The 288,358-nt window shown below is 40.9% G+C and overlaps 4 protein-coding genes and 1 pseudogene across 8 annotated transcripts in view; 2 read left to right on the top strand and 3 right to left on the bottom strand.

Annotated features, from left to right (window-relative positions):
• The window catches only part of Fbxl2 (F-box and leucine rich repeat protein 2), a 50,263-nt gene extending 36,782 nt beyond the window's left edge, over nucleotides 1–13,481 (top strand). Inside the window, exons 11-16 of the mRNA XM_059269099.1 lie at nucleotides 1,910–2,040; nucleotides 3,866–3,926; nucleotides 4,708–4,752; nucleotides 5,245–5,301; nucleotides 12,136–12,348; nucleotides 12,991–13,481. Coding sequence (XP_059125082.1) covers nucleotides 1,910–2,040; nucleotides 3,866–3,926; nucleotides 4,708–4,752; nucleotides 5,245–5,301; nucleotides 12,136–12,348; nucleotides 12,991–13,098 — 615 coding nt within the window. The 3' untranslated portion in view covers nucleotides 13,099–13,481. The remainder of the gene's footprint in view (nucleotides 1–1,909; nucleotides 2,041–3,865; nucleotides 3,927–4,707; nucleotides 4,753–5,244; nucleotides 5,302–12,135; nucleotides 12,349–12,990) is intronic.
• A 1,383-nt stretch (nucleotides 13,482–14,864) lies between these two features.
• Nucleotides 14,865–63,681, bottom strand: Ubp1 (upstream binding protein 1). 2 transcript variants are annotated; one of them, XM_059268809.1, is made up of 16 exons: nucleotides 63,471–63,681; nucleotides 49,574–49,725; nucleotides 42,038–42,114; nucleotides 37,419–37,524; nucleotides 36,702–36,808; nucleotides 34,373–34,525; nucleotides 34,173–34,283; nucleotides 33,623–33,730; nucleotides 28,013–28,116; nucleotides 26,075–26,129; nucleotides 25,736–25,829; nucleotides 22,805–22,895; nucleotides 21,960–22,078; nucleotides 19,497–19,639; nucleotides 18,806–18,857; nucleotides 14,865–16,766 (listed from the first exon to the last, which is right to left on the bottom strand). In XM_059268809.1, exons 1-16 carry the CDS (start codon nucleotides 63,581–63,583, stop codon nucleotides 16,729–16,731), a joined length of 1,623 nt encoding a protein of 540 aa, XP_059124792.1. In that variant the 5' UTR covers nucleotides 63,584–63,681; the 3' UTR covers nucleotides 14,865–16,728. The 2 variants fall into 2 exon arrangements, with proteins under 2 accessions (XP_059124792.1, XP_059124793.1); XM_059268810.1 differs by lacking the exon at nucleotides 33,623–33,730 and having other exon boundaries at nucleotides 63,471–63,679.
• LOC131914596 (high mobility group protein B1-like) lies at nucleotides 56,357–57,534 on the top strand (annotated as a pseudogene).
• A 19,603-nt stretch (nucleotides 63,682–83,284) lies between the features above and the next one.
• Nucleotides 83,285–272,570, bottom strand: Clasp2 (cytoplasmic linker associated protein 2). Of its 4 annotated transcripts, none has more exons than XM_059268804.1 (37): nucleotides 272,193–272,570; nucleotides 256,890–256,968; nucleotides 250,741–250,844; nucleotides 246,619–246,710; nucleotides 244,271–244,346; nucleotides 242,286–242,383; nucleotides 229,892–229,962; nucleotides 207,977–208,123; nucleotides 182,972–183,051; nucleotides 176,205–176,297; nucleotides 173,032–173,177; nucleotides 168,920–169,055; nucleotides 167,931–168,001; nucleotides 166,235–166,294; nucleotides 164,408–164,485; nucleotides 163,477–163,644; nucleotides 162,802–162,857; nucleotides 161,829–162,002; nucleotides 153,461–153,562; nucleotides 146,699–146,869; nucleotides 144,667–144,774; nucleotides 139,411–139,517; nucleotides 135,549–135,793; nucleotides 133,515–133,578; nucleotides 118,981–119,144; nucleotides 116,921–116,999; nucleotides 116,738–116,788; nucleotides 112,603–112,746; nucleotides 109,329–109,472; nucleotides 106,881–106,987; nucleotides 103,987–104,140; nucleotides 101,034–101,259; nucleotides 97,916–98,109; nucleotides 96,346–96,474; nucleotides 94,388–94,594; nucleotides 88,258–88,374; nucleotides 83,285–85,012 (listed from the first exon to the last, which is right to left on the bottom strand). In XM_059268804.1, the coding sequence occupies exons 1-37, from the start codon at nucleotides 272,385–272,387 to the stop codon at nucleotides 84,926–84,928; spliced, it is 4,524 nt and encodes a 1,507-aa protein (XP_059124787.1). In that variant the 5' UTR covers nucleotides 272,388–272,570; the 3' UTR covers nucleotides 83,285–84,925. The 4 variants fall into 4 exon arrangements, with proteins under 4 accessions (XP_059124787.1, XP_059124789.1, XP_059124788.1 ...); XM_059268806.1 differs by lacking the exon at nucleotides 272,193–272,570 and adding an exon at nucleotides 271,985–272,127; XM_059268805.1 differs by lacking the exon at nucleotides 116,738–116,788.
• On the bottom strand, nucleotides 185,246–185,707 carry LOC131915482 (cytochrome b-c1 complex subunit 7). The gene has a single exon (XM_059268808.1). The coding sequence runs from the start codon at nucleotides 185,703–185,705 to the stop codon at nucleotides 185,370–185,372; it is 336 nt and encodes a 111-aa protein (XP_059124791.1). The 5' UTR covers nucleotides 185,706–185,707; the 3' UTR covers nucleotides 185,246–185,369.
• Nucleotides 272,571–288,358: the final 15,788 nt, after the last annotated feature.

The raw sequence follows: 288,358 nt of genomic DNA, 5'->3' as shown, positions 1-288,358 counted from the left end.
CATCCTCCCACACCCGAGACCCTGCCCCCACGCCCCTTCCCCCCTCGCACCCATGCCCCCTCTGCACCCGTGCCCAGCCCCCTTCCTCCCCGCATCCACTGCCTGCAGCACCTGCCTGCAGCCCCATTGTCTGGCTGCACATGCTCAAAGTGGCTGGCAGGTGGCCACATCACCCTGCCCTGACTCCTCTTCCTCTGTCTTCATTGGAGCTGTGAGTTTTTGTAAGGTGAGAACAATAATAAGGCAGCGTGTTCAGCATATCGGCCCCTCCCCCAAATCATAGGAATCAGCCTTGATTGTATTCATATTTAGAAACATGTGAATATATATGACACATATATCACACATATATATGAGAGATAGACAGGGTCTCACTGCATAGCCCAGGCTAGCCTAAAACTCACAATTCTCATGCCTCAGCATACTGAAAGCTGGGATTACAGGTGTGGTGGCCAGTATGCCTGGCTGACTCTTTGAAAACAGGAAAATCAGGAATGCTGTAACTAGGTATCTATTAGGCATGAACAGCTTGGTAAGATCTCAGTATCTCATTTCTTCTTAATACACTGGGGTGATGGCTCCTCTAATTCCTCAGTGAGAATAGTAGCGCTGGGCTGGGGAGGGAGCCCAGTCAGGTAAGCACAAGGACCTGAGTTTGACCCCGAGAACCCATGTGGAAAAGCTGAGCATGGTGGCGTGTTCTTATAACGCCAGCACTGGGGAAGCAGGGGCAGTGGGATTTTTCCTGCTTGCTTGCCAGCCCGCCGCCTCTACTTGGTGAGTTCTGAGCCAGAACAGAATGTGTCTCAAAAAAGAAGGTGGCCAGAACCTGAAGACTGGCCTGAGATTGTGCACGCGCACGCATGCACGTAGCCGTGCTGTAAACGGTGTGTGCAGGAGAAACCAGGATTCTTCTCTAGGCAGTAGCCCTGGAAGGACTAGGTCTTCCTCACTGCTGTGTGGATGTGCAGCCCTGGGCTGCATGACCCAAAGGGAACCTAGAGTTTTGAGAAACATGAGAAAAAGACCTTGCACTCAGCTTTTGGTAAATGAACTCTAGCCTTCAGAGTGCCTGATGGTAGAAGGGAAAGCATTTGTTCATAGCTGCTTCGCAGATCAGCCTGGACTAGCCAAAGGCAGGCCCTAGTTACAGAGTTAACACTGACCGGTGGAAGCCTAGAGGATAGGTACATGCTTATGACTGCATGAATTAGTGTATTGGAATGCAAAGATTGTTCCAGATCTTTACAGACAGATGAAATAGAATGCCAAGGAATTTATCAGTAACTAGTTTTCCTTTTCTCTAAATTGTTTGGTGAGATGTTATATATGTGTAAACACAACACGATTTCTGTGAGTACAGGAAGAATCACTGTCTGCACATTTAGCTGCATACTGACATGTCTTTTAACTAGGAAGTCTCGTGAATTCTTTATTTCATGTTTTATCATGAGTTTATGAATTTCTCCCGAAAACGGTCTCTTTTGATGACTCTTTGGGTAGAACCTTGACTTCCAGTGTCTAGTGTTAGCAATATACTAGGCTAGTTTAGAGCTGTGCAGAAGCCTCTCTCTACTTGTTTGTTGACTAGTACTGGGATTGAACTTGGGGAGAGAGAGCCTCTTGCATGCCAGGCAGGCACATACCAACTTAGTGATAGCCTGGACTTACTTATTTCCTGTTATTTTGGTTTAACTTATGTAGTCCAGGATGGGCTGGAACTGGCCATCCTCCTGCCTCAGCCTTCTTAGTGCCAGGACTACAGGCGAGTGCTGTCACACCCAGCCTGCTTGTGTTTTGTGTAGGTGTCAGGGTGAAGTGCTGGTGGGCAGCAGGAGGCTCATTCTCCTGGCCTGAGTCTCCTCTCCTGAGTCAGTGCTGGGCCCGACCCCTGTACCCTTCTCCCCAGCGCATCACTGATGAGGGCGTGGTGCAGATCTGCGGGGGCTGCCACCGGCTGCAGGCTGTGTGCCTCTCGGGTTGTAGCAACCTCACGGATGCATCTCTCACGGCCCTGGGCTTGAACTGCCCCAGATTGCAGTGAGTATGACCCACTTTTGCTCTATGGCTCCAGGAGGACCAGACTTCCAGAGGGAGAGGGGTGGTGGAACCAAGAGCTGGTGGGTGGACGGGGTAGACAGCGCCAAAGCCACCAGGGGAGGAAGGTGTGGAGCAGGGTGGCTTTTTAAAGAACATTTTTTAAGCATCTTTTTAATGATTTATTTATTCTTATTTTATGTCCAGTAGTGTTTGCTTGCATGTATGTCTGTGAGGGTGTCAGATCCCCTGGAACTGGAGTTACAGTTGTGAGCTGCCATGTGGGTGCTGGGAATTGAACGTGGGTCCTCTGAGAGAGCAGCCAATGCTCTTAACTGCTGAACCATCTCACCAGCCCCACAGGATGACTCTTAACATGTTGTTTCTTGCTGTGTTTCATGCATTGGCCCACAATTTGACTCGTGCTGTTATGCTCTGGCCATTCGTGTGGTCTGACGGTGAACAGACTGAGCTTGGGCTCTGCGGCACCTGCCACTAGAGGGGTAGACTTGGGAGAAGTAGCAGGTGCTTGCCCGCTGTCTTCCTGAATATCAGAAAAAGGGTTGGTTACTGAGGCAGTTACTGTCCACTGCCCCAGGCACCGACCCTTCACATACAGGAGCTTGGTGCCTGACAGTAGCTGCTCCCTGTAGGCCTGTGCCGCCCTGACTTAACTCAGAACATCCAGTGGACACTCACTCCATTCTGACTTAATTCAACACATCCATGTGAGTGGACACTCACTCTCAGCAGAAACTGAGACCCAGAGGAAAGTCAGTTTGTCCTGCATCTCATGATGGAGGGAAACAAGAATTTTAACCTGTAGCTTTTTCTATTTCAAAACCAGCAGGTTTTTTGTTGTGTTTTGATTTGTTTTTTTTTGAGACAGAGTTTCTCTGTGTAGTCCTGGCTGTCCTGGAACTCGCTCTGTAGACCAGGCTGGCCTCGAACTCACAGAGATACGACTGCCTCTGCCTCCTGAGTGCTGGGATCAAAGGTGTGCGCCACCACCGCCCTGCAAAATCAGTAGTCTTAACCCAAACAGCTATACAAGAGGTGGTGGGAAAGTTATATTTATTTTATTTTGTTTTATTTTTTTTTTGCATTCCAGTGAAACTATTTCTTTTTTTTCTGTTTTCTTTCTTTCTTTTTCTTCCTTCCTTCCTTTCTTTCTTTTTTGTTTTTTGAGACAGTGTTTCTCTGTAGCCCTGGCTGTCCTGGAACTCACTCTGTAGACCAAGCTGGCCTCAGACTCACAGAGATCCACCTGCCTCTGCCTCCTGAGTGCTGGGATTAAAGGTGTGCACTACTATCACAGGGTCTTGTTTCAATTCTTTTTTTTTTTTTTTTTTTTTTAAGATTTATTTCTTTTTTATGTATACAGTGTTTTGCCTGCAGGCCAGAAGAGGGCACCAGATTGAATTATAGATGGCTGTGAGCCACCATGTGGTTGCTGGGAATTGAACTCAGGACCTCTGGGAGAGCAGCCAGTGCTCTTAACCTCTGATCCATCTCTCTAGCCCCTCCTGTTTCAATTCTTATGAGAATTAACTCATGCTTTTGTTTAGCAAAAATCCATTTTAATTGTGTTAAAAAAAAAAAGCAAACGGTGGTGGGCAGGCTCCTGGGTCCCTGTCCAGGCCTGTGAGGAGACATAAGGACTCTGCTCCAGTCCCCCATCCTGGTGCCACTCGTGGGTCCTGAGGCTGTGTTTGCATGCGACAGCAGCGCAGTGTGCCGCAGAAGAGCAGACTCGGGGATGTGCGGCACTCAGTGTGTGTGTTGTTAACCAGGCTCTGCTGCTTTTCTCCCTTCACCCCCTTCCTAGAATTCTGGAGGCTGCCCGATGCTCCCATTTGACTGACGCAGGCTTTACACTCTTAGCTCGGGTAAGGCATCGAGTTTGAAATACAACCGTGTTGTAATTACCCCCCCCCCATAGTTCAAAGTTACTTAGGTAGTTTTGGGGAGCACAAAACCAAAACCTCACTTCAGAAGAGACGAACATGAGGTAGGATAGAACCCTTTTGGGAGGTTTTGCACTTTTTCTAAGCTAGCCAGGACTCTAGGGAGATCCTGGAAGGCATGTTGAACTTTTCAGCCTAACATTGTCAATTACAAAGTTCATGTTAAGAACTGTGTATTGAGAAAAAATGTTGGGCCACATTCATAGCTCTCCTTGGGCACGTGTGGCCCACAGGCTGCAGTTTGGACCTGTCTGCAGAGCATTCTAGAAGGAGTTCAGGTCTCACTGTCCCTCAGTTGTCAGTGAGACCCATCTTGAACAGAACTTCCTCTCCAGTGGCAGGTGCCCTTTCTGTGTGAACCCAACTTGGCCTCTGCTCAGCTTCTCCTCCAGGGCCGTGCTCTGCCCTCTGTCTTGAATACTGCCTGTGGTACCCTGTCTGTGTCCTGTCTTTACCTCCCACAGGACAGAGCATCCATTTCTAGGCTCTCCTCGAGTCTGTGGTGAGAAAGATGTGTCAACCTTCTCTGGGTTGAGAGGATGATGTGGCCTCCAGTAGTCAGGGCCATCATCCGAAGGGAGCACTGACTCAGGGCAGCCATTCTGAATTGCTGGTTTGGAACGGCTGTAGAAGTGGGGCCCATCCCTCAGTGGAATGGGGGAGCTGCAGGGCCACTCTTCATGTGTCTTGTGGCCTTTTTCAGAATTGCCATGACCTGGAGAAGATGGATCTTGAAGAATGTGTCCTGGTGAGTGGACTTTTGGCCGCCCCTTGGGCTGCTCTGTTGCTGCTAGGGGCCTGGTGTAGTAGCAAGCAGAGGCCACCATTCCCCAGCATGGTGGTGGGGATAGGGCCCCCTTTAGACCACTTGTAATGGGAACTTCAGACAGACTATAGCAGGAACATGCAAGAGAGCACCATCGATTTCCAAGCATAAGCAGGATCCCTTTTATTTTACACATAGCCAATGAACCTGCATGTCAGGTTATAGGGTATCAGAGAGGGGTGTCCTGGGTAACCCCTTTGTCCACCTGCTTCTGTGCCCTGTCTAGGCTCCCTCAGGCACCAGAAGCAAGGCCAAACAAGAGTGTGCCTCCCCAGGAGTCGACAGTTTGAGCCCAGTGTGCTTGGATGAGGTGTTAGTTTTCTTTTGTACCCTCTGACCCCACGTTCAGGAGAAGCCAGGATTAGGTATTAAGTCCTGGCATAGAAGCCACACTAACAGCATGTTTCTCTCCAGATTACTGACAGCACCCTCATCCAGCTCTCCATTCACTGTCCCAAGCTGCAAGCCCTGGTGAGTCTGAGTTACTGGCCATAGTAATGTCTTACGAATGTCTTAATAAGCAAAGAACACTCCCCCCAGCAAGTGCCATATGGTGCATACAGAAGTCCCTTTCTGTAAAGCCACTGTCACTCTTGGTCTAAAGATCTCCTTGTTGGGCTGACTTGGGCTGTGGGGTATCTGCATGTTACTGCTTCCTTTGTAGGAAGAGAAGCTGGTAGGGACCAAAGCCCATCACTTCAGTTAACCTCATATTCATCTTGTCAGGGCGATGAAAGTTGGCATGTATAATGCCCTCACATGGACCAAAGATTGGGGCCATCCTCCTGCTAGGTTTGCCTTTCATAGTCACTCGGCTGTATGGGAAAAGAGGTCTGAGCATGTTCTGAAAGATCTAACGGCAGTCATGGTAGGGGTTCCTGTGAAAACAGGACCCATTGCCCTTCTTGGGAATGCCTTCCAATAACCAGTTCTCCCTAGGGGGTTTGAGCACCAAAAACCTCTCTCAATGCAGTCCCCCCTTTTTTTATACATGCTGCTTCTAGAAATGGGACTTAGGAGTAAACTGAACTGTGACACCACGAATCGGTTGGGCTGAGGTGACAGCTGTGAGTTTAGCTCCTGGGAAGACGACACAGAAGACTTTTAGGTGTGAGCCCAGCCTGGCCGGCATGTAGAGACCACATTTCAAAGAACAAGGTCAAAAAAAGCTTACTCCAGAAATCAAAGAGCCCAAAGTGACACCGGCCAAGGATAACTAGCAGCCAGTGAGGCCTGTATCCACAGTGGAAACCACCTCAGAGCTGAGTCTGGAGAGAAATGCTCCTCTGACCAGGACTGTTCTCATTGGAGAATACAGGAAATTCAGGCAACAGCAACCTGTTCTCCCCTCTGAAACTTGAATCTTTGCGTGAGGGATGTGCCCTAATGTCTTTAGAACTTGTAAGCATCTCAGGATGTCGAGATTTAGAAGACACAAGGCCCTCCCATGTGGCCACAAATAGTTTCTCCCCAGAAGCCCACACCACCTCCAGCACAGATCCCCTACCATAGCCTGGCTGGGACTGTTAGCTTTCCTTATTGGATGAGAATGCACACAAACCCATGGTGGTTGTTTTCTGATGAGCCAACTTTGGCATCATATGCTTTATAGGATGTGATCAGCTTGTTGATACTGTGAGTGGCATGTGCTTTTCTTTCAGCTTATCTGTTTATGTCTCTTAGAGACAGGGAATTGAGTGTTAATTTGACCTAGCCTGACTTTTAAAACCATGTGTCTGTGGGCATGCACATGAGTGCAGCGCTCAGAGCCCAGAGGTTCAGATTCCCTGTAGCTGGAGTTACAGGTGGTTGCGAGCTGCCCTGTGTGGGTTGTCTGTAAGAGCATACAAGCTTTTGGTCACCTAGTCATCTCTCCCCTGCTGGCCTTTTTAAGTCTTCTCAGTCCTGAGGCTTAGCCCACATCCCTGCCCCTGCCACACATCCCTGCCCCTGTCACACAGGCATTCTGCCACCAGGCTACACCCTTCAACTCTTGGCTTTGTTTGGAATCAGGTTGTGTAGCCTAGGCTAGCCAGGAGTTCACAGTCCTGCCTCAGCCTCCCTGAACAGTCATACCTGTCTGATTCCTACTCCCCCGCCTCAGCCACGCTAGGCACTACTCTTGCCACTGAACTGATCCTGAGCCCAGATCTCTACCTTTGAATGGGAAGATCTAGTCATTGACGTTCAATGTGGTAACTACAGCTGGGTCGTGACCTCTATTTACTATTGCTTTTAATTTTTGGTTTCTCTTTGGAATAGTCTGTCTTTAACACTTTATCTTACCCTTTGACTCTTCAGTTCTATCTGTGCATTGATTTTTACCTTTAAACAGTCAACGTGCTTTCTGTAAATCCAAGGTGGCCTCTTGCTGTGGGATTTCCAGGAAGGACTGGGCCTGTGGTTTAAGACTGTCACTGTGGAGGACAGACAGGACCCTTGGGTTCTGCCCCAGAGATAGGGCATGTACCTGCGCAGTGAGTGCTGGGACCATCCCAACCACTATGAGGCTCAGGCATTGTCACGAAGACACTGTGCCGTGACAGCCATCTGGCATCGGAGGAGGGAAGTCAGCAAGGACCTGGGCAGCAAATCCTCTCCCTGACACGCTCGTGTGTGCTCAGAGCACCAGGTGGCTTCTTCAGCAGTCGACCAGCTCTTGCAGTATTACACCACCATCTCCAGCGTGACTGCTGGAGATCAGGGAAGGCTCAGGCTCAGGCAGGGGACTGGGTCTCATTCCTCAGGTTGTGGCTCATCACACCTCTGCTGGCAGGCTACTCCTGAGGTGTCCTTTAGGAAGCAATGCACTGTGTGTAGAGAGTACATTTCTGACTCCTGGCAGACCCCCAACACCCAGCAGAGGAGAGGAAAGCCAGCATAGGTACAAAAGCACAGTCTCCTTTCTCTGCTGAAGTACCTGCCTTGGTGTTAAAGTCTTCCTTATTAGCTGGGTGGCGCACACCTTTAATCCCAGCACTCAAGAGGCAGAGGCAGGTGGATCTCTGTGAGTTCGAGGCCAGCCTGGTCTACAGAGAGCTTGCCTTTAAAAACAAACCAAAAAATCCAAAACAACTTCCTTATGCTTTGTCATCTACATTGATTTTCAACTAAGTGCTAGACACAGAGCCTCTATTTAAATTTTTTTTGTTTTTGTTTTTTTTGTTTTGTTTTTTCGAGACAGGGTTTCTCTGTGTAGCTTTGCTCCTTTGGAGACCAGGCTGGCCTCGAACTCACAGAGATCCGCCTGCCTCTGCCTCCCAAGTGCTGGGATTAAAGGCGTGCGCCACCATCGCCCGGCCCAGAGCCTCTATTTAAATATCAAGAAGGCAAGAGAAGATGGGGAAGCCAGGCAGGGACCTTAGGCCTGTGGACTGAGTGAGTCGGGGGGGGGGGGGGGGGGCAGGGTTGCTTTTGCTTTGTACATCCCAGCTAGGTTCTAAAGGAGCTGACAACCAGAAATTCAGAGATGGGAAGAAATCCCAAATAAGCTGTTCTTTCTGACAGTAACTCTCCCCTAGCCCCAGAGAAAACTGCTTCCCCACCCTGCCAGTTAAGGGTGAGTGGAGAGCTAGGATCTCTCATCTTTGCCCAGTACTAACAATAACAATCTCCCAGCCCCCACATGCAGTATCACTGGAGACCACACAAGGAGGCACTCACCAGGTGGCAGTCACATGTCCCCCACACCTGAATCAGGGCTGTTTGGGAGTCTGAACGCCCACCTCTACCTAGCAGTAACAGGGCACCTGCCCCATGGGCATTGGATCAGACTGGGGATGGGGACTGTTGGCCACTGTATGTTGACAACAGAGCGTTATCCCACAGCAATATCGTGCCACAAGCCTGGTGCAATGAGATGTAAATAGGACATTATAACATCTGGGATACAACAGAATAATCTGGACTCCTGAGAAGATATGGTCAGTGGGCACCACCATCAAGATGACAAGTCCAGATAACATGAAAGCATTTTAAAGTGGACTTCAGAGAAACATTCCAGCTAGAAATTATGAAAACACAGTAAAACCAACAGAAAGTCAATGTCTGTGACTAGATTCAGTATATTCAAGTGTTCGGAAAATTAAAACCACAGTTCAGTGGGCGGCCTTAAAGCAGAGTGGAGGACCCAAAAACAGAGGTGGCTTACTCTTGGCAACTGAGAACAGCCTGAAGAAAATAGAGAACAAGAGGGGTAGTGTAGGGCCTTAGGGAGCTGGAACAGAAGATGTCACAGTCACAGTATCACAATCAGAACTGAAACAGCTAAAAATTCCAAAGTTGGTAAAATGTTCCTGTAGGTTCAAGCTAATCAAACCTCAGACAGACCAATGCTCACCACGGCACCATCACCACCATCACCACCACCATCATCCATTCTCCAGCCACCAAAGCCAGTTCCTCACGAGGAACCTCGAGCAGACACTGCTTCATCAAAGGCTGAGAATTCTCAGCTCTGGATCCTGTGTGGTGGAGATCTCCTTTAGAGGAAGTGCTGGGGGAACATGGAAAAACAGGAACCCTTGTGAACTGCTGGTAGGATGGAAAATGGTTCCACTACCCCAGAAAGCAACGTGGTGGGTCCTCAGAACGTTACAAACTGCAGTACACGGTCCAGCGATGCTGTTGCTGGGTATGTTAAAAAAACAAAAAAATAAAACACCAACAAAATGGAACCAAGCCAACCTGAAAGGGGGATGTGAGGCAGCCATGCTCATCCAAATTGAAAGCATTAATCCACAACAGCCAAAGGGAAACAACCCAAATGTGCATCAATAGGTAAATGCAATATGCTGCATACATGCATAGAGAATGTTGTTCCAACAGAAGGAAGAAAATCCTGGCACACGCTTCAAGACAGATGAGCTTCAGGACATGATGCTAAGTGAAGTAAGCCATTCCCCCAAAGACAAATGTCGTCTTCTGTAGGGGGTTGCCATTGAGATGCCCAGTCAGAGTCCCATGGGCAGAAGCCGAGGGAAGGATGCGTCCTGCAGTGAGTGTACTGTGAACAGGTCCCAGAGCCCCACTGAGTAATAACCTCAACTAGAGAATTACAGGCTTTCAGCTCAAGATGGCAACAGAGAGGTTACACGTGGAAGCTGAAGAGCAGGCTTCTAGAAAAGAGCGGTCAAGGGGGAACTCAGGAGAGTGAAAGGGAGGTGAACTGAATGAAAATCACATCACACTGTGTGGGAGAACTAAGACAGCGCCCTGCAGACTCTGACACCAATGCTTACATTGGAGAAAGGTCCCAGTGATTTAATTTTTCAATCCAAGAAGCCAGAAAAAGTAAAATAAAGCCCAAACTCAAAGGACAGACCATGGTAGAGATGAGTGAAACTGAAAAGCAAACAGGCCCTCAGGCTGGGCTGTCCCCAGGTCTGTCCAGGCTGAGCGTCCCTTACCCAAAAACATTTGGGACAGAGGCATTTGGGCTTCTAGACTGTTTCATTACACACTTGTCATACACACTTATACAGTGTGCTTGGATTAGTGCCCAAGCTAAAAACAAATTCATTTCTGTCTTGTTACTGTACTGTGTTCAACTGTGGCCTGTCTCAGGAGGTTGGCTGTGGATTTCCTATTTGTGGTACTGTGGTGATACTCAAACATTTTTAAATTTTGGAGGATTTAAAATTTTTACATTATGGATACACTCAACTACATAAATTTGACAACATAGGTGAAATGGACCAATAACTCATTTGATGTAAAATAACTCCCAAACTTCTCTTAAGGAAATTCACTTGTAATCTTTAAATTCCCCCAAATGTTCATTTATTTATTTATTTTTTAAAGTGGGAACTATTTTTTTTTTTTGGATTTATTTATTATGTTGTCTGCACGTATCCCTGCAGGCCAGAAGAGGGCGCCAGATATCATTACAGATGGTTATGAGCCACCATGTGGTTGCTGGGAATTGAACTCAGGACCTTTGGAAGAGTAAGCAGTGCTCTTAACCTCTGAGCCATCTCTCCAGACCCTCCCCCAAATGTTCATATACAAATGGATTTGCTTAAAATTCTTCCTAACATTTAAAGAATTAACAGGATTCTACACTGAGGAGCTTTCTGAGAAGTGTAACATCATAGTCCCAGTAACCCTGGGATGAAAAGAAAAGCCATGAGTAGGCTCAGTGGGGAAGGGTGTTTGCTGCCAAGCTTGACCCAGATGGTGGTAGAAAACAGCCAATGCCCCCAACTGTCCTCTGACCTCCACTTCTGCCATGCATTGGCTTACATGGCCTGCACATCCAGGGACCTCTGTCCATCCAGCTCTGAACTGACATTCTTGTCCACCAGCTGGGGCACTGCAGCATACCCTGCCCTTTCCTACTCAGCCCCAATACCACAGACATCACCTCAGTCTCTTCCTCAGGGACTCTCAGGCACTCTGTTTCTTTTCCCCTCTGAAGAACTTTTATATTAGTGTAGATTTTCCATTTTCACAGTGTAGAAACTGTCCAGTCGGAAGTTACTAAGTAAACTTGGCTGTGTAAACTACCCATTACTTTTGTAACCTTTATTATTACTACTTCCAAGAGGTTAATGATGTATGACTATGGGTCAGGGTCTTGGCCACCTGCACTTTTTAATGTGTGTATTATAGCTGTGCTAGGATAAGTGCATGTGACTGTGGGTGCTCATGGAAGCCAAGGACATTGGATCCTCCTCTGGCCAGAGTTACAAGCAGTCGTGAGCCACCTTACATGGGTTCTGAGAACCAAACTTGGCTCCTCTGGAAGAGCACGTGCTTTTAACTACTGAGCCACCTCTCCAGCCCTGGAAGTTTTAAAGGAACAAGGGCACCAAAACCACTGGCTTTACTGGGGAAGCCTCTACTCAAATGGTGAATTGGGCCATAAAATTGCTCAAGGGGTAAACTCTGAAATCCCCCCTGAAACATGTATTTCCTTATTTTGGGTTAAAGTTAGCTGCTATGGCCCGGGTACGGCAAACTCGGGGCCTTGTCAGCTCCTCCCTGGACAAGAAAACTGTCATGGCCATTTTTTGTGCTGGTCTTAGAGAAAACCCCAGACTAAGTGTTTCCTGCAGTACTGGATGCTGGGGGATTGTCAATCTGATGAGGTTTTTGTAGACCAGCCCTTACATCTTTCATTCATTCATAAAGGTGGCCCTCCCCAACACATGGCACAAAATTGCCAGCATGTGCTTTTCAGAGGACATATCACACACCTCACACCACAGCAAGCAGTTCCCCGGGGCACTTCAGGAGCCAGCTCTTACTAGCTGGAGCCTGCAATGAGGGTCCTCTGAAAGAACATTTCTTTCCCATCCCCAGAGCTTGTCCCACTGTGAGCTCATCACAGATGAAGGGATCTTGCACCTGAGCAGCAGCACGTGTGGGCATGAGAGGCTGCGGGTCCTGGAGCTGGACAACTGCCTCCTTGTCACGGACGCTGCACTGGAGCACCTGGAGAACTGCCGTGGCTTGGAGCGCCTGGAGCTGTACGACTGCCAGCAGGTCACCCGTGCAGGCATCAAGCGCATGCGGGTAGGTGTGAGGCCCTCCTTAGCAACTGAGGGATACACAGAAATCAAGATCTTGGCTGGTAAGAGCTCAGCAGGTGAAGGTGCTTGTGCCAAGCTGTCTTCCTGAATTCAAATCCAAGAATTCAAATCAATCTACACAAAGTAGACCAGAACCAATTCCCAAATGTTTTCTGACCTCCACATACATGCTGTGGCATGCACTCACACTACTGCACACATTGTACTTTAAAAAACAAACAAAAACGAAACTACATCCACTTTTCCAGTCTGTTGTGTTCATGCAAACTGGTCTGATTACACAGCACTTCCTTAGGCCTCTTCAAACATCTGTTCTTGGAGGTGGAGGTTCCATGCAGTCTGGTGATTGGCATCTTCGCAAGCTTCCATCTAAGGAAAGTTTGAAGTGTGGGGGCCATTTACAAATGGGCAATCATGGCCACTGGGAGACTGTTTCCACTTGTCTTTAGAAGGTGCTGGACTCTGGGGGTGGAAGGGAGTGTGATGGGAGCAGCTCTAGCTTACAGCAGTCTACCTTCCTAATACTAAGGTAGAGTCTATTTTAAATGACTTCAGGTTCTTGTAGGTTGTTGTCCAAGAATCCTAATACCAGGCCGACTATTCCCCCTTTCCCATCTCCTTCCAGGCTCAGCTTCCTCATGTCAAAGTCCATGCCTACTTTGCTCCAGTCACCCCTCCACCAGCAGTGGCAGGAAGCGGACATCGACTGTGCAGATGCTGTGTCATACTCTGACAGCAGCTGCTTAGGCCAAGGGCCCCATCTTCCAGGTTAGACCAGTCTCCTGATTGCGCCACCATCACCCAATCTCGACTCTCCATTGGGAAAGCATTACAGGTAAAAGACTTCGGCACAGATCACAGTAACTGGTGATACCACTCACCTTAACCTTGGCTGGGCTGCAAGCAAATCAAAGCCTGTGTCAGTTACCGTGTGGCAAGAGTGGTGTGGTGCAGCCAAGACCACACAAGTAACCCAGAGCCCTTTAGAGGTGGGTACGTGCCTAGGCACAGAGCCCCACCGGCTTTGCCAGCATCCTCCATAGACCTTCAGTGTTAGCACAACCTGAGCAGAGCAAAGCCTGCGGTTTTCTACCTGATCCTTAAGCCAGTGGCCTACTTTAATTCATGATGATCCCTACTGTTTGCAGGACTTTTCACTTTGAAGACTAACTAGCACCTTATCAACGTGACTGTACTGCAAACTCAGCATGGCTGGTAGTTTCATATGTGGAAACGTGTGTGAAAGGCATGCTAACACATTTCCATAAGACACCAAAGAAATGAGGACTTCTAAACTGGGTGGGGCAGGATCTTCACCGTTCTGTTTGTGTCAACTTGTCACATCCAATTCTAGAGACTAAAAACTAAACAAAAGCAACCTACTTTACACTGTCGTATTGGAAATGATAAGCCCTGCCATATGCTACAGCATACAGTGAATTTTTGTTAAGGGAAAAAAAGCCAATGATGTCCACACTTCTCAAAAAAAAAAATTGGGGGAACCTTGAAGAAATACAGAATTAAGGCTTAAGTTATCTACAATATAATCAAGTAAAAATAATGAATGGGTGCATGTAGAATGGATGTATTTTTTTTCAAATTTACTGAATTTTTAGAGATCATACCAGAACTATATTAAAGCTTCCCACATGAAAAACTCAAACAAGTCAAGTGTCTTTGGCACCTTTTAAACTCCTATTAGGCCCTTACAGTGCTCACTAGAATTGGTCAGAGGCTTTACTGCTATGATGCTCAAGCTGACAAATCTGAGCAAAGCCACTTTCCAAATGCAGGTATTTCTCTGTTACCCGAACTAAGGTAGGATGCCCAATCTTTTACTATGGCTGCTGTCTGCTCCATGCTGTCGACATTTACCACCACCTTCAATGTGACTTTAGGGATTAATGGTAGCTGAACCTTCCGAGCAATCACTCCCCAGCCAAAACTGCAAAAATGAGCTGTGTTTCTGTGGACAGGGTTACAGCCTCTGTGCACGCTGCCCCAGCTGCATTCTCAGAGGGAAAGCAAGTACACACATATACCCTGGAAATTCCTTAGGAGAATTCTTGTAAGCATTAGCTTACTGTGGGTTTGACTACCTCGTGACATGTTGCAGTATTCCCTGGTTTGAAGGCTGTATGAATATCACAATTTTACTATTTAAGTAACTGTAAGGGGGGGGGGGAGCGTGAAGCGTGTACTAGACTTGCTTTAGTGACTCATGAACTTATTTCTATTAAACGTTAGAGACAACCATACATCTTTCTGAGCTAGAGTGCAGCCGCCTATCATCAATGTAGGACTTGGTGCTCAGTGACCACACCTTCACTCACAGACTAGAAGAACCTCTTGTCAGAAAGCCTGACTTGTCTTCTGTAAGGTGGGGTAGTTCCTGTAATATCACCTTTGTGGAAAGCAGCAGCAAAGAGAGGGCAGGGGCAGCCCACAGGGTGGCCTGAGATGGCAGTAGTACAACTTAGATTTTAAATGAGTGACACATTTACAAAACAATCAGAAAACATTTATTACACTCAACTGTACATCCTAGTAACCAAAGTAGCAAACTGCTGGTGCTGTGGGTTCTATACAGTTTCACTGAGACAGACTAGCACTTTGTGCTGCTCAGCACAGTTTGAAGTCTGAGGAGCTTGTAAGTACTTTCACCCCACTTCTAAAACCTGATAAGGAATTCAAAATAGCACACAGCATTGAATGACATTTATTGTTCCATAAATCATGAGATCCAAAAAAGAAAGCTAACAGACAAGCAAAACTCTAAAAACAATTCAGAGATAAATTCGCTTTTTCCCCAAATAAGTGACTGGTACAGAAAGCATGTGGTCACAAGAGCAAAGGGAAGGGCAGATGGGAGCGCTCCCCTCAAGGGCTGCAGAGCCACAGCACTGCCGAGCCCAAGATGAAAACATGGAGACAGTCGAGTTTGTGGCAAATAATTAACCCCCATTATGAATAAAACGCAAGACGTTAAAGCCGTTCGTTACCCACTGAAGTAGTCATTCCTACCCACCTGAACAAGGGTCAGACAGACATTCACAGCCAGCAGCTGAGCGAATGGGCAGAGATGCTACATAATTCATTAAAATGGAAAAAAAGTTTTTTAAAACTCAGACCTGCCACAGGCCTCACAAAATGTTTGCTGATGAACTCTGGAGAGGTGGTGATGGGGAGGGAAAAGGCAAAGACTCCCTTGAGAGTGGTGTGTGAGCACGTGTGATCCTGTAAAGAGGCACACCTGTTACAAAGCAGCAAAGATGCAGGACACCTTAACAGCCCCTAACTAATCAGAGAGAGATCCATGATTGTACTCAAACTCGGCATCTGAGGGGAGGAGGGGAGGTTAGGGAACATTTTAGTGTCTTGTTGTGACATCTAGTGTTTCCATGGGTACTTGTGTCTCATTCAAAACAAAGATCCCTTTAACACCAAGTCAGAAGCTATCAACAATAATACTCTGTTCCCCCTGTTACATCACCTAGTTCTAATGTCTGGGGAAGGGCTTTAAACATGTTTAAGAACAGAGCCAGGCACAAAACAAGTGAGTGCACACCTGGAGTCCCAGCTGCTTGGGAGGCTTAAGTGTGTATGGGGCGGGGAGGGGGTGGAGAATAGGGGAGACGAGAAAAGAAAACCACATGAGTTTAAAAGGCAACGGGGTTTTAAAAGGTGAAATCTGGAAACTAAAAGACTAAACATGGAAGCGAAAGCCGAACACCCAAGTCTTTGTACCTATTAGGGTTTACACTGACCTCACACCAAGGTACTGCGGATAGCATGCTCATCTCCTCTGCTTGGCTCTTCCCTGGTCTGGCATGATCCCCTTGGATGCACACCTTCAGACACGATCACTTCTGAGAAGGTGCTCAGCCTCTTACCTGACCAGTGCCGCTGTGTCTGCAGCACAGCTCCCCAGAGAACACACCCTGTCTCCGCCCCAGGTCAGCTAAGGGTCAGGCAACAAAAGCCAGACTGGTACAGAAAGGGAAATGCCCACGGCTGAGTTTTTACATTCATTTCAAACCGCTACAGTGTCAAAAGCCAGCAGAGACTGCTTCGGGAGCTCTGGCCGCTGGCCCTGCTAGGGAAGTGGGCACTTGTGCCTGCGCGGTGGCCGGGAGCTGGTTGCACGTTGACTGATGTGCTCGCTCTCATGAGGGTACTGGGCTGTGGCAGTGACAATGAGGAGACTTGTCTCTCCTACAGCTCATTAGGAAGGTCATCTTGTGTTTTCAATATGAAACATTTCACAGTAAAATCCAATCCCAAGACTTCTTGGATTCAGTCTTCACACACTTTTAAGCATGACTTTATTTGGTACTGAATAGAGTTCAGTCTGTATAAGGTATCACTTCAAAATTATGTGAATACCATCATTATTTTCAGCTGCCAAAAAAAAAAAAAAAAAAAGGAGAAAGTTAAAAAAAAAACCCTAAACTTAGAAAAGAAACAGTATTAAAGATGGAAATGTACAATCTGCTTCAGAGTTTCCAGCTTGATAAAAAGCTAATTGCTTTGCTCTGCTCTAGCTCTGCTTCCCTGGGACAACTCCATGTACGCATCCCTGGAACACACTGCTCTGGGACCCCTGTCCCTGAACTGCTTGCCGTCCAGGGAAGGGCTTGGGAGGACAGCACAGATAGCCTTTATGTACACTAGGCCAAAGCACTGTGTGAGGGCAGAGCTGAGAAAGCCCTGCACCTCTCTTTCCTGGAAAACTGAACCCTCAGAGGCAGAGATCTAGCAAGACTGCCTAATGGCCTCAGAAAACTGAGATGCAGTGAAGGCATTCCTGAAAACAGAAATGGAGGTTTTCATGTGGACGAAGTCTCACAAACAGTAAGCTAAGACTGGAGAGAAGTCTTGTAAGGACTAATTCTGTATAAAGAGCCACGAGTTTCACAAGATACAAGTATGTGATTAAGCATGGGTTTCTGGGTTTTCTGGAATTTTGTAAGATAAAAGCTATACAGTTTTGAAATTAAAGCTGTTTCTGCACATGACTAAGAAGTGAGCCAGTTCACTGCTGCCTTAGATCTGCAGGCAGCTTGATGGCCAGTGGCATATATCACCATCAGGTATAAAAAGAAACTGTCATTTTAACCCTTTTGGGCTGCTTCTTTGCAACGATTACCAGAAAAGGGGGACCTGAGACCTTGTCCTCTTCTAGGAGAGAGGAGTCTGTGCTGAGGCCATCTTAACCCATGTTCTGCCTTCACGAATCCCTTCCCTCTCTAACTTTGTAGTTTGGAGCTCACCTGACCCGGACCTCTTCCCACACTGCTCCCTAATTAGCGCTGTCAGCTCGCCAAGCTCTCAGTCACTTCTGACATCCAGAAACTTGTAAATTAGTACCTCAAGCCCAAGGCACCTCAGAACGGTACAATTAGCTGCCTGCTTGACAAACCAAGTTATTTTGCATCAACCTTACTTACCTCTCTGATGAGGCAGTCGCCTGCCCTGGCAATCACAACTACTCCCCATCAAACAGGGAGCCCAGTGAGCTCTGTCCACATGTCCATACACTCCCGTTACCTCTGGCCTAGACAGACTGCCTACCTTCCAGTTTTGCCATCTTGTAATTTCCACAGTTGTAGAAGAAAAATCCAACCCCATTATTCCTTTGTTTAAACCACTTCCCTAACTTCCCAACCCATCTGAAATAAGAGTCAATGACCATCATCACCAGCCATCACTGTACGCCAGGGCCTGCCTCTCTCCCTGAACCCACTCTCCTCTGCTCACCCTAACCCTACATGGCAGCTGCATGGTGTTCTTCCAGGCCTTACAGAAGCCAAGTGCATTCTTCTGCACAGTCCCACACTGCCCTTGGCCTAGTCCTGTGGCCAGCTCATTTTTCAGATCACCTCAGAAAAGCCTTCTGTAACAGCGCCATGCTTCGCCTCCCCGATTAGCCCCACACTCTCTCTTCACAGCACCTAATACTGGTCTCTTCTGTGCCTGTGGCCAACTCTGACTTCCCACTGTCCCGGTTTCATTCCAGCACTAACACAGTCTGGGATGTGGCGCTCAGCAGACACTGGCAGAATGGACAGTCACCTAGAAAAATCAACCCTTTCTACATCTACTAGATAATTTCTATTAGAAACACTAAAATTACTGCTCATCCATGTTCCAACCTCTTACAATTAGCTAAGACATCTTTGTCAAGAATATTCACACATAGCTAGGTGGTGGTGGCATATGCCTTTAATCTTAGCACTCGGGAGGCAGAGGAGGCCAGCCTGGTCTTCAGAGCTAGTTCCAGGACAGCCAGGGCTACAAGGAGAAACCTTGTCTGGAATAAACAAAAGAAAAACAAAAACAAAAAAAAAATAGAATATGCGCATACAAGAGAGCTGCTATCAGGGGCACACTGTCCTTCATGATCACAACATGCCGAGGCACACATACATGGAAAGTACCTTTCACTGTAGAGAATAAAAAACAACTCTCGTCTTGAAAGTTCTGAACCATCTAGAAAGATAAAGCAGACGTGTAAGTGTATAAGACCCACCAGTTCTTAACTAACCATACACGGTTAAATCTGTGGCTAAAGGACTATAGCATAATCCTTACATCTTTCTTACACAAATATAGGATCCAAATAATCCATGATGGCAGTATGAGATAGTCAAAGTTTACACCTGTTACCCTGGAGCCACTGAGGAGAATGCTGTGCCAGGTCCTATGGATACTGACTTAAAGATTATGCAGACTGTTTCCCTGTTATTACTGCCTGTCAGTGAACATAGCTTGAGCAGGGGGCAGGCTGTATTTGTAATATTACGTGTTTTAAAAATACTGCTCTTCCAATAATGTGTAAAATATATCTAATGCCTCACCTCCCAGGAAGGACAGAAGCCTGTCACTAACCTTAGAGCCCCAAAAAGTATTTCAAAAAGGTTAGGGAAAGCTCAGTCTGCTTTCCCCGACTATCCCTTCTCTACTAAGATGCTCTAACTCTTGGTTATAAACTCTTACACATTTTGATCCCAGCTCTTTAAAAATGACTATCAAGACTTGCAAAAGAAGTCAGCAGCATTTGCTACAGTTCCAACAATGTAGACCAGTACCACTGGGACAGGAAGAGTGACTACTGCCTCTTTGATTTACCTGGTCACTAACAAGAATGTGGATACCAGTGGGGCCCTGTCTGTAAACCTGGTTAATTTGGTGGAAAGGAATATTAAACACCGAGGCAAGTTTTCGAGCAACTTCTGAGGCAACCATTTCTTCCAAGTAGATTGCATGATAAACTGAAAAAAAAAGAAAAATAGCACTTTAACAATAATGTTTGATCTGATCTATGCTTGACCTATACAGTCACCCTTTTCAAAATGCCAAAGTAATAAAATGCAAACTAGAAACAGGGACAAGGTAACATTTCTTTGCCCTCTTAAGATCTCTACCCACTTATTTGAAGTAAAGAACACATTATTTATGGTCATGTATAATAAATACTAATCCTGTACTATATGATGTGACTTTATATTTTTTTTGCAACAAAGTCTCATATATTAAGGGTTTAAAAAAAAAGAGCATCAGCTGGGCATGGTGGTACACTCCTTTAATCCCAGTGCTTGGGAGGCAGGTGGATCTCTTGAGTTAAGGCCAGACTGGTCTACAGAGTGCATTCCAGACAGCCAAGGCTACACAGGGAAACCTTGTCTAGGGGGAAAGGGAAAAAAAAAAAAAAAAAGAGCATTAGGGATCAGGGTAATGGAACTTACAATGGATTGGGGCAAAGGATGAAAAAATTGTGCATGAGCTAAGATGTCATTGTGTTGTAGACACAATGGGAGATGTCTGCTGTACAAATTATGTCACAAGCAAGTTGTTTTTTTTTTTTTTAAAAAAAAAAAAAACAATGTGTTTCTAATAATGCATAAAAAGAACTCTAAAAAGGAGTTTGAACCAGTAATTCTCCAACTGAGGATTTAAGAGCAACAATTCCCTGTGTCACCTCCTATATATACACCCAATCAAAAGAAATAGAGACACCACCACATGACAGGTAAGGACACAGACAACGAAGTCTGCTTCTGTTTTAGGGAAAGTCCCAGCCTCAGTTCAACATCCACGGTTCTGTTATTTATGTCCATGACTTAAACTCAGAAGTGTGAGTGTCGCTCAAGGGGTTATTGCTCAACCACTGACTCAAGCCAGACATGGATCTGCAATAGGGGAACTGAAAAGTTGGCTTCCCAAATGAGCAGCTATGTGTACAGGAATGTTTACTAATTACGCACTTGGAAAAGCTTTGGATTAAAACTCAAAACTAAAGGCAACTCTGAAGGATTACCATATCAATGACTGGGGACCAGGTTCCTGCCCTCTGGCTCTTTTAATTAAGTGGAAGCAACTTTCTGTTTATGGGAACAGGGTCAAAGTCATTGTTCACATGCTGTGATGGCAGAGTTCAGTGCAGAAAAGCCCCTGTGGTTGAAGTTCACTAAATGTGAATGGTCAAGGATAAAGGTGTCCAGTGTCTCCGCCTATCCCACACCCCTGCCAGCACTCATCTCTGAGGACACATATTCCGTAACACTATACTCTGGCAAAAATGGGATGATGTGTACGATGAAGTGACACAGGAGGGCTCCTTTAAGAATTTGTGTCCTCCATCTTAAAAGTCACAGCTCATACCTGGGGTTAAAGGACATAAATGGAAAGGCCCAGAGTTGTGATTTACAACTCTCCCAATTATTTAAAGAAATCCAAGCCATGAAGTGTTTTTCAGAGCTCTACCCACTATCAGGGTAAGTAACAGCCTCTCTGAATTCCATAATACGTGTTTCTCTGAAGCTGAGTGTCACCTTCATTCTGTTCAGAATGTGAGAATAGGGGACATTACTACCACCATACAAGTGAGAGGAAGGTGTAGTGATGTACATCTGTAATCCCAGTACTTTGGAGGATGAGGCAGGGGAATGGCAGCTCTGAGGTCAGCTTAGACTACTTCGTAAGACGTTGTCTAGCCTCTCCCTTTCCCAAAATTTTTATATTCAAAGGAGGGAGGAAAGAGACAGGAAAGGCCAGACTTCTTCATATTGTCCAACTGAGAGAGATCTGCAGGACAAGAAGCCCTCTTCACTCACAAGGTAAGCAAAGCAACTGTGCTAACCAACCCTGACCAAAGACACAGCACCCACCTTCCAACCTGCATGGAACACAATGGATGCTCACCCCAGATGGGTCTACACGGGAGGAAGACTGCTACATAGACTCCCATTTGCTCATGTGTGATAAGGCCCCCTCTCCCCATCTAGGTCAGTGAAATGGGGGAAGAAAGAGAAACCCTCTTGTTTCCCCAGCAAGCTGGCAATGTTACATTTATTCGGAGAGGTCTCAACATGTTCAAGTTATTGTATTGCTTCCTGGTATTTCATGCATAGAGCTATATAAAAAAGAGATCTACAGCATGCACAGCGGAGACCTAAGGAAGTTTCTAGTTTCTTCCTTCCCCAAGGACATGGCCCTACAGCTGCCTCTGTCAACTCTGTAGTGGGACCTCCACCAGTTCATTTCTGACAGTCTTAGGAAGGACAGGAGACCTCAAGTGCCCTCAATACCCACCGCAGGGTGTCCCACTGCCATTCTCGCCTCCACTGCCGGCAGCTTGTGGCTGCTCTTGCAGCACAGTGCTATTCGGCTGCTCCTGGCAGACATAGATGGTTAAGCGGGGTCTAACTGACCTGTAAATCAGAAGATGCCATCAATGAGACTAGGAGAGGAAGTGGCCTCAGCACATGTACAATCAACAACTACAGGAATCTAAGGTCTATTTTTCCTTATGAGAACTTTACAGTGTTTTTTCATTATGCAAGATAATTTTCTAATAAAAATATAAAACCACACACCTCACAACAACTACCACAGGTCCAGACTCTAAACCATTGAGATGGTCTGTCAGATGCTGGTAAATTTAAGTTTCAAGATTGATTAAGCAATCTGCAATGAGTAAGGCTCGAGTTCCTAAACTCTCACCACACAAGTCTAAAGACAGGAATGGCAGGCAGTAGGTCTCAAAGCCAGCACAGCCACAGTTCGAGCATTCTAATTGACAGTTACAAGTTCACATTTAATAACTGCTTAACAATAATCATGACCTTGAAAACCATAGATTCTGTAGAGCTCACCTAAATTAGAAGTTTTGTTTTCTTGGCAACAAACCCAGTCGTCTTCAAGAAATCAGTCCTGCCCATGTGCATTGCTACCAGTCTTAGTCTACCTCTGCCCTCATCAGTGCCTGCCCTGAAGGTGTACACAAAACAGTCTTCTCGTGAGCACGAGGTTGCCGGTACTCGGTGGCGCACACAGGCACACGCCAACCTAGCGTGGAAACACATTCTGCCCACCAAATCCCCCACGCAGAGAAAGGTCCATTCTCATTTCTCGCAGAACAGTCTATAGTATTTTACCTTGACTTCAGGGAATTATAGAGCCGAATTCCATCGGCTGCACCACAAATCTGAACTAAATCCTCCTTTGTCAGCTTTAATAAGTCGGCACCTGGAAAACAGCAGAGAGATCCTCAAATAAGCAGGGGATGGATACAGCAGGTGCTTCATGGGGCTCTGTCTTCATATGGTTCTGTCCTTTTAAGCAGCATCTGGTGTCCTGAATTACACACACCCACGAGTAACACACATCTGTCCTTCTGAGCAACAATGTGCTAAGGTAACAAGGTGTCAAAAGGCCCGTGTGCTCTTAATACAATACTCCCATACTGCCTTTCTTTCCTTGTTGCTGGGCTATGGCTACCCATGTTTCTGACCGCCCCCCCCCTTGCAATCTTTCCATTTATTTATTTATTTAGTTAGTTTTTTCGGGACAGGGTTTCTCTGTGTAGCTTTGTGCCTTTCCTGGATCTCGCTCTGTAGACCAGGCGGGCTTCAAACTCACTGAGATCCGCCTGCCTCTGCCTCCTGAGTGCTGGGATTAAAGGCGTGCGCCACCACCGCCCAGCTTTTTTTTTTTAAAAAAAAAAAAAAAAAGTAAGTGGAATCATAGCATCTGGAGAACTTGCCCAAAGCTACCAGTGAGTGGTAAGCAAAGTGGAGATCAGGTCGCATTACACAATTTAAGTTACGACACTCTGTTACAGCTCCATCTCCACAGCCAATTCTAATAGGAACGCAAGCCTAGTAGAGAATCACTCTGTTCTTTAAGATCTCCTCCATAAGTCCTTGGCCTTAAAAGCAAGAAAAGGCCAGTGTGTGTAAGGGAGACATGGATACAAGACTGCACAAGCACTGGGCAACAGCTAAGTTGGAGTGGTCAAAGGAAGTCCTTCACATGCCTTCCATACTTTTTATTATGCTTGGATATGTCCACAAAATCTTGTTTTTAACTCTTTTAGTATCAGTCAAGACCCATACTTCCAGAATGAAGGTATGATTTCAGATAATGATATCTACTCCCATATGTAACAAGATAACGGGGTTGTCTTTATGTTCATAGGCTCAAAAGGGTGAGCCTGATGGAGTCCTAGTTTGTAAAGAGAATCAAGACCAGAGATCCTAACGCACATGCCATGAGTCATTATGGAGACACTCTTGGAATGAATTAGCAGAGAAAGAGGTTCTCTCATCTACTGGAGTCATAAAAACACAGCTCTGAGGCAGGGCTCCCAGTTGTGACAATTGTAACCCAAGAAGAGAAAGGGACAGATGGTGTATCACAGTTCTTTCTGACATGTGACTGACTGTAAGAGATCTCATTGTCCTCTCCATTCTCTAAGTGCTGTGGCTCAGGCGATGTGCCAAAGGGCAGCTCTGCATGAACCAAAGGAAGCCCCCAGATTAAGGAAAAAGCAGAATGCCAAGTCCTGTGATCACTGTACACAAGGACAAAATCTTAAAGCTCCACAGAACACACGTGGGTTTGCATGACGAGCAGGCTCCAGCTGTCAGAGGAGGTTCTATGGGCTGTGCTTTCCATCCGCTTGTCCTATAAAGGTTCATGAAATCCCTCTCCCCTCATCTTGAATTCTGTGATTCACACATTAAAGGCTCTATTTAATCATATAAATATGTGGATCACAGCTAGCAAATTACTTCCATGTGGCATTTTAACTTTAGCGTCCAAGAGCTACACAAGGAGTAACTCCTCAAAGCACAGACAATACAATAAATGACATAATAGACACCCACTGTTTTGTTTCCTTCAGCTGGGTATGTACATACATGTCTGTCCTCTTAAAACTGTTTCAGTGGCCACACACACACACACACACACACACACACACACACACACACACACGCAAAAGGAATGCTAGCTGCTGCATCTCTGTGGCCCAGCATTTCTCAGAATGTTTGGCCAGGACACATTAGCAAATGTACTATGGGGAAAGGCACAAGGGCCACACACATTTTGAAGACTGCCCCTGCCTCTTGCATGCTCTCCAAACAACCATACTACCTGGGGCAATGCTGCTTGACACCTAAAGTCCCACCAGCGCATTCCTTTAGTTTCCTGTGCAGAAAAAGAGTAGGCTGTCTATGACACCCACACTTGAGCAAAAGCACACAAATGAGATACTGCTCTATGTGAAAAGGCTAAAACCACAGGATACAGGGCAGCCTTGTAGGATCTGAGATCATAAGGCCAAGGAAGAAAGGGCCAGATTCAAAGGGCCATATCCTGTAGGCTTCTATTTATTTAACATTCTTACCATGACCAATTCACAGGCAGGACAGTTCAGTGTGTGTGGGAAAGGTGTGTGTGGATAGGGGGAAGACTGATCTTACAAAGATGCAGCAGGACAGAGAGAGCACCTGGGCAGACAGACACCCTACCTCTGTGTCTATCTGCAGTGGTGGCTGCACAGATCTACACACACAGCACAGTTGACAGATCTATACACCCAGGATTGTGCTGACTTCTGGTTGTGAGACACTGAGTGAATGGAATGCGTGCTGGATCATCTTCAAACTGTCTTTATAGTTTATCATAAAAAAATATTATCTCAAAGTAAGTTAGAATTGGGGCTGGGGAGATGGCTCACCAGTTAAGACCACAGTTCAGGTCCTAACACCCATGTTGGGGAACTCACAACCACTAACTCCAGCTTCAGGGGTTCTGATACTTCTGGCTTCTATGGGCACCCACACTCACATGCATATACCTAGACACAGGCACACACATACACACATAATTTTAAAGTAATACAAATAAATAGAATGAAAGTATCACATGAAACTGTCTTGAGTGGACTGGAACAATGTTAATTTCCTTGTTTGGAAGGAATTTAACAGGGAGTCACAACCAAGGAAAACTGGGAGACAAATTCTTAGTTAATAAAACCACAAAAACACACAAATAAAATACTGTCATGCACCCACACATACCTGAAAAATTAGAGAACAGTCTTGTGTAGGAAGAGAACCTGTTTTTGAGCAGCCACTGCTGTGTTTCCTGGGTTGTAGCTGAAGGCTGGATTTGCTATTAATGAAGAAAAAAAAAGTGAGCATAGACAAAACCATTCAAACTTAAAAACCAAAACCAAAACCCAAACAAACAAACCCCATGTCACTGGCATGTCATGAAGAATGTTTAAAAGCTAAACTCAAAGGCCTTAAGTCTGAAGAGAGAACACAGCTGATGACCGAGCAACCCACACAACTTGGTCAGAGTGTTTAAAGTGCAGGACCTTAGCAGTATTGAACACTTCCAAGGAAGATACTTACTTCCCCAGACACCTGTGCAACTCCATCTCCCTGGTGATTTGGGGATGAAGAATTGCTGGAGAAAGGAAAAGGAACAGTTTTTAACTTTTTTTTTTTTTAAGTCAAGAAGCGAAAGGTTAGTGCACAGGTCATTTGAAATAGGACAACACCGTGGAGAGAGCTGTGTAAGCTTGCAGAGGCTGCACACAGTAGGGCGAGCACAGAGGACTTGACAAGACTGACAGCAGCACTGTGTGTGGTGGGCACTCTGGAGTGTGCCCTTGAGTTCTTGTATGGGTGCCAGAAAAATGAGGAAGGTATGCATTCATTTGAGTTAGGAAAATACGGGAAATTAAATAAGATACGGCTAAAAATAACTGTAAAACACTAATAAAATAGGCTCTAAGAAACAGGGATCCTAACTAAATATACAACTCTGTCTTTAATTGATATATCCACCCATGAGAAATGAGGAAATTAAACAAACACCTGTGACCATTCCTGTGAGTCTCAGGTATAAAGAAAACTGCAAATAATTTCAGAGAACAGGCACCTTGCCCATCCTGAGCAGGGTTCCTTTCTCAGCACCAGCTCTCCACTGCCTATACCTGACATTATTCTCCGGTCACCAGAACTTAAGCCCCTTCCAACAGGAACTTGTCTGGTCATCTAAATATCTCAGCACCTGGGACCATGTTGGGAACACAGTGGGCTCTCAGGAAACATCCTGAAAACTAAGGTATACGATTCAAAGCTCATCTCTCAGATCACAGCAATTTGTTAACATACCCAGACAGGAAACACAAGAGACTTCTTGTGTGCTACACATTGGCTCTCTGGTCTCCCTTGTCCATGATAATTTTTCTACTTGGTTTTATTGTTGTTTTTTTGTTTTAACAGACAGGGTTTCTTGGTACAGCCATAGCTGTCATGGAAGTCACTCTGTAGACCAGGCTGGCCTCGAACTCAGAGATCTGCCTGCCTCTGCCTCTCGAGTACTGGGATTAAAGGTGTGTACCACCACACCTGGTATGAATTTTTCTACTTGTAGACAAAACTGCTGTATGAAAACAGGCTCCTGGCTAGTTTTCCCATCTCTACAGAGAAAAAGGAGAATTTTGTAGTTTTTCTTACCAGACCCTGTTAACAAGACTAGAGCATCTAAAGAGAACTTTCCCCTGCTCTCTCAAGTTTTTATAATTTTCTGCTCCATAAGAAACTTCCTAAAAGCAGGAAGTTCTGAACTACTGTCCTCCAGCAAGGCTGCAGGAGCTGAAGGCTTATAGAAGCCTCAGGCCTATACAGCTCCCACTCTGAGCTCCCTGGACCCTCAACTGCCAGGTAACACATTCAACAAAATCCAGAGGTCCTGATTCAAAAGCCACAAGTCTTAAGAAAACCCAAAGTCCTTTAATATTAAATACTCAACTAAAACTACACTAGCTGAGAGGGTATGAAACAGTGCAAAAAAGAAAAAAAAAATCCTATGTCATGTGGTTAACTTAAAGCCCACTGTGCTTTGTAATCAATGTAATCTTAACATATTCATATCAGAGCCTCACATCAACCACTCACCCTGTGTCCTTAACTGTGTATCCCGTTAGTGATTTCTTAAATCTCTCAAAGACAATTCCCTGGCTCTTAAAATCTTAAAAACTCCTCTCCCTCTCTGTTCAGATAGGGTCTTGTTATACAGCCCTCAAGCTGGCCTCAAATTCAAAATCTTCCTGTTTCCGTCTCTGGAGAAAATGCCCCTCCAACCCTTTCTGCAGTTTCTGTTGCTGTCAAAGTGAGACACAGGACGAGATGCACAGAGACTGTCAGGTGAAGACTCATATGACCTAAGTACAGGCTGTTTCCCACCACCCAACACACAGACACATATAAATGAGGCCGCATGGATGGGGACTTGCAGGAGCAACGGTTAAGTGCAAGCACACGGCCACATAAACCAGATACCTGTCTGGGATACTGCACGTGCTCTGCTGTGAGGAGGTGAATGTGGGCGCTGGGGAAGGGCTGTTATTCACATAGGCTGTGGGAGTGTCAGGCCACGGAGAACACTAAGGATAGAAACAGAAATGAGTTAACAACATGCTTCTTAAATGTGTGGAAGAAGCACTTGTGTAATCTGGTCTCTAACTGACCCAATGCAAACTTATAAAGCACAAGATACCTGGTGCCTATTAGACATGTATCAAATTCATCCTGTGCAGCTAAAGACATTTAGCTTAAAGATAATCTGAGTGATGATAGCAGCAAAATGTAGACACTTTAAATATATTTGCTTTCTAAAAGCGCGCGCGCGTGCGCGCGCGCGCGCGCGCGCACACACACACACACACACACACACACACACACACACACACACACACAACGTCTTCCAGCATCTTCTGTCAGGTACTCCAACAAACATATCTCAAGGTTTAAAAACAGCAGACAAGGGATTCACAAGCAACATCTGACATCACACAGTGACCTGGGTGTGGCTAGGTCTTGTTTATTGCTCGTATGCTTGCCCAGGAAGCAGCCTCATCAGTACCTACTTGTTACTTTGATATAAAAAAGATTTAATGAACAGGCTAGGACGCAAACACACCAAATGTGTGTGTAGGCTGCCAGGTGTGTGTGTTTTCTGAAAGGGATATGGTGAACTGAGTATCTCTCAACCTTAGGCAAAATTTTGACAAGAGACAGAGCAAAGATACAGAAACCCACTATTACAGTTAGCAAAACTAAAGAAGCCAAGGTCCAGAGCATGCTGAGCAGGCTACAAGTAGAAACCTTCCCTCCTGAGCTTCACAGATGTCCACCTAACAGCTGGAATTCTTTCTACAACTGCTCTGTTGAGGATGTCAGTACCTTTATAATCAGCCAGCTCCCATTTGAGAAAAGAAAGGCATGGCATCTAACTTCAGCACTAAGGTTTAAGACTCTCTAGAGCCAAGCAAATGACAGTAAAATAGCCACTTCTAATGACTAAAAGAGTTTTTCTCTTGTTACTCAGGAGGGCCTAAGGTCACCTGGCAGATACTAAATCATCTACAAAATTTCACTGGTATATCTGTAGAAGATTCAAAAGTAATGCCGAATCTTGAATGATAATGACAAATCGAAACAAAATTTCTCATACGTATTTTAAAAAAATCTAAGCTGGGCATGGTGGCACATACCTATAATCTTAGCACCTGGGGATGTTCCAGGCCAGCCTAGTCTCAAAAAAATAAGGAAAAAAAAAATCTAAAAATTATGTCTGCTCTCTTTATTCAAGATGCATTTACAAAGATATTCTATTTTTATATTTATCAGCTGTTCTTCAAAATTTGTATAACTGACTGTCAGGTGGTGGTGGTGCATGCCTTTAATCCCAACTCTCGGGAGGCAGAGGCAGGCTGATCTAAGTTTCAGGCTAGCCTGATCTACAGAGTGAGTTTTAGGACAGCCAAGTCTACAGAAAAATCTGCCTTGAAAAAACCAAAACAAACAAAAAAAATGAATAACTGTTTTAATAAACTGGTCCTAATGAGTTTTTCTTTTTAAAATTACATTATGTATGTATGTATGTATATGTGTGTGTCTATATGCGTGCACACCTGCCATGGCACGTATGTGGAGGTCAGAGGACATTTTGGGGAGTCTGTTTTCTCCTTTCACAACTTGAGTCTTGGAGATCAAACTTAGGTTGCTGGGCTTGGCAGAAAACACACCAATTATTAATTTCCTACCCAAGCATAATCTATAGTTGTAAGAAATTTTAAAAATTAAATTTCAAGCCAGGCACGGTAGCACATGTCTATCATCAAGCTCGGGAGGTGGTGGCAAAGAGATCAGAAGTTTAAGGCCAACATCAGTTACATGAGACCCTAACTCAAAAACAAAAGTAAAAACAACAAACTCCGTCTTCCCCATTCATAAAAATCTATTGTATCCAGGAGTGGTGGCTCATGCCTGCACTACAGAATTCAAGAGACTGAGTAAGGAAGATGGCCATGAGTTCAAGGCCAGCTTGGGCTACAGAGTTAGACTCAAAAATTCAGAAGTTATGTTGTAAAGAGCTGGGGTTACTGGGCTGGAGAGATGGCTCAGTGGTTAAGAGAACTTGTTTTTCCAGGACTTAGATTTGGTTCTCAGCACCCATACAGCTTACAACTGTCTGTAACTCCAGTTCCAGAGGGTCCAACACCCTCTTCTGACCTCCTGGGCACTGCACACATGAGGTGCACAGACATGCATGACATAAAATAAAAATAAATCTTTAAAAAAATTGAGTTTATCATGAAAAGACTCCCATGCATAAGGGTACAGTCACATTAAGGTACCACTTAAAAGGAACAGACTACAAAGGTAAGACCAAGAGAGAAGATGGGAGTAAAACTCAGCACTAAACAAAAGAAATTTGAAATGTCTGTGACACTTGGATTCTGCAGGCTACTTCCTCCATATTAATAACAGTTTTGAGTTTTAACCTTTTTTTTTTGGTTGTTGGTTTTTTGTTTGTTTTTGTGAGACAGGGCTTCTCTGTGTAGCCCTGGCTGTCCTCAAACTCATAGAGATAAGTTTTAAAATTTAAGAATTATAAATACAAATATACATCATGCTGTGAAATGCTTCCTTTGCAACTGTTCAAATTTATAATGAAACTTTTGGATGCCAGTTTGAAAATAATCAAGGGAAAAATCATCTTGTTCAAATTCTTCTTAGCAAAGTGTGAAGATCACTAATGTGAAGCACAGAGCTTGAACTGAGGCCTCTCTAGGCAAAGCCCATCTATGTCTTAGCAGCTACCAGACACAGGCATAGACAGGGAAAGAAAATAAATCCCCAGCATTCCTCACATCTGACCAATTATGGACCCTTCAAAAAAAAAAAAAAAAAAAAAAAAAAAAGAGAAAAGTCATTGCTGACACTGGTCCAAGACCACCACCTTTCAAAGCAGAAATTGGCCTGACTGGTCAGCTCTACTCGTGACCTTACTACAGAATACACTCCACATGAAAACACCTATTGCTTTAAGAGCAGGGCCTTTTTCATCTTACTGAGTATCGCTTTCTCCTCAGTTTACATAACGTGACGTGCCCATGCCTGTGCCATGCTCATACAAATCTAACCAAGGGAGTATGGACTGTCACTCCACTTCATGCAAGAGCTTCATGTTACATCACCCTTCTCCTAATAAAAAATATTACAATACAACCAAACATACACATCTAAATAACTCTTAATAATCAAAGCAAGACCTCCCCAAATTTACCTTGATAATTACTGCCAGTTCTTTGAGAAAACAGAGCTATCCCCAAACTTAAAGTTGGCGTGGCACAGTGGAGACAGCACGTTTACTCACCATACGCTCATCTATTTCACATTTACAAATTTAGATGCCTTTACTATCACAAGAGGAGTTTTTAATCTAGGGTTTGGTTGCTTTGTAGACTGGAGAGCAAACTCAGGATCCTATGTGTGCTGGGCAAGCATTGTACCACTAATGGGTACCCACAGCTCAAGGTGCTGCTAAAAGCAAGCTGTAGTACAGTGCCGATGTTCCTGAAGGCTCGGCCAATGGTCTGGACCTGTGCAGTTCTGGATTCAGTGTACTGCAATGTAGCACTTTCCCACCCAGGTTAAAGAATGAGGATCCACTGTCAGCAGCAAACTGTGGCAGCCCAGGAGTGAGCCAAAGATCAACAGACACACAAAGGGTTTGTTAGGCATCATCCCCTGGGAACTAATTCAGTGTGGGACCCTGTCATCCAGCACCTTTTGATTTTATCAAGACTTCTGGATATACATCCCTTTAACTGAAAGCCCAAAACTGCAAGAAACGTTGTCCCCATCCCCTTTACAGACGTTTGAAGAGATACACGAAGTGCTGCAGCTACGTTCTTGGTTAAAGGATTCATGATCTGGACCCTGCATTTTGAAAACAGGTTTCCAGACTGCGGTCTAACCAACTTGAGAAGCATCATACCCAAACCAAATGCAGCCAGGGTGGCAGGCGACACACTTAAGAAGATGTGAAATCCCAGGCATGAACTGCTGACGTTTTGCATATTTTAGACTTAAGAAGCGTTAAGAATTTACTACTGACTTACTCATTTTTGAATTGGCTCTGGACTAAAACAGATTTACCTATCAATCACACCAGAACCAACTTCTTTAAATTAGCTAAATGGTTTATAAGGCAAGTGACTTAAGCTCCCAAGATCCCCTCAAAAAAATTTACTAAGAACATTTGTAGGTTTTCAGAAGAATTAGGAGTTGATAAAACATAAAACTAGAGAGCACACATTTGGGGAAAAGAGCATTCAGTGGCTCTGTCTCTGATTTAAACCAAAACAGCCCAGTTACAGAAAATGCAAAGAATCAGGAATGGTGGCTCACACCTGCCATCCTAGTACTCAGGAGGCTGAGGCAGGAGGACTGCCATGAGTTCAAAGTCAACCTGAGCAACATGGTGAGTTCTAGGTCATGCTGGGCAAGTGTCTAAAAAAATAAATAAATAAAAGAATAAATGAATGAATAAATTAAAAGAAAATGCAACATGTGCTCCCAGTGCCCTGGGATGCAAGCATGCATAAAGAAGCATTTAAATGTTGCTTTAAAATGGAAATGATGTCTCTGTTATAGTCCTTGTGACATTGACCTTCAAAGTCCACAATTAATCACAGATAATTGTAAAAGTGAAAATCCATTTTTGGGACTCTAATAATACAAACAGTGCAATAATGAACAGAGTACTCAAAACGGTTATTTTAAAAAATTCTTTCACATTTCTACTCATATTTAGTAAGGGTATATGGCTGATTTCAATCTGAACTCAGAACAATCCTCTGTGGACTACTGGGCAGAGTTGTGTTACAAAGACTTGCTCTATTCACCCTGACAGCGCTCGGTCAAACCCTCTCACTAAGTGCTCGTTGCTGAGGGTCCTGGGGTGCGGTGCAGCAAGCTCATCACTGTGCTCTGAAGCGCTACATCACAATGCAGGTGCCAAGAGGAGACACTACACAGTCAAGGATGTTCTTCTACCAGTGCTGCCCAAGAGGCTTTTAAAAGCACAGACAGACACACATTCTTATAGTGCATGCAGGGGAAGGTCACACAGAGTACTGCACATAGTAATGTCAAGCTTGCTGCCATCATTTAACTGTCTACAAAATTTTCTTATTTGGTATACATGTGAAAAAAGCAAAACTTCTTAACTACATAAAAATGATTTAAAATTAGTCAAGTAATTCATGACCTTGAAGGAGTTGTGTGTGTGAAGGGGAAGAAGGGAAGGAGAGGGCAAGGGAACAAGGGAACAAGTTGGAAAACATCTCTCTGAGTGTCGTTCCCTCCAAAACCACCCACTATGGTCAACATTGTTTATGCTTTGTTTTAAAGTGTTAGATTTAGGAAATTTTCCTCAGCGAGGAACAAACAGAAAGCAGAAAGTCTAAACAAAAGCAAATTAAATCAAGACATGGACATAAAAACAATTTCGGCTTTACTTTTCCATGGAAGTTGGTCCTATATCTAACACTGCACAAGGGTTCTTGCACAATGAAAAGAGAAGCAGAAGTCCCTTACACTGCCTCGCTTTGCCAGAGAATCACCGTAGTCTGCTGGCAAAGTCCGCTTGCTGGACTTTTTCTGCTCATGTTCAACTGCATCTTCAATTATAGGCTCAAGCCTCATCTGGACAAACACCAAAGATTGGGGTCAATGTCTTTTCATTATACAAAGAAAGACCTAATACCCTGTTTTCATGTCTTTGCGCTCAATTAAACAAATGTATGACTAACAGGATTCAAAGTTAAAGAAAATGCAAAACCCCAGCAGTGACAAAAATTGGACATTCTAGGCCCCCACTTAAATCTCTTGTCAATTTCAAGGTTTTAAGGTCTATTCTGAGACCTCATTGGGATTTCAGCATCTTCATTCAAGATCCCACCCAAGCAAATAAACTCATAAAACCCTCAAACTTAGGGTAAAACACGTGCCCACAAAATCCTCAGAATATCATGTCAATCCGCCACCCAGCCTTCCCAATCCCTTTGTTGCAACACATGTTCAAGGTCCTGCTAACACGCATTTAAACCTCTGTTTCTCTCCAAAGCCAAATGCCGCACCGCATTACCTCTGTGAGGATGGTGGTGTCATAAGATGGCTGATACTTTTCTTTTTCATGAGCTGTTCTCTTCTCCATCTTTTCTCGGTCAGTTTTTTGTTTCCTATCCGCACCTTTAGGCTTAAAAACAAAGCAGGTGACTTCATTCATCTGGCTGCACACAACTTTACAAATAAAACTGAACATCCCTCCTGGTTTCCATTGCTTACCTTAAAGACTTTGATTTGGCAGCTAGCTGAGTGAAGATGATCTGTGTATTCTCCATTTTCATTCTGCTTAAAGGTGTCAACCTGGATCCTAAAAGGCACTCCTTTTTCACCTCCATGCTTACGTGGAGTGAATTCTGTGCTGATGCAGTGTACCTACAGAACAATTCAAGCCGAACTACATTCAAAAACCTTCCACTGAGGCTCTATTTTATTCCCTCATGGATGTACATTCAAGATCCCTTAAAACAGACAAAAGTCAAATTCTCTCGGAATTTCCTGAATGCTCCTGAATACAGGCCTTCCTTTGAGAACCTCAGTTTCTGGACTCACTGGGCTCCAGCAATTCTCTTGCTCTCGTGCTTCTCCTCTCATGGGGGACAGGTTCCAGTGAGGAAAGGAGCCCAGAGTCATCTACACATTCTCACCTGCCTCCACCCCAACAGCATGCTCTCTCAGACCAGGGTCCTAAGGCCTGCTTCTCCACTGCCTCCACCCCTGCTGTAGACAGCCAAGCTTCTTGCTACTGCTTCTCCAAACACACCAATTTGTGATGCTTTGCCTGGGCGATTTTTAGTCCCTAAAGCCTCATTATTTATGTAAATTGTATTCATCTAAACTCTCCAGATCAACCTTTCCAAGTCCTGGCAGGATCCCAGGGGCAAAATTCATTTCAACTCCCCCCACCCATACCACTTCAGAAAACAGCCTCAGGATACAACATGAAGTTAGCAAGCAGCAAGACCATGGTCATTTCTGAGTGCTACACAGACAAGCCCTCTTCAAATGATATGCAATGTGAAAGCTCACCTCTGCAATGAGGTTGCACAACCTGAGATAAGGCCAGGTCTTACCACTCTTATTTACTACAAAACTGATTATTCTATTGGACAGACATTAATAGCACGTGACAATATTCAACCAATATGAATCATGTCATCATCGTTAACTGAAGGGAATATTTCACAGACAACCCAAATACTGAATGCTAATGATCATTAGAGTTAATGCAAACACAGCTTACTTAAGCTGGTTAACAACTAAATGGCTATTCCCTTCTATATAAAGACTACCTATACACAGTAGTTAAAATTCCACCACTTACAAATTTGGAAACACTACATATTACAACTACTTTTGGGTTTTAAATATATAATCATGTTACTTTCAAAGTTATCTCTTGGACACACAAAAGTGTTTATGGATAAATACAGTGGGGTTTGTTTTAAAATATGCCAACAGTGCCTGGTGTGATGGTGCACAGCTTTGATCCCAGCCTCAGGAGACATAGGCAGGTGGATCTCTGACATGATGGACACATGAAGAATCCACTATCGTTATCTCTTCATTTGTATAGGCTTTAAAGTTTGATTATGAACATGTTTTAAATAATGTTAGAAAAAAATTTTAAGCCTAAAACTTTTTTTCAATAGTTTTTAAATGGCAGTTTCTGTTCAAGAGAAATGTGCATCATGAAAAAAAATAGAAAGTTCTATTATTATGAACACCGATCAAAAATAAAATTTAAGACAGGCGGTGGTGGCACACGCCTTTAATGCCATCCTCTGGGAGGCAGAAACAGAGTTCAAAAACAACCTGGTTCACAGAGTAAGTTCCAGGATAGATAGAGCTACACAGAGAAACCCTGTCTTGAAAAAAAAAAAAAAAAAAAATTAAAAGCCCAAAGGTGTGGTGGCACGCTGTACATGGTGAGCTCCAGGCCATCCAAAGCTATAAAGTGAGATCCTGTTTCCAAAACAAACAAAAAAGATGATAATAATAATAATATTGCCAGGCATGGTGGTGCACCTTTAATTTCAGCACTCAGCAGGTGGATCTCTGTGAGTTGAAAGTCAGCCTGGGTTACATAGTGAGTTCCAGAACAGCTAGGGAGGGCTATGTAGAGAGACCCTGTCTCAAAAAAACAAAACAAAAATAACAAAAAAATTTATTACTATCACCCAATGTCTTTTATGTCTATATAACTAATCTAGTAAATTAAAGCCATTTTAACTGTATTTTTAAAAATAATTTATTTTTATTTTATGTGCATTGGTGATTTGCCTACATGTATATCTGTGTAAGGATGTCAGATCTTGGGAGTTACAGACAGTTGTGAGCTGCCACGTGGTTGCTGGGAATTGAACCCAGATCCTCTGGAAGAGCAGCCAGTGCTCTTAACTGCTGAGCCACCTCTCTAGCCCCTTAACTGTATGTATTTTTTTTTTAAAGACATTACATTATAATTTACAAATAAATACTTTCATGAGACAGGAATTCAATCTTCTAAATGACTTGGACAGTATGCATCTAACAACGTAAAAAGGCAAACCTGAATGAAGGCAGATGTGCGCTTTGCAGGGTCCCACAGAAATTCAACTGCATTTAACTGGCTTGGATTTGTCCTTGTGTCAATTATTCCCACAGACATTGGAATATCTGTATGTTCAAACACAAGTTACAAAAAAAAAAAATGCATCCATTTTAAGTAATTAAAATAAAAGACTTACAATTTGAGCCTGGTGTGGTGACACACTCAAGTAGAGTCCCAGCTATTTGGGAGGCTGAGGTATGGGGGATGGCTTGAGCCTAGGGGTTCAAGCACAGCCTGGGCAGCCTAGTAAAACCCCATCTCAAAACAAACAAAAACAAAACAAACTTAAAACTTACTATATTATGTTCTATGGAAATAATTAATCCATGTTGAACTTCCCTTCAACGTTCTCCGTAGTCAACCTTGTCTTCAATATCAAATCCACCTAACAAGAATCACAGTTTCTCCTACCACGGTTTGTATTTCATTTCATTAAGAATATGATGGACGATGCCAACTGAGGTTTAAAATAGCTTCAAAATCATACAATTCCTGGCGGAAGTTACTTTAGCACCACAAAACTACTTCACTCTTCAAGCATAAGACAATTCTCAAGACACAGATCTACTAACACCTAAGCTGCATCTGCGTGATGAATTTGACATGGTGCCAATATGTTAATGGACACAGTTACACAGCACCTTCATCTCCATGGTCTTTGACAGCCACCTGTACCTAAATCGAGAAGTCTGTCTCCTGGGCGATTCCACTTCCAGCCTTCAAGCTGCTGATGCTCTGTATACTGTAGCCGTCTGTCATGGAACACCACCCTTATGATGCTCTGTGAAACGAGGGAGGACAGTGAGCATTTCAGCCACTCTGGCTAAACGTAGAAGCATTTTCGGTTTTTTACTTATTAAATAGTAATAGATGAGCATACAAAACCAGGTTCTGCTTTAAATGCTCCTTCTGTGAGGTTGAGCACCATATTCACACATAAATGCCAGCACTTGAGAGGCTGAGGCAGGAGGACTGCTTCAAGTTTGAAGCCATCCTGGGTCACATACACAGCTAGTTTCAAAGCCCACATAGTCTATATAGTGAGTGATATCTTAGTTCCAAAATAAGAGAAATTCCACCTGTTTCTATTCTTGGATATCTAATTTTTTTTTTTTTTTTTTTTTTTTTTTTTTTTTTTTTTTTTTTGGTTTTTCGAGACAGGGTTTCTCTGTGTAGCTTTGCGCCTTTCCTGGAACTCGCTTTGGAGACCAGGCTGGCCTCGAACTCACAGAGATCCGCCTGGCTCTGCCTCCCGAGTGCTGGGATTAAAGGCGTGCGCCACCACCGCCCGGCTGGATATCTAATTTATGACACGCTTACTTAGTTACCAAGAATTATAACTAAAAATTATGCACAAATTTAAAAAGTGTAATTTTTTTTTTTCTTCGAGACAGGGTTTCTCTGTGTAACAGCCCTGGAACTCGCTTTGTAGACCAGGCTGCCCTCGAACTCATGGAAATCCGGCTGAGCACTGGGATTAAAGGTGTGCACCACCACTGTCTAATTAAAAGGTTTAATCTATAAAATAATTCAGTGTTGTAATTTTAAAAAAATCAATATACATGACCATGAAATTAGTGAGCAGGAATTAGATTTCTATGAGAAAATACCAGCTGCCCAAAAGAATTATGAAAGATGAAAAATATTAAAAATATAGATAGGTAAGCCCCGACAACAGTCAACTGTATTAATCTTAACATCGGCTGTAATGACTCAGCAATCTCGAGGCTGAGGCAGGAGAGCTTAAGATTGAGGCCAGCTGGGCTACATAGGCGACTGTCTGAAAAACAATAATAATCGCTAAGTTTCTCTAAAAAGACAGGTTGGTGAGGTGGCTTAGAGGATAAAGTGTTTGCAGATAACCTAAATTCAATCCTGGGAACCCACATAAAAGTGAGAAGAAAGAATTGACTGCATAAAATTTTCCTCTAATTTCCACACACACACTGTGGCATATACATGCACATACAACTAAATTAAATAATCAACAAAGACTACAAAAGTGAACATTCTAGCTGGGCCTAGTGATATAGGCCTATAATTCTAACTACTTGGGAGGCTGGAGAATCAGAATATGAGGCTAGCCTAGACTACAGAGTGAGCGCAGGACCATCCTTCACAACTTAATGAGTCCCTGTCTCCAATTTTAAACATATAAAAAAGTAGAGCTGCCAGGCGGTGGTGGCGCACGCCTTTAATCCCAGCACTCAGGAAGCAGAGCCAGGCGGATATCTATGAGTTCGAGGCCAGCCTGGGCTACAGAGTAAGTTCCAGGAAAGGTGCAAAGCTACACAGAGAAACCCTGTCTCGAAAAACCAAAAAAAAAAAAAAAAAAAATTTTTTTTTTGAGGGGGTTGGAGATTTAGCTCAGTGGTAGAGTGCTTGCCTAGCAAGCGCAAGGCCCTGGGTTCAATCCTCAGCTCCAGGAAAAAAAAAAAAAAAAAAAAAAGTAGATCCAGGCCTGATAGCTCACATTCATAAGCCCAGCACTGCAATACCATGGTAAGTCTGTGGCTTGAGTTGGTGGTCATGTTGGGAGTGGCTTGAGGTAGAGCTCCTTACTTCATGGACTGCCAGTGTTGCCTGTTTCTTCACTTGAGTTAGTCTGATAATACTCTTTCTGTGTGTTTTAATTTGGAAGTAAATTCAAAGAAATTCAACAAATTAAATGATTAACCTTTCATACCAAATTACTCTGACAGGCATTTTAACTAGCTCCATGAAATCATTTTAAACACAACTCACCTATGTAACTAGCTATTTCTCAATCAGGGAACTGCCTTAAAAAGCCAATTTTCACTGATAAATGCCAAGTGTTTTAGAACTGACTTTCCCAGTGCTTTGATAGAAATTTAATTTGGCATTTGGTGTTGATTTCAAACTGTGTTACACTTTCCTCAGATCATCAGTAGTCTTGGCTGATGACCTAAGCAAACAAGAATTAATAAACTGTATAACCCAGCACACACACAAGGAACTCAAGGATATGAAGACAAGATATACAGCTCAAGGGTTCTCACAGCTGAGGACTTGCTCTTGTGGAAGACCCAAGTTCCATTTCCAACACCCACATGCAGGCTCACAACCACCTGTAACTCTAGCTACCAGGGATCTTCTGGCTCCTGAGGGCTCTTACACACGCATTCACACACACACACTTTAAAAGTTAAAAAGCCAGGCCTGACAGCACAAGCCAGCAACTCTGCTCTTAGGAACTCTGAGGCAGGAGGATTGCAAGTTCAAGGCCTGCATGATCTACACAGGGAGCTCAAGGCAGCTTATTCAAACTGTTGCAAGATTAGAAGTTCAATGGAGTTGCAAATTGGCTCACTGAAATAGATTACTTGCTTAGCATGTACGGGGCCTTAGGTTCAACTGTCAATACCAAAAAGAAAAACAAAAACCAAACAAAAACTTTTTAACAGCTGGAGACATGGCTCAACAACTAAGAGCACTGGCCACTCTTCCACAGGACCCGGGTTCAATTCCCAGCACCTGCATGGCAACTCACAACCATAACTCCAGTTCCAGGAGATCCAACACCATCATACAAACATGTATGTAGGCAAAACACCAATGTACATAAAAATAAAAAAATTAAAAAGTTTTAAGATGTTTTTTGGGAATTGGAGATATGGCTCCATTGGTAGTGTTTCCTTAGTATACAAGAAGCTGTGGTTCAATCCCCTGCACCTACACACCCAGCACAGTGTTACTCACCTACCATCCTAGCACTCACAAGTGGAGGCAGAAAGACCAGAAATTCAAGGCTGTCCTCAGGCTACATGAGGAATTTGAGACCAGCCTGGGCTACATGAGACCCTGTGCCAACACATATGCACACATACGTGAGCTCCACTTTTGGAGCCAGTGTATAGGGCTCAACCCAAGACATATCAAATACACTGACAATGTTATTTCAGAATCCATAACAACGAACCTTCAACCTTTTTATATTTGCATATTTTTGGTAAAAGCAGCATGCTAGTTATCAAATTTAACTTTCACAGTGACAGAAAAATACAGTCTTATCTCCTCTTTAAAAAATTATTACTGGTGCCGGGTGGTGGTGATGCACACCTTTAATCCCAGCACTCGGGAGGCAGAGGCAGGCAGATCTCTGTGAGGTGGAGGCCAGCCTGGTCTGCAGAGAGAGTTCCAGGACAGCCAGGGCTACACAGTGAAGGCCCTTTTCAAACAAACAAACAAACAAACAAACAACAACAAAACCAATGAAAAAATTATTACTGGGAGTATCAGCAAACATGTATCTGCCCTGTGTGAGATCCCAGTTTGATCCCCAACATTACAACAAACATCAGGGGAGCTGAGCTCCGTGCAGCCTCCTGTTAACAGTGCAGCTTGTCCCTGCCCAATAAGCATATTCCAAAAATGCACTGCCTCTAATGCTGTAGTATCTATAACAAGCCCTGGTATGTAGGCAGACAGAGCTAGAAGGACTCACCCTCCATGATCCATGAATGAGAGTGTGTATATTCCTTGTCTAAAGATCAATCCTCAAGGCTGACCAGACAAGGGCTATGTCTCTTATATATAGGACGCCTGACATCCTCATTTAGATATGTCAGTAGATAAACTGAAATTTCAAGGTATACTGAAGAAAAATTTAAAAAGTGAAATAAAAGGTTCTTAAAAGTTGTAAATTAACGTATTTCAAATGAAAGGTTCGCTGGCCAGACGGCTGAGCTGGTACAAGAGCTTGCAGCACAAGCCCGACAACGCAGGTTCAATGCCCAAATCCCAAATGAAGTTGGAAGGGAAGAAGCAGCAGCTTCCAACAGTCATCCTCTGGCCGCCACACATGGCATGTGCATAGCTGTGCAGGAGTGTGTGCTCTCACATTCTTTCTCTCTCTCATAATAGTGATAATGATAATAACAACAAGTAAAACTGAAAAGGGTTTAGATGTGAAGATGGGTTTTGCTCTGCATAACTAAACTAACTTTTCTACTGTTTCCTGGTTCCCAACAACTGTAACTTCCATGTCACACATGAGTAAGCAAAATACAACTGAAAAAGCCCAAACTTCTAAAGTAGTCATTTTTCTAAAGAGATATTTTAAAATTTTTATACAGAAGCTTGCATCAATGGCTCAGAGTTTAAGGTACAACTTCCAAACCCCTGTGGTGGAAGCAGAGAGCCCTCCAGCCTCAAGTGTGCTGTGGCAGTGGCACACGCACAATATAAATACATATTAAAAAACAAACAAAAAATTTCTTGCACGCCACTTTTATTCAATCACCACAGAATCCACTGAAACAGACTGTCCTTACCTTTACCAATTTTCCACTGATCTCAGGCATATCTCCCATTTTGCGATTATCCAGCATCCGAATTTCATAAGACTGGCCTAATTTAAAGAAATTATATATCAAAAACAATCCATGTAAAGAACATCAATGTATTCTACATAATTTAACTGTCCCTCAGAATATACAACTACATGAAATTAATTTTTCAGTGTGCCAGAGAAGCATATTCAAGTTGTTCTTTCTCTTTTTTTCCCTGAAAAATCACACCATTCTATCCTAAAGACACATAGGAGATTGCCTGTCAATTTACTTTCACTGGCCATTCTCCTCAACTATTTTACTGCATATGTATCCAAGATTTAACTTTCTGCTTTTCTGAAATATTAAATTTATACCATGAAATCTATTTTATTTATGTGTTTATTTATTTATTTTGGTTTTTCTGTGTAGCTTTGGAATCTGTCCTGGAACTCATTTAGTAGACCAGGCTGGCCTCGAACTCAGAGATCCACCTGCCTCAGCCTCCTGAGTGCTGGGATTAAAGGCATGCACCACCACCACCCAGCATAAAATTTATTTTTTAAGCTATAATTCATAGGGTTTTTAATATGTTCAGAGCTGTACAACTATCATTACTACCAATTTTTAGAGTACTTTATTGTCTTAAACAGAAACCCCAACTCAGTAGCTATCACCTCCCATGCTCCTCTGTCCATCCTACTAAACCCCAGACAATTACTAATCCACCTTCTATCTCTAGGGACTTGCCTATTACAGATATTTCATATAAACCAAACATAATATGTGTGGTTTCAGATTATCCATGCCTTCTTTCACTTAATGTATGCTTTTTCCTTTTTCTGTAATGTTTTTCCTTTCTATGGCCAGATAATATTCTACTGCAAGAGCAGACCAAATTTTGTTCATCTACTCATCAAGTGATGTATATTTTGTGTTGTTTTCCAATTTGGGAGTGACAATAAATGGTACTATGAACATAGACAAATGGTTTTTTTGTATGGACCAAGACCAATTTTAATCTTGGAGCCTCTCTGTGTTACTAAATCCAAGTCACATTTGCCCATTGCTTCATTTGTACACACACGTATATACACACACACACACACACACACAATTTCTACACACTGGTCTAGAGCATTTAGAAAATTAGGAACAGCTGGAGAGATAGATGGCTCAGTGTTTAGGAGCACTTACTGTTTTTCAAAAAGATCTGAGTTTGATTCCCTGTACCCATGTCAGGTGCTTACAACCTTTTCTAGCTCCAGGGGCAACAGCATTCATATCCACATTACCTACCCCTACAAAGACAGACAGACAGACAGACACACACACAGTGTGTATATTATACACACACACACACACACACACACACACACAAATTAAAAAAATACTACTCTGGGTTGTTATTAATAAAAATAATGGTGTCATTTGGTATAAACCAAAGACTGTTTCTAGACCAGCTGAACTTGAGAACTATCAACACCCTATCAATTCTGTGGGCCTACAGAAAGATAAGCAGTTCAACCTGTGGGTCATGAACCTCCACAGGGGTCGAATATCAGCTATCCTACATATCAGATATTAATATTACAACTCATAATAGTAGCAATGAAACAATTTTAAGGTTGGGGGTCACCACATGAAGAACTGTATTAAGGGGCTGCAGCATTAGGAAGGTTGAGAACTGCTGCTCTAGGTCACAGAATTATCAACAAAGGGTTATCAAAATATACTCAAATCACTTGAAAACTGGTGAGAAAAAAACAGCTGTGCATAGTGTATTACTGAAATATTCCTTAATTTTTAAAATATTCCTTAAATTTGTCCATCATATTGAAAGATTAATAAAATAATTTATGACAAGAGAAGTTTAAATATTTAAACTAAGATACAGATTGCAACATATTTAACAATGAATCTTGATTTTGAAAACAGTAACAATTTTTTAAAAAGCATAGATGCAGTTTTGAAAAACATATCATTACACATTTAAAATTACACCGAGCCTCATAAAAACTTAGGAAATAAAAGTTAAAGTTTTGTGTTAGTTATCTGATTATTCAAAACGTTGAATAAAAAGTCAACACTGGCAGGTGAAGCAAGCCCGAGAGTTTCAGGCCAGCACGAGCTACGTAGTGAAACACGGTCTTGAAAAAGTCAAGTGGGCAAGGAATGATTTTATACAATTGTCTAAATAGTCTCTCTAGAAAGCAGCCTGTATGCACCCGTCAATAAGTTAAATTCCAGACCATTGGACTCATATTCGAACTAATCAAAGGGGAAAAAAAATACAAGAGAGGGACTATTTTAACTTGTATTCCCCACAAAGGGCTTGCCCAATACTCAAGAAGTGCTCACAAAATCACCAACAAATGCCTGATATTCCCCAAGGTAAATATGAACAAATCACAAGGACATGTGAGTTTAAAAAAAAGAAAGAAAGAAAATGCCAATTGAAGACCAAAGAAGTCTGTGGTGATATTGTGTCCCCCAATATATTGTGCACCTTAATAAACTTACCTGGGGTCAGAGAACAGAACAGCCACAATATTAAACATAGAGGTTAGGCAATGGTAACACACGCCTTTAATCCTAACATTCCAGAGGCAGAAATCCATCTGGATCTCTGTGAGTTCAAAGCCACACTGGAAACCGCCAGGCATGGTGACACATGCCTTTAATCCCAGGAAATGATGGCAGGAGGCAGAAAGGTATATAAGGCGTGAGGACCAGGAACTAGAGCCTGGTTAAGCTTTTAGCAGCAGTTCAGCTGAGATCCATTCGGATGAGGACACAGAGGTTTCCAGTCTGAGGAAACAGGATCAGCTGAGGAAATTGGCAAGGTGAGGTAGCTGTGGCTGGTTCTGTCTCTCTTGATCTTTCAGTGTTCACCCCATACCTGGCTGAGTTTGTTTTTATTAATAAGACCTTTTTAAGATTCGTGCTACAGAAGTCAGTCACCCTCCATGAGAGAAACCCGACCTATCAGAGTGGTGTCAGCCCCTCAGTCTGAGTTGGCAAGGCTAGAGGTTTGTCCTATTTGCTGATAGCAGGAGAGGTTGAAAGCAGAGGTCACTAACTGGAGGCACCATAAGGAAGAGCCTATGGGAGTTTTCTGCTTTTAGATGTAAACTGGGGTGGGGGGGGGGGGGGAGAACTACTCCAGAGTTCTGATGGAGGAAGAGCAGCTGCCACCTCCTAACGTGGTGAAAACAGCAAGGAGCAGACCAGAGAAGACAAGACCCAAAGTGTCAAGTCAGCTACCATGGGGCATCCACGAGGATGAAGTTAGTTTCAAATCTGGAGCGACAGGAAGAGAGGGGGCTGCAGATGTTAACAGAGGGCTTTTCAGGATACAGTGTGAGGTGCAGCTATTTCAACACGACCACTGAAGGAGTAAAGAAGAAAACAGAGGGCTTCACCTCGTGGAGTCACCCAAGGAAAGATGAGAGGGGGACAAAAGCAGTGCTCATTTGGCTCTCCTGGACAAAGGGAAAAACTGTCCCCCTGGGATCACTTCATGATCCTCAGAAACACCAAGTCCTCAAGCTGGAGAGAATAAGGAAGAGAAGGAAGGAGTCCTGGTGCCTCTGCTTTCTTTGGTTGATGTTTCCTGGTCCATCTAAGGAAGGGTCTGAAGCACACAGCTGACAATTCTGTGTCTTCCCACAGACAGATCAAAACATGCTGCTCATGGATAAAAGTTATTTATTCTCCCAGACCAGAAGTGGGCTTTAAAGGGTTCTGTGAACTGGACATGGTGCCATGGGCCTGTAACCTGGCACTTGAGAGGCAGAGGCAAGAGCTCCAGGCCAGCCTGTTTCAAATCCCAAGGGCAGGAATGTAGCTCAGAGATAAAGCACTTGCCCAGTCACACCCCAATGCCACATATTCCACTTCAGGAATGCCCACTGGAAGGTGACCAGGACTTCATAGGCTTTTCTTTCCATTTGTCTTCTTCTCCTCCATAGTTTTTCAACTCCATACATTTCAGTTCCAAATAAAACTCAAAATTCCACTCCTAATAAAGTATTAAGTGTATCAAATCAAACTGTAACATCCCATGAGATGCTGGTTCTGTTCTGAACTTTATTTACCTTCTGAATTTTTAAAAATATTTGTTTAGTTTTTATATGTTTGTCTGTGTGTGTGTGTGTGTGTGTGTGTGTGTGTGTGTGTGTGTGTATGCACCATGGGCATGCAGTGCCTGTAGAGGCCAGAAGACGCCATCAGATCCCCTGCAACTGTAGTTACAGATGGTTGTGAGCCACCATGTGGATTCTGGGAACTGAACCTTAGGTCCTTTACAAGAGCATTAAGTGCTTATAACCACTGAGCCATCTCTCCAGCCCCTACCTTCTGAATTTACCTTCCACACTTTGGTATTTTTCCTCTTTGGGGGTTTAGTAACACAAAAGAACTGCCATGGTTGACAACTGCTAGCCCGCTGTAGTGAAGCACGCCTTTAATCCCAGCACTCAGGAGGCAGAGGCAGGCTGATCTGAGTTCAAGGCCAGCCTGGTCTACAGAGCAAGTTTCAGGACAGCCAGGGCTACACAGAGAAACCCTGTCTCAACAAAAAAACAACCCCCCCCCTCAAAAAAAAGGAAAGAAAACACAACTGCTATGCTGAGTTCATATCCCTACCTACCTCTTGTTTTGAGTACTCAGACTCTAGACCTTTCTCACATGGACTCCAAAGACGTGACAACACCCACGTGGCTAAGTTTAAGCATATAAAAAAATCATTTATTTTTCTTTTATGTGTACAAATGTTCTGTCTACTCATTTGACTGGTGTTCAAAGAGGCAAAAAGAATGCAATAGATTCCTTGGAACTGGAGTTACAAATGGTTGTAGCACGGCACGTGGGAACTGGAAATGAACGCAGGTCCTTCCTCTGCAAGAGCATCAAGTATTTTTAAAGCTGGAAAGCCTAGCATGTGGGAGACAGAGGCAGGCAGATTTCTGAGACTTTTAGGCCAGTTTTATCTACACAGTGAGTTCCAGACAAGTCAAGACCACAAATGAGACCCTATCTAAAAAAAAAAAAAAAAAAAAAAAAAAAAAAAAGGCAGCAAGTATTCTTAACTGCAGGGCTACCTAGGTTCTAGCCTCTTATTTCTACAGTCCTGACTTTTAGTAACCAAAATTAAACAAAAGGAAATCTAGTATGGACAAAATGAAAGTAACTAAAAACATTTTTTTCTAGAGTGTACAATATTTTAACAGAATTTTAAGTCAATAAACGTGCTATTATTTCCTAAAGCCTAAGACCTCCTTGCAATGTAGCTGATATTGGTTAATTAACAGACAGTATTTGAGAGGAACTGGGAGAAAGGTTCTCTTTTGCTTGCAGATGAGATGACGATGCTCCAGTGGCTACAAGGACCTACCCCAGAATGCAGCAAGGCAGAATGGGTCTCCCAAATCCCCTTCCAAAGACCAAGCTCCTTGGCAAGGAAAGGATGATTTATCCTACCTAGTCAGACCCTGTTCAAAGGAGAACCAGTTACTCCAAGTTCAAAATCAGGAACCTAACTCTTCTTACAGACGGCTATTTAGAGATAACCAGCCAAACACAAGTTGCGGTTTTCAAACTCTGAACTCTTATAGTTTGAAAACATCACCCCTCCCACCCAGCTAAGAATTCTTGACCCAATTTCTGCTACCTACATTACCTACAGTTTTCCCTTTCTTGTTTTCTTCCCATTATCCAATGGTGCAGTCCTAATGAATAGTTCCAAAGGCAGGTGAGCAGTGAGCCTAAGGGGGAGCTACTAGCAAACAGCAAATCACAGCATTAGCCTCTGAATACCGGCCAGCTCTCCTCTGAATGCTATCCTTCAACTGGTGGTGCTGGAGGGATGGGGGTTGGAGCTCAGCAGTGGAGCACCTGCCCTGCATGCATGAGGCCAGTGTTTGATCCCCAGCAATGCAGAAATAAAGGCAAACAGAAGTCAGGAAAAGCCCACTTATTTTCCCAAATATTTAAAGTTAAAAAAAAAAAAAAAGTGAACTGGGGGGGGGGCAGGGGGGCGGGGCGCACAGTTTTAATCCCAGCAACTAAAGCACAGGCAAGCAAATCTCTGTGAGTTCAATGCCAGCCAGGTCTACACAGTGAGTTCCAGGGATAGTCAGGGATATACAGTGAGACCCTGTCTCAAAAGAGAGGGGCACCTGTGGTTCCCAAGCCAGCAGCAGCCTCACCTCAATTTACCAGGAATACAAGTTCCTGGCAGTGTAGTGGCACACACCTTTAATCTCAGCACTTGGCAGGTAGACCTCTGTGAGTTCCAGGCCAGCCAGAGACCTTATCTCAGAAGAGAAAAGAGGAGAGGAGGGAAGGGGAGAGATGGGGAAGGCAGAAGAGAAAAAGCAAAGTTCCTGGGTCCTGCCCCAAACCTACGAGGAACCAGGACCTCACTCTCAGCCTCCCTGCAACTCTGAAACCACTACCTTGTATGGAAGCCAAATGCTTACTGGTCAGGACTCCTCCCGATGCATTCAGAACCTTCCCTTGGAACAAGGTCCTGTTCGAAAAACTCTTAGTGGGCCTGATGTAGAGTGCAGCACTTGCCTTACAAATCTACAGCCCTGGGCTGGATCCCAAGCACCCCAACAACAAACAAAGCAGCTCTTACTAAAATAGCCAAGAATTAACCACATTTTCCCTCAGTGCCTAAACAAATCTCAGGGTTCCATCCCTAACACCACACAGTCAACCAACAGAATAAAATAAGATTAAAATGAATATCCTTGCCCCCACACTGTTTCTTTTGAAAATTTCAAGTCCCAAACAAATTACTAAATAAAATCATTTGAAAGTTAAATTTCCAATAACTGAACCCCAAATAAGTACTATATATTAAAAGCAAAGTGAGACGAGCAAACGTGCTACAGATAGGATTACTATCTTAAGATAAAGAGCCTCACTCTTCTAAACTCCCTATCAAGAGAAGTTACAAGTTAATCTTTTCTTTTTGGAAACAGGGTCCTACTGTATAGACCAGAGTGGCCTCAAATTCAAGATCTGCCTGCCTTTTGCCTCCCAAGTGCTGGGCTTAAAAGAACGTGCCACCAGGCTCAGTTCCCTTCTACATCTTGTAATATTAACCATAAATATAAAGCCTAAAACCTATTGTTCAATGAGTTAACGATTCTATTTAGTGGCCAGGCAGTGGTAGTGCATGCCTTTAATCTCAGCACTTGGGGCGCAGAGGAAGGTGCATCTCGAGGCCAGCCTGGTCTACAGAGCTAGTTCTAGGACAGCCAGGGCTACACAGAGAAACACTGTCTTGAAAAACAAAAACAAAACAAAAGATTGCATTTAGTGACAGAAAAAGAACCACCATGTACATGAAAAGGTTGTTCATGTACAACACTGTTGGCTCACAGAAAACGTCCTACAGATTTTGCTAAGCTTGTACAATGTAAGAACCTACTTTTTAATTGTTACTAGCACTGTAAGTTACAATACCAAAACATTTTAAGATTTTTGTAGATTTTTACATGCTATATGAGGAACCATACTAACCTTGGTTCAAGTAAGTGAGGGTCTCATCATGCAGTTTCACGGCTGGTGAAGTCGCAGCACACATCACATACTGAAATGGGGGGTGCTTGGCCTCACCATCCAAAGAAAGGCTGGAATCTTCTTGCTTGAAAATGGGCAATGCCAATACATCACTGAAAAACAGAACATTAAAACTTACTTTTCTTTATGTTTCAGATATTTGAAAGCATGTAAACATAGTTCAGGGGTCATCACCATCCATCCAGTGCTCAAGATGGAACCCAAAGCTATGCATATGCTAGACAGTCAATGAATTATTTCACTTAAAATTTAAGATAAGCTGGATGGTAGTGATGACCCACTTGGAGGAAGAGGCGGGATGATCTTTGTGAGTTCCAGGCCATCCTGGACAGCCAGGACTGTTACACAGAGAAACTCGGTCTGGAATGCCCCCCTCTCCCAAAAAAAAAAATTTAAGAGCCGGGTGGTGGTGACACACGCACACCTTGAGCCCAGCCTGGTCTACAGAGCTAGTTCAGGACAACCAAGGCTGCACAAAGAAATCCTGTCTTTAAAACCACTCCCCTCAAAAAAGAAATCTGAAAAAAAAAAATTAAGATAAGTGTTTTGTAGAATAAAACCACTATTAATGCTAATCTGGTTTATCTAAAAGATACTATATGTCACTCATTTTTCTAATGATAGCACATTAGGAACAATGTCAAGTAATAGCTAAGGCTGGGCATGTAGCTTAGGGGAGACTATCTGCCTATCATGTAAGGGCCCTAGGCCCTTACCAACACCACCACAAACAACAAAAAATTAGCTAGAACTTTTTTTCTTTTAAAAATCAGTAAATTTAAACCAGGCAGTGGTGGTGCACGCCTTTAATCCCAGCACTCAGGAGGTAGAGGCAGGTGGATCTCTGTGAGTTCAAGGCCAGCCTAGGCTACAGAGTGAGTTCCAGGAAAGGCTCCAAAGCTACACAGAGAAGGTGGTACAGGTCTTTACTTCCAGCATCCAGGAGGTAAAGGCAGGTGGATCTCTGTGAGTTCAAGGCCAGCCTAGTTTACGTAGCAAATCCTAGATTTGCGAGAGTTACATAGTGAGACCCTCTCAAAATAAACAAATAAAACAGTAAACTCTGGCTGAGGATATAGCTCAGATGATACAGCTTGGGCCCCATGAGACCCTGTCCTAATAAAAAAATTAAACTCCAGATTACCTTTAAAAAAGAAAAAGCAAATCCAGAGTGCCTAACTACCTGTTTTGAAAGGCAGAAACTAAGACTCCTGCCAAAAGACAGGTCACACTAGCATCATGGAGCCACAAATAAGCATTAAATAAAATAAAAAACGGTGCTTAACAAATGCTCCCCCAAGAGGTCTGCTACCGCTGAAAACTAAGCTTTCGTCTAGTCCAGAACAATGACTCGAACAGCAAACTGGCAGCAGAAACAGTGGCTACTTTTCTCCCAGGAGTAACCTGCACCCAGGGTCTTCTGGGACTGTCTGCACCTGTCAGCTTTGTGAGCAAGGCTGGCTGGCTCTGCTGGTGTTTAACAGAATCACTGAGTAGTGACAGTCATCTTTTAACAATGTACGATACCGTTATTTTTGGTATACCGATAGAGTCATGCAACCATCACCAGTATCCAATTCCAGAACATTTTCCGCCTCAAAAAGAAAGTTCTTATCATTGTAATCTCAGCTCTTGGGAGATTCAATAGTTTGAGGCCAGTCTGGATTAGTACAGTGAGATTTTCTTTTCTTCTTTTTCTGAGACAGGGTTTCTTTGTGTAGCCTTGGCTGTCCTAGAATTTGATCTGTAGACCAGGCTGGCTTCAAACTCACAGAGATCCTCCTGCCTCTGCCTCCCGAGTGCTGGGATTAAAGGCCAATGAGATTTTGTTTGAAAAAAAAAAAAAAAAAAAAAAGAGGGCTAGGAATGTAACTCAGTTGGTAGAATGTCTCAAAAAATGGGGGAGATTGTGGTTCAATTGTAGAACACTTGCCTAACATGTGCAAGGTCCTGGGTTCAATCTCTGGTAAAAGATGAGGGGAGAGCAGAACAGGGAACATTAGCGACCCCAGCACTGAAGCAAGATCACCCCAATTTGATGGTGGTCTGGACAGTGAGACCATATATCCCAAAAGAAAAAGATGGGACTGGAGAGATGCTCAGCGGTTAAGAGTACTTCTGGTTCTTGTAGAGGACCAGGGTTTGGTTCCCAGCATCCACAGAGTGGCTGATTGCTGTCACACTCCTTCTGTGACTCTCTTTTACACACACACGCACATGCACACGCACATGGGGTTGGGGAGGGAAAGGAAGAGAGAGAGAAATAATTTTTTTTTTAATTTAAAAAAGAAAATGATGACAAAGTTCCAATCAACACAGCAAACATCAGAAATTAGGGCATTTTATTCCTCTAAACCCTCCATCAGCTTGCTTTCAACCAGGGTCCTAACAAAATCATGCAAAGCCCAGCCCACGGTGCTCCTCATCCTTACCAAATCCTGGCCATATTGACCTCCCAACATGCCCTTTTCAGGGCTATTTGCTGGCTCTGTTCTTCTACAGGATGTCCAAGTAGCTTATTTCATATGAGTATTACAAGAGGCTTCCAAACACTCCCCCATTACTCTTGCTAATACAGAGATCTGATAAGTTTGTGCCCTCCCTAGCATAATCACACTCAAAGTTGTTTCTTTACTGTCATCTAATCAAAGCAGCCATATTTACTAAATCAATAAAACACTTAATAATTCAGGATTTCCTATGTTAACCCGTATGAAAGTGCTAACACTCAGTGGTCTTTGTAATCTCACAAATGGAGAGTCTTTTGAGTATTAAAGAAAGACTCTTTTTACATTTATTTATTTTTATTTTATGTGTATGAGTGTTTTGCCTGCAGGAATGTCTGTGTAACATGTGCATGTCTGGTGCCCACAGAGGCTAGAAAAGGGTATCATATCCCCTGAAACTGGAGTTACAGGTAGTTGTGAGCCACCATGTGGGTTCTAGAAATGGAACTTGGGTCCTCTGAAAGAGCAGTCAGGGTGCTTAATCCCTGAGCCATTTCTTCAGCCCAGGACAGATTATTTAATTGAACTAAAACAAGTAAATTTCATCTTTTAAAACTGACAAATAAGTGCCGGGCGGTGGTGGCGCACACCTTTAATCCCAGAACTCGGGAGGCAGAGGCAGGCAGATCTCTGTGAGTTGGAGGCCAACCTGGGCTACAGAGTGAGTTCCAGGAAAGGCGCAAAGCTACACAGAGAAACCCTGTCTCGAAAAACAAATAAACAAAACATTTTAAAAAAGCAAGCAAGCAAGAAAGAAAGAAAGAAAGAATTTATTTAGTGTGCATGTATACATATGCATGCATGAATTTTATATGCCCCACATTGATGCAGGAGCTCAAAGAAGCCAGAAGAGAGTGCTGGATCCTCTACATCTCAGAGTTATGAGTTGGTGGTTGCGAACCACAGTGCAGGTCTTGGGAAATGAACCTTGGTCATCTACCAAGTAGCCCCAACATATATTCTTACAAGGACTTAAGAGCTAACTATCTTGTACGGAAAGAGGCTAAAATACAAACAAAGTTCAGAAACTCTGAGCAAACCTGGAATGCAAAACAGCTTTTACCAAAGGCTGCCTTTCCAGTTTGAAGATAGAATCACAGAGCTACGTCATTATTTTGGCTACATTATGGGTCTAGAATGAGCCCCTCCTCAAATGAACTGGACAGGAAAGAGTCTAAGCATGGATGAAGTAGAGCAAGCTTCTACAAGAATGCCTGTCACATTAATTTCTCCAGATGATCCAAGAAACTGCTAAATGTGGACTCAAGGTGGCTCTAGCCAGGCAGGAAGGCCTCCCAGAGTTTGACAAGCTAATGAAAAGTCACAGGCATCAAATTGTTCCATGTAATTTCACAATGCCAAGATTCAAAAATACCAAGCATAAAAGGACAAACAAGACTCTAGGAATAAGAACCCAAAGCAAAAACAACAGATGGCTTAACATCCAGTCCCAGACTCCTGTCTGCAGTACCCAGCACTTTTCGGTCTCTGCTGCAGAGGACAGAGGCCTCACAACCCTCACAGGAGACTTCCTACTAACTGGAATCTTGTTAGTTTGCGGCAAAGAGAAGCATGTGTGGGAGATTTCAGAGTGGGGCAGGGAAAGGCAAGGCAGGTAACACACAGGCTTCTAAGAGCTAGATGCTGAGCCAGCAGGAGCGAGGGCGCCACAGTCCTGCCCCAGCCCTCTCAGCACCTCTGCTGTGGAAGGTTTCACTAAGCTCCCTGCTACAAACAACTCGTTGGCTTCCATTTTCCCAACTGGATACAGAAATGATCCAGACTTCAAACAGAATTATCAGACCCAAACTCTGAAATCATGCTTACCTAGTTTGAAGAAGTCTAGAAAGACCTGCAAGGAACAAGAGACTTTCAAGGAGAACAAACACATAGAATTCCAGAACAGGAAATTAAGATGAGCCAAATTAAGAACTCAGGCTGAATGGCAGCTCCGACTGTGACTGGAAAGTCAGGGAAATGGAATGGGAGAAAGGAGGTATCCATAAGACGGCAGGGGGGAGTGGAAACGGAGGGGAGCAGAGGAGAAAAGACAGCAGTGGGTTGTCGTCATTGTTGGGGGGGGGGGCTCACTATGCAGCTCTGGCTGTCCTGGAACTCACTATGTAGACCAGGCTTGCCTCAGAGATCCACCTGCCTCAGCCTCTGAGTGCTGCACTTAAAGGCGTGTGCCCCACCTGGCCAAGACTGCAGATCACCATCTAGTTTCTAGAAGCAACAACAGTGCTGCAGCTGGACACAGAGGAAGCATCCTGAGGCTGGGAAGCCATCTAGGAAGGTGTGGGGTGTAGGGTGGGCAGGAGCAAGGGCAAAAGGTCACTAACTACTGAGCAGCATAAAGCTAAGACTCAACTAGAATTGTGAGTCAAGCACAACTAAGATAATCTCAATATTCCCATGTACCTGAAAAAAAATTACATGTACAAACATTTTTGCAAACATTCTCATTGAAAAAGAGCTAAAACCTCAAATCTAGAATTCATTCTGGGTGAATTTTACAAAACATTTTTGTCTTTTTAAAAAATAATTTGTCTTTAATTTTATGGGCATTAGTGTTTGCCTGCATGTATGTCTGTGTAAGGGTGTTGGATCCCTGGGAACTGGAATTACAGACAGTTGTAGGCTGCCATATGGGTGCTGGGAATTGACTTGGTCCTCTGGAATGAGCAGCCAGTGCTCTTAACAACTCTAGCCCCCATCTCTCTAGCCCCCATTTTTTCCTGTCTTGAGAGACGGTTTCATGTAACTCAAGATAGCCTGGAATTCACTCAGTAGCTAAGAATCGTCCTGAACAACCAATCCTCCTGCCTCCACTTCTAAGTACTAGGATTTCAGGTGTGTGTCATCATGCCTGGCTTCAACCTTTGAATAGTTAATTCCACATGAGCTATATAGCTCTAAGAAAAATGAACAAAGGGCAGTGAAACTGCTCATCTGGTAGAAGCACTTGTTGGCAAGCTGGGACCCACAAGGTAGAATGAAAGAATGGAATCCTGCAAGTTAGCCTTTAACCTCCACATGTGTGCTGTGCCAAGTACACACAACACATTCTCTCTCTCTCTCTCTCTCTCTCTCTCTCTCTCTCTCTCTCTCTCTCTCACACACACACACACACACACACACACACACTTTTTAATAAAATGCAATAAAAAGAGGGCTAGAGAGATGGCTTATGGTTAAGAACTTGTTGCTCTTAAAGAGGACCTGGGTTTTGTTCCCAGCATCCACATGATGACATACACCATCCATAACCCCAGTTGCAGGAAATCTGATAATACCTTCTTCTGGCCCCCTTGGGCACCAAGTAGAAACATGGTGCACATACACACATACATGCAGGCAAACATTGACACACATATAAAATAAAATAAAACCTTTTAAAATATTTTTTAAAAGAAAAGAAAGCTAAATAAAAAGCCAATCTTGTCTCAGGATGGAGACAAACAATTTAGGAGAATTTAGAATTTAAAATTTAGAATATAGAATTCACTACAAATTCAGTAAGATAACTAAGGATTCCTCCTTTTGGTGTCTCTAGCCAACATTTCATTGAAACCCTAGACATCTCACAAAGAGGGAGACAGAAAGAAATATAAGAACTACAGTCACCATTTAATGACACACTCTAGCTATGCAGAAAACCTGAGCTCTTACGCATTCCTAGAATGAAATAAAATGATCAGAATGATAACAAGCGAGGTGGGGGTGGCACAACAACAATGGAAGTTCTAACCAAGTCATGTGCCTCTACACAAGAATTGCACAAGTTTTAGGCCAGCCTGAGCTACATGGTGAATTTGAGGCCAGCATGGGCTATGGCATGGACTATATAAGGAAACCTCACTCAAAAAACAACACAACACAACACAAAACAACAAAAAGCGCAGGATTCTCAATCCACTTTCCTCCTGTTGAGATCCTACTCTTCTATGTGGAGACTGTTCAATTACTCTCAGTAGGATGTTTAAGAAGGTAACGGAAAGAACCAGAGGTCAATCCTAGTCTGAACCTGCAAACCTTAGCTGGCACTCGTTCAGTAACACTGCAGGCTACTCAACTTCTATGGGCTAGAATAAGTGGTGAAGTTGAGGGACAGATCTTACAAGTGTGTGAGACAGGAACAGACATCATTTTAACATGAAAAGGTATGATGACTCTGATCTAGATGCAGAACAGAAATGGTCTCCACATTAACACCATGAAGACTGGCAAGAGGACTCAGCAGGTAAGGGGCTTGCTGATAGGTCTGACAACCTGAGTTCTAGTCCTGACACACCTGGTGGAAGGAGGACACCCATTCCCAAAAGCTGTTTTCTGACCTTTACATCAAGCACATCCTGGGGTATGCACAAACACAATAAATAAATGTGATTTTAAACATTTAACAAAGCAAGCCCATCATTCAAGGCAAAAAAAGTTGACAGTATGTTGCAGTAATAAAGTCTGAGCCTCCACCATGTGCAGGAGAACGGTCTATATTAAAGAACACAACTTCTTGATACTGTGTAACTTAAAAGTGTCAAAATGCAACTGGCTATAGCAGCAAACGCCTATAACCTAGCACTCCGAGGCAGGAGGATAGAGAGTTCCAGCCAAAAGCGCTACGTAAATAGACTGCCTCAAAACAAGAAACCTGGTAGTACATTGAGCTCCATAGAGACAGCGCACGAGCAAGTGAGAGCCGGATGGGCACTGGGCTACTCACTGGGCGACTCTGTGTCTCTCCGAGGAAAATCAACTAAACTTGGGCAAAGGAGATCCTAAAAAGTCGAGAGGCAAAATGTCCTCATACGCATTCTTTGTGCAAACTTGCCGGGAGGAACACAAGAAGAAGCACCCGGATGCTTCCGTCAACTTCTCAGAGTTCTTGAAGAAGTGCTTAGAAAGGTGGAAGACCATGTCTGCTAAAGAAAAGGGGAAATTTGAAGACATGGCAAAGGCTGACAAGGCTCGTTATGAGAGAGAAATGAAAACCAACATCCTCCCAAAGGGGAGACCAAAAAGAAGTTCAAGGGCCCCAATGCACCCAAGAGGCCTCCTTCAGCCTTCTTGTTCTGTTCTGAGTATTGCCCCAAAATCAAAGGAGAACACCCCGGCTTGTCTATTGGTGATGTTGCAAAGAAACTGGGAGAGATGTGAGCAACCCTGCTGCAGAGGACAAGCAGCCCTGTGAGAAGAAGGCTGCCGAGCTGAAGGAGAAGTACGAGAAGGGTATCGCTGCCCACAGAGCTAAAGGAAACTGATGCGGTGAAGAAGGGGGTCGTCAGGGCTGAAAAGAGCAAGAAAAAGAAGGAAGAGGAAGATGAGGAGGAGGATGAAGAGGATGAGGAAGAGGAGGAAGAAGAGGAAGACAAAGAAGATGATGATGATGAATAAGTTGGTTATAGCGCAGTTTTTTTTTCTTGTCTATAAAGCATTTAACCCCCCTGTACACAACTCACTCCTTTTAAAGAAAAAACTGAAACGTAAGGCTGTGTAAGATTTGTTTTTAAACTGTACAGTGTCTTTTTTTTGTATAGTTAACACACTACCGAATGTGTCTTCAGATAGCCCTGTGCTGGTGGTGTTTTCAGTAGCCGCTAACCTTGCCTGGTACAGTCTGGGGTTATAAATTGGCATGGAAATTTAAAGCAGGTTCTTGTTGGTGCACAGCACAAATTAGTTATATATGGGGATGGTAGGGTTTTTTGTTTTTGTTTTATCTATTTTTTTCATCTTCAGTTGTCTCTGATGCAGCTTATACAAAGATAATTGTTCTGTTAACTGAATACCACTCTGTAATTGCAAAAAAAAAAAAAAAATTGCAGCTGTTTTGTTGACATTCTGAATGCTTCTAAGTAAATACATTTTTTTAAAACAAACAAACAAACAAAAAAAACCCCCAAGAAACCGAAAAAGCAAAACCAGAAAAGTACTGACATGTCATGGTTTTGGATTCTGCACACCAGCTAAGTTTTAGGAGACTATCACTAGACAGTGCAGTGGGTAAAAACATTTGCTGCCAATCCTGGCAACCTGAGTTTAATCTGCAGCGTCTACTGACCAAAGCAACCATCTCCACCCTAGAGCTGTGGTTCTCGTCCCGCCCCCCCCCCCCCCCCCCCCTCTCTCTCTCTCTCTCTCTCTCTCTCTCTCTCTCTCTCTCTCTCTCTCGCGCGCGCGCGCGCACACACACAATAAATAAAGTTTTAAAATGTAACTTATTTTATGTGCATGGATGTTTTATCTGCATATGCCTGTGCCCCTCATGCAAGCCTGGCACTGGAAGAGGCCAGGAGAGGGCTGTGGATGCCGAGACTGGAATTAAAGATAGTTGTGAGCTGCCATGTAGATGGTTAGACATGAACCTGAGTCTTCTGGAAGAACAGCTAGTGAGTGCTCTTAACCACTGAACCATCTCTCCAAGCTACTAAGTTTTTTAAAAAGCAATCTACCACTTGTCAAATGTTGATACGTTCAAAGAATAATATCCACAACTATCTGAAAAAGCTATGTACATAAACTAAGTACTTCTCTTTGTGAGGCTAATTTTTTTCATTTGTATTAGATAAGCAAGCCAGGCTGTGGTGGCATAAGACTTTGATCCCAGCACTGGGGATCTCTGTTAGTTTGAGGCCAGCCTGGTCTACAAAATGAGTTCCCAATCAGCCAGAGCTGTTATATAGAGAAACTCTGTCTTGAAAAACCAACCAATCAATAAAAAAAACCCAAAAAAACAAAAAAACAAAGTATCAGATAAGCAAGTCCAAGGGGAAAAGTTAAGTTTTACAAAATAGAAAATAAGAAATTTCATTCTTATGGCTAACTTTTCCATTTTGCAAAATAGCTTTTAGTAAAATAATAATAATAATACAAAGTGGTTTGTGGTTATAATTAATAAGGGCTTTCTCTCTCTCTCTCTCTCCCTCTGTCTGTCTCGTCATGTATCTCAAGATGGTCTAGAACTTGCTGCTATGTAGCCCAGAACAGCCTTGAATTTCTGATGTTCCTACCTACAATATTCCTAAGTAATGTATGTAACACTATGCCTGGTTTTAGGCAGTGCTCAGGACTGAACCCAGGGCTTCATGCATGCTAGGCAAGCACTCTACCAACTCAGCCAGCTCCACTCCCATCCTGGAATTGATATTGTAATAAAAAAAAAATTAAGATTTATGTATGACTTGGCTCATTTCAAAGGGAATCTGCACAGCTAGCTTACAAGTCTGGCTGCAGAACACATACCTGCAAAATGAGAGTCAGACCCTCCCCCAGAAAAAGAGAAGCAAAGGGAATACCAGAAATTTGCCTAAATATGTCCCCAATACCATTAGCCTACATTATTTAATAAAACACGTATAAGGCCATAGATCTGGAAAAAATAAACAAACCAACAAACAAAAAACCCACAATTCTCCAATTTTTTCAAGTTACTGTCCACAAAAGCTGTGGAAACGCTGGTGCGGTGGTGGCGCATGCCTTTAATCATCCCAGTACTCGGGAGGCAGAGCCAGGCGGATCTCTGTGAGTTCAAGGCCAGCCTAGTCTACAGAGTGAGATCCAGGACAGGCACCAAAACTACACAGAGAAACCCTGTCTAGGGGAGCGGGGGGAGCTGTAGAAACTACCCCTTAAAATAGGTTTTAAGAATAAAATTGCGCCGGGCGGTGGTGGCGCATGCCTTTAATCCCAGCACTCGGGAGGCAGAGCCAGGCGGATCTCTGTGAGTTCGAGGCCAGCCTGGTCTACCAAGTGAGTTCCAGGAAAGGCGCAAAGCTACACAGAGAAACCCTGTCTCGAAAAACCAAAAAAAAAAAAAAAAAAAAAAAAAACAAAACAAAGAATAAAATTGCATCCAGGTATGGTAGCACATGCCTTTAATCCCAGAGTTAGGTTGATCTCTGGGAATCTGAGGCCAGCCTGGTCTACAGTGAGTTCTAGGACAACCAGGCGAAGCACCAAAACTACACAGAGAAATCTTGTCTCAAAAAAAACCAAAAACGAAAAAAGAATAAAGAATAATATTGCATTAATGGGAATTCAGAAGCCGATCTCAAGTTTGAGATCAGTCTGGGCTACACTGTAAGCTCCAAGACAGTCTTTGAAAAAAAAAAGTCTGAAAAAGGTCGAAAGGGCAGTAGATACAGCTCAATTGGTAGCGTGCTTGGCTAGCTACCATGCACAAAGACCTGGGTTCAATCCCAGCACCATACAGACCAGGATGTGGTTCACACTTATAATCAAGCACTCTGGAAGTGGAGGCAGGATGACCAAAAGTTCAAAATCCTCAGCTACTCGGTGAGTTCAAGGCCAGTCTGGGCTAAATAAGATCCTTTCTCAAAATGAATGAATGAATGAATGGGGAAGAGAAACAAAAAGTTCTAATACTTTGCCTAAACTGGCTATGGTGCCTTATTCCTGTGATCCCAGCACTCAGGAATCTATTCAAGGCAAACCTAGGCTACATGGTGAGCTCCTGGATAACCTGGACTGCATAGTGAGACTGCATAGTGAGACTGCATAGTGAGTCTCAACAAGGAAAGAAAAAAAAGACCTTACCTAGTAAACTCTGATGGGTTAATGTCTTTCTGTACGCTGAGAATATGTGTTGCTCTGATCGGTTGATAAATAAAACACTGACTGGCCAGTAGCCAGGCAGGAAGTATAGGCGGGATAAACAAACAAGGAGAACTCTGGGAAGGCTAGAAGGCTGAGTCAGAAGATGCCAGCCCACTGTCCAGGGAGCAGCATGTAACGACACAAGGTAAAGCCACAGAAGATGTGGCAATATATAGATTAACAGAAATGGGCTGAGTTTTAAGTGTAAGAGCTAATCTAATCAGTAGTTAGCCTGAGCTAATGGCTGAGTAGTTATATAATTAATATAAGCCTCTGTGTGTTTACATGGGTCTGAGTGGACTTTACTTGGGCTGCAGACCAGGTGGTACACAGGAAAACTTTCAGTTACAAAACTCAAGGTCTTTGGTTCAATTCCCAGAGCCATAAAGTTAAGAGACAGAATGAATTTTATTTTAAGACTCCCACAAATACAGTCTGAAGAAAAATGGAAAATGGCTTACACTCAATTAAAAAAAAAAAAGAGCACAAGGGTGTCTTCAACATGTATGTGAAAAAAGGACAACTTGCAGAAGTCAGTTTTCTCATTCTATCATGTGTGTTCTAGGGCTAGAACGCATATCTGCAAGCTTGGTGGCAAATGCCTTTGCCTGCTGAGCCATCTCTGTAGCCCATCAAACCAAATTCTATCAAGATTTTCCAGTAAGTTCAAGTATACTTCTTAAGCGCTCTCTCTCTCTCTGTGTATGTGTGTGTGTGTGTGTGTGTGTGTGTGTGACACACACACACACACACACACACACAAAATAGGTACCCAGGCTGGACTCAAACTCAGATGATCTTCCCCGCAGCCTCCCAAGTGCTGAAATTACAGATGTAAGCCACCACCTCAGCCTTACCTTTTGAGCTTAATAGGTGAGAACAAATAACAAAAAGGTAAGGCTTGCTTCTGATCAGATTCTTATGCAGAACAAGCAGGCTGCTCAAGATAAATGGGGAGAGAGACAGCAAACCAAGGGAGGCCTATGGAAGACTAATGCCTCTCAGACTTTCTCCTCGTCAGCTCAATTTCACAATGTCTTATACATGAAGATTTTAAATCAAGGGTCTTGAAGGCATACGAGGCAAACTCCTCTTGATTTCTCAGAACCCAGTTGAATATGAACAAATAAACAAGCCCCCTCAAAAACTGCTATTGACTTTCAGACACATTGGGAATTTTAGACTAAATGACACCGCCAAAACCACAGAAGGAAACAGTTTTTCCCAGTGTAGTGTCACTAATGAGAACACAAAGATGCCAGCACAACTTCAAGAATAAGGTCAAAGGAAGGATATCTCTAAGAATTGATTTCCTCTTCAGAGAAATAACGTAAAACACAAGTTAGCCAGTTGGCAAAATCACCAAAAATTTAAACAAACAAACAACAAAAACAACAACAACAACAAAAACAAGCACAGTTCACAGAAGACCCTAGAAAGAAGGCAAGTTCTAGAAACTGCCAATAAGCAAGCTTTTCAGCAGCCCCATCCGACTGAAAAACGAGGAGACATATGTGCTCTCAAGTGGCCAAGGGCACTCACTGGAGGAGGGCTTCCACAGGAAAGCCTCCTCTTCAGTACACCTCTCTAGGTGATCCCGAGACTTTCAGTAGCTCAGTTTCCTCAACAACCAAGACAGCTGTTCTAGAAAACAATCCACCTCATTTAAAGCCCTCAAGTTATACAACTGGAGAGAAAGGAGGTGCCAAGTTTAGGGAGTCGAGCAGAGACCACACCAGGGTTAGATGCGAGTGACTTAATTCTCAGTTGAGCATGCTTTCTCCATCGCGCCTTCCCACTGTTCTGAGAGTTCTGTGTGAGGCAGAGCCAAGCCAAATTGCTTCAGGGATGAGCTTGGACTTCTCCAGACCAGCTCCAACCCAGGTCATTTCTCATGGGGTATTAACGCTCCTGTCCTCCCCTGGGCGACAGGGAAACTAAGAGAGCTTCTAGAAGCTGCACTTCACACACCAGGCATTTTCTGAAAACAGAATATTATACTTAATTCACATCAGTTTCAAAGACCACTCCGTTTTTCACTTCATTGGTTAAACCATACCCTACACAAGTCATATTCCAAAACAAAGAGCTTCTGGGGCCACAAAGAATTCTTCAACTCTTTCGGGATAAGGCGAAGACATACTTGGCTCCTATCTGTTTCAACCTCTCCCAGCTATACAAAAATGGAACAGCTGCTGCTGCAGACTGCAGTGACTAAACTATTGTTTGTGGCACAATCTTAAAGCCCTCTGCAAGAGGAAACAGCCTGAGGGGAGTCACTTTGAGACTGTAGAAACCAAGTCAATGGCCCAGCTTCACTTTCACACAATCAGGAGACTACACAGCAAGTCAACGCGCTCCCCGACCGTCGGGGCTACTTTCATTCACAATATAACTTACTGTTATAATGTCTAGTGGCTGAAATGCAAAGGCCACCCTAAAAGGCACGGTAGGAAAGGCTACTGTGTTTTCCTATTGCAAGCGGTGCCTTTGGTACAAGCCTACCACAGCTAAAAAGACTGGGAAATCCAATGGAAAGGAAGTCTCCCTTGCCCCTCTGACCCAATCTCAACAGCTAGAGCAGCTTCCCTGGGCTAGCGGCGGGGCCCACCTCCAGGCGCCCCCGTCGGGCTCCGAGGCCACGGAGCCACGCGGCAGGACCCGGACCCCGTGGCCCAGGCCCCACCGGGCGGAGGCAGCCGCGCGCCCCTTACCTCATGCTGTAGGCGCCGGCGCCCAGCTCCTGCCCGATGCCGGACAGGCTGGAGTCGAAGTCGTGCACCAGCCCGGACTCGATCACCTCGTCCATCTTGAGCACCCAGGCCATCTTCCAGCCTCGCCGCCGCCCCGCGCAGCGCGGCCTCCGGGTCCGGGGCGAAGGCGCCCGAGCTCCGCGGGCGCGTCCTGAGGGAGGGCGCGGGTGAAGCCTCCGGCAGCGCGGCGAGTGGTCACCAGCGGCGGCCCGGGACGCGGCCGAGACGAGAGCGGCCGAGGCCCAGCTGTCAGGGCACAGCGCGCCGGCCAGCAGCTGCAGCGGGAGCGACCGGGCCGCGGGCCGCGCCGCCCTCCCGCGGCCGCCGGCCCAGCGCCTCATGCGGCCGCCCGCCCCCGGCGCCGCTCCCGCGGCCGCCGCCCGCCCCGCCCCACAGCCCCGGCTCGCATCCTCCCGGCACGCCCGTCACCCACACCCGGGCCGCGCCCCCCCGGCCCTCTGCCCGCCCGCCCAGGCTCCAGCGCCCCTTCGCCCCGGCCAACCCCGCCGCCGCCGCTCCGCCGGCCCGGACGCAGCTCCGAGGCGACTCCAGCTCCAGCTCGCTCGCCGCTTCCGCCTCCTCCTCCGGCCCCGCCCCGGCCCCGCCCCCGCGGCCGCTCCCCTCCCAGGCCCGCCCCGCGCGGCCCCGCGCCTCTCAGCGGCACAAGCGCCTGGGCCGAGCGGAGCTGCCCGGCCCCCACGGCGTCGCTGCCTGGCGGCGGAAGAGGCGTGGCCAGAGGGGCGGCTCGGCTGACTGACAGGTCTTCTGGGCAGTCACGGCGAAGCGGCGGGACTTGACTCCCGTGAGCCTCTGCGCACTCGGCTGCGCCACCAATCGAAACGTTCTTCCCGTCGGGAGGACTCCGGGACTAAATTGGCTGCCATAAGAAAGAGCTCATTGGCTCGCACTGGAGGAAGTGGTTCCGGGTCCTACTTCCGTCGATGCGGAAAAATACCTCTTCGCCGGCTTTTCTCTCCACTGCAGAGAAAAGCTGCGACATCTCGTCTGAGGAGTTAAATTCGATCCTGTTGTGCAGAAAATCTTAACTGGCAGGAGAATCAGTCAGTCAGCCCTCCCTAAAAGGCTGCCCGAAGCCTAACCCCCGCAACTCAACAAGGTTGAGGAGTCAAACTTTAATCCCCGCACTTGGGAGGCAGAAGCAGGCTGATCTGAGTACGAGGTCAGCTTCATCTACTTAGGGAGCTCCAGCCAAGCCAAGGTTACGTGGTGTCCTCTCTCAAACAGAGCAAACAGATTGAAATTTACAGACCCAGACCATCTGCTGACTTTGAGATTGCATAAGAATGTGTGACACCCTCCTTATTCCTTAGTCTTGTACCCTAACACAAAGCATGTAAATTGCTGTGGGGGTTAACTTGAAGAAAACGAAATGTTTTTCTAAAGAAAACAAGAGGCCAGGGCTGGGGGGAGATGACTCAGTGGTTAAGATCACTGGCTGCTTTCCAGAGGACCCAGGTTCAATTCCCAGCACACACACACAGCAGCTTACAATTGTCTGTAACTCTTGTTCCAGGGGATATGACACTCACACCAGTGCACATTAAAATTAAATAAAACAGAAGGTCATATAGTTCAGGTAACATGCAGACAAAGGAAAAAATGGAGATAACCAGAGCAGAAAATGAAGGCTGCGCTCAGCATGGAGGCTTCCTACCCATTGCCAGGTGCCTCCTTTTACTTCCCACTGAAGGTTTTCTGTGTCTGGTTATCCCTAAACATGAAGCTTTGAGGAGAATTGCTCCCCACTCCCCACCCCCCACTTATCAGGGCTGACCTTGATGAGTATTTCTTTTCAACAAAATACTGTCTCCAAAGTACTGGATTTGAGTAGTGAGCAGATTGAAGTGGGTCCAGCAACATGGATTAGCTAGGTCTATTATTAACTGTTGGAAAGTACAGAGGAAAATAAGGGGAGGGGTAATTCTCTGATTCTTAGGATGAATATAATTGTGCAAACTATTATCCCGTCTCTTTAACCAATCTATGCACTAAAAAAGTACTCAAACATATGTAGAAGCAGAGCCTCTGAAATCTAAGAAAACAGTTGCCAACATCTAAGGTTAGGGCCAAAAGTGGTAGTGCATGCTTTCCATCCCTGCACTTCGGAGGCGGAGGCAGGTGAAGCTCTCTGAGTTCATGGCCAGCCTGGTCTACAGAGTGAGCTCCAGGCCAGCCAAGGCTACATAGTGAGACCCTGTCTCAAAACAGCAGCGACTCTTGGGTTAGTTCAGCTCATAGTTCTACCAAAAGACCAGGAGACAAATTAGTGGAACAAATTAGACTTATTCAAGACCATACCCAAGGAAAATAAGGAGCTTTTCTCTGTAAAATGTTTGTCTTTGGAAACAGGGCAGGAGGATTCATGCATGTAATCCCAGCGCCAGGGAGCTGACACAAGAGAATCACACTTAGTTTGAGGCCAATGTGGGCTACAGACTGAGTTATAAATTCACACCTGGCTCAAAAAAGGTGTGTGTGGAGGGGGGTTCGGGTCGGTTGGAGAGATGGCTCAACAGTTAAAAGCTGCTCTTTTGATGCTCTCCCATAGAACCTGAGTTTGGTTCCCAGTACCCACGTCATGTAGTTCATAACTGTAACTCAGCTCCAGAGGATCCAGAACCCTCCTCTGACCTCTGTAGGCAGCTGCACTCATGCATACATACACATAATCAAAAATTTTAAATCTTTTTCTGAAAGAAAAATGTTCAAGGTCAATCTTGTCCATCTCAAAAATAAAAATCTACCTTGGGGGAGGGGATTAGGAGTGTGAGGGCTTTGACAGGACACTGTGGGTTACTGTTACTGTGAGATAACTGGTGGGAATTCCCAGGCTGCATGGAGCCTTCTCTGCAATACTGTCCCTCTCCTTTTCTTTAAAAGTCTGGACTTGAGACCTAGGCCTCCAAGGGCAGCCCCTGCATTTTCTCTTCAAACACATTATTTTCTGCAAGTCAGTTCATGAGCCAAGGATGGAGGGTGCTTATAGAGGCCTCGACTGAGATTTGGAGAGCCCTGTGGAAAGGATGGTCGTTAAGAGATTAGGAAAAGGAGTAGAGAAGGAGGCAGCTGCAGGAGCAAGAAATCTCTACCCCAAAAGTTGGGAAAACATAGGTTGTTTTACCTTGATTCCAACTTTAGAGATATCTCCTGGACTGAGAGTACAAGAGATATTTAGAAGACACTTTTGCTGAGAATGAGAGAGAAAGAGACAGAGACAGACAGACAGACAGACAGACAGACAGACAGACACACACACACACACACACACAGAGAGAGAGAGAGAGAGAGAGAGAGAGAGAGAGAGAGAGAGAGAGAGAGATAATATGTTTATGCCTGTCTCTTTGTCTTTCAGGAGAGATTTTCACACATTTCTTATAGGAGAGATTGGAGCTGAGATAATCATAGGTCAGTGATTTGTGGGACCATACCATGACTGGTACTGATTAGATATACACACTTCTTGCCCTCTATTATACCAAAACCTCTGTTATTACCCTTGAATATGGAGTGGGTCAGGTTCACTGGAATGCTTCATTTGGTCCTCTTCATAATGTGGCCACATTGAATATATCTCTACCTCTATCACTTGTCTATTTTTTTTTACCACCACCTAGCTTATTCTTTTATTTTTGAGATTACAATTGCATCATTTCCCCCTTCCTTTTCCTCCCTCCAAACCGTTCTTCCTTTCTTTCAAATTCATGACCTCTTTTTCCATTGTTGTTACATGCATATATGAATATATTCCTTAATACATAAGAACAACCCGCTCAGTCTGTATGTTACTTGTACCTTTTCATGGCTGACCACTTGGAATTGGTTAACCAGTTGATGTGCTCTTCCCTGGGGAAGCCTATTTCTCCTGCTCTCAGCCTTCCTTCGTCGCCTGTAGTTGTTTGTGTAGGATAAGGCCTCTTGGTCTTGCCCTGATCCACGTTAGCATGTCTACTGTTGTTGTCCTTGTTCAGCTCATGTTTAGGCAGTCATGTTGGTGAGACTTTATGGAAGTAGCTTCTGACCTTACTAGGAAACACCTCACAGTAAACGCCTTCATCCTTTGGCTCTTACAATCACAGTCCCCTCTCCAGCAATGCTCCTTGAGCCTTAGGTGCAGGTGTTGTATTGTAAATGTTTGTCCAGGAGTCATATTTTAAATGTATTCATTGGGGCTGGGGATCCACAGTTCTGCATTTTGATTGGTTGTGGTTTTCTGTAATAGTCTCCATCTGCAAAGGGGAGTTTCTTTGATAAGGGGTGAGGACTACATTTATCTGTGAGTATAAGGACAATTAGTGGACTATGGTTAGAGACAATGCTGGTTTAATAAATTGGTGGTTGTGGGTTCTCCTCTAAGGTCCATGGCCTCGCTAGCTGAGGGTAGTTGGCTAGGTTTCCAGTGCTAGGCATGATTTCCTTCTTGTGCAGCAGGTTTTAAGTCCAAGTAGAGAGTGATGGGTTACCACCAAGGTGTGTGTGCCACTACTACATTCTTAGGGGTATCATGTTACGATGGTCATTGTTGTGGGTTGTATGTGTCAAGCTGGTTAGGACTGTTGATTTCTTTCCACTTATTGAAGACACATGGCACCTTCTGGTACCATAAAAGCTAGTCTCAGGAAAAAGACATTCAGGTCAGGTCCAGCTCAGGAGCTTTTAGGCCCTGCAAATGAAGTGCATGGTGTCTTCAGCAACAGGGACTAACTTTCCACCTCTAGGGAGCAAAACAGGGCAACAGTAATAGCCTGTAATGTTTTAACAATTTCTTGGACAACTGTGACCAACAACTCAAAAGAGAGTTTCTCAAATCTGGTGTTGGAATTCTTGTTAGATAATCTTTGGCTCTAGGAGGGAGCATTGTCAGCCCAGATGAGAAAATTTCATTTACACTGTATGTGTATATGTATACACAAACTTATGTGTACTGTTTTTAACATAATTTTTTATTAATTCTTTGGGAATTTCACATCATGCACCCCAATCCCTCTCATTTCCCAGTTCCTCCATATCTGCCCCTCACCACTGTATTGGCCTCCCCAAAAGAAAGTTAAAAAAAACCATGAATTCAAAACAACAACAACAACAAAAACCTAAAACCACTTTGTTCCTCCATCTTTTCCACCTCTCCAATACCTATTCATTTTTCTTAGTGGCACTGGGAGCTGTGGTGTGTCATGGAGTATATCCTTTTGTCCTCTTTGCTTTACATGCAAATGTTCATTGTAATGAGTTGTCGGTCTGGTTTAAGGCCTCTGGTTTCTGGTACATTATCGACATTGGACCCTTACTGTAACACAAATCTTAAAAGGTCTTATTAATAAAAAACCCAGAGCCAGATATTGGGGTGAAAGTTGAAAGATGAGAGAAACAGAACAAGCCAGCCATGTTCTTACCTCTATGAAATCCTCAGCCTCAAGAGGGTGAGTTCCTGTTTCCTTATGCCTTATATAACTCTCTCTGCCTGGCCATGTCACTTCCTGGGATCAAAGGCATGCATGCTTTCCAGTACTGGGATTAAAGGTGTATGGCACCACTGCTAGTCTCTGTTCCCAATATGGCCTTGAACTCACAGAGATCCAGATGGATCTCTGCCTCCCCAGTGATAGGATTAAGGATGAGTGCCACCAGTATCTGGCCTCTGTGTCTATTCTACTTGGGGGCTCTGTCCTCTGATCCCCAGGATAGCTTTATTTGGATACACACTATATCACTACATTTTCCCTTTTTTGTCTAAAATAATAAAAGAAGGTTATAACTAATATAAGAAAAATATATACAAGTATATACAATATATACAATAAAGAATTATATTAGGGGTTGGGGATTTAGCTCAGTGGTAGAGCGTTTGCCTAGCAAGTGCAAGGCCCTGGGTTCGATCCTCAGCTCAAAAAAAAAAGAATTATATTACAATGTCCAGTCCATTAACATTTGACAGATTCAGAGAAAATACTCCATTATTTATCCTATTTTGGTCAGTCCAAAGTGTTGTACTATTCACTTTCTGTTTTTTTTTCTTGTTTTTTGAGACAGGGTTTCTCTGTGTAGCTTTGCGCCTTTCCTGGGACTCACTTGGTAGCCCAGGCTGGCCTCGAACTCACAGAGATCCTCCTGGCTCTGCCTCCCGAGTGCTGGGATTAAAGGCATGCACCACCACCTCCTGGCCTTTTCTGGATTTGTTAACAAGGAAAACTATAACTATCTAATCTTCAACTCCTTCAGAGACCCAAGAAGGAAATAATATTAACTGAGTAATCAGGAAGTGCAAACAAGCGACTTCCAAAAAATTAAGTCTGTAGTTTTTTCTATTATCCAATGTCTCTCCACAGCTGTTGTTCCTTTCTCATTAGCACTGAGAAAATTCAAAGTTAATAGAGTGTTATGTAATCTATTTCTGGGGGGTCTTTATCACCCCTTTCTGTTTATTTAGCATATCCTTTAGAGTTCAATTTGATCTTTCTATGATTGCTTGCCCCGTAGGATTATGTGGTATACCTGTAATATGTTTTGTATGATAATAAGCAAAAAAATGTTTCATTTTACCAGAGACATATGCTGGAGCATTGTCAGTTTTAATTTGTGCAGGTATACCCATAATGGTCATAACTTCTAGCAAATGCATGATTACAGAATCAGCTTTTTCAGAACTCAGAGCAGTTGCCATTTGAAATCCTGAATAGGTATCAATGGTGTGGTGTACATATTTCAAATTTCCAAATTCTACAAAATGAAACACATTCGTTTGCCAGATTTCATTCCTCTGAGTACCCTTTGGGTTACATCCTGCTGGTAGTGGAATTTGATTGTTAAAACAAACAAACAAAACAAACAAACAAACAAAAACCAAGTAGGACATTTCCTTATAATTTTCTTGGCTTTTTGCCAGGTTATGGAAAAATCCTTTTTAAACCCTTACTATTGACATGATTATTTTTTTATGAAACTCTGAGGCCTTCAGCACATTTCCTATCAATCTCGTCATTTCTTTGTGCTAGAGGGCCTGGCAGACCCATATGGGATTGGATGTGAATTATACATAAGGGATGATTTCTATTCCTGATTATATCTTATAACTGAATAAATAATGAAGTTAATTTTGACTCATTAGGGAAAAATTCAGCAGTTTCAATATGTAAGACCACTCTTTCAGCATACTGAGAGTCAGTAACTATGCTGAGAGGTTCCAAAAAATCCATTAATACCATCAGAATGGCATAAAATTCCTATTTTGGGACCGAATTATATGGACTTTGTACCACTTTACTTAAATTTTCTGAATTGTAACCTGCCTTTCATTGTTTGTTTGCATCTGTATAAAATGTGTGAGCTCCAGATATGGGTGTTTCCTGTACTATGCGAGGCAAAATCCAATCAGCTCTCTTTATAAGTTCAATTGTATTGCTTTTGGGATATTTGTTGTTAACCTCTCCCAAAAAATCTCAGCTCTTTGCTGAGATTCACTTTCTGCCCATAATTTGTCAATTTCATCATTAGTTAAAGGTACTATAATTTCTGTTGGGTCTATTCTTGCTAATTGACGAAGTCTCACTTTTCCTTTTAGAATCAACTCAGAGATCTTTCTCACATAAGTTTTAAATTTTTTACTATTTATTTAGTAGAAATATCCATTCTAATATATCTTCACTCTGCACTAAAATTCCTGTAGGAGAATGCACAGAGGGTAAAATAACTAGAATACAATGAAGCTTTGGATCCACAGTATCCACATGTGCATCCTGTATTTTCTTTTCCACCAAAGTCAATTCTCTTTCAGCTTCAGCTGATAATTCTCTTGGAGTATTCAAGTCCTTGTCACCCTCTAAGGTTTAGAACAAATTAATCAGTTCATCTTTTTTTTTTTAATCTCAATAGCAGTCTGTAGACTGGAAATGTCTCTGAATAATCTTTGAAAGTTATTAAGAGTCTGCAATCAATCTCTCCTAATTTGCACCTTTTGGGGTCTAATTTTTTTGTAGACCTATTTTATATCCTAAATAATTAATAGAATCTCCTCTTTGTATCTTTTCAGGAGCAATTTGTAATCCTCAACCAGACAAATTTTCTTTACTTCTTCAAACATTCTTTCTAAGGTATCTGCATTTGAATCAGCTAGTAAAATATCATCCATGTAATGATAAATTATACATTTAGGAAATTGTTTATGTATTACTTCCAATGGCTGTCATACAAAACATTGGCACAGGGTGGGCTATTTAACATTCCCTGTGGGAGAATCTTCTATTAATAACTCTTGACTGGCTGGGAATTATTATAAGTAGGTACAGTGAAGGCAAATTTTTCTGTCTTTTTCTTGTAAGGGTATTGAGAAAAAACAGTCTTTTAAATCAACAACTACGAGAAGCCATCCTTTAGGTAACAGAGTAGGCAAAGGAATTCCAGATTGTAGAGAGTGCATTGGCTGAATTACCTTGTTAATTGCTCTTAGGTCTGTTATCATTCTCCACTTACCAGATTTCTTATTAATAACAAATACAGGAAAATTCCAAGGGCTGGTTGATTCTTCAATATGCTGAGCATTTAGCTGCTCTTGTACCAGCTGTTCTAAGGCCTGTAGTTTTTCTGTTGTTAAAGGCCATTGCTGAACCCATAAAGGCTTGTCTGTTAACCATTTTAAAGGTAGAGTTGTTGGTGCCTTCGAAAGATCAGCAGCTCTTGTGCACTGTTCTTGTACAATCTGGATGGTCAGTGACTGTTCTTTATAACAGCTTCTGATATTTTTCTTAGAAATATGTTAGTTTATGGTTTGTTTCTGAGATTGGAGGAATGTTAATCTGGGTATTCCATTGTAATAAATGATGTTCTCATAGATTCGTAGCTCTATTAACCACATATGGCTTTAATTTTTTCTCACTGTCCTTCTGGCCCTACACATTCAACCCATTTTGCACTCTGTTTCACATGAGATAATGTTCCAGTCTCTAGTAGCTGAACACTTACCTCATGAAGAGGCCAATTTAGATGCCAAGTTTCTGGTGCAATTATTGTTACCTCTGCACCTGTGTCTACAAGATCTTCAATGAGAACATCATTTATTTGTATTTTTTAATTTTGGTCTTTGTTCATTTATAGAAGTTTGCCAAAAAATTCACTTTATGGTTTCTCCTGAATTTTTTGTTCTCTCTGTTATAGCTGTTTTATCACCCTGAGCAGTATGGTTTTTTACAATATTCATTTGGTTATTTAATTGCTCTGGGAAGGGGTTTCTTCTATGATGGCAGGAAAAGACTGAACTGAATTTGCCATGGGAGCCTGTGAAAGGCCCCTCAGGGAGTTCGCTGATGGTGAAGGCAAAGTATTACCTTGTCTGTCTCTTGTAGATCTATGTTTGTTAGTCCAATATTTGCTTTTACCACACCTTCTGCATAACCCAGAAGTGAGGGGTGTTCTGTTATTATTCCTTGAATAATATTCCTTGAACATTGTTTCTAGGAATGCCCTGTTTACAGTCCCTTTTTAGGTGACCTTGTTTACCACAATTGAAACACCTGACACTGCTATTTTTCTTCAAACCTCTGGAAATCACCTCTCCTATCCAAGCATCATCATGATCATGAGATTCAATATTAATTGTATCTTGGATCCATTCCTCCACTGATCTTGCCTTTAATGGACTTATTATCCTTTTGCATTGTGCATTAGCATTTTCAAAAGCCAGAGATCCAATTATTATTTATATAGTTTCTGCATTTGGTATCATACAATGTACTGCCAAAGATAGCCTTTGTAAGAAATCAGTGAAGGTTTCTTTGGGGCCCTGTATAACCTTTGTAAATGACTCAATTTTCTTTTCTACTTCTTCAATTCTGTCCTAAGCATAAAAGGCTGCCATGTGGCATAAAATTATGGTGTGGTCATCATATAAAGTTTATCTTTGCATGTTAGTATAATTGCCTTCTCCAAGAAGTAGATCTTGGGAAATTCCCACACCTCTAGCCCTACATCATTGTTCAATTGTCTTATCCTCCTTTCCACCAGGTCCTCCATTGTAATTGTGGACCAGCTTTGAGGACAGCTGTAACAAAATCTTTCCAGTCTTGAGGGATAACTCTATTACAAGTTGACCATGAGTTTAACATGTGCTTTACAAATGTAGACTGCATACCATATGAGACTAGAGCTTCCTTGAATCTCTTCAAATCTAACATTTGCACAGGAGTCCAATCAGCTTGTACACAGCCTTGAGCATTTGGCATTTCCTGTAAGGGTACTATATAGATTAAGGTTGGCTGTTTGAGAGCCTTAGGCTGTTTGTAACTGTATAATGCAATGCTGAGATTGGTTCACCTTTAAATTCTTCTGTCTGGGTCTGAATTTCTCTATGATTTGTTTTAACAAGTTTTTCTAAAACTTTTATCTTGGCACTCATATTAATGTAGCTAGAGTTTTCCTGCCTGGCCCACAGTCAGGACAAATCTCTCCCACCTGCCAGACCCACAGCTGCTCAGACCCAACCAAGTAAACACAGAGACTTATATTGGTTACAAACTGTATGGCCGTGCCAGGCTTCTTGCTAACTGTTCTTACAGCTTAAATTAATTCATTTCCATTAATACCTTGCCATATGGCTCATGGCTTACTGGCATCTTCACATGCTGTTTGTCATTGTGGTGGCTGGCAGTGTTTCTCTGACTCAGCCTTCCACTTCCCAGCTTTATTCTCCTCCTTGTCCTGCCTATATTTCCTCCCTGGCCACCGGCCAATCCGTGATTTATTTATTGACCAATCAGCAACACACTTGACATACAGACCATCCCACAGCATATTAATCAACTTTTTAAATGATAAAACAAAAGTGATCAAGCAAATAATACTTATAATTCACATTATATAAAGTCCATCAACATTAATTATCCTCTCATTTAATTGTTCCACTTTCAGGTCACCTAATGTGTTATTAAACAGAGACCAAATTCCCTCCATTGTAAAAATGCTTTCCATTTTTTAATGTGGGGAAAATTCTCTTTTAACTAATTCCTCCCTTCAAGAAATTTTAATTGACTTACCAAATCTGATGATGATGATTCAGATGATGGTGTGGCAGTAGCTCAAGGACGGGGCTCAGAGAAAGCCAAAGGGAAGAAACTAGAGAGCCAGCTGTTTGTACAGGGGAATGTGCAAAAGCAGCTAATTCTGGGATGTTTGGAGCTTAAGCCTGGGGAGTTTGCTGCAGAGAGGCTGCAACAGAAACTTAGCCAGCATGTTAGGGACTACTGGCCCAGGCATGGTAGAGATTCCGGCCACGTGTAGCTCTGGCCTGAGCCTCAGGCAAGTGGCCAAGGAGACACCATAAAGCGAATATTTTGCCAAACTTCTATAACGAACAAAGCCCCAAATTAAAAATACAAATAAATGATGTTCTCATTGAAGGTCTTATAGACATAGGTGTGGATGTAATAATAATTGCACCAGAATCTTGGCATCCAAATTGTCTTCTTTAGGAGGTCAATGTTCAGCTTTAAGCGATTGGAACATTATCTTAGGTAAAACCGAGTGCAAGATGTGTCGAATATATAGGGCCAGAAGGACACAGAGAAAATTAATTTATGGGGATGAGATTTGTTACAGCAATGAGATACCCAGATTATCATTCCTCCAATCTCAGAAACAAACGATAAATTAACATATGTTTCTGGGAAAAATACTAGAAGGTATTATAAAGAACACTCACTGATCATTCTGGTTGTACAAGAACAGGGCACAAGAGCTGCTGATCTTTCAAAGACACCAACAGCTCTACCTTTAAAGTGGTTAGCGAACAAACATGTATGGGCTCAGCAGTGGCCTATAACATGAGAGGAACTGTAGGTCTTAGAACAGCTGGTACAGGAGCAGCTAAATGCTCAGAATATTGAAGAAACCACCAGCACTTGGAATTCTCATGTATTTATTATTAAAAAGAAATCTGGAAAATGGAGGAAGGTGATAGATTTAAGAGATGTTAATAAGGTGATTCAGCCAATGCACTCTCTACAATCTGTAATTCCTTTGCCTACTCTGCTACCTAAAGGATGGCCTCTTACAGTTATCAATTTAAAAGACTTTCTTCACTATACCTTTACAAAAAAAAGACAAAAAAATTTGCCTTCATAGTACCTACTTAAAATAATTCCCAGTGTATTAAGAGATATTAATGGAAGGTTCTTCCACAGGGAATGTTAATAGCCCAACACTGTGCCAATATTTTGTATGACTGCTGTTGGAAATGATACATAAGCAATTTCCTGAATTTATAGTTTACCATTACATGGATGACATCTTACTAGCTGATTCAAATGTAAATACTTTAGAATGTTTGAAGAAGTAAAGAAAATTTTGCATTTTGGGGGATTAAAAATTGCTCCTGAAAAGATACAAAGAGGAGATTCTATTAATTATTTAGGATATAAAATAGGTCTACAAAAAATTAGACCCCGAAAGGTGCAAATTAGTAGAGATTGATTGCAGACTCTTAATGACTTTCAAAGATTCCTAGGAGACATTTCTAATCGATGACCCACTATTGGGGTAAAAAACGATGAACTAAATAATTTGTCCAAAACCTTAAATGTTGACAAGGACTTGAATAGTCCAAGAGAATTATCAGCTTAAGCTGAGAGAGAATTGGCTTTGGTGGAAAAAAAAAAACACTACAGGATACACACGTGGATCATTTGGATCCAGAGCTTGATTGCATTCTGGTTATTTTACCCTCTATGCATTCTCCTACAGGAATAATAATGCAGAGGGATGATTTTATCTTAGAATGGATCTTTTTGCCACATAAACATAGTAAAAAAAAAATAAAAATTTATGTGGAAAATGTCTCTGAGTTGATCCTAAAAGGAAAACTGAGACTTCGTCAATTAGCAGGAATAGACCCAGCAGAAATTATAGTGCTTTTAACTAATGATGAAATTGACAAATTATGGGCAGAAAGTGAACCTTGGAAAAGAGCTTACAGTAATTTTTTGGGAGAGATTAACAACAAATATCACAAAAGCAAGAAAATTATATTCATAAAGGGAACTCACTGGATCCTTCCTCACATTGTACAGGGAACACCAATATCTAGACCCCCTAAATTTATACTGATGCAAACAAATCAGGAAAGGCAGGTTAAAAATCAGAAGATTTAAGTAAAGTGGTACAAAGTCCTTATAATTCTGTCCAAAAGTCAGAATTATATGTCATTCTTATGGTATTAATGGATTTTACGGAATTTCTTAACATAGTTACTGAATTTCAGTATGCAGAAAGAGTTATTTTACCCATTGAAAGTGCTGAATTTATTCCTGATGAGTAAGAATTAAGTTCATTATTTATTCAGTTATAAGAAATAATCAGGAATAGGAATCATTCCTTATATATAACACACATCTGATCCCATAAGGATCAGCCAGGCCCTCTAACATAAGGTAATGATGAAATTGATCAACTATTGATAGGAAGTGTGCCAGAGGCCTCAGAGTTTCATAAAAAACACCATGTCAATAGCAAGGGTTTGAAAAATGATTTTTCCATCATTTGGCAACAAGCCAAGAAAATTATAAGTAAATGTCCTACTTGTTCTTTATACAACCAAACTCCACTATCTGTAGTAAGTAACCCAAAGAGTACTCAAAAAAAAGAAAATCTGACAGATGGATGTGTTTCATTTTGTAGAATTTGAAAAATTAAAATATGTACACCACACCATTGATACTTACTCAGTATTTCAATGTGCAACTGCTTTGAGTTCTAAAAAAGCTGATTCTGTAATCACACATTTGTTAGAAGTTATGGCCATCATGGGTATACCTGCACAAATTAAAACTGACAATGCTCCAGCATATGTCTCTAATAAAATGAAACAGTTTTTTTTTTGCTTATTACCATACAAAGCATATTACAGGTATACCACGCAATCATACAGGGCAAACAGTCATAGAAAGATCAAATTGAACTCTAAAGGATATGCTAAATAAACAGAAAGGGGTGATAAAGACCCCCCCCCCCAGAAATAGATTACATAATGCTCTATTAACTTTGAATTTTTTCAGTGCTAGTGAGAAAGGAACAACAGCTGTGGAGAGACATTGGATAATAGAAAAAACTACAGAATTAAATCAGCCTGTATACTTTAAAGATGCACTGACCTCAGAAGGGAAACCAGGATACAATGTGTTACACTGGGGAGGAGGTTTTGCTTTTGTTTCCTCAGGAGGAAAAAAAGTTATGGTTATCATCCAAATTGATAAAGGTCTGATTCGAACAAGAGAGACCTCTTAATTAGAAGAGGTGATAGTCCATCAACCAGCATGACCATTCAATTTAAACTAACTTAAACAACTGACAAATGCTTTTCATTTGATCAGATATAACTTGTCAAAAGGGAACCTCCCCAAAGTTAGGGTTGGGGAAGGGTTTTTGTTTTTGTCTTTTCAGGAGAATGAAGACATCCAGTGAAGGAATCTAAAGATCACTGGTCAAATGAGACATGTGAAGTAAAAGGACAAATTACTCAGAAAAAAATGTCCCAAGAAGAAGAGTAAATTGGCCTATTGTTATATCACATCTCTAACAGGATAAAATTTCATAAGTCTTCCCAAATGTTTTTTTCTGCTGTTCTCTACATCATATAAGGCAAATGATTTTTTTGTAGTCCTAATCGAATTAAAAATTAAATCTGGCTTTGGAGTTGGAGTGTGGCTCTCTCCATTTCTAAAGCCAAGCATGCTTGTTAAAGTAAAACCCCAAATATCTGTCTCATGTCAGAAGAGCCACCTGATTTGGGATAGGAGAAAAACCAAATTTAGGGACTACTCTATTACTATTAGCCTCATGATCATTTGGTTTTATTTTGACTCTTTTAAACTTTTCCTAAGGTACAAATATTATCTCAAAATTTATTTCATATATACTTTTTGCCATGATATTAATGGTCATATAGAGTACTAATTCTAGAAAAAGGCTTCACTTAACTTCCCATACATGATTTCACATTTGAGTCTTTATCAGGTAATTAGACATTAAGTTTTTGTACTATGGATGTACAAAACAAATATTGATCATTTAACCTGATATCTGCTGCATAGACATTTAAAATGTTTATGTTCTCTGCAATGAACTATGACCATGCCTAACAATGATCTTTGAAGTTTCCAAAAGTTTGATGGGGCCCTACAATGATGATTCTACATCGAGTATGATAATACCACTAAACTGAAAAACGCCACCTAAAGATCAGCTTTGGACTACAACCTGCTCAGGATGATTTTGAGGTAGCTAGCTTAGATGATCCCGCCTCACGGACTACTCTATCCAGGACTTGAGACAAGCCCTGCACTTTCCCATTACACAGAGACTGAACAACAAATGATAAAACTACCTCTCCCAGGACTTGACAATTAACCCCAAATTTTCTTTTCAGGATCCCCTAAGGATGCCTTTGCCCCCAGACAGCAGGAAGTAAATTTAAGAACACAACACCCACATTCCCAAGAGATGGGGTGGGTGGTTTTTGGTCTTTCAATGGGTTATAGATATTTGTCATTGTTTAGGATGGTTGGTTATAAGTTGTTATTGGTAATGGTTAAAAAAGCTGAACAAAGGAGATTAGATTCAGGGTTGTTTTGAAAAGAGAAAAGGGGGATACAGAAATGATAGGATAAAAGGGTAGATTATTGAATCTACTTTTAAAAAGCAACTACTTGTTTTAAATATTTTACATTGATATGGATCTTTGTATATTGATACAAAGTTGAGTGTTGCTAGAGTTTTCCTGCCTGGCCCACAGTCAGGACAAATCTCTCTCACCTGCCAGTCCCACAGCCTCTCAGACCCAACCAAGTAAACACAGAGACTTATACTGGTTACAAACTGTATGGCCATGGCAGGCTTCTTGCTAACTGTTCTTACAGCTTCAATCAATCCATTTCCATTAATCTATACCTTGCCACATGGCTCGTGGCTTACCGACATCTTCACATGCTGTTTGTCATGGTGGCGGCTGGCAGTGTCTCTCTGACTCAGCCTTCCACTTCCCAGCTTTATTCTCCTCCTTGTCCCGCCTACACTTCCTGCCTAGCCAATGGCCAATCAGTGTTTTATTTATTGACTAATTAGCAACACATTTGTCATACAGAACATCCCACAGCAGTTGAGATTATTTTTTTTATAACATACTGTACTGACATTTCTAATCTTGTTCAGGTGTTGTACCTATACATCTCATTTAACAATGTAATGCAAATTGCTAGTCCTTGAAAGTTATTATTACAAACTAGGATAATAAATGAAGGTTAGTAATTAGTCACCTATTACAATTAAACTTGTAGTCATATTAGGTATGTTTTCAAGGTCAAACAGATATAGTTTAGGTAGACAGGTGGTCTTCAAACACATCAGAGATCTGCAGAATATGGCATTTAAGATGTTTTAATAACATAGGTTCTTTTTTTTTTTTTTTTTGACAATGAGACATGTCTTCTCATGACACTCTCCTACAATTCTTGTTATCAACAAAAGGTGAGGGACGAACTCCTAAAAAAAGAGGCCATGCAGACAAAGGATGGATGATTCTACTTAAACAACCACCTCATCCTCCCTCAGGACCAGTCACTGTCCATCAGTTCAGACATCCCCCAGACCTTACACATAGGCCTCAAAGCCTTGTTTCATTTCTTAGAGCCCCTCTTTGACCCCACCCATCCTTGAGCTTGTATTTCACAGGTTCATCCCTCTGCCAGACGTGTGCCAAGACCAACCCTCAGGGGGCCCTCCAGATATGTCAGCCTCTGTACCAGCTTTGAGGACACCAACGAGGCAAGGACTGGCAGGATGATTTCACATGCCCACCCACAAAAAAAAAAAAAAAAAAAAAAAACTCTACTATTTCTTAACTCTTGTTGACACATTTACAGAATGGATAGAGCCTTTCTTACCTCCAGGGAAACAGCAGATGTGGTGACTCAAGTACTCCTGGACCACATCACCCCTCAATTTGGCCTGCCACAAACCATATAAATAGACAACGAGCCAGACTTCACTTCCAAGGTCATGGCCCTCATGTCAGAAGCTTTCAACATTTCCTGGAAATTCCACATCACCTATCATCCACAATCCTCAGGAAAAGTTGAGAGGACCAAAGGACTTATTAAACAGCAGCTCACCAAGCTCTCAATTGAACTCAGCTTATCTTTTCCCTCCCTTCTCCCCACTGCCCTTACCTGCATCTGGGCCACCCCATGCTCTCCTACAGGCCTAAGCCCTCTTGAGCTCCTTTACTGAAGGCCCTTCCTCCTCAATCACCACCTCCCAGCCCAAACTCCTCCACTGGCTGGGCACCTCCCCTACCTCTCCCTTCTGCAGTCCCTTCTCCATTCACATGCTGACAGCTATTTCCCTGCCCCCACACCAATGGGCCCAATAGCCCCTGAGCCTGCCTCACTTTCTCCCCAGGGACCAAATACTCCTTAAACAACTAGCTCTTAAGTCTCTCAAGCCCCGATGGACAGGACCTTACTCTGATCCTCACCACCCCTTCAGCTGCCAAGCTCCTGGGACATCCATGCTGGTACCTCTCTCCAGGCTCAAGCAGGCACCTATTCAGGATACATGGTCTGTCCAGCAGCTAGGACCCTCCACCCTCTGGTTTTCCAAGGTGTCCTGATGAAGGGCCCATGTGATCACTCTTACCATGGATAGCCTGTTCATAGGGCAGGTGTTAATAATCTATTTTTTTCTAGTAACTTGCCTCCTCTGCTTCCTCAAGAAACAGATGCCTGAGGTCTCCAGGATGGCAGTTAACTAGATGATTCTTCACCTATACCTCCCGCTGAGTGTAGCCCACCAACTCCCGACTCCCCCTCCCCATGTTGTCCCATGCCTACAGGAAGTAGCCAGATATGAGGCTTCCATATCCCCAGAGAGTCTGGGATGTTCAGGTAAAAGCTCCACCTCAGTCCCCCACCCTCTTTCTCTCTCCAAATCCTGCCTCATCTCAGAAGACCTGCCAAACGGTGGCTCCTCCCCCAGAGATGCATAAGACCACTTCAAACTGCCCCCCCCCCCAGAACAAACATGTGATTTTTCCATCTCTTCTCCCTGTCTCCTATTTGGGGGTCAGAAAATCATCTGGGAGCATTTTACTCATTAACCCTGGACTTTTTCTTAATTTGGTTTGATTTGGATTACTGCATCAGCTGAGAGGCTCAATATTGGGGTACAGAAACTTTTCACCCGCCATTGTAGTGAGTCATGGAAATCCTCTGGTCATGGTTCCACAGGACTAGTCCTTTCACACACTTCAGCAGGTCATGAATGGGGTAGAGGCTGGGGTGGGCCAAGTCTAACCCTGGATTTGGGTCTGAGTGGTAGCTGATTTGGTCTGTTCAGGCCACTGGGGCTGCCCTCCTCAGGCAAGGGGTGGAGCCAGCTCTTCTATGTCCATACCACACTTGTGGTGAGGGGTGAAACCATTGCTTCCAAGTGAAGGCTGCAAACAGCCTCTCCTGCCACAGTGGCCAGTGACGATCGGGGCCAGCTCTCCCAGGGCCAGCATAGGGTGGTGCCTGCTCAGTACAGCCCTCGAATTTCAATATGCATGGTTCCTATGGTCCCTAAAGGTATCTTGGGCCATGGATATCAGCACAGACCCCAGTTGTAGCAGGACCACAGGCCTAGACTCAAATGTGGTGATACTGTGTTCCCCAAAATATCGTGCACCCTAATAAATTTATCTGGGGCCAGAGAACAGAACAGCCACTAGATATACAGGCCAGAAAATGGTGGCACACACGCCTTTAATCCTAGCATTCCAGAGGCAGAGATCTGCCTGGATCTCTATGAGTTCAAAGTCACACTGGAAACAGCCAGGTGTGGTAACAAGAGCCTTTAATCCCAGGAAGTGGTAGCAGGAAGCAGAAAGGTATTTAAGGCATGAGGACCAGGAACTAGAGCCCGGTTAAACTTTCAGGCTTTCGAGAAGCATTTCAGCTGAGATCCATTTGGATAAGGACGCAGAGGCTTCCAGTCTTGAGAAAACAGGATCAGCTGAGGAATTGGCAAGGTGAGGTGGCTGTGGCTTGTTCTGTTTCTCTGATCTTCCAGCATTCACCCCAATACCTGGCTCTGGGTTTGTTTTTATTAAAAAGACCATTTAAGATTCATGCTACACCCAAATCCAACCCCCAAATTATACAATGTTCATGTTTATTTCTTCTTTTCTTCCTTCCTTTTTTTGAGACAGGGTTTCTCTGCGTAGTCCTGGCTTTCCTGGAACTCACTCTGTAGACCAGGCTGGCCTCAAACTTTGAGATTGGACTGCCACTGCCTCCCAAATGCTGGGATTAAAGGCATGTGCCACCAACTCCCAGTGTATGTTAGTTTTCATTTGGAAACAATAAACCATGCTTTTCTTTTATGCAGCTCATTCATTTCTTCAGTGCTTACTGTTACATCCAGGGGCTAGGTCTAATTTTTCAATGCTATTATTCAGCTTAAACTGCTCTACTCAGTTGTCAACAGTAATTAAAACAGTATTGTAAAGCAGAGGTCTAAATTAAATCAATATACTGATTCAAGACACTACTGAGCAGAGTTCCATGTCTGAGCTATAACACACATGTACTTACACATATTGGGTTGTGGTGGTTGTTCTTGGTCTTTGCAACTCACATGCACACATAAATTTCCTGAGACTATAACTGGTCCAAGACCTTTCATGTATGTAGAATAACCCACACTTCTTGTTACAGTGAGACAGAAACAGCTGAGCTACATTGTTAAGGTTTTCAAGTAATGTTATGTACAGTTTTATTGCCAGTATATGCACAACAGTAAGCATAGAACTATAAATACACAATGTCATGAACAGTAGAAAACAAAAGTGTTACAGGGGGAGGATATGGAGCAACATCTTTTTCTTCTGCTGGAACAGAACAAAAACAAGGGGAGGGAAAAGCCTACAACCAATCATCCGTCCAGTTCTCTTGGCTTAAGTTCTTTACATACATTTCTACATTTTTTTCAGCTGAACAAAGTATAGATAACTCTGTAACAATAGCAAACTGCTTCCCTAACAGCCATTTGCTTTCCAGTCAAATTCACCTTATGTTAGGATTTAAAAAAAAAAAAAAAAGAAAAAAAAGAAAAGAAAGAAAAGAAAAAGGTCAAGATGAGAAATCAATAGTATCCTGGTTCCAAATTACCTAAGTTGGTCTTTTACCCAAACTGGTAATATTTGAAAGTTGGCTGCACATAAAAATAATAGCTTTAGCAGAGGTGATTAAAAAAATGTCAAAAAGTAACAAAACATCACCTTAAAGTAGTTTTCCAAGACACTCCAGGCAGCGGGTCAGTTAAAATGTCAGCCCTGAAGAGGTAGAAAATGGGAGCCCATTGTACAAGAGCCTCGGCACCATCTTCTCTCTTCAGGATCAGTGTTTTCATAGGACAATTTCATGGTCAAAGGAAACCAGGTTCCATCATTCAACAAAAAGGTGCTGGTCGACTCCCATGTCAATAATTAGTTTATCAATTGAGAAACAGAGGACAGTCAAAGACACACATGCACTTGATTTTTTCATCTGTTTCCATTATCAAGTCTATTCATAAGTGAATCTGATATTAATAAATACAACAAAAGCATCATTCACAACAAAGATAAACCAAAAAGCTCTGCAACAAAACCATCCATTTTCCTATTCCCATGGAAACCGAGGCAGGTGATTTGGTGCAGCTTTCTTACGGGGTCAGAGAAGGGGCACAGCTTTACATAAAGGTGTCGAGATCAAGAACCCACAGACACGCTCAGTCTTACAGAACTGGCTGATTCTAGGACATTTCTCTTTGAGGTCATCCCAAAGAAGTCGCAGCTAATGACACGTACCACCGCCACATCAACTGAGTCTGGCTGAGTCCCAAGTAGCCCTGCTTTGTCTCACGTCATTGTCAGTATTTCTAGCATAGGACATGATACGGAACGAAACTCAAGGTAGCAATAAAAATATTCTTCTGCAGTTGAATAAAAGCAAAAAAAAAAATTTAGACTGTTAAACTTTTAAAGCCTGAAGCATTCCTGTTTCACCAGCATTTTAAAAATGTATACAATCATAACACTGGCAAAGGTTAGTGGGAAGACAAAGAAGTACAAACATGTGAAATGGTGAATTAGATTAAAAAATTACTTTGTACTGATCAACTGATGTTAATACTGCTTTTCCTGAATTTGGAATAATTATCGTAAAGTTACATGCAGACTGAGGACACCCTCTGTTACAGAAAATACAGAACGGAACAAAACAAAAAGCTAGAACTGGGAAACAGTAGCTCTGTCCCAAAAGCTGTACTTGAGAGTTTCCTGTCCTGGAGGAGGGAGGGCAGCTGTCTCTTCAGAGACCTGGGAGGCTCCACCTGCAGCACTAACTTTGTCCAGAAACATCAGTAGTGGGATCAGCTCCTGCAGAGCCCGTCTGTGCACGTTTGATGTAAAGGTTCAGCAGCTTCATCTGTGGATCAAAGCCACGCTCTAATTATAATAATATGATAAGAAATCACACACACACACACACACACACACACACACACACACACACACACGAGAATTGAAAGACAGATATATCTGGAGACAGGGTCTCTCAGAGCCATGCTGTCCTCCAATCTGACATGTGCCTGAGGATGATCTTTGAACATCTGACCCTTGAACCTTGTTCCCATCTAGACTACAGGTGTGCACCATCATGTTCAGTTTATGTGGTGCTGGGTCTGAACCCAGGGTGTTGAGCATGTTAGGCAAGCTGTTTACAACTGAGCACATGCCTTAGCCCTTATGTCTGGTTCTACTCTGTCTTTTTGCAACTTGAAATGTAAATCTGTTCACAGTAATGACAATTGTTGGGGTTTGGGAAAACTCCGAATGAAGGTAAATGCCTCCAGTTAGCTGCACTCAGCTATAATTTAACCATAATTATATCTCATTCTCATCCTGTAGATAAGAACAAGTTTCAAAGCTCTGGTAATATTAATACAATAAGACAAATAACCTTCATCTAATTCTTTAAGTCTTAAGGATGAACCAGAAAGTTTTAGTTTAAGATACCAAGTCAAAGTTCCAGGGCTTTTTTTGTTTTTTAAATGGTGACTTAGTCTTGTGCTAAGAGGTAGAGGCAGCTATGTGTACTCAACTACACAAGGTTGATGGGCATAAAGTGGAACCAAAGAGAGAAGATTTGTAAAGCCTAGTGTCCACTTACCAGTTTAGAAAATGTGGGTGGTGTGACAGATACAGAAAATAATGGGGGGAGGGGCTGCCTTGAAAAAGTATAGCAAGATAGAACTACAAAGTTAGGATAGAATAGAAAAAAGGAGAGAATGTGCTTTTCTGAATTATGATCATGAGATACATGGTTAAAATTATGCTCAAAAATACTAATGGGTACAGACTGTAAGTGCAAAGGGCCTAAGAAAGAAGTGGTCTGCTGGATCACAAAGAGGTCCTGGAGGTGGATCTGGGTACTCAGGGGTGTAGAGAATTTTTGGAGGTAAGAGGTAACTTTGGCCATGGTGGGAATTTCAGTGGACAGGAAGTTACAGTGACGGCGGTGGCAGCACAGGTGTTATGGGAGAGGTGATGGTGGTCACTATCGGTGGTCCTCGTTACAGGAAGAGAGGTCATGGTAGTGATGGACAGCAATATGAAAACCACAGTGGTGCTTATGACGAAGTTCTGGTTGCTGTAATTGTGGTGGTGGTGGGAAATCTAATCCGTCTTGGAAATACAATGGCCAGCAATCATTAAACTGTGGACCATGATGAGGGCAGTGCTGGTGGTGGATGCGGTAGTAGGTTAAGTAACAGGAGAGTTCTTGGCAGGAAGGAGGAAGCTTTGCAGGGCAGGTGGCCTTGAGACAGCCCTCCCACACAGGAGATTACTATAAGGCCCTGGCACAGAGGCAGCCGTGGTCCACACCAGCAGCACTAGAGCTGCGGCAGGAAGCCCTATTGGTCACAGTACAACTACGACCAATCAGCTTCAAAATGCCCAGGTCTGCCTCTCACAGAAGGCTCTTCTTTACTTCTCACTGTGTCAGGCACACTGCCTGTAGGTGTGGTAGTGGCACCACAAATAAGTGAGAAACATGCTTGGCGTGGTGGGGCACACCTTTATCCCAGCACTTGGAGGCAGAGGCAGGCGAATCTCTCAGTTCCAGGCCTGCTAGGGTTACATGGTGAAGACTTTGCCTCAGAAAACAAACAAACCAAAAAATTAAGAAACTTAAAGACAAACAGACAAAGCAAGTGACTCTTGCTCAGCCTCCGGGATGCTAGGATCACAGGTGCAAAGGGCGTCTTAATCCAATCTTCAAGCGAAACTTTGAAAAACTTCAAGTGTTCCACATTTTGGGAGAAATAAAGTAATTTGTGAATAACTACAACAATCTGTTCTTAACTAAACTTGTGGAATATTAGTTGAAGATGTGTTACATTCGTTAATGCTGTGGAACATTTGTTTAATGATGTAAAGATGTGCTCACTCTTTTATGTTGCGTTTGTTTAACTCTGTGAAGCTGTGTTACTGTGCCTGTCTAAAACAACAGACTGGTCTAATAAAGAGCTGAACGGCCAATAGCTAGGCAGGAGAAAGGATAGGTGGGGCTGGCAGGCAGAGAGAATAAATAGGAAGAGGGGAGAGAGGAGAGAGAGAGGAGAGGGAGAGGAGAGGGAGAGGAGAGGGAGAGGAGAGGAGAGGAGGGGGGAGAGGAGAGGAGAGGGGGAGGGGAGAGGAGAGGAGGGGAGGGGGAGGGGAGAGGAGAGGAGGGGAGGGGAGAGGGGAGAGGAGAGGAGAGGGGAGGGGAGAGGGGGAGGGGAGAGGAGAGGAGAGGGGGAGGGGAGAGGAGAGGAGAGGAGGGGAGAGGGGAGAGGAGAGGGGAGGGGAGAGGAGAGGGGGAGGGGAGAGGGGAGAGGAGAGGGGGAGGGGAGGGGAGAGGAGAGGAGGGGGGAGGGGAGGGGAGAGGAGGGGGGAGGGGAGAGGGGAGAGGAGAGGAGGGGGGAGGGGAGAGGAGAGGAGAGGGGGAGGGGAGAGGAGAGGAGAGGGGGAGGGGAGAGGAGAGGAGAGGAGAGGGGGAGGGGAGAGGAGGGGGGAGGGGGAGAGAAGGAGAGGGGAGGGGAGAGAAGGAGAGAGAGAGAAGAAGAGAGAAGAGCAAAAAGAGAGAAGAGCAAGGAGTGAGAAAAGGAAAAGGAGAGGAGGACTCCAGGGGCCAGCCACCCTGCTACACAGCAAGCCATGGAGTAAGAAGTAAAAAAAGGTATATAGAAAGGTAAAAGTCCTGAGGTAAAAGGCAGACAGGATAGAAATAAACCAAGCTAAGGCCGGGCATCCATAAGTAAGAATAAGTCTCCGTGCATTTTTTTGAGAGCTGGGCGCTGGCCCTGAAAGAATCAAAGAGTAAAAATAAACCACCACCACCAAACAGGCCTCACCTTGGGGAGGGAGGTCAGGGTGTAAGTGTGGGATATGGGAGTCTGTCAGCTGTTACAAATGACCAGGAGCTCCAGGTATTAACCCCACAGCAGCCTCCTGACCATGCTACCTCTCTGTTGGTGTTAGTAACTACAGCACAGACCTTAGCAGCAGAAAGAGCTGAGAGGCAGTTGGAGGAATAAAGGCAAAGTGAAAACTCAGAACTACTTATTAAAAGCTGAGCAGCAAGTTCACCACATCATGCTGTTAACCGAGAGCCTCCATACTACTTACTTTACTGCCGGTGAGTTGACTGAGATGTGGCTTTAGTTCATCACCAATCACCGCATGAACAGCTACCAGGCAGAAGACACAAGCTTTCCGGACACTGCTTTCTGAGTTATCGTAACCCTAGGGAAGAGAGGTCATGGTAGTATCTCTGACAGTTTAAGAAGGCCACCTTGAAGGACAGAAGAGAGCTCTAACATGACTTCTCACCTGAGCCAACTTTCCACCCTGTAGGCAGGAATGATAGAGCTTTCCTCTCTACCCCATCCCACACTCTACCAGCTGCCAGTGTTCTCAGCACCTTCTTTCTTTAGAAGCTGCAGTCTGCACCCACCCCTTTCCCAATCCACTTTGCAAACATCCCCAGAGAGCCTCCTTAGATAGAGCATGCAGCTCTGAAGCAGTGAAGAGCTCCTCACCATCAGATGCTGTGGTTTGGCAGTCAAGGCCTTCCTAGAACCCAGGCCTAGAATGTGTCACGTATGTCTCCTCTTTAAATAACCTTCTCAAATAAATCCAGTCTAGATAATGCACTTCTCTTATATCTGGATAGTCCATAGAAATCCTACTCATAAGTACTAAATCAATTATCTGAATATATATGAACACGTTACCAAGTAAGAGTCCATTCCTACTAAAGTCATATTAGCTTTCTAAAATTACTGCAAAACAAGTATCACACAATATCCTTCTGAAAAAATTCATAAAGACCTAACTATTCAGTTTTATCATCTTTGTAGAATTATATATTAATTTTTCCCCATTTAGCACAACCCTAATTTCACCACTCTTTAGTACTGCAAATTTAGGCTTCATTTCTATGCTGTGAATGAACCCAGGGCTTTGAGTATGATGGGGAAATATACTCTACCACTGAACTGCAAACTCAAGCCTAAATGCTCCAAGTTTAATTCTTCCTACCACCTCTTCCTCTGCAGACTTTTCTAATTACAAGTAACACTCAGATGCTACTATATCTGACATTCAAACACTGAAGGGCTGCTATGTGACCAGGATAGGAGAGGTTAACAATGCTCGGTGTCCAGTGAGATGGAACTGACCTTCCAGAAGTTACTGAATGCTATGGTCAGGTCAGGAGAGAGCTGGGTAGGAAACAATGCTCAGAAAATACTTTGCAAAGAAATCAAATGGAAGATAAAGGAGGAGGAAGCTAGTTGGGACAACAGAGTGGGGTGGTGTGAGGTAGGGATGGAGCTCAGTTGGTAGTGCGCTTGCCTAGGTCACACAAGGCCTTGGGTTTGATCCCCAGCACTGCAAAAAACAGGTGTGGTGGCACTTGACTCTAATCTCAGCATTCAGGAGAGGAGGTTAAGGCAGGAAGATCGCAATGTCAAGGTCACCCTATGCTATACAGCAAGTTCAAGGCCAGTCTGGGCTATATAAAATTCAATCTCAAAAAATAAGGACAAGGAACTAGAGAGTTGGCTCAGTTGTTAAGAGCATTGGCAAAGGACCAACCACATGGCAGCTCATAGACATCTGTAACTCCAGTTCCAGAGAACCCAATGCCCTCTTTAGGGCTCTGTGGGAACTGCAAGCATGGTGCACAGATAAAACACAGGCAAACATTCATACACATAAAACAAAAACTAATAAAATCTCAAAAAAGAAAAAGGACAAAAGGGAAGGAGGACTGAATGAAGCAGACAGAGAGAAGTACATGATTTCATAAACAACCTAGCACTTTCTATGTATGAATAAATTCATTCATTAAAGGAAAACACACAAAATAGGAGGGCAGGTATGGTGGTGTATGACTTTAATCCCAGGACTTGGGAGCCCGAAGAAGGCATATCTGAGTTCTTGGCCAGCCTGATATACACAGCGAGTTCTAGGTCAACCAGAGATATAAAGTAAGATCCTGTTTCAAAAATCGAAACAGAAACATATTAAGTAGGAGGACGAGGTAGGCAGGACCAGCTGGGGAGCTACATGAGATAGGGGTTCATTCTGGCTGTGGAAACCTGGGAAGGAGCTTAAGAGGTATGACATCAGAGTTGTACTCAGGAGGTCTATCTCTGAGACCAGCTTAATCTGGTTTGTATTAACTTCCAGCTGCTATGTAACAGTAACCTTAAACCTCAAATCCCCTTGTCTTAAGGCCTTGGCAATCTGTCTCCAATTCACTTTGTCATCTCCATTTCCTGCCTGCTATGCGTAATCCCCTCTGCCTCTCCCATTTATGAGCACCTATGGCAGCAGTTAGGAGCACTGGAAAAATCCAGGGCTGCCTCACCCCAATACACCTAACTTGGCCTATCATGCATATTGTATGGTGTGTGTGGGGTGATGGTAGTGGTGGTGGTGGTGGCGGTGGTGTGGAGGCCTGAGGTGTCAGATTTATTGGAGCTGGAGTTCCAGAAGGCTTTGAGTCCTCTTGACAAGCAATATCCATTATTTATCTCTCCAGCTCTGGTTGTTTTTTTTTTTCTTTATGTTGTTTGTTTTGAGACAAAGTTTCTCTGTGTAGCCCTGGTTGTCTTGGGATTCACTCTGTAGACCAGGCTGGCCTCAAACTCACAGAGATATTTGCCTGCCTCTGCTTCCTGAGTACTGGGATTAAAGGCGTGTGCTGCTACCACCACCACCACCACCACCACCACCACCACCACCACCACCGCTACCACCACCACCACCACTGCCCCCCCACAAACAATGTCTTTTTGTTGTTGTTTTTTGTTTTTTTGTTTTTTTTGAGACAAACGAGTTCCACTTACAGCTCTGGCTGGCTTAGCACTATATAGAACAGGCTGGCCTCACAGACTCACCTACTTCCTGAGTACCAGGATTAAAGGCACAACCACCATGCCCATTATGTTTTGTTTCATTTTTTTGAGACAGTCTATGTAGCTGAGGCTATCTTTTTTTTTTTTTTTTTTTTTTTTCTTGAGACAGGGTGTAGCTTGAGTTTTCTCCAGTCCCCCTCGGGCCCCCGCAGTTCTGCAGCCCACTTATAAAATATTAATTAAAATTACTTGGCCATTAGCTCAGGCTAACTATTGACTAGCTCTTACATCTTAAATTAACCCATTTCTATTCATCTATTAGTTGCCACGTGGCTTGTGGCTTATCGGTACTTTTACATCTCACTTCCTCTGTGTCTGGCTGGCGACTCTTGACTCAACCTTCCTGTTCCCAGAATTCTCTTCTCTGCTTGTCCTGCCTATACTTCCTGCCTGGCTACTGGCCAATCAGCATCTTATTTATCTATCAATCAATCAATCAATCAATCAGAGCAACACATTCATAGCATCCTGAGCAACAGGGTTTCTCTGTGTAGCCCTGGCTGCCCTGGAACTTGCTCTGTAGACCAGGCTGGCCTCAAACTCACTATGTAACTGAAGAGGGCCTTGAACTCCTGATCCACTGGAGAGATGGCTCAGTGATTAAGAGGAATAGCTGTTCTCCCAGAGGATTTGGGTTTGATTCTCAACACCAGGCTAGTGGCTCTCCACTGTCTGTAATTTTGATTCTAGGAGATTTGATATTCTCTCTGCCCTCTAGGAACACTGCATCCATGTGGTGCACATACATACATGCAACCAAAACATCCAACACATTAAAAAAAAAATATGGGGCCCACAGCTCCTGGCAAAACACGTTCTCTGGTTGTTGTCTCTGGGATGCTGATGGAAGAGCAGGGTCGGAGGGCTTCTGGATCTGGCCTCCTCTAGCTGCCAGCAGGCTGCAGCAGGTCCCAGCATCTCCTTCCTTCCCACAGATACAGCTCTACTGTGTGGTGTACTGTGACGTGTACTCACTCATTAGTAAGTTTATAGTGTCACTTCTCCTTTCTCTCCTCTTGGGTAAACACAGAGGGCAACTCTGTAAAGCTGGATCTCTCCTTCTACTTTTACATGGTTCTGAGAATGGAACTTAGGTCCTCTGGCTTATGTCTTCACCTGTTGAGTTATTTTACCAGCCTTTCCCTGTGGTTTTTTTTTTTTTTAATTTACTTTTATTTTTAATTATGTGGATATCTGTGTGCCTAAGTGGGAGTTTGTGCACATGAATGCAGTTCCTGACGAGGCCAGAAGAGACCACTGGCTCCTCCTGCAGCTTGAGTTACAAGTGGTTGTGAGCCACCTGATATAGGAGCTGAGAACTGAATTTGGGTCCTCTTCAAGAGAGGAAAGAGAGACTGCTTAGTCGTTAAGAGCACTGGCTGCTCTTCCAGAGGACCTGGGCTCAATTTTTGGTATTCACATGGTAGCTCAGAACCATCTAAAACACTAGGTCCAGAGGATCTGATGCCCTCTTCTGACATCCACAAACATCAGCATGCATGTGGTGCACAAATGTACATGCAGGCAAAATACCTATACACATAAAATAATAATTAAAAATAAGTACTTTAAAGAGTGGGGGAGAGCATCTGAGCCATCTCTCCAGCTCCCTTCCCCTGCAGTGTGTTTTGATGCATGTTTCCATGGGGCTAATGAGAACTAGCTTTTTCCACTTGTTCACTGGCTGTTTTACCAGTGTATCTTATTTGGTGAAATGTCTATACAAGTCCTTTGCCTATTAAAAACATTTGTTTGTTGTTGTTAAGTTAGAATATGTCTTTACATATATTCTGGCTCTTATAAGATACTAACTTGTAAAACTTTTCTCCATTCTATGGCTGTCTTTTCAGTTTTCTTGGCTGGTCTGGAACTCATAGAGATGGACCTACTTCTACCTCCCAAGTGCTGGGACTTAACGGCATGCACCACCATGTCTGTCCAGTTCCACTCACATTGAATATGCAATCTTAGCTGCTCAGGGAGATAACATTTTTGGTGAACATTTACAGATAGTCAAATACTATATACTACTATTGCCTCTTGCTGCTCTTTGTTCTGGTCTTAATATTTATATACTCTAATTTTAAACATTTATAACAAACAAACTATAATTTTAATTCATTACAGTTCCTGTGCTTTTCTGACAAGTTCTCAGTAATCACGTGTCATAAGGCTTTGCATCAAACTTCAGAATTTAGGCTGCACATGCTGGTTCAAGCCTGCAATCCCAGCACCTGGGAGTCTGTGGTAGGAAGACTGCCACAGTGTGAGGCCAGCCTGGAGTTACAGAGTAGAACCCTGTCTCACAAGACCAGAAACAAACATGGGAAGATGGAGCCACAGGAGCTCCTGGATCATACTTGCATATCCTAAGGCTTCATCCAGGAAACATTAATTCAGCATTCATAACATATGATGTATATACATTATGTACATGCTATGCTTATTACCAAAGCATATATAGCCCTGCACAAACACACTGGTTAATAAAGTTCAGGGCAAAGTCACAAATAAACTACTGTAGATGCAAAGAGCTCAATATACATACTATGTAATATTGTTCAGCCACTAAAACTACATTGTAGAATATTAACAAAGTTTTACAGTATGTGGCAATATTGCAAAATATCCCATTTTTGCTAAAATGTTTATATGTATGGGTGGGGAGAAAAAGTCATAGCCACAATGCATTTATGAATATTCATCAGTATAACTACTTTCTAGATAGATGTGGCAACAGATTTCTGCTTCTAGATGTACACAAGTACTGCAATAGTTATAGTAATAAAAAGCAAAGAAAAATGCAGAACCCAAATATTCAGCAATGAACGGATGGATAAACAAATGTAAATTCCTAAATGATGGAATGAAATTCTGACATTATGAATGAACCCACAAAACATTAAATAAGAGGACAAATATTTATGTTTTTCACATATATTAAAAATCAACAATAATTAAGTTCAAAGACAATAGAACAGAGATTATTGGGGATTAGGAGGGAAGTTATGAGAAATGGGTTTTATTGCTTTGTACAAAATGCTAGTCTAGAATGATGGGGATGGTCTAGCAGTGGACAGTAGTGACAGTTATGTAACACTACAAATGGATTTCACAACACCAGATCATGAACTTAACAGATTGCTGAGCAGTACCTTTTATGTTACATATTGGGTACCACACCTAAACCCCGCCTACCTATTCCCCCAATGCAGATCTTTTGTCTTGACCATGGCAGTCTTGACTGTGCCACTAGTGTTGCTTGAAAACAGTGTGAGATAACCAAAGCACACATGCATCCGGATGGACTCCTCCAGTCTGCAGCTTACCTGTATTAGACCCGGCATGATCTCTGGTAAGAGCATGTTAAGGGTGTCCTTGGATACTCTCTCTATCACTTTTGTTTGCATTTTGATTGCAGCCAGATTAATTGGGTAGTCAGCAGTTTGTATGATTGGACAAAGCACTTTGATGCACTGCTCTGGACTAATTGAAGTAGCCAACACGGAGGCAGCTTCCTCAGCAGACCTCACCACCTAAAACAAAAGGCAAAGCCAGCCAGGAAAAACAAACAAACAAACAAACAAACAAACTGTAAATCCTAAGTATGAATTTCATCAAGCATTTAATTTGACTTGGTACTCTGGATGTGCATTGAAAATACTGCAGTAAACAGATGAATACAAGAAGGGAGGTAAGATCAGACTAACAACTACCAGGAGCTGCCGACACTGGGCTCCACCTGTCATTCTCCTTCTTCCCAGTTCCTCTACTGTTGGCAAAAGTAGTTTCATGACTTTAAGAACTTATTTAGTTTGCTTTATTTCATGTCATGGTGATATAAGTGGTACAAACACTCCTTGAATGTAGGGGACTATTGAACAGGCCCCACTGTGGTTTGTAGGGAGCAAGAATATCATGAACATGAAGTAAGGAAAGAGGTTTACATGACTCTTAAGAAGGCTGTTTGTGGGGGCTGGAGAGATGGCTCAGAGGTTAAGAGCACTGGCTGTGCTTCCAGAGGTCCTGAGTTCAATTCCCAGCAACCGCATGGTGGCTCACAACCATCTGTAATGAGATCTGGCGCCCTCTTCTGATAAGTAGGAATACATGCAGATAGAACACTGTATATATAATATTTAAAAAAAAAAGCTTACTGAATAAACCTGTAACAGAGGCAAAGGTCCTTGTAAGTGATTCACACTTAAAAATGACAATCTGTTATCTTCACTTGTTATGTAAACAGCAAATTCTTATTGCTAAGTGGAGTGCAGGCTGGTGAACTCTAATTAGAAAAATTAAATGAAGAGCAAAATGGAGAAAGTGAAACTGGATAAATTACAGAGGATCTTGGTATCCATGTATCTGTGTGTGTGAAGGCCAGAGCAGGGTGTCATTCCTCAGAAGTCACCCACCCTATTCAAAAATAAAAACTGAAATGGTGGTGTTCTGCGTGCATGTGTATAAATGTGGGTATGCCTGGGTGTATATGGGAGTCAGAGGACAACTTGCAGGAGTTGGGTTTTTCCTCCACCATGGAGTCAAACTTCTCTCATAAGCCTTGGAAGCAAATGCCTTTCTCTTGCCAGCCCCCAAAAGCTGTTTCTGCAGGAAGGGTCCCTCATTAGCACGAGATCTGCCAATTCAGCTAGGCTGGCTGGTCAGCAAGGCTGGTGATCTGCTTGTCTCCACTGCCTGTCCTGGGGTTAGACTCACACCAGCACACCCAGCTTTCTTCCTGCAGGTTTAGGGACTGAACTCAGATTTTCATCCTTCTGCAATAAGTACTCTACTGACTGACTTATGTGTCCAGCTCTATGCTTACATCTTAATAAGCATTATATCAAAAATCAAGTATTTATGAAGGAAATGATTAAGAAGGACACTGTTAGCTTGAAATGTTAGCTCACACCTGCAATCCCAGTACTTAGAAGATTCAGGCAAGAGGGTGTTCAGAGTTCAAGGCCGGTTGGATCACATAGTGAGTTTCAGGCAAAACCAAGGTACAATATAAGACTAAGTATGAGGAAGTACACAAGAAGATGGTTCAGTGGGTAGAGATGCCTGCCATACAAGCCTGGCGACCTGAGTTCAATTCCCAGAAGACACATAAAGGTGGAAGAAAAGAACTGACCATATGCTCACATACATACAGCATGCACATATACACAATAAATAAAACTAAGCCCTCATCCACCAAACCAGAGTGCTTTCTGGGAAGCGCTTACAGGTTTATGAGACATAACTGTGATAATACACTAGTGACTGAAACTTTTTGGTCACTCACCTCTTTATGAGGGTCTTTGTGTGCTTCCAATGTTTTCATGACGGTCAGCTCTGCATAGTTTTTGAATCTTGCTGGTTGATGCCTTAAGATTTCTTTTAAAACTTTTAATGCCAAAGCCCTGATTGTTGGCTAAGAAGAAACATTTAAGTGGTTTTAATAATATTTTGGATAGCACAAAATCTTTGCACATTTTCAATTTCTATAAGCATTTTAAGGTTGGGAGGAGGGATGCTGTATAAAGCATGTAGTACACAATTTATCATCTCTAGTGGAAAACGGATCACTCTTACTTCTGTTGTATTTGGGAGATAGGCTGGGCTCAAGGTTGAAATGTAGCCCAGGCTGGCCCCACAGGTGTAACCCTGCTGTTTTCACCTCCAGAATGTAGAGATTATAGGCATTTGCTACTACATCTACATTTTATATTGAAGTAGGGGTCTGTGCCTGTGTATAAGGGTGCAGGTGCCTTCCGAGGCCAGCAGCACGGGATCTCCTGGAGCTGGAGCTACAGGTGCTTGCAAGCTGCCCAATACCGGGAGTTTGGCACTCAACACAGGTCCTCTTCCAGAGCATTAAGCACTCTTAGCGGCTTACCACCTCTCCAGCCCCATACACAGATTTTTAAAAATGATTTTAGTCTTTCTAGGCTTAAGACCATATTACCAGAATTTGTGAGAAAAAAAACAAGAGAGACAAGTTAAAAATTCTGGAAGCTGTTGAAAGGAGGGAGATGGAGAAGAGGAGAGAAACCCCTGACTTTTGAGTGAGGCACGGGGGTTGGCAGTAGCTGCATACAGGGCAGAGGGCATCTTCAAGGCCTAGAGTGTCAGGGGAAGCAAGCTTAGGCTTTTGGCTAATAACCACAAAAGAGTTAGAAGGAAAAGGAAAAGCTGTGCTTTTTAAGCTAAAATTCACAAAAGTACAGGCTCTGCAAGGAAGACCTGCAAACAACTGCTGGGTACTTGGTTTCAGACAGTCTCACCCTGTCGCCCAAGCTGTTCTTGAACTTGCAGTGATTCTTCTAACTTAGGCTTCCAAGTGCCTAGCTTTATTACTTTGAAATAAGTAACATTTTGACTATGAAAGGAATTTTTACAACTGACACCCCCCCACACACACACTGTGTAGCCCTGGCTGTCCTTGAACTCACAGAGATCCGCCTGCCTCTGCCTCCCAAGTGCTGGGATTAAAGGCTTGTGTCACCACCGCTCGGCTCTGAAAACATATTTAAATATGTACAAGTAATCTTTACTTTTCTGTGGGAATCAGCTTGCTACATGTATCTTCTTTTAACTATTGGAAACTTCTTAAAAATTTTAGAAACAAAAATCTGTTAAAAGAAACAGCACTTTAGAGTAAAAATTACATGTAGAAAACAGCAGCAGAACAGAGTCATTTTGTCAGGTTCCAATGTGTACTAGCTGATCAACAGGAAAGCTAAGCAACAAGTAAGGGTTGGAAAGGCCCTGGGTGTGATTCCTAGTCCGCTACCCACAAAGCCAAGTAAGAATAAATACATAAACACTCAGACAGTACAGAATATCGTTTATATACATATCCTGCAATTTACCTCTTTATCCCCAAGAGTCTCAAGCAATAACAGTAATATTGTTTTGAAGTGTTCATCCCAAACACTGAAAGATTCTTCCTGCGTTAGCTTCATGAGTTCATAGAGGGCAATTTTTCTTTCTTCTATACGTTCATTATGGTTAGACAGCTCCTTCAACAGCTCTGCAACTAGGTCAGAATGGTCTAAGGAAAGATCTGTCAGAAGGATGGAATATTAATTTTGTAATTTTATAGGCTGACTCTCAGGTGTAGAAATGACCACTTTAGAACACTATGAAACATAGCTACAACCAATGTGTAAGGAAACCCCAGGTATCTATCACCCAGACCTCAGCAAGAGTGTAGCACCCCTCCCCTCCTCCCCATCCCCACTGCACATCTAGTTACTGCCTGTCAGGAAGCACCTCCTGCTGGAGGCTCTCTGTGTGTCTGCACATTCCACTTTCAGTGATTTAGGTAGTTACGACTTGATCATTGGGAACTTCTCCAGCAATATTTCAGCAGTGGGCTGACCCACTGACTGCTGTTGAAACAATTATTTTAAAGAGTTAAAAATGTTCATTATCACTGGGCAGTGGTAGCACATGCCTTTAATCCCAGCACTCGAGAAGCAGAGACAGAGACAGGCAGATCTCTGTGAGTATGAAGAACTCGAGTACCAAGACAGGTTCCAAAGCTACAGAGAAACCCTGCCTCAAAAAACAAAAACAAAAACAACAAAAAATGTTCACCATCTAATCATGTCATTCCTTCCATGGACCAGAATTTTTCAGCAGAGAGTAACTTTATCAATTAGAGTTATTTTCTTTGTCCTGAAATATGTTTTTTTTTTCTTGAAAATGTGCAAAATAAAGGTTTTATTCTTAATTTTTATTATCTACCCATCCATCCATCCATCTATATCAAGACAGGGTCTCACTATGAAGTTCTGGCTGTCCATCAATTGTTATCAAAGAGGAGCGGGGTTTTAGTTACGGTTTTAATTTATGTGCATGTGTGTATGTCTCTGTGCGTGTATGCCACATATGTGCAATTGCCTTCAGAGGCCAGAAGGCGGCATCATATCCCCTGGAGTTGGAGTTACAGGCAATTGTGAGCTGCTTGATCTAGGTACTGGGAACCATACTTGGGTCCTCAGCAAGAGCATCGAGTATTCTTCACAGTAGAACTGTGTCTCCAGTCTTACCAAAGAGTGGATTTGTCTTTGCTCTTTTTTATTTTATTTATCTATCTTTTATTTATTTATTTATCTAGAGATAGGGTCTACATAGGAGTGCATCATTATGCTGGTTCATTTTTTAAAAAATATTTATTTATTGTGTGTATGTGCACCATAGCATATGGATGGAAGTCAGAGGACAACTTGCAGGAGTCAGTTCTCTCCTATCATGTGGGTTCCAAGGATTGAATTTAGGCTGTCAGACTTGGTGGCAAATGCCTTTCCCACTAAGCCTTATGTCTGGCACTGAGAGGAATTTCAAGTTTACCACAGAAAGTCAAATAGCACTGGAACGTTTTTTTCAATTTTATTTCATGTGTCTGGAGGTTTTGCCTGTGTGTGTGCAAATGTACCATGTGCACACCTGGTCCTCTCAAAGATCAGAAGAAGGTATCATATCCCCTGGAACTGGAGTTATGAATGGTTATGAACCACCATGTGGGTGCTAGGAACTGAATTCAGGTCCTCTGCAAGAATAGAAAGTACTCTTAGCATTCTCTAGCCCTGTACTGGAAATATTTAAAGTAAGTAACATGTATTCAAAGGAATAAAAAGTCTGGGCTAACGAGACAGCTCAGTGGTTGAGAATACTGGCTGCTGCTGGGTAGCAGTGGCGCAGGCCTTTATTCCCAGCACTCAGGAGGCAGAGGCAGGCAGATCTCTGGGTTTGAGGCCAGCCTGGTCTACAGAGTGAGTTCCAGGACAGCCAGGGCTACAAACAGAAACCCTGTCTTGAAAAAGCAAAAAAAAAAAAAAAAAAAAGAAAACAAACAACAACAAAAAAAGAGCACTGGCTGTTCTTCCAGAGGATCCAGGTTCAATTCCTAGCACCCACATGGCAGCTGCAACTTCAGGGGATCTGGCATCCTCACAGATAAACATGCATGCAAAACACCAACGCACATAAAAATATAAGTAAATCTTTAAAAATGTATTAAAAAACCTAATTCCTTACCAACAAGGAAACACAGTATTCTGTACTTTATTACTGCTTTTCATGTATCTTGGCTGTGCCTTGCTGCTTACTGTGATCAGAAAGGCAGAGTGTACAGTCACAGAGTTGACAAGGGCACTTACTGAAGAGAGTAGTGACTACCCATCAGGCTATGCAGATTAATAACCCATAGTCCTTTAGACTGAAGCCAATTTTACCTTCATGTGAAAATAAATAATATGCTCTCTTGTAACAGGCCCTGAAATGAACCTTTATTAATAAAAGAGATCACGATTTCACACTCAAAGTATTATTATAAAGAATGGGTTATTTCATGAGAAGATCTCTGTCATTCTAGTATACAAGTTTGTCTGGAAATAAACTAAATTCATATGCTATAACTAGTTGAGTTGTTCCTGGGAGGATGTTAGAGTTATCTTGATTTTTGACAGTGAGGTCAAGTTGACCACCCAGGTTCTCACTCTAAACATAAAAACTACCAAAATAGTATAAACAAACACCTACAGGTTAGGAGAATATATTTTGTCAATTTTGAATCAACATGGACACATATATTTGGGTCTAGAGATGTTTAGACGAAGAGGGATGATCTGCCCCGAATGTGGGAAGCACCATCGATGGGCCGGAGTTCTAGACTGAATTAAAGGAGAAAGTGAGCTACACATCAGGACCCACTCACTTCTGACACCAATTCGATGTGAGCAGCTGCCTCGTGCTCTCACTACCATGACTTTCCAGTCATGATGTGTGTGTTCTGAAACTGTAAGCCTTCCTTAAGGAGCCTTAGTCAAACATTTTGACCCAGTGACACGTAACAAGTACACATTTCCATTCCCCATTTCCTTACATTTTAAAGAGTTACAATAAAAGAGCAAATACAGCCATTGTTTCACTGATCATCAGTCCTCTAAAATACAAGTGCTAGCATTGTAACCTGTAACATACCGTCAGGAAACTGGTCAGCGTCATCATCAAACATGGCTTCCTTGAGGGCAGACTTGTTGAAGGGACTGATGCTATCTGAGTAGTTATATGGATTATAGTCACGAGAGCGTGAAGAGGGGTGAACTGGCATTGAATGGAGCAAAGATGCTTTATTATCAAGAGCTGTCTGGCTGGAGTCAGTGGCATCCCCTCCTGCTCGTGGATCTGACATTCCAGGGCCACACATCTATTGACAGGAAGAGGAAGGCACAGCAAGTTACCTCATTTTAAAATACCTTCTTCACATTCTAAAAAGATGCTTGGGCTGGAGAGAGGACTTGGCAGTTAAGAGTGTTTTTTGCTCTTCCAGAGGACTTGAGTTCAGTTCCCAGCCCCTACACTAGTTCCAGAAGATTGAATGCCCTCTGCAGGCACCCACCCCGGGCATATATATATATACACACAAATATACGAATAAAAATAGTCTTAAAAAAACAGGTCTTTCCCTACTGTTTAAAGGGCTATTTAAGAACAGTAGCAATAGGACTGGAGAGACGGATCAGTGGGTAAGAGTACTTGTTACTCTTGCAGAGGACCCAGGCTCAGTTCCCTATAACCACATAGCAGCTCAAAACCATCTAACATTAGTTTCAGGGGAACAGATGCCTTTTCTGGTCTCTGTGGACACCAAGAATGCATGCATATGGTTCACATACATACAGACAAAATACTCATACACATAAATAAATAAATAAGTTAATCTTTATTGAAAAAAAAAAGTTAAGGACATAGAGAGATGGCTCAGTGGTTAAGAGCACAGGCTGCTCTTCTAGAAGACCCTAGTTCAGTTCCCAGCACCCACATGGTGGTTCACAACTATTTGTAACTCCTGCTCCAGGGGGATCTGACAACCACTTCTTGCCTCTGCATACACATGGTGCACAGGTGTATACACTTAAAATAAAAACAGTAAGTTAAAAAACAAACAAAGGTAACAATAATTTAAAAAGAAATTAATGAGAAACAGTATGGGTTACAATATATATTCCAAATGAAAAAGCTTAAATAAAGATGTAAAGAAACCACAGCTGAGAGGCAAATAAGCCATCACAAATGTTGCCTCCAATGACGTTATTTTTGTCAATGACTCAACCACGTAACATTAACACTGAGATTAGCAAGAGCTTCTCTATGAGAGCTAAAGATATAAAGGCTTTCATTAGCAAAACATAGTTGAGGATATATCTCAGTGCTAGGAGGGTTTGCCCAGTACATTCAAGGCTCTGAATTCAATCTCAGCAACGAAACAAACAACAATTAACAAATCATCTTTGAAATTTGGCACACTATACTATCTTTGAATAATGAGCTATCTTAATAGCATCTTTCAGCTTTTATTTTTATGCCTCCTTCCTTCCAAAGGACAGGTTTAAAGGTCAATATAATTTCAGAAGGATGCTAATAGAGTTGGGATATATTAACACCTTTGCTCAAACACCAACATTAATACAAATACAAGTATCAAAATTATTATCACCAGAAGTACCATAATCATCAGCATCTATCGAGCAACTACATGCCATGCTGGTTGTTGGGAACTCTACATACATCCTTTGTCCTTCATCCAGTCTGTGTACAACCAGTCCAAGCCAAGAACTGCTCCTGTCATTACTTGAGGCACCACCCTGGTCATGTAATATTTGCAAAACAAACACAGAAAGCCTTTCAGCAGTAATACTAACCTGCTGTTGCCACCACATGCAGCTTTAGGATAGGGAACCTCAAACCTACGTGTTTGTGACAACCATTTTTATTAGTCTACTAGTATTGAGTTCTACCAGACAGGTATAAGGAAAACCAAGTGAGGGAAAAGGTAGGTGGGGAGTCCTTCAGAGACGTGCTGAAATGCTGGGGATCTGTGGATACTGAGCAACAATGCTCTCAACAGGAATGAAGGGATGGCTTATTGTAAGAGAACTCTAAGCTGCCAGAGACAAGTATAAGGAGATGCAAATGTAAAACCTAACTACTAATGTACCATAGCAGAGGAAACCAGTCAAAAAATAGTATTCAAATGGCAGGAATGTAGGTTATAAGGTAATAACATGCTCTGTGGGGACCACAAAAACTGATGATGCAGACTACAATTAATATGGGGAAAACATAAACTTCCGTTATGAAACTTGTATGGTAAGTCACATAGCCTAGGTGAGGTATGCTCACCTTGAACATACCTAGGTATGCTCAAGGCCCAGGCCAATCATTAACTCACATGCTGTGACCAAGTTCCACTTCTTTATTTCTCTATGCTCCAACTACACTAGCTTTCTTCCAAATACTCAACTATACAAGCTGGTTCCTACCTGCCCCTGTACTGCCTAATCAGTTTACAGAATTCTTTTCTATCTTTTGTGGCTTTAAGGCTCAGTACAAATGCCAATTGACAGAGGCCTCCATTCCCTGACCCCACATTCTAAGGTATACATTCACCTTCCTCGATGGTACAATCTAACCCAAAACTACAATAAAGAAACATCTCGCCTGGTCTACAGAGGGAGAACCTGATCTACAGAGCGAGATCCAGGAAAGGCGCAAAACTACACAGAAAGAAACCCTGTCTCGAAAAACCAAAACAAACAAACAAACAAACAAACAAACAAAAAATCTCTACTTAGAAATCTAAAGAGAACTATAGGAAGAACCTCTGTCTTACACATCTAATACCTAAAACTCGCTAATATGTGGGAGGTTGATACTTACTCAGTAAATGCTTGAAGAGTTAACTACCTCCTAAAAATTATACGTGAAAATTAACAAACAAAACAACAATAACAACAACAACAACCCCCCCCCCCCCCCCCCCCCAGTCCTTGATGGAAACCAAAGCAGCCTGGGCAATGTAAGAACCCTCACATGGGAGGGATTTAGTATGTTAGGATGGTGGTAAGGATGGTACAAACATGCAAACACTTACTGAGTCACCATCCTCTTTTTTAGGGTCCCTCTTCAGTGGTTCGCTCATATCTTCTTGGCTTCTGAAGCTGAAATTCTGAATTGCCTCAGTGACACCTCTAAGGGAGCTGTAAATGTCTTCAGAATTCATGTTTTCTGTGTCGTAATCAAATGCACTGCGAAAAAGATGGTACTAATTTTTACTTATTTTATTTTTTGTTTGATTTGATTTTCATATCTATGTGCATGAGTGTTCTGCCTACATGTATACATGTGTTCCATGTGTGTGCAGAACCCCTGGAGGTCAGCAGAGGGCATCAGATTCCTTGGAAGTGGAGTTAACAGATAGCTGTGAGCTATCAAGGGTGTTGGGATCCAAACCCAGGCTCTCTGTCACAAAGTGCTCTTAACTACAGAGCATCTCTCCAATCTCCATTCGTTTGTTGGTTTGTTTATTTATTTTGAAGGTCTCACTCTGTGGCTCAGGCTAGTCTTGAACACACTGCAGTCTTCCTCAAGGTGCTGGAATTAGAGGTGTAAGCTACCACAGTTGGCTACTAATTTTCAGTTACATTTTTAAAATACGAACAGGCTGGATGTGGTGGTATACACCTGTAATACCAGCATCTGGGGAGTGGAAGAAGGAGGGTCAGGGGTTCAGGACATCCTCTACTACATAGCAGGTTGAAGGCCAGCCTGGTCTAAACCTGACTCTGTTGAAATAAACACATTTGAGGATATTTATAAAGATAATAATCATCTATTTTTGACATAAAAACTCACTCTGTAACCCAAACTTCGCCAGAACTCACTCTGGAGCCAACCTAGGCCTCAAACTCAAGAGTCTCCTGCCTTCACCTCCAGAGTTCTGAAATTATAGGAAAGTATCACTATGGCCAGGCAACACTGAACTCACAGAGATCCTCCTATTTCTATCTCCTGAGTGCTGGGGTTAAAAGCATGGGCTACCATGCCTGATCTTAAATTTTTAATTTGCATGTGTGTGCAGGTCAAGTAACAACTTCTGGAAACTGATTCTTTCCTTCCACATGTGGATCCTGGGAACCAAGCTCGTTAGGTATTTTGCAGCATGAACTTTTACCCACTGAGCCATCTTATCAACACAGCTTACACTTTAAATGTTTTTATAACATGTGAACACTATACAAAATTCAAGTATCAGTATGCATAAATACAACTTTACTGGAGCACAGCCAGTATGTATGTTGAGACTGTCTGTGACTGCTTTAGGAGCACAACAACAGAGCTGAATAAAGGTCACAGACCACTTGGCTTGACAGCCTAAAATATTGGCCATTTGGCCCTTTATAGAAAGCTTCTCAGTCCTTGTAAGTAAAAAACAGTAACAGCACTAGTTTAAGAAGAAACAAACATAGTTGCTGGTGAATGCCAGTACTCTTAGCACTCAGAAAATGGAGGCAGAAGGATCAGGAGTCCACAGCCATCCTCTGCCACATGGCCAGCTGGAGTGGAGGCCAGCCTGAGTAGCCATGCATTCTAGCGTCTGAGAGCAGTCTTTGGTAGAGAAAAAGGGAACTTATATTTCACCTACTTATAGTTCCTGCCTATTATTTGGCAAAATATGCCTTGAGAAATAAACAACAACAAAGATAAAGGTAAAAGAAAAGAAAAGAGGCAGGGAAGATTTTGAAATTAAAAAAAAAGGTATTATAGTTATGTGTTTGGGGTGGGGGTGGGGCAGCACAGCATGCATGCATGTGGGGTCAGAGGAAAGCTCTGTGGAGTCAGTTCTCTCCCTTCACTTACATGGTGACCTAAGGACTGAACTCAGGCAGCCATGCTTTTTCACCAACACCAATTATCTCCTGAGAGATAATTGATAATAATAATAATTGATTATTCCTGCAGACTGTTGGAATTTTGAACACTGAACATAAATGTTAATGACATGAATTCTATAATCAAACTCTAAATTCAACTAAGGCTTGAATTTACCCAGCAAAATTGTCACAAATGTATAACACACAGGTTAGGTGGTAAGTTTCAATACATTTTCTTTCTTAAACTCTGATGTAGCATCCTGCAATTTTAATGGATAATCTGATAAAGCAAGCCATGATGTATGACCAATAACAAAAAGCAGGCCAATAATTCTAATAAGAAAGACTTTAAGAATCATTTTACAAAAGGCCAGCAAAAGGGGCTTGGTGGCTATCGACTAATGAATAAAGGATTTAACTGGGAACTGGCAAGATGGTCTGTTTGGTGAAGGTGCTTGCTGAGCAAGCCTGGTCACCTGCACTGACTCCCTGGAACCCACAGGGGAAGAAGAAAACAAACTCCTGAAGATTGTCTCCTAACCTTCATATGCATCCCTTGGCCCATGTGCACCTGCACTCACACACACCCAATTAAAAAAAGAGAAAAGGAGAATTGAATCTCAAATAGACCCATGCTTGAATTGTGTGTGAAAATTTTATCTATCTTATTTTGTATTAAGAAGCAATATCTCAGTCACATATTTTCTTAGAAGTATACATAAATGTACTCATGATATATTTAACTCTTCCCCATTATTCTCTCTTTATGCTTTGCCTATAAGCTCAAGTCCCTCCTGACCTTTCAGAAGTGATTCATCAGTATTCTATCTAATACCATAACTGATACTGCCATTTATACTAAGTAGTGTAACAGAAAAGACAGGTACAATTTACAGTTTGAGAAATGTAACTATGCTCTTTAAGAAAACAAGACCTTTTCATCCTATATATCGTCATTTAAAGGGTTAGATTTTATATACAATCAAAGTTGTTTGAATCTGCTGAGTTTCTAAGACATTCCAAGTCAAATAAAGTCTACTGGGATTACAGTTACTCTGCCTTTCTAAGAATGGAAACTGGTAACACAGAACATGAATGAAAACAGTCATCTCACCTTGGAGATAATGTAGTCTGTGATGTGTTGGTAGGAGAAGTAAGAGGACTGGACCAGTTGGCTGGTGATCGAGGTGTTGGTCTTGTCAAAGGACTTCCCATGGAACTCTGATGGTGGGAGTAAAAAGAGTTTTACTACAGGAAAATGCAATTAAAAGGTCCTTAGGGAAGAGTCATGAGAGAGAACATTATCCAAGTGCCATCTCTGTCAGCATTCTAAATATCCATGCACTTACGTTTGGTTTCTAGGAGAAAATGTGTCTCAGATTCAGAAACCTACCTCTTTAGTCTTCTCCCTCACCCCCTTACCACCCTCCTCTCTATTATTACCCCGCCCCCAGGCCCTACTTTGAGAGAGTCTCATGTACCCTTGACAAGCCTTGAACTCACTGTATGCCCAAGGATGACCTTGAACTTCCAATCCTTCTGCCTCCATCTTGCAAGTGCTGGGTTACAGGTGTGCATCACCATGCCCATTTGTTTTTAACCTGCTTGTCTCTCAAACATTATTAACATTTTTTCTATTAAGGATTTAACATGATCCTAAACTTTTTTTTTTTTTGGAGACAGGGTCTCTTAAGTAGCCCTAGCTGGCCTGGAACTCAACATATAGATCAGGCTGGTCTCAAACATACAAAAACTTGTTTGCCTCTGCCTCATATTAAAAAAATTTAAATCAGCTTTCTGTTCTTAGCTAATTAACCCTTCCTACTTCATTGATAGTTCAATTTAATTCCTTCTGAGTCTTTTAGACATGATTTTCACAAAGACATTAAGAAAGTAAAATCTGGTCATGTTACTAATCTGTCTTTTTCCTTCAATCCTTCAAATGTCTCTCCATTTAAGAAGAGAAGGGACTGGCTCACAAGACATTACTCCCAGAGAAACTCTGACACAGGAGCTAGTGCACTGTCGGCAGTAAAGGAAAAGAGCACACACTTGAACAGAGACCGAGCAGGCCTCCCAGAGGGTACGGAGACAGCTAACTAAGCAGCTAAGGCAGGTGTGTGTGTGCGCGCGCGCTCTGGGACAGTGACTATAGGCTGCTTCCCTACTTCTAGCCCTTGAGGAACATGCGTAAGACACTATTGTCCTTTCCTGTAGCTACGATTCGAATGCAGCTAATTATAAGAGACTAAGTAAAGAGAGCTTCTAAGAAGGCCTCCACCTCTTTCAGGAAGGAGAACCCAGACCATTTGGAAGATAAGGAGTTAATTGTATTTAGGAGTCATGAAGAACAAAGAGTTCAATAGAATTATCGATTGAGACACCTGCAAGGTCAGAGGGTAGTAACATCCGGCAAGTGACTAATACCTAGAAGACAGTCAAGGTCAATAGTAAATCTGAGGTCAGAGGTGGGCAGAGAGGGGCTTCAACCACATTTCATTGTTGGGCAGTGCATAAATAGTGCATGATCATCTTTCTGGTTGGGCTGCGGGACATGCAAATGCTATGTGGGTCCTTCATTACTGGTCTACAATATCTGAGAGAACTAGCCACTTTCATAGCAATTACTCCAGCCCAGATTTGTCCATTCTCTGACAAAGCTCTATAAAAGCCTAGACGAGCAAGTGTGATGTTCTTTTTCTTCTTTTGAAAACCTTTCTGTCTCTCAGGAGTTCTCCCTTCTCTGTAACTCTTTTTAAGAAAGTTTGCTTTTGCTTTGCATGCTTCCTCCAGAGTCTGCATCTGTTATCTTTCATCGCATGAGACAAGCTGGACTCCAAGTCACGTCAGTCTTTGGTGACCATCACAGTCCAGCATCCTAGGTCCTTGAGTTATGTACAACTGGGCTATGAAATGTCTTGCCACACTTAAAAATCCTCCATCATTTTCAACCCTGAAACTCTTCCCCTTAAGGCTGGCATCAAGTACATCTGCATTCTCCTTGTTATCAAATATCCCTCTTTTAAAACTTTACTCAATCGTTTAGACGTTTTATGTAAATTACACCTACTTCTATACGTTTCACTGGAATGAACGTTTAGTCAGACTTTCTTCCTCAGAACAAAATCCCGAATAGTCACACCAACAAGCCTGAAATCCTTTAGTGTGATTCTCTTCAAACTTACTAGATGACTCAGGATGAGTCACCCTTGCTGGTGCTCAAACATGAACTGATTTATCTGAAGGGCAAAGGGCACGCATGCCCTAAAGTTCTCCAAAGCTGGTGCCCCTCAGACACACTCTGCTCACATGTGTCTTTCCTTCCAAGTTGACCACTGCTAACTACTACCCCAATGTATACAAATTATAATATAAACAGGATACTTCAAGGGACTCTACTCTTCCCAAGGCAATATTTAATCTTGCTCAAAAAATATTGCCAAATGCAGATATAAAAATCATATAGTAAAATTAATTAAGTCAACTTAATGCAAAACAAAGCAAACATTGTTAAACCAATCACAAGAGCACACAACAGCCACCTGTTGTGAGTGAGAAATACCTGGGTCCCATTGCTAGTGTTTCGAAGGTGGTTGTGAAGAAGTTTAGTAGCACCATCTTGGAAAGTTTTTGGTAAAGCTCCTAGTAACATTGTGAACTCCGGGGTATTGAGTTCAAATAAAGAAATCAGCACTGACTGTGCTGCCTGAAAGAAACAAAGACACAAAAAGTAGGTGAATGCAGTTTGGCTACTTGAAGGTGGGTGGCCATTTTCTTCTTATGTTTCTGCTCAGCAGCACAAGGCTTGACCACGTCTTCCATGGAAAAGGAAAATGTTAACTTTCATGATTCTTTTTTGGGGAGGATAAAAGCACTCTCAACTACCACTTATTTTCTGAAGTTAAAAGAAGGGACTATGAAAGTGTAACAGATGACAAATTGCAGGGTTATTCTGTCAACATAGATTACCGTTTCAGTTTTCCTAGTAAATGATCAAAAGCAAAAGGATGGCTGTATGAATCCCATTGAGGGTGACTTAATGCTGAAATTAAACTTTCTCAGTATGTGAATTGATGGGCTTTACTTTTAAAGGAATACTGGGAGTAGAAAGGCACAAGTATGAGGGTTGGGGCTTTAGCTCAGTGGTAGAGCACTTGCCTAGCAAGAGTAAGGCCCTGGGTTTGATCCTCAGCTCCAAAAAAAAGAAAAAGAAAAAGAAAAGAAAAGAAAAGAAAGGTATAAGTATGTACATAGGCAGCATACAAAGGAGGGGTAAAGGGTAGGAATGGAAGGAGGAGGGGAATTAATGAAACCCAAGTACACATGAAAATGCCATGTGGAAAGATGTTACTTTGTATGATAATTAAAAAATAAAGGCAGCATAAGAAGGGGGAAACAACAACACACAAAAAAGTCTACCAACCAATCAAACAAACCAAACCAGACTTTTACCATGTAGTCCTGGAGGGCGGTTTTGAGTCTATACAGGTGCATACCACTATGCTTGGCTCTGTAGGATTCTTTACCAATATCTAGTCTTCTTTTAAGCAGCTAATCTAAAAAGTCTACAGTTAATCTTAAGATAAGGTAAGCCAGGTGTTTCATAAAAATTAAAACAATATAAAACTTACTCAGATTAGTAGGAAAATTAAAATTATATAACAATTTGGAGGAGAGCATGAAATGGTGCATGGTCACATGACCCGTACCGAATGTACACACCTTGTTCCGGACCTTTTCTGATCTTATCCTATGAAAACCTCTGTGTTTTAACTTACAGAGTCTGAATAAGCAATAGTGGAGTGGCTAAAGTAGCCTGCATTCCAATAATGCAGCACCACAGAACATTGCCCGGGTCTGTATGTATGAGCACACTGTGTGCGTGCAGGGCCTGCAGATGCCAGAGGTGGTCATCTGAGCCCTGGGATTACAATCACAGCCATTTGTGAGCTGTTGTGCGTGCAAGAGCAGCAGGTACTCCTCACTGCGGAAATGTCTCACTAGCCCTGCTGCTTTATTCTTCCTCTCTCTCTCTCTCTTTTTTTTTTTTTTTAAGGCAGAGTCTTTTTACATAGCCCTGCTTTCTTGGAACTCATTCTATAGATCAGGATGGCCTCGAATCCGTAGAGATCTGTCTACCTCTGCCTCCTGAGTGCTGGATTAAAGGTTGTTCCACCATGCCTGGCCTCTGCTTTATTCTCCATTCTCAACTATAAACTACTACTACTACTACTACTACTACTTCTTCTTCTTCTTCTTCTTCTTCTTCTTCTTCTTCTTCTTCTTCTTCTTCTTCTTCTTCTTCTTCTTCTTCTTCTTTTTTGTGTTTCAAGACAGGGTTTCTCTGTGTAGCTTTGCGCCTTTCCTGGATCTCCCTCTGTAGACCAGGCTGGCCTTGAACTCACAGAGATCCGCCTGCCTCTGCCTCCTGAGTGCTGGAATTAAAGGCATGCGCCACCACCGCCCGGCTCAACTATAAACTTCTATTTGCTTCAGGTTTGCTTTGCTCTTTTTGACTCACTGTCTTATGGTGGTTGATTTGATAAATGATTTAAAATGTTTCTTTTTATTATAAGCTCTGAATTAGAGCTTTCACAAAATACCCGACAAAACATTTATTTTGGCTCACAGCTTGAGGGCACAGTTCATTCATGTGGAAAAGGCTTGGTCACAAAGGCAGCTGGTCACAAAGACCTGCCTTTACATTCTGAGTTGTTGGGATTAAAGGTGTGTGCCAGCTTAGCTTTCTATCTTATTCTTATTCTTCATCATCATCACCATCATCATCGTGTTTGAGTGTTTTGTCTGCATGTCTGTCTGTCTGTCTGTGTACTGTTGAGTTCCATCCAAAATACAGCTTCAGCGGTATCTTTAAGTTTTATCATGCCATGTCTTCACTTTTCTTCACTTTAGTGTATTTTTGTTTTTGTTTCCTGATACATGCATCTGTGTTCGCAGCTGTGCACACACATGTACATGTGCTAATGTGTGTTCAGATGTGAGGCCAAAGGTCAGGCTAGCCTCCAACTCACAGAGATCTGCCTCTTGAGTGCTGGGATTAAAGGTGTGCACCCTCCACGCCCACCCCCAACTCTCCTTTAGTTTTTGAGACCAGGTCTCACTGAACTAGGAGCTCAACAACTGGGAAATAGTAGCTGGCCAGTGAGTCCTAGCACGTCAATTGTATCTACTTCTTCCCAGCTTTGAGATTACAGGGATGTGCTGGGTTTTTAAAAATAATGTAGATGCTAGGAACAGAAACTCAAATTCTGGTGCTTGCATGGCAAGCCCTTTACCCATGGAGCCATTTCCCTAGCACAAATGACACTTATTTTTGAGTATATAGAAAATGCTAGCCATAAGTCCTTGGCAGAAACAATGAAAATATTAACTATATACTAAAGGACATGTAAAGCTCAGTCATACTAGGCATGGTGGTCTATGCCAACATTCTTGGTACTTGGCAGGTGGAGGCAAGAGGACCAGGAGTTCAAGCTCATCTACTACAGAGTAAGTTCTAGTTAGCCCAGGTGATCAAAGACTGTCTCAAAAATCCCTAACTCAAGGACATGAAAAGCAGGGCAGACATTAACTCTAAGAACAGAACCTCTGGAAGAAAGGAAGCAGTAGCAAACCACTTGGTATAGGAGAAACTGCAAAACACAACACAACAAGTGGTAAATCTCCACATTACCAAGAACTGATTCTTCAGTATAATAAAAAGCCCAGGGAATGCCAACTCTTCATGTATGATGAAATATATATAATGCCTGTATCTAAGAAAAGATCAGTTAAAAAAACACCCAAAGTTATCTCCTGATCCCACTCAAACACACCTTACGAACATCAGAACTTTTGGGCTCTGTCGTCCAAGTGATGACCCGAGACACTGCCAGGCGAGTCTCACTGGAATTTATAAAATCTCCTGGATCCATCTGCTTGGCCAGAGTTTCTATGTACTTAAGGATAGCAACCTTCACCTGCAGAGGAAAGCACAATGGGAGAGGTCAGTGAGACACTGGGCAATGCATCAGAAAGAATCACCATTAGTTTCTGCCAAGTGAAGCAGAAACCTCAACAAACCTCAAATGAATAACAGCTACTTACCCATCTGATGTGAGGTAAGGATTTCTATTTTCATATGTATTACAACTTTGAGCACTCCATTCCCAGAGCATAAACAACTGCTGAAGATTTTTAAATAAACTGTAAACCACCCCCAGGAATGTGCTTTCAGAGTGTATAGGTGGCTAGTCTTACACAATCATTTCTTTTTGGGAATATAGCCAAAGTGTTACACGATAGGATATTACAAGACAAGCCTGTAATCACAGTGGGTCATGCAACTGTCTATTTACTTATATTTAAGGCAGGGCCTCTAGCCCAGGGTGGCCTCAAACACATTGTGTAGCTGAGAATGGCCTTGACGTTCTCTGTTTCTCCTGCCTCCACCTCCTGAGTATGGTTTATAAGGTGCTGGGTATAGAACCAAGGATCTGGTGCAGGCTAGCCAAGTACTCTGCAGCTGAGCTACATCCCCAGCTCTCCCAATTAACTCTTTCATGTAAGTTACATGAAAGGCAGCTTTGGAGTGGGAGATGGAGCTATTTCTAAGGCGCACATGCTTCTTTCTAGACTCAGCCATTTAAAATTTTTCTAATGAGCAATTATCAAATTATATCTCTTCTATCCAGTATGCTAGTGGAAATAAACAGGCTGAGAATTATTGTTTCTGGCCATATATTCCAACATTCCAACATTCTATAATTTCTAAACGATGGTTCCTTCAGGCTGGGGTTGCTTATTTTATTTGATTATCTTTATGGATTATTCTTATGTGAATGAGCATTTGCCTCCATGTATGTGTGCCATATGCACACCTGGTGCCGATGGAGGTCAGAAGACTGTCAGATCCCTCAGAATTGTAACTGTAGAGGTTGTGTGCTGACCTGTGGGTGCTGGGAACTGAGCCCTGGTCCTTTCCAAGAGCACTAAGTAGTTTTCACCGCTGAGTCACCTCTCCAGCCTCTGGGGTCCTTTATTTTTGAAAGTTATTATTACTATTATTATTATTATTTGCCTTGCTGGGGATCAAATCTACAGCCTTGCAGATATCAGGTAAGCACTCTGGCATAGAGTTACATCCACAGGCCCCCAAATGATCTCTGAAAAAATTTTTTATTTTGCATTGTGTGTGTTGTGTATATGTTCACATTTGTGGGTATGTTCATGTGTGAGCATATAGAAGTCAGAGGTTGACACTGAATGTCTGCCCCATTCACTCTCCACTGACATACTGAAGTAGGATCTCTTTGCTGATTTGAGTAGTCTAGCTAGCTAGCCTGCCCCAGGGATCCTTTATGCCTACCAATTGACTACTGGGAAACAGCTGTGTGCTACCATGCCTACCTGTAGTTTTGCTTTTTTATTTATTTCTTTTTTTGAGACGAAGTCTTAGTATGTACCCCTAGTTGGCTTGGAAAGCTGTAGACCAGGCTGGCCTTGAACTCATAGAGATCCATTTACCTCTGCCTCCCACGTGCTGGAGTTAAAGGCATTTACAGCCATGCAATGCAAATAATGCAGTTTTAAAAGGTTTTCACAAAATAGGTGTGTTAACTATAATAAGCAAGTAACCACAGAAACATATAATTATTGAAACACTCCCATTTTAGTAGGACATCTCACAAAGTCATGCAGTCTACAACTAATGATGCAACTATACATTCCATTTCAAAGAACAAAACAATATAATTGGCAAAGGTGTCTGTTATCCTTCAGTGTATGTGTCAAGCTGGAAAAAGTATTCAGGAAAAAAACCCCACATGTATTTAACAAATGCCAGTAATTCAATAAAAATCACTTTCTATTGTTATTTAGTCCACTACTACCTTCTTTCTTTTAAAAAAGATTTATTTACTACTTTAACTTATTTTTAGTTTTATAATTATTATTATTATTATTATTTGGAGACAGAGTCTCTCTATGTAGTCCTGGCTGTTTTGGATCTTGCTATGTAGACCAGGCTGACCTCCAGCTCACAGAGATCCCCTCCCTCTGCCTCCCCTTAGAGCTGAAATTACAGGTGTTTTGCAGGATCACCAGCTTGTTACTGGGTGCTGAGGTCCAAGTTTTGGTTGTCATGTTTGAAGACTACTACTCTGAACCACTGAGCCATCTTTCCAGCTTGTTAAATTCTTATGATTTTAAAAAAATGTTTTATCTACATGTATGTGTGTGGGTCTGTGTGTGTGTGTGTGTGTGTGTGTGTGTGTGTGTGTGTATGCCAAGTATGAGCAGGTGCCAGAAGAGGCCAGTGAACCCCCTAAAACAGGGTTACAGTTATTTGTTAGCTGCCTCATTTGGATGCTGGGGGCTGAGCGCCAGTCTTTTGAATGTAGGTGCTGAGCCATCTCTTCAGCACCCCTTCCTGACTAAGTTCTTTATATTTAATCCTGTCAGCCACCTACAAGCTGTTCTTACCTGGGCATGACGTATTCTTGTTATCTAAACTGTAACAAAGATGTCTCCCTCTAGCTTTGCTACTGACTGTACTTATACTTACATAGAACACAGAAGAGCCGCTTTGATTGCACGCCCATAGGAAGCTGGTTTTTACTTCATCTGCTTGCCACATCCCTGTTCCCTTACTTGTCTTTCATTTTAGGTCTTCAGCAACTTTATTCTTCCCTAACATCACCTGTCTCTTTTGGGGTTTGTGAGTCATGGCTTCATAGCCATGCTAACCTAGAACCTTCTGTAGCCCGTACTGACAAATCACTGGTTTATCTACCTGCCTCAGCATCCCATGTGGTAGGATCACAGGCCTGTACCACTATAGTGATTCAAGTTTCTGGAGATGGCTTTAGGCTTCATTTGCACAGGCACACAAAGTATCTTCACTTATAGCTTCAACAGCTACTGAGTATCTACCACATAATGATATCATCTTGATCATTATTTAGTTTACCAAGTATATATCCAGTATTATAAGTAACAATGATAAGAAATTCCAAGTTTTCTATTCTCAGGAATATCTTGGCTATAGTATGAGCTACAATGGGTGTTAACATAGAATAAATCCTTCTGCAGGTAACTTTTCAAAATAAAAACAGAGAGGCCCTTTTTACCTAGTGGCTCTAAGAAAATGACATTACAGTGAGTGTAAGTCAACCCTATTAGAAACGTAAGTGTGATTCTGAGGCACAACTGCATTCCAAGATGTAAAGGGAAAATCCATCTTGGATGGTAAGGTATACATTTGTATAGAACAGAGCAGAAAGTACAAGGCTTGTATAAGCAGTATGCTTCTTATTTCCCCTACCTTAATCTCAATGGCTACAGCTCAGGAAAAACAAGCTATATCTCAGCTACAAACCATTTTATTTCTTATGTTAAACTTAAAAATTTTAAATCACAAATTAGAATCTATCTACTTTTCACACAACTGGAAAATGTGTCCAGATGGAAACTGAGAAAGTTAGACTTGATATAAACTATATGCTTGTTTCCGAAATTTCACATTGCAGAAAATGTTATTTCAGATAGGAAGAATGAACTGAGATGGAAGTATCCTTTCTTTACTAAAATATCCTATCTTTACTAAAACAAGCAGCTAGACAATGCTATGCTTTCCTCCCAAATACTTATAAGACTCAAAGACTACAACTAAGAAAAAAAAGTATTGAGAAATCACAAACATAAAATTAAATAAGATTTTACAAAGTAACTCTGCATTACCAGCTTAGGGTTAGACAGCCATACTTTGTGATACTTCTAAAATGTGTTTACACAGAAAGCTTTTCCAAAGATAGGTCAAGCTGCTGGAGAACATTTGAAATCAAGTATGTGCATGCATAAAAAGCTTAGGAAGGTGAGTAGTTAAATACAGATGCATAAAACATCATCTGAAACAGTGCAGAGGGTTATGAAAAGAAATAATGCAGGCTAAAATAAAAACCAAAGAAAAACCTTTGAGCTCCAAAAACAGTGAAGCTGGTCCCGGAGTGCTGGCTTGACTGTCTGAAAGTTTATAAAAATAAAACCCATTGATTGAGCAGCTTCTTGTGTGACAAAAATACAAATATTACCCTAACTTTATTAATAAACTATGACAATTTCATGTAATGGTTTCAGAAGAAATAAAAAATTTACCTTCAAGCTTGGTGTTTGGGTCTGGTCAACCGTAAATCTCATTAGGATATTAAATTGAAGATCATTTGGAAAGGATTCTCTGAGAAAAGAACAAAGAAAAGACCAAGTTAAAAAAAAAAAAACAAAATAAGTGAGGCTGGAGAAATGGCTCAGAGGTTAAGAGCACTGGTTGCTCTTCCAGAGGTCCTGAGTTCAATTCCTAGCACCCACATGGTGGCTCACAACCATCTGTAGTGAGATCTGGTGTCCTCTTGTGGCATGCAGGCAGACATGCAGGCAGAACACTGTATACATAATAAATAAATAAATCTTAAAAAAGAAAGCAACCAACCTCCCACAAATTAAGTTGACAAGTATGCATTTTAAAAAATTCCAGAGCAAAAGACTATACTTAATATCCAAATATCATGCCACCCACTAAGTATGTATAAATTGACAGGTGAAATGCTACAGTCTATTAAGCACAGTATAAGAATAAAGGAATCTGAACTTATAGGTAGTAAAAGATTAAGAAACAAAACTAGATAAGTGTATCTTGTTTGTCATAACTATACATTTAATTAGAAAAATGTAGTCAGTAAAAGTTCAAACTTCTGGGCCTGGAGAGATGACTCAGTGGTTAAAAGCACACAGACTGCTCTTATAGCAGAAGTGAGTTTGGTTCTTAGCACCTACATGGGCAGCTCACAACCACCTCTAACTCCAGCTCCACAGGATCTGATGCCCTCTTCTGGCCTCCTCATTCCAACTGAGTGTGGTGACACACATCCTTAATCTCAATACTCTGGAGGAAGAGGTGGGCAGATCTCTGTGAATTTGAGGCCAGCCTGGTTTATATACTGAGTTACAGGCCAGTCAGAGATACACCCTGTCACACAAACAAAACAAAACAAAACAAAAACAAAAACAAAAAAAAAAACACCAAAAAAACCTCTGAATTCCAGACTCATTTCATAGTATACGGGTATGTGAAATAAGTCACTTTAACAATAAGTCAAGGTAGAATGGTAGAAATGGTAGAAACCTACCATTGGCTTAAAGCCTTCTGGAAGATTATCTAACAGCACGATAAAATATTCTTTAAGATAGGAATAGCTTTTAATTTCACTTAAAATCAAATTAACCTTTAATTCAGTTTACACATAAATTTAAAGTTGTTTTTACCAAAATGTCTAGACATAATTGTACATTAAAATTTTTTCTTCAGTTGGGCATGGTGGCACACGCCTTTAGTCCCAGCTCTCGGGAGGCAGAGGCAGGTAGATTCTGTGAGTTTAAGTCCAGTTAGGTCTACACATAGAGTTCTAGGACAGCCAAGGCTACACAGAAACTCTGTCTCAAAACAAACAAACAACCCCTAACCAGCAAACCAACCAAAACAAACACCCTTTTTTATTTGTATTGTATTTTATTATGTGTGTGTGTGTCTGGGCATGTGTGTGCTATGGTGCACTTGTGGGAGGTTCTCTCCCTGTGGGCTGAGGGATCAAACTCAGGTTGTAGGGCTTCATAGCCCAAGCTGGTCTTGAACTCCTGATCCTTCTGTCTCCACCATGCTGGTATTATAGGTGAGTAGCACCATGCCTGTCCCCATATATATATGTTTAAACATATGTTCATTTTATTTTTATTTTTAAGACTGGGTCTCACCACATAGCCACTTAGTTCTGGCTGTCCTGGAACTCACTATATAGACCAGGAGGGCTTCAAATTCAGAGATCAGCCTCCCCCTGCCTCTTAAGTGCTGGGATTAAAGACATGCAGTACCAGGCTCAACTCACTAGCTATATTTTTATTGTTATTGTTTTGAGACAGGCTCCTGTAGCCAAGGCTAGCCTTAAACTCACTACTTAGCAGAAGATGACCTTGAACTCTTGATCGCCCTGCCTCTACCAAGGGCTGGGATGACATGCATGCACCACCTGGTCAGTTTAGTTATAGTTTACTTAAGACATGTTAATAGCTTCAAGTACTCAAACCAGTATCAATAAAACTTTAATACAGGGATTAAATATTGTGATTACCACTAGGTAAACTTGAAATACATGCAGCAATTTTACCTTGTAACATCAAGGGCTTTCTGAACTTTTGCCTGAACAGACCCAAGCAAATCAGCACCCATTTTTTTCAGCAGCTGTGTCAGCAGTACAAACAACCAATCTTGAAGATCATCTTTGTGGACTTGTATGAAATCTACTAGAGTCTCCAAGAACATGCTGAACACCTGTAGTTGATAAAGGGGAGAAGTGGGAAGAAGAAAGAGGAAATATTGACCTCTATGCTCAACTCAAAACAGAAACAGATGGGGAAAAAGGAATCTGAGGCACAGCGATTGGCAGCCAAGCAGAAAAAAAAAAATCTCTCTTGCTTTTCACTGGAGTCTGTGATACAAGAGTGCATCTGCTGTTATCCAACTTCTGCAGAAGTTTGACAATTAGCTATTCCATGCAGCATCACTTGGTAAAGAAACTGCCCGTAATGGCTGGCACACCTAATGTTATCTGCATTGCCACAGCTTAAGCTAGTTAAACTGAGACTCATTTCCTAAGAAATGGAGGCGGTGCTATGTGTAGTTCTGAGGACACTCAGCTTTTTAAAAATAATATTGGGTGAATTAGAAAATTATTGTATTCATAGTCACCATATAGTAGTAACTGTATCTACAATAATGTGCTAATTAAAAAATCCTCAGGTTTCACAAAATGACAAATTTCATACTTTTTGGTTTAAGATTTATTTATTAAAACTGCCTCAAAAGTAATTTTTAATTGTCTATAGTAACTAAAAGCATCGCTATAATAAAATTGAGAATAAAAGTATGTATTTAAAAATTTAAATTTTTAAAAATGTTCTTGTGTTGGTGGGATTTATTTATTTACTCATTTAGGATTTTTGAGACAGGGTTATTACTCTGTGTAGTCCTGGCTGTCCTGGAAACCACTCTGTAGACCAGTTTGGACTCGAACTTAAGAGACACCCTGCCTCTGCCTCCCAAGTGCTGAGATTAAAGGTGTGTGCCACCCTACCCAGCTTATGTTGGTGAGTTTTATACTTGGTTCTAAGATTAAATATACTAATATGAAAGACTGTATAACGTGAAAACAAATCTTAAGGGAAAGATAAAACTAATACTCATATGTGATGTCTCATTAAAATATTTTAGAAAAGCGACCCTTGATAAGGTTTTGTTTCCTTGCAAGAAATCAGTACTGGAATTTCTAAGTAAAAGGAATATATTATTACGAGTCACAGCCATGCTATATTAAGACACGTCACAATCGGAACAGGTGACTAAAATCATGCTATTATTATTTGTTTTTATTTTATGTGTATGTATTCCATGTGCACACCTGGTGCCCATAGAAGCCAGAGGACATCAGATCCTGATATGGAGTTACAGATGGTTGTGAGCTGCCTGATGTAAGTGATGGGAATGGAACCCAGGTTCTCTTGAAGAGTAGCCAGTGCTCTTAACTGCTAAGCCATCTTTCCAGCCAGCCCTCTTTGTTATTTTGAGATGCATCTCTTGTAGCCCAGATTGGCTTTGAACTTCTGATGTTTCAGAAGATGGTCTTCAAGACACCTCCGACAACAGACTGCTGGGATTAACGGTGTGTAGCCACCTCGCCTAGTTTATGTGGTGCTGGGGACTGAACCCAAGGCTCCATGCACTTTACCAACGAGCTTCATCTCCTGCTCCATCTAAAAAATTTTCGATAAAAGTCTCAAAAGTAACTTTGCTAATTTGAAACTGTTTCATTTTCAATATTTCTGGAGTGTCCTTTATGCAGTTGTAATGCATTTTTGTTAGCAAAGAAGTTTCCTCTACTTACAATTAGAACTAAGCTGTAACATTTGAAGCTTTGTTAAAAAGAAAGAAAAATCTACCTTAGTTGTTTTCTTAAGAGGGTGTGTATTTGTGAAAATTTGTATTTGAAGTTTCCAGTGCTCTCTGCTCTCGGGGTGGTAACTACTCATTTATAATGCAGATCCCTGTAACTCCTATCCCAACTAAACCCCAAAACTTGGTTTCAAAGCTGGCTGAGTGCTTAAACTCTTCTGGACTTCCTCCTCTGGGCCTAGAAGATTGTGAAAAGAATTTTGATAGACCTAGTCTGTGGCAACTGCATGCATGTATCTAACCTGGTACCCGCTCTTCCTGGTTACCTGACAGATCTGTTTGGCAGCATATCACAGCTGGCTTTATCCCCTCAACAAGTCACATGTTATAGAATCAGGTGTTGGTGGGAGGTGACTAAGTTTTCAGAGGGTGCTGCGAGGTTGCTGGCCACCTGAAACCAACCAGAGTAGCATTACAGAATCCACACAGTCCGGGTAAGAGCTTCTTTCTCTCCCGGGGCTGCTTCACTAGCTCCCGACTGTTTCTTTTTGAGTTGCCTTTACTCTTGTTTCAATTGTTTCCTAGTCTCTGAGCAGTCCAACTGTAAACTTTTCCAAATGAAAACCTGACCTGAAAATCCTAAGACATTTGGAAAGCCTAAGAATTTCATGTTCCACAGTGTGTCAATGGCAGTTTCACTTTTAGCTGTGTTGTGGCTACACTATTACTACATAGTTTCACTTGTCACTGCCTTTCATGAAAATCTGACTTCCTCTACACTTCATGTTCTAATGAGCCTCCCTAACGAAGACCCGACTTTACGCCTTCCTAAGGCCAATCCTCCTGTTCCTTACTTGTTTTGTCCTGCGTTGTCTCTGCTCCTTGACTCCCTCCCTGACCCTCTGCTTACACTGAGATGCAGAGCTTTATCCTCAGGTCAGTATGACTGGGCTTTCTCTAAGCGAATGCTGCGTTCTTCAATCTCCCCTTTCCCTCTTCTTGTCAGAAATTTTCCTATTGTATCTCAGTGCCTTTACTTAACTGTCTCTTCAACAGCAGTGTGGCCTCCTTCACTGGGCCCCAGTCTCTCAGGAACAACTCTCTTTGGCCTTCTCAAAGTCTGCTTACTGAACCACTTCTGTAGGTACAAAGCCCTCTGACCTTCAAGCCTGACTTTATTTCCTGTATACCAGGATCACTAAATCATTTCTGTAACAGGCCAGATAATAAATGTCTGAGGTTTTACAAGCCACGGTCTAGCAACTACACAGCCCTGTCATTGTACCATGGCCATAGACATACAATTAGTACAGCTGTGTTTCAAAAACAATTGTACTTACAGAACCAGACTCTGGGCAGATTCAGCCTTCAGACTGTTTGCCAACTCATGCTTCTTTCTTACTTACCATCACTGGAATGGCACTTTGATAGAAATAAAATCCTGGCATAGTCCCAGTTAGTGGGAATTGTCAACCCTTAGTTCTACACCTCTACAAAGTGGCCTTGGAGCATCTGGTAACATGAACTCTGTCTTCCTTTTCATACATATTTCATAAAACTCCCAATTTCTTACAATTCCCTCATCTTCCACCCCTTATACACAGCATGTGAATCCCCACAAAGTTTATCAAAAGTTGCTTGGGCTACTTTAGATCATAGCCACTCATTCTTCCTACCTGAAATGTTTTCTTATATGTTTGAGACAGGGTCTTAGTACATATCCTTGGCTGGCTGGGAACTCACTATGTAGATGAGGGTGGCCTTGAACTCACAGAGATCCATTTGCTTTTGCCTACCAAGTGCTGGGATTAAAGGTATGTGCCATCACCTATTTGGAACTTGTAATGTGACTAGCTATGCATGCTACTACTTAAGCTTTTCTCAAATTATGTTATCACTCTACCCAGAACATTTATGTGTATTTTATTTTTGAGATAGGGTCTCACTATGTATTCCAGGATGACTTTGAACTCATAATAATTCTGATTCAACCTATTTAGTGTTGGGATTACAGGCAGGTATTGCTAGGCCCACCCACCCCAGGCTCTGTCATTTGACTGTATGTTTACATGAGCACACATGTATACACCTGTATTTAAAGGCCAGAGGTCAACCATGGGTGTCATTTTTTAGGTGTTGTCCACTTTACTTTTGAGACAGTCTCTGGCTTGGAGCCTACCAAATAGGCTAGGCTGTCTGGCTAAGAGACCTGCCTGCCTCTGTTCCATGGCACTAAGGTTGCAACTGTGCATCACGTGACTCAGCATTTTAAAAGTATGGGTTCTGGGACTGAACTCAGGCCCTTACATGCACAGCAAGCATTTACCAACTGAGCTAACTCTCTAGCCCCAAGATGGGATTTTATTATGTAGTCCAAGATGGCCTCAATTTAATGGCAATGCTCCTGACTCAAGGTAACTGCAGAGTCTACACTCTCACTTCACCCAAAATTACAACTGTTCTTTCCTTCCAGAGACTTCTCTGAATGTCCCAGACAGAAAGTTCTTCTGGTTAGGTAAAGTGTTAAGTAGCATAATTAAAATGCAGAGATATGACTCACAGGCCACTGCATACAGCACTGTATTACTTGAAAACACGTATTATATCCCATCACTGGCAATACTGACCACACGTATGCATATACCCACACATATATGCATAACCACAGCCCTAATGTTGGAAATGATATACAACCTTTCCCAAGTGATTTCCCTACCACAGAGAATTCATTTCAGAAGTCAATCAATATTCTTTCCTTTCCTCACCTATGAGTAAAGGAGAAATGTATATGTTAATATAATGCAAGGAATAAAAATTGTATTTCACAAGTTGAAGTTTAGAATTAGTAGTTCATAATCACTGCTTACTTTTACAGAATGATATTAACAGAATGGGGGGTGGTAAGGTAGAGTTTTGTGTTTTTGTTTTTTTTCAATAATCTTAAAGGTTGGGAATAATTTTAAACTTCCAATGGATCAATCTGATATTTCACAACTGGAATTATTCAGGAAAGAATCACATATTTAGACTATTACAATTGAGGCAGCTTCTTCTTATGTAAACCTGCTTTATTTTAGGTGTGCCAGCCATCAAATTTGAAACAGAAGAACATAATCAAATTAGATCAATTAGTAGATTAAAAAGCACATCTCCAAACAGAATGACAGGTTTGCGTAACGCGAATAGCATGTCGTGGATTGCAAAGGTTCCAACACTGCACGAACTCTTCAGGAGAGAAAAACAGAGAAAACGGGTTAATTCCACAGTCATGCAGTAAAGTTAGCTTTTCAACAAATATTGAACCAACTTACTCTCTATTGAGAGTTCCAACACAGGGGACAGCATGCAAAAAGGAAAAAAGAAAAAAAGAAAAACACACAAATTAGTCGCCATCAATGCAAAGTTCCTGTATGGAAGAAAAAAAAAAAAACACTAAAGAAAATAAAAGTGACAAATGTTTTTCAAAGTTTTATGAAAAAACTCAAACTAGTTTTAAAAACAAGAGTTAAATGAACAACACAGGAGAAGAACACATGATTTCTCTGCATCTCATTTATTTCCTTGTCAAGGAAATTTAAGAAACAGGAAAACAAAGTTTTTCTTCTTGCTCCCTAAAATTTTTATCTCTCCCTCTCTCTGTCTGTCTCTGTCTCTGTCTCTGTCTCTCTCTCAAGTTCTCACTATGTAGCCTTGGCGATCTTGGAACTCACTGTAGATTAGGCTGGCATCGAACTCACAGCCCATTACAAATACTTTTTTGTTGTACATTCCACTGTCCTTGAGGCTTAACTTTTAGATAAAAAGATAAACAGAACTTCACTTCCGTTTATCAACAGTGTCAACATTTGGTTCCAAACCACACTGTCTAGAATTTTTTCCCCATCTTCTTCCCCTTCATAAGTTGGATGATTTCTGTGAAGTTTTGAACAAAATTATTGTATGCAAGTAAAGACAAGTATTCCTATCACACTTCACATTCCATGGGTAATTCCACCGCCTGCTCCAAAGACTACTGAGCAGCTACCTGATCTGACTAGAATGCCTGACAGAAGACATTCAACTAGCACAGCAGTAACATGGTGTTTTCTACAGAAGTCCAAGGCCCAAAGGCCCAACTCAAAAATTCAAGCTGCCAGTTCATGATACACACCCCAGTGAAGATGGCACTTTCCAAAGAGTTCCATTATAGTTAAATGCTGAAACCACACGGTTAACTTTTAGTACATGGTATCACTTATATTAGGGAGTTGGGAAAGGGGGCATAAGATGGGTCCACAACAGTAAAAATAAAAACTTGGGGGCCAAAGTGGTTCACCATGAGGACCTGAATTCTGATCCCAGCACTCATGTAACAAGCTGGGTGTGGTCTTGCATTCACCTGTAATGCCACTGCTGTGGGGGTGGGGACAGGAAAATCTTCAGTGCTTGTCAGCTACCAGCTTAGCTGAAATATGCAAACTCCAAATTTAGGAAGAGGCTCTGCCTCAAAGAAATAAGGCATAGACAGATGAGGATACCAGATATCCTCCTTAGGCATCTCTGCATACACACAGGCATATGAACTTGCACACAAGCATACTTGTGCATACACACACATACACACACCAGGAAGACATATGCATAAACTACTCATATAAACACTCCACTCACACATAAATAAAATTGGGAAAGCAGTCTCTAAAAACACTTACTTTAAAAACAAATTACATTTGTTGTTCTAAAACTTCTAGAACCATACAAGAGATCTCATCTTAAAACTTCACATATTTTAACTGAATCATCACCAAACCTTACATGTTGGATATTATTATAAGCTGTTGTACAGATTAACAAGCTAAGGCACACATTGCTAACAAGTACTGCATATAAAATAGAACTAACACCACTATTTGCTACTATTGTGTTGTAAAGTTCTTATGTAAAACTATCAAAAATCTTTAAATGATACTCTCCCTCACAGTTAGATCTCTTATTCTCATACTGTACAGGTAGCTCTCTGTATTTGCAGATTCCATGACCCGAGGATTCAACCTAACGTGGACTAAAAACATCTCAGGGAAGAAACTGCCTTTGTACTGAACACACGCATACTTCGTTTTTCTTCAATCACCCTTAAACAAGATCTTAGCATCTGCAGGTCCTGGAACCAATCCATGATAGATGCTGGGGGGGGGGGGGGAATAATACATGAAATAAGGCTAACTTATCAATCTGTAGAAAGACATCAAATGATCTCCACTTGCAAACTATACTTGCCACATTATCTGAGTCCCAGGGAAAGTCCTGCATCCATTTCAACTAAAGGGGTCTTTTCTAGTCCTTCCTTTTCTGGGATGTCTCACAGCACACTAGAGCATGCCTGGCATGTTGGCTGGTCCAAATCCTTTGTCTAAACATATTAAGGGAAATGTTCTGGGAGCTGAAATCAGTAATCCTAGCTGGAAAAGTATGGGCTGTTGCTTATAACCTTGTTCTTGAAGTATCCTGTTTCTGCTTGAGTCAACAAGTGGTCTCAATCAAATCAGACAAAAGCAAGAAAAACCTTCATTCTCAAGGCAGCTAGCTACTGTCTAATGTTCACAGACAGACTGAAACACTGATCTAAATTTAAAAGCACACCGGGCAACTCGCCATCGATGTCATGACACATGGTATCTCCTAAGTGCCTTTATGAGGTTTTACACAGTTTCCACCCTGCAATCCTGTAAACAAAACAAAACAAAACAACTCGAGTTATAGATAAGACAGTCCAATCCAGAATGGCCACCTAACCCAGGCTTGAAGGAGAGGCATCATTATGCAGAGCCCTGAGGATGCAGTTTGGGAAAGAAAGAGAACTGTCCCAAATGGCACATTTCAAGCTATAAAGAAAATTGCACAGCATAGTTAGGGAAGAAAGTAAGATTCAGGCTGAGAGTGAGGAAGGAGGTGTGATGGCTAACCTAGGTTGTCAACTTGGCTACACATGGAATTAACTAAGACCCAAGTAGCTGGGCACACCTGTGGGGGGTTTTCTTGACTTGATTTTTTGAGGTCAGAAGACCTGTCCTAAGTCTGGGCCACACCTTCTGGTGGCAGCCTATATAAATGGACATGGTAGAGAGAAGCTTTTGCTGTTTGCTTGCTTGTCCTCACTCTCCCTGCTAAGTCCCTCTATCCTGTTGGAGGCTGTCCTTCACTGGCAGTGCAACCCTACTTCAGGATCCAACATGGACTAAAGACCAGCTGAGACATCCAGCCTCGGTGACTGAAGAACTACTGATGCTTGGCCTTTCTGTCAGAGACAACCATTGACGGACGAGCTGGACCACAGCCTGTAAGCTATTCTAATAAATCCTCTTTTAATATAGAATTATTCTATTAGTTCTGTTTCTCTAGAGAATCCTGACTAATACAGGGAAAATAAACAAAAATATCCGGTTTTAAGATGGTTGCACACCAGCATCTGTCTGTCACAGGCCTACTGGTGGCACCACAACATATCACCACATGCAGCATCATAACACGGCAGAAGACAGCAGAGGGCCCAGGAGCGAGAAAAGGAACCGAACTCTCCCTGTTATAATAGACTTACTTCCTCACTAATGACATCGCTTAATTCATGAGAGCAAGGGCTTCAGGCCTAATCTCCTCTTAAAGGTTTCCCCTTTTTTCTTTTGGTGATGTATATAGAACTAGGGCCTCACACATGTAATTAATATCATGAGTGTGATTAATGAATATCATGAGTGTAATTAATATCTTAAATGTAATTCATGCCACTGAATTGTGAACTTAAAAATGGCTACAATTGCAAATATTATGTTCATTTAAAAAAATAAGGTGGAAGCCGGGTGGTGGTGGTGCACATCTTTAATCCCAGCACTTGGGAGGCAGAAGTAGGCAGATCTCTGTGAGTTCAAGGCCAGTCAGAGAAACCCTGTCTTGAAAAAACAAAACAAAACAAAAAGGTGGAATGTAATCACCATACATTATATGTGTGTATAAAACTGAAGACAATGATATTCTAAAATACAAAGTGGTGATGGTGTTATGGGCCTATGAGGATGCTGGACTAAAGTCTATCTAACTGTGCAAACAGGCAAAGTATATACTATGTGAATTGTCAATAAAGATTTTATAAAACATAAAAAAAAGATGGCTGCACACAATGTGGCAGCTAATTTGGGTATAGGCGGTGTGTGTGTTTGTGTGTCTCTGTGTGTCTATGTGTGTGTATGTATGTGTATGTGCAACTGGTAAAAAGATTACTTTGAATTAGCAGTGAGATCAGAGAGACATTCAGAGGCAGAATCAAAAGGAGTAGTATTTTTATAGTAATGCAAATTCCTAAGTTGAGTAGTCAAATGGTGGTATTTATAATACAATGAGATCAAGAAGCACAAGAAGGTTGAGGACAGAGTCAGTCCTTTGTATCTCAGAATTCTGCACCTGTGCTTTAACCAACCACATGCTGAAAATATTTGGAAAAAAACCTTTGCATTTATAACCTTGCACATTTTCCCTATAATTTTCTAAATAATACAATTTTACCATCAGTTACAATGTATTTACATTGGGTATTATGTGGTGGCCCACACCTTTAATCTCAATAACCAAGAAGCAGAGGCAGGAGGATCTCTGTGAGTTCTGAGTTCAAGGCCAGCTTGATTTATAGGAGAGTTCCAGGTCAGCTAGTCTACACAGGAAGACAACACACACGCAAATTAAATAATAAACAAAGTATAATGTGAAAGGAGGATCTATGTACAACATTCTACCAGCAACATCAATAAAACAGGCAGAAAAAGGTTGTGAGAGCAAGAGTAAAAGAAATGGGCACAAGGGAGTGAGGGATTCAGCACAGAAGAAAATATCATTTTTCCTATCCTACCCATTCATTAAGTGATAGAAAAAGTACCTCCAAATACAAAGAGATTCAAAATGAAGTTGAATAACACAAAAACAGGGTCAAACAGTAAGCTGGAATTTGCAAGAGAGTCCCGAAAAGCCAAGTAGATGAGACCATATAGCATAGTGGTTCTTAACCTGTGGGTTGCAACTCTTTTGAGGAGTCACCTAAGACCATGAGAAAACAGATATTTACATTATGATTCATAACGGTAGCCAAATTACAGTTACAAAGTAGAAACGAAAATAATTTTATGGTTGGGGGTCACCGCAACATGAGGAGCTGTGTTAAAGGATCGCAGCATTAGGAAGGTTGAGAACCACTGATACAGCAAGAGACAGGGTACACATGTTTGTATGGAACAACAGTTTCAAGGTGAGAGCTTCTTCTATTTCAGCAGCAAGGAAGATGGTGAGAGGCAGGAAATATGGTTCCTGCTTGAGGGCTGACATCTATGCAGAAGAGATAGGTGGGGAGATAAATGTGGTTGGGGGTTTTAGAAGACAGAATGTTTGATATAAGAACCAAGAGGAGGAGGATTATGAGTCACCACTGAGAGAAGAATATGGGCCAGATGTGGAGGGACTGTGTAATTTCATCCTCTAGAGGGGTAGTGGTGCTATATTTCCTCCTTCAAAACTCCTAACCTTCAGTCAGTTAACCTTCATGATCTCCATCCAGCCCCTGGGGCTCAGTAGTTTAAGAGTACGGACTATAAACTGGGTCTGGTGGTGCACACCTTTAATCCCAGCACTTGAGACAGAGGCAGAGGCAGGGGCCAACCAAGGATACATAGTGAGATCCTATCTCAAGAAACAAACAACAAAAACCCACTGCCACCACTACCACCAAAGTATTGGCTACTCTTCTAGAAGACCCATGTTCGATTGCCACGACACACATGGTAGTTTCAGAGCTCCTTTGGCACCAGGCTTGCACATGTAGACATGTAGGCTAAACACTCATACATATAAAATAAAATAAAATAAATAAATTAATAAAATAAAATAATTATAAATATTTTTACAGAAAAGATGGTGTCAAAAAAAGGAGGGATCCTAGACACTCTATAGATATATTGAAAGGGAGAGGCATATCTATTATATGACATAATTAATAAAAAAAACCACAAATTAAATCCCAGTATTTTATTTTATTTATTTATTTTTTCTAGAAGCTTGTCCTAGGATGCTATTTATTTATTTATTATGTACACAGAAGAGGGCGCCAGATCTCATTACAGATGGTTGTGAACCACCATGTAGTTGCTGGGAATTGAACTCAGGACCTCTGGAAGAGCAGTCGGTGCTCTTAACCTCTGAGCCATCTCTCCAGCCCAAATCCCAGTATTTTAAACTCAGCACAATGTGGTTATATGTCCAATTTATTCTGAATGAATTACATTACTAGCAGAGCTAATATAAAATGATCAAACAAAAATAAAACCCTTCTTCTGGGTGGTGGTGGTGGTGCATGGCCTTTAATCCCAGCACAGAGGCAGCCTGATCTCTGTGAGTTCAAGGCCAGCCTGGTATACAGAGCGAGTTCCAGAACAGCTAGGGATATACATAAATATCCTGTCTCAAAAAACTTTGAAGTGAAGGCAGATGGATCTTTGAGAATTGTATGTTGGGGATAGAATTGGTTCAGTGGCTAAAAGTACTTGTTGCTCTTGCAGAGGGACTGGGTTCAGTTCTCAGTATCCACATGGAGGCTCATAACCACCTATAATGGTAGTTCCAGGGCATTTGACACCTTCTGAACTCAGTGAGCACTAGGCACACCCCTGGTGCACACACATGCATGCAGGCAAACAACACTCATACACATAAAATAATAAACTGATTTTAAAAAGAGAGAATTCTATATTTTATAAAATCCTAAGACAAAAGCCCATAGGTGACCCTTCTGATCAATTCTAGGGGTATGGAGCCAGTTCTGCACATTATGATCAGTTCACTTCCCTAACCAGTGTCAAACTTGGCTCTTCTCTTTGATCTTTAAAACAATTACTACTACTTATTTCTTTATTTGTTCATGGGGGTTAGTTACATGACACAGGTCACATGTGGAGATCATAGGACAATAGAAAGTCATTTTTTTGCTTCTGTCATTTGGGTCCTAGAAATCAAATTCAGATTGTCAGGCTTGGCAGTAAGCACCTTTAGTCAATGAGACATTTTGCAGACCCACCTATTTGGTCATTTAGAAAATGTTTCTCTTTATCACTGCAAAGATCCTGTGATGATATTAAAATTGAAATTGTTATTACTGTCAAAGGAAGAGCCACAAATTATAACCCTAAGAAATAATTTGGCTTTGGTAGTAGCAACATTATAATTCTATCACTTTTGAAGATGTTTAACAATTGTATTTTCAAAGTTGAACATCCTATAAATAAAAATGCTGCTTAATAAAAACAAAGGTACATTCAGGAAATGGTCTCATTCTTTGGCTTATATTGTCAATTGAAATGATCAAAATTTAATGTTTACAATGTATAGAAATGTTTCCATTAAGGTAAGCACTATAGAAGTCATTAGTGGTAGCAACAGTAATATAGAAATGGTGTGGTGGTTTGTGTAAGAATGACCCCCATAGGCTCATATATTTGAATGCTTGGTCACCAGGAAGCGGAACTCTTTGAAAGGATCAGAAAGAGTAGGAGTTGTGTCCCTGTTGGAGGAAATATGTCACAGGGTGGGCTTAGAGGTGTCAAAGGCCCATGCCAGGCTTCCATACGGGCAAATGCTGACAGTGTGGAGAGAACGTCCAATGCAGCTTCTTCCCTCCAGATGTTCACAGTCTAAGATTGCTCCCCTAACAGAGATTACTTCTACCAAGATCAGCTCAGTTGGCCTCCCTGTTCAGCGGTATACTATAAACGCTGCCTCCTTGTTCACTGTATGCAATGACCCTGTCTCTCTGTTCACTGTATGCAATGACCCTGCCTCCCTGTTCACTGTATGCAATGACCCTGCCTCCCTGTTCACTGTATGCAATGACCCTGCCTCCCTGTTCACTGTATGCAATGACCCTGTCTCTCTGTTCACTGTATGCAATGACCCTGTCTCTCTGTTCAGCTGTATGCAATGACCCTGTCTCCCTGTTCACTGTATGCAATGACCCTGCCTCTCTGTTCACTGTATGCAATGACCCTGTCTCTCTGTTCACTGTATGCAATGACCCTGTCTCTCTGTTCACTGTATGCAATGACCCTGTCTCTCTGTTCACTGTATGCAATGACCCTGTCTCCCTGTTCAGCTGTATATACCAAACACACTGAGCTTCCAGGGCAGCTTTTCCCATCTGAGAACCCAGCTAACCTAGTCCTAGCTTCCCTGTACTTTTGTCTGTCTATCTGCAATTTCTTCATTTCCTTGTCACCACTACTCTTGAGTTCTGGTACCCATGCCATGCAAGGCTACAGCACATTTACAATGGTGTGTGTCAGGGAAGCCAACATTTCACAGAGCACACGATGACTTTACATACTTCATTAAACACGTATTTTTGAGACAGGGTCTCATGTAGCCTAGGTTGTCCTTAAATTCACTATGTAGCTTGATCTTGGTCTTGAACTTATGATCTTCTTGCTTTCATCTCCCAAGTACTGGGATTACAAGAATGTGTCACCAAGCCCAGGTCTAATTATTTGATGAGCATTAAAAAGTGAAAATACTCAGAAAGCTTTTATGTATTTTTTCCAATGTATGAAGAATTTCTCTCATGGTACAAACATTACTTTATGGTTTTTGCTAACAGCAAATTTTCTACAATATTTTTCTTTCAAGATAAGAATGGTTATATTAAGCTGTAATTATCACAGAAGAAAGCTGAAATGAAATGTTATAAACATTTGCAACTTACTCCAGTTACATCCTTTACAAACAGCAAAATGTTCTGTTGTATGTGTGTGTGTGTACGCATACATGTTTGTGTATGAGCATGTATATGCATGTGTATGAGCATGTATGTGGAGGCCAGTGGCTAACCTAAGGTGTTGTTCTCAGGGACCATTCACCTGTTTATTAGACAACATCTCTCACTGGCAGGCCTGGCACTCACCATGCAAGCTAGCTGACTGGCTAGTTAGCCACAGGGATCTTCCTGGATACATCTCACCATTCACTCCAGTGTTGAGATCACAAGAGTGGACCACCAGAGCTGACACTTTTTCCTAAGATTTATTTTTATTATTTTAACGTGTGTGTGTGTGTGTGTGTGTGTGTGTGTGTGTGTGTGTATGTGCATGCACGCACACATGTGCATGCAAAGGCGTCCAAGCCCTTGCAGCTGCAGTTACAGAGGGTTGTGAGACACCTGATGTGGATACTGGGAACTGAACTTAGGTCTCTGTAAGAGCAGCAGGTGCTCTTAACCACTCAGCTCTCTCTCCAGCCCCAGAGCTGACATTTTATTTTATTTATTTTTAAAAGTTTTTTGGTTTTTCAAGACAGAGTTTCTGTATGTAAAAGCTCTGGTTGTCCTGGAACTCACTCTGTAGACAAGGCTGGCCTCGAACTCAGAGATCAGCGTGCTGTTGTCTCCCAAATGCTGAGATTAAAGGTGTGTGACACCACTGCCAAGCCTTACAGCTAACATTTTAAACCTCTGTTTCTAGTGGTAAAAATTCAGATCCCACCAAGCAACCATCCAGCCTGCATAGCATTCTTAGTCTGAATCATAAGAGATTGTAACTGCACCCCCCCTCCCCTTTGGAGAAGTTTCAATGAATGGATACAAAGAACTGAAATTATGTTTGAAAATATCACTACCAATGGATTATAGTTTCCTTCATCACTTTATTACTTTTTTTGGATATCCCACAGGAATAAATAATATTAAATACTACAACATACCTTGCCATGAGGATCAGCAAACATTCTTGTGAAAATTTCACATAATCTTTTCAGTTCAACTCGACTGCCAAAAATAAAAAGTAAAAAAGGCTGATTAATATTTTGCTATAGGGTGAAGTCATTATTTAAAAGTAAGCCCACAAATAATTAAATTTACTAATAATGACAACAAAAAGGTTATACTAATTATTTCTCAAAATTGAGAAATTTGTAGATTTATCAACCAAGATGAAAGTACAGCTGTGAAATGTAGTACTAATTCTGCTGCAACCCACACTACTTATGAGGACGGCAATGAGGGCAGAACTACATTTCATCAGCAGAATGTGTAAGGAAACAAATTGTGTGTGGGGACCCACGCAAGAATTTTATTAAATGTTACAATGTTTTCTTAAGTTCTACCTTTTTCCAAACTGCCCACGCTTTATGAAAGTACAGCTGTGAAATGTAGTACTAATTCTGCTGCAACCCACACTACTTATGAGGACGGCAATGAGGGCAGAACTACATTTCATCAGCAGAATGTGTAAGGAAACAAATTGTGTGTGGGGACCCACGCAAGAATTTTATTAAATGTTACAATGTTTTCTTAAGTTCTACCTTTTTCCAAACTGCCCACGCTTTTCCAATTAAAATGACATGTTGCACCTAATACTCTAGGTATTATGATTAATTGCACTGAGTCATGACATGTGATATGTGTACCTTAAAATATCTTAGGTAGTACAAAAAAAAAAACATTTAAAGTATGCATTTCTAATACATTTAAAAATGTACAAATAGAAAGTATATAAAATATCAATATTACTGTTATCAAGTGAGAAAACAACTTTCTACATTTGTATCACACTAACACCAAATCTGAATTATCCAAATCTGATTTTTTGGGGGACAGTGTCTCCCTGGCTGGCCTTGAACTCACTATGTAGACCAATCTGGCTGTAAGCTCAGAGATACAACTGCCTCTGCCTCCTAGAGTACTGAGATTAAAGGCACGTGCCTACATGCCTAACCTGAAGTTGGGTTCTTAAGGAGTCAACAACTATATAGATTTAAAACATCTCATCAACAAGGACAATAGAAGATATAAGAATGAAGCAAACTAAACCATTAAGAGAAGTACTCTAAGGCAGGCAGTGGTGGCACATACCTTTAATCCCAGCACTTGGGAGGCAGAGGCTCTGTGGGTTCGAGGCCAGCCTGGTCTACAGAGTGAGTTCCAGTGCAGCCAGAGCTGTTACACAGAGAAACCCTATCTCAAAAAACAAACAAACAAAAAACAAAAAATGAAAAGAAAAGTACTCTACAACTCTACAATCACATCTTACTCATTCTGAATTCCAAAATTACTAACATATTGACCTAACCTGTTTTGAATAAAAAGGTGTTTTTTGTTTGTTTGTTTGTTTTTTTTTTGTTTTTTTCTAGACAGGGTTTCTCTGTGTAGCCCTGGCTGTACTAAAATTCACTCAGTAGACCAGGCTGGCCTCAAACTCAGAGATCTGCCTGCCTCTGCCTCCTGAGTGCTGGCATTAGGGGTGTGTGCCACAATGCCTGGCTAAAAAGGTATTTATTTTTTAAATCTCTCTCTGTGGTGCACTGTCATGTGTGGAGGTCCTCTGTCACCAGTTCGTGCCTTCCACCTGTATGAGACAGGGCCGCTTGTTTTGCTGCTGCAAACAGCTGGACTGTGAGTTCCCATCTGTTCTCCTATCTCCACCTTCCATCTTTCCAAAGGAGCCCTGGAATTACAGTGCACTGCTGTGTCCAGTTTTGCATGGTTTCTGGGGATCCTCTACTCAGGTCCTCACACTTGCATAACAAGCACTTCACTTAGTAAGTCACCTCTTAGACCTGAAAGTTTTCCTCTAAAATGATTCATTAATTACAGCAAGAAAATTACAGCAGTTTTAGTTATGATACTAATGGCCCTAAAGGCTTGGGAAAACCTTTAACACAATTTCCGACACATTTCACAAAATCAAGTCAAAAGGTGCTAGCCTGCTTGAAAAAGTCTTTCATGACACTTCTCACCTTAGCGTTCTCTGGTTTTTTAACAAGTTCTGCAGACCCAGGAGGCCTTCTTTCCTTTCTGACCAATTGGAGCTAGCACATCTGTTGAGGACTTCTGCCACGTCTTCTGTCTGTCTCATGTAGGTAGGAATACTACCATTTCGAGAACTATAGGAGCGTTCTGAACACGCGCTAGAAGCATCGCTGTTGGCATCATCATCTGAGTGCATTCCATATGACTCATATCTTCTTCGAGCAGGTTTTTTCTGTTACATATCAAGAACTACATCAGCAGTAGTTACAAACAGATGGGTAGTTCATAGTGTTTATTCAACACAAAAAGACTGATTTCTGTCTTAGATCAGTGGAGGACATGCTGCTAACCATTGTAAAGATAAAATGTCAATATTTAGTTTTTGTTCAGGAAGGACTTTAGAAGTTAGTAGAACATGAACTGTTTAACTATGAGAGTAGTATAGGAGAAGATGACTATGTGCAAGCTCAGTCATGTCAAGTGGGAGATGCTCACAAGTATAGGCTTTCTCCTTAGAATGGAAAAGCAAGAACAGACTGTAAATACAAAGTGTACTACAAGTAGGAGTTGATAAGAAGAAAATACCACCTTTTGAGAGGAGTAGAACCAGGATTTTCTTATGTAAAGTACCATGCTCTTTCCTGTCTATGTATCTCTTTTTTTCTATTTCTCTTGCCATTTCCCCCTTGTTCTAACCTTTATGCTTTCAAGAGAAGTAAAATATAATGAGAAAGTGTCATGCTCAGTAAGACTTTTAGGAAGCAAGATGCTTTTATGTCCCTAGAGTTTTCCCAATGTAATCTATGTCCTGTAGCTTATTCTGTAAGAGAAACCAGTCGAGGTTCCTTTCATTTCTTGACTGTAAGGTCCATAACTTATGTAACTGCCCATTATTCCTTTCATATTAAAAGTGGCATGAGGTAGAGTAAACTGCTCGTTTGAGATTTTCCTGTAGAAATTGGAAAAAAAAAAGTATGTGCTCTGATACTTGGGTTTGGCTGGGGAGAAGGGGAGCTACTGCCACGAAACACACTAAGTGTAGCAGGAACGCAAAATTCCCAAGCATCTACAGATGTTAAAATCTTAAAGATACACTATCTTAACATAAATAATCAAAAGGTTTCCAAAGCTGCTGCCATTACTAACTCTCTCATACCGACCTACTAACTCAATCCAGAACTACAGTGTCTATTCAGGTGGGCTCCAGGACAGTTCTATTAAAGACTCCAGTATAAACAGCTCACCTCATGTATAAAAAAAGTGGCACCTTCCCAAACACTGTGTTCAGTCAGTATCCCCCATAGACAATCACAGTGACAGAATAACAGATGGACAGCTAAGGGTTTTATTACTTCCACTTTAATTTTTTATAGATGACTATTATCTGTTAAATTGATGAAGGAGAGAAAAAAAGTTATGATATCATAAGATGTCAGAAAATAGTGATGTCTATACCTTAGTCCGTATGTCTCCTAAGAGCTGAGAGCAGTCAATTTTTAAAGAGAGAAATTGAAAATAATGAAGAACATTTTGCTAAACAGCACAGTGAACTTGGCATTTACAACGCCCACAATCAGAAATATTCAGTTTTATAACATTCAAATAACAAAGGACTGTTTAATCAGGTTGTATCTTTAATCTTGTCAGTATCCTTTAATTAAAAAAGAAACACCTAAACTACAAAAACATTTCTATCAACATCTAGTTTCCTAAAGAAATTCAAAGTATTCTTACTATTTTGCCTTTTTGCCACTTCTAAATTAGACTTTATTTCTCCAGGTACAAATTTGGTTTAGTAGTTGGAAATTTTCCATTAACTTGATAGTTACATCTGTGCTATGCAAATGATGAAGTTCACCTGTTCTATATAGTGAGTTTCAGGCCAGCCAGAACCACACACTGAGAACTTGTCTCAGTGGAAAAAAAAGGGCTGGAGAGATGGCTCAGGGATTAAGAGCACTGGCTGCTCTTCCAGAGGTCCTGGGTTCAATTCCCAGCTTCTACATGGAAGCTCACAACCATCTGTAACTCCAGTTTCAGAGATTCTGATGCCTGCCTCTTCTGACCTCCACTGGTACCAGGCACGCAGATGGTGCAAAGATAGACATTCAGGCAAAATATCCATATATATAAAAATAAAATTTAGAACAACTTTTTGGTTAAATATTTCCACATAACTTGAAGCTATCATCTTTCTTGCTTGCATAAACAGCAACTCAAGAATAACCAAGCCAATCCCTAAAACTATGCAAGCAAAAGTTAAATGGCAAATCATTAAACTTAAAAAAAAAAAAAAAAAAAGCAACCTGGAAAACATCATTTGGGAAACAGAATAAGGCATAATAAAAACTTAAGCCAGGAGGTAGTGGCACATGCCTTTCATTCCAGTAGTCGGGAGTTTGAGACCAGTCTGGTCTACAGAGTGAGTTACAGGACAGCCAGGGCTGTTACATGGGGAAATCCTGTCTTGAAAACCCAAAACCAAAAAACAAAAACAAAAAAACCTTAAAACATCTGATTGATTAAATTCCATCAGAAAATGTGATCAACACATCCCACACTCAGAAGAATAGAGCCTCTAATTATATTAAAAACTCTCGCAGCTTGAGTTAAAGACAGAAAGTCAACATGGTTATTATCACGTGTGATAATATGCAATAAATCACAGCTATTACCAATGAATATTTAAAAAATGTGTCTTTCACATCTATAACTAAAAATATTTTTTTCACAATATTGGTCTGTTTTTGCTTGTTTGTTTGGTTGGTTTTTTTTAAGCTGAGGGGCACAGAGTGCTAGCTCAGTGGTGTGCTGCTCGCCTGGGATGTACAGGCTCCTGCACCAGATGGAACCACCAAACACAAGGGTAAGGCCTTCCATAAATTCCAGGTAGAAATTCAGCATGAACAAGGCTCTGAGTCCAATGTCAGTACCAATCCTAATAGCCCTCAAAGAGAAAATGAATACATATTTTGAAACAGAGAATTCCTATCATCATTATTTGAGTCACCCTGTTTTGAGTGTTAAGAACTGAACCCAGGGCATTATGCATGCTAGGTCAGTTTTCTACCATTCAGCCACACCCTAATTGTAAGCCATAATATGAAAGATAAAGAGTCATATTGGACTGACTAGGGGAGTTAACCAAATAAATGCCACCCAGCATTTCAAGTCTTCATAATTTTACATAAGAACAGTGTTTATACATATGTATACATACATATAGTACACAGCATTCTTCCTACAAATACCCCAATCCTGCAGTGTTTTGAATGCTCATTTTTAAATATGTGGAGCATAAAGAACGGAAAACATCTTAAATAAATAATCAGTCCAGGCATGGTGGAACATGCCTTTAATCTTAGCACTCAGGAGGCCAATGAAGGTGGAACTCTGTGAGTTCAAGGCCAGCAGGGTCTACATAGAGAGCTCCTGGACAGCCAAGACAGCACAGTGAAAGCCTGTCTCCAAAACAAAGCAAACCCCTACAAACTCAAGGTGAAGATAACCTTGAAATTACATGTTTGTAAGTATACATACAAATGTACTGATCTATTTGCCATACAGTCAGTAGATCACAGTGCATTAAACATGATACTGCTATTATTAAAAACATCAAGATTTTTTGTTCCTGACACCCATTTAAGATTACTGATCTGGCTTAAAATTCTGAATATTAGTAAGGCTTGATCATTAATGTATTACTCTGCTACTTATACTGTCTACATTTTGTCTTCTTATGTTTATTCTAGAATTTCTCATCCCTTCTCCCACACAGGGAAGGCTCTCTCACATACAGGTTTTATTGACTAGAAACATCTACATGGACAGGAAGACGGAGAAAAGTACCAAGGCATCAGCGACCGCTTCCTCCACGTCGGAGCCTGTGTTCAGGACTCGCATGGCACTGACGGAGGATGACAATCGGCTTGACTGGCTGATCCCATATCCTGGACCTAATTCACCAGAAAAAGAAGGAAAACAGCTATTAGACAGTCACAAATGTAATAATGCAAGGGGTTGTGGGGTGGGATTGAACTCTTAATAAGGGGAAAGGAAAAAAAACCAATGGGACAAAGCATTTTAAAAGCAATAGTGTATTTTTCTGGGCACAATGAGGTTTTGGTCAAGTGAAAGGGAAAAAGCAATCAAAATTATTGACAAATTAGAAACAAATTTAAAGAACCACTGTTTACTTGGTAGAGCAGGGAGACCATGGCTCTGCCAGTACAGGCAAGGCTCCCCAGATGAAGCGAACCATCAAGTAACCCAGAGCTACGAAGTCACACCAGCAACTCACCACAAGAAAGGCTCCAATTATAATCTCTCCTTCAGAATAACTGATTTTATTCTTTAGCTAAAACAGACTGTTGGATAACCATTAAGTGACTACTATGTGCCCAATGGTCTGACATGTATAGACAAACAAGAGATGAATTCTCACCTGCCCACCAACTGTTTTGTATACCTCTGTTTACAATTAAAACACTTCATCCACCATTTTGGTTTTTTTTTTTTAAACACACATATATAAAGATGAAGTACATAACTGAGAACATAAAACAATTCTATATTTAAAAATGACACGTTATACCAAAAAAAAAAAAAAGGGAAAGAAAAGAAAAAACCAACCAACCAACCAACCAACAAAAAGCAATGCCCATCTGCCAGTTAGAAAATGCTAAGGTTGCTAAAAGGATGATAGTTACTTGGGGGAAGAAAACCAAGTGATTTATTCTCTAATAAATTAAACTTAAATAACACAAATTAACTTTAAAATGAATATTATGTGATAAAAACGGAAAAGGACAAATCTGAGATGAATGCAGAGATGATAGTGAAAATGTACTCATCCTTCACCTGAGGCCCCACACACATCGGGGGCGTAGAGGGCACCAGTGGATCTGGAATGGTGTCTGGAGGCTGGAATAACAGGACCATACAAACCTCATCTATCACCACAGAAACAAGGAATAGTGGCAGCACTACTGTCGGCAAGGAGAGTTAGTTAACAGTGGTGTTACTCTTTATATTTAATGATCAGAGTATCGCCACATATGGCAAATGAACATTAACTAGTATTGCAAGATCAACCCTGACACACATACAAATTGTACCTAAGTGGACAGACACAGGCCTGTAGAAGACAAAAAAGGCAAGTATTCAAATGGAGGGAAATGTCAAAAGTACAAGCATGAAAACAAAACAAAAACAAACACTTGTAGTTAAAAAAAAAAAAAAAACCACTATGGTAACTAATAATACCTTATCTCCTTTACTCTCGAATATTCAGTGAGAGTTATTATTTCAATTTTATAGGTCTGAATTTTTGTGCCTTTCCATTCCCATGTTGAAATCCTGACCCCAAATATTAAAAGGTAAGTGGTGTCTCTAAGAGACAATCTGGTCATGAGAGCAAGGTACTCATAAAGGAGACTCCAGAGAACTAAGCAGTTCCTTCTACAGAGGACATCACCACAAGATCCATGAGCCAGAAGGGCCCTCAGCAGACAATGGATGGTACCTTCATCTTGAACATCCCAGCCTCCAGAACTATGAGAATAAACCCTGGTCACTTCAAAATACTGAGTCTATAGCATGTTCTAGCAGGCTGGACAGACTGACAGATGGGGAATTAGAGCACAGAGGCTGATTTATGTGATGAAAACCACACCTGTAAGTGCTATAACTCAGGATCTGTATTCTTTCAATACCTTTGTTTTCAGAAAGTACACAGAAAACGTTCAGATTATTCAAAAATCATTGACTTCACTTACATTAATGTGCATTTTATTCATAATAGTCCATAGACTATTACAACTGCATTTGGTAATGGACTATTGAAAAATGGGAGCTTATGAGCATCAAAAAAAGTATCAATAACCTAATAAAACCCCTTAAAAATCTGTAACCAATCCCCCAAAATACCACTTACAACCTAAACTTATCATACTTTGGCATTTTAGACTTCTGTTCAGATTTTGACAGCACATGAAGCTGATTCTTGTCTTACATCCAGAAATAAACAACCACATAAATATATTTTAATGTTTAATGAAATACATAGCTTTCATTTTAAATTCATCTTCCTCAGCTGTATTAGTGAGAGCTGCTAACTATTTTTTGTAACAGGAATCACTTTTGCCTTTCCTACAGGATGGCCTTCATAAACAGTAAATTCATCAAAAAGACTGAAGGAAAGAAGGATTAGACAGAGAATAGTGCACAAACAGCTACTAAGTACTGAAGGCCAGTACTAACAAGCCAGTAGATAACCCTACTACCCAGCTTTAATATTATGTAAGGGAATAGTCTAATATGGTGAGGAATTGAGTCATGATATGGAAAGGCCTCGTGGCTGAAAATCTGAAAACTTTTCAGGAGTCAACAGTCCTTTTGGTCCAAGACAGTAAGTCGGCAGTTTCACACCTGTGGCTACAATACAGATAAGTAAGGTATCACACCTATGGCTACAGTTTACCTAAGTAAGAGGTGTCATGTGGGTGGCGACAATATACAGAAGAGTATCATGTCCATGGTTATAATACAGAACACTTTTCTTTTTTTTTTTTTTTTTTTTTTTTCGAGACAGGGTTTCTCTGTGTAGCTTTGCGCCTTTTCCTGGAACTCACTTGGTAGCCCAGGCTGGCCTCGAACTCACAGAGATCCGCCTGGCTCTGCCTCCCAAGTGCTGGGATTAAAGGCGTGCGCCACCACCGCCCGGCCAGAACACTTTTCTTAATTCTTGGTTCCTGCAATAAATGGAATCGGAAGGGGTAAGTTCCAGAGAGGTGGAACTTTGCTCAGCTTTGATTTCTTGTATTTTCAAACCTTCACACTGGCCTTGTGCTACTGGGACTGTGTGACAAGTTATAGAATCTATGTGTTGAGTATAAATATTCAAAGTCATAGAGGACAAAAAGATTCCATCAAGTCAGCATGTGTAGGAAGGACTACAGGGTACAGAAAATGGGTATGGCGAGGACGGCCTAACCTTTGGGTTGCTACCCCTGTGAAACAAACAGGATAATCAGCCTCCTGAATGCAGGGATTCAGCATATGCCACCACATGGGGTGCTGTGCACTATTTTTATGTAAATAAAGAGATTACAGAAGCATTCCTGAAAACTGACCTAGAGACTGAAAAAATCTTTTATAGCATCTTTATCCTAAATAGAAAGTTTATTGAGAATCAGGAAATAGCTGCCTGTAATAATAAATCTAAGTAACTTGTCAAATGGAAGCTTTTAAATCAATCTAGAATATTAATGGCCTAGCTAGGTATGGTGGCATAATCCTGTAACTCCAGGACTCAGAAAGTTAAGGTAGGAGGATCAGGCATTCAAAGCTAGCCTTAGCCACATAGCTAGCTTAAGGCCAGCCTGAGCTATATAAGTTGGTCACAAAAAAACAAAACAAAACAAAACAAAAAACCACTTTCCTTAGAAAAGTGCTTTTTAGAGTAGAGGATATAGCTCAGTGGCAGAACTCTTATCTAGAATGTGGAAGGCCCTATATTCAATTTCCAGTACCACACATTTCTTTAAAAAACTGGATTATTAACCATAGTTATAGTTTTTGTTGTTGTTCTTGTTTTTGAAAGAGTATTTTGCTATGTTGCAGGCTGACCTCAAACTTCCAGTACCTAGCCTCCCGGACTGCTGGGATTTCAGGTGTTTGTCATTGTGCCCAACTAACCATGCTGGTCATTTTGTCTTCTCTCTCTGGCTTCCTGATACTTTATTTAATATTATATATACAGATGTTTGCCTGCATCTATGCCTGTGTACCTGGTACCCTTGCTGGACAGAAGAAGGTGCTGGACCCCAGGAACTAGAGTTACAGACAGTAATAGTCACCAGGAAGGGTCTAGGAGCTGAACCTGGGTGCTCTGGAGGAACAGCCAGTAGTACCCTAACCTCTGACCATCTCTCGCCCCATGCTTACCATTTTTTTTTTTTTAAACTGAAGTACTTGGTTATACATTTTCTGCAATCTTAAATTATTGTGCAAGCTTAAGATGTACAGAAACACATTTGGTTTCTTCCTGATACACTTCCTTTCAGTACACTATTAACATTATATAAATGCATATATCATTCAAGTCTGAGCACCCTGACACCGAAGTGTAGTGAACTGCTTTTAGGGTAAGCTGAGGGAGGAAAAGAATAGCCATAGCATGGTGATGGAAGGGAAGTGGCCATGGTAACTGAATACTTGCTGTGGGCCCAGTATTGCCTTTCAAGTATTTTGTTGTTTTATACAAACTTCCAAACGTTCCTAATTCTTACATACACTACTACTCTTAAATGTACAGAAAAGGAGATCCACGCATGAAAGGGGTAGAGAGAAAAAATTCAAACATCCTCAAAGCAAAATATTCTGCTTCTCCAGTTATCCTGGAAATATTAAGGCCTTAAAAATCATTTAATACTTTTATAATGGTGGCAAATATAGTATTATAATCAAAGATACAAGACAAAGTATAATCAGAAATAAGTTTCATTTCAGTGACACAACATTAGCTACATGGTAATCAAAATATAAAACACTATAAAATGTCAATCCTTCCCTATGATGAGACGTTCATGTTATTTTGTGGCTGTCTTTCTAGAAGACTATATTAAATGACCTAAGTTGAAGTCAATTTTTCTGTTTAAAAGGTATAAAATTTATTTAATCAAACTAGTCCGTACTTCACTTGTAAGTAAATTAATATTTAAAACATGTTCTAATTCTCCAGGTTTTGAATTCAAACTTCCTTTTCTTATCTTCTTAAAGAGAAGTATGTAAGCCGGGTTGGTTTTATTTATGATCTTGACTCAACCTTCCTAGTACAGAAATTAAGTTTGATATTCTGAGTTTCTATCTAGGTAACACTGACTTGATTGTGACAGGAATCCATTTATGATTGACTTGCTCATTTAAGGTAAGTTACAAAGGCTAGCCACATGACTCAATGTATTCAATCCTTGGACTCTCTCCTCAGAATGTCCACGAGAGCACTGGTGAAGAACACCGAATTCCAGGAAGATGGAGGTTTCCCGAAGTTGACAGCCCACTCCCTGGGAAAGCAGTGTGCCTCCCACCTGCTCAGACACTTACCAAGAGGCTGGAAAGAGCGGACTGGGCTCGTGTCCCTGCTGCTCTCTCGACTTGCTTCCCGGCTACAGCCTTGACTCACACTGGGTCGAGGAATACGACTGCTCCGGGCTGACACGCAGCAGCAGCAGCAGCAGCAGCAGCAGCAGCAGCAGCAGCAGCAGCAAGAGGAAACAGAAGGCAGAAGTTAGGCTTTCCAAACATAGTTTCAGTTTTTCAAGAACTGATTAATAACAAGTTGGTTTTGGGACTAAAAATAAATTACTTGTTTATTCTTTTCTCTTTTGAGACCAAGTGTCTGGACCCATGAAGCAGACTAGTCTCAAACTCACAATGTAGCTTTCCATTCATGTCTTTTTTGACCCCTTATAAATAAAAACTTGAAATACAAATACAGGGAAAAAAAGTGCCAGAAAAATATGAGTACTGACTGAAGGTATAATAAAGAATCTAGACTGGGCAGTGGTGACACACCTCTTTAATCCTAGTACTAAGGAGGCAGAGTTAGGTGGATCTATGAGTTCGAGGCCAGCCTGGTCTACAGAGTGAATTCCAGGACAGCCAGAGCTACACAGGGAAACCCTGTCTGGAAAAACCAGAAAGAAAAAAAAAAAAAAAAAAAAAAAAAAAAGTAAGAATAAGAAGAATCTAAAGTAATGTCTGGAAAACAAAAGGAAGCTAGATAGTGAGGATGAAATCCCAGAAGCCCTTGGTGTTACAAATCTGAAGATTTCCTGAAGGAAGTCCCCAGCTCTTAACTAAATAAAGACATTCTTATGCAGTGACAAAAACCTGGACTCCTAAACATAATTTCTGAGGAATTTATTTGAGAAAATGTATGAGGCAAAGCAAACGAGTAAATCAAGAAAAATGAGGTGATCCAAGGATGAGTTCACGCAATCTGGGAAAGCAGTGAAAGGGCCTCCCAGAGGGCCAGGCCACCACCACACCAAGGAAGAAGCAACTCTAAGGCAAGAAGTTCCACCCATCCTGAGTCTTACTGAGAGGACAACGTCAGTAAGGATATGAGAAGAAAATATGGCTCTTTTATAAAAGCTTGAAAAAAAAACCACAAAAAGTCAGAAATTGTTGGGAAAACACCTAGGGAGGCATCACTGTAGACCAAAGCAGCCAGATGTTCCTTCCCACACTCTGCAATACACAGCAGTCAGTGTCCTCTTAGGAAGAGGTGGGTCATGGCAGACTATGTCCTGGTAGCAAACTTTACTCACAACAAAATACTTTTTATAATATTTTTGTCTTTAAAATAATTTGTAAGAGACAGAGTCTTGCTATGTAGCCCTGGCTGACTTAAAATTCACTATTCTTCTGCCTCTGCCCCAGGCTTAGTCACTATGCCCAACAGTTCACAACCTAAGAAAAGTATTTAGCCAGCTGTGTTGTCACACGCCTTTAATCCCAGCACTTGGGAAGCAGAGGCAGACGGATCTCTGTGAGTTGGAGGCCAGCCTGGTCTAAAGAACGAGTTCCAAGACAGCCAGGGTTACAGAGTGAAACCATGGTTCAACAAATAAACAAACAAACAACAAAAAATAAAGTTATTTATGTGTGCATGTTTGTGAGTGTTAAGTGTGTGCCACATGTGTGAGTCCCTACAGAGGCCAGGAGATGGCGCCAGAATCCTTGGAACTGGAGTTACAGGTGGTTGTGAGCTGCCCAATATGGATGGTGGGAACCAAACTCAGGTCCTATGAGAGAGCAGCAAGTGCTTTTACCCACTGAGCCATGTTTCAACTTTAAAGTCATCTTATGAAGCAAATGCATAGCGTTGAATATTACAAAAGTCATCAAGATGGCTCAGGCACGCCTGTCAATCTCTCTTAGTTTGATCCCGGAACTGGTAGAGAGAGAATGACTCCTACAAGTTGCCCTCTGACCTCCACATGTGCTTGTGTGAGTGCCTGTGTGCGCACATGTCAAGATTCAATTCATACCCTACATTTCCGCAACCTCGACATTAATTCTCCTTGAACTTTCAAGGAAGCCCAAGGTGGCAGCTCGCACACAGTCTTACCCACTGAAAGCCTAGAGGGGCTGGCCTCTCGGCTGCAGCCCTGGCTCCTTGGTATCTTGCTTCTCTTCTGTGCTGAAGCTGAACTGACCAGGACTCGTTGAGCACCAGAGCTCACAGTAGAGAGGGCTGTTGTGGTTAGAACTCTTCCTGGAGACCCAGAACGGCTGCCAGCTAAACAGGAAACACATATAAAAATATGCAAACATTGATGCCATGGGAACTTGCAAAAAGACCAGAAAACTGTGGTAGTATGTCAGGTTCTAAGAGCAAAGAAATGGACTGAGGAAGATTTATAAACAAACATAACCTGCTGGGGAAAATGTGCTCCGTATACCAGCACTGAAGAATAAACTACTCAAGCATATGTTTGATAGTGGCAATATTATTGGGATTTAAAAAAATATTTCTTTGTATTTAATGTGTATTGGTGTTTTGCCTGCATGTATATCTGTGTGAGGATGTCAGATCTTGGAGTTATAGACAATTGTGAGCTGCCATGTGGGTGCTGGGAATTGAACCCAGGTCCTGCGGAAAAGCAGTCAGTGTGCTCTTAGCCACTGAACTATCTATCCAGCCCCAGGACTGGGATTTTTGAGACCAACAGTAAAAAGATTCCCAGAGCAATCCCATATTTGACACTGTGTTTGATATGGTTAAGATGCTCTGTGAAAAGCATTACTCAAAAGGATGTAAACTCTATTACTATTACTACTTAAAAGGATGTAAATTCTACTACTACTATTATTTGTGCTGTGTACATAACAATGACAACTTGCTTTTTCTTAAAATAATTTGCCTCATGAAATATCTCTGGGCATGGTCAGGTGGTGCTATTCATATTTTTAAATTTTACAAAATTAAAAACTGTGCTGTTTTCCAATCTGGTCAGAGAGGTTCTTTTTGCAACGGGCAGTGATTAATGCAGAGACTCCTAACTGTCCAAAGAGCTTAGAATAAGCAACCATTGAGTGCTCAGCTCTAAATGGGACTTCTCTATTAAGCTCCCCGACATACAAGGTTCAGAAAACATTGCAGAAGGCATTATGGAAAGAAGGTAAGGGGTAAGGGAAGTAGTGCTGTGAAATGTAGTTTGGGGACATGACATAACTACTATATTCACTAACTCAAAGCAGCCTAGGTGACCTGCACTTGATCCATCCAGTTAATAGTCCAGCATCGATGGAGGAAGGGCTCAGGAGGCCCCACCCATACCTGAAGAGCTTCCGGCAGTTGATGGCTACTGGGGAAGGGAGAGTCGATTTTCTTTTCCCATGGTGTGGACCCTAGTAGGTCACCTCCTCACACACACATGCTGGTAGCATTAATAGGACTCAGCCGGTTATTTATTTATGTTTTTTTTTTTAAAAGGACATGCAGGTGGAAGGGGAAGATAAAGTGACTGGGAATAAAGGTAAGGGAAACTGTATGACCATGATACATAGTATACAATGTATGAAATTATCAAAGAATACATAAAAGCACTAAATTTAAATTAAATGTTGACAAAACTGGGCCAGCTGAGAAAGAAAATTTTGTTTTTGCTATTTGAAGGCAGAGAGCCCTTGGTTGGCCACATTCTAGGACATACAAGTACTAAGGGTAGACCAGAACTCCCAGGGAAATGCCAAAGAAGTCAGAGATGTTGTCAGGGAGATAGAGAGGGAGAGCCAGAAAAACTCCCAGAGATCTGGGTATGGAGTAAGCAGCGTTAAGAGATGCATTTTAGACAGGGCATTCTTGACTCTTTTAGGTTGGTCTAGAATTTGAAGCGATCCTCCTGCTTTTACCCCCTAAGTACTAGGATTGTAGGCATGTACAACCATACTCGGGAAGAAAACCACTTTTAAACTAGAAACACATGGGCTACCTTTTTAAGGGGGATGACTTGGTTGACTGAAGTGCTTTATGTGTATATTGAATAAAAAAATGGATCAGACAGCTCAAAGATACAATCTAACTGAATGGTAAAAGTATAGAAAAGTTAAACTTGCGTTTAAACAAATCTTCAGGGGAAACGTTTTCTCTTTGCTACCCACATTTACTACACTGTAAGTCACTGCTCATACTGCACAATCTTACTCAATTGTGTCTCATTTCCAAGCAGCAGATTAAAGAGTCAAATGCCAATGGGAATGCGCACTGGCTGTCAAAAGGGCACTGTGTACAAGGCAGGCATTTCAGGACTGTCTCATCCTCCTTACAGAGGGTGCCATTTTAAATTATAGCGAGCTGTCTTAAAGTAACTTGAACGAGTTCTTGGGAACTTTCAAAAACAAAAGCTTTAAAAGCTCCTGATTACGCTACTCTATGCAGGATAACAAATACGAGCAAACTGGAAGTGGTCTGCTGTGATCCTTATTGTTATGTTTTCTGGGCATGGTTTACTTAGTCCAATTCATATTCTTGGTTAGTTCTTTTTTTTTTTTTTTTGGTTTTTCGAGACAGGGTTTCTCTGTGTAGCTTTGCGCCTTTCCTGGGACTCACTTGGTAGCCCAGGCTGGCCTCGAACTCACAGAGATCCGCCTGGCTCTGCCTCCCGAGTGCTGGGATTAAAGGCATGCGCCACCACCGCCCGGCTCTTGGTTAGTTCTTAAATGTCATTAGCACACATACAAAAAATATATTCCACTGGGGATAGCAATATTATAAAATGAAGAAGCAGTGCTTCCTGTGACAATAAAAATTTACTTATTGAGTAGAAGATTTCTAAATTATAGGGAAATTATTCGTCTACTTTAAAATGACTGTTCACTCAAAAGTTTCATGATGTTGTAGGTGAAGAATCTTCAAATCTGGTTTCTTTCTCCTTTGAAGGATATCTGAGGCATCTGTTTTCTCCATGCAATATCTAAACTAAACATACACACAAAAATACCCAAACACCCAACATGCCACAAACTCACAATGCAAGCGAGGCCAATGGAAGTTATGAGAAAACTCGCAATGATATAGAAACTATAATGAACTGAGCACATACAGTATGAATTCTGTTAAAACCAGTAATACATTTGTGTAGGTGGAGGTACTGGTAGGAAAGACTAGAGAACTCCATGAAATGTGGGTCTATTCAGCAGACATAAACGTGCAGTTTAGAAGCATATTACTTTGCATTCACTGAATTGATTAAAAGTGTGCAAGTTCAATCTCTAGATACTTAAACACACGCATGCCCTCTCCTTAAGGAATGCAGTTAGCAATATTCATTTCATATAAGCATATCCTCTCTTCTCCTGGAAGACCAGGATATTTCCATCACCTATAACTGGGAATCATTTATACCTAAAATTAAATACTGAGGCTCTTTCTCCAGCAGAGTCACCAGAATTGAAGAAAAGGGCATGCTTACCCTAGAGAAGAGTATGGAACAGAAATGTCCCAAAGCAAAACTTGAAGTTAGATAACTATTTTTTTTCATGTTGCCGAATTTAAAAATGTTACTATGGGTCCCTCTCTTCTTAATATTTGTACTTGTAGAGTCAACTTGGATAATTTAAATTTTTTAGGGCCTTCATGATATTAGGAAGACAGGCCAAAGAGAACTCACTAGCAGTTTTTGCTTCAGTACAGTCACAGAATGGTGGAATAGTATCGAATATGAATTTCTGCTGAATAGACCGCATTCTTGTGAATGAGAACAGGTGAGCAAACAACAGGTGCACACATCAAGTCTATAGAGTCTTACCACCAATGGTATTAGCAGATTGTGATCCTGAACAAGTGTAAAGGCAGAATTAGGGCAAGGGTTATAATCCACCAAGAGGGGAGGAACAGTTTTAAAATGGATGGCAGATGGAAATAACAAAGCTTTAGTCAGTTCTCAAGGAAAAAAAAAAAAAAAAAAACCTAACACAAAAAAAGAGCAAATTTTAAAAAAATTCCATAGCACAAACGTCTGTCACAAAAGCAGCACACTTAACAGTTTTTACAGCTGACACTCATGTACAAAGCAGATGAAATGAAAGTGCAAAGTCAATGCACATTCTTCAGCTTGTCCACTATGGGAAGTCCCAAATCTAAGTCGTTAAATGTTTACAATTTTGTTATTTAAACATTTAATTGAAAATTAGATATAGGAAAAAATAACACATCTTATAGCTGAAGAAAAAAGGAGATGAAAAAGCTACGAATTTAATTTTTCTTATGATTCACAGAAAAGCAAGAGGTGGGTGGAAGGGAGAAGGCTACTGACAGGCTGTACATCAACTGTACACCACCAGTCACCACCAGAGCGAGGACACAGTTCTTCTTAAAGTAAATCTACAAGTCTCTCCATTAGGTCTGCTTTCATTTATTCTGGTGAACCTCAACACACCTGCTTTGATCCAAGAGATTCTCTCTCTCTCTCTCTCTCTCTCTCTCTCTCTCTCTCTCTCTCTCTCTCTCTCTCTCTCTCTTCCCACTAGATGAGAATACAAAACCATGCAACCCCTTATGAATCACTACAACGAAGTGAAGATGGAGGTCACAGTAATACTCCTATACAAATACGTTGTGAAGAAACTTGCATACAAATCACACATCTTTTAATAAAGAATCTGAAAGGGACACATACTCATTCAAGTTAATAAACAAGCAAACAAATAAAATCTTTCTAATATGATCTAAGACTTGCCTGATTTTATAGTGGGAATGTCTTTGGATCTTAAAGTCCTATGAGGTTCAACAAGTCAAATGTAAAATAATTCTATTTTTCATAAGTGATCTGAAGTTGCAGTGATTGAAAAAGAGGGCCCCAACAAAGGCGAAGAAGTCAGAAAATTATTTCACAATTAAGTTTTATCCTTAAACCCTAGGCCTGGACAATTTGTGATTCTCTTTAAGTTTTAAACATTCTAACTTCAGTGCTTATGTCTGTTTCATGAGGGCAGTAAGAATGCCAGGTATAGAAATATGTAACAGCAACATGACTTTCAGTTTATTATGAATAATAACATGGACTATCTTTTTTTCAAAAGGCTAATTTATTTATTTATTTGATGTGTGCTAGTGTTTTACCTATATAGACTCTGTGTAAGGGTATCGGATCCCCTAGAACTGGAGTTACAGACAGTTGTGAGCTGCCATGCGGGTGCTGGGAATTGAACCCAGGTTCTCTGGAAGAGCAGCCAGTGCTCTTGCTGAACTGTCCAGCTTAACAAGGACACTCTTATCAGGTAATAGTCATGGCAGTTACTCTCAAGATGATACTGTTTTAACTGCATTAAATATACTCTCTCATTTGATGCTCATGACAGTCTCATGGGGTAGATGCTATTATCCTCCTCCTTTTATGAGTAGGTACAGAGGAATAAAGTAACTTTAACCTAGAAGAGCCAGGACTCTACCTTGGGCATTATAGTTCCAAAGTCTTCAAACTTTACTATAGCACAGACCAATCAGTGATCAGATTCAATAGTCTGTGGTAGTATGTGAGACCCTGTATTTCTAACTAGCTCCCAGGCTGTACTGATGTTGGTCTGGGCAGTACTCAAGGAGAAGGGAGGCTACATTGCTAATTAATGTACTCTAAGAATCACTCCAAAAGCTCACAGACTCACAGGAGAATGTGGCATTATCATCCACTTTTGATCTGTTCCATGACACATAGGACCATGTGTCATTCTGGCTGTCTATAAGTAGTCTTCATTTGGAAAACAAATTCTACCAAATCTTTCCACTTAGTTAGGATTCCTGCGGAAAGCTCCTGATGCTAGTCTGCTGGACATCCTCATGCTGGAAAGAGGGTGTTGTGAGACATGTACTCAAGGGCCCTAGTGTCTCTCTGAGCCTTATTCTCCACCCCAACCCCCCACCCCGATCCCAAGATCCAGGAACCAGGCTAATAAAACAAATGGGACATCTACAACCTGACAATCATCTTTAAACCCGTTCTTTTCAAAGATAATTAATTAGGTTATACAGAAGAACCCTAATCATGACTTCTTCAGAAAAACTATCTGATTTTTGAGAGAGTGCTGAGGACAATCTCTTAGTCAAGAGGGAATGGAAGAAATTATTTCCAGTTAAACATGCCATTATATATGGGTTACTTGTTTGAAAATACAGAAACAGATGATTCATTTTACCTAGTCCTAAAATTGTGCTTTTTAATTGTTCTTTTAAGGAACTAAGTGACCAATGAAACAGTAAGAACACAAACCTCAAACTTCACATTAAACTTACTAGAATTGATTATTTCAGCCTACTTTTTCTCTCACTGTAAGTCAGTACACACTTGCCCAAAACACTGACCAAAATTTAAGATGATCTAACAAATTTTGGGGAGAGTAAGAAGACACTACTTATCTCTCTTTGCATAGTGTCTGCTAGATAGAAACAGATTTTATCTAATACTTAGAAATCATTTTGCCTCTAACGGCACAATTTTCCACACCTGCAAGTTTCTGAGTAGAATGTGAACCTTGACTTTAAAGATTCGTGTCTAAAGTATCTCCATGCAAACATCTGTATAGATGATGAAGATTTTCTTTCTAAGTGGTGGATCAATGATGTGGCCCTACCAATACAAACACAAGACAACACCCACTCAAAAAAAATCCCAAACATGCACAACAACTGACCCGAAACATTGAAAAAAAATACCTTCATTTTTGTCAGGTGATGATGAACCTAAAGTACAGAACAAGAACTCAGTATGTAGCTTGTTGCTTTTAAAATCAGCTTTGAATTTATCCCCTGCTCATCTCCTAACACAGTAATATAAAGAAACACATTCATCCTAGCAGACTGACAAACACGGAGAGACTGATGAGCAGTACATACGCTGGGACTGAGACACCATTTTTGTCCGGCTTCTTCCTCTAGAATCAGTCTTGGCATTCCCCACAGCAGCAAGTGGTGCAGAAAGCTTGGCTCTCACCCGACCTAAGGAATAAATATTAACAGAATTAAAATATTTCCTATAATAGTATTTAGTATTAAGAAGGGGGAATCTCCGCTATTTTCAAGTATTTTTTTTTTAAATTCTGAAATAAGGCAGCCATTACTTACATATTATACATCTCTTAAAAATGTAAAAGTACAGGGCTAGAGAGATGTGGCTCAGTGGTTAAGAGCACTGGCTGTTCTTCCAGAGGTCGGGGTTCAATTCCCAGTACCCACATAGTAGCTCACAACTGTCTGTAATTCCAATTCCAGGGGATCCAACACCCTTACACAAATGCACCAATGCAAATAAATACATCATTAAAAGAAAATCGTTCTTTCACACAGGCTCTTTTAAAAAAATGTAAAAGTACACAGTTTAGGCTTTCTGAGATGGCATTTCACCTAGGCTTATCTGGAATTCCTTGGCTTAGGAGATTCTTCTGCCTTAGCTTCCAAGTATCTGGGACTACAGCCTGTATATCACCAAGCCCAGGTATATACTGCTTTATACATGTTTGTTCTATGTAAGAATCAACTCAAACTACAGAAGACTTTCATCCTTAGTTTGGTATTACTAATGTAGTGGTTATAACTAATTATGCTGGACATGGCAGTACACAACTTTAATCCCAGCACTCAGGAGGCAGAGGCAGGTGGATCTCTTTTTTGAGTTGAAGGACAGCCTGGTTTACACAGTGAGACATTCATAAGACAAAAACAAAGCAAAACAAAACTCCCCAAAATTTCCAGTTTCTAGGGAATGAGACTGTTCTCAAATATGCCCCATAGCTCTAAACAAGCCCAAGCAATTTTTTTAACTGACAGTGTACTTCTAAAGAGGTGCCACAGCCAAGTTATCTTAGATCAGACGGCCACAGGTACACAGGGATGTGCTCACTCTTTTCTCCTGACAAACAATTTTCCTAGGAGGAATTCAGGAAGGAGAGTACATATCACAGAGAGCTGGCACTTCATCTCCTTTTCTTCCTAGATCACCTCCACCTCATGCCCTCTGTAAAACCAGACTACAAATACCCTCACTGTATTTCGAGAGGTTTGGGAGGAAGGAAGAGCGGATAGGGTCTCTGGTCCTGCTAGAACTCACTATGTAGATCAGGCTGGCCTGAAACTCACTGAGATCTGCATGATTAAAGACATGCGTCACCCCACCTCGCTATTTCTAGAGCTCTTGAACTAACGAAATTAAGTTCATCAAACTATCTGTGTAAGCTGCCAGTAGGAAGAACCAGTGGCAGTAAAATCTTCACTACTAGGCACTTTGGTGCTCTCCAGCAAGTCTCAAACAGATCCACACTGATGTTGAACACAGTTAAAAATAAAAAGTGTTTAGAATCTTTTAAATAAGAGGTACAATTTGTAGGAAATTCCAAAATCCTGACTAGTGCAATATAACCACATTGATTAGAAAAGAACATACTGAAGAGCAGGACTTAAAAATGAAGGACTGGGTGAGGTCAGAAGAGTGGGAGGAGCCTCGTGGGCACAGCCTGGGTGCTGTCAACTGCCAGGCCCTGGGAGCCCACACTGCAAGTCCCTCAGGCTTTAGGAGTCTGCTCTGGGCGGGACAGAATGTCCTCATAACTGAAGAGTAGTGCAGAGGGACCTAGTGATTATTTCTGAATAAAGAAGTCATCCACGTTCTAGCCACATACTAATGCTTTAAATTAAAAAGTGCTGAAGTAAGCTGCCATTCATTTTCAGTATCAGAATTCACATTTTTAGAGTACTCCAATTTAAACTTAAAACAGAAAACTATTTTAAGCACACCACACAGTTAATAGTCGTTCATGTCAAACTTAGAGAAAAAAACATCATGTTCAAAACAAAAGGCTTTAATGAGAAAGCCTTCAGGAAAGATAAATATAAAAATTGACTTCATTTCTACAAATTCAGAAGGAATAAATATTTTTTGAAGGTGAACTGATTCAGGAAAGTATATGCAGCAAGTAGTTATATTCTCAAACCCAGTTTGAATCAGGGACCAATTACCTAGTCACTGATTAAAAAATCAAAAGATACATTTCAAAATAGATGGAATAAAAGTATTTGATGTCCAACGATAAAGCAGAATTCCTACAAATAGAAATGACTTGGCATTAACCTTTTTAAAAGCAAAAATAAAAGTATTTCTATTGTCATTACTGGGAAAAATGAAATTATATACAAGATATTATTTAACATGTTAAGCAATTATGTTTTTCTAGCATGAGATGATCCAAGATATAAAGCAAAACTGCATGATGAAGAATTAGAAAAAAATTCACAGACAATGAACACAACCAAATGTGGAATGTAGAAGCTGTCACAGCTGGTAAATGACAAAGGTCTGTAGATAAATTAGCCTGTTTAGTTTAAGTCCTACCAATGAAAACAGTGTGGTAGAGGTATTTGTGTTACTAACAAAATATTTACTTCTTACCATCTTCAGATGCTGTTCCTAAATAAGAGAAATAAAACAGGATTTCAACAAATTCTGAAAATGCTACCTGGTAATCCCCTCCCCCAAGATTCATGTGAAAAGGTAAAAGCAGAGTATAACTTGTAGTTAGATATGCTATAGCCTTGAAAACATTCAAATGAGAAAAAAAATAATCTGACAGAATTTGATTCACAGCTCACACCAAAAAACTTAAAACCAGACAACTAAAAATAGCAAAATTCTTTGTGAACACTTCTTTATTTCATTCTTAAATTTTAAAAGGGTGGAAGAAATCTGAGAAATTAATCACTTAAAAACAATTTAACTCTTTAATTACTTTTTCTTGCAAATAAAATTTTATATAGACTTTTCTAAAGCAGAAATCTTTTCTGTTCATTTTCAAAAGGTAACCCATAAAGGAACTAGGGGGAAAAAAAAAAACCAAAAACCCACAACTGGCTAGTACAGAAATCAAATCCATGACCTAGGTTTCATCTGCCTAATTTTTTCATCAAAGCATATGCAAATTCAAAGACCCAACAACAGTCCTCAGCTATTTACTCAACAGAATTACTTACAATGTGTGTGAAATCTGCTGAAAATGACCAAGTACACACATCAGAACTCACTACTACAAAAGGTCAGTGACACACACCATCAGTGATGCCTCAAAAAGGCTGATGATTCTGACCCAAACAAGAGAAATACTGTGATTGGGAAGTGATAGATTTTCTAAATACTCCAGCAATATCAAGGTTTGAGTACATCTGAGAGAGAGGGAGAGAGAGAGAGAGAAAGAGAGAGAAACCCCCTCCTGATGGCTGTCATTTCATTCAAAACTTTTTAATTATGACATACTTTAAAATAGAGATACTAAAAATAATAATCATGTTGGCAACTTGAGATTAAATAATGCTTCCATTTCATTAAAATAGAAAAAAATTGAGGTCAATTTGTAAAGTCTATGTAACAATTAATAGAAAAAGTGTCTTGTTTTAGTATCTTTTTACCAATTTTTTAAGAAAGCTCAAACTTCCAGCTAACAAACATTATAGGCCCTGACAGAGTGAAGAGAAAGTTGCGATGATGTCTCTCTAGTGTCACACAGAACACTGTACAGATTTGTTACTAAACCAAAGCAACTCTAGACAAACTGCAATAATTTTAATATTGGAATTTAAAAAGCAAAGTTTAAACTTCAGTTTTAATTAAATGTCTCATATGTTAAAGCAAAAGACTTATCAAAGCCCTTTCCTCCCTCTGAATCCAGTATTGTAAAAGAAAATAAGAAATTAAAAATATACTGAGTCCCATTTTTCAGGGTTCATGAGAAATATTTCAGGAAACTGACTTAAGTTGCAAAAAAAGTACAAGGAGATAAAAAATGGATATCAGCAACTCAAAATTCAACCAGTGAGTCATGTAGCCATTTCTACATTAAAATTCATGATAAGTAGTATATTTTCAGAAGATTATAAAAGAATAAACAAGGACCCAATAGAAATGTGGAAAAGAATTATAAAAGTAACTCTTACCATCCATCTTGTCAGAAGTATCCTCTTTGAAGAAAGAGCAAGCAAAGAACAGAGGAAAACTTAGTATATTAGGGAAAAGATGTTATAACACCCCCCATTTTTTTTTTTAAGACAAAAATTCACTGTACAGGCTCAGTTTGCCATCTGGCTGCTCCCAAATCCCATCTTTTCTTTGAACTTTCAGCTCCTATAATCACACATGGGTAAATCTAAGAACTCTCTGTCTCTATTCCATGAGTTCATAGAGAAAAATCACACAGCCACATGGTAAGATGGTACTACTGAAGACCTGGCCATTAATATCTGGCACAAGAAAGAATTAACATAGTAGGACCAACAAAGCTCTTGTTTTTGAGGCCTGGGGTCACAATCCTTTTGTTCTAGTCTCCCTGCAGTTGAGGGTATACGCCACCATGCTTGGGTGCTGTTGTTCTTCGGCAAGTCCTGTGTGTGAGGCTGGCCTCCACTAACTCAGCTCTGAATGCCCCCTATAGTAACAAGGTTAAGTGACAGCAGAGGTACAGCAGTCTGCCTGAACCATTTTCAAACAGTATGATTTGTGGCAAGCACCTACTTTCTTCTGGGTGTCTGGAATTCTGATAATTGTGGCTTGCTGAGCAGGCAAAGCCAATATGACCAGCCCTTCTCCCTACCCCACCCTGGACTAGAAGTCTTAAAGGAGCTTCTCTGGCAGAAACGCTGGTTGACATGTTGCAGCATTCATGCCAGAGGAAGGAGTCTTCCTAAAACCAGCCCTAGAGTAAGAACTACAAAGCATATATTAGACACCCAGATGACTGGACAAGGCTTTCTCCCTACTAGTTCTGCTTTTCACTCTAATAAACCTCAGCCATGAGACCCAAATGTATGGTAGTTATGCCAAGTCCAAAAATGTCCATCCTCCTGTACCCCACTCAGTGATTGTTCAAAACCTAAAGTCATTTCTTGGACCAAGAATTCCCAGGCAGAAAATTACAATCTTCCAATGACACTCTCCTTAATACCCACCTGCTGCTGCAAATACCATGTCTGAAACTACCACTCCCTCCACTTCCCTCTCTTCCGGCTCCTGTTGCCTTCCACAGCAAGGCTGCCTCCCAGCCCTGCTGTCTACATCCCATTCCCCACGGCTTGCACAGAAGCTGCACCAACTCCAAACATCTTTTTAAAAAGAGGAGGAGGAGGAGGAGGGAAAGTGCCAGAACCGTGAGGAGCTTCAGAGCTCTTCCACCCCTTTTCTTGTCCATCAAGCATGGGAATAATTTACAGGTTCCAGTGCCAACTTCCTCCACAACCAACAGAAAATTCACTTTTCTCCAAATGACCTTACCAAAACTATTTGTTTTCTTTTCCATTCAGGCAATTCCATAAATGCTTTATTGAAAATATGTATAAAACTATGCATGCATGTTAGGTAAGCATTTATCATGAGCTATACCTCCAATATAAACACACACACACACACACACACACACACACACACACACACACACACACATCCTGACCATCTTGTATGACACCAAGTTTCCTCTGCAGAAGTAAACAGGTAAATTTCAAAACACTCAAGCGACCTTTCTGCCAACAATTCAGTGCTTTAGAGAAAACAAAAGCAAATTAACCAGTGGCAACTGACTGAAGACAGTATGGAACTTAACGTGACTCTTTCTTTCTATACCCATTTGACCCCAACTGTTTCATTTCTTAAACACTTGGCCACACAGCAACTTCAACTCAAAAATGCAGGACAGTCAACAAACCTCCTTTTTAGCCTCTTATTTCTCACCAACATATGAACAGACTGAAAATCTGAATGCACAACTACCAAACCCTCAGGACTTGTCAGAAGCCTTGTTAAAAATTAAATGCAGGAAGTGTTTGCTGGAAAAAAACGACATATTCCTTCTGAATTCTGTATGTTCATCCATGATAAACAAGGCTCAATGTAGAAGAAAGCAGAGCCTACCAGTCACAAGTGTACAGGGTTGCACAGGGACAGAGGTAAGGTGTGTGCTGCAATGCCCAGCTTTAGGGAGGTGCTAAGATCTGACCTCAGATCCTCAAGCTTGTGTAGCAAGTGCTTTATCCATTGAGAGAAATCTTCCCAGCCATGTTTTTGGTTGTTTTTTTGTTTGTTTGTTTGTTTGTTTTTTGTTTTTTCGAGACAGGGTTTCTCTGTGTTGTTTTGGTGCCTGTCCTGGATCTTGCTCTGGAGACCAGGCTGGCCTCGAACTCAGAGATCCGCCTGGCTCTGTCTCCCGAGTGCTGGGTGTGCGCCACCGCTGCCCAGGCCCCAGCCATGTTTTGACGTCCTTTTATTTTATTGAAACAGTGTCTTCCTATGTAGCCCTGGCTGGTATGCACCAACACACCTGGTTTTTGGTTTGTTTTGATTCCTCTTCCCTCTTCCTTTTCTTCCTCTTCCACCCCCTCCCCCTTTTTTAAGGTAACCACTTTTTATTTCATTTATTCTATTAGGTTGACAGAACCCTCCGTGCCAACCCCTCACAGCTTTCTTGAGGCATAGGCCAGTTTAGTCTCTACGCCTCAAGGGGATCTTCTCCCCACTCTAGACAACAAAACTAAAACAAAGATGAGCCCAGAGTTTCCAGTACTTTCCATGGATCTTAGGAGTGTCACATTCTTTCTAAACACCATCTCTACCCAGATATCTACAGTCAGGAACATGAGTAGCATGGAGACCATGTCTATCATCAGAACACCACGCCATAATTACTATATGGCTAAAAATAGCCTAAGATCATATTTAGCAAACAATGCACAGGTAGAGTAATGGGAATGTCTGAATTCCAAAGACAATCAGATTAGGAGGGCATAAAACAACAGACCAAGTTCTGGAGTGGAAGGTTGGTTGGTTTTTATTTTTGGTGTGATTATTTAAATGCCAGATTATTGTGTCAAAACTTTTTGAGTTATTATTATTAATAATTATTATATTACGAGTGGGTGCTATGGAACACATATGGAGGTCAGAGGACAATTTATAGTAGTAAGTTCTCTTCTACCATGCGAGTCCTGATGGTTAAACTCAGTTCATCAGGTTTGGCAGCAGTCACCTTTACTTACTAAGCCAACTGGATGGCCCTGGATCTAAACTCAACATTTAAAAAGGCTTCATGCACTAAATTTCCATTTAGAAAATAGTGTACCATCATTAATTCACTTCATCCCTGTTTTCAATAAGGCCCTGGTCATCACACTCTCATCAACAGTGGGCATTTAACTAAACTTTCCTTTAGAGTTACAGGTCTTTTAACTTGTTTGACCATGCTCAAAACCCAACATTTGTTCTGGTGTTTACAGGCAGCTGTTATGTGTCTTTTATTTTTATGATCTATGTAAGCTCATCTGTATTCGACTTGGAAAACAATGCCATCTTATCTTTTTTTTATTTGTGGAATGTGACAAAAATTGTCTCACAGCTACTTGATTTTGTATTTTCACATTAGACTTAAATCTAAGTTTTTTCACCATAGTTGTTTTTATATTTAGACATTTTTTTCTGTGATGTGAGATTAGATGAATTCTTATCTGTTCCATTTTCAACAGTTGTCTTACAGTTTTATTGAAGATACTGGTCATCTGGAATGTATTGTAACACTGTGTGTAATAGGTTATAACTTATACTTAAAAATTGTGAAATACACGTCTCAACACCATGCACCCAATGATCTAGCCTTACTTCATCACTCAGCAACAGCGCTATTCTAGCACACACAAACGCATGTCCCAAATATCCATGCTCTTTACTGTATGCCAGTAACTTATCTGCTTAATGTTCCAGCACTACAACAGCAAGCAAGAAAGAAGTATACAACAGAGACACAACATGAATAACCAGCCCTAAAACTTTTAAGCTCATGATACGTAAACATACAGAAAAAAAAACCAAGAACCCAATTCCAAACAGCATTTGGAATGTATGTCTAAGCTTTGATTAGACACAGACTCTGCAGTTCTCCTTATCCCCAAATGCAAAGGAATAGAAGTAAGATCAAGAAACCAGAGAAACTGATTACAAAGCCAGTGCCTTCACTTGGTAACCAGTGGGTAGGTGTGTCATCAGTGCAGTTAGGAAAATCCTATAGCAATCATGGAGTCAAGAACAATGTTTGATTGGATGAGGAGGAAGACAACGGAGAAGAACAGAAACAAGGTGGCTAACATGTCCATGGGTCATCCCCAACAAGCAAGAATGAACTAGAAATGGGTGTGACTCATCATTTTCTCTTCACTGAGACCAGGGGAAGAATGCAATTGGCTGTCTTACCAAGTGACGCATAGGAACCTGGATTCAGGGCACCTGCGCCTAAGCGCCCACTTCGTACAGCTTGTCCAGCGGCATGATGCGCTTTGGCACCAGCTGCGGCGTTCACATCTATGTCACTTCGAGAACGCTGCAGGCTTCCTGGAAGGGAGCTGGCTTTGCTGCCTCCCACCGATACTGCAGAAAACAAAGTAGCCGGTGTTACTTATATTATGCCAACAAAATGACGACACAAGTACTTTAAATTATCCTGTGCTAATCATCTACACCAACACAGGACCCACAAGGCAGCAGTGGCCAAAATGGATAGCACTGTAATGTCACTTTAAAGTCAAAATGCCTCAGTTAGTTATGATACAACAAAGTTTTCATCAGCAATTTTGAGTAGTTCTTTGCTTCATTTTTCTTTCATGGGAAAACGGTGAATTTTGATTATAAAATTGACAGGTCTGTTTTGGTATCTGAAGAGGTGACGTTTAGGGCAGTTTTGGGAAAATGAAACACTAAAACCCATGACAGCATTATTATTCTTGACGACTAGAAAATGCAAGAAAAGTTACTCTAGAAATAGTGATATTGAAAAATTAATGGAGCTTTGTTACTCTTGGGAAGTCTGTGCCAAGTCATTAAACTTCTGAAATTAAAAAAAAAAATTCTGAAATTTAGTTTTAGTTCTTAAAAGGAGTTTTAACATACTATGAGCTATGGCTTGTTAATGGTTGTGAAATCAATTGAGTGGGTCCTAACGAGCATTTTAAAGAAACGAAACAGAACAGGAAACATCACAAAAGGCTAGGCAAGCACTGCCTCCCAAAGCTTCAGCTTATACACAGCATACAGAGTTACAGTAAGTGTGCATGCATGTGTGACCCTGGGTTATGAAAATATTTTCTCATTGTAGATCACATCAAAGCAGTTTAAAGGCTACTGCTTATAGACAAAATAGGCTGTAACTCTTACTCAAAGAAGCAATTACCTCTTCCAGCCACAGTTGATGGATTCGCTGTAGACCATTTAGAAGAAAAAGGACGACTGGAAGGTAAAAAGAAATGCTTTTAGTAGCAAGACTTAATTGATCATTATAATAAGAATGAAACAGCGGCTGTCAAGAAAGTTGAGAAATCTTCCTTTAAAAACAATTGTTTTCGAGAACTAGCTATAAAGCAAAGTAATTGGCAATGAAAAAGATAGAGACCAGGTTACTTTATTCACTCTGGTTTTTAACACATAGACAACTCAATGTTAGCACTACCAATCATTTGCATCCTAAAGAACTTCACGTAGAAGAGACAGTGTGGTTATTACCAGCATAACAGGCAGCTTAGCCCACCAGATCCTGTCTCATGTGATTCCTCCAATGTCACGTCCTGGAAATGTACTACTCACAGCATCAATTATTTTATGGTATAAAGAAATGCACAGAAGTCAAGTGTTCCCAAACATGAACATACAGAAACAAAATGTGAATCATTAAATTCTTAAAAGAAAACTCAAAGAATAGTTAAGCTAGTATATGGTCCAACACCAACAGTAGCCCAAAGAAATTAAGTAAAACCAAATCCCCATTAATTCAAGGTCTTAGTAGATGCAAGCTCTCCAACTGAAGAGTTGGAGAGAGGACTACACATAACTACCAAGTGCATGACCTTACTTGAGACTTTCTTGTGAGCTAGATGAGGACCTGTCTGACTGTGGGAGAGATGCTACACTGCCAGAACTCTTTAGGTAAGTTTGAAGACTTTTCTGATACGACGGCTCAAGGGAATTATATAACGTTTCAGCTTCACCAGGAAAGTGGTTTCTAAGACCCATGTATGTCCTGTAAAGGAAAGAAAAGTCCATCAGTAACAGTTTGTCATGACTGGAGGAACACAAACTCACTGTGTCAGGTGAAAACTGTGTAAACTGAGTGAATTCCAGGGGGAAAATCGCAGGATTTTGAAAAAGCAGACCTCAGTTCACAGGCCAGTTATGCCATTTATGGTTCATGTAGCCCTGAGTGAACCCCCAATCTCAGATTTCAGATGCATCAACGGAGACAGTACCATTTTTGCAGGACTTTCTTCAGTATTAAAAGTTAGAAATAAGCCAGCTGTGGTGTGGTGCATGCCTTCAGTCCTAGCACTCAGAAGGCAGAGGCAGGCAGATCTCTGTGAGTTCAAGGCCAGCCTGGTTTACAAAGTAAGTTTCAGGTTAGCCAGAGTTACAAAGTGAGAACCTGTCTCAAAAAGTGTGTGTGGGGGTGTTGGTGGTGTTGGGGTGGGGGGACCAGGAGCCTTACTTAGTGTTAGGTGCATAATACCTACCCAGTACATGCAGTTGCCTTATTGACATGAAAGTGAATACCCTCTGATGGAATGAGAACAATGGTGACTGCACAGATGACAACTGGAAGTCAGTTGTTCTATGTCTAGCACAGTTAGTGGATAAAATGCATTTCAATTTTGCTGGAGAGTTAGTCAAACAGAGTAACTGAGATACTGGTGACATCATCATCTCTCAATGTAATTCATTAAGAACAACAACAAAATACCTCAAAGCATGTTTAATTGAGTTTTCACAAAAATATAGTACAGACTTACTTTCTTGCCTCCACTCTGGCCTCAGCATCAGCATCATGAATTCCCTTCTTAATAGTTTCAACCAAGACAGCTGCATGTCTACACAACAAATGTACCTTTATGTTAATACTTAATACTGTATTTCACCACAAACAATAGTAATTCCTACATGGTACACATCTACCCCAAAGGAGGGGGAAAGCGGAAGATTAATTAGTAAATAATTAATGATTATAGCATTTTCTTTTCTTTTTTAAAGGCAGAGTGTTGCTACACAGCCTAGGATGGTCTTGAATTCAAAACAATCTTCCTATATCAGCCTCCAGAGTGCTGAGATTACAAGTGTGTAATACAATACCTAATATCCTTTTCTCTCTCTTTTTCTTTTCTTTTTGAGATGGAGTCTTTCTGTGCAGCCTGAGCCAACTTGATTTACGTTCTATCTCCCCAGCCTTCAACTGGGTGGGATGACAGATATGGCCTGCTCTAAGATTATAGGAGTTTCTAACAATTTGCCCTACACATCTCACCCATATATTGTTTCCTCCTGATAATTCAGAGACTAAAAATCTGAAAATAATTATCTTTATAGAATCCTAACAAGTAAATAAATATGCAGTATTTAAATTTAAAACTTATTATAAATTTGAGGGTGGGAAATAACCATATGGTTGGCTCTTTACTATCCCACAACTGTAAAAAGTTATTTGCTACAAGGATGATCTAGCCCAGTGGTTCTCTCAACTTTCTTAATGCTGTGACCCTTTAATACACTTCCTCATGTTGTCGTGAGCCCCAATCACAAAATTATTTTCACTGCTACTTCATAACTGAAATTTTGCTACTGTTATAAATTGTAATGTAAATATCTGATATGTTGGATATCTGATAAGTGACACCTGTGAAAGGTTCATTCAACCTATAAAGGGGTTGCAACCCACAGGATGAGAACGACAGATGTAACCAATATACAAATAGCTGCCACAAACAAACAAACAAGCAAACAAAAACTTTAAAAAAAAACTTTGAATTACTTTATGCCTATGGTAAAAAATTCTATTAAAAACAAACAAACAAACAAACAAACAAACAAACAAACCAACCTGTAAGGGCTGTAGAGATGGCTTAATTGTTAAGAGTACATACTATTCTTGCAGGCGACTATGGTTTGATCCCCAGCACCCACATCAAGCAGCTCATAGCTGACTATAACTCTAGCCTCTGGGGATCTGACACCTTTGGTTTCCTAGGGAACCCATACTCCCATGGACATATCCACACATACAATTTTTAAAAATTCTTAAAAAAAATAAAAGAACTGTGATTCTATTAAAATAGAAATCAGCAATATACTCAATAAAAATGCAGGTTATCTCTGATGCTTGAAAACTTCAAAGCAGCATGAAACAGTACTTACACAGCCCTGTACAGAGCTAACTAGCTGTTCACTCATCTCAATTCTCTTTTAAAAAAAAAAAATCTCTTTCAAACAAGGGGCCCCTTTCTTCCCTCTGACAAACCATTCACTACATGAAAGACTACAATTTAAGAAACCTACCTCACATAGTGCATTTTAAAAATGTTTTTCCAATTCCACATGGAGGATGTTAAATAACCTATTCTAAGGGACCATCACCCAACCCACCAAAACCCACACTATTCACAACTGTATGCACAGGAGGAACAGAGCATCATAGCTCTAAGGAAGAAAGACAAGGACAAATATCTCAAGACAAAATGAGAAACAATGTAAAATACTGCTTTCTGGAAGGGGAATAAAACTCTGTGTGTGTGTGTGTGTGTGTGTGTGTGTGTGTGTGTGTGTGTGTGTGTGTGTTGGGCGCCTACCTTTCCAGTGAATGAGTCTGCCACTCTTGCAGCAACAGATCTAAAAATTCAAAGGAACGCCTGAAAAATAAACGTTAAATTACAATTAAACATACTGAGAAATACATTCATACTTTCTTTCAAAATACTTCATTTTGCCCCTGAATTAAACACACAAGACATATTTTCAGATTACCTTAATCAGAAAAAAACTGATCTAAAGGACTTAACTATTATTATGCTAGATAGCTTAAAGGGACTTTTGAGTCCTATAATTTAATTTCAAAATGTTCATTAAATATTAAACATTTATGACAGCACCCAGAGAAGGCTTAGCAGGCACTCATGACTCTACAAAGTAGTCGTCTGACTTTCAAATGTGCTATGCAGCTCCAACATACATCATACACACAGAATGAAATATACAATGACTGCCACTAAGTACATGACAGTCTAGAACTTTTGATTCTACTTAACTATGTGCACATAGGATTTTAAAGCAAATTCATATGTGTTTTCTCCTAAGCCCTCTAATTCTCAACTTCAGCCATTCTGTTCTTCATTTGGAGGTTTTAGAAAAATGGGCTGTTAGTCAGATTTACCTATGGGCTGTTATTTTCCAACTGCTAAGATTTCAAAGAGCTGACTAGATTAACTGGTCTAAAAATTGTAAATCACGTAAAGAACCTGATGCCTTATTCGGCCTTTGTCCAGTGACAAAATACGAGGCAAAATGTATTGCTCTCCAAAATTCTACACACAAATATTGGGCCTAAAGATATATCTCTCTATATATACATATCTACTGTCTTTGTATTTGCTGTGGCCTTGACTCTTCAGTGTGAGGCAAGTGCCCTACCACTGAACTACATCATTAGCCTTCCACAGGTCTTCATTGCTGATGGCAGTAAGTTTTGAAGAAATCAAGCTAGGTGTGATGGTGCATACCTGAAATCTCAGCACTTGATAACTGAAGGCAGAACAATCACGGGTTCAAGGCCAGCCTGGTAATACTTCAAAACCTTTTCTCAAAATAAATGAATGTTCTTTTTTTCCAGAAATCATAAAGAGAAAGAGAGAGACTAACAGACTTAATTTATCTACTTACTGTCTTATACACACAAAATCAGAAACTCTTAAATGTTTCATCTGCAGTCTATGGGGTGAACTCATTAGTCCCATAATTTATACATGCACTGAGATATACAATAGTGGCAGCTGTAGAATTCTAGCTACTCCTAACTCTATACTTTGAAGAACAAGGCAATCAGCGAACTAAATAAACCACAGTTAAGTGATAAATCTGAGAAACTCGAGTGCTCACAACAGTTACTTTATCCCCCTTCCCTTAAATGTGGTAAAAAGCTTGTATCACGGGCTAGAGAAATGGCTGGGCAACTAAGGGTGCTCACTACCAGCCTTGTGGCCCGATTTTGAGCCCCAGGATCCACATGGTTTAAAAAAAAGAACTGATTTTTGAAAGTTTTCTTCTGATCTCCACGAAAGTACAATAGCGCATGCGAGCGCGTACACACACACACACACACACACACACATACTCACATAGTAAAGGTAAACAAATTTGAAAAATTATATCATTGTTTTAATGGAAAGGGTAATTTTAAGAAGTTATAACTAATTGTTACACTAAACTAAGAATTAAATCTATTACTGAATGGTAAAATTTATACTAAAAACCTTTTCCTCTACAACTTACCTCCTCACAGGAACTGATTTTGATGTGCAGTTGCTTGTTATTAAAGGTATAAGTCTAGGGACATGGGTATGCTGAAAAAGATAATTTAAAAAAGCATGAAAACACTGTGCACATCACAGTGCCTCTGTGTGTCTTATACTCAAGGAGCTTAGCTATGGAATAGCCACAAAAAAACAAAAACAAAAACAAAAAACCCTGCAAATCAGGTCTATAGAAACCTAAATTCCCCCTAGTCAGAGTGAAATGATGGGTATAGTTTTCAAGAGATAGCTGTGATGTCACCAATACATAAGGCAGACATTGTTCACATGCCCAGGAAGAGCTTTTAGGTCAACACAGGGGTGTGTATGTGTATAGAAATAATAACTGCATGTCACTGAGATCATATTACACTCACACTCTTGATGACTGAAATACAATGCACTGTGAAAGGGTGATTTTTAATAGAACTTTCATTCTGGCTGAATCACAAAGCTCTTAGATTCAAGGAAGCAACAGATATTGCCCTTCAACTCCTCATTCTAGTGCTTTCCTTAGTGAAGTAAACACTAAAGTGCTCATTACAGATACAGAATCTAAGCATGGATCTGTGTCACCTTTGGTCTGGCAATTTTTCTCATTCCTGATTTAGCTATTAAGCACTCCATTTCTAGTATTTTATGAAATTATAACATCATTAATTTGATCAAAATCTCTATGTATATAGCGGCCCATATTAAGAATGTGTTTGCTGCTTTCATCACTACCTGCAACATCTGTGATTACATACACAAGTGCACATATACACCTACACAGACGCATTATGCTCCCTATTCAAATGGGTATATTTTGCAAGCTTTTGCATTATTTACATGCTCTATATTAACTCTGAACTGCTTTTATTACCAGAAAATCAATTCTAAAGCAATTTTCTTTCCTTGAGAGGTAAAAAGAATAATAATATGACTTAATTAAGTACATGGATGGGGAGGGGTTTGTGAGAAACCTACCCGAATAATAAATCTGATTGCTGCACATCCAGAAGTTGCCATGACTTTTGCACTATTGGGAACAAGATTAAAAAGTGTAGGTACAATGGCTTCGGCGCCGTGATCAAACTTGTTTCCCAAAACCGTTGAAAGGTGGCTACAAAGGAACACAAAAATTATTTTAATATTAAATACAGGGAAAAAATTATTTACTTATTTATTTATTTAGAGTTTCTGATCCTAAGGCTAGCTCAAATCTGACATGTAGCCAAGGCTGACTTTGAACTTGTGCTCCTCTTGCACCACATGCACCGTGCAGCACACGGCTGGCTTAGGAGGTGCCAACATTCAAAGCCAGGGAGGGCTGCATTCACGCTTCTGCCAACTGAGCTGCACCCCTTCCTCTGGGTACTAGACCTTTTCTTCTTTTTCCTACCCAGTAACTGGCAGTCCAAAGACAAAATCTGGTATTTTATTTATCTCTGTGACATTCAGAGATGCTATATGATCACAGAATCAAACTATGAAAGCTAAGTAAACATTAAGTAAAATTAATACTCTGATTGTGGGTCTTCTTCAGATATTTCTATTTCGATGCCCCAATAACCTCAAGTCCAAAATATTTTACTCTTCAGTTCCGATCTTACACCAATCAATGTTTCAAAAAACATTCCCTATTTTGATTAGTGGTACAGTTACTTTTTGTGGGGGAGGGGAGTCACAAATATTATGATCTCTTTGGGGCAAGATTTAAGAATCCACTACTGAAACTCTAGTCTCTCCTAAATTCAGTAATCTTAAAGACATTTGTAATTTCTTTGCACATTTGTAATTCTCCGTCTCTCTGAGTGTGTGTGTGTGTGTGTGTGTGTGTGTGTGTGTGTGTGTGTGTACACACGCGCACATGTGAGTGTAGAGGACAGAGGACAAGTTCAGTAGACATCCTCATGAATATCATCTATTCTCTCACTGGCCTGGGGCCACCAACTAAGCTGGACTGCCTGGCCAACGAGTCTTGGGATCTTCCTGTCTCCACCTCCACAGTGCCGAGATTAGAAGTGTACACCCCAACTCCTAATGCTGTACAGCAAGAAGCTTACTCCCTGAGCTCTCTCCCTAGCACTAACTAGCTCAGTTAGAATACTCAGAAAGGAAGTCATTATTGACAGCTCTGACATGCTGTACTATTGGTCAATTTCAACATACACAGAATCTTTATTTAACTGATGTTTTATTTTTTAGTGACAAGGTGTTATGTAGCTCATGCAGGCCTTGAACTCATTTGTAGCCCAGGATGATTTTTAACTCTGATCCTCCTATTTCTACCTCCCAAGCGACAGGATTACAGACATGTAATCCTATATGCTCAGCAGTTTACTCTCTTATTGAAAATACATGGTTGGGATACAATTTGTGCCAAAAATTAAGGTTCTTGATTCAAAGAGGTACTCCAGACTTGCTAGTATTCAGTTACAAAGTCAGTTTTTGCCTGACTCCTAGGCAAAAAGGGCCCTCAACTCTAGTGTCTTCCTCTAAGGAGTGTAAGTTCTGTTACAGCAGGCAGGTAATATACCTGGGAATCAACCTGACTTTTTGATAAGCTTGCTGGGAGAGGTGAGACATAGAGCAGCTGGTTCAGGACCTGTGCATGGACTTTTCTGGGGGCGCTGCTCCATGTGTTGGGCACTAACAAGGATTCTGGAAAAGTCAGATTTACACGTTTTCCTGAAGGAGCCCTGGGAATTGGGGTTTGCCTCAGTGTTGGGAAGCAGTGGTTTTCTCTCCTCCTCAGTGACTTGTAGCTCTCACATGAGCAGATATTCAGGTATTCAGCTAGACCCAGGATCACATCAATTTCTACAGCTCTTTGGCTGTGTGTCTCTTTTTTCCACTGTTCTACATACTAATCTTGGCTACCCAAGCCTACTGAAACCTGGATCTCTGTTTTCCTAACTCAGTAGATTGCCTTGCTCTACAGGGGTCCCTACCCTACTCTATGTCTCTAAGGCAGCGCCAGGTGATGACCACACTGCACTGTTCGTGTCTATCTTTCAAGTTGCTTAGCTTGGCCTCCACTGTACACTGTCTGCAAAAAGCTATTTACTTACTCTGCAGTTTTTCTAGTCTGATTTCAAATATATTTTGGTTCTTTCTTTAAAAATTATATTTATTTTCTTGTTTATTTTGTGTACATATGAGTGCCACAGCATAGCATGTCAAGGTGAGAGGACAACACTCAGGGATCAATCCTCTCCTACCATTTGAATCCAGGGGATTGAATTCAGGTTGCCAGTAAATGCTCTTACCCACTGAACCATCTTACTAGCCCTTAAGTATATTTTTCAAGGTTACATTTATGAATTTCTGTTGTTTGTTTTGCCAGAGATATATCATCATTTTGGTTTATTTATGTCACCTGGCAACCTTGATAACATCCTTTGATTACAAGTCATCCATAGGGGGCTGGAGAGATGGCTCAGCGTTGAGAGCGAGCACTGACTGCTCTTCCAGAGGTCCTAAGTTCAATTCCCAGCAACCACATGGTGACTCACAAGTCATCCATAGAGTCCCCTACACAGGGTGATTATGCAACCTAGCACTTCCCCACCTGTCTTGCAATCCTCATAATTTTTATATGCCCTTTCTTTCCTTAGAACAGTAACACAATAGTAACTAGAAGACGTACTGGAGGGACCTCTGTGTTCCTTGTCTTCAAACAATACTTAAATAACCACATATGCAACAACACTATTCAGGTGAGTGCAGTGGTAAATAGGATTTCAGGGGAAGATTATATACATACAGATTTTGATAAATTAAGGTGTTATGATTCTAATTTGCTATAGTATCAGAAATTGGTACTTAATAGCCAAATTAGGACTAGGAAAACTAAGTAGAGCCAGTTCTAGACCCATTCATTTTTCCCCATACACATGGAGTTGACAAAACATCAACAAATCCCCAACAGGCTGGCATTTTAAGGTTGGTGTAAAGATTATGGAAGATGCCTTTTATCTAGTGTTAGGGATTGGACCCATGTCCTCACACATGCTAGCTCAGTATTCTATCACTACGTCATAATCTCAGCAGAAGAAAGACTTTATAAAAAGTAACATGAAGAAAGGAAGAGAGAAAAATAATAACTAAATCCGTGTGTACAATAAAAATGATTCTGGGATCATATATCAGTTTCTTTGGGGTAATTCTGCTATTGCTTCACTTACTGAATATTGATTCAATGAGTACTACATTTACTAATAAAAAATCAGTTAGCATTCCAGGTATGCTGGTGCACACCTTTTATCTCAGGACTTGGAAAAGCAGAGGAAGGCAGATTTCTTTGAGTTTGAGACTAACCTGCTTTACACTATGAGTTCCCAGACTGTTGTAGAATATTATTTTAAGATGTGTTACATTTGTTTATGGTATAGAATATTTGTTTAATGATGCAAAGATGTATTGCCTTTTTTTTTTTTCCCCTGAGACATGGTTTTTCTGTGAAACAGTCCTGGCTGTCCTAGAACTCACTCTGTATACCAGGCTGGCCTTGAACTCACAGAGATCTGTCTGCCTCTGCCTCCCAAGTGCTGGGATTAAAGGTGTGTACCACCAATGCCTGGCTGCTTTGCATTCTTTTATGTTGCATTTGTTTAACTCTGTAATGCTGTGTTGCTTTTCCTGTCTAAAACACCTGATGGGTCTAATTAAGAGCTGAATGGTCAATAGCTAGGGAGGAGAAAGGATAGGCAGGGCTGGCAGGCAAAGAATAAATAGGAGGAGAAATCAAGGAAGAGAGGATCAAGGATCAAGAAAAGAAGGGGCCAGACATGGAATAAGGAAAGAAAGGTATATAGAATAGACAAAGGTAAAAAGCCCAGAGGCAAAAGATAGACGAGGTAATTTAAGTTAAGAAAAGCTGGTAAGAAACAAGCCAAGCTAAGGTCAGGCATTCGTAAGTAATAACAAGCCTCCATGTGATTTATCTGGGAGCTGGGTGGCAGGCCCCAAAGAGTAAAGAGTAAAACAACCAAACAATACCAGACACCCAGGGAGCCAGGGCTGTATACTAGGACCCTGTGCAAAAAAAAAAAAAAAACAAACGAAAGCCCTCAGCACAAGAGGGCTACACTTACGCAACAGTGATGCAAGCTTCTCTGACCACCTGGGATCTGAGATCCTTAGCAGACAGCTTAAGTGCTCCATCCAACAAACGCAAATGCTGGAAAAAGCAATCATACTGTGCAGCCCCAGCAACAAGCAGTGATCTGATTTTCTTAAGCTAAAACAAAGAAAAATTTTCATTATTGATATAAAAAGGTGACAGCCTATAAAAAAGGTACCCAAACTACATCATCTAAACACTTTCATTTTTCTTTAAAATGAACTATATGGACTTCATTACATTTACATAACTAAATTCAGACATTTTAATGGCACTGAATGCATCTCGTAAATAAACATATAAAACAACAAAAAGCTTTCTGAAAAAACAGCATTACAAGTTTAACTAAACATGTGTGAACAGATACATATATACATAAACAAGTAAATTTAAAATTAATTATTCATTCTTTTTTTTAAAGTACAGTAAAATGTAACTACCATGAAATTTACCATTTTAAAAGACTTAACTTGTGGCATCTAAGTACATTCCCAATGTTGGACGACCACTATCATTACCTAGCACTAGCCTCAAATCCTCCTCCTCTTCTCCCTCCCCTGCTGTGTTGTGTTTGTGTGCAGCTGCTTAAGGTTAAACCAAGGCCTCACACATGCTAAATAAACAAGACACAAACAATACATAATAAAAAATAGAGTGTGGGCCGGGCGGTGGTGGCGCACGCCTTTAATCCCAGCACTTGGGAGGCAGAGCCAGGCGGATCTCTGTGAGTTCAAGGCCAGCCTGGTCTCCAAAGCGAGTTCCAGGAAAGGCGCAAAGCTACACAGAGAAACCCTGTCTCGAAAAACCACAAAAAAAAAAAAAAAAAAAAAAAAAAAAAAAAAAAATAGAGTGTGACAAAGAAAAATTAGTATGAAACTGAGTAAAGTAACTATACAAAACTGTGTTCAGCTGCACTACTGACAAGCTAAGTCAAAGTTGCAAGAAAGATGTTTTTTATCCATCAGAGGGACAAGAACTTTACAAACTTGAGAGCATACAGTACCAGAGAGAAATGCTCGCTCGTGCGCTCTCTCTCGCTCTCTCGCTCGCTCTCTCTCTCTCTCTCTCTCACACACACACACACACACACACACACACACACAAAATGTGAGTAAAATTATGAAGGACTAAAGCCTTTATTCACTGACTAAAATAAAATTGCATGTACTCTTTACTAAGAACCTACATGTAAGTATTCTAGCCTATAGTAACAGAACTGTTACAAGCATATGCAAAGAATCGGAACTCAGTTCAGTGGTAAAGTACTTATTAACACCACACCAAGGGAAATAGAGAGCAGTACAAGGACATTTATTACGTCCTTAAAGCTGAGCCTGGTGGTGACTTCTTTAAGCCCAGTACTCAAGGCAGAGGCAGGCCAATCTCCTTGAGTCTGAGGCCAGCTTACTCTATACAGTGAGCTGCAGGACAGCCAAGGATACCAGAGAGACCCTATCTACAAAAACAAAAAGATAAACACTGGTCGGTGGTAGCGCACACCTTTAATCCTAGCACTCAGAGGTACAGGCAGGTAGATCTCTGAGTTTGAGGTCAGCTTGGTCTACAGAGCAAGTTCCAGGACAGCCAGGGCTACACACAGAGAAACCCTTTCTCAAAAAACCAAAGCAAAACCAGTAAAACCCATAAACAAGCAAAACAACAAAAAACAAAAAAAACCCCAAAATCTGTAAAATCATCAAATGAGAATGATTTTAATAAGTTACAAACACACACACACACACACACACACACACACACACATTAAACTAAAGAATTTATGTACACATTGATCTGCATTCAGTAAATATCTGAGCAACTATGACGAGCTTAACATCTATACCAGGTATATTGAATAGGCATGATCTGTTAAACAAAACAGAGCAAGGGATTAAGCACTGTTTAGTTTTTTTATGAAAGGAGTGAAGTGTATGTGTTTTTACACATGCCTGAATGAACAGAGAAAATGTCAAACAATTCAGATTATTTCTGAATGACTACTTTCAAAGGAAAACAAAACCAGATTCATGTTTATATCTTTTATTTTAACCTGTGCTGTTTCTCTATAGATCACCCATGACAAAACTGTTATTTTTTTAATTCTAATTTATGCTTGATTAGAACTGGAAAACAAATAAAAATCATATTTAAACATATGCAAAGCACTATTTTCTGTGTTAAGAACACATTAAACATTCAAAGATACAGACTTCTTTTTTTCAATTATTTATTTTTACTTCATGTACACTGGTGTTTTGCCTGCATATGAGGGCCACATGAGTGCTGGGAATTGAACCCAGGTCCTCTGGGACAGCAGTCTGAGCCATCAGCCTCTGAGCCATCTCTCCAGCCCCTGATACGGAGGTCTTACCACAGAGATGGAGAGCAGTCTGTAATACATAATGTCATAAAGCCCTACTTGTCAGGAGGCTCCATGAGGAGCCAGACTGGAAGCCTTGAGAGCACGGGGCATCTTTCCTGGCTTCCTGAGGATGCTGAGGTGCTCACTGTAATTGTGTCAAACTTGACAACATCACAAGATGTGAAATACAATACAGAACAGACGTCAACACAAACATTATTTTAAGAGCCATCAAATACTTCCTTCAAGGAACTACTGTAAATAAACTTCCTAACTCAGGAAGTTAGGATGATCACAATTTTTGTAAATCATTCATTCACATTCATTATGTTCACTACAAAGTAAAGAGTCAGATGAACAGACACCCTGCTGTGGAATTATGTCAATGCTGAAAAAATACTGAGCCCACAGGAGAAGTAACTTTCTTCTCTTCTCTAGCAAGTCTTCATGACTTTATGGTGCAATGATGAAGTTGCTGATAAGCAGCTAGGTGACCCTGAGAAGACCAGGCCAGAGCTCTCAATTTCACATTTCCTTGTCAGTCAGCAAAGAACCCAAGGGGACAAGCTTGTGGGACAGGCACTGACATGATCAGCAAAAATAGAAAAAGCCTCAATCTAAAGCTGACAGTGCCTATTACTTCCATGTTTTTCACAGAGAAATGTTACCCATCGGATTCTAATTTACTATCGCTATCGCCACAGCTGGATACACGTTCTCTCTGAGTTTTGAACATGAACACTGCTAAGAAGAGAGGGATAAGAAGATAAAGGATGAAAACTTACTGCGTTGGCACGCTGGTCCCAGTCATGTTTGTCATCTGACAAAATTTCCCTGATCTTATTTAACGTTTCTTCAAGTTCTCGACTGGAATAGATCTTAAAGAAAAGATTTAAAATTTAAACAACAAATTTTAAGATTTAAAATGATAATAACATTTCTTAAATAACATACAATTAAGTCTTATAGAGTAGGGTCATTTCACATTCTCGCCATCACTTTCAGTGGAGACTTCGTCACATACAGTAGATGCCCTGATGTTCTTCCCACTGCCCCCTTTGCTACTTGTCCCCATGTGAACAACCTCAAACACATTTCTAGAATGCTTCTAATGGAGACATGCCAAACAAAAATGGAGCAATTTCTCAAAAACTGCATTAATATTACAATTACAAAGTATTGTTTAAAAGACATGCTTTAGTTAGTTTTGAACAACTATTTGAAAACTAATGCCAGAATAGACTAAACACATAACTTACATGTGTCCCTCGACAAAGGGGGAAACAAACCTCAATTAAAACAGGTCCTTTTGGCAACATTTATAATACATACAATATATTTGTTAAACATTAAAAACATATTTATGAATAATATATAACAAATATATTTGTAATGTATATGTTTATAATATATAATAAATATACCATATTTATTATAAATGCCACATCTAATTTTAGTACAAGGGGCTATCCTGCAAGACAATGCAAAGACCTTCTCTAAACCATGAAAGAAGGGAAAAAGTCAACTCAGAAGTTCACTCCAGGAACTCCATAAGTTTTTTGAGCTATCTCTCACTGGGCTCCCCATGTTTCTCCTAGGCATACAAAGAACACTGGGTTAGGAATCTGTTGTACAGCAACTCCTTGGTTTCTAACTTCTCTAGCTGACTAAACAACAGTTTCCACATAAAGAACACTGGAAGATCAAGTGTCAGAGGAGAGGTTATAATTCTGATTTTAAATAGGTTGTGTTTGAGATGTCTCTTGAGACCCCTAAAAGGAAATGCCAAATAAAACAATGATTGTAAATGAATGCTTTTGATGCTGCTGAGCAGAGGTCTGGCATAAGGTAAAATTAGGTATAATCAATAATCAATATAAAGGTACTAGATAAAGTCATGATGTTGAAGGAAGTCATGGAGCAACAAAATAATGTAGAAAGACAGGACCCAGAAGTAACCCTTAATAAACAATTTATAGTCAGTTGGCCAAATAAAGAAGGAGCCATCTGTAAAGGAAATGGATGTGAAGCGACAGACAGGAGGGGAGTGAAATGGTAAAACACTGTTTCACAACTATTACAGCAAAACTGTGAACCAAGAAGACAATTAAACCAGCTTGTTTGGGTGCTGTGAACATGTTAAGTGATTAGAAGCTAGGAAAGTGCAAGGAAGCAAATGCAGGTGAAATACCAAGTATAAAAATTCCAGTATGAAGGCAGGTGGTAGGGAGGCAGAAGAGGTGGCTCTCTGTGAGTTCCAGGCCAGCCTGGTCTATAGAGCAAGTTCCAGGATAGCCAGGACTATACAAAGAAACCCTGAGGAGGTGGGGAGTGGTAAGGATGGGGGTGGGGGATGAATCTCAGTACAGAAAAAGGAAGGTACAAACAGACCTAACCAAGAAGCTATCTGTAATTGATAGCTGCTGGGAGAGGGGGAAAAATCAGTTCTTTACACACATGCACGTGCGCGCGCAGACACTTTAAATTACGTGTATGAATGCTTTGTCAGCACATATGTACACACACCCTATGTGTGCTTGGTGCCTGTGGAGATCAGAAGTTGTTGGATCCCCTGAAACTGGAGTTAAGGATGGTTGTGAGCTGTCACACAATGCTGAGAATCCAACCCAGGTCCTCTGTAAGAGTGCTCTTAACTGTGGAGCCATCTCTCCAGGCCCCAAATCAGTTTTCTTTCTTTACAAGACTGACGCTGGGCACACCACCTCATTCCAGAACAGCACTCATGCTTAGGAGGAATAGTTGGTCAACACAAAATAAATTCCATGCCTTTTGTGTGTATCTTCTTTTTTTTTAAATGAGAGAAAAAGAACAGGAAGTTGGAAGGTATGGGGAACGGGAAGAATATGACCAAAATACAATGCATGATAAAAGATTTGAAATACCATTTTTTGTTTTTTGTTTTTTTTTTAAAAAAAGGAAAAGAACTACCAAGTGCATACAACTACACTGGAAAGGACATGGACCTAAAAGGGCAGTGTCTGGAGGATGTGCCATCCATTATTTCCTATCCTACTGCTGGGGATCAAACCCAGAGCCTCGTGAACTCTAGGCAAGTAACCCTGCCACTAAACCACACCTTTCATTCAGTTTTTCATTTGTGCATCTGGTTCTCTCCTTTCACCCTTCGGGTCCCAGGGACCAACTTCAGGTGGGCAGCCTTGGTGGGAAGGGCTTTTATCCACTAAGCCATCTTATTAGCCCACTTCTTTTCAAACAGTGAACCCAGCACTGTTTACTAGGCAACAAGAAGGCTCTAAAAAGGTCACTGATCTCTGCAAGTGTGTTAAGAAAGTACAAAAGAGCAGGCTGTGGAGTACTGGAGGCACTGGTCCTCGGTGAGGAAGAACTATGGCCCATGGTCCTGAAACAACAGGACAGCCCTCTGATGGCTACAGAACAAGTACTTATGAAAAAGCTCGGACATAACCAACAGCATGGATGTCAGACTGCTAAGTGCTTGTGCTATGCACTAAGAGCTGTGAGCCTTTGCCTTTCTACAGTACTTTCTTGGCTATGAGAGCAGAGAAAAATTGTTAAGTTTAGAAATATCCATAGCTGTGTTTTTGCAAAATGGGTATTTAAAAATTAGCAATAGAAGATTTTAATGCATTATGAACAACATTACTGCAAGAACCTGCAGTGTCAAAGTCTGGGTGAGAAGCAAAGCACAAGTTAGAGAAGCTGCTTGGAGTCAGTGGGAAAGACATCTCTGCCTCGTGGAGGAGCAGCCATGGAGTCCTGTGCAAGAGCATGGAGGTCATGAGCAATAGGGAGGCATTTCAGTCAATGACTGGAAGAAAGCAATTTGATCAGGACACATCAAAATTCAGTGTGTGAGGTATATAACTCAGCTGAATTAAGGTGGAGAGGTAGTCAAAAACTGGTGCTTCATCCAAATGGAAAGGAGGTCACAAGTATGAAATGAAAGAGGAAATGAGGAAAATGGGGAGGAGAGTCCTAACTGGGGAGGGGGAGGGAGGTCAGTACATGAGGGCTGAGTGACAACACTAAGGCTGTTTGATAAAGCCTCAAGGAATCATATTATTTTATATTAACCTAAAATTAAATTACATGCAATGTATGTACACACACACACACACACACACACACACACACACACACAATCTTAAGTGACAATGGGCTTTGGGCTGACAATGCTCACCACAAGAGCCATAGATTACCTAATAAAAACCCCAGTACTAGGCATGGGAAACCTCCATTCAAATTGTTGGTCAGGGTTGTCCAAGTGACTCTGAAAACAATATAGGCTATTGCTGTTGCCTTTCATTGCCTCTGAGAGGCTGAAGGAAGATTCGGTTGCTATAAACCCACAACACTTAGGTAGGACATAGGACTTGGATAACTCAAACTGGATCTAATCTGAAAGCCTCCTTCCTGTGTTCTAATTTCCACAGTGCCAAAAAGTACTATGCAAGCTGCCAAAGAAGGGAAGCAATTGATCCTATACAGTTGCGGCGCCTCTGGATCAGAACACTGACTAGCCACGGCAAATACCTAAAGGTGCAATAGTAGTAAATCAAATCTTTGTGGTAATCAATGGTTGTCTAATAGGATTTAAGGCCCACTCTACAGGAACAAAAATATGCTTGCTGCTAGGAACCTAGCCAACTACTCTGGACTTGTGAAGTCATGGAGCTTAGAAGAGAGTCTACTACTGCTACTTTGCTGCACAGTTTCTAACTACATTCTAAAACTTATCCTTAATATCCACAGACAGGTAGAGCTCTCACTCCTCATAAAGAAGCTTTTCTTTAGAGCAAACGGAGACCATTACAGAAAACACATCTGGGACTGTAGAGTTGGCTCATTAGTTAAGAGCACTTGCTGCTCTTGCAGAGGCCCACATGGTGGCTCAAAACCCTTTGCAACTCCAATCCCAGGGGATCCAATGCCCTCTTCTGACCTCTGCGGGCACCAGGCTTGTATGTGCTGGACATACATACTTACAAGCAGATGAAACGCTCATATACATAAAATAATACAATAAATCTTGAGAGAGAGAGACAGAGACAGAGACCGAGACCACAACTGGACACAATGTAGAGATCAATGTATCCTGAGGAAGAGCCCAGCCCCAGTGGATACATCTTCAATACAACTCCTGCACCTAAGGCTCAGGGAAGATTTCAGAAGAAGGGTAGAAAGACTCTAAGAGCCAGAGGACCAGGAAGTGGTGTGAAAACAGCTGCTCAAACCATGACAGCATCAACAGCCATGCAAACACAAGAGGACAATATCACTCCTAGACAAAGAACTACAAGCAACTAATCACTGCTGAGAGAAGAATTAGCCTCTCCCAGAGCTGAGCCCCCTAACTAGGTACCCAATACAAATTGGCCAGCCTGAAATCATATACACATAATCAACAAAAACCAGACTCAGTAGGTTGTATTTATGTATTTGTACATCTATATATATGTAACAGTAAAAAACAAAAAGAGGCCATTAGTTTGAGAGGGAGATGCAGGGCAGTATGGAAGGGGTTAGAGGGAGGAAAGTGAAGGGGAGAAATCTATTCTATTTTAATTAAAAATGTATTAAAAATAAAGGGGGAGAGAGAGAGAGAGAGAGAGAGAGAGAGAGAGAAGAATGTAGCAGTATTTAGGGTGGTGGTAACAGCTAGCAAGTGCTTACCATGCACTTACTGGCATTGTCATATCCAATCATCACAATATCTCTGATTACACACTAACAATTCTTATTTTAAATGATCACGCAGTCAGCACAGCTGATCCATAGGTAATAGTGGACTGTTGTCCAGACACAAGAGTAAGGGTCTACCCAGACAGCAAGGACCTCATAGAAGTACTGCAGAAAGATGAGGACAGCAAACACCACCAATTACTCAGCACCAATTATGTTCGAGCTTTAATGAAAGGAAAATTCTACTTTACTAATAGCATGGGCATTGAAGGGACGGACTCCCTAGGGGCAGTGACAGTGATGCAATAGGTAGTTGGGAAGCCTGTTCTCCTTCCCAAGGCTGGGCAGCCCACAGCTTCAGTGACACTGTACCGATCCCACTCTGGCAGAACATACTCAACAGTGAACAATGATCAAGCCCAGCCAAGTTTCACAATTGGTCCTAGAACACTAACCATTCCTTTATACGAAAGGCCTACAAAGTACAAAGGGAGAGGAAAGCATCTTAAGATAAAAATAAATTTCAAATACTCTCAAATCAGAAACATTTTTAAAGCTTTCCCATAACTTCTTAAGACCTTAAATAGCTTAAGGATAGCTTTTCCATTGAGAGAGCTGAAGATCTCACACAGTGTGAACCAGTATGCAAATAAAGCACCTGGATTCAGCAGGGACATCCATGGTTCAAAGAAGCACTCTGAGTGACAGGAAGTGCAGGCAGAATGTGAAGAAACTGGCCTTGTCACTTTTCTTTCTCTGACTCCCCTCACCCCCACCCCCTCTGTAAGAACAGTAGAAGGGGGAGATATAAAAGATCTTTTTATAGGGGAGAAGCAATTTCCAACAGTGGAGGGCTCTTGAAAATGAGTTACCCAATCATAGCTCTCTCAGGAGTGGATTATTATATCCTTTACAGCAAAATCTAGTGAGACAAAAGGACTGTAGCGATACAATTCCACACAAACTACACCCTGAAGTTGGAGGCAGAAGGATCAGGAATTAAAGACCAGACTGGACTACATGAGATCTTATTAAAAACAACACACACACACACACACACACACACACACACACACACACAAAAAAAAACCAAGCAAACAAACAAAAACACCTTACAAATAAATAACATCAAAAAACTGGAAACAAACTGAATGTCATCAACAGAAAAGACACACTACTCATACAATAAATATCTGAAGGAACAGAATTACAAACTTTGAGCTGTGAAAAAAATATACCAAACAAAACTGAGGTACAAGGTAATGTAATCTGTAGAATGTTACATACACTGTAGTGTTTGCTTCATTACTAGATATAAAATGACTGCCTTACTTGTTGGTATGTCCACTTTGACTCCTTTAGTAACTCCTAGGGAAAGGATTTTCAGATCTCTATTTGTCAGCTTCCAACACTCTCTGGGGTCAAAACTAATTATTTCAAAAAATATTAACTTTATGTCTGACACTGCAATGTAATATGACTAAGTCATGGGTTTAATTTTATTTAAGCTTTACTGAAAAACTAATTTGAAAATCTAATTATGACAATAATTAATGGCTTGATAATGTCTAATACATCATCCATACATTCATTTACAGGAAAACTTTTTTAGGCATTTAAAACTTCCTCTTCTTATTATGTGGGATATGCATATGTGGGCACGTGGGGAGGTCAGGAGACAACTGTGGAGCTGCTTTTCTCCCTCCACTTCTATGTGGGATTTAGAGTCAAACTCAGCTTGTCAGGCTTGCACTGCAAAGTGCTTGACCCTGAGCCTTTTAGCTTACTCCCAAATAACCATTTTTAAAAGGACAAAAGACAGGACATAAAGAGGCAGAGAGTCTCCTGGGGACACTGAGGGCCTTACCTGAACAGAAGGGACATCTGTAAAAGCTTTTATAAAGTCATCCTCATCAACCGCTCCAGCCCCGCCTTCTTTAGAAGCACCTGTTGAGTAAGAAGAAACTCATTTTCTAAGGGATAGTTTTAGGTATCTTGCCAATAAGGACAATGTGAAATATTCCTTTGATATGAACAATAACATGGTTCTGAAGGATATGCCAATGCATACGAAATGTTTCAAAATGGGGTAACTTTCAGAAAAGTCAAGGCACATGGTATAGCTGATTATTTCCTGATATGACAGTAGAAAGTCCCAACCCCACAAACATTTGATGCATTAGCAAGGACACAAATACAAGAGAAAGGCTAAACATTTAAAAACTGAACAGTCGGTCAGGTGTGGTGGTCAAGGTTGTAATCCTTGCACTTGGAAGGCTGAGCAGGAGAATTGCAGCAAGCTCAATGCCAGCCTGAACATCAAAGTAAAAAACTTGTCTTAAAAACCCCAAATCAGAGCCGGGTGGTGGTGGTGCACGCCTTTAATCCCAGCACTTGGGAGGCAGAGGCAGGCGGATCTCTGTGAGTTCGAGGACAGCCTAGGCTACAGAGTGAGTTCCAGGACTGGCACCAAAGCTACACAGATAAATCCTGGAAAGGCGCAAATCTTCACACACACACACACACACACACACACACACACACACACACACACCAAAAAAACAAAAAAACAAAAAACCCCTAAATCAATCATCAATTAGCAACTTTAAATGACAGTAAATTTCAATAAATGATGACCTATTACTGACACAGAAATCTATATAAGATGCTATGTTTAGGAACACATGGGAAAGAAATGAGGATTTTAACATTAAACTTTGTTATACAAACTTTCATTTACTGTACACAGAAAATCAATATGGTTACTAGTTACTACTAGTAAGTAGTAACTACTTAAAAGCTAATTGTTAAGCTACTATCTTTTAACTCCATCTCTATTCTCTGCGATGTTGGACCCAAGCCCCACTAAATCACTGTCTTTTTGTCGGTTTCAATGGCTTTCTGTTTAGCTTGGTCAATAGGTGATGCTAGTGAAAAGAATGAAAGCTGCAGGAATTGGGGGCTTTTTTGAGGTGGGAGGAGGTTGGGAATTTGTTTACAGAAGCATAAGCTACAACACTGAAGAAAATGTCTCTCTCTCTCTCCCCCAACCATTAACTGTAAAAATCCTTAAGAAAGTGGTATGTCATGAACCCTCCCTCTCTGTGACAGTGTTGAGAAACCCAATCTTGTGCATGTAATCAAAGCGGTTGTAAACTGAGTACAACCACCATGTGATGCCTAGAATGTACATTCAAGTCCTTAACATCTCTTCTCTCCTGTTTCTTCCAGCACTTTCATTCTTTCCTCCCCTTCTTCCACAATGTTCTATAAATATGGGAAGGGGTGACATAGTGTCCCATTTGTGGCTGGCTACTCAGAATCTCAGTACTTGGACCAGTACTAGTTTGAGTGTCTGAAATCCCCACGGACCACTGACTGAAGCCTCCTACTCATGACAAGCAGGCAGGCTCTAGTGACTGCAACCTACACACTGGTACCCACAGCTCTGGGGAGAGTAGCTGCTTCACGTAACTGCTACCTCCAGACTTAAGCACTCCATTTTCACAGTCTTTTTTGTTTTTAAATTTATTTATTTTATGTGTGTGGGTGTTTTGTCTGCGTGTATGCCTATGCATGTGTGTGCCTATTAAAGGGCGTCAGATCCTATCCCCAGAACTGGAGTTTAAGGAAGCTGTGAGTCACTCAATGTGGGTGCTAGGAATCAAATTCAGGTCCTCCGCAATGGCAATATGCATTTTTTAAAAAGATTTATTTATTTATTATGTATACAGTGTTCTGTTTGTATGTATATCTGCATACCAGAAGAGGGAGCCAGATCTCATTACAGATGGTTTGAGCCACCATGTGGTTGCTGGGAATTGAACTCAGGACCTCTGGAAGAGCAGCTAGTGCTCTTAACCTCTGAGCCATCTCTCCAGCCCTTTTTTTTTTTTTGTTTTTTTGTTTTTGTTTTTTTTGTTTTTTGTTTTTCAAGACAGTTTCTATGCACCTTTGTGCCTTTCCTGGAACTCACTCTGTAGCCCAGGCTGGCCTCGAACTCACAGAGATCCGCCTGCCTCTGCCTCCCAAGTGCTGGGATTAAAGGTGTGCGCCACCACCGCCCGGCTACAATATGCATTCTTAACCACCGAGCCATCTCTACAGCCCTATTTTCATATTCTTTTTTTTTTTTTAATGGTTACAATAGACATTTATTTAAAGAGAGGCCTCTGCAGAGCAAATAATTCTTAAATTGTGATTCAAGTTGAAACTTCATAAAAACATGCTAAGACCAGGCACATCCACAGATCTCAACTACAAGATCACTTCTTCGTCCATTCTTCTTTCTCTTTTCTTTCCCGAATAACCTCTTTCAGATAGGGTTCAAGGTAGAATTTGTCCTCCTCATATTTTGTCCACTGCTCTTTAGGCAAGATCTGATGCCTCATGGTCAGGTCCAGAGCTCTCTTAATTCGAAACATTCTGTCATTATAAATATTCTCAGGAAGCCTTCTTATGGCTTCTTTCACATCTTCAGTCTCGTATATTGTATCATCTCGCATTAACCCCAGTTTGTTGAATCCTGCAGCATTATAATACCATTTTCGAAAACCATCCAGCCACTTGCTTGACACTGCAACAGCAGGTCGGCCCGCCATTTTGACCTCTTCATATTCTTTTTTTAAGATTTATTTTTCTTTTATGTGCATTGGTGTTTTGCCTGCATGTATGTCTGTGAAGGTGCAAGATCCCCTGGAACTGCAGTTACAGACAGTTTTGAACTGCCATGTGGGTGCTGGGGATTGTGGAAGAGCAGCCAGTGTTCTTAACTGCTGAGCCATTTCTCAGCTCTATTTTCATATTCTTAATTCATCAAATCCACTAAGTATGTCTAATCTGAAAATTCAAAATCTAAAGTGTTGCAAGAGTTGAAACATTCTGCGCATGTGATGACTAATCTTCACAGTCAGTTTCACTGTATTTAGAATCCAGTCAGGAACCTCTGGGTATGTATGCAGGAGTGTTTCCAGACAGGTTTAAAAGAAGAGGTGCTGCAAGCCCAGGAAAATGGAATGGAATCCAGCTACGACCACAAAAGCTACTACTTTTCTGAAGGTCAAGCCATGGCTTAAGAAGTCTTGGTGACATTTTAGCTTTTGTATATATATTAGCTGGTTCCTACAGTGATTTTCTTGTATGCTATGTGTGCTTCCAAAAACTCTTAACAGTGTATTTATCTAAAATACCTATCAAGCATCCAAGGCCAAATGACCTGTGAACTAAAGTAACACCCTTATGGAAACAACGCCTATCTCCGAGGTCATGCGGATAGCTTTATTTCTTGTGCAATTTAAGCTGAGACCCTCCTTTCTTATACAGCCTTACTAACAGATTGTTATTGCTCGGGTTTATAAATGGATTCCTGAGAGACTTTGGGAGAACTAAGAGGTGAAAGGAGACTTAAGAGGAGGATTTGGGGAGAGAGAACTTGAGGACAAGATGGAAGATAAGGAAGAGCCAGATGAGGAAGTACTAGATGGGTAAGAACCTAAATGAGGCAGAATTAAGAAGAGAGAATTAAGACAGAACTTAAGAGGGGACAACAGATAAAGGTAGAGAGAAACCAGGCAAGAAAGGAGCTAGACACAAGATCAGAATTGAAGCTGTGTAGATAGGATTTTATCCCAGAAGAATAAAGTAGACAGACAAAGATCTGGGTGTACTTAGATTCTTTTCCTGAAAATAATTCTTGCCGTTCACAGCTTCTCTTCTGGCACCCTGGGAAGAATATTATTAAGGCTGGTCCTTAATAATATTCAAGAAAGAGGGAATCAACTTTCTTTTCTTTTTCTGTGTTTATTTTTAAGACAGGGTTTCTCTGTGTAAAGGCTGTCCTCAAACTGACAGAGATCGGCCTGCCTCTTCTGGGATTAAAGGTGTGTGCACCACGCCCCACTGAAACCCAACTTTCAATATGGATGACACTATTTTATGGGCTGAGATCTGAGACTGAATAAAAGGGAGAAAGGCTGGCTTAGCACTAGTACCCTTCCCTCCTGTTTCCCTCCTGCTGACAGTGTAAGTAGCTGCCTTACTGTCCAGGGATGCATCCCTCCAATTCTAAGACTACCACTTAGTGCTCTCTCTTGTCAGATACTTGGTCAGAGCAAAGAGAAAAGCAACCAATGCAGGCAGCACTGTGATGTCACAGTGAAGAGTTTCACACCATACAACGCTGCTTCAGAAATTAGCTTGTTTGAGATACATGAAACTATGTCTAGATTAGGGTATACTCAGATGAAGTTTATATTTAGACTTTAGTCCTACTCCCAAAATATCTCATTATGTACTTTTTGTATATATGCCAACATTTCAAAATTTAAAAATATTTTACAAGTACAAAAAATTACTGGTTCCAAGCATTTTAGATAAAGAATACTTAATTTGTATAAAATGTTCTATAAAAATAGCATGACTTGAGTCTTAAGAAATGATCCAGACGTTAAGAGCATTGGGCTCTTCAAGAAGATCTGGGTTTGATTCCCAGCACCTACATGACAGCTCACAACCATCTGTAACTCCAGTTCCAGGGGATCCAACGTGCTCTTCTGGACTCTGTAGGCACCAGGCATGCAAGCAGTACACAGACATACATGAAGGTAAAACACCCATACTCATAAAATAAGAAATAATAAACAAATTACAAAATTAAAAGTCATGTGGGCCACCTCCTAACAAAGCCGGGGTTAACACTGACAGTTCTGATTTATTCTTTATTTACTTATTTTTTATTTCTGAAGGAATGCAGCATCCTCTTTTTTTTTTTTTTAAAGATTTATTTATTTTATGTATGAGTGCTCTACTTGCATGTACACCTTTATGCCAGAAGAGGGCATCTGATCCCACTAGAGATGGTTGTGAGCCACCATGTGGTTGCTAGGAATTAAACTCAGAACCTCTGAAAGAGCAGCCAGGGCTCTTAACCGCTGAGCCATCTCTCCAGCCCGACAGTTCTGATTTCTAAATCTAACTCAAATATTTAATTATTTGTTTAGTGTTAAGAATTCAAACCTTAGAACATACAAATATATATCATAAGAGACAATTAACTTTAAAACCTTTCCAATTAAATAGTTTAAAGTTTGGGGCTAGATCCTATCAAAGGCAATCTACAGATTCAATGCAATCCCCATCAAAACCCCAACACAATTCTTCACAGAAATTGAAAGGACAATTTTCAGTTTCTTATGGAAACACACACACACACACACACACACACACACACACACACACAAAAAAAAACAAAAACAAAGATAGCTAAAACAATACTGAATAATAAAAGAACTGCTGGAGGTATCACCATCCCCAATCTCAAATTGTACTACAGAGATATAATAATAAAAACAGCATGATATTGGCATACAAACAGACAAGTTCATCAATGGAATCAAACTGAAGGTCCAGACATTAGTCCTCACACCTATGGACACCTGGTTTATTATTTTTAAAAAGCCAGAAATACACACTGAAAAAAAGACAGCATTTTCAACAAATGTTGCTGGTCAAACTCTGTATTTGCATGTAGACAAATGCAAATAATCATCTTGCACAAAACTCAACTCCAGATGTATCAAGGACTTCAATATAAGGCCAGATAGACTGAATTATGATAGAAGAGAATGTGGGGAATCGTTTTTAAATTCATTGGTTAAGGAAAACTCTGAACAAAACATGGATACCACAGGCAATAAGAACAATTAAATGAGACTTTATGAAACTGAAAAGGACACCATCATTTGGACAAAGATGCAGGCTACAGAATGAGAAAAGATTTTTACCAACTACACATCCAACAGAGGGCTAATATCTAAAATATATAAAAAACTCAAAAAACTGTACATCAAGAAGACAAATAACCCAATTTAAAAATGGGATACAGATCTAAACAGAGAATTCTCAAAGGAGGAAACTCAAATGGCTGAGAAGCACTTCAAGAACTATTCAAAGTTCTTAAGTCTTTCAGGGAAATGCAAATCAAAATTACTTTGAGATTTCAACTTACACTAGCCAGAACGGCAAAGAACAACAAAATAAATAACAGCTTATGCTGGCAAGGATGTGGGGAAAGGGGAACATTCATCCATTGCTGGTGGGACTGCAAACTTGTATAGCCACTACGGAAAATGGTGTGTTGGTTCCTCGGCAAGCTGGGAATAGATCTACCTCAGACTATGCCACTTGTGTCGAACTGAATGAGACTGGCCCCCATAGGCTCGTATATTTGCATGTTTAGTCCCCAGTTGATGAGCTGTCATGGAAGGATTAGGGAGTGTGGTTTTGCTGTAGCAGATGTGGCCTTGTTGAAGGAAGTGTGTCACTAGGGGTGTCCTTTGAGGTTTCAAAAGCCCACACCAGGCCCAATGTGGGCCTGTTTCTAAGTCTCTCCCTCCCTGTCTCTTTACCGCCGGCTGCCCTCCCCCACTGCCGACCATCCCCCCATTACTTCTCCAGCACTATGTCTACCTGCCTGCTGTCATGCTCCCTGCCATGATGATAGTGGACCTCCGAAACCCAGGTAAGCAAGCCCCCAATTAAATGCTTTCTTTTATAAGAGTTACCTTTGCCTTGATCATGGTGTCTCATTACAGCCACGATAACCCTAACTGAGACAACACTCGGCTGCAAAGGACTCTACATCCTACTACAGAGACACATGTTCAACCATGTTCATTGCTACTCTATTCATAATAGCCAGGAAGGGGAAACTGACTAGCTTTTTTTTTGGGGGGGGGGGTGAAACAAGGAGGTTCAAATGGGGAAAGGGAAGGAGGATGGGGAGAACGGTTATGGGGAAGGACAGCAAAAACTAAGGGCAATTTGATGGATTGTATGGAAACCTAATTCAGCAGAAGCTTCTTAAAACATATACATATATGAAAGAAAACTAGAAATCACGGGAGATACAATAATGGGAGATACAAAACCACAATTAGACATATCTCATCACCAAATAAAACCTCCAGTGGCAAGAATGGGTTACATCTAATTGAGCTGTTGGCCAAAGGGGCCTCATGAAAACCTCAAAAAACAAAACAAAACAAAACAACATCAAAAAAAAACAAAAACAAAAAAAACAACCAAAAACCCAGGCTATTGCCAAGGCTATTGGTTGCTCTCTACAAACTGATGGTAAAGTCCTACTACTGAACAGAACATCTACATAACTGTCATAACACGGAGAAGTTGGTGACTACCTAGAACAGTGGTTCTCAACCTGTGGGCCACAACCCCTTATGGATCACATATCAGATCATGCATTATGATTTCTATTTACATTATGATTCATAACAATAGCAAAATTACAGTTAGGAAATAGTAATGAAATAATGTTATGATTTGGAGGGGCCACCACAGCATATGGAACTGCATTAAAGGGTCACAGCATTAGAAGGTTGAGAACCACTGATCTAGAGCCCTCACCTACTGACTAGTGATCATGGTACTAGAAGGTACTTTGAGGGCGGTGGTAGCACACGCTTTTAATCCCAGCACTCGGGAGGCAGAGCCAGGCGGATCTCTGTGAGTTCAAGGCCAGCCTGGGTACAGAGCGAGATCCATGACTGGCACCAAAGCTACACAGAGAAATCCTGGAGAGATGGCTCAGTGGTTAAGAGCACTGGCTGCTCTTCCAGAGGTTCTGAGTTCAATTCCCAGCACCCACATGGCACCTCACAACTGTCTATAACTGTAGTCTCATGGGATCCTAAACCCTCTTCTGATGTGTACTTGCAGACAATACACCAATAAACATAAATAAATAATTCTTAAAAAACTTATATAAAAAAAAGTTACTTTGCAGGCTATCAGAACAGAAAGGTAAACACCAATGATATAAACCCTTCAATCTACAATGGTGATCTGCCTGCAAGACACACTTGTACAGTAACGGCACAGTTGCAGGTAACTAACCTGATTGGAATTAAGACTCTCTGTGAGATGGAACCCATGCCCAACACTGCCCTAGTGGCCAAGAACCTGACACTAGATAGTGATAGGAATTCTAACCACAAACCCCATGACCACACATGCCCTGGCAAGACACCTGGTCATTTCCACTTAGTTATTTCCAGCGCTGTACGTTCTATGTAATTGCCCTGCGTGGTCATGTAAATCGCGCTCAGAGTGATCAGGCAGAGTGATCATGTAATCTATGCACATGTGTGGTGTAGCCACATGGGCCCATATGCACATGTGAGGGGGGAGTCCATAAAAGGCGAATCCCATGTACGCTCCCCCCCTCTCCACACAGTCTTTCAAACAGGCCTGATCACATTCTTTTCTGTCCCTCCTCCTAATAAATCTCTCATAGTGGGTTTTGTTGTGCCTCGTGACTTTTCCTCACAGGGGAAAAGCGCCACATAAAACCAACAGATAGGTCATGGACCTGGGGAAAACCAGATACTACTGTTCTAACTAAAGGAACGCAGCAATAAACGACTTCTAATGATGTTCTGCTATACTCATAGATCAGTGTTTTACTAAGACTTTATCAGAGAAATTTCCTATTACAGTATATGAGAACAAACACAGAGACCCATAATGAGACAAAGTGCAGAGAGTGAGAGATCCTGGAACACTCAGTCCTAAATGGAACATCTCCATCAAATCCCTCATCTCAGGGCTCAGGGAACTCTGCAGAAGAGGAAGCAGAAAGATTGTAAGAGCTAATGGGGATGAAGGATACCATGGAAACAAGGCCTTCTAGACACAACAGAACTGACACACATGACTGAAGCAACATGCACAGAGCCTGCCTGCACAAGTCTTAGTCAGATGTGGTTCCAGTACTGAACATGGAAGTAAACATGAGCCTCCATCCCTAATCCAGTAGCTATCTCCAATGGATAACCTCGCACAAAGGAAAAAATTAGTTTTTTCCAAAGGAGTCTATAGTGATATTTTATTTGTACTGAAATGTGATTTGTATGTTAATAAATAAAGTTGCCCGGTGGTCAGAGCTATTAGCAAGCCATAGGAAAGCTGGGCAGTGGTGGTGCACGCCTTTAATCCCAGCTCTTGGGAGGCAGAGCTAGGTAGATCTCTGTGTGTTCAAGGATACAGTCAGCATTGGAGACACACGCCTTTAATCTCAATACCAACCATAGAAGACCTGGAGGTCTGTACAGACAGGCAGTGACTAGGAGGTCATGTGGTTGGGTTTACAACCAATGAGAAGACAGAACAGAAACTCTATAAGAAAAGACAGACACAGGAAGTAGGTCTCTTTTGGAGAGGTACAACAACAGCGACAGTGAAGGGTGAGGTTTTTAGCTCTTAGCTATTGCTCTGACCTCTTGACTTTCATCTCTGTATTGGCTCTGTATTTCTTATTTAATAAGACAGTTGGTTACAGCTACAGAGTCTCACTGGACTTACCTCACTTAAGGGCAGGCCCCATGCCCAGCAGTAGATGACCAACACAAAGTCAACTCAATGGTGGTTTTGTCTCACAATGCTTTGCCAGAGCTTTTTGCTTATTTTTGGTTTTATTCTGTTTTTGGTTATTTAACCTTATAGATCTTTTTCTTATGTATTATGGTTTCAAATTTTGTTTTTATAGGTTTTCTGTGTGTGTGCGTGTGTATCTCAGTGTCTGTATGTGTTTCTTGGGCTTTTTCTTTGGCTTGTTTGTTTGTTTTGTCCTATTCTGGGTTGTTTGTTCTTGTTTTATCATTTTTTTAGATGCTGGTCTGTAATCTAATGAGAGAGGAAAAAAGGGTGTGGATTTGGGAAGGATCTGAGAGAAGTTGGGGGAGAGGAAAATGCAATTAGAATGTATTATATAAAAAAATCCATTTTCAATGAAAATAAATAAAAATAACAAAAAAGAAAGCATCATCATCATCATCATCATCATCCAATCTGGGGCTAGGATGATGGTTCAGTAGGTGAAACACTTGCTTTACAAGTATCAAGACTTCAGTTCAGTTGCCAGCACCGACATAAAAAGGTGGACGTAGTGGCACAAACTTGTAACCTCAGCACTGGAGAGGTGGGGATAGGAATATGACTGGAACTCTGGAGCCAGCCATTCTACCCTAATTGCTGAGCTGCAGACCAATAAAAGATTGTCTCAAAGGAGGTGCAATGTTCTAGGGGATGATCTTGAGATGGCCTCCTGGCTTCTAAAAGTACACAGACAGACAGACAGAAGTCAGACAGACAGACCCACAAACAGACAGACACAAACACACCCTTGCATGCATATAAACATACACACAGATATTAAAAAAATAAAGTTTAATAGATGCTGCATAGACAAAAGGCAACAAATACTAAATGCACCCCTCTGGCTATCTCAAATCTAAAAGTTTGGTCCTTTACTGGGATACAACAAATTTGGTAGGCACATGTGATGGTTGTTTCAATCTAGCTAATGCTCATCTCTAAGAACTGCTTGATAGTAAGGACAGCTGCTGCTTAAGAGCACACTGGGTACATGAAGAAATAATGTTCTCAAGGAAGAAATATCAAATACATGAAACAGTGCACTCTCCCCACCCCAACCATTAAAATTGAATTTAAAAGTTAAAATGTTTAAAGAAGCAAAGAAAATTTTGCCTTATTGGGGATTACAAATTGGTCCTGAAAAAATACAAAGAGGAGATTCTATTAATTACCTAGGATATAACATAGGTTTACAAAAAATTCAACCACAGAAAGTACAAATCAAGAATTATCAATTACAAACACTTAATGATTTTCAAAAATTACTGTAAGACATTAACTGGCTACAACCCATAACTGGAATAACTACTCAAAAACTAAATAATTTATTTCAAAACTTACAAGGTGATAAAGACTTAAATAGTCCAAGAGAATTATCAGCTGAGGCTGAGAGAGAATTGGCTTTGGTAGAAGAGAAATTACAGGATGCACATGTGGATTGTTTGGAGCCAGAGCCTGACTGCATTCTGGTTATTTTACCTTCTACTCATTCCCCTACAGAGATTTTAATGCAGAGAGAAGATAATATCTTAGAATGGATATTTTTACCACACAGAGTAAAAAATTAAAGACCTATGTAGAAAAGATTTCTGAACTGATTCTGAAAGGAAAATTGAGAATTCGTCAATTAGCAGGAATTGTGGTTCCTTTTACTATTGATGAAATTGCCTCATTATGGGTGGAAAATGAACATTGGCAAAGAGCTTGCAGGAATTTTTTGGGAGAGATTAGCAATAAATACCCCCCAATCAAGAGACTTCAGTTTATAAAAAGAACTAAATGGATCCTTATTCACATCGTATGAGGAACACCAATTTCTAGAGTCCCTACATTCTATACTGATGCAAATAAATCAGAAAAGGCAGGTTATAAGTCAGGAAATTTAAGTAAAATGGCTCAAAGTCCTTATGATTCTGTTCAAAAGTCAGAATTATATGCTATTCTCATGGTTTTATTAGATTTTCCAGAACCTCTTAATATAGTTACTGACTCTCAATTTGCAGAAACAGTTATTTTACATATATAAATTGCTGAACTTATTCCAGATGGTTGAGAATTAACTCTGTTATTTATTCAGTTATAAGAAATAATCAGAAATAGAAATCATCCCTTGTGGGCTGGAGAGATGGCTCAGTGGTTAAGAGCACTGACTGCTCTTCCAGAGGTCTTGAGTTCAATTCCCAGCAACCACATGGTGGCTCACAACCACTTGTAATGAGATCTGGTGCCCTCTTCTGGCCTGCAGGGACACATGCAGGCAGAATACTGTATACATAATAAATTAATAAATCTTTGAAAAAAAAAAAAAGAAATCATCCCTTGTATGTAACACATATCAGATCCCTTACAGGTGTACCCGGCCCTCTAGCACAAGGTAATGATGAAATTGATCAGCTATTGGTAGGAAATGTGCTAGAAGCCTCAGAATTTCATAAGAAACACCATGTTATTAACAAGGGTTTGAAGGAACCTTGGTAACAAGCCTAGAAAATTATAAGGAAATGTCCTACGTATAACCAAACTCCATTACCTGCAGGAAGTTACTCAAAAGGTACTCAAAGAAATAAAATTTGGCAAATGGATGTGTTTCATTTTGTGGAGTTTGGAAAATTAAAGTATGTGTACCATACCACCATACCATAGATACATAAATACATATTCAGGAATTTTTTTTGGTTTTTTTAGGCAGGGTTTCTCTGTGTAGTTTTGGTGCCTGTCCTGGATCTCGCTCTGTAGACCAGGCTGGCCTCAAACTCACAAAGATCTTCCTGGCTCTGCCTCCTAAATGCTGGGATTAAAGATGCGCGCCACCACTGCCCAGCCATATTCAGGATTTCTATAGGCAACCACTTTGCGTTCAGAAAAGGATGATTCTGTGATTACACATTTATTAGAAGCTACGGCCATCATGGGAATACCTGTACAAATTAAAACTGACAATGTTCCAGCATATGTCTCTAGGAAAAGGAAAAGTTTTTTTTCTTTTTTTTTTTTTTTTTTTTTTTTTTTGGTTTTTCGAGACAGGGCTTCTCTGTGTAACTTTGGAGCCTGTCCTGGAACTCACTCTGTAGCCCAGGCTGGCCTCGAACTCACAGAGATCCTCCTGCCTCTGCCTCCCGAGTGCTGGGATTAAAGGCATGCACAACCACCGCCTGGCGAAAAGTTTTTTTCATATTACAATATAAAGCATGTTACAGGTATACCATACAATCCTACAGGACAAGCAGTTATAGAAAGATCAAATCACACTTTAAAAGATATGCTTAAAAAACAGGAAGGGGTAATAAAGACAGCCCCCCTCAGAGATAGATTAGACAGTGCTTTATTAACTTTTTTTAAAATGATAATGAGAAAAAAATGGCAGCTGCAGACAGACAATGGATAGTAGAAAAACCTGCTAAATTAAATCAGCCTGTATACTTTAAAGATGTGATAACCTCAGAATGGCAACCAGGATATGTGTTACTTTGGGGAAGAGGTTTTGCTTTTGTTTCCACCACAAACACCATCAAAATTGATAAAGATTAAATTCAAACAGGAGAGACCTCTTGACAAATGACTTTCATTTGATTAAATATAACCTGCCAAAAAGGGAAACTCCCCAAAGTTAGGGTCAGGGCAGGGTTTTGTTTTTGTCTTTCTAGGAGAAAAAAAACATCCACTAAAGAAGACTGCTGAACTTTGCCAAGACAAGGTAAGACAGTCCTTCAAAATTCCTGCTTCACAAAAAAGCCTGTCAGATATTCTAGGCCTGTAGGTTGAAAATGGACGCCCCAGAGTTACAGAGGAACCTTAGGTGACTTCCCAGACAGCCAGCTGCCTCTGTCATTTCTATAGTTTTAGAAGTTGTTTGCTCTGCACTTCTTGTTTGCTCAGGTAATATTATATCCTTTTCGGGTCTTTGATGGGGTTGAAGACTAGATAGTTATAGTTATAGTTTTCCTTGTTACCAAATTCAGAAAAGAAACTCAGGAGAGAGGTTTAAAATGTATAAGGCTGAGAAACATAAAAGCTTAAGTTGTTTATCTAAGAAAATGTTTTGAGGTCTAAAAAGAAAGTTTTGGGTTGCCAATATAAGTTAGGATAGAAAGTGAATTAGGTATAAAACTTTGGACTCACCAAGACAGGATAGACAATGGAATATTTTCTCTGAATTTACCAAATGCAAGTGGACTGGACATTGTGAATGTAATTCTTACTTAATAACAAATGTATAATAAGAACAGTTAAGATTAAATCCTTCCCTCTTTTTTTTTAAGACAATACCTGATAATCACTGTATATAGTATTACTATGATAAAGTTAAAACCTTTCCTTTTTATTTAGACAAAAAGAGGGAAATGTTGCAAGAGATTTGTTTGTCACTCCAAGACCACTAACGGAGTTAAACCATGATTCAGAGCTCTGAGTTCACATTCACCTGGCCAGAATAAACCACAGAGTTTTCTGGTGGACCCAAATGAAGACAGAGAGACACAAAGAGGAAGAAAGAGGGGCTTGAAAAGATTTTTGAGTTTTTGGATCTGGGAAACATGGAGAGTAGGGTCAGCCAATCATTCTTCTGTTGTTCTTTGGATTTATCAGGTTTTTAATCACAATTTCTGACTCCTGAGTTTTTACTCATACTAGAACAATTAAGGTAAATGTATTAAAAAGCGGCTAGTTACAGAACCAATATATATACAAATCGATTTCTTTTTTAAGTATGGGCAGTGGTGGTAGGTTTATAAACTTAAAACTTGAAAACATACAAAGTTTAATAAAAACATACTTTGGAGCACCTAGAATAAACCAACCAAATCAATCTAAAGTAAAAACAAAAGGTATGCTGCCTAGTTTTATGTCTACTTAAAACATAAGCTAGAGGCATCTGAGAGGAAGATGCCTCTACAAGATGGGGCTGAAGACAAGTCTGTAGGTCATTTTCTTACTGATTGATGCAGGAGAGCTCAGTCTAATGTTGGTGGTGCCACCCCCGGGCTGGTGGTTCTGGAAGCCATAAGAAAGCAGGCTGAACAAGTCATGAAGAGCAAGCCAGTAAGCAGCATCCTCCTTGCCCTCCGCATCAGCTCCTGTCTACAGGTTCCTTCTCTCTGCTTGGGTTCCTGCTCTGACTTCCCCTCAGGGATGAAACTGTAAACCAACATAAATCTTTCCCTCCCCAACTTGCTTTTGATAATGATGTTTTATCACAACAACAGAAACCCTACCTAAGACAAAAGGTACTAGGCATTTAAAGCCCCCAAATACACAAAGATAAACTCCATGTTCATGAGAGAACAAACATTTACCATAAAGCTGTCCAGTCTCCTGAGGTACAACACTAATAACCAGGCTCACAAAAGAGGATTTGTCAAACTGACTAAAAATTACTTAGATGAGCAATAACTCAAGAACTTTTCTGAGTGGTGGTGGGAGGGAGAAGCAGGCAGATCTCTGAATTCGAGGTTTACAGAGCAAGTTCCAGGACAGCCAAAGGTACACCCACAGAAATGCTGTCTTGAAAAAACAAACTAATAAATAAACAAAAAGATCTGTTTAGACAGTCCTGCAGAAGAAACATGGAGTATATTCTCTTTCAAATGTAAAAACTCAGAAACTAAACCAATAATTACTGAGTTGTAACAGAGAGATAGATAAAGTAAAGAATAAAACGGAAAGTTCAAAATAGACCTATACATTTATGAAACCTTTAAATATGACAAATGTACCAATCTATTTTCTGTTATGTGACAACATGCTTGAGACTGGGAACATTGGAAAAACAGAATAATCTGGGACATAGTCTGGAAGTCTGAAAGTCTCGAGAGCCTCATAACAAATGCTACAATAGGGAGAGAAAAGTGTGGCAAGATATGAATCCAGACAGATTGGGGACTCAAGCTTACTCTTTTACCACGGACCATGAAAATTACTTAATCTTTTTAAGTCAATGATTTAAACATCTCACACTGGGATCTATTCTTCAAGGCTACATACCATTTCTCCATAATGCCACCCTGAGGAACAAGTCTACATCACATGAACCAATGGCAGACATACTCAAACCATAGTAAAGAAATCCTGATTCAATCTAGGTATAGTGGCACATGTCTATAATTCTAGCACTTGGGAGGCAGAACCCAGAAGATCACAAGTTCAAGACCAACCTGATCTGCATATTCAGTTCCAGGACAGGCTATATCATAGTGACACCTATCTAATAAATAAACAAACAAATAACAAAAAGTGACCAAAATATGGGGAAAATAGATCCTTTTCACTAATGTCCCAGTTTAACAAATGCTAACAGATCATCTAGCTCTAAAAAAAAAAAACCACAAACAAAACAAACGAACAAACAAAAACTGCCAGGAAGTGGTGGCTCAGGCTTTTAATCCCGAGAGCCCGAGGTAGGCAAATCTCTGAGTTTGAGGCCAGCCTACTCTACAGAGAGCGTTCCAGCACAGCCAGGGCTACATTGAGAAACCCTGTCTCGAAAAACAAACAAACAAACAAACAAACAAAGCCTTTATCAAGTTGTAAAAATAAAGAGCCATGCTTTTAATCTCAGCACTAAGACAGGTGCAGCTCTGTGAGTTTAAGGCCATGGTGGTCTATCTACATACTGAGCCCCTGGCCAGCGAGCAGTAGAAACCTGGCCCAGATGTGGCTGCATTTTCACAGACCAACAGAAAAGGGTGATTTGAAACTAAGATCTGAGCAAACTTACTCCAGATCCAGAACATTCACCATGTAGGAAAATCCAACATGATGTCTACATAGACAGGAATAAAAAGAAAGCAGAGTAAGAATGAAACTTTTCTGATGGTAACAGGAACTTCTTGAAAAACAAGGCCCAACCATTAAGAGGGAAAGAACCATAAGCAGCAGCAGCAGCAGCAGCAGCAGCAGCAGCAGCAATTCAACGGACTAAGTGGCCATTCCAGCTACGAAGGAACAACAAAACAGTGTACAATCAGAACACACACATAAGATTTAAAAGGCAGCTAACTCAAGTCAGATAAGATGGTTTTTAAGAAAAAGACAAAATCACCTGAGAATTAAGTCACCAAGAGAGAATAAATACATCCCTGCTCTGAATGCAAAAGTTACTTTAAAATTTTCTTAGGACACTTGAAGAAATTTTAATATGGAAATGACACATTTGAAGAGAGGTAGACATGTATGTTAGAAATAAATTTATATAAAATAAAAGGGCTATAGGAACAAGTTAAATAACATCACAAAGAAATCAGACAAACAGAACCCTGGGACAATCAAGAAAGACAACTAGTTTAGACTCTTTAAACTAGTAAAGCCATGGAGCTAACACTGGTGATAGGTATGTGTAGCTAGAGTTTTCCTGCCTGGCCCACAGTCAGGACAAACTCTCTCACCTGCCAGTCCCACAGTCGCTCAGACCCGACCAAGTAAACACAGAGACTTATATTGGTTACAAACTGTATGGCCATGGTAGGCTTCTTGCTAACTGTTCTTACAGCCTAAAATAATCCATTTCCATTAATCTATACCTTGCCACATGGCTCATGGCTTACCGGCATCTTCATATGCTGTTTCTCATCGTGGTGGCTGGCAGTGTCTCTCTGACTCAGCCTTCCACTTCCCAGCTTTATTCTCCTCCTTGTCCCACCTACACTTCCTGCCTAGCCAATGGCCAATCAGTGTTTTATTTATTGACTAATTAGCAACACATTTGCCATACAGAACATCCCACAGCAGGTATGTTTAGAGATAATACATAGAAGCTTCTTCTACACCACAATTATATTGTGATCACAACTGAGCATGCCTTTTAACTCTTAAGAGGTGTACATTAATGATTAGGGGTGAAATATCACATTTTACATTTATTTTTTATGTTTTTCTACACGAAAGCTTAGGTGTGAAAATGTATCTGAAGATAGAGAATTTATACAAATATGGGGATTGCTGGTTATACATGCAGATGATGAGTGTTTACTATTTACCAACTGTGCTGCATATAAAAACTCTTTGTAACAGAAAGTATGGAGAACTGAGCCAGGTGGAGTTCAAAGCCGGCCTGGTCCACTAAGCAAGTTTCAGGACAGCCAGGGCTACACAGAGAAACTGTGTCCACCCCACTCTCGCTAAAAAAAAAGAAAAGAAAAAAACCCAAGCAAAATCACGCACTATAAAAGAATTGAATTTAAAAAAAAAATGAAAGAACAGAAATGGATTCAAACAGGTGGCATTTCAATGGAGTAAAGTATGTTTTACTTAAATGGCCATGTATAAATAAAATGGAGGGAGAGAGTTAAGATGGGCACACTGCCACTTTATACAAAATAAATTCCAAGTACATCGAAGTCAATGTGAAGAAAAAAACTACCATTATAGGAATCTGAGACTATTTTGATAATCTTACTGTCCTCACTTAAGTCTTTATTGAAGAAAGGAAAGTCAGAGCTAAAGGGAAAACGACAGAGATTTCCGGTATCCTAATAAAAACATGAGCTGAAGCCTGTTGCAAAAATGCCACAAAGAGATTAAAGAAAGACAAAAATTTAAAAATTTCAGTAAATTCAAAAGAATATCTGAAACTCTTAAGAAGAGAAACTGCTAGTGTGAGGTCAGTGTTGCCTGCACACTGGCATGTCTCAGGACTAAAAAGCACACTAAAAGACTGATGGTGTTTGAAGGGAAACCTCCAGGAGACGATGGAAGTGGGACTTCTTGGATGAGACCGGTGGCTTGATAAGAAGGAAGAGAGCTGGACACTGCTGCCATGTGGTGTTACAAGCAGGAGGACCTCAGCAGGTGTCGCTACCAAGATATTACATTGTCCAGCATTTCTTTACTAGAGAAAATACATCTCTCTTCTCTATAAATTATCCAGTCTAAGGCATACTGACACAGTGACAGAAAACAGACTAAGACAACTATCATGATGTCAAAATGGAGGTAATTCTTGATACTGAAGAACACTTCCTTCACTAGGAGGAGAGAACCTAATTTGAGGACTTACATAATTAAAAGGGAATGATGCTATGTAGAAGGGAAGAAATCACACACTGGTTATCTCAGACTGAGGCAAGATACTACTCAAGTTTTTGAAAGATTATTTAACATTGTATGTATGTGTATGAGTATGTACAAACGTGTAGTTGCCCTCAGAGGCTAGAGGTACTGGATGCCCCTAGAGCTGGAGTTACAGGTAGTTTTGAACTGCCAGGTGTGAGTACTGGGAACCAAACATCGTTTCTCTTTGAGAGTAGTGTATGCTCTTAACTGCTGAGCCATCTCTCTAGCCCCTCAATTTTTTTCTAATTATATTGTTTATTTTAGCAATTAGCATGATTTTTATATTTAAAACAAAATGATGTCTCCCAATTCTTTTCATTGGCAAGGAATATACAAAAACGTTTTTTAAAAAGACAAATGACAAGTTAACAAGGAAAAAAATTTAATTCACAATATGCTCATCATAGAAATGACATTTAATGATTCAATAGCATTAGAATGTACACAAATATAAATATAAGCCTGGGATTGCAGCCATTATTGTAAACTTCAACTTTATATGAATCAACTACAATGAGGTTAAAAAGTTCTCACACAGGCAATCTTTCTTAATGATAGGTCCATCTTTTCTAAGGCAAAACTGGAACAGATTTGTCTAGGAGGCTTTACAATGTTCTAACACCTCACTTCCCATCCAAAAAGAATAAGTAAATTCAGCACGGGAGGGCTCAAATGCTACCAGTAATTATCTCTAAGTCATAAGGTCATGAGCAGGCACTGTGGGTATCTTTGTAAGATTAAAACCTTAAATTGGAGGGTTGGAGATAACAGATCTGTTGGTGGAGTGATTGCCTCGCATTCACAGAGCCCTAGGTTCCATCATCCCCAGCAGGGAAGAAACTGGGTGCAGTGGCACACACCTGTAATCCTAGCACTCGGTATTAAAGGGCAAAAGGATCAGAATTTCAAGGTCATCCTCAGATATACAGTAAGTTCAAGGCCAGCCGGGGATACATGAGACTGTCTCAGAAATAATACCTTGAACTGAATCTTTCTTTACGGTCCTTTCAGCACATGCTATGGAGTGCAGCACAGAATAAATACCACATTCAACTGCAGATAAAAATGACTTACCTGTGGAGTATGGACCTTCAACTCACACATTCAAATTTTAACCAAATTGTTTTCTTCACTTTTCCTAAACATTCTGAATGCCTCAAAAAACAAGTCTCGCACAAAGAAACGTCTTTGACATTTTAAGTTTTACATAGGAGAAAAAACTGCTAACATCAAGGAAAGTAATTATGGTGAAAGCTATACATTCAGTGAGAGACCATTATCTTCTCAAATCATTTTTACCTTCAAACCAAAGTTCAGACTCATGGTATCAGGGCATTGTATGATGTACAGTCAAAAATCTGAAGTTCAAAAAGATTTAAGTTGGAATGGTGACTGGCTGATCTCTTAAGTTCCAAATTTAGTAACAGACTTCTACTATTTGGAACAAAAAAATAAGAAGCACATGTACAGAATTAGGAAATGCCCCAGAAATGGTGCAGAAGGAAGTCTCTGACAGTGGTCACATCACAGGGTCTCACCTCCCCCCTGCTAACAACCACCTATCATGGGGAAAACATTCAACTCTGAGGTTCTGTCTGTAAATATAAGGCCAGAACATCCTTTAGACCTCCTTAGTGATAAAATTTTCTGAGTCAAAGATCGTTCCCCATCATCAAGGGAGGAACAGAGAAGGAAAATAAAACCAAAGCACACATACAGAAATGTTATTTGGGTGATCTCAGCCCAGTCTAGCTTGAAACTTGCTATGTAGTTTGAACTTCTGAGTGCCAGGAGGTCAGAGCTCATGAGTTTGAATGATGTTCATGCATGTGAAGCAAGTACTCCACCAGCTGAGCTACATCACAAGGAAATGGAGATCCATTAGTAAAATTTTGCATCATAATCAACAACAAATAACTCAAGATTAATTATGTGTGATTCCTGTCATGCTTATTTATTTAAAAGAAAAAGCAACTCTCTTCCTTGTATGCTGGGGAATGGGAATGATTAGCATCACCTGTACAAAGTGGGTGCTTAGAAATTACTGAAAAAATCTCAGGCCACATATAAATAAGGGAAACTGAGGACTGAGTAGGCACTACTGACTGTGAGATGCTGGTACTTACCTAATAACTAATGCTAACACTATTATTTATTTATTTATTGAGGCAGCTCCAGGCTGGCCTGGACCTGCTGTGTTGCTCAGGGTGTACTTCTTCCAGGGGAGTGCTGAGGTTGTGTAGCTAAAGCAAATTTTTATTTATTTATTTTTTTATTTTTTTATTTTTTGAGACAGGGTTTTTCTATGTAGCTTCATATCATGTCCTGGATCTCGCTCTGCAGACCAGGCTGGCCTCAAACCCACAGAGACAGATCCCCCTGCCTCTGCCTCCCAGGTGCTGGGATTAAAGGTGTATGCCACCACCACCCAACTAGCTAAAGCAATTTTAAGTAGTCTTTGATATTAAAGGAAAACAACAGAAAGAAAACACTTGGTTCACCTAAATGAGTGACCAAAAAAGAAAATACAAACAACTTTTGAAAACAGGATTTGTTCAGTGGTGTGTCAATGTAATAAGTTACTAACTAATATCCAATTCTAATATCTAAAATCTAACACTAATTATAAACAATGAAATTACACCATCGCCCAATTCTTCTCTTATTTTAAAAAATGAATAGTAGTGAAAATGACTGGTACAGAAACAGACCTACTATAACTCAGAAAACAAACTTTGAAAGCAATCTCAAACCCAGGCATGGCAGTACATGCAGGAAGATCAGGCTTTCAAGGTCAGTCTTGGCTACATAGCAAGTTGGTGGCTAGCCTGGGCTCCAGGCAACCATTAAAAAGAAACAACCCCAAACTAAAATATACCAAAGAAGACCAGATTTCAACAAGAAAATATGTGACAGTCTTTACATTTACAATGTAAACGTCACAGGTTTGCTTACCGTCTGCTGGAGTCCTAAGTTCTAATTTGACACAGGGCTGCTGATCATTGCTGAACTTCGGAGCACATGACCAACAAACCCTACTTATCAACAGAGAAGAGTGTGTGGCGATAACAGCAAGGTGACTTTTATACTTTGCTCCTTATTAAATATTCTACTCTATAAGTTACTTAATTTCTCCAAACTACAATCTGTTCATCAGTAAAACTAAGGTAATAAAGAACATATTCATTCTTCAAGAACTACTTTATCCAGAACTAGACTTATATCCTTTTTGAGAACACGGCCAAATTTAAGAACCCTTAAAATTCCCTTATCTTCTCATTCAGTGAGTTTCAGAAACTGATTCCAATGTGTCAAACAAGTGGCACACACCTATAATCCTAGCATTCAGGATGTTGAGGCAAGAGGATAGAAAAGTTCAAGGCCAGCACTTGGTCTACAGAATGGGCTTGAGGATAACCTGAACAAGCCTGAGGCGCACAAAGAGACAGTTGATAATTACCAAAGATATATGAATGAATGTAATTATTTCTTTGGTTTGTCACAAGTCATTTAGTTCTACTGCTCTCAAAAACCAAATGCATGGTGGAGGTGCCTCAGTAACAGGGCACCTGCATGGCATTAAAAGGCCACTAAAAAATAACAACTGTGGCTGGAGAGATGGCTCAGCAGTTAAGAGCACTGACTGCTCTTCCAGGAGGTCCTGAGTTCAATTTCCTGCACCCACATGGCAGCTCACAACTATCTGTAACAGTTTTAGGGGAACACTCTCACATAGACATACATGCAGATGAAACACCAATGCACATAAAATAAATACATAAATTTTAAAAATTAAAAGAAGAAAGCTAACAGAAAACAACAATAAAAAGGTTACAGAAGAAGGTTCAACATATCACAACTGAGATATGTTGAAAGATATACATGAAAGAATGACAGCATGGTTTATAACAACAGAAAAAATATAAAGACAATCTAAATATCTAGACATGAATAATTTTTAACTAATTTAAGACCATGATAAAACATGGTAAAATAGGAAAAAAGTAGGAAAAGGGTATATATAAGATGATACAATACAAATAGTGCCAATTTTGTCTTCAAGAAAATACTGGTATGTGTAGTAAAAAGCAGCCATTCCCTCACTAGAGCTAGTGCACATAACTTCTGCTCTTGACTGGATCTGGAGCCAGCTCCTCTCACCACGTGCTGGCTGGCCACCAATCAGGACACTATCCTGAGTTCTGTGAGGCAGGTCCTTCCAACACAAAGATGATGCAGTAACTATAGAAAACTCAGCAGCTAATTTAGAAATCCGTGTGTCTGCCAACACGAGAACATCTCCAGCTAAGTTCTCAAAGAAAGATTGATAGCCAAGAATGGCATTTTTCAGAAACATTATCAATATCCTCTGTCCAGTAGCTTTTTCTTAGACAGAAAAACAGGCAGTGGAAGCCTGGCATGATGACACATGCTTGGAATTCAAGCACAAGGAATTACGATTTCAAGGTCAGGTTGGGCTACAAAGGGAGACACAATCTTAAAAAGCCCACGACCAAACAGATAATCAAGTGGGCAGGGACAAACAAAAGAAACAAGAAGTTCTCTGCAATTGCAGAAAAGTAAGAAGATAAAGAAGAGAAGGGAGGGGGAAAAGGCAAGGTCTCTAATTTTTATCAAAACAGTCACTGTCTAGGATGGTGACACAATCCCTACCACACATTTTCCTATCTGCAAGGACTACAAACTACCAACTGCAGACTGAGAGAGATTAAGTCAGTCCTTCAAGAAAACTCTTCTCATACTAATTTTCAAGAAAATCAGTTATGGTACTAGCAGAGAATCATGTGACCTATGATAAGTAAATTACTATCTCAAATTTTATTTCAGAATTAACATAAAACCAGAACTAATTATAAACCACTAGTCAAGAATCATAAAGATGTTAAGCATTATGCCATATATCTCAAACATTAGTCTATTTTTAGTTTTGTGATATTATCACAAGTTAGAATTCTGTAATTAAAAATCAAGAACTTCATCCTTCTGTAATGACTGAACATAGCTATTTGCTACAGAAGAAACCAAAGAATACCACATGGACCTTACTAAAGAGCAGAGTGTGTAACAGAGAGCATCATATGCTACAGTATTATAACTAGTACCTGCAGAACACAGTTCTTGATTATAAAATAGAAATGGTTAAAATTCTTTTTTTATAACTGTATGATATATAAGAGTTAAAGAAAAGTTAAAATGAGCTATATATGGTGGTATATCTTTAATCCCAGCACTCAAGAAGCAGAGACAGGGGAGCTCTGGGAGTTTGAGGGAAGTCTACTCTACACAGCCAGTTCCAGCCAGCCAGGGCTACACAGAGACCCCCACCCATTGAGTGAGTGAGTGAGAGAGAGAGAGAGAGAGAGAGAGAGAGAGAGAGAGAGAGAGAGAGAGAGAGAGAGAGAAAACCCCTAACAGCATCCCTACATTCTGAATCACATGACCTGGAAAGCATGTTTGGTTGGTCTGAAATGGAACCAACCTAGTAGACATGCAGTTTTTATTTTCCTTTCTGTTTAATCAAGGTACCATAGACAAAAAGATAAAACACAAAATCTTCAAGACCTTGATTTTTCACACCAGTTACTGTAAACAAGAGGTTTCCAAGATACAACCAAGGCACACATTTGTGTGTATCTAAGAGGTCAGTGACTTCTAGCACTCAAATAGGTATTCATTCTTACAGGCTCATTCTATCAGACAGATCCAGCAGAAACTGACACCTGGTAAGATAGTCAAGGAGCTAACTCAGGGATCCTAATATGAAAAATATACTAGAAATACACTAGAAACACTTCTAAGAGGTTCAAGGATATGCTGCATCATTGCATAAAAACCTGCTTTCTCCTGTCTTTTTATTTATTATTACCAAATCCGGAAACCATTTTTTGAGGCAGTTTTACTTGACCACCACCCAATTTCTATTGTGACAAATTATTCAGGACCCAGTATCTTCAACCATTTTAAATGTTCAAGAATTTAATTTACTACACCTAGACAACTGTGAAAATACATTGTATATTTCTGCACTTCAAAGCACAGCTACAGTACCCCAAAATGGCCCAATCCTGAAATACCACTCCCTTTAAAAGACACATGCCCAAAACTACTTTGAATCTTTCCTTTAAAGCTGGCAGCTTAAAAATAAGTACCCATAAGGAAACACAAATTCATACATGTTCTTACTGGAAGTAACAATTTATAATATTCATTTTTAAAAGGCAATACACTTTATATGTTGCAACACTCTCTCCAGACCTGCATTTCTGCTGCAGTCATGAATAAACACACTTCTCTGAAGCACTGAGTGTCACGATGCATGAAGCATGCACATAGACCTGAAATGGATTTGCATTACCTCCAACCTTAGGGCCACCTGCTGAACCAGGCTTTCTCCCACTGTTGACAGGATTTCCAGATGTTTTAGGTGCAGGAACCTTGAAGGCTGAAGCAGCTGATGATGGCCTGTTTCCATCCACTGATTCCTCATCATCAAAGCTTTTATCTACACAAAGCATAAGAAAACAGATACTAGGCTTTTTGCATATTCCAATAAGACTCAAAATTAAAACAGAGCTATAAATAAAAATCATTATTTAGGTAGGACACAACATAAAAAATAAAAGTCCTTTGAATAAGTATTTATATATTGAGTAACACTTTACAAAATAACCTCTCTAATTTAAAATAAAAATACCATATTGTCATATTTCCTACACATACATGTCAAAACATTAAAGTAAACATATCAACTTTAGAGCAGTCAAAGCATCTCCCTTTTTTGATGCTCATATAAGCATTTTCTGCCAGCCCCTCCCATAGTCAATCTTCCAGCACGCCCTGCCTTATTCCTATGCCCAGATTTCTGCAACTTACAATCACAGATCCGTTTGCAAATCAGCCGCCTCATTCCTCCGAATTTCCCTCACCCTAGAATAGCTCCTAATAGCTCACATGGCCAAATACAGTCAATTTGATACTAATCAAAGATTCTATCAAAAATAGATAGAAACAACCACAGAACCACCACTGAGGTTTGTGCCGGCATTTTTCTTTCTCTTCCCTGCCCTAGGTGCTGCAACAGCCAATCAGCTGCAAGGTGACATCATCTTATGGCAGCTACAGCTAGATGAAAGGTAAAAATTCTCCATGCCTCTAAAAAAATCCTCTATGCAATTACAATGTATTCTCTATCAAAAACGTAAAAGCATTTCATACTAAAGGTCTGTAAATCTAGATTTCTTTTCTCTTAATACACATGAAAATCCATGCAATTAGGACATTAGGTTTTAGGCAATAATCACTGTGCTGTGTGCTACTGCATCAGGAAAGCATGGGAACAGCAGGGCTCACTGCTACACATAATTAACTCTGCCTGTAACCTCACAATGTGCTGCCTACAGAAAGACAGAAATGGGACCCGACAATCTCTTGTCTTAAGTGATTCTCAGGAGCTCTGCAGTTTCCTTCTGGAATATTCACGACCACACTGCTATCATCTCCTCACATACAAGCTCACCGACCTCCAGCCAACTCCTCCCTCCCCCACTCACAAGAGAGATGCCATGGACTATGCTGAGAAACGGTTTTCTCTAGGACCCTGCACAAACCCATCCTGACAAACAAGATGGGTGAGGTAGAGAAGCAGCTTTACCACAGGCTTTAGACCAATGTCAGGATCTCCTTCCTGTCCCTTCTGTATCCACCATACAAATGCCTACTCATCCAGAGTAAGTAACCTCCATGAAGATATACCACCAGTGTAACTATTAGATAGAGGCAAAGAAAAGACCCCAACAAATTTTAAGACCGTTTATTAGGGGAAAAACAATCTAAAATCATGTTCCATTTCAGCAAGTGTTTTGTTAACATCACTTCTATCCCCTCCACCCCCCTGCATGCCAAAATCATCTTTTAAATACAACATTCTTTTACCATAACACAATTAGGGAGCCAGTACAGAAAAAATTAATGAGCTTAAAACTTGAGCTTTAAATATATCACTCTATTAAGAATACCAAAACAATTCAAAATAAACTTTCTTGGTTCATCATTATAGTCAGACACACATACCCAGAGACACACACATGACAGAATTGACACAAAAATCTACAGAAAGTCAGGCACTGAAACAGAGGAGGCAGAAGTTCCCATGGAAACGGTGTTCCCTTCCTATGCATACAAGAACTGAAAAGATAAGTGTCCCTATCATTAAAAAAAAAATTAACTCTTAACATTCTCATGCTACTAAGATTTTTTTAAACTTTAACAAAGCGAAGCATACAAGTCCCAAGAAACAAATAATAAATTTTCACAAGATGAATGTCAGTCTAATCAGTACCCAGCTGCATCTTGTGTCTTCTAAGCACTCTCCAAATCCCTAACTAAGCCAGTCAGTCTTAAATCCCCATACAGTAATACAGAAGTGGAGTATCTACTGTGGCCTCTAATGTCTCTTCACTAGACAGGAAAAGAATACTGGAAGACTCATTTTGTTGCTTATAGCTCTGCTATATCAAAGTATCACAGTTTCCTGGTGCCCATTCCACTGCTCACAGACATGTGAGCTATTGAGAGTTTGCAGTTATTATAAAGCTGTGTTCTTGAGAGAAAAACAATTAAAAAGGATCTGTGGATTTCAACATTATTGGCTAGTAGTATACAAACCACAGGTCAAGCATTTCTAAAGAATTTAAAATATTTTAAAACTATTTCAAAACTCTGTGCTTTTTGATAACATAATGCTAAGCTTCAGACCTGAAAGCATTTTGTATTTTGAATTTGGGTATTAAGGATATTCAGTTAAATATAAGCAGACTCATACAAATATTACAAACATAGAAAAAAGACCCAAAATCTGAAACACTCTTGGTCCCAAGCAATTCAGATAAGGGATATTCCACATGTAATTTATTTGAGACCAGAGGAAATCAAAGATGCATTTAGTAATATCTATGGTAGTGCTTCTCAAATGCGGTATTCAGATAAAGGCTCAAGACCACCTTATGTTTGTTAGAGATGCATTTTAAATTATGATTACACTTACTTCTTCTGTGTACCCATGTACCGTGCATTCATGTAGAGGTCAGAAGACTGCTTTCAGGAGTTAGTTCTCCCTTTCTGTCATGTTGGTCTGGGGGACTGAACTCAGGACATCAGGCATGGCAGTACCTTTACCTGCTGAGCCATCTTACCAGTCCCTAAAATGTAAATTCCTGGGTATGAATCCACCTATACTGCATCAGAAATAGTGAGCATGCGGCCTGAGCCACTGCGATTTAAGATACCTCCTAACAATCATGTGTGAGCCTCTCTTCTATAGCAGAGGCTGGTAGGTTTGCTTTTTTTCTTTTTTCTTTCTTTCCTTTTTTTTTTTTTTTTTTTTTTGGTAAGTTTTCTTTTTAATAAAAAGGACCACGTGGCAAATATCATAGGCCTTGAAATCTATATACAAATGTCCTTTTGTGCAATTATGACATGAGAACAACAAAGCAACCCACAATCTGTAAAGACACGGGGCAGCTGTGTTTCAGTATCATGTATAAAAACAAGAGGACAACTGAGACTGGTCCACAAGCAACACTCTGCCAATCCCTGGTCTAGAGTAAAAACTAAAAGAAGAGTAAATATATGCATAATTTAAAAAAAAAAGAAAAAACTGATAAAAACAGTAGATTAAATAAAGCCTGAAAGGATATAAAAATTTAAAAAGATACAATAGAAAATTACTTTTGTGCTAGACATGTGAATTTAATTTCCTGTGTGCTGAAGTACCAAGAACCATCTTTGTTTTCTAAAATAGTCTAAGGTGTGTTATTCTTTGAAGCAGTGAACTTCCAAGTTGGGCTTTCTTTTTCATTCCACTGATCATTAGATTAAGAACAATTAGGCACTAATAGTCACTGAATACATTTGTCTTACTGACTAGTTAGAAAAGGTGAATTTTTTAAATAATTTCTTTGGGGTGGGGGGAGAAATGTGTGGTTGTAACCTGAAATTTTTTTGTTCAGTTTAAAACTACATCAAGAAGTGAACTAGAGAAATGGTTTAGCAGTAAAGAGCACAGGCTGCTCTTCCAGAGGACCAGAGTTCAGCTCCCAGCACCCACAAAAAGGCTTACAGCTGTCTGTATGTAACTCCAGTTCCATAGGGACCCGACGCCCTCTACTGGCATCCTCAGGCCCTACACGCAAGTGCAGGCAAAACATCCATACACATAAAACAAAAGTAAATCTTAAAAACAAAATGAAAAACTACATTCAAGGGCTGAAGAGATGACCTGGCAGTTAAAAGTGCTTACTGCTTTTGCACAGGACCCAAGTTTGGTTCCCAGTACCAATATCTGGCAGCCCACAACCACTCAGGGAATCCAAATCACTCTTTTGGCCTTCACTGGCAGCTGCACTCTTGTGCACATGCTCACTGGATAAAATGCCTGATTTTTAAAATCTTAAAAGCAACCAATGTTTGACAACAAGAAACACAAGACCAGAGCTTCTACTTGTGGGGGAAAAGGAACAGATCCAACCCCACAGGACGTGCAAGCAGAAGTTAGGATACCAAATGACAAACTCTTAAGGTTAAAGGGAACCATGAGTCAACCCTTATTTTCCTATTGTCTAATTTTTTTCCACGGGAGGCACACCCAGGGGCTGGGGGGTGGCTCAGTGAGTAAAGTGCATGCTATACAAGTGTAGGACCTGAATACTAATCCCTAGGACCCACATAGAACTGGGTGGGGTAGCACATACATCTGTCACCCCGGTGCTCCTATGGGGAGATGAGATGTGCTTCTGTGGGTCAGCTAGCCTGGCATATGCAGCAGCAAACACCAAGAGACCTGTTTCAAACAATGTGGAAGGTGAGGACTGAAAACCGAGGTTGTTCTCTGAGCCCACTCCCACATGGACTCACTAGCAGACACACATGCACACAACACCTCCACCACCACCAGTATCATCATCAAGGAATCAGAGGACAAGAATAATTGAGCGGGATGAAGGAGTTATCGATCTGTCTGATGGACAAGGTGACATGATGAAGAAGAGGAGAAATTCACAGATGGAGGAGAAGAGGGAGAAGAGACGGAAACAGAAGAAACAAGACACCACAAGCAAGAACAAGTGTGAACAAGCACTAGTAACAGGTGTGCTTAGAACAGCACATCTCCTCTGTGAGTCCAAGATTGTAAAGAGGACTAGAGGGTAGGAAGCGAGAGCTGAGTGGGCTGCGGTGCTGTCCATATGAGGATTAAAAAGGTAAAGACATGGAATACGACAGTCAACAAAGACGGAAGAGGAAGAGATGACCGAAACAGACAAGGGGGGAGAGGGAAGACATGAAAACGGAGAGGTCATGGAGGAAGTGGCTGAGATGAGAAGGGAACTGGAAGGCGCCTGTTCTGGAGTCTCAGGTCTGGTTCCACAAGTTTTGAGTAAATTATTTTTTAAAATGTCAATTTTCTAGTTACAAGAAGCTCCTTATCCAACTTATTATATTTAGATGCATTCACAAATAAGAAACACTAGTTTGTGCTTTATTACTTAAATGAGAGAGAAGGATAAATAGACCAGAAATAGCAATAAAGTTTTATTTCTAAAAAAAAAAAAAATCTTACATTAACTGTGGCAAAGCATGATCATTTCACAAATCTAGGAAGTAGGTACACAGAAATTTGTACTGAGTGCATGCCTCTGCTATGGTTACTATACTGCATAATAAAATAATCTTAAAAGTAAAAACAACAACAAAAATCAAAACAAAAAAAACCCCAATAACAACAAACTAAACCCAAAAAACTCTTAAACTCCTTGAAGGCTTCATAAAAAGTAAATGAAAGCAAATTAATCCCCCCCACACAAGCTGGACCAAAGTGCAAGAAAAATGAATTGTTTAGTAGCTATTAGGCTGTGTGGTCTGGACAAGATTTAGGAAAACAATAAACTGAATTGTTCTTCTATCTGGGTGGGGGCAGAAAGAGAAAGAGATGCAAATAGAAGAGGATGAAGAAGAGAAGGAAGGGATAAACTCCAGGAGGGAATGGAGGAGACTGGAAAAAAGAAATATAGGAGAGGAGGAAGGAAGAGAACCAGACCAAGTGCAGAAGGAAGTTCAGCCTGCCTTTGCCATCTTGAAAAGCATGTGTGGAGGCTGTGGGAGCACTGTGCTGCTGGCCCCCAATCCCACTCCTACGCCCAAAGCCAAAAAACCTCGGAGAAGCAGGCTTTGTTTGGTCTTTTATTTTTCTTCAGTAGAACTCAGTTTATTTTATATCTTTTAGGAAAACTTAAACTTCCTGTCTAGCACTCGAAGACTCAGCCAGTCTTTTCAAGGATTTAAACCTCTAAATTAACATTCATATTTCTTGCATGGACTCTTTCAAGTCCATGTTACTTAGGGTTATATGTGTATAACAGACGTTTTTAACTATGTTTGGTATGGAATGAAAAAAGACAGCCAGGTAATTCTTCAGTTCTTAAAATTAACATAATTGAAAGCTTAGACTACAGAATAGGTGAAGGGTTTCTTTTCTCTTTGGGTTTTGGAGACAGTGTCTCACTAAGTAGACTTGGCTGGCTTGGAACTCACTATATAAACAAAACTGGTGGAACTCCTCATAGATATCTACCTGGTTTTGCCTCAAGAGTAAAGTTTTCTTTTTTCTTTGCTTTTTTCTTTTTTTGGTTTTTCGAGACAGGGTTTCTCTGTGTAGCCCTGGCTGTTCTGGAACTCATTCTGCAGATCAGGCTGGCCTCAAACTCCACCTGCCTCTACTTCCCAAGTGCTGGGATTAAAGGCATGTGCCACTACTACTTGCCAGAGTGAGTTTCTGAATAGTCAAATTAGTATCGAAACCAGTTCTGACATTACTGTGGGAACATTACTGGTCAAACTAGAAAGCACTAAACATATGATATATAAAATTGGTTTTAAAAATTTGCTTTGAGATGGGTGGTGGTGGTGCACACCTTTAATCCCAGAACTTGGGAGGCAGAATATTATGCATAAATTGGAATCTACCTTCAAGTTTAGGTTTTTAATAAACATGTAAAGAAGACCTACACATATTAAAGGTGCATTTCGTCTCTGGTAGCTACATAAAACTGATAGCAATGGGAAGGGTGAATACTTCACAACTGTAAACAACCTTAAAAAAAAAAAACCCCACAAAATTTGGTTCAAAGTTTAGCTACCTCTGTGTAACACAAACAGTGCTTGAAGACAAGTTTCATCAGTCTTTGATGTTTTAAAATTCTTGATACAAATGCTCAGTTTTACTATCGAATACTTTCAGCATACAAATATAGAATATTTTCTAGTTGTTATTAAATAGTAAGTAAGGGAGAATTGTTCCCTGAGTGTTAAACTATTGGTCAGTAGGCTGTTTATTACTGTTATTTTCTTATCACGTTTTATTGGCAAAATATACTCTGTGGTGGGGCTAGAGAGATGGCTCAGCATTTAAGAGCAGTGCTGTATTTCTGAAGGACCAGGATTCCATTCCCAGCACCCACACAGCAGCTCACAATCATCTGTAACTCCAGTTCCTGGGGATCTGATGGCCTCTTCTGGCCTCAACAGGCACTGTATGCACATGGTGCACAGACATACATGCAGGCAAAACACCCATAACTCAAAATAAAATAAAATAAAAAGTAAAGGTGGTGTGTGTGTGTGTGTGTGTGTGTGTGTGTGTGTGTCTCCAGTGCTACTTGCTGTGGGATGTTCTGTATGTTTAATGTGTTGCTCTGATTGATTAATAAATAAAACAATGATTGGCCAGTAGCCAGGCAGGAAGTATAGGTGGGACAAGCAGAGGAGAATTCTGGGAAGTGGAAGACTGAGGCAGAGAGATGCCGCCAGATGCCGCCATGAAAAGATGTTAAGATAAGCCACGAGCCACGTGGCAACTTATAGATTAATAGAAATGGGTTAATTTAAGATATAAGAACAGCTAGCTAGAAGCCTGCCACGGCCATACAGTTTGTAAGCAATATAAGTCTCTGTGTGTTTACTTGGTTGTGTCTGAGTGGCTGCGGGACTGGCGGGTGAGAGAGATTTGTCCTGGCCATGAGCCAGGCAGGACCAGAAAAACTTCAGCTACAGCTACTTGCTGTAATTTCCTCAGTTTTTCCAAAGCCTGAGATTTTAAAGGTAAATATCTGGGATAGCACCATACCAATGTGGTTTCATCATCCACACACAACTGCCCTTGTTTGGAAAAACTTTCTGGAACACTGACTTTGCTTCCACCACAATGAATTACTGGATACAGTATTTTATCTCCTGAAATTCTGTTCTTGTAGCTTTAAGCATTTGATCTGTAATTATCAAGATTGAGAGTTCTTGAGTCAAGCCTTCCAGACATCTCAGCTGCTGCCCAGGATTTGTCTTAAATTCATTTGGTGGCAAAATCTGAACTAACCTAAACTCAGTTTATGGCAAGACATAATGAAACAAACATGAGTCTATTTGTTCTTTTATTCCACTCAGTATAAACCCGCACACATTAACAACAACATGCTTGATTATAGGGCACTACTGCCTTAGGCCTGGCAGGAGTTGCTACATAGTCTATGAAAGAAGACGACTGGTCCCCTCAAGGTTTCTTCTTCTTCTTCTTCTTCTTCTTCTTCTTCTTCTTCTTCTTCTTCTTCTTCTTCTTCTTCTTCTTCTTCTTCTTCTTCTTCTTCTTCATAACCCAGGCTGGCTTCAAATTTGCAATCACTTGCCTCCATCTCCCACATCCTGTAATTACAGGTGTATGCCATGACACCTGTTTTCCCAGGTTTTCCAATAAGGATTTATGAGTTTCTGTAATTTTAATCAAACCCACACACACACACACACACACACACACACACACACACACACACACACACACCACTTTTTCACTTTTTTTCTTTTTTATTGAAGACAGGCCACAATTTCAAATGGTTTTTAAACTTTCTGCTTCATGTTTAGGATACATGTACTCCAAAGTAACTGTGTCTAAGATAGAAAAAAAAAAAACACAAAAAGTTGTTCCATCTCACGGGGCAAAAAGAGCAAGCCAAAACTCACATACAGGTCTCACAGTATTAATTTTGTGCAGGTTTTCTTCAGTCAATCAACTAGTTCAATAAGAACCCTAATACGAGGGATTTACACACATAAAATACACTCTCCTTCATACTAACTAGTTTGGTATACCACAGTTCCTCTTTCACTTGAAGCTATATCCTTCCTTATTCTAATTAAAACAAGCAACAGGACTTTGGGTTTCTGGGCTGTTATACTCTTGCATAGCCAATGAGGACCAGTGAGCATGGTCCTTACTTAATGGCTAAATTATCAACAGGTTAGTAAACAAGAGACCTTATAACCACCACTCATGTCTAAGGAATCTCATGGAATGCTCTATTACTTCTCCTCTGTCTGTCTCCACAGGTTCCACCTCAGTCCTTTCTGGTGGCAATTCCTATTTAACCCAGCCACCATGTCCAAAAGTCTTCTCTCTACTCCACATCTTTTATAAAGCGTTTCATCTATTCTCCATGTTAAGTATCCTCAAAATGTTGACAAATTTCCAGTGCTCACCTCTGGCCTAGAATATCTGAGTTCCAAATCTATATATCCAACTATCTTTGACCTGTCCTCTGAGGAAATCATCCCCTATAGAGATATCAAAAGTGTCTTCAGTTTAACACAGAGGACTACACCAAAACTATTTTTAAGTCTTCCCACACCAGTGTGATAAATGATAAATGATAAATCACTATCTCTGCTACTCAAGCTCCAAGTGTGGAAATGCACCCTATGCATTCTCCCATGCCCACATCTACCATCCACCAACAGTTCTTGTCCTATGTAACTCCCAGCAGCACTGGAAGCCCACCTACTTCTCGTGACTTCTGCTGCCACTCCTAATCTGAAGCCAGACCTGCACCACCCCGTCTACAGCACTGTACCAGCTGCTTTACTGGGCTCTCTGTTTATATTCTTGACCTCCTTTCAAACCACAAAGTAGACAATGTGGTACCCTACAAAGAATTTGGATCAAAAGATACTGAAACGATAAACACAAAGGGAGCTATATAAAGGATGGACTTGGTCAATAACTAGATACAATGCTTGATATTAATAACACAAAGACAGTCAGATATTGTACATCTTCTGACAGAAGTCCAAGTCTGGATCTGGTGCCATACCTCCTAATCCTTCCCAAAACAGTTCCACCAGGTAGGGACCAAACATTCAAATATATAAGTGTATGGGGACCATTTTCATTCAAACCACCACAGCCACACGAAACAGTACTTTTGAAAAATCTATATCAACAAAACAAAACACCCAAATCAGACTTGGTTTTGATCAAGCCATCTGAAGCATTTTCAGTCTTCAAGAAATACAGTAGATACAAACACAGGTGTGATGGTACATGCCTGAGATCCCAGCTCTTAAGAGAAGGCAGGAGGCTCAGGGTTTCAAGATCATCCTCAACTGCATGAGACTTCCAAAAAGCCAAACACATGAACAAAAGAGTAAACAAAAAATAATCAAGAAAAGCACTAGTATAAGGCAATTACCAAGCTACAGTATGGAAAATACTCACCTGACAGATGCCAAATAAACGTCAAAAAGAGAGACCGACTCTACTGCTAAGAAATGTGTTAGTCAACAACAGTGGGGAGCCTAACTTGAACCCTAGTGTAATAAACTGAAAAAAAAAAATTATAAAGCAACTAAGACCTAAACACTGAAATTATTAAAAATTATAATTTGAATCACTTTATTTTCAAAGTCCATACAACAGAACCCAATACTATAAGCCACACTGTAAGAGTGAACATGTAAGCAAAGGGCAGAGTATGTGGGTAAGCCCCTAAAGAACGTCAGCACTACCCAAAATAGTGAGTTCCAAGTTAAGTGAGAGAAAAGTAAGGTGGAGAGCAACAGAGGAAGATACTCAACAGTGACCTCTGGTCATGTCACAATAGGGCACGCACACTTAAATTCATGTGCTCACACCCATGCACAACATATACATAAATATAATAACAATTATTATTATTATTATACAATAGAAAGCTTTCCACAGCTAAAGTAAAAAATCTTCAGAAAAAAAAGCTGGTAAAAAGTTTCTTAGACAGGCAGTGGTGGCGCACGCCTTTAGTCCCAGAACTCGGGAGGCAGAGGCAGACGGATCACTGTGAGTTTGTGGCCAGCCTAGTCTACAGATCCAGTTCCAAGGTAGCCAAGGCTATACAAAGAAACCTTGTCTCACAAAAAAATTTTTTAATTTGTCTTTAGCTTGAAAATAAATTTTCACTAAAATTACTAGAAGTTGAGACTTCTAAAAATTTTAAAATATAACTGAACAATTTAAAATATATATTTAAAGACTTTGCTGGGTTTTTCCCCCTTTGAATAATTCGGGAAGGTTATCTTTAAAGATTCAAGACCTTCAATGATTCAACCAAGAGATAATCACAGTTTAAACAATAAAATTAAATAACAATTTATAACATTAAATAATGTCATGAAATATACCAAGATAAATATAAACGAGGTTCATGAAAGTTAGAAATTGTACAAAAATTTGTCACTTAAATTTTTAAGCCAGCAACTGTTAAGTACAAAGAAAAGCTGTAAACCTTTAAAGAGTCCACTTCATTACCGATACCAGGTTTGAAAATATGTGGCTACTGACACCCAACACTCTGCACCCAGCAGGTAAATGGGGCTGCCTCAGGAAGACTTGGATCTGTTTAAAGGTACCTCCCAGAGCTGCACCAAAGGTGGCTGGCTAAGGCCAGCAGTGACTACTATTAGCTTGCTTTATTTTTAGCCACTGGCTAGTTTCAATCTTAGTTACTTACTGTCTTCTGTCTTACATTAATGCTAATGCAATTTTTTAAGGGCTTTGATAGAATAGACATTCAATCAGTAGAATAAGAGAGACGTTGGACTGCTTCAAGTGGCTATCAGTCTCTTCGGGCTTTTGAACACTTCCTGAAACATCATCTCTCCTTGGACTGTTATGTGCACTGCTGGCTTTCATGAGTCTCAATAATACTACTCTTTTATTCCTTGTGATTTATTTCTCTCCATATGCTTTTTTTTTTTAATCCTGTCATTGATTTTAGTAGAAAACACTGTCCTTACATCAGCAAGTGAAAAGGCAGGGTTCGTTCTGTGATTTACATCATATAATCCCAGTGTGTCATAAAGACTGTTCAGGAGCCTGGGAGGGGATCGTTCCAGCAGTAATTTCTTGCTAGTGGTTCAGTCCTCTTAAACTAAGTTTAGGTAAGTCTGAAGTGGTCCTAGAAGCAAAAGGATCTCACAGAAGAGTGATCCCTAAAAATTCATGATTATTTTTTTTAAAGACAGGATCTCACTATGTAGCCCTAGATGGCTTAGAACTCATTATATAGACCAAGCTGGCCTGAACTAACAAAGCTCTCCCTGCTTCTCCCTGAGTGCTGGGATTAAGGGAGTTTGCCACCATGCCTGGTGCAGTTACATATATTCTTAAAACATTATTTTTTTAATAGATTGTATTGAATGCTAAAAATTTAGGAACAGTCCATTTATAACAAAACCTTATTTCTTTCCAGCCACTCTGCAGGAACAACAAAAGGCCAAATTCCTTTCTCATGCTTCTGGGGCAGATTGCAGGCCTCAGCACCACATAATAATCCTACAGGTTTTTAATTAACCCTCTCTGATTTGACTGCTGAGAGCATAATATTATACAATTACTCAGATGTTTGGTTTTATGCTTTAGGATAAGAATGGAACAACTGAAGTTAAAAGCATCCAAAAGCTACCCTCAAGAACTCACCAAGCGGTGGGCGGTGGTGGCGCACGCTTTTAATCCCAGAACTCAGGAGGCAGAACCAGGCAGATCTCTGTGAGTTCGAGGCCAGCCTGGTCCACAGAGCAAGATCCAAGACAGACACCAAAACTACACAGAGAAACCCTGTCTAGAAAAACCAAGGGGAAAAAAAAAAGAATTCACCAAGCATTAAGCCACCCCAGAACCCTCAAGGACTCACCAAGCAACAAGTCACCCCAGGATCTCATAAATCTGAGTTGACCTTGGAATAAATAAAACTGCCAATGACATAACTGAAATACCTAAAGATCAGCTATAAACAAAGAAAAAGTCAAATGATTTGGCCAAAGACGCCAAAAGGCAGACTGGAAAGACAGCTCAGTTTATAAAGTGCGTGCTTACTACAAACACCAACCCGTACCTAAAACCTCACTCCTACCCCCGGGCGGCTCAACAGGTAGATCCCAGGGCCCTGCTGGCCAGTCAGTCTAGCTCAAACAGTAGGCTCCAGGTTAGTGAGAAATCCTGTCTCAGAAAGTAAGCAAGAGCAAAGGAAGAAGGCACCAGTGTCAACCTCTGGCCTCCACCTGCACAGGTAAACAGACCTGCACAAATAAATAAAGCAAGCCAAATGACAACTCCCAGAACACACACACACACACACACACACACACACACACACACACACACACACACACGTCATATGAAGATGACTAGTGTTATCAGAAAGCAGCCATGTTTGATAATGTGGATAATTTTTACTGATATGATTGGTAAATTATTTAAACAATTAATAATATCAAGAACTGAAAAGAGGGGCTGGAGAGATGGCTCAGTGTTTAAGAGCACTGGCTGTTCTTCCAAAGGACCCGGGTTCAATTCCCAGCACCCACATGGCAGCTCACAATTAACTGTCTGTGGCTCCAGTTCCAGGGGATCTGGCATCCTCACACAGACATACATACAGGCAAAACATCAATGCACATAAAAATAAATAAATTTGAAAAAAAAAAGAGCTGAAAAGACTGTTGGTTAGTAAGTATTACTGTTGAGAATGTATATAATAAAGTATTTCTGGAGTATAGTTACAGCTATCACAACTTAAAGTGAAATTTTTGGTCCTAAAATGCTACTTACATAGTATTTTGAAAAATGCATGTGTCTGTATTCACATAAACAGCCTGTACAAAAGAGCCTTTTTCCTGAACAATTTAGGAAAAATTATATGTGGCAAAGAATGTAAACTTTCACAGAAGATGAAATGGTTATACAATATCTATACAATGGAAGGCTATGCGACAGTTTAAACAAATGAGGCAGAGTAACACATGATGGCATGGTATTAAAACACTTCATGTGTTATTGAGCAGACATAGCAAATGTTGAAAATATATTCAGAATGACTGCTTTCAGGGGATACAGCTTAACGGTAAAATAACTGGTCAGAGTAAATGAGGCCCTGGGTTCCATCCCCAGTAGTCTCCTCCCCTAAAGTAAACAAACAGCAATCAACACAAAATGTTTAAAGGAAGGTTTGTTAAAACACAATACAAGGCATGAAAAAGCATGCATAAAATATAAACAAGTTTAAGGGATTTTAGCATTATGATCATTTCAATTTTAAAAAGATGATATTTACATAATAAGTCCACAGTTAAAATTTTAAATGAGTAAATAGGTTAGGAATAGTGCAGTGCACTTGCTACACACATTCATGTGAGATGGTGCATGGTGTGTGGACGCACAAATTGTATGTGAGAGAAACTCATGCGCAGAGTAGCCATACCAAACATTAAGACTGCTCATCCTGACAGCCTGCAGGTGTATACACATGGCTTTATTATTCAGACTTCTAAGGATTTTTTAAAAAGGCATATTTTAATCCAACAAAAGTGTTACTATTTTAAGGAAGAGAATTAGTTGGAAGGTTACCCTCTAAGCTTTACAAGAGGTCATTACTTTGAATTTAAAAAAAAAAAACACAAAAAACAATACATTCCTAAACTGTCTGAATGTATTATTTGGAAAATAAAAACCAAGTAAAGAAACATGGATGGCCAAAGAACTTAGAATTTAAAAAAAAAAAAAATTTGATATAAGCCAAAGCAAACGCAACATTTAGTTGCCTAAAAATTAAGCATTTTTGTTTTGTTTTATCTTCCTAAGAAACTTGGCAATGCTCTTAAGTATCTGAGAAATTAATTTGATATTTTTTACCTTAAAAATTAATAAAGTGTATTTAATTTATTTATATAGGGTCATATAAAAGTTACATAAATTCTCAGAATCACTCATAACAATATGTACAACAATCTACTATCACACTTTTATTTAAATATACATAAGTATTTTAAATGACTATCAATAACAGCAACTTGGTGAGTTTGCAATCTATTCCTAATAGCACCAAGAGGACCAACTCTCAGACAGAGGTTATGATTTAGTCATAGGAAGGCTGACACTATTAAGGCTTAAAACCTACAAATCCAAGCAGAGGTCCTTAAGTACGTACACACGTACACACACACACACACACACACACACACACACACACACACACACACGGCAAAACACTGTAGAACCCTTACACTCCCTCTGTATACATCTCTGATACTGATTATGAAACATACGTCTAAGCATCTTAATAAAAGGTTTAGTAACAAGGAGAAGGCTCAAATCGTCAGTGTTAGGAAGGACAATAGCAGATGCACATCTGGGGCTGTAGATTCAGCCTCGTTTGCTTTCTGTGCCTGGACCTGGAACATACCTTTCAGCAGGTCTCAGTTTCCTAATCTGTGAAATGGAAACACCAAATATCTGTGTACTTCACTAGTCATTTGTACCTGAGGAGTTAGTGTATATAAAGTATATCAAAGTGCCTTTGAGAAGTATAAAGCACTATAGAAATAGGTGTTTTTAAAATTATCCTTACCAAAACACCAAAAGATAATTTGTGATCATATTATGTCCTATATAAATTTCTTCAAGGATGTTTACTAGAGACACTGACAAATCACAGGCATACTAATTAATGTAGTATCCATGGCAAGCCATTTTGCTTCTGTAAGTATTTTATTACCACAGAATTCAAATTCTGTCAAATACAGCAGGAAAGATGTCAAGCTGGCTCATCAAACCTCCCTGCCTAAATCTGCCATTACTCCAAAGGCCATATTCCCCCTCCAGAGCTTCTGTACACATTTTGTGACCCTTCCACTAACCCTTCATAACCAATACCAAAGCCTGAAGAAGCCGTGCTTGGGTTGCAAGGTAAATTTCACCTTCTGTTTACCAGACCCTATAGTGACACATCAAGTGAAAAAAGGCACACACACAAGCATAAATACCCGGCTGCACACAAACACGTACATGTCCTTCATTCTTTAGGGAGAAATGTATTTCTTATACAGCAAACAATCATCACCTTAAAACGAAGTGTCTAACACAGCACAACAAGAAAAAAAGATCATACTCACCATCTCCCATAGCCATTCAGATGGTCCAGGGAGCTCTTTCAAACCAAGAGGTCAAATATCACAGCAAAATAAGTGTAGCTCAGTGCCTGCGCCACTGGGCTCGGCCTGCAGCCTACAGGCACCGGGAGCACTGTGTGACCCAGGCCGCGCTGCAGCTCTGCACCGCAATAGCCAACAGCTGCTACTCCACTTCAAAATAAAAGTCTGGGGTCTTGCTGAAAACCCTCGTTTTTTGTTTTTTTTTTTAGCAAAGCCTAGCAGAGCTTCATCAAAATTATTCTTTAACTGCACATATGCTGTTAGATACACGTTGTGATGTTTCTCCTTGTACCGGATGTCTGAAATTTAATCTAAGAAAAGCTCTGGGAGCCAATAAATGTCATCCCACGGGGGGACTTTTAATGCAATCATCAAAACACAAGGCATGTGTTCAGCAATCATTTTCTGCTTCCCTAAAGATATCCATGTAATCAGTAGCAATCACATGATCTGATGGATTAGCTGGTTTGCGCCTTTTAGGAAAGGTTTTCATCCTTTTGTCATTACCTTTTAATATTTACAACAGAAGACTGCTAGAAGTGCACAAACAGGAATAGCCCAGTTTCCATGATTAACTGCTCTCATTATGCAGGAAGCATTCTGGCTGCCGTAAACAAATCACGTCAAAGACAGCCCATCAAAGGCAGCTCTGTGCACGGACAGCAGGGCCACACGGAACAAAGCTTGCTTCTGGTGGAGACAGAACTAGCCAGTGCGCAGCTGCAGGGGAGCTAAGCACCCTCTCTCCAGGCTGCACGGCCATCACTACATTATCCAGCTCTGAGAGGGCCCTGGGGCTCATGGCCGCACAGAGATTTGTTATTCAATCAACCTAAGAAAGGAGCTTCTCCACTCGCCATCAAAGAGTATGCTATGAAAATACACAAAACCAGCTGAAGTTACGGTACTGACTCATATAAGCTGAATACCAAGGTAATTTTACAGCCTGAAGCCTAGCTCCGATGTTACTTTACTGCCAGCCTCTAAGGTAAATAATTCTCCTCCTGGCAACTGTCTCAAACAGAAAAACTGGAAATTACCGTGATTATAAGCCAAACTGTAACTTGGTCCAACAAGCACATCAGACAAATTATACACAGTGTTTTCACAATGAAAGGGGAAAAACAGAACAGCCGCAGCCACCAATACTGTTTACATCTCTGTTAGCATAGGAGATTATCTAGAAAACCCCATGCCAACCCCAGGCCCCATCGCAATCACAGGAGACCCCAACTTGTAGTCTTTTCATCTTGGGCTGGTGTTGGCTGCTTCTAGCCACAATATGCTAGTTTTAATTCCATTTTCTTTCTAATAATGGAGCTAATTCTGCTGCACTTAGGGACTTTACCAACTTGCTTTTGTAACATGAAAATTAAAGTCCAGCTTCTTAAAATGCTCAGGAAAAACAAATGTGTATTTCTCACTATTTCCTAAACCAAATGATTATATGGTCAAATCTGATGATTTAATTTAGTGTTCTTGACTCTGCTCAACTAGTGCTTTTAAAACTAATGTCAAAGAATTTAATCAGAGCTTCAAGAGTATTGCAATGGCAATTATGAAAGAAACCAGAGACGAAAGCATTATGTACAGCTATGTATGCACCAGGACCCATGAGAAGAGCAACAGAAACAGGCTTTCTCTGAACAGTCAAGCCAAGAAGACAGTGTTACTCCATGTCACCCACCCCAAGTACATGGCCTTCTCTAGACCAAAACTCTTCATGGCTCCCACCTCTAGGACCTATCAAAAGTTCTCCTGACCTTTTGGACGCTCGGAGCATAGTTCTGCTCACTTGTTCAACACTCCTCAGACCCTGTCTCCTTCCTGCTGACTGGGCTCCAGGCATCCCTGGTCTCTCTGTGTTCTTCAAATAACCAAGTCCTGTTTACCTCTGGGCTTTCATTTTTGGTTGTGAGACTAGCCTTTAATGGCTGAGTCATCTCTCCAGCCCTCACCTCTGAGCTTTCATAGTCACTATTTTCTTCTGGCCAAAGTGTTTTCCTTACAATTATTCCTTGACTGGTTATTCTACGTATCAGGTCTCAACTGAAATATGTATCAAGAGAGGCTGAATTAACATCACTGAATTACTTATCATTTCAGTATTCTATTTTCTTTACATAATGACCGTTCATATGATGACTCTTAAAAAGGTTATACCACCTTTACAAAAAATCCCCTGGGTTTTACAGTTTATATTTTTCACCACAAACACTCTAAATCATTATAATGTAAGATGCACTGTTCCATTATTACAGTCTCAGGCAAAGACATAAAACAGTATTATTTGCCATAATAGTTTCTGGTCACAGACAAGCACGTGGAACAAACTTAAAACTCATACCATATCTGAAGAAGCCAAGATAATTTCCCTTGGGTAGGGACATCACGCGAGAAAGAAGAGGTAGCATCTTCAGGGGTCATCATTCTACTGTGCAAATGACCCATTTCCACACATCTTCACAGTGTGCATTTATTTCACCCTAAAATGTTTTGTTCTCTATAACTTCACTTTTTAGTTTGAGTATGTGATAAAACAGAACTAACAAAGGGCTGAAAATTCTGTGGGTCAAAGAAAGTACAGAAATAAAGAGTTGAATTAACTTTCAATAAATTACTTTTTACATGAACTAGTGGTCTTCCTATTGGGGCCTATAAAAATATTTTCATTGCTCAATTAACAACTGTTTTAGCATTCCTGGGGACTGAACTGATAGCTCTGTATATAGGTGAACATTCCCCCTAAGCTCTAGCTCCAAACCCAGACAAGTCCTGAACTTAGCTCCTGCTCCCTCAGCCCCACAAGCAGCTGAGATGGCAGGCCGGTTCCATCAGGTGGAGCGTGTGTATAAAATGAAGCAGAACTGAGATCTTTGAAGACGTTTTAAATACGGATTTTGAACACATGTATTAGTACACAAAAAGAGTCGCTTGGGAAGACAGACAACACATCTGAAAGCACGGGAGTGGATTTTTCCAAGAGTCACCAACTAATACGTTTTTGTATACATAAACATTATTCACGTATCCTGAGTTAGAATAAAATGCAACATAATTTTCCTTCTTAATATTAGTGGAAATCTTTTTTTTCATTTACTGATCTCCTACTTGGCAGCAGGATCTTTAGGAAGAATGCAAATTTCCTGAACAAGGAATACTTGTACTCCCCCAGTGCCATTACCACACTAGGTATCTATTTGACATGAAACATAAGGCTCCTGCAGTGGTCCAGGGGAGCACCAAAGAAGACCTAAAGTATCGATAATGATGAGGGAAAAACAAGCTGACAGGACATCAGTTCATGTATCAGAGGTAGAAAGGATCGGTTAGTTAGAATGAAAAATCAAGTCAAGTTTCACCTTGGTGGTATGACTGACTGAAATAGCTACACTGGGGAAGAAATAGATTTAAGGATTGAGAAGAGAAACAGTCAGGCCTGGCAGCGCATGCCTATAATTTTAGCATTTTCGAGGTAGAGACAGGAGGATCAAAAGTCCAAGGCCATCCTCTGATACACAGAATTAGAGATCAGCAGGGCCATGTGAGATCCTATAAGGGATGAGGGGAAAAGAGGGGAGACAGAGAAGAGGGGGAACGGGGATGGAGAGGAGAAGAAGGTGGAAAGGGTGGGGGAGAACAGGAACACACAAACCGTAACACAAACAGGATTGTTTATGGATATGATAAACCTGAAATGAATGCCTATTAGGCATCCAAATAGCAATGTCATCAAGACCACAGGCTACCAAAAGCAGAGTATAAAGAAGAGATGAACAACAGCTAGAACTATATTTGGGAGTCATCAGCAAAGTCTTTGGTCTGGACTGGATCAGTGAGAGAGAGATTAAATCACAGGAGAGGTAGCTTGGGCCCAAAGATTTGCCAACATGACAAATGGGCTTCCTTCTAGTTTCCTGTTGTTAACTAATTCATAAAGGTATTTTCAATGACAACATAATACAGTCATTCCTCTGTAACAACAGGGGACTGGTTCTAGGAACCTAAGGATGCTCAAGTCTTTCTTATATAAAATGGTATATATTTGAGATAACCTAGACATGTCCTTTCATTGCTTTAAATCATCTCTAGAGAATTCAGAATAAATGCAATATAGTTATTGCACTACACTATTGAGGTAATAATAATACGTTCCCCAATCTGTCGATATTCATCACATGCATGTGATATGTGGTTCCTGAATCTGTGGGTGAGGCATCCACAAATGTGGAGCCACAGATATAGAGTTAAGTACGCTGTCATCAAAAACATCTTAACTGAGTCAGGCAGTGGTTGCACACACCTTCAATCCCAGCACTTGGGAGGCAGAGGCAGGCAAATCTTTGTTAGTTTGGTAACAGCCTGGTCTACAGAGCGAGTTCCAGGACAGCCAAAGCTACACAGAGAAACCCTGTCTCAAAAAACAAAAGACAAAACAAATTAACCAAAAACAAAAAATTTCAACTATCTCCTACATTCAATCTGTGTATTAGAGACAATTTTAAGTTTCATATTCAACTACACTTGCAATATTTACATCATAATCTCCAAGACAATCTTTGGGACACCCTCAAAAAAAAAAAAAAAAAAAAAAAAGCCAGATTCTAACCTCAAACTATTGTATTTACAGAGAGAGAAAAAGGAGAAAAAGAAATGGAAGAACAAAAAGCCTGCCCTTCTCAAAGTAGCACGAATAATCTCATCAAACAAAACAGCAATCATGCTTTCAAAATGATCCACATTCAAACAGTGACTCCTTTAATTTTATACTACATACCACAGACCTTCCTCAGTTATAACCAAATAGTGTGGAGCACAAGGAACGCTATGAAAACCCCCAAGTCAAAAACACTTAACAATTCCTCCTTTTCCTGCTGTTCTGGTTTCTACAGACACCAACAAAGATAACTACTAGACTAATTAGGATGCAGTTCTTAAACACCTTCTATTCAGAGGAAAAATGCGAGAAACAGCTGTCTGAGGGGGAACTGGCAGCCATGAAGTCACTGTGTGCTTGGGACCTAAGTTTAGGTTAAGGTACACATGATCCGTAACACCTAATTGTCACTCCACCCGACTCCCTGAACACAACAAAGCCCAACCTCAAGGGAAAAAAGAAGAAAGCCTAAATTACATTTTAACTAGTTTTCCTATTGTATGACTTTAAATTCATACAACAAGATTTTTCTCCAATATCATTTACTCTGTCAAGCTAACCCACATTCTGATGTGACGTTGCTTTCCCACTTGAGGAAAAAAATGATTATCTTTGGGAGTAGAATATATTCTTCACAAATATGGCCAATGAATACAGTCTAGGTAGATGTTACTCAGTAAGACAAAACACAACTTACCAACATTTTCAAAAAGGAAGGAATCACAAAATCAAGTAAATGCCAACTTATCTGCTGACACAGACAGCAATTCCAAACCTCCCTGAATGCTATCTATTTGGCCTCACTCTACTTAAGCAAAGATGAGTACTGTAGTAAAGTTCCTGCTGTTTCTTCTCTAATACTGTCATTCAGAATCTGTACATTGGTGAAGAAGGCCAATTGACCCCACAATTTCCACTAAAGGCAGCAAGAGAAACTAATTACTCCAACTGTAAGAACACATTTCACACATGGAACAAAGCACAAGAGGGTTATCAACCTTTAAATATGAAGACAAAAAGTAAGGCCTGAAACATTCTCCCTTTATACTACAGTCCCATTATGAAATTTCACGACCCCAGAGCTTCAGAGAAGGTGCAGATCCAGGATTCGAGAGTCCACTGTTACACCCTGTAGTTTACAAGCCACACCCTGTAGTTTACAAGCCACAAAATCAACACTTTTAAAATATACTTGGGTTGAAAACACACTTAGTGTCTAACACTTGACTAAGTCATCTCAGAAATGTTTAAGAGCTCGAAGAACTTAATTACTCTTACCTTTGCAGACACTCAAAATCATACCGCCCGAATTTTGTACTTCATCAAATTTGGCAAGTATCATTTCTAATCTAGGAATAAAGAATAAATTGTTTTTACATAGAGATGAACAGAAACAATTTCCTTTACCACCTCTCTTAGAAAAAAGATTATAGGGATTTGTTTTATCTAAACAACTCTCCTACAATTGACTCAAAGAAGACACAAACCCTGCTCTCTTCATTCATGAGAAGCCAAATACAGGCCTGATTTACATATGCAGATACGTCAATAAAAAGACAGCTTTCACACAAAGCAATTCCAAGTCTGCAAAAAACTTTCTAGTTGCATCCTTGTAACAAATCTATTCAGGCACCGTTCAAACGCTTGTAGAACTCATGCTAAAGAGACAGAAGGCAAACACAACAAGATGGAGGAAGGCAGTGACACTCGTCCAGCTGTATCTGAGGCATCTTCTGATGTTACCGATCTCCCACAACACCAATTCCACTAAATTTATATTCAAGGTAATTACTCTTTCCACACATTTGCTAATGCTTTTTTAACAAACAACCCACACACACACATTTCATGTTAGAAATGTAATATATACTCCTTACAGAAGTAAGTTAGGAATGCAGCAAGGAAAGGAAAGAGGTAATTAGCACATACTCTGACAGTGCAGAGCATTTACATTCACATAGATCTTCCTTTGGGATAAAACTGGATCTTGCTGACAATATTTTACTATAGTTTGTCTTTTCTTTAACTTTCCAACCTATCATTCTATGACTTTTTCTTCAATTAATGACATATATCTCGGCAAGGAATGAGAACCATTGTTCTATGGCTTTTAACTGCCAAATGTTTTTCTTTGGCTTACTCCTACATTTCTTTCACAACTTTATTTCCTAAAACATTTTACTAAGTCTTGATCCACATTTTATAATTTCTTACTTAAAAAGTGAGCCTATAGGGAGTTACTTTTTGAAATGTCAATATCTAACTTTAATAGAAATAACTAGCCAGGAGGTGGTGGTGCATGCCTTTAATCCCAGCACTCAGGAGGCAGAGGAAAGCAGATCTGAGTTCAAGGCCAGCCTGGTCTACAGAGTGAGTTCCAGGACAGCCAGGGATACACAGAGAGTCACAAACAAACAAACAAACAACAAATGTTTTAAAAGTACTAAATTTATTTCAGTTGTTTAAAAAAAAAGAATAGAAAAGAAAAAGAAGAGGAAAAAGAAAAAGGCTAGAGAGATGGCTCAGAGGTTAAGAGCATTGGCTGTTCTTCCAAAGGGCCAGGGTTAGATTCCCGGCACCCACAGAGCAGCTCACAGTCAGCGGTAACTCAGTCCCAGGGTATCTGATGTCCTCTTACACCCTTCACAGGTACTGCATGCACATGGTGCAAACACATACATGCAAGCAAAACACCCAAACATATAAAATAAAAGAAAAAATACGTATTTTTTCCACTAAAATCTCCTTGAGGATTCCTCATAAAGTGATTTCTAAACCTTGACCTCACCTCCAATCCCAACTGATCCAATAATTACAGCTATGTATGTATCTGCATAGGAAAAGACACAAGCTGCTTCTTCATCCTACAACATAGTGTCTTCCCGGGGTTGAGCAGATTAAGTAGATAAGATGTGGGCATGAGATGCAAGTGAGCACTGAGACTGGAAGCTGACACCTTAGAACGAGTCCAGATGAGCCAGGGACAGAAAAGAAAGCAGTGTGTAAGGCTATGAGAAACATGAGACTGCATGGGTTCCCTCGGCAACACTAAAAGAAAAAAAAGAAGCCTGAGACCAATACTTTTCTAAAGATTAGGAAAATGGGAGTAGGAAATTTGAGATAGAAAGCTTAGAACAAGCTGAGGAGGTGGGTGATGGGTGGTGGGTGCATGCCTGTAATCCCAGCACTTGAGAGGCAGGAGGAGGAGCAGGGGCTCCAGGTGAGCCTCAGCTATCAAGTGAGTTCAAAACCAACCTGGGCAGAAGAACCCAGCCTGTCTCCAACAAACAACAAACAGAAAGTTCAGAAAGGGTCTAGCATGGAATTAAAATCTTTTATTTATTTGTTTGTTTGTTTGTTTGTTTTATATGTATTGGTGTTTTGCCCTGGGTGTCGGGTCCCCTGAAACTGGAGTTACAGACAGTTGTGAGCTGCCATGTGGGTGCTGGGAACTGAACCTGGGTCCTCTGTAAGAGCAGCCAGTGCTCTTAACCACTGAGTCATCTCTCCAGCCCCTCAAAACTCATTCTTAACAGAATACCTTTTATTTATAATCTAATGAAAAATGAAAAAAAGAGCTGAAAGAAGACTCTAGGCCCTTTTGGACAACTGTACGTGTGGCTGACTGTAGCAAACTGAATGGAAAGAAAACACAGCAAAGACAAGGCTGTCCAAGAGAATGTAACACGTCTTAGGACCCCACAAAATCCTGGGAAGGCTCAGATTTACAGGCCAAGGGAGACAGACCTGGAAAAAGCAACTCTACCTCAAGTGCAGTCCCAGGTTCCAAGTTCATAGTAAATTAGGCACGCGGAGGTGGCGGTGGTGCACACCGTTAAACCCAGCACTCAGGAGGCAGAGCCAGGCAGATCTCTGTGAGTTTGAGGCCAGCCTAGTCTATAGAGCAAGTTCCAGGAGGGCCAGGGCTACACAGAGAAACCCTATCTCGAAAAACAAACAAACAAACAAACAAACAAACAAACAAACAGAAAAAGAACAGTAAATTAAGGTTTATGGTGATATTTTATTTGTGATGAAATGTGATTTTATTTGTATGTTAATAAATAAAGTTGCCTGGGAGTCAGAGCTAATAGCAAGCCATTTAGCAGAAGTCTGGCAGTGGTAGCACATGCCCTTAATCCCGATCACATGGCCGACAGAATCTCTGTGTGTTCAAGGACACAGCCAGCATGGAGACACACGCCTTTAATCTCTGTACCAATCATAGAGACCTGGAGATCTGTATAGACAGGCAGTGACAAAGAACTCATATGGTTGGGTTTAGAACCAATGAGAGGGCAGAACAGAAAGGCAATAAAAATACAGACACACAGGAAGTAGGTCTCTTTTCTTAGGGGAAGGATGGCGGCGGCTGGTAAGCTAAAGGCGATTCGCTAGTGCTCTGACCTCTTGGGCTTTTAACTATTTGGCTCTGTGTTTCTTATTAAATAAGACTCTTTAGAACTGTTTGTATCTACAATGCCGGGCAGTAGTGGTGCACGCCTTTAATCCCAGCACTCGGGAGGCAGAGCCAGGCAGATCTCTGTGAGTTCGAGGCCAGCCTGGGCTACCAAGTGAGTCCCAGGTAAAGGCGCAAAGCTACACAAAGAAACCCTGTCTCGAAAAACCGGAAAAAAAAAAAAAAAAAAAAGAATTACATCTACAAAGGTTAGGTGTTCAGAGTCATCTGCTTTGGGCTTTAGTGAGTGAGACTTCAAATAGCATACAACTCATGGCATTGAAGTGTCTTTCGGAGCTGGGATGTAGCTCAGTAGAACACTTGTGTAGCATGTGTGAGGTCTTAGGATTTATCCCCAGTGTCACAATAAAAGAAAATGAAATGGACAACTTAGTGGTTCATAGTATATCCCGAGTAATACCACCATTATCATAATTTTTACATTTTATCATAAAGAGGAACACCCACATACCCACTAGCAGCAGTTGTTCCTTCCCTATTTTCTCTCTTCTCCCCAGTCCTAGGCAATCATTAATCTATTTCCTATTGCTGTAGACCATACCTGACTTATGAATTACCACATCTGGTCATTTAATTCAAATGGAATCATAATGTGGAGCTTCTGATGACTGGGTTGATATTCCACTGTATGAATATAATGCACTTTAATATCCACTCACAAGTGGATAGACATGTAGATGGGAGGTATTTCCATGGTTCTGTGACTATGACTAATGCTGTCAGGAACACTTACATAGAGGTAGGTCTTTGTAGAGACATGTTTTCCTATAACTTGCTTGTAGAGCTATGAGTGAAACTTGCTGGGTCATGTGATAGCTCTACAATTGACATTCTGAAGAGTTGTAAACTGTTTTCCCAAGTTGCTTTATTATTATATGTTCCCATGAAAGTTTCATCCCTTTAGACTTGAACTATCCTATGGTGGTGAAAAGAGGTATGTAGCTTTGTTTTGTTTTTTGAGGTATGTAGTTTTGATCAGAATTTATTACACAGCTAAATGATATTCGGCATCATTTTATGTGTTCATGGCTATCTGTATATTCTCTTTTAAAAAGTATTTAATTCGGATCCTTTCAAAATGGCATCACCTGTCATTTTACTGAGTTGTCCTTTATATAGTTAAGATACAAGTTTCATATATTTGAAAGTATTTTTCCCATCACATATAGGGTTTCTTATAATGTCCTTTGTGGCGCATTTTGAATTATTACAAAGTCAATTTTTATTAAATATACCAACATATTTTTAATTATTTCTTTTATTTTGGGAGGTAATATAATTAAATCATTTACTCCTTCCTTTTCCTCCCTCCAAACCCTCCCATACACCCCTGTCTTTCAAATTTATGGCTTTTTCATTAATTGTTGCCACATTCATATATGTGTATAAACACATGTATATATTCTTAAGTACAATCTGCTTGGTCTGTATAATATTACTTGTGTGTGTTTTCAGGCCTAACCTAAAAGGCAGGTATTGGGTAACCAATTGGTGTGCCCTTCCCTAGAGAAGCCTATTTCTCCTGCTCACATCATATAGCTGCCTGTAGCTCTTTGTGTAAGGTTGAGGGGTTAAGTCCTTGGAAGATCTCCCCTAGGGCTCCCTCCTTCATTAGCAGGTCTATTGTTGTTGTCCTGTTCAGTTCATGTTTAGGAAGCCATGTTAGTGAGACTTCATGGGCAAAGCTTCAAACATTACTAGAAGACACCATCTCACAGTAACCTTCCTGATTGCTGGCTGTTACTAAAACCTGTCTGCCCCTCTTTGGCAATATTCTGAGCCCTAGGTGTAGGAGTTGCTTTGTAGCTGCATTTATTCATTGGAACTGGGCTCTACAACTCTGCATTCTGATTGGCTGTGGTTTTCTGAAATGGTCTCTGTCTGTTGCAAAGAGAAGTTTCTTTGATGAGGGGTGAGAACCACATTTATCCGTGAGTATAAGGACAATTATTTGGAATGTAGCTAGAGATTTTGGTACTAAACCAACCAGCATTGGTTTAGTAAAGTGGTGGTTTTAGGTTCTCCTCCAAGATCCATGACTTCACTAGCCCTGGGTAGACGACTAGGCTTCCAGTATTAGGCATGATTTCTCTTTTTGAATGGACCTTAAATTCAATTAGAGAGCTGTAGGGTTACTGCCAAGGTATACATGCCACTATTATATCCTTAGAGTTACTGTGTCCTTCTGGTCACTGTTGTGCTTCATAGGCATCATAGCTAGGTAGGACTGTTGGTTGCTTTCTTCCTCTGAAAGCTGCATGGTGCCTTGTGGTACCATGAAGCTAGCTAGTCCTTAGGCAGGAGGCTTTCAGATGAGTTCCAGTACAGGGTCCTTTGTGCCTAGCATCTGAAAGCAGTGATGCCTATAGCAATAGGGACTTAACCTTCCACTTCCATAGGGCAAACAAGGGCAATGGCAACAGCCTGTAATATTTTAGGAGTCTCTTGGACAACCTGACCAACAATTCAAAAGAAGGCTTCTGATTCCTGGTGTTGAAGATTTTGTCAGATGGTCTTGGCTCATAGAGGGAGTATGGTCAGAAGGGGTAAGAAATTTCATTAAAACTATATGTAAATATTTATATACAACTTTAATGTATATTATAGGCTTTTTGAGGTAGACTGTTAATAGTATGATTCCTATGACTTTTTCCAGACATCCCTACTATTATTTTACCATCTTCTCTCCTCCTGTAGTAATCTCCCCCTCCCTAGTTAGAGCCCCACCACCACATCTTTCCCATTTCCCCATCAGATGATTTATATCCTGCTAATTCCCTCTCTACTGATCCACTACCTACCCAAGCTCTACTTTAAGAATGGTCCGTTTTCACTTTCGTGGTTTCTGCAGTTACTCCAGTATAGGTATCACACTTCAAGATATGAAGCTAGGAGCCTTTGATGAGACATTTGTCCTTCTAGATCTGGGTTACCTCATTCAATATATCTTTTCTAGTTCCATCCATTTTCACGATTTCATCTTTTTCTTTATAGCTGAATAGTATATGTATCCATTTGTCAACTGAAGGACATTTAAGTTGTTTTTATTTCCTGGCTGTTGTGAATACAGCAGCAAATGAACATGGCCATGTGTAGTATGATGTCAAGTCCTTTTGGGTATATGCCAAGGAGTGGTACAGCTGAGTCATATGGTAAATTTATTTTTAGCTTTCAGAGAATTCTCCACACTGGTCTCCATACCCACTGCCCCAGTTTACAACAGTGAATGAAGCTTCCCTATACAGCAGGCCCCATACCTACCCTCTGGCATCTGTTGTCAGTTGTTCCATTGATCTTTGCAGTTCTGACTGGGGTAAGGTAAAATCTCAAAATTGTTTTCATTTGCATTTCCCTAATTACTAGGGATGATGAGTATTTTTGAGACATTTCTTAGCCATTCTGTTTTTCTTCTTTAGAGAACTCCCTGTCCAAGTGCTAGGCCCACATTTTTTAATGGGTCATTTGTTTTTGATGGGTTGTTTTTTTGAGTTCTTTATACATTCTGGGTACTAATCCTCTATCAGATTTATAACTAGCAAAGATTCTCTCCCATTTTGTAAGCTTCTTCTTCACCCAATTTGTTTTTTTAGGTGTGTAGAAGCTTTTTGCATTTGTGAAGTCCCACCTGTCAGTTGCTGGCCCTAATTTGGGGGCAAATAGAGTTCTATTCAAAAGTCCTTTCCTGCACCTATATCCTGTAGGTACTGTCTAGGCTTTCTTTTAGCAGTGCCAGTGTTTCAGGTTTCACATTGAGGTCTTTGAGCCATTTGTAGTTTTTGTGCAAAATGATAGATATGGGTCTAATTTCATTCTTCTATATGTGGACATCCAGTTGTCCCAGCATCATTCAATGAAGATGTTTGCTTTCTTTCTTTTGTTTTTTTGAGACAGGGTTTCTCTGTGTAGCCCAGGCTGCGTTGAACTCACAGAGATCCACCTGCCTTAGCCTCCTGAGAGCTGAGATTAAAGGTGTGTGCTGCCGCCACCACCACCTGGCCTAAGGATGCTTTTTCACGGCTTATGCTTTTGGCTTTTTTTTTTTTGGGGGGGGGGGGGGTTCGAGACAGGATTTCTCTGTGTAGTTTTGGTGCCTGTCCTGGATCTTGCTCTGGAAACCAGGCTGGCCTCAAACTCACAGAGATCTGCCTGGCTCTGCCTCCCGAGTGCTGAGATTAAAGGTGTGCGCCACTGCTGTTTTTGACATCTTTATCAAATATTACATGGCTGGCTGGGTGGTGGTTCCAGGACAGCCAAGAAAGGCTACACAGAGAAATCCTGTCTCAAAAAACCAAAAATAAAAAAGGAAAGAAAATGGCTGAAGTTACAGGTACTCATGTTTGGGTCTCAGATTTTGTTCTACTGTTTACCTGTCTTTTCTTGCGCCACCACATTGTTGTTATTACTATGGCTCTGTAATACACGTAGAGATCTGAAATGATAATTCCTCCGGCACTGCCGTTATTTTATGGGTTATTTTTGCTGGTTGCTTTTTGTTTTGTTTTATTTTTTTGCTCAGGATTGTTTTGGCTACCCAAGGTTTTTTGTGTTTCCATATGAATTTTAAGATGACTTTTTTTTTTTCTATTTCTGTGAAAAATGAGATGGGTATTTGACCAGGATTACACTGGCTATGTAAATAGCTTTTGGCAAAATAGTCCTTTTCATAATATTAATTCTACCAATCCATGAGCATGGGATGTCTTTCTGTCTTCTATTGTCTATTCCTACGTCTTTCTTCAGAGGTCTGAAGTTTTCATCGTAGAGATCCTTCCTCCCTTGGTTATGTTTATTATTAGATATTTTATTTTCTTTGAGACTATTGTGACTGGATTTGTGTCCATAATCTTTTTCTCTGTGTCTTGTATTGGTATAAAGAAAAGCTACTGAGATGAACAGAAAAGCTATTGATTTGTGCAAGCTGATTCTGTACGCTGCCACATTGCTGAATTTATCATTGATAGATCAAATTTATTAATATTTTTCCTTTGGTGCATATGATTTGGTTTCAAATGTTTGAAAATGATCTAATAATTTCTAAATGGTTTATCCCTTTAGCTCCTCTCATTCATTTTTAGTTAATCTTGAGTGATGCTGTTAAGGAGGATGGAACTCTGCACGTGGATATCTGGAGTACACAGCAAGCATCCCTTTGCTGTTCTGCACTGTCTGAACACAGCTGATGTGTATCAACGACCCATGAAGATAAGAGTTTATTTCTGGATTCACAGCCATGTTTCGTGACTCAGGGGGAGAGCACTGTGTATTGCTGAGCTAGTACACTACTGTCAGCATGCATCTTCTGAAGAACATCTGACAGAGAATGTACCTTCAAATTATTTTTAAAACTATGATTGAATTGTTCTCCAGTTGTTTGAAACCAAGAATGGCTTTAGTATAAATAGGAGCATGAACAAAACATAACTTTAGAGAGCTCTATCCAACATGAAGTTTGGAAACCACAAAGAAAGCAGCAGGAAAATTAAAGTTAGAATGTAGCCATCATGACAAAAGGGTATCAAATGAATCCTCAGCATAAAGTCAGTTCTTGACACTGTATATGGGGGAAAAAAGAAAAAGAAAAAGGGAGGATAAATGAAAAATAAGTCATATTTTACCCTGTTGAAATTTATGATTTCTTTGATATATTTCTAGTATATTAATGATTCAAAACATTACTATAACAAGCTCAAACATCAAAAAGAATACAAACTCTCCTGCAGACTGGAAAAAAACAAGTTTCACTAGACACTTGAAAGATGAAGCTCATGCATCCAGTCCCTTGGTTTCCTCCTCCTGTTTGGGAAGCATCATCAGGAGGGACATCACAAGCACGGTGCATAAATAAACACAGACTGGAGTCAGGAAGGGCAGCTCCTCACCAGGCTCTCAGTGCTCCTTTAAGCACGACTAGTCATTAAAAGCATAAGAGAGCACTGAATCAGCAAGGGTTGGGGCTTTGCCTTAATATAGGCCAAGATGGGACACAGAAATCTCCATTCATGCTGAACATGGTGGCACATGACTGGAATCCCAGCACTCAGAAGGCTAAAGCAAGAGGATTATGTAAGTTCCAGGCCTGGGCTAAGGCATAAGGTATTGTTTCAAACAAACAAACACACACACCCAGAATTCTCCCTCCATTCATATAGGAAATGACTAAAAACTACAATAAAATGAAGAAGTGACACACAAACAGAAATACCATATTACTTGGTTATACAATTCTTAAGTAGACCCAAAAGGCACTAAGTCATCCTACCCCTGGAAATAATTATTTATTGCTGCATTATTTATAATAGCTAAGAAGTGGAAACTCTTAGATGCCCATCAACAGATGAATAGATAAAGAAACTTTGGTATATATACACAATGGAAGTTTATGCAGCTATAAAGAAAAGTAAAATTGTGACATTTGCAAGAATATAGATGTAACTGAAAGATAACACATTAAGTAAAATAAGCCAGATTCAGAAAGACAAATACCACCAGGCAATGGTGGTGCATGCCTTTAATCCTAGCACTCAGGAGGCAGGGGCAGGTGGATCTCCGTGAGTTCAAGGCCAGCCTGTTCTACAGAGTGAGATCCAGGACAGTCAATGCTACAACAAGAAACTATCTCAAAAAACAAAACAAAACAGAAAAATAAATACCATGTTTTCTCTTATATGCAGATCCTAAATTTCCAATTTTGTGAGTATCTATATGGATATATACATGTTTGTATTTAAAATGTGAAGTCGCCGGGCGGTAGTGGCGCACGTCTTTAATCCCAGCACTCGGGAGGCAGAGCCAGGCGGATCTCTGTGAGTTCGAGGCCAGCCTGGGCTACCAAGTGAGTCCCAGGAAAGGCGAAAGCTACACAGAGAAACCCTGTCTAAAAAAAAAAAAAAAAAAAAAGATTAAAATGTGAAGTCATGAAACTAGAAAGATCATCATAAGAAAGGAAGAAAGGATCTTAAGGTTGTGGGAGTAGACAACAGTTTATAAACAAGAAGGCAGAGGGGTCTGTCCAGGCGAAGGAAGGGAGCAGGCAGAGATGACTAAAAACAAAGTATAATGACACACAGATGAAAATGCCATCAAAAAACCACTCTATTAATGATAACCAAAAAAATTAACACACAAAAAAGACCCAGCAAGATGGTTCATCAGGTGTGTTTCCTGGCCAGCCTGATCACCTCAACTCCTTCCCTAGAAATCCTATGATGGAGAAAGAACTAAGTCTTACAGACTGCCCTGATCTATGCATAGGTACAATGCTTTCCCCACACTCACATTAATCATTTTTTAATTAACAAAAAAGCCATGTACATGAGGGAGAAAAAAAAGCCCCACACTGTCAGAAAGTAAAATATCCAGTCACAGAGTATAAGACAAAGGGAACATCATGCAGTTAAGGAAGCTTGTATCTACAACACAGGAAGATGTGCCCCAAGTCCAACTTTTGAAGACACAGTAGAGACTGGCCAGACAGCTTAGCAGTTAAGAGTGCTTGTTGCTCTTCCAGACAACCTGGGTTCAGTTCCCAGCCAACTACTTGGGGTGGCTCACAACTGCCTGTAACTCCAGATCCAAGGAGATGTGATGATCTCTTCTGGCCTCTGTAGGTACGGACATAACACATGACATATACTCACAAAGAAACACACAAATAAAAATAAAAAATAACTGAAGAAAACAGATAATCCAGATTAACAAATGGACTAGAAACTTGAAAAGAACACTTCTGTAGAGAATATATTCCACTGCTGCGGTGGTACATACCCATCACCCAAGTACTCAGGAGACTAGGGAATATTTGGAAATATACATATATCTCATAATGTGTACACGCACACACATATGAGAGAATCCAAGGCCAACCTGGGCTATACACCAGAGACCCTTGTATCAAAAACTAACACACACACAAAAAAAAGTTAAAAGTTTATCCATGCCCCACCCCTCCAAAAAAAAAAAAAAAGAAAGAAAGAAAAAGAAAAAAAAGTTAAGAAAATGCAGACAATTGATAGCCACAACAATACTAGTGGGAAGTAAATGGCTACAACCTGAGCTCTAGGGAAAAGATGTTAGGAGTAGCCATTAAAACAATTAGGGGGGAAAAAATCACTTTGCCCAGCCCACCTTTACACTTAAAATGCCCAACTGATTTTTAGTTTTAAATCTACATACTTAAAAAGCTCATGAGACTCAATTTTTAGGAGTAGTAAGATAGCTTAGTGGCAAAAAGGTGCTTGTCCCGAAGCCAGATGACGTGATGATTCCCCCATGTTGTCCTCTGGCCTTGCCACTCACACCCCAAATAAAATGTAATTTAAAAGAGTATAAACTCTTAAGAAAAAAGAACACCTATCAATAGCCTACAACTAACATTTTTTTTTTTGGGGGGGGGAGGGACAGGATCTCACTAGCTCCAAACTCACAGAGATCCACCTGCCTCTGCCTTCCCAGTACTGAGATTGAAAAGGTGTGCACTACCATTCCAGCAACTAACATCATTCTTAATGTTAAGAAACTAGACATAGATCCCAAGATCAGACCAAGGCAAGATTGCAACCCCACTCTACTCTCTTAACAGCACATAGGAAATAATAAAGACAAGAAAGAGAAATGAAAAATATACAGACAGGGAAAAATAAAACTATCTTTGCAGGTGACAGGATTACCTATGGAAAAAATTCTAATTCACATGCACCCTACCCTGGAAATATTAAGCATTTACACAGCTGAGCTGAAGGAAACCTGAAGCTACATAATCGCCAACTACCTAGGTACGTTACTTACTTCTACAAACTGTTCCAGAAAACTCAGGATACACAGATGCTATGGATCCCCGCCGGCCTGGAACACTCTATGCAGACCTGGTTGGCCTCCAACTCAGAGATTTGCATGCCTCTGCCTCCCAAGTGCTGGGATTAAAGGTGTGTGCCACCACATCTGGCTCTAATATTTTACTTTAATAAAATGAACAAAATTACAAGTTTAAAAATCTGTAGCAACAGGCCAGGCATGGTGCCGCACACCTTTAATCCCAGCACTCCAGGAGGCAGAGGCAAGTGGATCTCTGTGAGTTCAAGGCCAGCTTGGTCTACAGAGCGAGTTCTAGGACAGATGGAGCTATTACAGAGAAATCCTGTCTCAAAACAAACAGACAAACAAACTGTAGCAAAATATAAAGTTAAGAAGACTTACCTAGCAGGGGGGATATCTCTCTTACACAGATCAAACCTCAGTTTCTCTCCTACATGTCTATAAATCTCCACTATAGCCGATATTGCAGCATTTCTCACCTGTCAAAGAATTTAAGACATTTAAAAAAAAACTTAGATGTGACACATACTTCCTTTCAAGATAACAATAAACTAGCAGGTCAACCTGACACTCTAAGTTGATTTTACTGTCTTTTCAGTTCCTGAGGGAATTATAACATGACATGTTATTAATGGAAACCCCAAATCACAGTTTGTCAAAAAAGCCCTAGAAAACCCATCTTAAAAGGAGCAAGACCTTAGTGCTGGAGCACCTGCCCAGCACTTGTGAGACCTTTAGGTTCAATCCCTACTACCATCAAAAAAAAAGGAAAGAAAGAAAGAAAGAAAGAAAGAAAGAAAGAAAGAAAGAAAGAAAGAAAGAAAGAAAGGAGGTAGGAGGTGGTTAATAGAAATCTGTGAATAAAAGCTACCAATTGGGATTTCAAAAAGTATAATTTCATTAACCTAAAGTACAGTTAATTAATTTTCCTGGAATAAAATTGTCTTTCAAAAATGTGTACTGAACTCAAAAAGGTATTTTTACATCAGCATTTCTAAAATTATTCAGAATAGCCAAAAGGTTAAAAAAAAATTTCTATTCCCATATGTCTATATACATAAAATGTGATGTCTGTGTTACTGGAAAATTATTCAACCTTAGAAAGAAGAGGGAAATTCTGACACATTTTGCAACATGGATAACTTGTGGACATTATACTAAATGGGACAGATCAAAAAGGACAACTATTATCTGATTTGCTTCCACTAGGTACCTGGAGTAGTCAAATTATGATGAAGAATGGTAGTTGCCAGCAGCTGGGGGAGAGGAATGGGAAGTTGTCTCATGGGTACAGAGTCTGAGTTCTGAGGAGGTAAAAGTTTTACAGGTAGATGATGATATAGTTGCAAAACAATGTGAACGTATTTAATACCACTGAAGTGTACACTTAAAAATAGTTGCAATGGTAATTTTATATTCTATATAGAAGGTGAAAAAAGAATGAAGCCTAAGAGAACAACTTGAAAAACAACATTGATTCTTTTGCACAACTCACTGTCAAAGAACAATTGAAAGCCAGGTGTGGTGGCACACACCTATAGTCTTAGCTTCCTGGGAGACTAAGGTGGGAAAAATCAATCGAGTTCAAGAGATTGAGGCCAGGCTGGGCAAGAAAAGGAGACCCTTTGTCTATAAATAAAATAGCAATTGAAGAGAGTAAAACTCTACAAACCCGTTGAGAGGCAACTAGAACTTGTAAGAAGGAAAAATATTACTCAGTGTCACTCCAAATGCCCTAGCTAGTTCATAGGTAAGGTTAGAGTAGTAGAACCAACTACAGCACAGACAGCTCAGGGAGAGACGCGCCATGGACACAAAGGCCTTCCCTATTAAACAAGGCTATCAACAACTGCAACAGTCTGGTATAAATGAACTCAAGAATGTAGGCCGGTGACATTCTACCTCACAATTAACATTAAGCTGGAGTACAGAAGGGAACCCAGGATTCTCTTAATCTGTCAAACTCAAGAACTAACCATTAAGTTCTTTCTATCTTTAATATCAGTCCAAGAACTGACAATAAACTTATCTTTGTTTCAAAATAAATAAGTAAATGAACAAACTCTGGTAGAAGGAGGAGGAAAAAGAGGAAGAAAAAGGGAGAAGAGGACTGTAGCCCTAGCTACTTGGGAGGGTAGAGCAGGAAGATCATGTGAGCCCAGTGGCTTCTGAGCAACACAGTCAGACCCTCATTTAATTAAAAACAAAAGGCAGCAATCTTTTTTACTACCCACCTTGTCTGTCTTTATTGTCATGGCTTAAATAAGGTAAGAGCACAAGAAAGGGCAAACCACCCCCCCTCCCCCGACACACACACACACACACACATACACAAAGTCAATGCTTGAAAATCAAAAAACTTTTACCTGACTATTTGAATCTCCAAATAAGATACACAAATGTGGCACCAACTTGCTGATGACCAGTGGTTGAGTTCCAAAGCTAAAAATAATTTGAGAAAGAAAAAGAGAATTTGGTTTCATTTAAAACTGAACAAAGTATCCTGATGCTTTCTTCTTGTTCTTCTGTTTTTGTTTCTGTTTTTCAAGATAAGTGTTGTTGGTTATGTTTGTTCTTTGGGGGTGCCTGCCACCCAGCTCCCAAATAAATCACACATAGAGGCTTATTCTTTTTTTTTTTTCTTTCTTTCTTTTTTCCGAGACAAGGTTTCTCTGTAGCTTTGGAGCCTGTCCTGGAACTCACTCTGTAGACCAGGCTGGCCTCAAACTCACAGAGATCTACCTGCCTCTGCCTCCCGAGTGCTGGGATTAAAGGCGTGTGCCACCACTGCCTGGCTTGGACATTAATAATTAAGAATAAGCCTCCAGCCTTAGCCTGGCTTGTTTCTTGCCAGCTTTCCTTAACTTTAATTATCCCCATCTACCTTCGCCTCTGGGCTTTTCCCGTTCTCTTACTTTTACTTCTTCTGTAAATCTTACTCTTATTCTGTGGCTGGTTGTGTAGCTGGGTGGATGGCCCCTGGAGTTCTCCTTCTTCTCTTGCTACTTCTTTCTTCCCCGATTTCTCCTTCTATTTATCCTCTCTGACTGACAGCCCTGCCTATTTCTCTCTTGCCTCACTATTGGCCATTCAGTTCTTTATTAGACCATCAGGTGTTTTAGATATGCAAAGTAACACAGCTTCACAGAGTTAAACTGATACAACATAAACAAAAGTAACACACCTTAAAATAAGATTCTACAACATGATAGAGTTTCTTTGTAGCCCTGGCTGTCCTGGAACTTACTCTGTAGACCAGGCTGGCCTCAAATTCAGAGATCCACCTGCCTGTGCCTCCCAAGTGCTGAGATTAAAAGGTGTATGCCACCAACACCATGCCTTCCTCTTTATCTCTCTCCTGACAACTTTGATGAAGAGCATGGACATACATCGTTAAAGACAAGTATCAAGCAAAGTGATGCGAAGCAGCAAAAAGTGCCGACTTGGATAAGTGTGACTCATGCAGTCCTACTCAGGGTGACTATTGCTGTGATGAAACACAACAACCAAAACCAAGTTGGGGAGGAAAGGGTTTATTTGGCTTCACATCCATCACTAAAGAAGTTAAGACAGGAATTCAAGCAGGACAGGAACCTCGAGGTACGAGCTGATGTAGAGGCCATAGAGGAATGCTGCTTACTGGCTTATACTCATGGCTTGTTCAGTCTGCTTTCTTGTAGAACCCAGGACAACCAGCCAGGGATAGCACCACCTAAATGGGCTGAGCCTTTACCTATCAATCATTGACTAAGAAAATGCTTTACAGCTGGATCTTATGGGGGCATTTCTCAAATGAGATTCTCTCCTTTTAGATAACTATAGCTTGTATCAAATTGACACATGATCCAAAGGACAAAATACTCAACAGTAGTTTGGCAACCCTGGCAGCCTATCAATTACTTAAGAAAATATGAGCATGTACTTTAGAAATAGTATTTTTTTAAATGACACTGAATCTCAATACACAGTAAAATAAAACAAGTAACTTAAGCCATCTTTTATGTTTACTAATAGTCTAGAGTCTAGGTTGAATGCAAACGACGAGAGCTAAAACTCAGAAAGGGTGCTGACTGAACGCCACAACCAGCACTTGCTAGCAGGAGGGACCCAGAGCAGTCAAAGAAGAGGAAGCCACACCACAGGAAGAGTCAAAAGAGACTACGCATTACCTACCATACTGCACAGTCTGGAAAATTATTCTAGAATAAGAACAAAAGCCTCCACTCACATTTCTTCCACCTGTATCATAGCCCTGTGATGCCTCTCCTATCAGGACTCTTGTCTGCTGCTACTAGGTGCACTGTAGAAGCCCTGACAGAGTCCTGAGAGGTACATAATTTTAGCAGTCACCCACAGTGCCTAGAGCCAACTGGGAAAGGGGATATGGGGAAATGACTTCAATATGTGACACACCACTGAGTTCAAAAGTTCTGAAGCAGATCCTAACAGAAAAAAGATTCAAACGTATTAGCACTAACAGTTCTATAACCACCAATTCTACATGGCTAAAGAAAAGAGAGACAAATTTAAAAATTAACATGATGTAGCATACAGATACAAAAGTAGCACTAAAGATTATATTTTTGTTTGGGAAATCAATTAATAACTACTTACACTTTATTTCCAGTCTTCCTTCACTTTGTGAAAAAAACAAAACAAAACCCTGAGAAATGACTAAAAGCAAGCAAGCTGTTACAGTAATCACAGGACTTACATGTTCAAGGTTTCAATCAGACATAGACACACACCCTCTCGAGATCGAAAGTTCTTGTGCTTGAAACCAGAGGCCAGCTGCTCCCAGATGTACTATTGGGAAAACAAGTAGACACATGTGATAAAAAGTCAAATAATGCATATGACTTATAACCTTACAATTAAGTCATCAGGTATCAGATGTGTTCCACATTTGGGACATTTTTCAAATTTTGGAATTATTTACATGGTAACAGTAAGAAATCTTGTTGCTAGGACACAAACCTAAACTCGAGAGTCATTTGTGTTTCATACTCACTTTACACATATAACCTGAGCATTATTTATATATTTTTAGTGCAGCTAAATTTTGACTATAGCCTGTCACATGGACCAGGTTGAAATTTTCCACTCAGAGTCTTGTTATGTCAACTAACAAAAAATTTTGGGTTTTCAGATCAGGGATACTCAACTCAAATTTATGAGGTTTTTCCTTGTTTGTTGGTTTTTGTGGGCTCCTACCCATTTAATATCTGAACCATAATTTTGAGTTTTAATTTACATACTTTTCACTTTAAATTTCAGTAGCTGTAAGGGAAATCACGCCCCATACATAGCATTTCCAAGAACACGGGTTTCTTCTAGGCTAACAATGCTGCAATTATAAGCACAGTAGTCTAGGAAGCACTCAAAAGATGCAAAACTCCATAGCAACTACAACAGACTGTCACATGGAATGACTGCAAACATCTTATAATTAAAGCTTTTCTCTTTTTAATACTGGACACAAATACAGAAACATTGGGACAGGTCATTTGGGACCTGGTCATTTTATGACTACCTAGTCTGTGGAGAGAAAGGAAAAATAAGCTTACATCAATAATGCAAAACAACTGTTTAGGTATAGTAGCAAGGACTTCAACTGTATCTTTCTAAACATACAGTAAATTTCCTCTACCCTCACCATGTGTGGGGTATGGGTGTGCATACACTTATGTGAGAGATACGTGTACATGTGACTAGAGATGTGAGGACAGAGGACCACTTGCAAGAGTCAGGTCTCTCCTTCCATCATGGATCCTAGGGATCAAACTCTGAACTCAGGCTTGTGAATTTTAAAAACCTTAACTAAGGCTGGATATACTTCAACGACAGACCATTTTCCATTGAGATCCACAAGGCCCTGGGTTCTATTGCTACCACCACCAAAGAGGGGGTAAATCTTATTTTGAATAACCTGTTTTGGCAACCCATCTCTGGAACTCTTTTTTATAAAAAAATGTTTACATCTACAGTACTATTTGTAGTAAGAAAATAAAAAACAATTTAAAATGTAAATTAGTAAACTATCCACAAAAATTTTAAAAGGCATTGTTATGAAGTATAAAATCCCTTCTAATCAGTTTCTCTTTATAACTCAGTACTCTTGCCTTATTAAACATATGTAACATTATAGTTTAAGCATCACATGATACCAGTGTAAATATTATGTGAACCTTAAGCTACCCTCTCAACTGTAGTCTACAGGTCAGTTTATTTTTACTCTCCTTCCAAGGATTTCCATGCTATGGTTTGAATGTGGTTTCCCCACCAAGGGTTTATATGTCAGAGGCTTGGTCCTCAGCACAGCAGTGTTAAGATGGAAAGACCTGGGGGCTAGAGGTTCAGTGGTTAAGAGCAATTGCTGCTCTTACAGAGGGCATGAGTTCAGTACCCAGTACCCAGTACCCACACAATAGCTCACAACTGCCTCTGTAACTCCAATTCTAATTTTTGCAGGTACCTGCATACATGTGGTATACATACATACATATAAAATAAATTTTTAATGGAAGGACCTTTAAAAAACATAGTGAGCTGGGCAGTGGTGGGACATGCCTTTAATCCCAGCACTTGGAGTCAAGTGGAGCTCTGTGAGTTCGAGGCCAGCCTGGTCTACAGGGTGAGGTCCAGGAGAGGCACCAAAACTACACAAAGAAACCCTGTCTTAAAAAAAAAAAAAAAAAAAAAAAAAAAAAAAAAAAAAAACACAAAACACAGTGAATTGCTAAAAAAAAAAAAAAGAAAGAAAAGAAAAAGAAAAAAAAAATCTTGGCTCTTAGTTTATCATAAGCGTGCTAACATTTCTGCCATCACACTGCCACCTCCCATGAGGTGATGCACCTAGGTGGACCCCATCACAGCTGGAGCTAGTGGTAAAGTATTATTTTAAGGTGAGTTACTTTTGTTTATGTTATTACATTGGTTTAACTCTGTGAAGCTGTGATACTTTGCCTGTCTAAAACACCTGATGGTCTAATAAAGAACTGAACAGCCAATAGCAAGGCAGGAGAAAAGATAAGGAGGGTTGGCAGGCAGAAAGAATATATAGAAGAATAAATCTGGGAGGAGGAGCCAGAGAAGGAGGAGGACCCAGGGGCCAGCCACTCAGCTACACAGCCAGCCACAGAGTAATATTTACAGAAGTAAGAGAATGGGAAAAAGTCCAAAGGCAAAAGGTAAAGGGGATAACTAAAGTTAAGGAAAGCTGGCTAGAAACAAGCCAAGCTAAGGCTGGGCATTTATAATTAAGAATAAGCCTCTATGTGTGATTTATTTGGGAGCTGGGTGGCAGGTCCCCCAAAAGAGCAAAGACAAACAACAAAAAGTGTGCCCACAAAACTATAACCTCCAAAGCTATGAGCTAAATACATTTTTTTTTCATGTATACAGTGTTCTGTCTGCATGTTTGCCTGCAGGCCAGAAGAGAGTACCAGATCTCATTACAGATGGTTGTGAGCCACCACGTGGTTGCTGGGAATTGAACTCAAGACCTCTGGAAGAACAGCCAGTGCTCTTAACCGCTGAGCTATCTCTTTTTGTTACAGGTGTCTAGCCTCAGACATTTTGTTATAACAACATAAAACAGACCAATACATTACTAGTACATGAGCATATATACATGTACATGTGTGTTCATGGGTGTGGGTGAATGTGAGTACAGGTACATAAGTATGTGTACACGTAAAAGTCAGAGGACCACCTTGGATATTGTTCCTTGAGTGCTATCTACCTTTTTTTTGTTTTGTTTTGTTTGTCACAAGTCTCTCACTGACCTAAAACATGCCAAAGCAAGCTAAGCTAGATTCTCTGGCCAACAAGCCCCAGATATCTGCCTGTCTCTACCTCCCATTACAGGAATTACAAACATATGCCACATGCTCAACTTAAAAAAAAAAATGGAGGGACTGGAGAGATGGCTCAGAGGTTAAGAGCACTGGCTATTCTTCCAGAGGACCTGAGTTCAATTCCTAGCAACCACATGGTGGCTCACAACCATCAATAATGAGATCTGGTACCCTCTTCTGGCATACAGGCATATTGTATACATAATAAATAAATCTTAAAAAAAAATTGACTTGTACTGAAAACTTTAAAAAAAAATGGAAAGGAAAGAGAAAAAAGACTCCTAGAGCTCAAACTAACATTCTCTTACAGACTGCTATGTACCCTGCAATCAACACATTCTTTAAGGGCAAATTATTTCTACTACATTCGTAAAACACAAGTTGTCATAAAGCATGCTTTACACCGGGTGGTGGTAGTACATGCCTATAATCCTAGCACTAGAGAGACAGAGGCAGGCAGATCTCTTTGAGTTTGAAGCCAGCCTGGTCTACAGAGCGAGATCCAGGACATAGAGAAAGCCTGTCTCGGGGGAAAAAAAAAAACAAAACAAAAAAACCACCAAGATAAAAAAACATAAAACATGCTTGACATAATCAATAGCCACTTACAAAAATAAAAGAATGTCTTCTTGTTTCTGAAAGATACAGAAATTAATATAATATTCATTAGTTTTCAAAATAAGATTTTTCAGTATCTTATAATTTGCAGGTGAGAAAAACCAGAAAATGGTGAAGCATAACTACAACCAGTACACGGTCAAATCACTTGTGTTTTTTCTTAAAACACAAGTAACTGAAAAACAGAAAACTTAAATGAAAAGAAACAAACTTACCTATTGGCACTCTACCTTAAATTTGAACTTCTTTAAAACATTAGCAATAATCCACTATTTATAATTCTACCACTCATGCTTCTTGAATGTTTATTAGTTTGCTGGATTTATCCAATTATAAAATTTCATTCAGTGCAAGCCTACCATAGGTGGTGCCACCTCATCCATCAGCTTCAGCGTCAAGTTCTGAGCTTCGTCTCGAATTTTGTCTTTGGCATCTCCCATTCTGTCTATTAAAGCTGTGGTAACTAAAGGGGGAAGAGTAAGTATTCACAATGTCACCACAAACCATAGTTTACAAACCTACAAATAGCCACTGTTTTCATAAATAATTATGAAATTAAGTTCCTTAGTCATGAGTTCAAGTGAAAACAATGAACAAATTCCAATGTACTACGTACAGTCATATCCACTTAGGACAGTGCTCAAAACCAGACAAACAGTATTGTTCTATTTGGAGGTATGTATGTGGTCAAGATCCATAGACAAGCAAGTAAATATTTTCCTCCAGATTATGACAGGGGAGACCTCTGGTAGAGTCAAAAAGCATCCTCAGGAAGCATAAACAGGGGTAGTCCAAGGACCTGGCAGACTTAAGTTTCTGAACCCAGGCATAGTCAAGGGTTGGTTTTATAATTTTTCTTTAAATTACATGTTATGCATTCTTCTTGTTGGACACATTTCACAGCTAACAAACAGAAACAAAAACATAAGCCTAAATCTAGGTTTTAAAGGAGAAGTAGAAGAAATAAAATTTAAAAAAGGGATACACTTATCTAGTTTACTTACAAAAGGTGTAATGAAGGGGAGGGGGGAGGGGTGGGAGTGGGGGTGGGGAAGCCTTCAAGCCAGGTATGGAAGGAAGCACATGCTTTAATCCCAGAAATGAGGAGGCTCTCAAGCAGCAGGACGGAGAGTTCCAGGCCAGCCTGGATTATACAGAAAGAACATGTCACAATAAAACAAAAATCAGCCCTCACAATTAAAATCATAAACATGGGGCTGGAGAGATGGTTCAGTGGTTAAGAGCACTGGCTGCTCTTCCAGAGGACCTGGGTTCGATCCCCAGCACTCATATGGCAGCTCAAAACCATTCAGAACTCCAGCTCCAAGAGATCCAATGCCTTCTTCTGGCCTCCATAGGTATCACATATGCAGACATTCATGCAGGCAAAAGATCCATATATAAAATAAAATAGTAATAATAAATGTATTCAATCATAAACCAATATAAATACTGTTCATGAATAGGAATATGGCTCCATAGTCTAGTGCTTGCTGGACAGTACAAGACCCTGGGTTCTACCCCAGCACCATTTTAACAAATAAGCACCACAACATGAGTCAGCAGGCACAATGGAAATCTTTTCTTATTTTTGTTTTGATGTAGTATTAACAGGAATCATTCAATATCTGTTAGACTGGCTATTATAGGAATCTCTGTTTTTTCTAAATCACAGAATATAATAGTAAAAAATAAATTACCTCATTTAATCCTTATAACAATACTATTAGGTAGTAAAACCAGTGTTTACTTATAATTTAGTAGTTGGGACTCTGTGTGTGTGTGTGTGTTGGCATCCATATAACAGTAACAAGGAAAAAGACACTCTGTTCCTAAGAGGTAGAATTTAACTACAAAAGAAATTCAGATATTGGACCAAATAGGGGCTCATTTTAATACTAAAAAGTATTTTAGGCCACATGTAAAATTTGATGGCATATACCTGTATCTCAGTACTAGGGGTTGGGGAAGCTGATGCAGGAAGATCCCAAGTTCAAGGCAGCCCAGGTTACATAGTGAGTTCAAGACAAGAATGGGATCTATATAGTAAGGAAAGCTGTCTCAAAATTAACATAAAACTTTAGAGCCAGCTGTGGTGGCTCGTGCCTATGATCCTGCACTCAGAAGGCTGAGGCACAAAGACAGCCATGAGAGTCAAGGCCAGTCTGGGGAACATAGGAAGTTCCAGACTACAGAGCGAAATCTTATCTAAAAACAAACCAAAACAAAAGCAATTTTATAGAATATAAACATTTAAAAACCTTTAATAACTGTAGTACATGAGCATCGTATTGTATGAAACAAAAATATCTTATTACTTTTGTACTGAAATTTTTAGTTGTGTGTATGTGTGTACACGTGTACATGTGTACATATGAGCACCTATGCCATGACACACACAGGTGGGAAGGTCAGAGGACAACTTTATGAAGTCAGTTCTCGTCTCACACCTTTCCATGGGTTCTGGGGATCAAATTCAGGTCAACAGGCTGGTGTGGCAAGCACCTTTACCTGCTGAGTCTCCTCACTAGCCCTTAAATTCCTTGTTTACACTTATTCTTTTGGAGACAACATTTTACTTAGTTGTACCTAATTATTAATTACAGGAGACAGTAAATTTTCCTAAACTTCAAAGTTTCCTTGTTTACCCCTCATGACTAGAGAGAAGATGAAGTAAACAGGAAAAAATATAATAAGCATTTGGAACTGTCAGCAATATACACTAAAGACCTGTTCATATATGACCTGTGCATCATCAATAACTACAGTGAACACTGTGTCTTTACTAGACACCCAGAAAAGAGACTTCCACTCTGTAAGCTCAGAGAATTTAAACAAATGTATTAATTTACCATAGACTGCACTCTGAGGTGAAATACTGAAAACTGAAGTATAGGTGTTAGTAGTTTTCATTCTATTGGTATTGTAAAATGTAAAATTACTCTACAAGACATAAAGCTCAGAACTGAGTGTCCTGAAGACTCTGGCACCATATTGCACCATTTAGGGTTTAGACTTAGACTATCTGCTAATTTTTTTTTTTTTTTTTTTTTTTGGTTTTTCAAGACAGGGTTTCTCTGTGTAGCTTTGCGCCTCTCCTGGAACTCACTTGGTAGCCCAGGCTGGCCTCGAACTCACAGAGATCCGCCTGGCTCTGCCTCCCGAGTGCTGGGATTAAAGGCGTGCGCCACCACCGCCCGGCTGTCTGCTAAATTTTTATACTACAAACTTTATTAAACTTGGTTACCATAAACGAGATTTAGTGATCAGCCTCAGTGTGAACAGATCACTTATGAAGCAAGACACTGAGTCCATACTCTCTTCAGGACCGTATCTAACGCTCTAATGATCGAGCTATGTGCAAATCTCTTTTTGGAACTAGAGATGAAATGGAACAGTACTCCCAATGTTTCAAGAACACATTTTTACTTTTAATGTACAAAGGACTGATGTACAGATGAATTCACAGATGTTGCAACATGCACAGGACTACACGGGTTCAAGTGAGACGGGACAGCAGCACTGAGAAAGGAAAGTGGACAGGCTTCCACCCCTAACCAAGAAGCTATCTGCAATTGACACCAGCTGGCAAAGGAAAAACTTTTTTTGCAAGGGACTCTCACTGGGATATTATGCACACTTAAGGGCAGGCCCCATGCCCAGCAGTAGATGGCCAACACAAAATGAACTCAACGGTGTTTTTATAGACTTTCTGTCTCATATTGCTGTGTTTGGGCATTTTTTTGTCTTAGTGGTTTTCTACATGTCTATGATAGGTTTTATGTGTGTGTTTGTTACAGTTTTTCTCTGGAGTTTTTCTGTTTTGTTGTTTGTTTACTTTCTAAAGAGGGAGAAAGAAAGGTCGAGGAGTTGGGAGGATCTGAGAGGTTTAAAGAACCATTAGGTCATGATTTAATTTGATCCTTTCCTTTTATAAAGACTCTTTTAAAACTGCTTTATATTTGCTTTTTATTTTGTTTGGGGGGGCACATATGTCATGGCATGTGCATGGAGATGAGAGGACAATCTGCAGTAGTTAATTCTTTATACCATATGGGCTCTGGGAATGGAACTCAGGTCATCAGACTGTTGACAAACACTTTTATCTACTAAGCTATTGTATTGGCCCTATACAGAATTAGGTAGTCTGTTTAAGACCTGTGATAGGATTAAACAAGAAAGCAAATTTGAGCTGGGTGGTAGTGGCGCATGCCTTTAATCCCAGCACTCAGGAGGCAGAGCCAGGTGGATCTCTGTGAGTTCGAGGCCAGCCTGGTCTCCAAAGCGAGTTCCAGGAAAAGCACAAAGCTACACAGAGAAACCCTGTCTTGAAAAACCAAAGAAAGAAAGAAAGAAAGCAAATTTGAGGTACTCCAGTTCTTGAAGAACATGCAGACATACTGTCTACTCTCCAAGTCAGAAATATGTGATAATACTCTTTCAGAGACACAATCAATACTTTTAAAGGAGGCTTCCAATAAATGGGAGCAAATTAAGATCAAGTTTTCCCATCATAGCACATGAGCTCACAAGAAATAACAATTCAAGTTTTACAAAGGGTCTTCAAAGTGAAAACAATATTGACTAACAGTAACTCTGCAGAAAGACCAAAATAAATAAAAAATAAAAATAAAAATAAATAAAAAGCAAAGCAAAGCTCTATGGACCCAGACAAAAGGAAGCTGTAATTCAACTTCAACTCATAATTACACATTAGAGAAGATCAGGCACACCTTATCATCCAATTTCTCAAAGTCCAAAGTATGGAACTTTATTTTTAAAATTCCCATTTATGCACTCAAATACATCCACAAACATGTTTTCAAAGTGTGGTTTTTAACATCTACTATCAGTTTTAAGCAGGATACAGACAGTTAAAAAAAAAATCTCTCTTCAGAAGCCATCAACACTAAGGGTGGGAACTGCTAAGTAGTGATTAAAAGTAAAAACCAAGAAACCTATTTGAGAAAAGATGGAAAAGAAAAATAGAAAAATTGACATAATTTGGTGGTATACCAAACATGAAAAAGTTGATCCAAGATATTTGAAAGTAAGTGTAATAATATGTTGACATTGTGAGCATTAACTTAAACCACAAAAGAAATCCACTAACCATTTAAGGTATTTCTCTATGTTGCTATAAACTAGTACCAAACTCATTCATAAAGCATTCTAAAATGCACAGGAATATCACACGTGTTTAGTCAAAGCCAACTGCATCACTGTATTCTGAGAGCAGCAGCTTCAAGGAGCACAATGAGCACACAGCAAGCATATCTAACTGCTGCTCAGAGTAAAGCCAACAAACCGTGATAAAGAAACAGTACTGATGGAGGCTTCTGGGGCAATCTAACCACAGGAACTTTATTCAACCTAACAATAAGAACTTGTGGGACTGGAGTACAGCTCAGGGTTAACGTTGTATGCTTAGTGTGCAAGACTCAGGCTCCGCATCACACAAGACAAAAGCAAGGCTTTGTATTTCTTTCATTTTGCTGTAACTCACTGTTATTATATTTCATAAAATATTGGTCTGAACAGACTTCTCCATAGATAGTGTGAACAATAGCAATATAGCTGGCATGATGGCACACGCCTTTAATTCCAACACTTGAGAGGCAAAGGGAGTAGGATCTCTGTGAGTTTGAGGCCAGCTTGGTTTACATAGTAAGTTCCAGGCCTGCCAAGGCCACTCAAAACAACAACAACAACAAAAAAAAACAAAAACAAAAACAAAAACAAAAACCACAGCATGTAAGTTATATTATAAATTTTGTCATTTTACAAAAAATGAGATACACTAAAAAAGATGAGCACTTGACATAAATACTTATTAACAGTATCCAGAAGGTTTTGTTGTCTTGTTGCTTTTTGCTTTCTGCAGAACTGTGATTATCTATTTAAGAAGCTTTCAACTCTTTTTGAGAACACTAAAATGCTAAAGTGCCATAGTCTGGGCTGTAGGGGGGGAAATATATATATATATATATATATATAGAGAGAGAGAGAGAGAGAGAGAGAGAGAGACAGAGAGAGACAGAGAGAGATAGAGAGACAGAGACAGGGTTTCTCTGTGTAGCCCTGGCTGTCCTGGAACTCATTCTGTAGACCAGGCTGACCTCGAACTCACAGAGTTCCTACTGCCCGCCTCTACCTCCTGATTGCTGGGATTAAAGGCATGTACCACTACTGCCCAGCTCAAATTATTTTTTTTAATTGACTTTAATTTAATGTGTCTATGTGTCTGTGTATGCTGTGTGTGTACAAGTACCTTCAAAGTCCAGAAGATCTCCTGGAGCTAAAATTAGAAATGGTTGGGAACAGCCTGCTGTGAGTGCTGAGAATCTAACTTAGACCTGCTGAAGAACAAGAACTTTAACCATTGAATCATCACTCCAGTCCCCAAACTAAATGTTTTCTACATTTATAGAAACTAATTCTGTTTAACAAAAACTCGAAGAAAAAGTCACTATATCAAATTCCACAATGATTCTTAAAGTTAACTTACCCATTGGTACATAAGATTTAAATCGGGTCGACAATCTATCCACAAAGGCACTTAAAATCTCCAATCCTAATAATGATACCTGCAAACAGAAAGAGATTTAATGAATACAAATTACTGACACATATTGTAAGATCAGTATATAATTTTTTTTTGTTTGTTTTGTTTTTTGAGACAGGGTTTCTCTGTGTAGTTTTGGTGCCTGTCCTGGTTCTCACTCTGTAGCCCAGGCTGGCCTCGAACTCACAGAGATCCGCCTGGCTCTGCCTCCCGAGTGCTGGGATTAAAGGCGTGCACCACCACCGCCCGGCAGTATATAATTTTTAATATACAGTATATTACTAACTTTTTTTTTTTTTTTTTTTGGTTTTTCGAGACAGGGTTTCTCTGTGTAGCTTTGTGCCTCTCCTGGAACTTACTTGGTAGCCCAGGCTGGCCTCGAACTCACAGAGATCCGCCTGGCTCTGCCTCCCGAGTGCTGGGATTAAAGGCGTGCGGCACCACCGCCCGGCTTCTAACATTTTTTTAAAATGAGGTTTAGCTGGGTATGGTGGCACAGGCCTTTAATTCCACACTCAGGAAGCAGAGGCAGGAAGATCTCTATGAGTTCAAGGCCAGCCTGGTCCACGCAGTGAGTTCCAGACTAGCCACGGGTACACAGTCAGACCCTGGTTCAAAATAATAAAATTAATTTTTAAAATTTTAGTAAGATTGATATATTCAGAGGTAGGCAGTCATGGCATTGAGTATCTACTCTCAAACACATCAGTAGTAACAATTTGTAAACGTATAGAAAAACAGTGATAAAGCACATTTGGCAAAAATTTAGTAACTGATTAATTAGGTAATGGTTACACAGAGGTTTAGTGACTCTACTTTTCACTTTGCAATGTGTCCTAAATAAAACAGTAAGAAATCCAATAATACCTTTGATCACAAAGGAATTTCAGTTTCTGTTCAGAATGTAAAGACTGGAAAATAAAATCAGTCCTATTACAATAAGAAAAAAATATTTATCTACAAAATAGTAACTGTTCTTAAATGCACGAGAAAGCTGAGGTTGTCAAACAGTGGTTCTCACCCTTCCTAATACTGTGATCCTTTAACACACCCTTCCTAATACTGTGATCCTTTAACACGGTTCCTCATGTTGTGGGGACCCTCAATGATAACATTATTTTTGTTGCTACTTCATAACTGTACTTTGGTTACTGTTATGAATTATAATATAATATCTGTGTTTTCTGATGGTCTTAGGCAACCCCTGTGAAAGAACTGTCCAACCCCCAAAGGTTGAAAACCAGTGTTGTAGTATAACCAGCCAGTCTGCAATCTCAAAAAAAAAAAAAAAGGCATATACAACTGAAAAGTCCACAAGCAACAGGAGGCAAATGAAGACATGGGACACGGGATAAGAAGAATTCCACTGTATTTAACAAATTGTTAGTAGCTGAGTGTGGGCTAGTATGGAAACTCTTTTTTAAGTATTTTTGAGTATTTTCTTTATTATTTTTGTGTATATGGGTATTTCGCTTATGTATGTCTATGCACCACATGCATGCAGTGTCTATGGAGACCAGAAGAGAGTGTTAGATCCCCTTGGAATTGGAGTTATAGAAGGTCGTGAGCCAACATATGAGTGCTGGGAACTGACCCTGTGTCCTCTGGAAGAACAGTTCTTAACTGCTGAACCATGTCTCCAACCCTTAGCAAGAAAACTCTTAAATACCGAGAGGCACAGGAAAGTTCATACCCACTCTCAGACTGCAGTTTGACCCACACACGATTACACTATAATTAAGACCCACTGCAGCTGGTGGAGGTCTTGGGGAAGAGCATGCACAGCCTATGCAGCAAAGGCATCAATGCTTTCAGTGCCCTTGTCTTCTAGGAAAGAACAGCTTAACTTGAAGTACTGAGTGAAGAAGATCCAGTACTCAATGCCTAGGGCACAGGTAAATAAACTGTAGTGGAGGGAAGGAGCTGTCTACCTCAGAATGAAACAGAAAACCATCCTCAAGCCAAACTATCCAGGTGAGGGGTTGTCTCTGATAAAGCCTCACCCGAAGGCTTTGGGCAAAGAGCCTCCAAAGACTGAATCTGGGCCAGAAAAATTAGGAGACTGGCCCCATACCTCACAATCAGGCTACCAAGAACAAGAGCATAGGGAAGAGGGTTTTACAGGAAATACAGAAGGACTAAAGCTGAGGGTTGATCAGAAATACTGAAGAAAACTCCCTATCAAACTAACCCAGAAGAACCAGAAGCAAATAGAAACCAATAGCAACCATAGCAACTACAACACACAGACCTGCTGTGGCGTGAACCTACGACCCTGAATTAAGAATCCCATGCTCTACCAACTGAGCTAGCCGGGCCCCCAATCAGAAGGCCCCCAATTAGCAGGAAGTACTATTAAAAAAAAAAAAACTATGCCAATTCCCAAAATATTGTTTATAAATATTTATTTTCATTTAAAGGGGGTTGGTTATAAATGGTTAATGGTCATAGTCAATCTCTTTCTAAAGAAAAAAGGAGTGTAGTTAGGATAAGATAATAAGGTAGATTATTGTATCTACTTGTAAACTAAATTAGCAACTATCAATTTTAGATAATTTACATTAGTATAGATTTTTGTATATTGTTACAAATGTAAAATTATTTTTCTATTCCTGTTTAATTTGTATATTGATACAAAGTCAAAACTATACTTGTCATATAGTACATATATTCCTACTTCTGATTAAAATATTTTTGTATATTGATACAAATGTAAAATTATATTTGTCATAATGGGTGTATGTTCTACTTATGTTTAGGATATTTTGTATATTGATATAAATTAAGGATATTCTGTCATATTGCACTATACATTTCTACCCAATTAAGATATTTTTGTATATTGTCACAATTTCGAGGTCATTGTCCTTAGGCTGTACATCTGTTTAGAGACTGTTTATTTTATAATATAAAGCTTTAGTCTTTAAGCTACATAGGTTGATGAAAATTACAGGTTAATAGTCATCCATGCTTCTCAAACTCATGGTCATATTAGTTAGGTTTTCTAGATAAACAGAGATATATCTCAGATGGATAGGTAATCTTCAAACACTTCAAGGACCTAGAGAATGTGACATGTAAATGTTTTAATAACTTAGAATTCTGTTGACATGAGACACGATTGCTCCTGACAGCACCAATCTACTCCCGAGAGGATTTTGGACATCAAACTCACTATATATGAAGTTTGTCTTCTTCTTGATATAAATGGCCTACTGGGCAAAGAACTGCTCTTGCCTGCTGGATGAGTGAGACACAGGAAAAGTGACTGCTGAACCTTGCCAAGACAGGGTTGGACAGCCTTTCAAATTTTCCTGCCTCTGAAAATGGTCTGTCAGATATTCTAGGCCAATGACCAAAAATGGATGCCCCAACGCTGCAGAGAAACACTGGGTGGTTGTCCAGGTAGCCAGTTGTTTTTATCATTTCTTGCATTTTTCAGAAGTCACTTGCTTGTACTTCTTGCTTACTCGGGTAATATAATTTTCTTTCTCAGGTCTTTGATGAAATTAAAAGACTAGATAGTTATAATTTTGCTTAGTTATGATAAGAGGTAAATTAGATATAAAACTTTAGATTCACCAAGATAAGATAGACAATTGAATGTTTTTCTCTAATTTTGTCAAATACAAATAGACTAAATATTGTAACTAATTCTCTTCCTTCTTTCTTTCTTTCTTTCTTTCTTTCTTTCTTTCTTTCTTTCTTATTTATTTATTTATTTTGTTGTTGGTGGTGGTTTTTTCATGACAAGGTTTCTCTGTGTAGCTTTGGAGGCTATCCTGGAACTCACTACATAGACCAGGCTGGCCTCAAACTAACAGAGATCCATCTGCCTCTGCCTCTCGAGTGCTGGGATTAAAGGTGTGTGCCACCATGCCCAGCCATAACTGTAATTCTTGTTTGTAACTGTTTCATTATATGTAATTTTACTATGTTAAAGTTAAAACCTTCCTTTTTGATCAGACAGAAAAGGGGAAATGCTGTGGGATATCTTTCTATATGCTATGAATATGTTTTATTACCATTGGTTAATAAAGAAGCTGCTCTGGTCTATAGCAAGGCAGGAAATCCAGAGAGACAGGAAGAAGAGGGTGGAGTCAGGGACACGCCAACTAGTCGCTTAAGAAGAACGATGTGAAAGTACTGGTATGCCACTGGCCATGTGGCAATACGTAAGATTAATAGAAATAGGTTAAGTTAAGATGTAATAGCTAGCTAGTAATAAGACTGAGCCATAGGCCAAACAGTTTGTAATTAGTATCAAGCCTCTGAATGATTATTTTATAAGCTGCTACAGGACCAAGTGGGACAAAGAAAAGGTTCCAGGTACACAGACCTAACTCAACTCCTGACTAGACTGATTCCATAGCACTACACTATAAGTGTAGCAGAAGGAAAAGGTGCTACTTCAAAGATAACTACTATTTAATTTACTCTTAAGTTTCTTGACTACTCCACAATTTTTTCAACTAGTAAGTATGAGGCACAGGAAAGAATAAAAGGTAGGGGATTGGGACCCCAGTATCAAGGGCAAAGTCACCAACAAACAAAATACAATGTACAGATCTGAAGCGTAAGTTTAAAGCAATGATTATGTGTTTGCAGCACAAGGTGCAGACCTGAAAAGCCTTGGATCAGTCCCTAGCAGAGGGTAAGTGGAGTGGTGACCAACAAGGACCCAAACCCAACCTTATTCTACAACAACGATTACAGGGGCTCCAAATACAGGTTAGTTGGGAAAGTGTTTGCTTATCATACATGAGGCCCTGACTTTAATCTCCAGTACTATATACACTGGACATGACAGAGAACAGCAATCACGGAGGCTATGCTCCGCAGGGAGTTTAAAAACAATTTTAAAAGCAAACCAACAACAACAACAAACAAACCAAAAAAACAGACAACATGTGTGACTAAATAAGGAATTTTAGCACACAGGTAGAAATTTTGGGAAGCATAAGCCAGCCTGGTCCACCTAGCAAGTTCCATGGCAGCAAAGACTACATGGTAAGAATCTCAAAAAAAAAAAAAAAAAAAAAATTATTTAAAAAATGGCAAAAAGAGGAACAGTAAACTCAGTTCAACCTCTGGGACCCACATAAAAATGGAGAGGATGGAGAGAACCAACTCCACAAAGTTATCCTCAGCCTCCACATGCACACCATGGCATATGTGTATTCCCCACCCCACCAGCACACCATCCCCTCCCCGAAACACACACACACACACACACACACACACACACACACACACACACACACACTGTCCTAGTTGGGTATCTACTACTGTGATAAACACCATGACCAAAGCAACTTGGGAGGAAAGCATTAACGTCATCTTACAGTTTACACTGTAAACTTTACAGCCCATCATTAAAGCAAGTCAGGGCAGAAAACCAAGACATGAACCTTTGTGCACAGTGGTGTATCCCAGCACTTGGGAGGCAGAGGCAGCTGAATCTCTGTAAGTTTGAGGCCAGCCTGCTCTACATACTGAATTCCAGGACAGCCAGGGCTATGTAGAGAGATCATGTTTCAAAAAAAAAAAAAAAAAAAAAAGACCCTGAAGGCAGAGGCGATGGAGAAACACTGCTTACTACTGGCTCGTTCCTCATGGCTCACTCAACTTGCTTTTCTTAGCACAAGACCACCTGCACAGAAGTAGCACTGCTCACAGTAGTCTGGACCCTCCCACGTTAATCTAAAATTAATCAAGAAAATGCCTCACACACTTGCCTATAAGCCAGTCTCCTGAAGGCATTTTCTCAATTGATGTTCCCTCTTCTCAGATGACTCTAGCTTGTGCTAAGTTGACAAAACAAACAAACAAAAAACTAACACACATTATCATCATCATCATCACAACAGTAATACAAGAAACTTTTAAATAAATAAACATTAAAACAAACCAAAGAGAGGGACTGGGGCTGTAGTTCAATTGATAGAAATCTTGACTGACTCGTGTAAGTCCTTGCATAAGATCCCCAGCATTGCATAAAGCAGGTGCCATGGCCCATCCATAACCACAGAACTCAGGAAGAAATGCAGGATGATCAAAAAAAAATTCAGGACCACAAGAGCTGACCAAACAACAACAAAAAAAAAAAAAAAAAAAGAAAGAAAGAAAGAAAGAAAGAAAGAAAGAAAGAAAGAAAGAAAAGAAAGAAAAAGAATTCAAGACCAACCTTGTCTACAAAGAAAGTCCAAGGCCAGTCTGGGTTACATGAGATCATGTCTCAAAAATAAGTAAGTAATCACTAAAATGACTAGTACTCTATCTAAGTGAATACTAAAACTAATGAGTTCAATAAAGCCCTGAGATTAAAGGCTGCTATAAAAGTCAATTGTGTTACACAGAGAAACCCTGTCTGGGGGGGGAGGGGGACGACACATGAACCTTTTGCACTGTGGATAGGAGTGATGGTGCACACCTCTAGTGCCACCAGAGGCAGCGGCAAGTCTATATAGCAACTTCCAGGACAGTCAGGATAGAGCTTTCTTTAGACCCTGTCTCAAAATGAATCAATTGTGGAAATCATTGATATGACTCTAGTACCCAAAAACCTAAAGCATGGAAATCACAAATAGAAGGTCAACCTGAGCTGCAGAATAAGATCCTGCTGCAAAAACAACGTCTCTACACACTAGCGTTCAAAACCCTGAGGAAACATGTTACAGTCTGGATGTCAAATGGACCCCAAAAAGTCAAGGGTTTGAACACTTGGTCCCCAGGTAATGGCACTGCCTTGAGAGCGCATGGAAACTTTGGGATTATGACCTATCTAGCAGAGATGAATTGCTGGAGACAGGCCTGGAAGTTGATACCCACCTCTGGTTCCGGCTTGAACTCTAAGCTCCTTGATCCACCAGGACATGAAGCAGCCATACCACAAGTTCCCACAGCCACAAACAGAAAAGCCCTAGCCTCCATGCCTCTCAGACCAAGGTGAACTGATACCCTTCCTCCCTGAAGGATTCTGTCACCGAACCAGTAACTAATACACCCAGAAAATACTTAGAACAGTTACAGGAAATACAAAATGCTAATAAAATAATGCAAGATGAGCTAAATAAGTTCAGAATTGGAAAAACGCAATCCAAATCAAACTCACAACAGGATTTATTTGTTCAGAGACAAACTGGTCTTGAAATAAACAAATGAATAGTACACTATCATATCAATAATGAATAAATAAATTTAAAAAAAAACTAAATCAGGGTTGGGGATTTAGCTCAGTGGTAGAGCGCTTGCCTAGCAAGCTCAAGGCCCTGGGTTCGATCCTCAGCTCCAAAAAAAAACAAAACAAAACAAAACTAAATCAAATTACCTGATTTCAAGACTTTATATGATGCTACAGCAATCAAGAAAGTATAGCTGGGACTGGAGAGATGGCTCAGCAGTTAAGAGCACTGACTGCTCTTCCAAAGGACACGGGTTCAAGGCTAGTCAAGGCCACATGGCCGTTCACAACAGTCCCTAACTCTAGTACCAGGAGAATGTAGGCCCAATTCTGGCCTAAGGAACAAGGCATGTATGTGGTCACAGACATACATGCAGGCAAAACACCCACACACATAAAAGTAATTAATTTCTTTAAAAGGAAATATAGCTATTAAAAAGAATGAACACAAGAGTTTCATGAAACAGAAGACAATACAAAATAGACAAAAACTAGCTAACTGATATCTAACAATTATACAAAGGCATTCAATAAAGAGATTAATCTTTAAACAAATGTTGCTATAATTAGATGTCAGCATGCAAAACAAATATGCTTCAATTTATACATTACATCATTTACAAAAATTAAGCAAAAACCAGATCAAAGACATAAATGAAAATTACTTTCATTAAAAACAAAGTTATTGTTTAGCCAAACAGAGGTGGTGAACGCCTTTAATCCCAGCGCTTGGGAGGCAGAGGCAGGTGGATCTCTGTTAGTTTGAGGCCAGCCTAGTCTACAGAGTAAGTTCCAGGACAGTCAGGGCTACACAGAGAAACCCTGTCTCAAAAAACAAAACAAGCCGGGCGGTGGTGGCGCACGCCTTTAATCCCAGCACTCGGGAGGCAGAGGCAGGCGGATCTCTGTGAGTTCGAGGCCAGCCTGGACTACCAAGTGAGTTCCAGGAAAGGCGCAAAGCTACACAGAGAAACCCTGTCTTGGAAAATCCAAAAGTTATTCTTAACAGTGCGTGGTTCATCAAAGTGGCCCACTTTATTTACTTTAATTTTTGCAGTTTATGCAGGTGGTGTACCACTGAGCTACACCAGCCCTTTGAAAACAAAGCAAGCCTAAACTTAGCCCCAGTCAGGAGCCTAACACACACAGACAAACTGCTCCAATTTACCTGACTCTGAACACAAAACAAACTGCAACAAACAAAAAACAAGAACTGTTTTTAGATTCTTCAATTAAAGCCAAACTTTAAGGGTTTTGTTTTGTTTGTTTGTTTGTTTTTAATCTTAAAACTAAAAGTTATTAAGTCAGGCCTGGGACTGAGGAGATGATGGTTCAACTTACAGCCAAGTCTGACAACCTGAGTTCAATCCCTGAAACCCAAATGGCCGAAGTAGAGAACCAACTCCTAGGGGCCACCCTAAAGTCCAGGACTTTAAGTTAAGCCAGTTAAAGAAGTTTTGTGGTTTCCCAATCTATCTTCAATAGCCCTGGCTCAGGTATGAAGGAGAGCTGAGTTAACCACGACTGCATTTCATCAAATGAGGACCATAAAACAATAACGAAGAAGATGAGAATCGAGAATTAAAAGAAGTCAGGAGGTGAGTTTGAGGACAGCCTGGTCACCACAACAAGTTCCAGGACAGCCAGGGCTACTTAGAAAGACCAGGTCTCAAAAACAAAATAAAACTAAATTAAATGACAGAAAGAAAAAGAGACAGTGTTCTTAATGAAGCCAAGTGTGGTGGTACACACACCTGTAATTCCAGTATTGCTGAGGTGGAGGTTAAGAGGTTACAAATTCAAGGCCAGCCTAAACAATAACGCTAGAACCTGTCTCTCTTTTCAAAAAGTTTTATAAAAGGAGTCTTAATAAAATAGATGTCCCATGAGGTAGTCAAAACCAATTTTTCATGAGTATATGATGTGTATAGGGGAGGCAGGTACATCTCTGTGTGTTGTGTGTATCTATACATCAGATAACACCCTCAGGTGTTGGTCTTAACTTCCACCTTGTTGGAAACAGGGTCTCTTCTTGTTTTGCCTATGTGTACTATACACTAGCTAGCCAGCTAGCCAGGGATTCACTTGTCTCTGCCTTCCATCTCCCAAAGGTGTACTAGGATTACAGATGCATGCTTTCCACAATCAGTCTTTATGTGGAGGACAGGGATTCAAACTCAGGTCTTCATACTTCTGTGGCAAGCTGTTTACCAACTGAGCCATTTCCCCAGCCCAATTAATCAAACTCTTCCAAACTCACGTATACCTTCTTCACGTATACTGAAGAAATGAAGTTTGCTAACACACCGCTTGCAAAGTCTTAGTCACCAACAACCACTCATCTATAATGGTCTGAACTGGTGTGGAGGCATTCCAGCAATTACACGTTCTGCTGCAGCCGCATGACTATTGTTAGTCAGACTGGCATATCTACAGGTTCTGCATTCTCAGATTCAACTGACATCAGATGGGAAATATTTGGGGAGAAAACCTAAGTCTATGTTGAACATCTACAGACTTTCTTCCTTTATCATTAATCCCTGAACAATACAATGTAACAAGTATTCACCCTGTATTAGGCAATGTGGAATGCACACAGGAGCCTGAGGCAGGAGGACTGAAAGCATACTGGGTTACACAGTAAAGCCCTGAGAGAAAGGCTAATGCTGAACTTCACCGAAAATCACTCCAGACCAGTTCTCATGTATATGCCCAGACTGGCAACACAAAGAGATAATTAAAAGTAAAAAGAATTAAAAACAACCTGGATGTTCATCCCACCCAGCAGGTAAATAAGAACAGACAAAATCAGTAAGCAGAGATGAGAGGTAAACCTTGACTCCTTTCTCTTAACCAAAACTGGTAGACTTGGAATAACAAAATGGTTCAGCAGGTAGAGGCACTTGCCACCAAGCCTGACAGCCTGAGTTCAATGCCCAGAACCCCTGTGGTGGAAGCCCACTCCTTCAAGTTGTCTTCTAACCATCCCTGTCACCCTACCCCACCCACACCCACACACACTCAGCAAAACATAATAAAACTGGTATATTTTAAGAATGTGGAGAGCCAGGCGGATCTGTGAGTTCGAGGCCAGCCTGGACTACCAAGTGAGTTCCAGGAAAGGCGCAAAGCTACACAGAGAAACCCTGTCCCGAAAAACGGGGGGGGGGGGGGGGGGGGAGAGTGGTATTTAACAGGAAATATGACTTAGGTAATACTGATATTATTGGGAGGTATAGGAATGTCAAATGGGGCCCAACAAGATGGTTCAGGGGGCCACTGGGTACAGGCATTTACAACCTGAGTTTGATTCCCCAGGACCCACATGATAAAAGGAGAGAAATGGCTCCCATAAGTTATTCTTTGACCTATGTGTGGACTGGGGCACAAGTGTGCACCTAAACCACCCGCCCCCCACACAAAATAAATAAATAAATGGAAAATGGGCTGTGATCTTGGACTCCCAGAAATAAAATACTGCCCCATTCATTAGCTTAGCACTATGTAAATGCTAGTTACTATTTTCAGTCCACTTACTATTATGCTTGTAGACAGGATGTAAATGTTATCAATCCTTAAAAGGCACACAACAGAAAAAGAGCATTCAAGTTCTTTCCTGATAATTTAGCAGGGCTCTGACCTAAGTCAAGATACTTAGGTCATCTTTTCTACAAAGTAAAAAAAGGGTACAGTCTTCTTAAAGCCATCCTATAGAATAAATGACATCATACAAATTCAGCACTTAAGACAGAGCTTAAGACTCACAAGGACAGCTTTTAAATGGAGATTTTCATTTTAAAAATATTTAAGGGGAAAATTTTATTAACATAATATTGCTACAAAATCTATAAGGCTTTTAACAAAACTCAAATACCAGAGTATACATCACATATATGCCCATTCCTGTGATCTTAAGTCCATAGTTATGACTTCTCCACCAGACACAAGACCTCGACCATCTACTTAATATTTTAACTTTAATATTAAACAATCTTTCCAACATAGCCTCGTCAAAACCAAACTTTACTCTTCCTTCGCCCTCTGGTCTCCATTCAGTAGATAGCATGCCTATCCTACTGCTCAAGAAGGCAGTAACTCTAATTCCTGTTTCTCTCAATCCTCACACTAACCCAAAACAAAGTCTGCAGCCGGCTTTCACATTCCACAACAAAAGTCCTACTAGACCTACCACAAATTACATCGCAGATGTTTAGCTCTGTGTGGTGGTATACGCCTCTAATCCCAACACTAAGGAGGCAGAGGCAAATGGATCTCTGTGAGTTCGAGGCCAGCTTGGTCTATATAGCAAGTTCCAGACCAGCCAGAGCTACACAGAGACCCTGAGTCTTAGTTACTGTTCTACTGTTATGAAGAGACACCATGCTGTGGATATTGCTCTGCATGCTGTGAATATGTTGCTCTGAAAAAAAAAGTGCTGATTGGCAGTAGCTAGGCAGGTTGTATAGGTGGGACAAAGAGAGAGGAGAATTCTGGGAACAGGAAGGCTGAGTCAGGAGATGCTGCCAGCTGCCACTACCACCATGAGAAGCAAGTTGTAAAGTACCGGTAAGCCACAAGCCACATGGCAATTTATAGATTAATAGAAATGGGTTAATTTAAGACATAAGAACTAGATAGGAAAAAGCCTGCCATGGCCATACAGTTTATAAGTAATATAAGTCTCTGTGTGCTTACTTGGGTCTGAGCGGCTGCAGGCCTAAGCGGGACTGGAGAAAACTCCAGCTACAACACCATGACCAAGGCAACTTATAGGAGACAGCATTTAATTGAGGGCTTGCTTACAGTTTCAGAAGATCAGTCCATGAACATCACAGTGGGAAACAGATGGGCATGGCACTAAAACATTAGCTGAGAGCTTATATCCTGACCCCAAAATTGGGGAAACAGAAGATTAGGCTGGCATGGGCTTTTGAGACCTCAAGGCCCACCCTCAGTGACACACCTCCAAGATGGCCACACCTCCTAATCCTCCCTAAACATTCCACCAACAGAGGATTCAGATATGTGAGCCTAAGGGGCCATTCTCATTTCAAGCCACCACATCCTGTCTCAGAAAAAAAAGTCCGCTTCTCAGCACTGCCACTGCTACCAAACCTTGGGTTTTTTGTTATTCCTTTATGTTCCAACTAAAGGACTGTCCCTCATAGAAACCCTCTACCACATTGAGAATACGATCAGACATCCTCAGATATACAGTGAGTTTAAGGCCAGCCTAAGCAACGTGAAAATCTGTCTTTAAAAAAAAAAAAAAAACAACAACAAAAAACAAAACAAAACAAAAACTGAATCCTGTACATCTGTATATCCACTTAGCAGTTAAGAGCACTGGCTGCTCTTCCAGAAGACCCAGATTCTATTCCCAGCATCTATAGGGCAGTTTACAACCTTCTAGTTACAACTCCAGTTCCAAAGAATTCAAATGCCTTCTTCTGGCCTCTGTGGGCACCAGCCATGCACACAGCACTCAGACATACGTGCATGCAGAACATCCACACACAAACATAAAATAAATAAGTTTTAAAAAATTAAAAATAAACCAAGAATTGTGGCACACCTTTGACCCCAGCATGGGAGGGGCAGTGGCAGACACATGCAGATCTCTATGGATGTAAGGATAGCCTGGTCTACACAATGAGTTCCAGGCTAGCCAGGGCTACATAGTAAAAAGTGAGATCTTGTGTGAATAAATAAATAAATAAATAAATAAATAAATAAATAAATAAATAAATAACAGGCTCATTACAATAGAATGCCCTCTTTCTAACAATATTAGAAAAAAATATGCTAAAAAATTAAGCATTGAGGACAAGTAATTCCTAAAGGAGAGAAAACTGAGTGACCCGTGCCCTTGAGTAGAAAAGGCACAGCATCTAACAGCAGAGGCAAGGAACTGGCACAAGGAAGGAAGACAGGCAAGTTCACCCAACTAACAGAAAAGAGAGACCAGTGAGCAGTGCCACCAGAAAGTGTTTGGATAGCGCAGTGAGAGCCCGGGGCCCTTCCAACTGCTCAAGCGGTCTCAGGCTACAGCATCTTGTGAGGAACATGGAAAGAGTGTGTGAACCTCAGGCACTTCCCTTAAGGAGTCTAACCAATTAACTAGAAGCTCAGACGTGACAGAAAACTTGGGATACTGTGGTGTCACAACTGCCGATCGCTGACAAACATCTGAAGGCTGCGAAGGCTTGAAGGCAATCTTACTGTCCATATGGAGAACGCAGCGGCACATCAGTTTTCACTGGAGAGGGTGAGCAACATTACTAAAGGGCTGACTGCCCACAATGGCCAATGCTGCAACATAGCATAAGCCAGCCATGCTGAGTGGACACACACCTTTCTTACATAGTAATGGTACCTGGCTAATTTCTTCAAAAGAAATTAATACTTCCCGATTGGTAACCTTATCTTAGAAAATATTAATTTTTCCCAAACCTTTTTTTTTTTTTTCCAAAGACAGGATCTCATTATATAGTCCAATTTGGCCTCAAACTCACTATCTAGCTCAGACTGACCTTGCTCTTGGGATCCTCCTCCCTGAGCCTTCCAAGTGGGACTTTATTATAGGCATGTGTCACCACAGCTAGCTTTTCTTCAAACTTTAAAAAAAAAAAGTAAGAATAAAGAGAAAATATGTAACAGAACATTAAGGTGCTAAGTTCTCAAACTCCATTACCTTTAGGAGAAACATTTTCTTCAGTGATGTAGCCACTAGTAAGATCCCAGGCTACTGTAAAGGACCCCTCGCTTATGCTCCTTTAAGTAACCCTAATTAAGCTCACCGATTCATTTAATTAAGAAAAAAAAGGCATGAAAGTAGAAGGGAACTATATGGAAATAGCAAAAGTAGGAAAATAAAAGTAATGGGTGGTGAATGTGAACAAAGTACATTATACACATGCATGCATGAAAAATGTTACAATGAAGCCTATTACGTATAATTCATATTATATGCTATTAAAACTTTATTTTAAATCTTGGTAAAGGTCTAACCTTCCTATAATTCGTACAGTCCTCACTATTAAATCTGCATAATTGTAGGGTTTGTTTTTTTGTCTCTATAGATGAAAATTTCAAAGTACAGCCTGTTCACTGGATATATTACTAAAAATGTTCCATCCAAGGGAAGTTCCCACCCGCATTTTAAAGCAATACTGCCACCAGAAGACTAAAAAGAAAAGTAACTGCTAACAACCCCGGAACCGGCTAATTACAGAATATTTCCTTATCTCCATCCGTGGCTACGTTACAAACTGCCTGCTCCTGACCCATTCCTTCTTGTACCCCACCCACTCCTCCCCATTCCCATTTTTCCTGCAGCATCAATTAAACCTGATAGTAAATGGTTTCAAATCTGAGTCCGTCCCCAACTGCGGAAAAACAAGAGGACAAATGAGCGTTCAACCGCTTTCTGTTGTCAATTAAGAGAAAAGCAAATAAATAACGCCATGAGACAAGCAGTCCTTTCGTGCGAAGGACCTGAGTAAGCGCTAATGATACTTTTGAGAGAAAACACAACCTTCACGTAAAGACTACGAAAGAAAAAAGAAGGCGAAAGGGAGAGGGGAAGAGGAAAAGAGAGGGAGGGAGAGGAGACAGAATAGGAAGGGAGGGAGGGAGGACGGGAAATGGAGAAGGAAAGACAGAGGAAAGAAGGGGGGAGAGAAGAAGTAAAGAGAAGGAGGGATTGAAGGAGGGAGAGGAGGGGGAGAGAGAAAAGAAACTGGAGATTAAGTAAAATAGAAGTCAATCGGAAGAGATGAACTTGACTGGCCAACTTCACGCCGCATCCTAACGCCCTGTCTCGGCGCAGGCGTTACACAAGGCGTGTACAAACCGTACAAAGTCTTCAAGCCTTTGGCTGCAAGTTATCACTTTGTAAAGCGCCAAGCAGCTCCGCAACGTGTCACGGAACCGCCGCCTGTAGCCGTACCCCAAACCCGGAGGGCGAAGCCAGCGCGTCCCCGGACCCCCGCGGCAGCGCGCCAGGGTTAAAGAGCCGCGGCGAGGAGCGCCCCCGCCCGCCCGCCCGCCCCGCCGCTCACCCGGTAGTTGCTCGAGCCCACCCAGCCGGTGAGTGCGTCCACGGTCTTGGCCAGGCGACTCGGGTCGTCCTCCAGGTCTGGGATGGCGCCGGGCGCGCCGAGGGAGAGCAGCAGCTCCTCGCCCGCCTGCAGCCGGCCGCTCACGTCCTTCTGCAGCACTTGGGAGCTGAAGTACTCTGCGCCGCGGGGCTCCATGGCCGCGCCCGCCGCCCCTCCGCGGCCCCTTAGCCTCCAACTTTCCTCGCAGCACCGCCCAGCCGCGGCGGTGGGGCCTCCGAGACGCGCTCGCCACCCGGTGACGCCGCTCCCCGGGGCACGGCGGCCGGCGGGGGACCCCCCCCCCCAAACTAGTCAAACTCGGCGCCCCCCGGTCCCAGCCCCGATTCAGAGGCTGCGGCTGCCGGCGACGTCAGCGCGTGCGTGACGTCAGAGCGACGCGCCCGCGGAGCTGGCCTCCCGGCGCGCCCCGGCCGGGCGGGGGCTGCGGCCTGTGGCGCCCCCGAGGGAGGGAGCGGTGGACGGTCGGGGTCGCCTCGGTCTACTCGCGTGGGCGCTCCCTCAAGTCCCCTGTGGGAATCCCGGAATCTCCGGCGATTCGCTCCGCTGCCGCCATCATCAGTACTAAAGGAAAACTTTCTGGTACTTGTTCTCTCCCTGCCCCGCCCCTGCCGTCTTTTAAAACCGGAATACACGGTTCGCCTTCTTCCTCGGCGAAGACTTGGCTGACCCTGCCCGCAGCCGCCCCCACAGTCGCTTGGAAGACTTTCTGTTTCTAGTTGATAACGAAGGTTTTGCCAATGGATTCACATTTCTGTTAACACATTGCCACTTCCCACCCCCCCAACTCCGGGAAGTTCCCAGACCGCTGTAGCCCACTAAGCACGTCAGCCCTAAGCGATTCCAATTTGGTTTTTGCTTTTGTTGGGGTTTGATTTTGTTACTTTTCTTTTTTCTTTTTATTTTTTTTTTTTATTTTTTGGACAAGGGCTTGTATAGTACAGGCTGGCCTCGAACTTGCCCTGTAGCAGGGGATGGCTGGGATACAAGCCTGAGCCACAAAACTCGAGTTTTGTTTTGGGGTGGCTGGGGCTGTTATTAGTAAGATTTTTTATTTTATGTGTACATGTGTGCACACATGTGCCTGCTTGCAGAAGTCAAAAGAGGTATTCGGATCTCCTGGAGCTGGAGTTACAGGCAGTTGTGAGTCACCTGGTATGGGGGCCAGGAACGGAACCTGGGTCCATCAGCAAGAGCAGCAAGTCCTCTTAACTGCTGAGCCATCTCTCCAGCCCAGTGTTGTTGAGAATAGGTTTGGCTGTGAAGCTCCAGCTAGTCCGGAACTCTTGATCCTTCTCCCTCAGGCTCTTACATTCTAATTTTACTTCTAACATGATAGGATAATTTTCCCTTTTGTAAATTATGTAACTTCACACTGTTCTTTTTCCTTTTCTTCCCCCCCCCCCTTTTTCTTGGACCCTGGTAAAATTTGAGCTACGTCCCTAAGGCTCAATCTGCTATAGTCTTTGAGTCTAACTTCTTTCTTGTAGCAAAGTGTTGGTATTTCTTTCCATGCAGTGAGTATCTTATAAGTCTCTTTCTTCTTATGACTTAATCATTTTCCATTGTTGAGCCATTCATCTAGCAATAGACATCTGGGTTGTTTGCAGGTTTTCATAATTCTAGGTGTATGCACATAAGTTTGAGTGCCCTTGACGGCAGAGGCATCAGATCCCCTGAACCTGGTGTTACAGGTAGTAAGACAACCAATGGGGGTGCCAGGAACCAAACTCGGATCCTCCGAAAGACCAGTACTTACTCTTAACCTCTGAGCCATTTCTCCATCCTGCTAGGAGATAAAAATTTTTAGGACTGGGATATTGACATTGTTTGCCTAGCATGCACAAATCTCTGGTTTTGACCCTCTGCATTGCATAAAGCCAAGTATAGTGACAAGGACCTATAATCACGACATACAGCAGGAGTGACAAAAATCAGGCGTTTAGAATCATCCTTCACTGTGTAGTGACTTTGACACTCCTCACCCTCTTCCATGCAACTCTGTCTTTAAAAATTAAATAAATAAATAAGTCTTGAAGGGACTGGAGAAATTGCTCAGTGGTTAAGAGCACTTGTTCTTGCAAAGGACCCAAGATTGAGTCCCAGCATCTACATGCATCCCAGGATTGTATGTAACTACAATTCTAGGGGATCTAGCACCCTCTTTTAGTCTCACTGGGCACCAGGCAAACATATAGTGCATATCTATTTTTAACAAGACTGGAATGGTGTATTGAAATACTAGAGACTGACTTCTTGACCTATTTGTTATTTGTAAAAATAGTGGAAACTCTGAGTAAGTTTTGTTCTAACAGGAGTTTATTTTCCATATAAAAGCTAGGAAAGAAGTGACCACACTGCTAGTTTGAAGTAATGTTTTCAACAAGTGTCCGCCAAGAAAGCCATTGTGTTCTCTCCTGGGTGGGGTAGGAGAGAACAAAGGAGAGTGGCCGACCAAAGATGTGCACAGCCCAGCTAGAAGCAACACAGTGTCAGCACACTGGGAAGTAGATGTGCTGTAGCCATACAGTAGAATTCTCATAGCAATAGCAATAAAACGAGTCAGTGAGTACAAATCCCAAAAACATAATGTTGAACACGGACACAAAAATTCAAAATGTGCTTATGAGGAGTATGCGGTGTTGTTACTGTTTGTAATTTATACCTAGAAAAAAGAAATACAAGGTTAAGGAAAGGAACTAAATTGGTAGGGGGAAACATAATATAGTCTACTCACTTCAGTGTTACCCAAAGAAATATAAATGTGAACTTATGTATAATTTACATTTTTCTAACAGCCACAGGTCAGGGATGATTGAGCAGTAGTGCATGCCTGTAATCTCAGCATTCAGGGAGGCAGAGACAAGGGCATCTGGAATTTGAAGCCTTTCTGAGCTACACTGTAAGACTCTCCCCAGCTCCACAGAAAAGGATGTTGCTTATTGGTAGAGCACTTGCCTAGCATAGCATGTGAAGGACCCTAGGTTTGACTAGCAATACCACAAAAGAAGACATAGAATCAAAATAGAGATTGAGTTGAAACACTGAGAACTGTGGAGTTCCTCTCTTTACATCTCTACACCAACAACGGTTTTGATCTCCTGACTTTGTGTCCTGGTGCAGAAGGACTCCTTCATGTTCTTACACCTACCCACTATGCACCACGAGGAAGGAGAGAGACAACACTTATGAGTTCCAAAGATGTTATTAAATCACCACATAAGCCAGTTGCTGATCAATCAGGGCTGTAGGACAAGGATTTGGGAGCCTTGTTTCTCCTAATAGCCCAGAGCAGAAACAGAAGCAGAGTTTATAAGCACAAAAATCACAAGCATTTGTTGCCAAGTTATAGTTACAATTTTCACCAATCAGGATTTAGAGATTGGGGGCTTCCTAGAGTGTTCCATCATTGTCAACCAATATGTAATGCAAGCCTTTCAGTCCAACCAATCACATTCATTTGTTCCTTCTGTTGCTAGAACAACTATAATGTTTCTAAAGAACTAAAGATGCATAATGACTATTTCTATGGTTTAGGGAGGAGGTTGATCAGCCATTGGAAAGTTCTCAGCTCCCCCAGGGCTTGGGAACCTGAACTTCATTTCACTATATAGGTAAAATTGAGTCTGAAGTCAAAATGGCAGTACTCAGGCCAAGGTGTTTTTGCCTGCTCCCTTCAATGTCACCCTTCAATTAGAAAACACCCTGGAGCTGGCGGTGGTGGTGCATGCCTTTAATCCCAGCACTCGGGAGGCAGAGCCAGGCGGATCTCTGTGAGTTTGAGGCCAGCTTTGTCTACAGAGCGAGTTCCAGGATGGCCAGGGCTACAGAGAAACCCTGTCTTGAAAAACAAAAACAAAAAAGCATCCTGCTATTAGACAAATGAGATATTGGGTAGGTGGGCATGATTTCTCTATCACAGGCAAAGGTTCCCAGGGAAACAGGACTCCTTGCAATACAGAGGCAGGAAATGCCAAGCAGAACTTTAGCAATCCCTGCCAAGCCACTCACGGTGGTTCCCTGTACTTTCATGGAGAGTTCTTACTGGGATTTTAAGCTATAAAAAGCTTTAATCACATGATCCAATATGGAAAATAAACATCATTCCGCTTTTTCCTAAAAACCAATGTCCTTGTTTTCAATAAAAGCCTGGAGAAAAAGAGGAAATTCGTGTGTAATGAATGATAGGAAGATCAGTGCTTTGAGGGTATCCATAAATCCAGTAATGCTCCCTTGTCAAGGTGCCAACCTGTTAGACTGCTGTAAAACAAACTGTAAAGCTGCTACCCCATTGCATGACTGGGAGACTTCTTGTCTGCAAAGACCCACCAACCTACTGTTTTCAGAAGTAAAATTTCCACCTTATAAAAGACCATTGTAAAAATGTTTTGTAACAAAAAATTATCTACAAAGTCCTATAAATAAAATCCTGCCCCAGTTGCCTGTGACTGGATGTTTGGTTTGAAATGTCACGTTTTCATTTCATCTAGCAGAGTTTTTGGATAAGAAAACATACTAAAAAGTTTGCATTGCACTTTGGCTTGGCTGACTTGCTGTATCAGTTATCTGTTGCTGAGCTGGGGACCACCTCAGTCTGAACGGTCTAGAACAATAGTACCATTTATTACCTCTCACATCTGGCAGGGCAGGAGGTGGAAAGGCTTCCCCAGGATTTGGCTCTGATTCTTTCCTGAGGTGATTGTCTGAAGGCACGTGGAGGTTTCAAGGTGGCTCCTTCACTTGGCTGTTATCGGGAAGCTTTGGTTGTTATGATTGTCTTCATGACAGTGCAACTAATGTCCTTTCAGAAAATATCAAGGGGGAGACAACAGTGCCTTTTAGTACTTGTTTTCGGAAGTCAAACACTATTTCCAGAGTAGTCGATCGTTTTCACACGGCAACCACACTCACTGTGGCAGAGAGCAGACCTAGATCAGGAAAATCTACAGGTGAGGTGGGGACCATGTTGACCAACAAATTATTATGTTTAGTTTTATATTGTATATTCAAGTAGGAACATGAGTCAGTGATTAAAAGAAGTTTGGGGGCCAGAGAGAGGGCTCAGCGTAAGAAGGTTTTTGCTACCAAGCCTGATAAACCTGAGTTTGATTCACAGGTATCATGTGTGGAAAGAGAAAACTGATGCCCACAAATTGTCCTCTGATATCTATGCACTGATTCACACACAATAAAATAAGTAAATAAATAAATAAATAAATAAATAAGCAAGCGAACAAATAGATAATGTGACTTTTAGAGGCATTTTTAGTTATACTTATTTATTGACAGAGTCTCCCTCTGTAGACCAGGCTAACCTCAAACTCTCAGATTTTTTTTTCAGAGCTGAGGACCGAACCTAGGGCCTTGCGCTTGCACTGAGCTAAATCCCCAACCCCTCTCAGATTTTTTTTTAAGATTTATGTTGTATAACTCAAATTTCTAATGGTCTTATAATAAAAAAAAAACAGTACCAGATATTGGGGCAAATGTTGAAAGATCAGAGAGATAAAGGAACAAGCCACTGCCCCATCTCACCTCACCAATTCCATGAATCCTCTGACTGAAATCCTCTGAGTCCTCACCCGAAAGGCTCCAGCTGAAAAAGCCTCTAGGTGAAAGGGACACTTCTGCAGAAAAGCCTGTAGTTTCTGTCTCCTCATGCCTTATATACCTTTCTCCATCCAGTTATCTCTTCCTGGGGATTAAAGGTGTGTGTGCTTCAAGTACTGGGATTAAAGGTGTGTGCCATTACTGCTTGGCTCTGTTTTCTCTCCTAGACTGAGTCAATCTCATGTAGTCCAGGGTGGCTTTGAACTCACAGAGATCCAGGCAGATCTTTGCCTTCCAAGTGCTAGGATTAAAGGTGTGTGCCACCACTGCCTGGCCTCTATGTTTAATCTAGTGGCTTGTTCTGTTCTCTGATCTTTGGGCAAATTTTATTAGGGTACATAATATATCACCACATGTTGGGGCTGGAGAGATGGTTCAGCGGTTAAGAGCACAGGCTGCTCTTCCAGAGAACCTGGGTTCAATTCCCAGCACCCACATGGCAGCTTACAATTGTCTATAACTCCAGTTCCAGGAGATTTACACCCTCACACAGATACACATGCAGGCAAAACACCAATGCACATAAAATAAATATAAATCATTTAAAAAATACTCCTTTTTTTTAAAAAAAAAAAAAAGCTTTTATTTCTGTGTATCTATATGTGCACCACATGTGTGCAGATGCTCCAGGAGGCTAGAAGAGGGAGTTGGATCCCCTGAAACTAGACTTACAGGTGGATGAGAGCAGCCCAATATGAGTGCTGAGACCAAACCTAGGTCCTCTGCAAGACCAGCAAGTGCTCTTAACCACGGAGCTAGCTATCTTTCCAGCCCCAAACCTGCAAGTATCCTGAGTCTACCTTTCCAGGGCTAGGATTACAGGCATGCACAGCCATGCCAGGCTAAAGAGAACAGAAAAGAGTTTCCTAAAACCCTGATATTACCAAGGTTAGTAATGTTCTGAACTCTGCACAGCCCCTATAATTATTTTGACAGAGATATAGTGATGATTCTAATAAGCTAAAGTCCATCAAGTATGCACAGAATAATGTTCCTGTCTGCCAATGGCACAAACTATCATTATTATGAGAATGTAAATGAACTGAAGATTGGAATTCATTTTGCTTTGGGAAATGAGTAATAATTGCTAAAACATGTATATTAAGGGGTTGGAAAGATGGTTCAGCAGTTAAGAGCACTGACTGCTCTTCCAGAGGTCCTGGATACAATTCCTGTCATGGGCCACGACATACATACAACAGATGGCAATTAATAATACAGGTCAACCCACCAGATGAATAACTCTGATAGGGAGCCCCATGAGACAAAGACTGTAGGGTTACTGGCTGTGGAAACTGGTTGCTTCTGTCTGTGAATTTTCTCATGTGCCACTACATTTCTTCCCTAAAAATGGCAATGGGTATTCTCCACTGTCTGTGTTTTTGTCTTGTGTATATATTCCATCCTCTTTGCACACACATATCTGGATAGTTAGGAAGGTAATTTATTCTTAAGCTGTACAATTTTGATGAATAGAAATAATACTAAGATATTCTTCATAGCTTAGACTAACATAGGAAAGCAATGGTGTTCTCAGCTACAAAGACAGCTTTTTTGCACAATTAGCTGATTTAAAACCTCAGAGCAAATTCAAAGCAGAGTAGTTGCTCCTGCAGATGAATCACACAAGGACAGGTTCCCAGGTATCTGTTGAACCAAGGTCAGGCATGAAGCAACTTTAGTAGACTTAATTTTATCAGCAATTGACTCTGCATGTACTCCTAACCTCCAAATCTCAGGGTTCAGCCAACTAACTTTTTATTATTTAGGTCCTGAATTTCAGTGTCACTCTGTCAGGGAATACTGAGTGTTCAGCCTACGTGCCACCTGACTGTGCTTTACAGACTGCACATCAGGGAACTTGGCTGACAGCCAGGTGTTGCCATGGTCACTCACTGGCCAGTCAATGTGAAATCCCAAGCCTGAGAGAAAACATGTGATTGCTCATGTGTTACCAGAATGGCTCTGTTTCTTATTGTTTACTCAAGTAATGCTATGTGACCCTAAAAATGTAACTCATATATTGTCTAGAGTTTTCTGCTGGAAAGATTTTTCAAGGTGTATAGAGAGATGTGTGGAAGAAAGCTGTGTGTAGAAGGAGTTGTAGCTGTGTAAGAAGATGTAGCAGTGTATAGAGATGTGTAGTTGTGAAGGAGACAGATGTGTAGAAGAGAGGTGTGGGGTGATAGAGAGGTAGCTGTGTAGAAGAGAGATGTGTGGCTGTGTAGAGAGAGGTGTGTGGCTGTGTAGATAGAGGTGTGTAGCTGTGTAGAGATGTGTTGTGAAGACAGATTTTTCAGAGAAGATTTTTTTTAAGATGAAGTAAAAGAGAAAGTTACCATCAGAAAGCATGTGTTTTTTTTTTTTCTTATTCCCCTCAGATAGAAAGAGTCTAGCCTTTGCCATGTTCCTGGATTTTTTTTTTTTTGCATACTCTGGGTGTGGTTGTGGAGCTGGTTCTCAAAGACTGCAATATCTACAAGATCTACAGACTGTTTAGTTAACAAACAAAAAAGGGGGGAGATGGCACAGCCATATCTGATAGGAATGGCAAAAGTCATAAGGCCCTCACAACTGTTTGACAAGGATCCAGCAAAGCTGAGCCACATGATGGCTACCGTGCCACATTTGGTTTTCATCTCCACCTGTTGCATACTTGGGAGATTTTTAATATTTGCATCCTTATCTACTTGAAGGTCTTCCTTATGCCTAGGAGGTTGTGACACTCATAAAGAAGCCAGATGTCTCTTTATAAGGCTATGATACATTTTTTAAACATCTGTCCCCGTACTTATTCAGGAACAAGAAAATCAAAACAAAGTAAACTCAAAAATGTCAACAAGATTCAGTGGGCTAGAGGAGTTGGTCACAGTTCAAATTGCAAGCCTCTTCCCACTATACACTCAGACAATTACATGATATATACACCAACAAAGTTAGATTAGCTAAAGTTACCTCTGCCCTACACAGAGACTTACATTGATGAGCAACGTATGGAATGGAAAGATGTTAAAAGAATGAGATGTCAGGACCTCTCTCTCTTAGGAAAGTTAGGACATGCAAAGTCACTGTGATGTCTTATGACCAAAGAACAACAGAATGCCAAGATTTTAGACATATAAACAAATTCCATAAAGATATGAAATATAAACATTGTATTATGCCAGAATTTGAATAATAACCACATCAGCTTTGGCCTGAGAATTTTCTTGGACACTCTGGCCATTAAGAGTTAATAATACACTGCATTGGGACATGACAATATACCTGGACTGGCTTGGGGATTTTCTTTTGGTCTAGCAACCTTGAAGCAACCAAAGCTACCAGCCTGAGAACAGGTTGTCATATGCCTCTAGATTCTTAAAAATTGGGTTATGGGGTTAATGAATAAAAATGATAACTCTGTTCATTAATGATGTCAAAACTTGCCAGGTGGTGGTGACACATGCCTTTAATCCCAGCACTCGGGAGGCAGAGCCAGGCGGATCTCTGTGAGTTCGAGGCCATTCTGGTCTACAGAGTGAGTTCCAGGACAGGCATCAAAACTACACAGAAACCTTGTCTCAAAAAACAAAACAAAACAAAAAGATGTCAAAACTTGAGAGAAAATGATTGGAAATGAGGAAATGATAACTCTGTTCTGACATAGTTTTTTAATGATGACTAAAAGATGAGCAAGAAAAGGTGAAACACATGTCCAAAACCAAAAATGATATGATCTATGTTTTCAAACAACATGAATCTATCTTTGCTTACTAAATTTTGTATAAGTAGAAAAAGCATTCTGGCTGCTAAGGAGTCAGGCTGCAAGATTCTCCTGACCATCATGCCTGGATCATTCCTTCCCCTGCTGACGCCTTACATCCTCTGCTGGGACCTGTCCACTGCCAGGGATGGCTCCTGGCAACTTCCCAGCACCCACATGGCAGCTCACGACTGTCAAAAACTCCAGTTCTAGGGGATCCAGCACACTCTTCTGACTTTCTCAGGCACAAGGCACATGGATGGTGTACAGACATACATACAGGCAAAAAAACTCAGACACATAAAATCTTTAAAAAGTGTGTGTGTGTGTGTGTGTGTGTGTGTGACATTTAAGAAGCTAGATATTTACCTTGGTGGCAGAGTATTTGAGAAAAAAAGGTAACATTTAAAATCAATATGGTGACACATACCTGTAACATCAGAATTTGGGAGGCTGAAGCAGGGGAGATCACAAAATTGATACCTGGCTACAGGGCAGATTTTGAGCCATTCTGGCTCATTATCAGAACCCTTCCTCAGGAACAAAAAAAGTGACATCTAATCAAATTTTACAAACGTCTAAGGAAACTGTGGTTGCTTATTTCAATCGCAGAGTACCCTCACTAAAACATGATAAAATATACAGCTCCATTAAAAATTGCTCAAAACCTTGATATTGATTTCTAATTACCTCAGGAAATTGAAGAGGAAAGAAGGAAGTTCGTTTAGTGACTCTTTAAATAATAGGTATTTCCAAATTTGTTTATATCAAAAAACAAGTTGCCAATCTGAAAAACTGTGTTCTTGTAAAAATGACATTTAAATATATATTTAGGGTCATGCATAACCCAGGCCTTTTCCTTACACTTGGAAGAATGTGTGTTATTAACAAGGCAATTGTTAATTTGTAATGGTGGCATCTATAGAAACATTAGTTCATAAAGTAAGTGGTTAAAAACATTTTCAGGACAGTCAATAATAAGCTTAGCTGGGTGTGGTAATGCACATGTGTAATGCAGCACTTGGGAGCCTGGGAGGCAGAGACAGGCAGTGCCTGCCCAGTGTGGTACATGGTAAGTTCCAGGCAGGCCAGGGCTGCATGATGGGACTTTCCATTAAAAAGAAAAGTCTTTAGCACACAGAATTTTCTGGAAACAAAAGTGTGGGTGTATATAGAGATGAAACCAAATGTATGACAAAAGTCCAGAGATAATAAACCACTTCAAGACTACTGTCGCAGGATACTTTGTTGCAAAAAGTTCTTTTTATACTTTTGAGAAGGATGGTAAAAGGTAAGTGTTGTTCTTTGAAAATCCAGGAAAAGACTCCAAATCAAAAGAAAAGAGCTCAAAATCAAAACCCATATAAAAGCTGGACACAGCAAGTGCACACATCTGTAATCCCAGCACTCCTATAGGGAAATGGAGACAGAAACAGGAGAGTCCCCAGGAGTTTGTGGGCCTGGTGCACACAATGAAGAACAACATAGAGACCCTGTACCAAAACAAGGTGAAATGTGCAGACTACTATCACTCTGCTGTGTCTTCTGGCACTCACACCCAACATGTACACACACACACACACACACACACACACACACACACACACACAGTGGAGGGGGTGGTTTAAAATCCAGTGGTTTACTTTCTTTCAGCCCATTTGTAATACACATGCTGATTTTGAAAGCTTTCTTTACCAAAGAGGTGTTTGCTAGCTTTGCCAGTTCCCAATTTTCTAATTTAAGGTATATATATATATATATTTTAAAAGCAGGGTTTCACTATACAGCCCTGGCTGTCTTAGAACTCACTATGTAAACCAGATTGGCCTTGAATTCACAGAGATTCACCTGCCTCTGCCTCCCAAGTGCTGGGATTAAAGGTGTGTACCGCCATGTTTTTGTTTTTGTTTTTGTTTTTGATACATGGCTTCTCTGGGTAGCCTTGGCTGTCCTGGAGTTCACTCTCCCCAGGCTGGCCTCTACCTGCCTCTACCTCCTGAGTGCTGGGATTAAAGTCATGTGCCACCACTGCCTGGCCACCTGTATATTTTTTAAAAGTTATTTATTCATGAATATTGCATTTGTATGCATGATGGTGGAAGGGGACCCACATGCCTAGAAGGTCAGAAAACAACTTTGGGAGTCAGTTCTCTCATTTCACTTTCATGTGGTGTAGTGGTTTGGAAGAAAATGGTCCCCAAAGGGAACAGCACTTTGTTGGAGTGGGTGTGGCCTTGTTGGAAGAAGCATGACACTGTGGAGGTAGGCTTTGAGGATTCATATATGCTCAAGCCACACCCAGTGTCTCAGTGCACTTCTCAGCTCCAGCACCCTGTCTGCTTGTACTCCACCATGTCACACCATGATGATAATGGACGAAATCTCTGAAACGTAAGTTATTCCAATTAAATGTTTTTCCAAGAGTTGGCGTGATTGTGGTGTATCTTCACAGCAATAATAGATACCCTAACTAAGACAGAAATTGGTACCAGGAGTGGGGTATTGTTGTGATAGGCCTGACCATGCTTTGAGGAGGATTGTGGAAGGACTTTGGAACTTTGGGCTAGAAAAGCCATTGAGTGTCGAGAGCTCAATGAGATGTTCTGTGGGAGCTTAGAAGATAAGAATGTTGAGAGCAGTGCAGAGGATGGAGGCCTGGTTTGTGAAGTTTCAAAGGAAATTTTAAAGACTATCAGGGCTGTTTGCTATTTTAATTTACGATTCTGTTGTTCTGGTTAGCTGTGGCTGAAGAATCAGCTGTGATTAACAAGATACCAGAACTACTAAAGTGAAACCTTTGTGTTACTGGGACAATTGATGCTGGTTAGCTGGAGCTAAGAAATTAGCAGTAATTAAGAAGAGACCAGCATCACTGAGGTGAAATCTTCTGGAAAGTGTTTCCTGAGAGTGTGGTGATATTATGTTCCCCAAAATATTGTGTACCCTAATAAACTTATCTGGGGTCAGAGAACAGAACAGCCACTAGATATAGAAGCCAGAAAATGGTGGCACACATGCCTTTAATCCTAGCCTTCTGGAGGCAGAGATCCATGCGGATCTCTGTGAGTTCAAGGCCACACTGGAAACAGCCAGGCATGGTAACAAGAGCCTTTAATCCCAGGAAGTGATGGCAGAAAACAGAAAACAGAAAGGTATATAAGGCGTGAGAACCAGGAACTAGAGTCAGTTAAGCTTTCAGGCTTTGAGCAGCACAGTTTAGCTGAGATCCATTTGGATGAGGACTCAGAAGCTTCCAGTCTGAGGAAACAGGATCAGTTGAGGAATTGGCAATTTTTAAGTCTTGAATAGTCACTTTCCTTAAATCAAAGTGACCTTTTGGGTTGGTTTTGGTATTTTGAAAAAGGGTCTCTGACTGAGGGTGACAGTTGTGCAGCTTGATGTGTTTGTGGGTCTCCTGGCAATGGGACTGGGACTCATCCGGAGTGCATAAACTGGCTTTTTTAGAGCCCATTCCCTGTGGTGCGATGCCTTATTCAGCCTTGGTGCAGGTGGAGAGGGGCTTGGGCCTACGCCACTATGAGGAGGGGATGGGGGTGGGATTGGGAAGTGAGAGAAGGGGAGTGCTGTGGGATGCTCTGTATGGCAAATGTGTTGCTGATTAGTCAATAAATAAAACACTGATTGGCCATTGGCTAGGCAGGAAGTGTAGGCGGGACAAGGAGGAGAATAAAGCTGGGAAGTGGAAGGCTGAGTCAGAGAGACACTGCCAGCCGCCACCATGACAACCAGCATGTGAAGATGCCGGTAAGCCACGAGCCATGTGGCAAGGTATAGATTAATGGAAATGGATTAATTTAAGCTGTAAGAACAGTTAGCAAGAAGCCTGCCATGGCCATACAGTTTGTAAGCAATATAAGTCTCTGTGTTTGCTTGGTTGGGTCTGAGTGGCTGTGGGACTGGCGGGTGACAGAGATTTGTCCTGACTGTGGGCCTGGCAGGAAAACTATAGCTACAGGGGAGGGAGGGGGAACAGTTGGCAGTATGTAAAATGAAAAAAAAAACTTTAAATAAGTAAGTAAACCTTAAAAAAAAAAAAAGAAAAGAAAAGGGGTCTCACTATGTAGCCCAAGCTGACTTCCAACCTGAGATCCTCCTGCCTCTGCTTCCCAGGTACTGAGATTACAGGAGTGTGTGCTGCACCCAGCTAATACCAGAGTCTTCATAAAATAGAAGAAATTTAATGCATCCTTGGAAATGTAACTTCAGCCAGCAATTTTACCACATGCATATAGCAGCTTGAATCAGAGCCAGTGCAAAAGGTGAAAAACTCAGACAACTGTGATGCAGAGGGGGCTTAAATGAACCCACTTTTTTGATTCCCTGACTAATCATTTAAGTTTTCAGAGAAGCTTCATATATGGTAGTAGCATGCCCCTGTCATAGCAAATTGCTATAAAAATAGTATGTAGTAGAGGACTCAAGCAGGATCTGAACATGTCTACGAGCTGCCCTGCTCTTGGGTTCTGTGACGAGATCTTGCTAGGTAACCCCAGACTGGCCTGGAACACATGCTCTTTCTGCTCCAGCTTCTCCAGGACTGTGATATGGTTACAGGTGGGCATTCTTGCTGATTTTTGTGTGACTCACTTTTCTAGTGTTTTGATTGGATGTTGCTTTGTTAAAGGCATCTTGTGAAGATATGATGTGCTTTTTCAAATCCCAGAATGATCAGTTATCAGGGAGATCAAGCTAAGATTGGCCTCAATGTTCATATTCCAGCCACAGGGAGGAGGAAACCAGATCTCTGGCCAAGATCGCCGTGTACTCCCTATGGAGCTGTGGGCTCATGGTCCGCTGGCTGCCTCTGCTGAATTCTTGGTCTCCATTCAGCAGTCTGATCTCTACCCTGTCATCAGTCCATCCCTTAGTTTTCATACCAAGAATGGTGCCGAGGTTCTGAGTAGGTGGCAGTCTACCATGAAAGGTCAAGGGGCAAGAACCACAGAAGCAACTTAACATCAAGCCCCAGACACGGTTGTTCCCAGCTGCCTCCACCCTGGGTTCTGCTCTTGGCTCACCCTCTCAGAACAGAAAAAACAAAGCAATGTGAAAAAAAAAAGAATAAACTGAATTCTTTCCATTTTTTTTCTGTAGAGCAATTTGACCTCTCAAGCTCTGCTTCCTAAAGAAGACTTAAGCCTTCAGCCAAGACTTAACATTCCTATTTGTAGAAATCTTTGAATTAGCTGACATTTTAAGAACAAGTTTTTAAAAAGCCTTTTTGTTTGCTGGACATGGTGGTACATGTCTGTAATTCCACACTCAGTATGTAGAGGCAGGAGGATTACTGTGAGATAGCCTGGTCTGCATAAGAAGTTCTGTAGGCCAGTTAGGGCTACATAGTGAGACCGTGTGTGTGTGTGTGTGTGTGTGTGTGTGTGTGTGTGTGTGTGTGTGTGTGTGTTTGTGTGTGTGTTTAAGTGTTTTTGTTCCCTTATAATCCCAGTGCCAAAGAGGTAGAATCAAAGGACTAGGAGTCCGAGATCAAGGCCATCCTCAGCTATGTAGTGAGTTTGAGGCTACTCTGGACAACATGAGACCCTGACCTCAAAAAAAGGAAAAGCAGAGTGGGAGAGAGGAAGAGGGAGGTAGAGAGAAAAATTAATTCTTAGTCAATGCAAGCAGACCAAAATGAGAAAAGAGGTGGAGGGGGAGGGAGGGAGAAAGGAAGGCACTCAAAAACAAGGATCCATTGGGAGGCAGAGGCAGAGGCAGGCAGATCTCTGTGAGTTTGAGCCACCCTGGTCTACAAAGTGAGTTCTAGGACAGCCAGGGCTACACAGAGAAACCTTGTCTCAAAAAAAAAAAAATAACAAACAACAACAAAAAGAAAGATACAAGTAAAATGTTTCAAAACTCCTGTTTTCATTTTGAAAACCATTTTCCCCTGTGCTTAGTCTCAATCACTCATTATTTCCATCAGCTTTGTCCTCTCTTGTTCTCTAATCCAACTAAATTCTGGGTTGGGTACTGGGGATGGGCCCCAATGCAATGAATTACCAAAGGTAAATGGAATGTCACTGCCTGAAGGTTTAATTCCTCAGTCCCTAAAGCCAGAGACTAGAGGGAAACACTCTCTTAGGTTTTTTCTTGATAAATTCATTAAATGGTCATATCACAGTTGGTCAACCTTAACAGTGAAGGAGGCAGGTAAGTGGGTAAAGGGTCTTTGGAATTTGCAGGTTCATAGCTACACCCATTTCTGTTCCTTACCAAACCATAGTAATACCTGAAACAGACCTTGAGTCTCTAGGCTTCTGAGATAGGTGGAGTGGATATGTGCCCAGGACGCGTGTGGACATGTCAGAGGCACACCTATACTGTGACTGGTGTGTGGAGATTGGAACCCTTTTCCTTGGAATGACTTTACTCATGCAAGACTTCTTTGAATAAACGAAGCCTCTGGTTTTACTAGTTTTGCTGATGCCTCCAATGGCAAAGTAATGCTTTTGGTTTAAGATGTTTGTGTTTTCACAGTGAATGGAAAATTTTCTGGAGTATAATGAAAAAAAAAAAAACCCACCACCACCACCACCACCACCAACAACAACAACAAAATAACCCTCAGAAACTTCCAGAGCTGAAAGAACTTTAGATAGAAATCTAGAAATCAGAAGGCTCCAGGCTGGAATAGCACTTTGTAAATGAACCGAAACAATTTAGTAAATTGTCAAAGAAAGCTAAGCGGTAGTGGTCCATGTCTTTAATCCCAGCGCTTAGAGCTAGAGTCAGG

This window comes from Peromyscus eremicus, chromosome 7, assembly GCF_949786415.1.
Source record: "Peromyscus eremicus chromosome 7, PerEre_H2_v1, whole genome shotgun sequence".
NCBI classification, from domain to species: domain Eukaryota; kingdom Metazoa; phylum Chordata; class Mammalia; order Rodentia; family Cricetidae; genus Peromyscus; species Peromyscus eremicus.
Note: the sequence above shows the minus strand (reverse complement) of the source record. Positions and strands in the feature narration are given on the sequence as shown.

Coding starts and splice junctions, on each gene's coding strand:
- Clasp2 (XM_059268804.1), bottom strand. CDS start 272,387: ATGGAGCCCCGCGGCGCAGAGTACTTCAGCTCCCAAGTGCTGCAGAAG. Junction 109,473..112,602: donor AAAGTTCTGATGTTCGTAAG/GTGTGTTTGAGT, acceptor TGTTTCTTTCAG/GCAGCACAGTCAGTGCTGAT. Junction 94,595..96,345: donor ACAAAGACCCTCATAAAGAG/GTGAGTGACCAA, acceptor CTTTTGTTTTAG/GTGGTGAGGTCTGCTGAGGA.
- LOC131915482 (XM_059268808.1), bottom strand. CDS start 185,705: ATGGCGGGCCGACCTGCTGTTGCAGTGTCAAGCAAGTGGCTGGATGGT.
- Ubp1 (XM_059268809.1), bottom strand. CDS start 63,583: ATGGCCTGGGTGCTCAAGATGGACGAGGTGATCGAGTCCGGGCTGGTG. Junction 34,284..34,372: donor GCCAAATCAAAGTCTTTAAG/GTAAGCAATGGA, acceptor TTTGTTTTTAAG/CCTAAAGGTGCGGATAGGAA. Junction 22,896..25,735: donor ACTGTTCTCTAATTTTTCAG/GTATGTGTGGGT, acceptor GCTGTTTTCCAG/GTGCCGACTTATTAAAGCTG.